At 52.9% G+C, this 225,933-nt stretch overlaps 5 protein-coding genes across 11 annotated transcripts; 1 reads left to right on the forward strand and 4 right to left on the reverse strand.

The window, feature by feature from the left end:
* The first annotated feature begins 2,456 nt into the window (after positions 1-2,456).
* QRFP (pyroglutamylated RFamide peptide) lies at positions 2,457-2,861 on the forward strand. The gene has a single exon (XM_037158594.2). It carries the CDS (start codon positions 2,457-2,459, stop codon positions 2,859-2,861), a length of 405 nt encoding a protein of 134 aa, XP_037014489.2.
* Positions 2,862-7,763: 4,902 nt separating this feature from the next.
* On the reverse strand, positions 7,764-120,466 carry ABL1 (ABL proto-oncogene 1, non-receptor tyrosine kinase). 4 transcript variants are annotated; one of them, XM_053667838.1, is made up of 11 exons: positions 119,745-120,466; positions 38,705-38,878; positions 37,839-38,134; positions 29,432-29,704; positions 20,413-20,497; positions 19,644-19,821; positions 17,700-17,884; positions 15,645-15,797; positions 13,807-13,896; positions 13,259-13,555; positions 7,764-11,213 (listed from the first exon to the last, which is right to left on the reverse strand). In XM_053667838.1, exons 1-11 carry the CDS (start codon positions 119,878-119,880, stop codon positions 9,499-9,501), a joined length of 3,582 nt encoding a protein of 1,193 aa, XP_053523813.1. In that variant the 5' UTR covers positions 119,881-120,466; the 3' UTR covers positions 7,764-9,498. The 4 variants fall into 4 exon arrangements, with proteins under 4 accessions (XP_053523813.1, XP_037014474.2, XP_037014475.2 ...); XM_037158579.2 differs by having other exon boundaries at positions 13,259-13,423; positions 119,745-120,465; XM_037158580.2 differs by lacking the exon at positions 119,745-120,466 and adding an exon at positions 53,066-53,286 and having other exon boundaries at positions 13,259-13,423.
* Positions 120,467-124,606: 4,140 nt separating this feature from the next.
* EXOSC2 (exosome component 2) lies at positions 124,607-133,371 on the reverse strand. Of its 2 annotated transcripts, XM_053667840.1 has the most exons (10): positions 133,244-133,335; positions 133,059-133,142; positions 131,499-131,600; positions 129,914-129,959; positions 129,611-129,700; positions 128,588-128,653; positions 128,070-128,138; positions 126,786-126,962; positions 126,321-126,449; positions 124,607-125,802 (listed from the first exon to the last, which is right to left on the reverse strand). In XM_053667840.1, the coding sequence occupies exons 2-10, from the start codon at positions 133,064-133,066 to the stop codon at positions 125,722-125,724; spliced, it is 768 nt and encodes a 255-aa protein (XP_053523815.1). In that variant the 5' UTR covers positions 133,067-133,142; positions 133,244-133,335; the 3' UTR covers positions 124,607-125,721. The 2 variants fall into 2 exon arrangements, with proteins under 2 accessions (XP_053523815.1, XP_037014470.1); XM_037158575.2 differs by lacking the exon at positions 133,059-133,142 and having other exon boundaries at positions 133,244-133,371.
* Positions 133,372-138,938: 5,567 nt separating this feature from the next.
* Positions 138,939-151,977, reverse strand: PRDM12 (PR/SET domain 12). The gene is made up of 5 exons (XM_037158550.2): positions 151,755-151,977; positions 149,830-150,020; positions 148,336-148,491; positions 140,850-140,961; positions 138,939-139,345 (listed from the first exon to the last, which is right to left on the reverse strand). The coding sequence occupies exons 1-5, from the start codon at positions 151,975-151,977 to the stop codon at positions 138,939-138,941; spliced, it is 1,089 nt and encodes a 362-aa protein (XP_037014445.2).
* Positions 151,978-171,187: 19,210 nt separating this feature from the next.
* Positions 171,188-218,306, reverse strand: FUBP3 (far upstream element binding protein 3). Of its 3 annotated transcripts, none has more exons than XM_053667692.1 (19): positions 218,221-218,306; positions 207,189-207,294; positions 196,165-196,195; positions 193,921-193,970; positions 193,518-193,589; positions 192,271-192,328; positions 190,176-190,338; positions 188,912-189,010; positions 186,500-186,604; positions 185,215-185,317; positions 184,194-184,294; positions 181,753-181,894; positions 177,899-178,059; positions 177,089-177,162; positions 176,688-176,768; positions 176,450-176,526; positions 174,206-174,277; positions 173,046-173,173; positions 171,188-172,377 (listed from the first exon to the last, which is right to left on the reverse strand). In XM_053667692.1, the coding sequence occupies exons 1-19, from the start codon at positions 218,302-218,304 to the stop codon at positions 172,369-172,371; spliced, it is 1,716 nt and encodes a 571-aa protein (XP_053523667.1). In that variant the 5' UTR covers positions 218,305-218,306; the 3' UTR covers positions 171,188-172,368. The 3 variants fall into 3 exon arrangements, with proteins under 3 accessions (XP_053523667.1, XP_053523666.1, XP_053523668.1); XM_053667691.1 differs by having other exon boundaries at positions 196,165-196,198; XM_053667693.1 differs by lacking the exon at positions 176,688-176,768 and having other exon boundaries at positions 196,165-196,198.
* Positions 218,307-225,933: the final 7,627 nt, after the last annotated feature.

A 225,933-nucleotide genomic window follows, 5' to 3' on the forward strand; every position in this document is an offset into this window, starting at 1 on the left:
CCTGTGCCAGCACCCTGGACTTTCAGTGGTCACTTCCCAGAGGTTCCAGCCCTAGTCCTGAAAGGGGCCCTTTTCACAGCAGAACCCTCTCCTGAAACCCCATGTGTCAAACGGTCCCCAGGGCTGGACCCCACAGCTGCCCTCCCCACCCGCCACAGCGGTCCGCAGAGCACAGTGTGGGAACCCCAGCCTCTCAGCTGGGGGAACTGAGGCACAGAGGGCAAGAGCCTGGCCCGGGGCCTCACAGTGCAGTAGTGACTTGCTGCGGGCTGCGCCCATCGTTAGCCAGCACCCGGCCTCATGACCAGCCAGCGCTGACCAGGGAGAGCAGACGATGGCATTGCACCCCCTCATGTGCACACACATGCACACGCCCGTGCCCCAGCCCCTCCTTTCCCACACGGGCGTAGGCACTGAGCCAGGCACTGGGCTTCCAGAGGGGAAGGACTGGGTGGGCTGGAGCAAGAGCTCGCCTGGGCCGGGGGCTCTGGGCCCCTTGCACCCCCCCCTTGTGGGAAGTGACACCTCGCTGCCCGGCTCACGGCTCCAGAGCCGGTAAACGGAGGCACCTCTCAGCCGCGCGGCTGATGAGCGGGAGCCGGGTGCTGTTCGCACAGGTGTCCAAGCGCCTGAGCCAACGGGGGTGGCCGTGCCAGCCGGGCAGTCGGTGCGCGAGGCAGATCCGACGGAGGCAGGGTCGTTAGGGTTATTAAGGGCGGGCACTGCGGCCTCCTCCACGGCCCTCGAGGGCCGGCGCCCGTAATTCAGAGTTAATGATGCTGCCGGCCCTCCTCCCAGGGAGGCGAGGGCGGCCTGCCTGCCCTCATCACACCGCATCCTGCATTGGGTCTCTTACCCGAGCGAGCGGTCAGCGCCGCCCCCTCCTTCACCACCGGGGTCCTCAGTGGAATCCCAGAGCCAGGAATGTGGAGCAATCAGCACACCCAGGGCGGCAGACCCACGCAGCTGGCCCACATAAAGCAGGGAGCGCGGGGGGCTGCATCTCCTGGACCAGAGCCCAGAGGAGCCCACCCAGCCCTGCCGGGAGCCGGGGCCTATAGCACGGTGAGTACGCCGTACCCCGCAGGGACTCCTCTCAGGCCCCCATCCAGGTTGGGGGCTGGGCAGGGGCAACTGCGGGGCTGGGGAGGCCCAGGGAGCTGAGAACTGCACCTCCCCCTGCAGCCCAGGGAAGCACACTGGCCGGAGCCGCCCTCCGGGGCTCGGCCCCAGCCCTCCGTCCTGTGTGCTTCTTGCTGTGTCCTGACTGTCGGGGCACCGAAGCCCCGACTGTGCCAGGGCCCAATTTTAGGTGGCAAGTGTCCCCAGCTTCCACCAGATTCTTGAAGGGGCCACTCCCCAAGTGGACTCATCCATGAGCGGGGAGCCTGCCTGGTTCCAACAGCTGTCCACAGCACCCGTCCCCCCGGGCCAGACAGAGGTGGCCCCAGCCCTGGGGGATGGGAGGCCTGGGAGGGGCTCGGTTGGAGAGGAGGGCTGCTTCTGTGGGTTCTGCACGGCTCTGAGGCCAAGTGTGCTCCGGGAGTCTGGGCCGTCTTCCCCAGAACCAGCTCTTCATGTCAGCCTGCTCCCCCCAGAGGACCCGCCGGCCGTGACACACCCCCACGACCACTACCAAAAAGGCCTCCTTGGTGAGGCCGAGGCAGGGGCATGTTGGGAAGCTCTAGCCCAGGTTCAAATCACCGCGGATCCCCATCCATGTAGTGATTCCCAAGTCAAGCCCAGTCAGACCCAAGCTTGCACCCTGGCCGTCGCTGGCAAAGCTGTGGGGCCTCGGGCAAGGCACCTGTTGGAGGTGCCTCGGCCGCCACCGAACAGGGCACCACCTCCTGGGGAAGGGTAGTAAGGACAGTAGCAGACGTGGACAGACGGCAGTGCCCACGGGCCGGCAGAGGCACAACCCTTAGTCTTCCAGACGGTTCTCGTGGCAAAAAGTGGGAGTTACGGAGCCTGAAAGTTGGGGCTGTGGTGAAGCCGACATGGGGACCAGCGGCCCCCCCGCCAGGTGCGCACACCCTCCGCAGGGGGCACCGAGCTTCCGGGTCAGAGGCAGCAGCAGAGCGGCCCACTAACAGCCCGGCCAGACCCATTCATTGTGCAGTCGGAGACAAAGAGAGCGAGGCTGCTGACTCTCTGCCCCGCGGCTCTGGGGTGATTCGGCCAGAGTCAGTCATTGTAAGAGAAGAATAAACCCCAACTGCCCGGCCCTCCGGGGGCTGCCTGGGTGCTGTCGGCCACTCCAGCAGCAGTGGGACTAGACCCTAACCTGCCATGGCCGTCAACCCCCGATGGTGGAGGGGGGACCAGCTGTGACCCCTGTGCTGCCTCCCAGCTCACACCCCTGGCGGCTGTCCAGACCCTGGGGAGTGGGTGCCCAGTGTCTCACACGGCCCAGGCGGGCAGCCTCTGACTTCTCCCTCTCTCCTCCGGACCAGATGGCGAACCCATACTTCCTGTCCTGGCTCCTCCTCCTGCCGCTGGGCACCTGCCTTCCTCTGCTGGACAGAGAAGCGCCCACGGAGGCCAGGGGTGGCGTCCAGAGCAAAACAAGCGGCGCCGACCTGGCGGGGGGACACCGCGCCTGCCTCCCATGGGGCTCCTCTCTGTGGCTGACAGCCGCACGCCCCCTGCTCGTCACGGCCCAGGGGCCGCAGCTGCCGGGCAGATTGTACGCGGGCCTCAGGTTTCGGTTCAGGAGGCAGGAAGACGGCAGTGGGGCTGCGGGCCTCCTCCCTGCTGATGGCGAGGAGGCGCGCAGCCTGCTGGGGACCCTGGCCAAAGAGCTCCGCGGCTACAGCAGGAAGAAAGGCGGCTTCAGCTTCCGCTTCGGCCGGCGGTGAAGGGGCCCGGGCATCCCGGAATGGGTGTCTCCTCGGGCCCCGGCCCCACCTTCCCCCCACCTCCAAAACCCTGAGTAGGCGTAGGTATTATTACAATGAATTATTAGCCGTAGGATTGGTTAGGTGGGTGCTTAGTTTTGATTTCCAACTTTGCTGAAGCAAAAACCTGGGCGGTGTCAAAAACAAACTGTTCTCGGTGAGGAGGAAGAGGCCACTGTCACGGCGGCCCCGCCCTGTGGCCTGGTTCCAAGCAGCCCTCTGGCTGCAGTGTCGTCGGGCTGAGGACCCTGTGGTCTCGGATGTGAGCAGGCAGTGGGCTGTGCTGGCTCCAAGCTGAGGTCAGACAGACTGAGCGGAGACCGAGGGGAACCGAGGCCTTGACAGTCTCCGTGGGGACGTTGGTAGCGGACACCCAAAGTACACCAGGGACGGGGAGGGTCCCAGGTTCAGAGCACGGCTCAGAGAGGTAGCAGCAGAAAACACGCTCTTGTTCTTCACCCCATTAACACAAGACCCCTGGCACGGAAACCCTGCCTCGGTGCCGAGATGCCACTCAGCACCGGCTGCCCATTCCCTCTGGAAACTGCTGTGCCCGTGGCACAGGTCTGCCGAGAGGCTCGCCGGAGACACGCACGGCCGTGCCGCAGCCAGTGCGCCGCAGACGGCAGGGGGGTGGGATGTGCTGCGTGGGTCTCGCGAATAAAAGTGGCAACGCCTGCACACCGCAAGCAGAAAGCTCGCCTGACTCGTGCCCACAGGCCCTCTGTGCCCGGGAACTTCGCGCCCCTCGGCTGCCGGGGCCTAGGCTGCGCGGGGACGGAAACCGTGCTGCATGAACCACACCCCTCTCCCAGCTCCCCTTGATCGGCTACTGCTAAAATGCCCGTGGTCCAAGGTATTGGGAACACACACCATGCGCTTTCGCCCTGGCGCTCTCCAGACCGGGTGTGTTCTGAAAACACCCCTTCTGCCCGGAGGCAGCCGGGGCTCAGTCTGGAGAGGCTGCGGCAGGCCCGGGGCGAGGCTGAGCACCCCCCGCAAACACCGCTCTGGTGTGTCCGGCACCCCATCCTGTGTCAGCCAGAGCAGTGGGACCTTCTCACTCCCAGGCTGCTTCAACTGCTCAGAGAAGAACCTGTATTGACGTTACTATGGCAACATCTCCCCGCCTCCTCAGGAGCTGCTGCTGCCCCTTCACAATTGTTGAAAAATTTTCCATTGAGCTGTCACAGTTAATGGGTGGATTTTTATTAGCCCTTTAGAACCACCCTGGGCTAGGCCCCGCTCGGCACCCTGCAGCATTTCCGTGTTTCCTGTCTATCAGTGACTTACACGCCCCAGGGGCAGCTCTCAACCCTCGGCAGCCAGAGAGCACCTCGCTGTAGGGTGTCCAGGTCTGAGCCTTACAGCCAGGCAGACTGGGGGGAACAGGGGCGGAGGTGCCTTCCCCCGAGCTCCCACTGCTTCTCCCCACTGCCTTTGTGCACGGGCCCTGGGGCCCTGGGACAGGGACCGGACGATCTGGGAAGTAGGTCAGGCCCTGACCCCCGACACAGTCAGAGAGGGGGTCTGGGAGTCCTCCTGCTGATCCAAAGGTCTGCTGGGGATGGAACACACCCCTGGGGCTCTGTCTGTCGCTGCCAGAGGCAACCTCTCAGCCCTCAGGCCATGGAGGACAAACCTCAAGAGAACAAGCCCGCCCTGCTCCCCAGGGGACTCTCAGCACTGGAGTCCACATCACTGGGTGGCCGGACGAGACAGGCTCGGTTCCAGCCCAGCCCGCAGCGGCCTGGATCACCTTTCCACCGGCTCATTCACACGCACCCAGGAACCTGCTCTGAAACCACCAGGGGAAATAGGCCCCAGACCAACGGCAGAGGGACTGACCCTCATGTGCCCATTCCTACTTTCAGAGTATGTAAACACACACCTGAAAAAAATAAAAGAGCCACCCCGGTGGTCACTAATTACAGGACTCGGCGGTCACTCAGGCTGAGACACCCCCGCGCATGTGCCCACACACCTGCCCTGGCTGGGTTTTAACTGAGTTGGTCCAGACCCAACTCAGTGGGGAGGCCGGACAGGCAGGGACAGCCCGCCACTGGGCTTTCAGCACCTCGCAAACACCAACAGGGCCGCCACCCTGCACTCGAGCCCAGTGAGCGCCCCCAAAGCCAGAACGCTGAGCACCCACCAATCTGTTCACTGCACCCCACTCCCTCTGGCTGATCTCTTCAACCCCGGCTCACTCTCGGCCGCCGGCTGTCAAGGTGGGGCCTCCACCCTGCCCGCGCCCCTGGTCTCTCCAGGTTAGTGGGGGCGGGGCTCGTCAGCACACTGGTGTCTCGGGGGCAGAGTGGGCTCACCTCAGCAGCTGGGGCAGCAGCGCAGGGGCCCCAGGGTAGTGGGCAATGCTCCTGGTTACTTAAAACACACGCAAGTCTTCATCCTGAGTCTAGGTCTGAAGGTATTTACCTATTAAACTGGATGGGGAATAGTCCCTTCTGTATTTTCCTACGTGTTTGAAGAGTTAATAAAAACGTGTAAGAAAAGCCGAGGCTCTAGGGGCAACAGGCCATCAGGCAGCTGCTGCAGACAAGGAGCCAACTGGCCCCAGATGCCACGTGACACATCCCACAGACAGGCCAACCCAGACACCGTGTGTCAGCCCTCCCAGCTGGGAGCTGGGGACCTTGCCCGAGAGGCCGGGTGGACCACCAGGGATGAGGGCAGGTGCAGGCAGGGACAGGTTGGTCCCAAGACCGGTTGGACACTCTTGTCCCACCTAACGCCTTGTGCCAAGCCAGCACGCAGAATTTGGTTTTCCTAGAACACTGGATTTGGGAACACCTCCTATAAAGTATCTTGTCACCAGAGAAGGCGAGCGAGCTAATGCCTAACTTCTCCACGATGGAGGGAGGAGCCTGGCTCCGGGCAGGAGTCCCTGCTAGTCCTGCTGGGGCCATCTGTGCCGTCAAACGTTGGCCTTGGCAGAGGACCTGTAAGCCGGCACCTGCTGTGCGCCCTTGGGCAAGCTGTTTCCCGTCTCTGAGCCTCAGCTTCCTCACTCATCTACCGAGGACAGTGACAGACCCACCGTCCTCAGAAACGGGTGAGAGGCCCTGTGCGAAATGCGGACGCACCTGCGAGGAGCGGGGGCGCTCGTGTGAGCTGGGATTTCGAGGAAGCCTGCACCGGAACTCAGGCGTGGAGAATGCGCTCCCATCCGAAGTGTGAGTGCGCTGGACGGACTGTCCCCGTGCGGCACGCTCAGCGGCCTGCACCCCACAGCTCCCTCTGCCCCACGTGCGGCGACCCCCGCCCGTTCCCTCCATCCTGACCCCCAGCACCGGACCCCAGACCAGCTGTGCCCATTCTGCCCACGTTGCCCTGAGGCACACCCTCGTACGGTGCTGTGGCCATTTGGTTCATTCTCAGTGCTCGGGAACACGCCACCAAAACTGACCACAATGTACTCCTCCCTTCGCCCACGGGTGACGCGCGGTTTTCCGGGCGTGCTTTTTACGTTCCAACACTTCGGGCTCACGTTTCGTGGGGTTGATGTCCACAGCACGGCTTTGTTTGGTGGGGTCGGCCCTTGGCTGCTCCCTGGTTCTGGACCTCGAGGCCGAACACAGAGCTGCCTGGAGCCGCTGTGCACGCGTGTGTGCACTGCTCTGGGGCTGGGGCCAGGGCCAGTGTGCCTGAAGTCCCCAAGGGCTCCTGTGACCTAAAAAGGTTTAAGAGCCACTGTCCTGGAAGAGCTAGCCCCACGTATGAGCCCAGGCGACACACGGCAGACTCCTGTCTGGGAGAGTGCCCTTCGACACGCCTGCCCGAGGCTGCTGGGTGGGCTCGGCGGCCCGTCTCCAGCTGCCGAGGGAAGCAGCCATTGTCCCTTGTACCTGCCACCGCCGTCGCTCCATGCCTTCTTTCCCACTGAGAGGCGTCTTTCAGTGACGAGCCTGCCACCCACAGAACAGCCCAGACTTCGGAGAGTGGGTGCCCAGTGCCAAGCAACTGCTACCAGACTCTGCGGCCCAGGCCTGTCTTTGCCCGTGAAGTGAGAGGGTGGAGACCCAACCTCCTCACCGCTGTGGGCTGCTGGGCCTGCAAACCCGCAGACGGGTCCCAGCAAACCCGTCCCAGGCAGTGGTGCATCACCTCCGTCACCTGGCATGCTGCCCGTCTCGCCACCGAGGGCTGCCGTACACAGGCTTTGCTGAACTGTGCTGCTGACCACACGGTGGCGAGCAGGGTCCGTGCCCCCCCCCCACAGGCCTGGCTTAATAAGTATCATTAACTCGGGCCACTCCTCACTTCCGACTGGCCCCTTTCCCAGCTGTCAGTTGGCACCAAACAGACTCAGACAAGAAAATGCCAGTACCGCCCCCAGAGGCCCCCGGCTGGGGGTGGGGAGAGGCCGAGGCAGGGCCCGGGATGGCACGTCCGTCCCCTCGCAGGCCAGCACACTGTGCTTCTCACCCACACACAGAAACGGTACCTGGCATGGGGAACACGAGTGAGGGGCACTTTGGGGGCTGAGGGCAGTGCTAGAAGTTCAAGGGCAGAGATAAAGAGCACCAGCGGAGGGACTGACTCTTGGGCCCCCAGAAGCAGGACAGGTGTCCTCCCCCGATGCCGTGAGTCAGTGGCAGCCTGACAGTTACACAGCCCACTCTTGGTGCTGCCGACAAGAGCCAGGCTGCTGGCAAGTGAGCGTCAAGGGCAGGGAAAGTGCCTGTGAATGGCTGACGGTGACACAGGATGCGGGATTCTGCCACTTTCCTATAAAGCCCCACACGGAGCGCCCAACCCCTTCAGGCAAACAGACGCCTGCCCTTACGGCGCACGCCACGGCCCTGAAACACAGGGAGGAGTTACAGACCAATGCCACCCGTCCCAGTTCTAATATTGTAAACATTTATTTAAAAAATACTACCAAGAAGAGACATGGATTCAAAAACAGAGTCATACACAGAAGCAAAATGTACTGGACAAAAAAAAAAAAGAGACAGAGAGAAAGACCATAGGCATCCAGGAAAGGAGGAGTGGAGAACTATTTACACGTCACTTATAAAAGAGCAAGTCTACAAGAGTGTAAGTAATGCCAAGACATGAATGCGGAACAGTGGCCTGTGGTGTGGTGAGAGCCCGGCACCTCGCAGACACGGGCGAGGGCCCGGGTGGCTGCGTCTGCGAGGCGCTGGGCGGGCATAGAGGTGACGCGCTGCGAGGACAGCATCCAGGGAAATGAAACACGAGTTCGGGTGAACAGGGCCTGGGTCAGGTCACAGGCGCGAGAGGCGCGGGGAACAGGAGGCGGGTTTCTCCTGGTTTTTCTCCGAGGGTCGCTTCTGGGCCTGGAGTAGGACATCGGCAGGTGCCTGCCCACTCTTCAGTAGCTGCTCGAGGTCAAGGTCAAGGAGACCTGGCCCCCGCCTCGTGAGCCTGGTCCTGGGCAGCCCAAGGGAAGGTACACCAGGCCTGCTCTTCGAGACACTTTCTGGGGCTTCATTTCTTCGTGAATTTCTTCTTCCCTGATGGCTGAGCGTCGCATGCGGTTATTATAGACATTTGTCCACAAGGCGCGCCCCGCACTGGCTGGGGCTTCGGTGCCCCAGCCCTTTCCCTCCTGTTTGTGCGCTGGTGCCCGGCCTCGGCACCAGGGGAGGCTGTGTTGAGGGCAGGGCCTTAAAGCGCTTCAAGAACTCCAGAAAACTGAGGACTGGCTTGTCGCAAGGCCAAAGCCCTGCAAGGAGCCCCCTCGGTTCAGGGCAGATCGGTCAGAAACCAAGACCAAGTGTCTTTTGCGGGACACCTGGAAATCCCAATGGCAGGCAACCCCGGGCCCAGGGAGGACCTGCCCAGGCCCAGCCCCAGCCCCAGGCCATCTCAGCACCAGCTGTTCACCCGACAAGCCCCCACCCCGCTCCCCATGCTGGACAGCGACTCTGCCACCCTTAACCCTGGGCTTTCTACCTACCTGGGATTAGGAACATGTGCCACAGGGGAGCAAGGAACTGGGCCCCGAGACCTGCAGGGGAGGGTGACAGAACCTTCTCCCACACCAGAGCCCTTTCAGTCCACCCCCTTCCTCCGGCCCAAAGGCTGGTTGGTGTCAGCACCCTGTTTTATGCACCCCCCAAAAATGAGAGTTGTCCTCACAGGAGGCGAAGGTGCGGGCACCGGCCCTGGCAGCGGGGGAGGGCAGGGCGACCGGCGGGCAGCGCGTCCCAGGATGCCATTCCGGAAGCGTGCCCTAGCACAGGAGGCACGGGAGGACAAGGGCACAGGCTCCCTCGGCAGCTGAGTGAAGGTGACAGTTCCTGAGGCCTGGTGACACAGTGCCCACTCAGAGCACTTGTTCTTGGGGAGACCGGAGAAGGTGGCACAGCCCAGGGAAGTCCTCCAGGAAGGAACGCGGCGGGCAAAGCGCTCCCCCATCTTCCCGGCTGGCGGAAGGTGCAGGAGCACAGCTGGTGCCGACGCAGGTGGCAGGGTCGTGTGTGCTCCACGGTGGCCCTCGGCTCTGGGCCAAGGTCCCGAGTGCCGGTCCTGTGTTGGCCACCATCGCGGGCACAGGGGAGCCCTTATGCATGGCAGGCGGCCCCGTGGGCCTGACACTGGGCTGCTGCTACCTCTGCACGATGTCGCTGATCTCCTTCACCGAGCTGAGGAGTTTGCTGAAGTCCTGAGTGGCGGCCGGGCCACTCCCCGCTGTTGCCGGGCAGATCTGAAGCTCCCGGAGATTGTTCTCCAGTTTGTTGATGGCCTCGCGGAAGGCAAACTTGTTCCTCATTTGCTGGATGGAGTCCACGTAGCTGACACAGAAGGTGTAGAGGTTTTTGCCGGCCTCCAGCACGGCGCTGTGGCTGGCCATCTGCTCGGAGTTCTTGGAGATGGCCAGGCACAGGGCCTCGGTGCCGTCCAGGACCACACCCTTGGTGATGGTGCCACTGGCGATGCGCTCGGGAGGCTGGCGGGTTTTCCGAAGAGACACGCGTGTTGATATGAGCGGGATGAAGGCAGTGGAGGATGGCTGGTCCCCTGCCAGGGCGGAGGATGCTGACGGCAAAGTGGAGGGAGTGGGGACGGGGCTGGCGGGGGTTCCCGCCGGCTTGGTGGATGACTGGGGCTTTGGCATGGCAGGGAGCACAGGCTTTCTGACGCCCTCGCCCAGCTGGCTGGGTTTGGCAGCGTCACTGTTTACCACTTCTACAACCACAGCCGTGGGCTTCGCCTTCCCGCTGGCGCCTGCCTCCCCGGCTGCTTCCTGGCAGGGGCTCTGAGAGGGCTTCCCGGCTTTTCCGACAGAGGCCGGCGGCGGGGGCGGCGGGGCAGGCTTGAACTTGGACAGCTTCCCCTTGTCTCTCCCCGGGGACTCGGAGGGGGGCTTGTGCCTCCTCACTCTGGACTCCTCGGCGGGGGCCCTGCTGGCTCCTCCGGAAGCGCTCGGCCCTGCTCGGCTGGCGGAGGTCCCTGGCTCAGCTGCGGCAGGTGTCCCCAGGGCGGGGGACTTCCCGGCCTCCTCCTTGTGGGGCAGACCAGCGGCAGAGGCCACCGCCTGCCTTCGGAGGAGTTTCGGAGTCAGACTGGGAGGGCTGGAGCCTGGGCTGGACTCCGCCACGTCTTTGAAGACCTCGTCAGCTGCTTCCTCCGACTTCTTTGCCAGCCTGGGTGGGGGCGTCACCGTGCCCCTGGCCACCTGGTCAGACCTGCTCTCACTCGCCCGCTTTCGGGGCAGAGCTGGCTTCTCGCTTTTGTGTCCTCCGAACGTGGACGAGTCGAACTGCCTCCCGGTGGACTGCAGGTCCCGAGGCAGCGTGACCGACCTCCACTCTGTGTCCCTGGCCCCGTGGGGCACGCAGGAGGCAGAGCAGGACCGCAGGAAGCGCTTGCTGGAGCTGCCGCCACCATCGTCTTCGCCGGCTGCTAACCGGCTGCTGGTCAGCGTGCTGGACTTTTTCCACAGGTGGGGAGACCGGAAGCCTGAACCCCCTGACTCCCGAAAGGCTCCGTTGGGGACGGCAGCCCCGCTGCTGGCCTTTGGGGACTTGGCTGGCTCGGCGGTGTCCAAGGGCGTGAGAGCAGGCACTCCGTTGCTCACGTCGCGGCCCTCTTCCTCCCCGGCCCCCCTGCGCTCCGGAGGGCCGTCCATCTCCCGGAAGGAGCTGCTGCGTTTGGGAGGGGCCGGAGCTGTCTTCTTCTTCTTCTTGATCAAGGCGCTGAACAGGTTGGTCTTCTTGTCTCTGGGGAGAAGGCGTTCGTCTTCGTTCAGGCCGCCGTCCTGGGGGCCGCGGTCCTTCCGAGGCAGCAGTGGAGACACGGCAGGCTCGTGGTCCGGGGCGTCTGAAACAGATCGGAAGGGTTTAACTGTCCAGGCTGCTCCCGAGTGCGCGAGAAACCTCCTCCAGCTGCTGCCCGCGCCCCCGGGGGCCCGGGCTCTGGACTCCCCAGCCTCGAGGCCTGGGCCAGTTACTTCTTCTCGTTCCCCCTCAGCTCTCTCATCTATAAGGAGGAGGGTGATAAAGCCAATCCACCGCATTGGTGGACAGCGTCACGCAGCACTGAACGTGGGGCATTCGTCACGGCTCTCGGAGTCCCATTTCTCAGTAACTGCTGCCACTGCTGGTGGTTGGTGTTCTCACTGGGAAAAGCTTAGGTCTCTCCCCCGAAGACAGGACGAAAAGCTCTCTGCACTGCTTTCCTTTAAGTCAGCAGAGTCCCCCCACCACCTGGTAAGTAAAGGCCAAGACAAGGCTGAGCCAAGGGTCAGACCTGTGAACCTGACCAGCCAGAGCATGAGGTCCCTACGAGGTGTGACCTAGAGGGAAGGGACACACCCACAGAGTACAGTGACAGTGGGCTATTTGGTACGTTTGGGAACAGGAAGGGGTGACCTTTTAACACCTTTAAATGGACGCTCTTTAATGTGAGTAACGGCTTCTAAGAAACCTTCCCAGTGCCGCCAAGCTCCCCTTCAGTGAATGGCAGACTCTTCCTGGGGGGAAGCTGCCAGGAGAGAGGGTTGCTGCTGCCCTTGTGAGTCAGAGCAGAGGCTCGGGGGCATCTACCAGAACAGCAGGCAGCTTGCAGGACGCGTGGCTCAGGAAAAGCCAAGGGTGTCCCCAGCTGGCAGCCGGCGGAAGGAGGAGAAGATGGCAAACTTCAAACGAGTCCCGCACGGCTGCGCCCCGGCGTTGCACCGCCACCCCACACTCCTGGCTCGCCGCGCGAGTCCACGTCAGGGCACCCGGTAACCGGTGACGGGCAGAAACGGGCGTGACAGCTCGCCGCCGGCCCTTCCCTGAGCCCTTCGTCCCCAGAGCAGCTCCCCCGCACTGCTCGGCTACCGGACACCACCACGGACACACAGGACGAAGGGCCGGAGGCTCTGGGAGGCTCTCGAACCATGGCCTCTGCAGTGCGCTGAGCAAGGCGATCGGAGCGTTGAGAGGAAGCACTGCAATCTGGGTGCGTGTCTTACATAAGCTTGTAAGTGTATGTTTTACGATGCACTTAACGTAGTCCTGCAGCAGTACGTGTACATGCTTTACCCTCACAGGCTGCGCATCCAACTTCTTTAGGTACAGGTTTATAATTTAAAAAAATTGGGAACCATGGTTCTATAGATTCTATTTCAAAACATCCCATCATTCTCCCCTGACTGGTAGCTCAGTGGATTGAGCACCGGCCTGTGAACCAAAGGGCTCCTGGTTCGACTCCCAGTCAGGGCACATGCCTGGGTTGCAGGCCAGGTCCCCAGTAGCGGGTGCACAAGAGGCAACCACACACTGATGTTTCTTTCCCTCTCCAAAAAGAAATAAAATCTAAAACTGAATAAATAAATAAAGCCCACAATTCTGGCTTTGCTCTGTTCCTCCCCTCTTAGTCTGTGGTCCGTCAGAGCCCCTCCTGCACACCAGACGGTGGTCCGCCTCCCCCACTAGTTCCGCTGGTCTGCAGTACAATCCCCAGACTTCTGGGGGGGTTTGGGAGGCAGGGGGACAACCTCCACGTCAGAGCAGCCTGGTGCTGAACAGCGCTTGGCACACAGGAGGCGCCAGATCCGACCACCGACACTGTCGAGACCTCTCCTGAGCCACTCCCGTCCACCTCCCTGGCGCCTCTCAGAGACCAGACAGGACACTGCTCTGGACGACACAGAAAGCGCTGGGCTCCTCTCTCAGGTTTCATAAGCACCTCTGAACTGTCAAAGCTGATGGCTCCTAATGATTTCTGGGGCGGGGGTGGGGGTGGGGCAGAGGAGAAGCTTCTTCTCAACAGTGCACTGCTACCGTGGGGTCTGTCCGCCCTTCTGTGCGGGCTCTACTTGCTGCTGCCCGCGCCGCACCACCAGCCGGGGCCTCTGGAGGGGGCCGGGCGGGACCTACCAGGCTCTCCCGGGCCCTTGGCGTGGGGCGTCTCGGGCGCGTCGGCGCCGTCCTTGTGCTCGGGAGCCCTCCTGCAGGTCCGTGTCTTGGTGGGCAGCTCTGGCGCCTGCAGCAAAGTACTGGCAACTGCCCGCATGCCTTTTTTCCCCAGCTCCTTTTCCACTTCTAAGAACCACCCAAACAAAACAAAACAAAACAAAAACAAAACAAAACAAATCCATGAAAACCAGCAGCCATCAGGGGCGGTGTCATTTGGTGTGTCGGTTTTCTTTTTCTTTTTAAAGCAACCATGGTCATCTGCACGTATTTGTAGAAAAGAGGTAAATAATGATAAAGAAACGACACTTGGTAGTTTTCAGAATTCTGCACGGCTGCCAAAGACGGCTCCACAGTCAACCCCTCCCGCCCAGCTCCCCGGTCTCCGATTACTTGTGGGCCTGCGCGCTTCTCCCCGGAAGCGAACTCAAGGACCAGAGCTGGAGCCCCCACGCTGTCCCTCCTACCCCAACCTTTCACCCCACGGCGGGACCCCACGGCGGGCACTTTACCGTCTGATATGCTGGACTCCTGGAACATGGTTTCGAAGGCCTGGTGGATCTCGGCGAAGGAGGGCCGGTCGGAGGGGCTCCACTGCCAACCTGGACAGACGAGACCCGATCGGATCACCCAGGAGGCCTCGCTGACAAGTGTGTGGCTAGCTCTCCTTAAGGAGAAGTCTACAGACGAGAGCAGCACTCCATCCCTGCTACCCAGCTTCTGGTGTGACATGTTAAAGTGACAAGTGCCACCGTGTCCTACTACAGACCCTAAGAATCTGAAAAGACTAGATATTGACAGGAACGTGGATTACAAAACCCCCGGAGAGATGGTGGCAGCCAGAACTGCGTCTCTGATACATTTCTCCCAGCCCCATTCCAGCAAATGCAGAAAATTACTAGGCCAAACAGCTTGCCTTCTCTCTCACCCTTACTTCCTAGTTATCAAAGCCCAAAATCCTCATTGGTAAAGAAATGCTAATCAAAACAAGATTAAAATAAGAATTAAGGACTGATCTAGCCCAGTGTTGGTGAGGATGCTGAATCACCCACAGGCACTTCTGGGGGGAGTACATGGGTACCACCTTTTATGGAGAACAATTTGGTAAAAACCATCAAAAACGTAAAAGGCGGGTGGCCCTGCAGCCAACAGCTCCGCCGTCAGGAACGCCAGCTCGCCGTGGGGCTATGCGTGTAACGGCAGAACCCGAACAGACGTGTAAAACACCGAACGTTGGCCTGGGTGAACGGATGCCCCGTCGAAAGGGATGGCGAACAGGGAGACAAACATCAGTGCGGGCGGGGGAGGGGAGGGAGGGAAGCTCTGCTTCGTGGACGTGGAAGGGGTGAGCGTGCCCACACTGCCAAGTGCAGAAAAAGACGCAGGAAGAGTTTATAAATATGACACAAGGGAGGACCCAAAAAACCCCGGAATTCATTTCTAAAATACCGAGCATTTATTCTTACATGTTTAAGTTTTGGTCACCTTCAAAGTCCTCTCCATTTGACGCAATACACCTTTTGAGACGGTTTTTTTCACTGCCGCAAACAGTTTTCTGAACTCGTTGATTTTGGTGCCTTTTAGTGATTTTGCTGTTTGGTGTTTTTTTTTGTTTGTTTTACCTCCTCTGCATTGGCAAAATGTTGCCCTTTGAGGACTTTTTTTAATTCGGGGAAACAAATGAAAGTCACTTGGGGTGAGACTGGGTGAACAGGGAGGGTGGGGCACGGGGGGGTCATGCTGCTTTTGGTCAGAAACTGCTGGACAGTCAGCATGGGGTGGGCAGGTGTGCTCATAATTCTCCCATCACAAAATGGACAAATTGTAAGAGTCTTCAAAAAACATTCACTGAAGCCAAACGCAGCCTCTCACAACAGCTCCAGCTGGTGCACTGATACAGATGGGTTCCCAGAACACCCACCTAGTGGGGGTGGTCTGCACTACAAGGGCTCCACCTTCCAGAAGATAACTGTGGGGTTTTTTGGGTCCTCCCTTGTAAAACCAACCAGATGAACATGCCCTGGAGTATCTACCTACTATAGCAGCAGAATGTCTGAAGGCAGGTCCAGGAATTTGTATTTACTAGTAAGAAATCGAAGTTTGGTGTGCATCAATCCCAGTTTTGTATTCAAACCAAACACCCTCACACACAAACGCTGTGTATAAAGACAAGTGGAGAGACACTGAACAGAGTCCGCCAAGTCTGCGCCGACCCGTCCCGCTCACCGCTTTGCAGACGGGGAGTGGAGACAGGAGATGGACACTCTCCTCTCACTTTGCTCCACACGCGCACAGTCCCGCAGTGGGCTGCTGCCCACACAGGGTTCTAGAACTTGGGGGGAGGGCTCACATGCTCGCATGAGTTCGTAGACCTTCTCCGGGCAGCCTTCCGGGCGCTCCATGCGATAGTCTTTCTCCAGCAGCTCGTACACCTGGGACAGGTCAATTCCCGGGTAAGGCGACATGCCGTAGGTGGCGATCTCCCAGAGCAGTACTCCGAACGCTAAGAGAAGAGAAGATGAGGAGGGTTTTTTGAAACACGTAAGATTTAAGCATCGCATTTGAAATGGGTTGCCTGTGTAGCAGACGTCAGAAATCACACCCTCGGAAGCAGGCCAAGTGCTGCCAGGCTGCCAGGCACTTCACTACCACCAGCCAGGCCAGAGCGGAACTTCCACTTCGCTCGTCCCCACGGACTAGAATGCGCCGATGGAGGGAAGAGCACTGGGCTCACAAGCCCCTCCAGGGTCTCGCAGGCGACACAACCGGATCTTGCTGGGATAAGTCAGCAGCCCACTGCTCCTCCCAGCTCTGGGACCAGCCAGCTCTGGGCTGAAGATAGGCCCCCTCCCTTTTCTGGGGCATGAGATTGTCTCCAAGGCCCCTTCCAACTCTAAAGATGAACAAAAATCTTATGAAATCTTTGAAAGTTTTGCAGGCCCAGAGTAGAGCCTTGAAATTCCTCATCCCATGAAAGAAAGCAGAACTGATGCCCTGGAGCCAGGGGTGGCTCAAGTCTAGGGCAGCGGATGAAGCCGGAACATCTTGTCATTCCAGACAGCAGACACAGGGTCGAAAGCCACAAGGGTCTCATCAAAAGGACCAGGAGCGAAGTGAAGTTCCCACCGGTCAAAGGTGAGACAATGCGGTATCAGTAAGGAAAATAACTATGGCTTAAAACACATCAAGTACATTTAAACAGAGAGAGAGAGAGAGAGAGAGAGTGTGTGTGTGTGTGTGTGTGTACACACTCATTATATTACCAAAAACTGCAACAAAAACCTCAGGAGTCACCCCTGGGGGGTGACCGGGGAACCAGCTCGCGGCTGTGAAAGCAGAACAGCGGCAAGGACGCAACACCTGGCCTGCCTCTCCGGTGAGCTGCACCCCGGTGACCACACAGGACGAAGGGCTGTTCCCTCTTATGGAAAGGGCTGCGCTAATAAATGAATAGGGAATAAGAGAATGAGGAAACGACCACTTGGTGACCTCTACTACGTTAGTGATTCTAGGTGCTGGGTACCAGTAACTGCTAAGATCACAAAGGAAAAAAAAATGAACAACTATGTACCTACCTACTGATGAAAAACACACCATTGCCTATGAAGAACTTGTAACTAAAAGAAAAACAAGTCAAACCCAAACATGACCAGCTGTTTAGATCCAACTGCACACTTAGTAGGAACAGTGAAGAGAGAAGAACATATCAAGTCATACCATGTGGATAAATGAGCAAAATCCAGAACGTGGGAACATCTAAAGGGTAAATGGCAGTATTTCTTCAACAAATAAACCAAGAGAAACAGATGGAGAGGGGACCGAGGGTCTGGAGGAACGTTATCGACTGATCACCTGTGTAAACCACATTTCGGTCTCAATTCTAAGGGAAGTAGGACTTTTATGATTCAAAGGGAAATTTGAACACTTACTAGATATTTGATAGTATTCAGAAATGACTGTCAATTTTTGGAGTCGAGGTGATTTGATTATGAAAATAAAAAGCCATCTTTAAGAAACACTCATTCTGAAATACTTAGGGACAAAATATGGTGCCTGGGATTTGCCCCAAATCCGGGTTGGGGAATAGGCAGGACAGAGGCGGTGGGCACGCCCAGGGGTGGTGGCCGGTAAGGCTGGAGGTGAGTGTTCACCGGGCACTCGGGCCTCCTCAGGGCAGGCTACACGTGGCCACAGGAAAAGTTCTTTAAAGAAGTAAAAATCAAAATGCTGTCCCGTGAGGCTGCAGGGGCAGCGTGGGTAGTATCCTACCGAAAGCCCGAACCCAATGACGCTGCATTCCCAACACAGAAAGAGGCAGTGGAAATACGAGGGGAGAACAAACCAACAACCAAAGCAGCGGCTCCGGGGAAGGGGGGTGGTGAGGAGGGAACCGAGCGGCTCTTACCCCAGACGTCGGACTTGATGGAGAACTTGTTGTAGGCCAGGCTTTCGGGCGCGGTCCACTTGATCGGGAATTTGGCCCCGGCGTGGGCTGTGTAGGTGTCCCCTGTCATTAGCCTGCTCAGGCCGAAATCAGCCACCTTCACCAAGTGGTTCTCCCCTACCAGGCAGTTTCGGGCAGCAAGATCTCTGGGAAAGGGAAACGTTCCTCCGTGAGTTCCCGGCTGGCTCTCCGGCTTCACGAATCCACCACCAACGCTGGAGAAAGGGAGGCTGGTGCCCTGGAAACTTACCCGAACTCCCCCGGTGAGCAGAGCCCTTCCCCCTGCACCCGCCGGGGCACCCAGCGCGGTGAAAGGCAGCAGAGGGGGCCCTGTGACCCGGAGCGGGGTGGTTATGCTGGGACTCAGTCGCCTTGTCCGTAAAATGAAAATGTAAAAACAGCCCTTCTGAGGGTAATTAACATGTCGAGTGCCTAGAGAACAGTGAGCGTCATCTAAGTGCTTAGCACTGCTCTACGCAGGCACCAGGAACACACACAGGCCGGCCCTTGATGGCGGGACGCTCTCGAGGGAGTCGGCCGCCGCATGTCCTATCCAGACGTGGGAGGACAAATCCAAATGAAGCCCAGGGCACTCTTTGCCCGAACTGTGTTTCCTTCTTCTTTCTGAGGCTTGCCCAGATACTTCCTACGACTCTTCTCCTGTATAAACAGCTTCCTCCCACTTCCTGATTCTGCTAGGGAGGGAGGGAGGCGGGAGAGGCAGGAGGGGTCTCATCTTTGGTTCAGGGACGTTAACCGTGAAATCGCAAGGCAACCAGGGAGGGAGGGGCGAGGAGAGGCAGCAGCTGAAGCAATGGCTGCGCCCGGCAGCTTGATCACCGGCCGCCGAGGGAAATTAAACACAGAAAACTTGTGCCTGATGGGATTTGGGGGAAGGATTTTAAGTCTGTCCAAATGAAGAGGGAACGGACCCAGCTGTGCGAGGCAAACTGGAAGTCAGGAAATCTCAATTTGCAGGCTCAGAGCCTCGGAGGGCTCATGCTCCTGAGTGACGGGAGCATGTGACTCTGGGCATCGCAGGCACAGAAACTGTGCCTGACAAGGACCCGCCAGCGTCTCCCACGCACTGCCCCCACTCCTCACTGAACGCTCCCGCACCGGCCGCGTCCTCGGGTTAATTGGGTAGGAGAGGTCACGGCGGTGGCGTGGAGAACACGCTGTGAAAGAGTCCGGTGAAGCCCGTCAGGCCCTGTCCTGCGCAAGCTGTCACTTTGCTAGGAAGCCGTGTCCGCCACCGAAGAATGCGAAGACCACGATAATTGTGGCTTGAAGGTCAGAACACTCCAGGCTTTAAAGCGGCGAAAACGCTTAACTCAGAACCACAGGCACACGACTGACAACTGTGGGAACACTGCTGAGCCGGACGACAGCAGGTTCGGTGGGAACGAAATGATAATGAAGAGAAGGGGCCTGGGGGGGGGGGGCACTCGATGCAAACGCAAAGCCCACGCACTGCCTACTGCTGAGGGTCTGTGTGAGACAACACCCGCTGCTCTTGGGCAGAGGCCGAGAGGACGCACGCCAGGCCGGGAGGGGCAGTGAGACCCACTTCGGGAGTTGGGACGGCCAGGAAGGACACCTTTTATGAGTCACTGAACACTCTACTTAGTCAAACTGGTTCCGAAGTGAGCTACTTCTCACCCCAGGACAATTCACTGCTCTGCTGGTCTGGAGTCTAGGGCCAGCTGAGGTCAGCCCTGGATGCGCACCCAGAGCTGGCGACGTCAGGAACCCAGTACCTTCCTTCATTCCAAGGCCTGACGCACGGCCAGCATGGAAGTTAGGGGCTGAGCCGGAAGTCCTCAGAGGCCGGGGCTTTCTGCAGAAGGACTGGGCCCTGGCTCACCCCACGGCTCGGCGGGCAGGGCGCCTGCTGGCCCCTACCTGTGGATGAAGTTCTTCTTCTCCAGGTACTCCATGGCCGACGAGATCTGCGTGGCCATGTACAGCAGCACCACCGCGCCCACCTCCTGCCGGCTGCACTCCCTCAGGTAGTCCAGCAGGTTCCCGTAGGTCATGAACTCGGTGATTATGTAGAATGGCGGCTCCCGGGTGCACACCCCTGCCAACGAGACACCGAGGCTTCAGGGCGGCGCCTGCTGCCAGCCGAGCAGACGTCAGGAAGGGCCGGCACTGAAGGAAAACGCTTCTGAACGTCAGCTGGCTCTGCCCCCAAGTCCTGGCCCAACTTGGAATCTGGGTCCAAGCACTCGGGACTTGGGGTTATGTTGATGCGGGAAGGACATGGTCACCCTCTTTTCTGCCTCCCAAGCCAGTGGACTTGAATAGGAGAAGCTGTCAGTGAGGGCAGCAGCAAAGGCCGGGCCCACGCCCACAGCCTGGGTCACTGCTAGGTCGCCCGCCAGCGGCCACGCACGTCTGGTGGTCAGGCCCGCTGGCAGAGTCACTCCGGGGAGGCAGCGTTCAAGATGCTCAAGTTTCAAAAGCCAATCTGAGATTGTGCTTCACCGTGTTTAGATACCGATTTAAAGTACTCACCTTCCCCCTTCCACACCCCTTCCCAACGCACAGTCAACCCCACACAGGCCTCCTGAGCCAGGGGCTGAGTGTGCACAGGGAACAGCTGTCCGGGTCAGGAAGCTCGATGCAGCCAGCCACCCGCCTGAGCTTTAACGGGGCCGCACACACTCACCAAGCAACTGTACTAGATTAGGGTGCTTGATCTCCTTCATCACCGCGGCCTCCTTCAAGAACTCTTCCACCTCCATGGTGTCTTCCTGCAGAAAAAAGTGGTGAAGTTATTTCAGCAAGGACTGGCTGGTATAGCTCAGTGGACTGAGCGCAGGCTGTGAACCGCTGGTTCAAAGGGTCACTGGTTCAGTTCCCAGTCAGGGCACATGCCTGGGTTGCGGGCCAGGTCCCCAATGGGGGGTACACGAGAGGCAACCACACATTGACATTTCTCTACCTCTCTTTCTTCCTCCCGTCCCCTCTCTCTAAAAATAAAAAAAATAAAATCTTTAAGTTAAAAAAAATATTTCAGCAAGGGACGTGTTTAAGTGGGAAGGCACAGAGTGAATGGTCACAAGCTGCAGCGTCAACGAACCACCTGGGCAGGGCCCCTGGCTGCTGAGCGCTGCCGGGGCAGACGGAGAGGCTGCCCGTCGGAGCAGAACCCCTGGGCAACATGCGTCGACACGCCGGCCTGTGTGTGTCGGTGACTTGCTCACGGTGGCTGCTGTACCCCGTGCCTGTCCCCATCTCCTCGTGGGGTCTGCAGGGGCAAGGGAGACGTGGACAGGCGAATGCCACAAACATGGTACCATCTCCCCTAAGGAGCAAGCAGCTGGTGGTCAAGGTGTCCTAAGACGCATGGAGAAACGAGCCACTGGGGAACCTGAAGTGCGCCCGGTGTCAGGGAAGGGACCCTGCCGACACAGAAGGGTGTTGCTGTGCTGCCGCGGGGTGCCCAGCGGCGAAGTGCGCGAGAGCACTTCCTCACGCGGTTGGAGCCTGGGCCCGCGGTTTTTCAGCCCGTGCGCTGCAGGAGTTTTTAAAGCGTGCAGTTCCTGACCAGTTAGCCAGGGGCGCTGACCGCTCCTCCCTTAGACTGTTGGATGCACAAAGGGCAGCGGCCAGCACTACCACAGCTGTTCGGTGTGAATGAATCACAGTTGCACCTGCTCTTCGCGAGATCAGCACACAGACCAGCGTGTGGCACCGGGTAGGTGACTGGTCTGTGTGTGCGTGAGACTGAGAAGGCTGCAGGCGCGGCTCCAGCTCCGGTCCAGAGCACTGCGACACCTGGCCCTGCCACAAAAGAGCCCTGCTGTGACTTATGCCGGGAGAACCTCTTCTGGACTCACTGGACCCACTGTCCTGGAACAGGAGGCCGGTGTGGGGATGGTGTCTGCTGAGAGGCCGGCCTATGAAGGCCAACGAGGGCGCGAGACGCTGCCCCGGAGTGTGTCTGTCTGAGGGGGGAGATGACGTGGGGGTGAGGTGTGGCTCCTTGACAGCTAGATGCCCCAAAAGCAGAGCTTTACACACGGTACCTGTCCCTTCCGGAGACAGAGGTCTGCAGCGTCCCTGCTGCCGTGTTCCCTGGCTGCCCCATCCTGGCCCCTGACCTGAGGGGACCTCCAGAGGACAGGGCGGCCTCCCCGGCACGTTCCCGCTTTGGTCTGCCGTGTCGCCCAGCGGAAGCGTGGCCGCTGAGTTATGTGCCAGCTCGTCCTCGCTTTGCTTAGCGGCCCTGTAACAATGGGGAACTGCTCTGGCTCCTGGTTACCGTGGGCGGTGGCCTCTGTGTCGAGCCCCCCGGGGGAAAGGACCTGTCCTGCCGCCACCCCACTGGCGGGCTGCTCTCCTGAGTCCTCCCTGCTCCTGAACGGGCTCGCTGACCACACTGTTTTCGGCATGGAGAGCGGTTTTCTGGGATGACACATTGGTGTCAAAGGTTCACAGAAGGGCCAGCGGCTTGCAGAATCTCGCTTGGCCAAAAGTAAGTTAAAAAAGTAGCTCTCCCATGAATTTTTAGACACGTGGAGTGTTTTTTATTTTGAAGCCTCGTGTAATAAGCCACGGACAATGACATCGTTTCAGAGACATCACCTGCTCTTCCAGCTACTGTCCCCTCTCTACAAGAACCGAGTTCCAGACCCTGAGACCGAGGCCCACAGAATGACGCAGCGTTCCAAGGTGCCCTCTTCGCTTTTTGTCTCTCTCCATTCATTCATACAGACGCGTGCACATGTGTGACAGTCAGTGTGAACAAACCCCCTTTCTTCCTTTCGGGACAACTGGTGGGAACCTGTCTCCCCTGCTGAACGCAGACCTGGTTCAGCCTACCACGCACACTGCTGACGGCACACGGCACATGGCTGTGCCGACCTTGAAACACCCCTGACGCTCTCCCCTATTGTATTCCTTTGCTTTCACTTAAAACTTGCCATCGTTTTGAAGCAGATTCCTCCCTTTAATAGTAAAATCAAACTGAGACTAACTAGGATTCAGACAACACTCTGAGATAAAGCCGTGCGTTGTGGGCGTTTCAGGGAGGGACACGGGCCACCTGACCTCCCTGCACAAGGACCCCCTGGCCTGGCCTGGATGCGGGTGGACCTTGTGGCTCGTGCCGCCCAGGCCCTGCCACTGTGTGACGGTCGTAAGTGGCTCCCAGAAGACACAGCACAGAGGCTGCCTCTGACCTGCTCTCTCCTCACCTACAAACGGAAAGAAAGGCAGCACCCACCCTAATGCACAGAGCGCCAAGTGCAGTGCCCAGACCTCGGCTGGCGCTGCGCCCGCGGACCTCGCCTCTGCCACCAGGGAGACAGCGGCTCTCCACTCCCGACAAGCAGACGGGGCAGCCCGCCCATGTGGAAGACCGCTGCGCCTTCAACGCTGAGTCCCTGTCGTTCTCACAGGCCTACGTGCTCCCAGACTCAGCGCCTCACAGGAACCTTCGGGCCAGCTCCAGCTGCTGGCTCACTGGCCTCGCCCCCGAGAGCAGGTGTCCCAGGTCATGAAAAAGAAACGCCGTGTTTACGGACGGCTCTGCATCCCGCTGCTGCGGCGCAGTGGCCAGGGCTCCCGCCTGAGAGGCCAGTTTCCACACGTCTCTGGTTCTTCCCCAAATGCAGGTGAGCCAGGTTACAGTACAGGGAAGCACCCCCCCTTCACCCATCGGGTGGGCCAGACCTTCCGAAGGTCTGCGCGTTCAAAAACACGGGCAGGCAGGGCAGAGTTTCTGAGTGCGACTAAAGAAGGTGGTTCACACACCAGATGTGGGACTGGAGTCCAAGCAGCCCACGGAAACCACCCCACAGAGAAGGCCCCAGAAACCCAGTCCTCAGATACAGCTGCTGCATCGAGCTCCACAGCCAGGGGTCTAGACGCCACTGCCAGGCCGAGTGCAGAAGGCAACAGTGGGCCCTGAGCCCAGCACCCCCCGTGAGGTGAGCCACTGCGTGGACTGCCCAGGGTCAGGGCTGTCATGGAGCCTCTCTTCTCTGCTCACGCCTGGCACGCTCCAATAAAGTCAGTCTCCTGGGGAAAAAAGACAAGATGCAACCCGAGCCAAGGGCACCCTGGGCTGGGGAGGGCGTGGTGAGCAGGCCCCTCCTTGACACTGCCAGCAGAGCCGGACCAGGTGTGAGCTCCGTGGGGGGCACTCGGGAGCAGGAACAAAACCGTAAAGGCACGTGACCCAGCAGTCCGCACCAGGGGCCAACCACTAGGACACTCTCCTACCTCGTGTGCACACACGTAGCACCCCCGTGGCACCGCTGTGCCAGCCAGGTACCGAAGGGCCACCATGCTCGAGAAGGGCTGGTGCCTACGGGAACACAGCCACACCAGGACAAGGTCCCGAGCACCGGCGAGGAGCACCCATCGAGTCACACGGAGCGGACGGCAGACGGCACAGAGCAGGCCCGCGGCGCTGCCACAGGGTTAGACAAGGCACACACAGGCTGCCTCCGGAAAGGCACGAGGATTGGGGGCAGGAGGCAGCGGGTCCTACCTGTCTGAAGAATAGGCAGAGGACTGGGTACAATTTTAAGTCAGCATTTCACAGCAACATCACATTCCACTATTTTATATGGCCAATTAGCTGGTTAGGTTATGATTCGATCTTAACGCCACAACTAGACTAACAGTAAGCTTCTGCAAGTTACATAACTTATGCAACTGTTTCACAGAAAAGGGCTGACTTACGAACTAACTTTTGGAACACAACTCATGTGAAACTTGGAGCTCTTTGTACCCGACTGCTGGCTCTCTGAGGCACATCCTGCCTTTGATAAGGGTGAAGTCAAGCCTGCAGACTACTGAATATTGCCAAAATTTGGACTAACAGACTTCCGCCAAGGTGGAGGCATAGGTGGAAATACCTCGCGTCTGTGCACAACCAAATCTAAAAACAACAAAGCTTTAACAACAATAAACGCAACAAAACCACACAGAAAATCAACAATACGGAGTCCGAAAACAACGAATTACTCAGCTAAACTGGTAAGGGGCGAAGCCAGCAGCGGAGCAGGTTGGCCAAAAAGATCCTCGACTGGGGTGGTGCGCAGGCAGCCGAAGGCGCGAATCCCAGGTGAGGGCTAGCTACGGGTGCACAGGGAAGAGGCGAGGCTGGCTGCCTGCGGTGGGTGGAGCATCTGCATGCAGATAAACCAGTGAAGAGGTGAGCACTGAGACCCCTAGGTGCAGGGCGGCGGGCTCGCACATTTCCGCTCAGATAAACAGGTGGGGGCCAGGGGAGAGGACGGCCATTGCTCCCTCTCTGACCCCGCCCCCACATACAGCATCACAAACCAGCGACCTGGGTGGCCCCGCCCTGGTAAACAACTAAGACTCCGCTCCTCATACTTAACAGGTGCGAACAGATAAAAACATGGCTCAAGAACAACTCAGGGCCCCAGCGCCAATAAATCTAAGCGATGAAGAAATAGCCAAACTTTCAGATGCACAGTTCAAAACACTGGTCATCAGGATGCTCACAGAACTGGTTGATTTTAGTCACAAATTAGAGGAACATATGAAGGCTAAACTAATTGACAGGAATGGTAATGCACAGGAAACCAATAGTAATGGAAAGGAAACTGGGACTCAGATCAAGGGAGTAGACAAGAAAGAAGGAAAAAAATGACCAAACAGCAAAGAATGAAGAAACAAGAATTCAAAAAAATGAGGAGAGGCTTAGGAACCTCCAGGACATCCTTAAACATTCCAACATCCGAATTATAGGGGTACCAGAAGGGGAAGAGGAACAGCCACCAGTAGAAAACTTATTTGAACAAATAATAAAAGAGAACTTCCCCGTTCTGGCAAAGGAAACAGACTTCCAAGAAATCCAGGAAGCTCAGAGAGTCCCAAAGAAGTTGGACCCAAGAAGGAACACACCAAGGCACATCATCATTATATTAGCCAAGATTAAAATGAAGGAGAGAATCCTAGAAGCAGCAAGAGATAAGGGGACAGTCACCTACAAAGGACTTCCCATCAGACTATCAGCGGATTTCTCAAAAGAGACCTTACAGGCAAGAAGGGGCTGGAAAGAGGTAATTCAGGTCATGAAATCCAAAGACCTACAACCCAGATTGCTCTATCCAGCAAAGTTTTCATTTAGAATGGAAGGACAGATAAAGCGCTTCTCAGATAAGACCAAATTCAAGGAGTTCATCATCACCAAGCCCTTATTATATGAAATGTTAAAGGGACTTACCTTAAAAAAAGAAGATAAAAAAGATGAACAGTGAAAGGACAGCAAACTCACAGTTATTAACAACCACACCTAAAACAAAAGCAAATTAAGAGGACAGCTAGATCAGGAGTGAACCATAGAAATGAAGATCATGTGAAGGATTAGCAACAGGGGAGTGGGAGAAGGAGAAGGGGGGAGAAGGTACAGAAAATAAGTAGCATAGACAGTAGATAGAAAATGGATAGGGGGGAGGGTAAGAATAGTAGGGGAAATACAGAATCTAAAGAACTTGAGACGTGTTCATGAACTAAAGGGGGGAAAATGGTGGAGGAGGGGTGTGCAGGGTGGAGGGGAATGGAGGGGGGAATAGAACAAATGTAATGGCATAATCAATAGAAATAAAATTCGGACTAACAGTTGGTTCCCCATCAGCAGGGGGAGGGGGGCCTCCCTTGGCTGTAATTCCAGCTTCCTATCCATAAGGGTCAGCCTAGTGCCTCCCTTCTTCATATATATATATATTTTTTTTCTCTTATGACCTGAGGGTATGGGACCTAGGCTGTCCAAGGAGAAGTCCTGGTTAAAGGCAGGGTCTTGCTCCCCCTGGTGGTTAAGGAAGAGCGGGCCTGCCCTTTGAGGAGCCAGCTACCAAACCAGGCAGGACAGGCAGGAGGAGGAGATGGACTCTGGAGCCCAGGGAGACCTGGCGCAAAGGGGTGCTGAGCAAATGCTTGTCTGGGCTAGAGCTTCAGGGGTTTTCCAAGGAGCCTTGGAATGAGTGGGGGAAAAGGTGGTTTTTAAGATGTGTAACTGTGGTTCAGGTGCACTTTCCGTGGTATCTGAGGAATAAGAACCCGAGTGGCAAAATAATACTGACTGGGACGTGCAGCGGGGGCCTGGGTGTGCACCCGGCTCTGCCGCTCCTGGCTGTGAACCTGGCCTGTGACTCGGTCTTCTGCACTTCAGCCCCCTGCCCGCCCCTGAAACAGTGGTGGTAATGGTACGTCCCTTCTCTGAAACTGTTGTCAAGTGTCAACGGCACGCTCTGCACAAGGCACTCAGCGCTCTGCCAGAGCACGGCAGGTGCCAGCCATTACTGTCACTCCCAGCCCACTCAACCTCCACTTCTGGAGCCGAGAGCAATGCTCACGACACGGATACCAACCCTGCCTGGCAGGTGGGACACAGAGATGTCTCCTGAGCAGGGTGCGGGATGGAGGGCTTTACCAGTTGCTCAGAGCATGCTGTGGATTAGCATCCTGTGGAAGACCCTGCACGCCCCTTCCCCTAACTGGCTGCCACCTGGGGTGGCGACTCACAGAACTCCATGCCACCAGGTGTGGTGACTTGGGACCGTAAACTAATAAGGCTCTTGGGAAAGTCAGTAAAAGCATGTAGTAAGAAGTTTAATAATACATCACAGGTAGAGTGTGCTCTAAAACCACGACTTCTGGATCATTCCGATTCCCTGGGGTAAGAAAACCTACAGCAGTGGCGCTGAGCTCCACGGGGTCCCCACTCTGAACTCCCTCCTTCGGGGGTCCCAAGAACACCACAGCAGCGGCTCCTCAGTGGGGTTTCCCCCCACAGGCCACAATGTACGAGCTCTGTCTCTTCTTAAAGTTTCAAACGGGCCTTGCCTGCATTAAAATCGAGTGTTTTTTTTTTCTTTTCTCTCTTCCTTGCTTCGTGTTCGCAAATCCTAGCAAAAGTGCGGGTGGTGCCTAGGCCTTTAGCAGGGTTTCCAGCTAGTCTACACCCGGTGTCTCTGGGTGGGGTTGTCCACTGTGCCCCGAACCCGGGCACCGCGGCGCAAGTGCACGCCCCTCCCTGGCTGGACTCGCCTGATCTGGGAGAGGTGGGCAGTGGCTGTTCAGTTCTTCCCAGGGCTGGCCAGCATAGCCACCTCTTGAAACGAGAACCCAATCGTCACGTACCTGGGCCTCACGCCCTGCTGTGCACGCCACCTCCTCCAGGATGACACCCGGCGCCCTGACTGGTGTCTCCTCTGGCCTCTGTGCCCTTGGCCAGCTCTGCTCCCGCACTGTGGCCCTAGCCCCAATTCCCGTCATGCTCTCTCCCTGCCAGGCAGAGCCCACCAGCCCCGCCATTCATTCCTGCGAAGTGACCAGTGCCACGTTTGTGCCGACTGTGGCCCCTGTCACACTGCACCACAATTCCTGTTACACTGGCCTGTGTCTCCTAACTAGACTGTCTACCGTAACCAGACTGTCCTAACCACCCAGACTAGCTTGAAGGAATGAACTCTGACTCACTTTCACAACCCCAGTGTTAAGCTGGGGTCTCGCAAACAGAAGTGAGGAACTCAATAAATGCTCATTAAATATATATTTTTAAAGCCCTACTTGGAAAAGATCCAGGAGGCCTCAAGGTTACCCCAAATTATGCCACTACTCCCGCCAACAGTGTCAGCCTTTCCCCAAGGACAGACCACCAGGACACATTAGGTATAGCGCCAGGAAGCCTCCTTGGGTCCCAAAAACTAAAGAATGCAACCTTTTCTCTATGTTAGCCAGAAATCCTAACTTCCATTTCACTGTGCCCCCGAAAGAAGGGATCAGGGAACTGAGAGTCCCTAACAGGCAAGCGTTTGGGCTGCACGGGTCTCACAGCATGCACCTGACTTCTGAGCAGCGCGCACAGCTGGGCCCCTTCTTGCTTCCTACCAGTGGGTGTCTGGGTTCTTTTTCTTTAGCTACAGAAAAGGGGCTCACTCTCAACCTCTGTGCGCATGGCAGCCTAGTTGGAGATCCCTTGAAGCAAGTGAAAATACCGCACATCAACACTAGGGGGCACTCTCGCCACAAGCAAAGCACACATCACCATTATGAAAAAGACTGCAAATTAAAACTTGCTTCTCTGGCATCCTAAAGATTTCAGAGAACTTCAAAAGAAAGACCCACCATCTGGAAACTCCCCACACTATGTTGAAGGGGTGAATGAAAGTCACAGATAACAAGAAAAAAAGCGGGGGGCAGGTGTAGGTGATCCGTGTTATTAGGCAGAAGCTTTAACCAGTGTCCCCCTGATCCCAGAAACTGGACACACAGAAGCTGGATGCGGGAACCTGCTGGGAACCAAACGCCACTTGCCTTTCAGATCTGCCAACAAAGATCCTCAGAAATGTCAAACACATTTTGGCTAAATCTCCCTTCGAAACTTACGGTTTTTATTTCCCTCCTTCCTTTAACTCTCAACAGGAAGTGATTCAAACGCCACACAAACAGAATGGAAACCCACGGCTTTAAAAGACTCTTGCCGTAGATCGAAAACACTTCTCCAAATGACTAATCCCCCACACACCAGAAACCACAGCACGGCCCAGCCCCACCACACCGCGGGATCAGGAGAACCACCCGGTGTGGGCACAGAACCACCACAACGGCAGGAGGCCGAGAGCCACCCCCCTCCCTGCTCCTGCCCGAGGCCCCGAGAGCACAGGCAGCCCTGTGTGGACGCCGCCGCCCGGGCCTACCTTCAGGGTCTTCACGGCCACAGTCAGGCTGTACTTCTTCCACACGCCCTCGTACACCTCGCCGTACTGGCCGCCCCCCAGTTTGTGCTTCATGGTGATGTCGGTGCGCTCCATCTCCCACTTGTCGTAGTTGGGGGACACGCCGTAGACAGTGGGCTTGTTGCGCTTGGGGGCTGGGTAGTGCAGCGTGGTGATGAGCCCGTCGGCCACGGTGGAGTGGTGGTGGACCAGCTCGGCCAGAGTGTTGAAGCGGCTCTCGGAGGAGACGTAGAGCTGAGGGGACAGGGACAGCCTTCAGCCCCGGAGCAAACACACACCCGAACAGCACCAGCAAACCAGCCCTGCCGAGCCCTGGGTTAAGGCACAGCAGAACCGCCGGCAAACGCACTCCACGGCAGACCAAGCGCTGGACCAGGTGCTGCGCGTGCTGTGATCTACTTGCCGAGGCAATACAATGCCCCGCGGCCTGTGCCTCGGCCGCCCCGACTGAAAGCCCCCTCCTGCCTCACCCTCACAGCTGCTCTCTGACCGACCTGCACCCAGTGTCAACGCCCATGAAGTCCCCCGTGGCCCCCCAACCTCAAGTCCTCACCCAGCACCAGTCACGTCACCTGTCTTCTCTGCTCCGCCCTCACCGCTAACCAATCACACCGTTTCATCAGCCTGTTTGGTGTCTGCCTGCACCTAGTAGGACCTCAGCCCCACGGGAGCGAAGCCCTGAGCTACCCACTGTTGTCCTGTGACTGCCAGGTTGAGAACAAGATGTGGGCACGTAACAGGTACTCAGTAATAGCTGTTGGTTACATCAGTGACGAGCAGAACTTAGAAAGTATTGCTGGTTGGAAGAGAAACTGAAAAGACCCGCCTGGGCCAGCAGTGAGCCCACGTGGGGGGCCCCCGAGGGGTCCCCAGCGCAGGGAGGCCAGGAGGCGGAGTCCACACACACGCGCCTTCGAGCCTCTCTGAGCCGCACACCCACACTGGAGCCCGCTGCCGCTCCCGCCCATACACAGCAGAGACCGGAGGAGGCAGAGGAAGCGGCAGGGCGGCAGTGTGGGTGCTGGCAGCTGTCTTCCCTCCCCGCTGTTTGTTTCAGTGATGTGGCCAGGCCATCAATTCCACATTAAAATCTGCACGGAGCATGTGGGCTCCAGGCACACAACTGACTCTACCGGTTCCTGAAGGGCAGCCAACGATCCTGAAGGTCGAAAGAGCATGAAAATCACAAGGAGGTGCCTGCATCACAAAGATGTGGGGAGGAGGAACACGGTTTGGAAGTGGCGACGCCAGGCAGGGAGGGGAGGAACGGACCAGTCAGCTGAACCTGTAGCATCCTCTCCTCGGAGAGGAGAGAAGGGGAGAGGAGGCCGGACACGCAGGGCAGGGCAAGGCCTCGGCTGCGGGTTACAGGAGGCTCTGCTGCTCTGTGTCATAATATCAGATAACAGAAACATTTTAGAAGAAGGAAATGAAAACAAATATACAAATTGATCCCTTCTATAACCTTCAATAGGGTAAACAAGATTCACTAACAATTTTTTTTTTTTTTTACTGCTCGGGGAAATGACGTAAATGAACTGTTAAGACCCAGGCAACACAATGGCAAACTGTGGCTCAGAGGTTTATACTTTACAATCTTTCAGTGACAATTCTACTAAGACAAAATTCTGAGCAACTTGTCCCTCTGAGAGACGGTGCTTCTGAAATGTAGGAGGGGACCGTGAGGATGAGGCGGTGGCCTGCCAGGTGGCCCCGCTCTTTCACAGGAGAAACCTGCAAGGGAACCGCTCCAGGCACATGCCTGTGACACACCTGGACACGCCACGGGCCCTGAATGCACAGAGCTGGCGGGGGCAGGGGAGTGAGGGCAGACCACCGAGCCTGCCCTCAACACACACAGCACGTCAGCGCCGGTCCAGAGACAGGCCCATGGGGCAGGGGGGCGACAGTGCTGATGCCCCCCGCCTCTCCCTGGAAGAGCTGCCAGGTGTCCAATCACCGGGTTGCAGCGCTCCAACCTGTTCTCCTGGGCTAGCAGTCTCCCTACCAAGGAGCGGGGAGAGGAGAGAAAGCCATTCCAAGAAGGCATCCCCTGGAATCAGAGTACCGCCCCCCCTTGCCCCCCACCTTGGAAATCCCTGGCACAGGACGGGGCAGGTCACCAGGGGGCAAGGCCCATTACTTCCCCGCCTCAGCTTGACAGGAGTGCTCCCCAGTGGGAGACCCCGCTCCTTCGACTGCACAGAGTGCTAATGGCCCCCTCAGCCCCAGTTCATGGAGGGTTTATTCTTGGTCTCATCTGAGTCCCTCACAGGCTCCTTGGTTAGAGATCTCCGAGTTACTGGAGACTTCACGGAACAGGCAAACTTTATCCTTTTCTGTAATTAAATTTACAGACCCTGTGGCTTAGTTCATCTTTCCACATAAAATTTATACACCGAAACATTAAATATTAAAACTACTCTCCCTTAAACGCACTGCACAGCCATCTCTAACGGCCACAAAATCTAACGGCTTCCTTCCGATTCGTTCTAGTTTCTGGGCGGCTTTTGCTAGTGACCCGGGCAGTCTCCGTCAGGAATTTGTGGCGTGTTCGGAGAAGAAAGTGAAAGCAGCATCATGCGTGGCACGTCACTATGCTCTGCAGCCAGTTACACAGACACTCCGGGTGCTTAGCCAGGGCTGGGCCTCTTCCTGGTCACGCAGGAACCCCAAAGCCAGGACTTGCCAGACAAAGAACAGAACCACCTTCCTCCCGGCCGCCACACTCGCAGGCTTATCAGAGCTCACATTTGCGTGCCTTCAGCCGCCTGAGACCCTGGGGTCCTGCCTTGGACACACTGTTCCCAGGGCTTCTCGCACACCAGCAGCAAGGCAGTACTTAATGATTTAGCAGAGCTGAGTACCGCTCCCAGTCTCCTCCGAAAGGGAAGGTCAGCCAGGTTTTAGCAGGCTTGCCCCCTGGATGCCAGCACCTGCCAAGCCACTGTCAGTGTGCGTAAAACTGAAAATTCGACAGGTTACTCGTTTGGCCCATCCTGCTACTCCGGCTAGTGCTTGAGCCCAAATTCTATTCCTGTCAACCTGAACCTGGGAATTCAGCAGACTGAGAAAATAAATGTCAGTTGGGCATCTCTCTGAAGACTCCATCAAGGGCTCTAAGAAATTATGAAACTTGCTCTGGCTGGTGGGGCTCAGCGGACTGAGTGCCAGCCTGCAAAGAAAGGGGTTGTGGGTTCAATTCCCAGTCAGGGCATGTGCCTGTGTTGTGGGCCAGGTCCCCAGCAGGGGGCACACAGAGGCAACCACACATTGATGTTTCTCTCCTTCTCCTTTCCCCTCTTTAAAAATTAAAGAAAAAAACTATTTTTTAAATGAAACTTAACAGTGGCACCCCACAGAGGTAACCAGAAGTAAGGACAATCAAGGCAGGGGCGGTGGGGGCCAATCAGTCTTTAATCCCACTATGTTGTTGGCTGAGGACCACAAACACCGAGGGAGCGTGGAGGAACGGAAACCAAAGTTGGGGGGCTGAGGATTTTTAGGCTGGCCACGACTGCTGCTGGACGTTCAGAATGGAGCAAGGGGTGAGCCAGGGCCAAGCGGGTGGAGACAGAGAGAAATCCTTTGGGGGCTTAGGCAAGAATCTTTGAAATTCAGTTGTTTTCTAAAGATTGGCTAATTTGAAAATGAGAATTAAACTTGTTCCACCCCAGCCTGTCTCTCCTACCAACGGTACATTTTCCCCTTAGAAACCCAAAAAGGGTCCTGGCTGATGTGGCTTGGTTGGTTGTCCTTGTAGGCCGACAGATCGCAGTTCAATCTCTGGTCAGTTCCTGGCTGCAGGTTCAGTCCCCAGTCGGAGCACATGTGAGGCAGCCGATGGACATTTCTCTCACATCAACGTCTCTCTCTCTTTCTGCCCACCCCCTTTCCTCCTCCCCCTTTCTCTAAAATCAGTGGGCCTGTGCTCAGGTGAGGACAGAAAGAAGCCCAAAAGGACTGCCCCAGAGCTCCGCCACGAGCAGCCCTGTCACTGCAGAGCGACACAATCAATGTGTCAGTGCAGTCTCCCCGGTCTGATGCTGTTCCCCACTCAATCCAGGAAAAGGATCCTCTGCAGAGGGCCGGCCTGGTGTCCCCGGGGGGCTGAGAAGTCTCCAGGTGCTCAGAGAGCTGCAGGGAGAGTCTTTGCCAGGGAGGGAGGAGGGCAGGGGCCCAGGTGCTTGGAGGAGCGCGCGGTGGTGGAGCGCACCTGGCCGAATGAGTCTCCCGTGCTCCACCCGGAGCAAAAGGTGCCCCTGTACACACCAGCTTCGAGACAGAGGGATTGTCTTCCTCACCGGCTGACTCTTGAATCTGCAAGCCTTGCGTCCCACACGTAGGCCTAGCTCTCTGCCTTTGAGCTGTCAGACTAGATCATGCCTGCCTGCGAGGACACCGATCAAACAACTCCATGGAAAACAGACGGCCGCCCTGTTCAACACAAACCTCAGCTGACAATTTGGTGCAGTGTGGCTTGCCCTTGATGAGCAGCGCAGGTGGGGACCAGCACGGCGGCTGTAGGAGATCGCCTCCCTTAGGTGCACTCTGCTGCTTTAATTCGTGAAGAAGGCCGCCCTGGGTCTGAAGGCAAGGCTTCGAAGGGCCACCCCACCAGATCACGTCCTACAGAAAGGAAGGGCCTTGTTCCACATCTGGGATGAGACAATGCCCCAAAAGCAAGCTGATGAGCCTGCTCTCTAGTCACACACCACCACCAGACTATGCCGTCTGCCGCACAAACCGCTGTGCTGGCACGGAGACATCCACCGTGAGGGAGAGCACCAGGTGTTGGCAACGGGACTTGGGCCAGACGACTTTAACACACGTGGGAAAAACAGGTAAGGACATCTCTACTACACACACACACACACACACACACACACACACACACCCCAGAAAGTATCCAGCCATGCACTGTGAAAGAGAGAGGCATTTACTGAAATACAAGAAACACTGTATTTGGACAACACCACCACAGTCTCCTTCAAAGTAGGCACCTTGGGGCCTCACACAGCTCTCCCAGCGTCTCTTCCACTGTTCAAAACACTGCAAAATCCTTCGTGGGAATCGCCACCAGCTGCCCCACTGTATTTTCCTGAATCTCATCAATGGTCTAAAATCTCTTCCCTTTCAAAGGTGATTTTAGTTTTGGGAACAGCCGAAAGTCACAGGGCACCAAATCTGGCTGTAGGGGAACTGAGTCACCTGGATGATTTGATGTTTCACTGAGAAAAAACCTCCGCACCAGATGGGATGAGTAAGCAGGAGCTTTGTTGCAATGAAGCTGCCAGTCAGTCATAGATGCCCAATTTGGGCCACTTTTGTTGAACTGCAACTCTCCACCACTGAAAGACAATGAGGTGGTGTTCTCATTAACTGTTTGGCTGGAGGGGCGCACTCATGATGGACAACGCCTTCCCAATCAAAGAGACACAGCTAACATGGTCTTGATCTCGCTGCGACTTTGCTGTACCTTCTTCCTGGGGCACTGGGCCATCTTTCCAGATCACAGCTCTAGACCCACAATTCATCTCTGGTTACGAGCTTCTTGAGGAAACCTGGTTCTCTGATAGCAGTTTGAATCAAGTCACTAGCAACTGCAGCACAATGTGCCTTCTGCTCTGGTAGCAGAAGCCATGGAACCAATTTTGCCATGACATGTTTCATGCCAAGACCCTGCATCAAAATCTCAGACACGGCAGTTTCCAGAATCCCCAGAGCAGCTTCTGGTTCTCGCACCGCGAGTCGCTAATCTCCGGGGACTGCAGCCCGCGTACGTCCAACACCCTCGGCGCTCTGCTTGTCGCAGGCCTTCCAGGACGTGGGCCACTCTCAACAGATTCTCGCCACCTTTGAAGGGTCTGTGCCAGACTTTCATTTGCACTGCACTCGTTGCGTCATCCCTGAAAGCCTCCTGAGTCACCCGAGTAGTTTCCACGGAGGGATGTTCAAGCTTCACGCAAAATCTGATGCAGATTTGAAGTTCTACTCGCTCAGTCATTTGGAGTGTGACAGCCGCACAGCACACACACTCACTCTACGGGGTCTGCCCCCGCTGACCAGTACAGCGAGGTCGTCACTGTTCACCCATGCGCATTCCGGGCCACTCTCCCGGCTCCGGGTTACATTGATGTCATGCCAACCATTCTCGTTACATTAACGATGGCTGGACTTTTCCAGACAGACCACACACACACACACACACACACACACAGTGCAGCTGTATGGGTGGCACAATGAATGTGTGAGGAAAACTATAAAAATGCTAAAAAGATGGAGAAGAGGGGACTAGCCCTACCAGATACGAAAACATTATTATAAGACGTAACAAGTTAAAAGTCTGGTCCTCGCACAGGTACAGACAGACCAACAGAAGAGAAGAGACAGAGATCACCAGCCCTAAATGCATACGCAGGTTTGGGGTATTTCAAATAAGTGGGGGGAGGTGACTTCAGTAAATGGCATGGGGGTCACTCAAAATATGACACACGTGCAGTAACCGTAATGAGGCACCGGCTTTACCGACCAGTGAGAGGTGTGTTTGCGGGTCTGACAACCTGCTGCGACGAGGGTGAGGAAGCACACGATTCCCACGTGCTGCTGGTGAGGAAACACAGCCGTACAGTTTCCACAGGAAGTAGCTGTGCGGCACCGACACAAACGTAAGCGCACACACCCTCCACCGTCAGCTCTCGCCGCCTGCCCCGCACGCGCTTCACCGCACACAGGTGCGTGTGGTGTGTTTTCAAGCTGCACCGCAGGGCCTGCTAGGGGCCTATGAAACCAGTTTCCTGGATTATGACCTAAATTTTTCAAAAAATAAACAGAACAGCACGGAATACAAAGAAGCAGAGTGCACTGAACACATTAAGAGTAAGCAGAGTTGGCCCTGGCCGGGTAGCTCCGTTGGTTAGAGTGCTGTCCCCATGCACCACAGTTGTGGGTTCAATCTCCCTTCAGGGCGCACACAAGAATCAACCAATGAATGCACAAATAAGTGGACAACAAATCGGTGTTTCTCTAATTAATAAAAGAACATTTTTTAAAAAAAGAGTAAGCAGAGTTTCACAAACCGCCTGTTAATGGGAGTACTGGGTGGTGATGTAATATGTTTGTTTTTTTTTTACGGCAGGCAAAGATTATTTTTAAAGGGTTGAAAGCCACCCAATAAGAGCATTATTTGTAACAGCCTGAGACGGGAGACAACCCCAACGACCACCGGCCACCAGCAGGGGACGGCTCCAGTGCGGAGCACGCGAGGCGGCTCTGAACCTGCTGCCTCAGACCATCTCCCAAACACATCCACGATCGGGGGGAAGAGCCAGAGGCGGCACAGTGTGCAGTGCGCGTCGTTTGTTTTTAATAAATACATACTTATATGTTTATAAATATAAATATATATCCACTGAATTAACTCCGGAAGAAACTGGTCCTAGTGGTTCCCTCTGGGCAGGGCACCAAATCAGGAGACAGAATTACTTTCACTCTAAATCGTTTTTCTCAAACCCTGTGCATGAACTAGACATTGTTACAGAATATATACGCTGCCTGGACCTGCTCTCGCAATCCACCGCCCAGGCCCTGCCGGGCCGTGCAGAGTAGCGGAGCCCACAGCAGGGGCACGGCCCAGAGGCGGCGTCCCTCCGGGCACCCACTCCTTGGCGTGGAGGTGCAGATCTCAGAAACCCTGCCCTGAAGAACAGGGAGGTTCGGAGGAGAGGAAGGGTGAGGAACCCTCAGCGCAGCGGGAGCGCAGCGGGCGCTCCCTCCTTCCGGCCCTTCAGGACTCATAAGGATGCTTTAGGTGAAGATCACAAAACCACAGGTTAGGCTTGGAAACCTATGGGTATAATGTGATCCCGCTTTTATGTAAAAACTCTGTACATGTACACACACACACACACACATGATTTTATCCACAGGAAGAAGGCCATGTATCAGACTTCTATTAGGTGGTATTAAGGTGGCTTTTCACTTTGAAAATATCCATCTTTGTCTGAGTTTTTCTCATTGAAGAGAACTCACTATCCTAAGAGGTTTTTTCACAAAGCAGAGTCTTGCTGCAAGAGGCACAGATGAAACCTGGTGGACACCCACCTGTCCTATGCCACTGCTAAGGACAGTGTTCCGGCAGGACAATCAGAGAACCATGCGGCCCTTATGACAGCGTGTGGTCAGTCCTCCACAGGGGTGGCTCACAAGGCAAATGGAAGGGTGCCGGCTGTGTCCTCGAAAGCTTCTTCAAATGTCTTTTTGGCTGAACTCTGCTGTGGGAATTTACCAACCCAGCAGGACTGCAGGTGCTCCTGGCCAAAGACGACCCCTCCCTCGGCAACCTCCCCCCTACCTGACTGGGCCCTACCTTGCCATCAGAAGCGGTGTTGATCCGGTAGTGGTACACCCTCCCTTCGTACCGCAGCGAGATGGACCTCTGCCCGGGGCTGCTCTCGCTCTCCCGCACCAGGAAGCTGCCGTTGATCCCGCTGCTCAGCAGGTACTCGGCCGCGTTGCGCGACACCGGCCCGTGGTACCAGGAGTGCTTCTCCAGGCTGTTGACGGGCGTGATGTAGTTGCTCGGGACCCACCCCTGGCCGTTTTTGGTCTGGGCTTCACACCACTCCCCATTGTGATTGTAGCCTAGGACCCGGAGCTTTTCGCCTTAGGAGAGAAGAACAAAGTCACACACATCAGCTTCTTAATTCACTCATTCTTGCTTAGTCTTGGATGATTACTAAACCTCCAAATCCCCAAACACCTACTTCATTCTACCAAGTCCACACAAACACACGTGTTTTTAAGTGTGTAAGAGAAGGCTGTGCGTGAGGCTCCCTGTCTGTGTGGGACACGGAGGTAAACATGTAGCCCTGGTTTTTATAAACCTGTTTGTTAGCTCAAATGTTCCTAATGCAAGGAAGCTTTTTAGGGGGAAAAACCCTTTTTCTTTTATAAAAAAGGGTTTCCAGTGTCTGCTGCCGGGGCCTTTTTCAGTGTGGAATAACAGCTCCATCTGGGGGAAGGACTACTGTACAGGGCCCATCGCAAAGAACGCGAGTCGCTCACGAGGAGGCTGTGCTTTCCTTGCACAGGTGTGCCTTCCGGTATCTCTGCATCCCAAATTTTAAATCTGTGCTTCTAATCAGCAAAGGGGTGAACAATCAATCAATCAAGCCACGGTTTCCCCCAATTTCCCACACTAGCAACTACTGCCTGCTGCCCACGGCCACTCACCTTTGGTGATGCTGAGAGTGTTATCCCCACTGGCCACAAAGTCGTAGAGCGCGACAAAGAGGTTGGGGTCGTTTTCACTGGGACCGGCCAGGAGGTTTTCTTTGGAGTTCCAGCGAGCTGCCTCGCTCAGGCCTTGGGGCTCGAAGTCGGACGCGACCGGCCTTTGGAGGGCTTCTGCAAGAGGAACATGGGAATGAACGAAAGCAAGAAAGAAGCGAGCTACGGAAAAAGTGATTTTGTTCTCCGGAGCAAAAAAAAGTCTGTATTTCCAAAATTATACACTCCTAATTTAGTCTGTTTCTTAACACTGGTGGGTATTATACATGAATAGAAAACGGAATCTCCCTTTCCCAAATCTGGTGAAAAACACTAAGTATTTATGTTCCAAGGTAATGTTCCTGAATCGGTTAAGCCTTTTAACTCATTAACTCAGTGAAGATGAAAAATGAATTGTTAGAAATGGAGATGGTCCGTACTCATAAGGTTGCCACTGCTTATGTGGTAATAGGGAGGGAAAGTTTCTTGCTTTGAACCATTTTTAAATGTATCGAAGTTAACATATGCACATAATCTAAAATCAAATAGTCCAGAAGGGCTTATCATGAAAGACCAACATTTTCCATCCACTCTCCTCTATACCCAGAGCCAAGAGCTAATTTTGGGGTGACCATTTCCATCCCTCTAAACATACGCTGTATCACTCTGAACCCCCAAGCGCCCACCCCCACGTCCCCGGTGCCGTCCTTTACTGGTCACCGTGGTGTCTGCAGCATCAGACTCACAGCTTTACCTCTCGTTCTGCCAGCTGGAGACGGCCTCTGTCCACTCCCTACTCCCTACGGCAGGGGCGCTGGCACCCTCGCCTGCCCCCCGGCCGCCCCGCTCTGCGCCCCTCAAACAGGGCCTGCCCGCCTCTGACGTGCACCTTGTGAAAGGGAACAGTGTCTTCTTCTGCAACGAAATCTTTCGCGTCTTGTCTACAGGTAGATTCTAAATACTGAGAGACAGTCCACATCTCTTGTATTAGCAATGTGTGACTATCAGTCACCGCAGGGTCAAAATTGTTCATTATTTTCTCCTGGAGTTTCTTCTTGCTTTTCTTTTTCCTGAACTATGCTGAAACGCTCTAGAATTTCTCTGAGAAAATGTCCAATATGCACGAGGGTTCTTTGAAACAAACAAATCTACTCCCAAGTAGATCTTAACAGTTTATATAAAGATGTGGGGGTCACAGGTTCAACTCCCAGTCAGGGCACATGCCTGGGTTGTGGGCCAGTTCGCAGGCTGGGGGCAGGTGAGTGGCAACCAAATGATGTTTCTCTCTCGTATCAATGTTTCTTTCCCTCGCTTTCTCGCTCCCTTCTCCTCTCTCTAAAAATAAAGAAAAAACCTTTTTATTTTTAAAAAATATTTTAAAAGATTTTATTTGTTTAGAGGGAGGGGAGAGAGAAAGAGAGGGAGAGAAACATCGACATGCAAGAGAAACATTAGTTGGTTGCCTCTCGTGTGGACCCCACTGGGGGCCTGGCCCACAACCCAGGCATGTGCCCTGACTGGGAATTGAACCTGTGACCCTCTGGTTTGCAGCCTGTGCTCAATCCACTGAGCTATACCATCCAGGGCAAAAATATCTTTTTAAGAAGGAGGAGAGGAGGAATTCTAATTTGAAAAGAACAAAAGGATCTATCACATGCTTAAGCCAAACCCAAGTGGTGACGAAACAAAACTGTTTTACTTTTCTCTCTTTACGGATTTAGAGGACACCCAAGCATCTTTTTTTAGGCAGTAACATTGCCCATCTCGAGGACAGGCCTGACTCTGCAGCATTCACCTAAAAACAAGCAAACAAACAAAACCCTGGAAGTGCCTAGGACAGCTGAGGGACTAAGCTACACTTCCAGAACGGTGACTGAGAACTCTCAAAAATGGCCACTCTTTAAAATCTCTCTCTGGAATAAACCAACAGAATGTAAACAATGTAAGGTCTTTTAATTCTAGCTTCTGTGCAACTGACTGAAGTAAACCTTCAGGGATTGTTTTTCTAAAGGAGTACATCCCAAATTAGATCATTACTATGCTCGGTAATTTCACCTTATGAATCACAAGGGCGAAGGTAAAGTCAAGGACAAGGGTGGCTCTGCCCTTCCCTAGGATGTGGAAAAGGCTCAGGGATGTGTTAGGCCCTGTTCTCTGAGTGCTTACACTGGCTCTAAAACTCTGCCTAGCACCCTCGTGGTCAGGGACTGACCAGCCAACAGACAAGGACACAACCACCTGGCGACGCAGGGCATCAGCACTACTTTCATGGGAACACGTGGTCTCCCTGACCAGCGCGTCCACCGGCCTGCCGGTCCTGGTCGCAGGGCTGAGGGCCACCCTTCCAGTGGGCATGCAATCAGCGTAGGCGTGGTCATCTGCTCTAAGACCCCCCTGTGTCGCACCGTCCCACAGGTGAAGGGAGGACTCGGGGCCACGTGCTATGGCACCCCAGCACGTCCTGCCAACTGCCCACAGGCGCGTCCCTCAGGCCTAGCCCAGTGGCGGTTTTCAAAGTTGCTGCCCTTTACCGAGTCCGTCTGAAGCATTCATTTACACAGAAAGAGTTCTCCCTTCACATCTGGATTTCACTGGCTTCACATTAACCAAGTAAGTAAAACAAGTCTACCTAAAACACACAGATCTGGAAAGAAACATGACCGGTGTTGGTGGGGCTGCCGCCGGGGGTGGGCACGGTGTGGCGGTGGCTCGGGCGGCGGCGCTTCGGTGAGTGGAAGCACGTCAAAAGGACGTCTCCTGGGACCCTATCAGGCAGAGGATGATTCCTGACGTAAGATAACTTCTGCACAGCCAAAGACAGGCCTCTCCACCATGGAGAAATGGACAAAAACCACGAATACGCAATTGACAAAAAATTTAAATTGCCATTAAACCCTCTAGTGTCTGGGAGATGCAAGTTCTGCACCAGCGCAGTGGGCACCGTTGCTAACGGCCCACAGCGCAAGACGTCAGTGAAGCGGGTGCTCTCACGCTGGGGAACACGCAGGAGGGCAACTGGAGACACTAACCGGGTCTTTTAAAAATCCATTAACCTTTGACCCACCTCTAGGAATTGATCCTAAGAGATCCACACCTGGTCTGTTTATGCGGATTTCTAGGTAACACAGAAAGGGGAAAAGCACAAGTATTTATCAACCCAAGACGAGCTGGTTTGTGACCCCACCCATAAAACAGAACATACTCATAAAGCCATTCAAAATATTTTGGGAGAAAACTGAAAAAGGTCCAGAAGGACAGACACTAAAATGTGAATGGCAGCTAACTCAAGGTGGTGTGTTAACAGTACCATTAAAAGAAGTTAAAACTTGGGGTGGTGGAATTACACTGAAAACTTTCTTCATTTTCCCTTTATTTTGGCCTATTGTTTTTATCATCAGAAAACAATGAACAGCCCTGACTGGTGTGGCTCAGTGGATTGAGCACTGGCCTGTGAACCAAAGGGTCGCTGGTTCGATTCCCAGTCAGGGCACATGCCTCGGTTGTGGGCCAGGTCCCCAGTAGGGGGCACATGAGAGGAAACCACACACTGATGTTTCTCTCCCTCCCTTCCTCTCTCTAAAACATAATGTCTTAAAAAAAAATAAAACAATAAACAGAAACAGAAAAACTGTTACAAATAGGAGCCAGCTGATGCTCAATCACATAACTGACCATCCCACATGAAAAAGCACACGGGGGGAGGAGGGTATCTCCCCAAGTTGTCCCGGAAAAGTGCGTGTGCGTGTCCCTCCAGACACCCAACCTCGAGGCCCTGAGCGTACGGCTCTCGCAGACCGGGCCCACACAGGAAATTAAACCCAAGTCATGAATACGGAAATGCTTCTCTTCTCCAGTGCCATTTGACCTCTCCTATCAAGCATCCTGCAGCATCTGGATTTGATCAAAGTTACATAATCAGGGGAAGTGGCCTGGAAAACACCTGGAGTAGGAGGATCGCAGATCCTTGCCCAGGGGTGACCGTGCGTTTGGAGGCTGGGTTAAGAGGGGACTGTCCCTAACACGGACGCACACACTGGGATTGCATGCGAAGGGACCAGGCCTTCTTCGTGGGGAAGGGAAGGGCCTCCCACTGCTTCTTGACTGAGCGGGAGTGAGGAAATCCAAAGCAGTCTCTCAGCCTTCCTCCCCGGCTCCCCCTCCGTTCCACAGATTAATGGCCAAAGCCCGGAGGGAAGTATTGCTCATGCATGCCTCTGGATCGAGACACTTGAAGCGCAGCCACGGTCCAAACCCCAAACCTTCCAGTCAATTCCCAGTCCAGGCTGATGTCAAAACTGACTCACAACCTACAAACGCCAAATTCCTTGCTTCATTTCATAGTGAACTATGCTCGTCAACCTTAAACAGGATCACAGCTTACAGGGCCCAAGCTGCAGAACATACTTCAATTCTCCTTGTGTAATACACAGACTTTCTGCCAGGCCCCGGGCCAGGAAGTTACACTCCTAAGGAAGCCCAAAGGCTTCATTAAAAAAAGATGCCTCCAAACAGTGCCCCCTTCTGTCCTTCCAAAGGATCTTTTGGCTATTGTTAACTCTTGGCAAAGGAGAGTTTCGTGTCTGCTATTATTCTTGTATTTAATTTTTATTTATTGATTTTAGAGGGGGTGGGGAAGACACAGAGAAACTTTATTTTGTTGTTCCATGTATTTATGCGTTCATTGGTTGCCTCTTATGCTCTGACTGGGGACTGAACCCACAGCCTTAGGGCTAGCAGGACAACACTCTAACCAACTGAGCTACCTGGCCAGGTATTCTTGTAAACTTTTTTTTCTTTAACATTTTCTGCAGCATCTTTTCTGGGTCCTATTTTAAATGTATTTGAGATCTGTATCTTCAAAAGTGCCCCTCACCCCATGTAAAACCCTCCTCTTATTTCCCTGTACTGTTAATGAAAAAGTTTCCATCACCAACAAAACTCCGGAAAAGTCACTAATCAGCTAGTTCAGCACCAAGAATGGTGATCTCCACAAAAGGCCTCCAAACCTCTAGAAAGCGAGGGCTCCAACTACGAGAACACCAAATGTTTGGAAATGCCACAAAATTCACTGGGTCTGTGCATGATTAACTTCGACAGTATTCTAAGAAAATGGGTTGAGTCTTTGAAATACAATTTAAAGATTGTCTGATACAAAATAATCCTTTCTTAAAGCTGTGAGTCACTCATCAAAAATGTTTACAAAAGATTCTCTGATACGGGATACAGCGTATCCAGTCTAGACTTCCAGGGGCTGCTGCTGCTGCTGCACCCGCCAGGGGCAAACAGGAAGAGAAGAAAAATGCTCCTGAACCCCAGGGCCGGTCAGGCTGCTGCACAGCTGGGAAGGGACGGGCGTCATCTCCAGGATAAACCTCCCTGGGAAGCTCCCTGCCTTCCTGCTGACCCTTGTGCCCAAGGCCACAGCTCCCTCTGGGTCTCCCCCTGCTATCTCTTCACTGTCCACCGAGGGCACTTCATGTCCACCATTTCGGGGGTGGAGGGCGGCGAGAGGGTGGGGTGTGTCAGACATGATAAACATTCTCTTTACCTTTGCTTGCACTCAATTATTTAAACCCATGTGTCCTGACTCTTATTTTCTTTGTGGGCCCTTCACTATTATCCTCCAGTTCAAGGAATCTCTGTAATTTAAAAATCTATAAAACAGATCCTTCAAAAAAAGAGGGAAGGCCTGGTGTTTTATATCCTGCTCTGCTCCAGCCGATGAGGTCGCACCGAGACTGCTCTCAAGTCAGTCTGTGGGTCTCACACAACTTCTTACACTGGGAGCTTAGAGGGGAAGTACTATTTCCCACAATTTGAACTTGAAAGTAATTTGTGTCTACAGTCTACATGTCCTTTATTTTGTCATTCACACCCACATCCAGAGCAGTTAAAATTATTTTAAAAACAAGTTTATTAGCTAAATACAGCCTTGGCATTAACTTCGCGCTCTGAACCAAAATTTTCCAGCACCCGAAAACAGAGTCAGCTGCTGCGGAGCAAGGGCGGAGCCGGGGGTCCCGACCTCCGGGGCTGCTGGGTCCTGGAGGCCCCGCCTGGCCCCTGCCCCCAAGGGAGAAACACAGTTAATGAACGTGGATGGGGCCACAAAGCAAACATCTATCCGAAGGCGAGCGTGGTCCGGTGGGCTGCTTTTTAAGAACACAGACACTGGGGGCCGGGAGCTGGGAGGGGCTGGGAGGAGGTGACCCTGAACAAGACCATGCCCAGCAAGGGAAGCAGGATTCACAGGCATCCACACCCAGCCTGAGCCACCACGGCCACTGAGGAGGGTCCTCACCTGTGCTGTGCAGCGGACCCTCCGGTGATGCCTAGGGACTCCTCGGAAGAAAGTTTGCAGGTTCACAAAATAAATACAAAGGATTGCAAAAGAAAACAACTTTACTGAAATAATCCTCAAAACGTTTAAAAATTTTGTGATAATGCTTCTTTTTTAACGCATTAAATAACAAGATCCAGTGGTAACCACTGTCATTCCAAAGCAGTGATGAGTGTAAACAACAATCAAAACTATTACATGACATGAAAATACCTGAATCCTACTGGTGACAAAGTCACAGTGCTGCTAGTATTACTGTGGTTTGTTACCTGAGTTCTTTAAAAACTAACTAACTAACTAACTAACTAACTAACTAGCTAACTAACTAACTTTCAGGTGAAGGTTAGTGAAATAAAGCTTAATGCTTTCCCATTCAAGGACACAAACGGCTGAACTCCATCCCGGACCCCAGGGTCTTCCAGGCTAACAGCTCCGGCACTGAGATTTTTGACTCAGGGCAGCCCCAGTGTCTGACAGGGAAAGGGGCCAGGAAAGAAGGCTGCTATAAATTAGGGCGAAGTCCAAACTACACAGTTTTATTTTTTAAATAATGCAGTTTTATTACATTATAGGCAGTTAAACAGGTTTCCAGAGAAAGCTTTAAAAGTTAAAAAAAAAATAAAGTCATTTAAATTAGCCCAAGGTTTAACTATTTCCCCTGGAATCGTTTTACATTACAGTATTTCTAGCCAGTCCATTTCAGAAAACAAAATCCTCCATCCCGACCTCTGTCCCTATTCGCACACAGTCCACAGAGTACCCTTTCTGAGGACACACAGTCCCTATGCCCCTCCCTCTACCAAAGAGACAGCAAAAAGGAATTTTGTATCACCCTCTAAGAATCTGTTGCAGAGAGTCCACAATTACTAGAAATAAAGTACAAAAGATCCATGTAAAGTGAGACCCCACCATCTTCGAGCCACTCCCAACACCCATCACTCGTGCACCCCTCTCCCTCTCGTCCCATCAAGTTCACAGCCAAATCCTGGCCACTTTTCCTCCTAAATCTCTCTGATCTGTCCTGTCCTTCCCGCACCCCACCACCCCCTCGACCGCCCCGCTCTGGCCTTGCCCACACAGCCACCAGAAGGGGCTTCTCTAAGATGCAATCTGACTCAATCACTGTGCTGTTAAAACCCCAGCGAGGTGTCTGGGTGGTGGCCTGCCTGTCGGTCGTCAGTCACCATCTCCTGGCAGTGCGCTTATTATGGCAGGCTAGGCAGCCTGCGCCTTGCCAGGCAGCGGGCAGTTTGCAGGTAACATGCAATAACATAGAGGACACCGCTCCCAGCAGGGAACAGGCCCTCACAAAACGGTGCGGGTGGTTCTGAACGCCACGAATGCAGAGGCCGGAGCTCCTAAGGGGGGCACACGCGGCCCTTTGGGGTCTGGTCCAGGACCATCTCCTCCAGCGGCCCCTACTTTTCGTCCTGGCCTCCCCAAACGCCTCACTTCGTGTACCTTGACGTGGGCCACCTACTCTCGGGAACTCGCCCTCCAAACCTCGGGGCCTGTGGCAAGCCTCTGGCCTGTCCGTCCTCCTCCCTACCACCGCACCCCCAGCCCAGAGGTTACTTCCTCTTCGCCCATCTGGGTGCCACGTGTCTGTTTCTGTTCTGTCTGTTCCTCGCCTTGTGCAGTGCAGCCTGGACTCGGAGGTGGACAAGCCTTGTTCAAACCTCAGCCCAGCAAGCCTGTAAGATGTTCACCATGAGCCTCAGTGTCTCAACTGCACGGCAGGATAACAGAAGCCAGGACTCCTCTGTCCTCAAGCTGCCGGAGGGCTCAATGCACAGTGCGTGCAGAGCGTCCCCGCACGAACATCAGGCCTGGCGCCCGGCACCAGGGCACCACAGGCAGCCACTCCTCCTCTTGTTATTGTCGGTGCGATAACGTCAGCTCCTCTGGGGCGGAGAGTAAGCACCCTTCTCAGTCTTTGGCACCTGCCTTGTGCCATGCAGGACATATGGTCCTGCTTCAGGTTTATGAAAATGAACTCACGTGCACAACACCCTGCACTTGGTTGTCTTTAGCAACAAGTTAAAATAAGACCGCACCTTCATCACCTGTTAACCTGTAATCGCAGAAATTATAGTAAAGATGAGAAGCAAATGCACCCTGACCAGGAAAACCCGTACGAAGATCTAAAAAATGCCGTGATTTTTTTTTAATGGAACGTAAACCATGGCCAAGGTTCCTGAATGAGGTGTAATGCAGGAGCTCACCCCTCCACACTTTGGCCTGTGGGGGAGAAAAGGTTCCACTAACCACTGCACCGGCACAGACGGAAAGTGTGCACGGTGAGCCCGCCAACCAGAGAGGTGCTTTTCTTCCGTCACTGGCCACGTCACAGTTCCTGACCCCCGGGAAAGCCTCGCCCCGGGACTGCTGGGTCAGCTCAGACCTGAGGCACCGCGGGGGGCCATCCGCCGCGGTTTCCCCAGAATGTCCTGTTGGCTGTGACTACTTCTACTGCTAAGTGGTTAACTGAACGTGACCCTAAAAGGTGTCTTGACTCTCAAAAGCAATGGCTATTTCTATTCGAGGCCCACCTTCAGATTCAATTTTCACGTGTTCAGTGCGCAACACTATTAGCTAAATTTGAGGACTGGTAAGATCGATAAGAATTACGTCTCTAAAGAGAAATTAAGAGTAATGAAGTTCAAGTTTAAGCAACAGAATGTGACCCAAGAGCTGATGCTGGTTCCTTGCCGAGGGCCAGCCCTGTGCTCTGCACTTTATCTGCACTAAATCCCACAACCCTATTAGGAAATTCCCGGCTGCAGCCTCTGCCCATCCCCCAGTGGTGCAGCCATCGGCTGCCTGCCCCTACCTTCTCTCTCACCGAGTCTTGCCAATTAGCAATATTGTATTGTATATTCAAAAACTGCAGAGAGAGTGGATCTTTATAAAGTTTCTCCTCCCAAGAAGAAACATTGTAACTGTGTGCTGATGGATGTTAACTTATTGTGGTGTTTCTCAGTATATACATGCATCAGATTATTAACCCTAAACTTACACAGTGTTATGTCAGTTTTATGCCTCCCCTCCCCAGGCAGTCCCCTCTCCCCTCCAGTCTTCTCTCTCTCCCTTCTCTCTCTCCGCCTTCCTTCCCTCGAGTCTTAGCTTCCCTTCCCCATTGCAGCCGGTCTGTCTCCCGGTGTCTGCATCTCCCCTCTGTCTCTGCCCCCCCCACTTCCCTCTCTAATTCCCACCTGTTTCTGTCTCCTTCACCTGTCCATCTTCCCCGTTGCCACCACCCACCATACAGAGCAGAACTAATCACCTATGATGCGGGTTAAGAAGGAAAGACGTGAACACCAATTTTGGAGAACACCTCTTATTATCTGAGGACAAAGACTCTTAAAAGTCAGGAACTGGCAAAGCTACTCAAGGGCTTTGGAACTGTACCTTCACTAGACAAGAAAACGAGATGGACCATAAACTGATAATTATTGAAGCTGGGTGATGAGTCCAAGGAGTTAATTATTGCTGTCTGCTTTTCTTATACATTTAAACTTTTCCATTTTAAAAAAGTGAAAAAGAGTAACTTAAGAATTTATTTTAGAAATTGTTCTGTGTTTAATTACAATCTACCATTACAGAAGAAAGTTAAATTCTTTCAACATCCCATTTGATCTTTAGTTCTTGTTACATATATTTTTCCCAGTTTCACTGAGATAAAACTGACATAACACTGTATAAGTTTAGGGTTAATAATCTGATGCATGTATATACTGAGAAACACCACAATAAGTTAACATCCATCAGCACACAGTTACAATGTTTCTTCTTGGGAGGAGAAACTTTATAAAGATCCACTCTCTCTGCAGTTTTTGAATATACAATACAATATTGCTAATTGTAATAATCACGCTGTACAATGTTGCTGCATATTTAAAAAACCTACCCATTGACATTTTTTCCTGTATCTGTTTCAGATCAGCGATTGCACTGCCAAATTATGACTTGATTTTACAACATGGTAATAAGCAGCATGAGATTTTCAGTTTCCACGTGTCTGAACCTATGGAAACACCACCTCTGGAGAAAAGAAGTAAGATGTAAACCAGGAACCAACAGGATTTCTCCTGCCACAATGAAAATACTCAGTGTGGGAATATGAGAGGGTCAGAGGAAGGGAAGCTACTTTCCCTTAAAACCAAGGGCAGGAAATATTAATTATACGCATGAAACTAAACTTGGAAACAAACTGTTTTGTTAACGAGAAAAACTATGGGTTCAGCTCAGTCCTATCAAACTTTGGCCACTGCCAACATTTTAGGCTGCTAAGGATTTGTTTGAAACTAGAGCTGACATCCTGCTCCGTGCTACTCAGTTCAACGGCAATCTCTCGTGGGCGTGTCCCAACTCAGCAAGCAGGCACCTCCAAGCCTTACCTTGGCAATGGGAACGCCCAGGCTCAGAGAGCAGCGCACCCACAGTCAATGCCCACTGACTGTGGGCGGCAAGGATGGCGTCCGGGCCAGGGTGGCTGGCTCCGGAGCTGTGTGCTCACAGAAAAGTGGGGCCCGGCAATGTCTCAGCCATAAAACTCTCTGGGCTCAAGGACACGTGTGCAGCATTTTATTCGTTTCAAAACTTTCACTTCAATCATCTCAGATCCTCCAAGGCAGGCTGGAGACAGGGTGTTTGTTCTGTCTCAGAAGTAAGGAAACAGAGAAGCTGAGAGAAGACTAAAACCGGGATCTCCTGACTCCAAATTCCAAAGTGTTTCCAACAGAGGGAACAGGGCCCTTCTTCCTTCCCTGCTCTGAGAGCCCCAGAGCCCTGCTGGGGAATTGAGTGACAATGCCTGTGACGTGCTGGGTACCAAGGCCTATCACAGCCTAAGTGCTCGACAATTTTAATGCAGCATCACATGAACAGGACTGACCAGCTTTTTCTCAGGCTACAGAAAGAGCCTCAGGTCTCCTTTGTTCCCAAACAAGAGAAGATTCGCTGACCTCAGGAGAGAGGACTTAGCGAGAGAGCACAGCCTCTCTAAAGCAAAACCTCTGGAAGCTCATGAAGGTGGCTGGCCCTGCAGAAAGCATTCGCCAGGAAGTCAACTGCTGAAAAGCAGAGTTTGAGAGTGGGCCCTTTAAGTGTTGAAAGTTCAAGAAAAGTTCATTTTGCAGACATTAGTTTTTGATTCCACTACCCAGAGCTTCCATGTCCGTGCACAACATTCACGCACATGCAAACACGCACAAACAAATGCAAACTGGAGAAAAGTGAATTCAAATGGCTACTGTTCACATCTCCTCTCAGTCTCTAGAGGGAACTAATAGTCGGGAAGTCCAGTGTCTGGAGCGGGCCAAAGACTGTCAAGTGTCAAGCTAAACGTGGTCACGGTGAATAGATGCAGCTATAAACACACATATTCACAAAACTGAAGCAAAAAATTCAAATGCTACAAATGCTTCTTTTGTATAAAATATCTCTAGAAAGATGCAAGAAACTCCTGAGTGCCTCTGGGGAGGGAAACTGCACAGGAAACAGAATTACTCTTCACTAAATCTCCTTTTCCGAGTTTTTGATTGTGTAGCTATTTTAATATATATATTTTTAAATTTAATTCTATGGCTGAAGGTAATCATTTTCCTCAGTATTAGGTTTCCAGAAGAGAAGGAGTACCCTTGTTTCCAAGCATTACTGCTTATGAAGATGTCATTTTTACACCCACAGGGAGGTCCAAAGGAGATAAACAGTGGCCATCTATAATGCACAGAGCAGCTCAACTGGGCTTTCTGGAGCCTGACATCGTGGGTTCAAATCCCAGCACCACAACTTGCTAAGTCTGTTATCTTAGACAAGTTTCCCAAACTTTTGGTGCCTCAGTTTCCTCATCAACAAAATGGGAATAACCACACAGCCATCGTAAGAGGCAAACAAATGAAGTCAAAACAGTGCTTGACACTCAGTAAGCATTTCATAGTTGCTTTGACAACTAGGCCTGAGTAGCAAGTACATGCATGATCCAGGTGCATTTACAGCTGACCCTTTTTGGGCAGAACGGACAACCTGACCGGGTGTAATTCCCTCCACGGCCAGGATGCCTGGGCCCCAGAGGCTGTCAAAGGCACTAACACCCGAGAGGCTGCAGTGCTGAGCCAGATGCTGGCGACTGTTTTCCCCTGGGGACTAACAGCACAGCCAGTCTTAAGCATCACGAAGTCTCTTAACTACGAAACAATAATTTCATTTACTGTCCCCAATTAAGTGTAACAATGACATAAGGAAAGCTCAGCAACAATAAAGAATTCCATAAAGAATTCCTACTGCGTAACTTTCCAGATGAAGCCTTAACCCAAAGCAGTCTGCTGCACCAGAATCTTTTTTTTTTAAGAGTTGAGAGCCAACATTATTTCAAGACATGCTGTAATAAGACACTTTAGATTCCCCCCTTAAAAAAATAAAACAACAGTAATTAAACCAGCCAGGTACTCCTAAAGCTTCCCCCCAGGACAATGAAACAATGTCACAACACTTTCCCCCAGCTCTGCGGTCACAAAGGTCCATTCATCTCCCGGCCTTTGGATCCATCTGCAACGGGGAGATGATACCGCCTGACACTAACTCGCTACAGATGGAAACGAGAATGTGTTCTGCATTTTGAGCAGCTTGGAAAACAAGCCACGTTCTGACTGAGGATGACTCTGGCTGCGCAGACACCACCTTTTGGGGGACAAACCATCTCCTCTCCCCAAAAGCTCGATTTTGGGAGCCCGCCCCATTGGGGTGAGCCTTCCCTCAGGCCTCGGATCCCAGAGAGGGAGAGGGCACTGTCTGTACAAACGGTGGCAGGAAGGGCAAAGAGGGTTCACCTCGATTCCTGGTGTTCACGGTGTGAGCTGCACACGTGGCTCTCAGCAGGGCCTCACATCGAAAAATTGAAAAGAAAAAAATAGCTCACACAATTAATGACATCTCTGTTTATGTCTCCATTTTAAAAAGAAAAACATTACCACTTCCTGGCCCAACAGCAGAAATCCTACTCATTCTAAAATGAGCTTTACATGTCCACTCTCATTTTAGGTCCCTAGTGAAATGATGGAGAGCTGAACGCAGGGTTACATCCCCAGAACAACCAGCCTCTTCAGCTGGAAGCCACAGCTCGGGACTGCGGGTCCTCAAAGCAGATCCATTTCAGATCCATCCTGAAGCTACCAAGTGATAAGTCACCCACTCTCAATTCCCTCCCTCTCAGATGTCACTTTACTAAGGACAAAAAAACGGAAGACAAGTAACAGGAAGGGGGGGATGGGATTAGATAGGAAAACGGAGAACAGAAAGGAAAAGGCAGAAGTGAACCGCCCTTGCCCCTGAGCTTCACCAAAGCAAACTCACTGAGGTCCCCCTCCCCAGAGTACTCTGGACTCGTTCAAAATGCCTTCGTAAAATCTGGTGTGATTTCTCTTTTCCCCACCGAGTAAGGCTTCTTCGTGGTCTGAGGTAAGTTTGGGGTGGGGGTGGGGGTGGGGGTGGGGGGGATGGAATGATCACTTGAAACTCTGTATCCATAAATGGTAGAGCCATGTTCCCGTTGGAGTACACGGGACTTAATGAAAATCACATGTTTCACGAACACGGGTCAACCTTTTTGCCACGTAATTTCCAATTAACGGTGGAAATTCCACAACGTCGACTCACAGGACCGTTTAGGCCTGTGGAGTTCGCGTTCTCAAACTTTTTCGGTAAGAGTCCCGCAGCTGGGGCCCTGGACACCACCCTCCCGAGGTGGGCTCTCCACCCCGAGTGGGGGTTAGTGCGCGGGGGTCGGGGCCCCGCACCCTTCCGGCTCGGCCAGCAGCGCGCAGGGGCTGCGGAGGGAAAAAGAGAAAGAGGGAGAGGGAGAGAAGAGGAGGGAGGGGAAGGAGGGAAAGGGAGGGAGCGCGCGCAGTCGGGCAAGGCCTAGGAAGGCCGGACCGGCGGACGCACAGCTGCCCCGACTCACCCCCTGGTGCCAGCCCGGCGCTTACCTTCCAGGTAGCAGCTGGAGGACGAAGAGAGTCCCTTCTTCGACTTGCAGCCAACCAACTTCAAGCAAATCTCCAACATTTTCGCTTGCCGGCGCTTTGGGGGCCGGTGCCCCCAACTCCTCTGCAATGCAACGCGGCTCAGGCCCGGCCAGCCCAGCTGGCTCCGTGCGCCCTCCAGGGCCCCCGCGGCCCCGCCATGCGGCCTCACCGCGCCCCGCGCGCCCGCCCACGGCCGCGGCCGCGTCTCCGCTCCGGACGCGCCTGTTAACAAAGGGCCCCCGAGCTGGGCCCGCAAGGCCCGCCCCCGCCTCCTTAACCCCCTCCGCGCCGCGCCGGGACCCTCTCTCGGCTTTTGAAGGCCCAGGCCGGCCCTAGACCATTACCGCTGTCCAAAACCAATCCCGGGCCAACTGCTACGTCAACGTGAAGATTCCTTGTAAGTACAGCATTTAGTGATTCTCAGCACTGGGAAGCGTGGTCCTAACACCCCACGAGAGTCACCGGCTACACTGGTCGCTCTGGCTGTCGGGCGCCGCGGGTACTCATCGCCACTTTTGAAACCTCGTGCGTCTTCCGTTGTCGGAGACGCCTCCAACCCACTGTGGGCAGTGCCCTGGCAAACCCTGGGTCCCCAGAACGCTGGTGAATAATGCAGATTCCTCTGGAATTACCAATCCCGGTCTCATCTATAGTCACTGAGCTCACTGTGATGAGGGCTAAACCCAGCGGGCGTCTAGGGGATGAACAACCAGCTGGGACTCACAGCAGCTACACAAGTACGCAACGCACTTGTCAAACCACACACACGGCTCAGGGGACAGCTGGAAAGACGAGGCCTGTGAGTTCACACTCAAACACCTTCTGATCAGACGTCCAGGGAGTGCAGCCCGCACACAGAGAAGTCTGCAGAGGCAGGGCCTGCCCCCTTCTTGGCCCCAGTGCCTTCCACGGAGAACTCCTTTCCCTGGGGCACCACCTTAACAGCCGCTGCACTGCAGTGCAAGGCTCAAGCCTTTTCATGCTCTGTCACGAGGACACTGGACAACACCACAGCATGTTATAAAACAACAGCAATCACAAGAATGTTACTTGGCACAAAACCAGAAATCCAGGTCAGCGGGAAACACTGGGGACCCCAGTCAGACTGAGTAATTTAATGCAAATCAGATAAACCTCAATAAGAACAGGAAAATAAACTTGGTAACGGTGTCAGATAACTAAACTGCAACAAGCAAAAACACTCAGTCCACACCCCAGAGCACGTCAGTAATCAGGGCCGACAGGTGCCGAGTCCCAGGCGTCGGGCCCCTGACCGGAGGATTGCAGGGCACCTCCACCTGGGAATAAAGGACGAGTGGACTGAAGCTTTGGATTGCTGCGTCTTCGGTTAAATAGCTAAATTTGGCACGTGTGTCAGAGGGGCCTTAATTAACACCCCCTAGCTGCAGCGGCCAGCCCCGGAGACAAGGCTGGACCCGTCTGTTTCATCTCCCAGCCTAGACGGTAACGACAAAAGCGCGGGCGTCTTCTGTCCACCAGGAACGGCCGGGCAAGGAGATCTTCATGTAGGGCTGCCAAAAACAACCCACAGAAACTCAGGATTGGACTGGATGTGACCAGTGCATACCACAGGGTTCTCAGCAAGGGCATCATGAACTTTTCAGATTCGTCCTGCCAAGTTCCGACCCACAGACAGAATGCTTTTCCTGCCAACTGAGGGGACCTCCCGTCCGTCCGTTCGTGCTGTAGTGCCAGGCCAGGCCTCCGGGGCCACCAGGTGACAAGGGCAGCGGCTGTGGATGCTGTCTAGGCCCCGGGAGATGCTACCCTCTGCAAGGGAGCCGTCAGGTAACGACTGCTGACTGGCCTGCCACCTCCAGGTGTGGAGCCAGAAGGAACTTCAAAAGGGTTGCACAAGCTGAAAAACGCAGTAATGTGTTCAGATACCGTTTGGGGAAGTTCAGGGGCTTTGGACCAGACTGTAATACAGTCTGTCATTATACAGCATTTCAGATTTAAAGGGGTGTGTACTCCAGTTGGCGAGTTAACGCCCAGAACTGAGTGTTAACGGGCATTTCTGCAACTCAGACCACACCCTTGAACACTCGCGGTAACACAGGCCCGTATACTTGTTGGCATGGGCTGCACTTTCTACTGGGATGTATGTTTATTTTTAAAAAGCTAACGACTATTACTAATATTCTGCTCTGGAGTCTAAAATGACCTTATCCTCCTACAATGAGTAATGCCTACAAACTGTAACAAAATCTTTAAAATCTAGTTGTAATTCTGTGCATCAACAGGCTGACAAAACACTCTGAATCGGCAACAACAACTATTGAAAGTACCACCAAACTGAACATTACCATGTCAGACCTGGGCTATTCTTTGCAGATCCAGCTTTTTAAAATCCTCACTGAGAATATGTTTATAAATTGGAGAGAGAAAAGGTGGCAGGGTGAGAGGGAGGGGTAGAGAGAGAGACCTCTATTGGTTGCTCCCTATACCCACAACTAGATATGTGCCCTGACCAGGATCGAACCTGCAACCTTTTGGTGTACAGGATGACGCTCCGACCAACGGAACCATCTGGCTAGGGCTCCTGACATAGTTTTGATGCTTATAAAACTCACTGCAAGATACAAAAGGCATTCTGTTACAAACAAAGGAAAATCTCAATCTTCAATGAAGAAAGGTCCAAGGATTCTCTCTAAGCAAACTTAAGCCTCAAAGGCATTAACTTAAAAAAAAAAAAAAGAAAGAAAAATGCCCTAGCTGGTGTGGCTCAGTGGATTGAGCCCTGGGCTGCAAACAAAAGGCTCACTGGTTCGATTCCCAGTCAGGGCATATGCCTGGGTTGTGGGCCAGGCCTCTGGTGAGGGGTGGGTAAAAGGCAACCCACACACTGATGTTTCAAATCTCCCTCTCTAAAATAAATAAATAAAATCTTTTAAAAAATAAAGAAGAAGCAAAGAAACGAAAAAGACTGTGAACTGGATCCCCTGCCAGCTATGCCGCTTTCAGTCTGGGGAGGGGCGGGCACTGGCCGTGCACGGAGCACACGCGGGGCACACGCCTCATAACGGCCCTTTGGATTCCGTGTGGTTCAGCTTCATCTCACAGGTAAGGAAACACGTGGGGGGGGGAGGGGAAGAGCAAGGATTCTCGTCCAAGTTCACACAGCTAGGAAGTAGTGAGGTCCAAAGTCCTTGAACTTACCCAATGGTGCATAATTTGCAATTTAGGTGAAAGGTGGATAAGCGCAAAGCCAGAGGATGAAATAAAAAGCATAACTTTGAAAAAAATGTCTTAAAAGAAATGATTCTAGGAGTTAGAACTATTTAAAATACATTACGAATATTAAGAAAGGGCCTTAATTAAAGTATAATGGAGCAGTGTTTCCAAGAGTACAGGCCGGGGTAACCTGGTTAGAATCACCTGTGGGGCAGGCGTCACACAGAGACTCTCACTCTCCATTCTGGGCCCTGGAACCAGAAGGAGTGCCGCGGGTGGTAGCCTACAAGCTCCCAAGGTGGTCTGTGTGCATGGCTCGAGTTTGAAAACCACTGTTCCGGGAGAGGAAGTACTTGCACCTTACTTTTCACTGGGAATAGGACAAACAGCAATGGGTATTTACAAAATTTATTCATCTGAAAGCAACTTTTGAATTTCGGAAAGTACAATTCTAGAATAAGTTACCAAAAGGGGACTCTCCTCTGAAGATTTTAGGATAAATGTCAAATCTTTGAAAGTGTGGAGTTCAGCCCTATTTTTAAAAGGTGGGGGAAGAGGCAGGGGGTCAAGGGAAGGGGGAGGAGGCAGGATGCCCAAGCTCCAACCCGTGGGCGGCAGGGGTGGGAATGGGGGGCAGGCCGGTGAATCTGATGCAGGGCCTGTCTGGGACCCCTAGGACCAGGTAATCCCCGATGTGACGGCCCCTTTTACTGTTCCAGCGCAGCCAATGACTTGAGTGGGAGGGCACAGATCTTGAGGTGCGCACATGCTCCTTTGCATGCGCCTGCCAGCGAAGCCCGGTCCCCCTGGTTCTGCAAACACTGCCCAGCGCGCGCCTGCAGGATTCTCCAGCTCCCTGGGTCCTGTGTGCCCAACTAAAGGAGAACGCGGCTTACGAGAGCACATCGATCACGTGCCTGTTTGCCACTACAGTATGAGGACACACATGCATCTTGTGGAGTCTCAGACATTTTCAGCGAGACGGCACTACTTATTGGTCGAGTGTCACGAAGGCCTGGAGGCTCTGGACTGGGCGAACCAGCTAGGAGGGAAGGCAGCGTGGCAGAGGCTGCATGAGCTCTGACATCATGCAGCCTGGTTCCAGTCTCAGACCTGCCCCGCACCGAGGGGTCAGGCGAGTGACTTCACCACCCCTCGGGGCCTCAGTTTTCTCGTCTGTGAAACTGGCGTAGGGGCGGTGATAAGCGCAGCGATCTCTCAGGGCTGTGAGGGTTGGGAACAACGAACAGGAAGCGCCCGATAAACAGTCACTTCTGAAAGGGGGCTCTCAGACTCTGTCAGGTGGCGTCTGGGTTCCTGCCTCAGCCTTGCTGGACTAGGTCGGGAGCTAAACTGCGATGCGTGAAAATGATTCGGAAAGGCCAGTCTGAGTGGGGGAGGGCGGTCTGGCGTCTTCCAGGGGATGAGGACATCAATCCGTTCTACGAACGGGGGAAGAAACAACACTAGCTGTGGGGCAGGAGTAGCAACTGAGATTGAAATGTCAGAGTCCCACTTTTAATCCCAGAGCTAAGGCTCTGCAACCGTGTTTTGGGGCAAGACACGATCTCCACGCCTCACGTCTTTCATTGGGCGCATTTCAGGCCCAGGACGCGGGCGCGGCCGGCACACGCCAGTCTTGCAGGTCAGTCCCCTTGGTGTCCCTCAGGCTGCGCTCTCACCAGCCTGCTGCCTTTCAGTAAGTCCGCTTTCCAGGAAATCTCACTGCAGTAAGACTCTATTATCTTTTTACAATTGACAAGTCAAACATAACTATTCAACGATCATTTTTCTCCAGGAGGAAACTAGTATTATTAGTATGCCCATTTTATTTTTTAAATCAAAGTAATATATTCACATGGGTAAAAAGCAGATAGTGCTAGAAATCTTACAATAAAACAGCAGCCCCGACACCCCCCCCTGCATCTGCCTCCCCAGACGTGGCTCCCTCAGATTTCTAACTAACACCCTGGTATTACGGACTCTGGGTTAATCAGATTTCCACGTTGTACGTTAACTTAGTTACACTCTCCACCCCCAACCTCCCCAAACAGTAAAATCGTGCTTTCTAGTTAGGTCAACAACCAATAGGTATGTCGCTGTGGTGATAGAAGCACTGCTCACTGCTCCACCCACACTGTGCACCCGTGGTTCCTTCATTATGTCACTTTGTTTATCCTAGAGATAGTAATTGCCTTGATTTTTTTCATTTATTAGTCTTCTGTATACCTATTACTATTTTTCATCCAAATATTTCAAAGATCTGTCAAACACTCAGTGGGGGCTTTTTCCAAATACTGAAACCACACTCTTCTCAGTTTTCTCACTGACTTACACCCTCACTTTGCCGGCTTTCACTGTGCAGTAGCTTCCTGGGAGGAGGGGAGTTACATGTGAATTCTACTGACAGTTTGGCTGGGTATAGAATTCCCTATTGAAAATAATTTTTCCCACTTAACTTTGAAAGCATTTCTTCATTATCTTCTAGTTTCTAATATTGTTGTTTATAAACTCAATTCTACTCAGATTCCTAATCTTTTACATATGGCTTGCTTTTCCCTTTGGAGGCTTTTAGGATGTTCTAATATTCTTGGTGTTAAAATTTCACAATACGGCTTGAAATGGGTCTTTTTTCACATATTATGCTGGACACCCAGGGAGTCAATCCAATTCAAAGATGTAAGTTGTTTAGCTCTGGAAAACACTCATTTTGCTAAGCGCTGAAGTCTTTCTAATACTTACTGTCTCCAGAATTCTCCTCCATTTTCTTCCCACTCTCTCCTGGAGTTCTTACCAGAGAGATACTGACACCCTGGCACTGAGCTTCCAATTTCTTAAGTGTTATTTTCTTTCTGTCCACGTTTTTGTCTTTATATTCTGCTTTCTAAAATAGGCCATTTTCCAAGTCTTCTGTTGAATTAAAAATTTTTAGCCATAATGTTTTCAGGGTAAAGAGCTCATTCTTGTTCTGTTACTGTTTTAACAGCATTCGGTTGTTCGATGTTTGCACTCTCTCTCTGAGGCAAAGGAAAGTTCCGAACTTTCCTGCAAATTGGTTTTCCCCTTTGCCTGTCACGCCAGACTTTTCTCTAATGTTCAGAGATGGGGCTGTCCATTCGTCACACACACCAGAGGAACTGAAAAGGAAGAGCTTGGCGCCATGCAGGGGCATGGCAACCACTGGCCTTCAGCAATGGGAGGTGGCGAGGTGTCCCCAAACGGGCTTTTCTCTGAAGGCATTCGTTTAGTTCCCCCCTCCCCAAAATAAGATGAATCTTTACAGCTCCTCTCCGTCAGAGCCCTGGCCAGCAGGTAACTGGGGAAGGGCTGAGAATCTCACCATTCAGTATGCGCCCTCTTAAAAAAATCTGCACTTGCCCACCCGTTTTCAGACCAGTGGCCTACCCGCACACCTGCCGGGGTGACCCCCTCCTCCAGAGACTTCACAGGACAACTACTCAGTGTGAAACCCCCAGTCTCAGGTAGGTGGGGGAGATGGTGGTCTGGCTACACAGCACTGGGGAGGGGTGTGAAAGACCTGAACACTCTTTCTACAGACTCTCGATCGAGCCCCTTGATTGCGATTACTGGCCGCACCACCTCCTGCACTCTGGGGTACTGATGCCTCTAATTTCTGACACCCCCCCCCCTAGGTTCTTACAAGCAGACGGGCTCACTTCTAATCAGTGTCTCTCTCAGAAGGGGCTGGGCTTCATCTGCCTCGATTCTGTGAAGTCTATTTACCAGGCTTTGTCCCGCCATTTTCCAAAACTGTGTCCACCTCTCCTACCCACTTATTCTTTTGGATCCTTTTTGTCCATATGCATTTTCAGGTCTAAAAAATATTTCTGCTGTAATTTTCATGGGGTTTGGGGAGGGAACGGGGATAAAAACAGGTCTGCAATCTTTAATCCGTTTTAATCAAAACCTACCTCGCCCCTCTTACAGATGAGACAGCTGGGGCACAGGCAGGTAAATGGCATGTACCCGACCTCACCACAGGTTAGTGGCGGAGTCAGGATGGGAACCTGGTCAGATGTGTCCTGTTACAGGGTGCCCACCAGGTGCCACAACTAAGACCAGCTTCAGGATACGAGGGTGAAAACCTATTTAAAATTCATTACAAACTACAGGTCTCAAATCTTAACATTGCAGGTGGTGAGGAAACAACTCCAAATTCTTAAATCCAGTCACACAGCTTAAAGTTAAGTTATAAACAAATATATTATGGGAAGAAAACATTTTGGGATATTCTTATTAAGTGCTTGAATTCAACTTAAAGACGTTTTGTATGTTTTCATCAACTGTCTTTGTCCCTTTACTTTGGTTAACATTTGAAATAAATGCATACAATTTTGTTTTAAATCACAAAAGTCTTGTTTGTTTGCTTTTAATTGAAGTATTGAATAAAGATTAAGATATCTACAAACAGTAAATCACCATAATCCTACAGACCCCAGACTCTTATCTGTATAAGAGGATAAACTTAAGCACACTTCAATATAAAAGCCCAGACGCTGGGTATTTATTTATAAGCAATTCTTTTATCTTCACTGGCACTGCTTTTGGCTTTTATAGTTTTGTCAACTTTGAACTGGGAAAGGGACGGTTAATTTTCTTCCCTCTTTCTCTAAGACTAAAAGAATCTGCGAAAGCAGCAGACCAGGCCGAGGAGATCACGTTACTCTGGGGGTGGGGGAAGAAGGCAGCTGGAAGGGAGTGTAGAAAGAAGGGCGAGAAGGGAAAGAAAACAAGTCTGAACCTCCAGGCAGTGGGAGACCCAGCAGGGACGGGAGGGACCGGAGGAGCCCATGTTTATCCAGGTTATCTCTGGGGCAGCTGAAATGGGCTACAGAAGTCTGGACTCCCTCGGTATTTACCAACGTCCCAGCAGCCTGGAGCTGGAAACCCAGAAGTGAAGCACTCAAGGAGCATAAATGCTTGTTTCTTCAAAACATTCAGCACTGGTTTTTGTTGTCCCGGTTTTAAGCAGACACACAGAGCAAAGGGACCGGGAGCATTCCTAGCCTACACTTCCCAGAGACGCCAGCTGTCCTTGGAGAAGCAGCGACATCAACATCCCCGGAGGAGAAGGTACTGCTCTTTCCTGCCGGAAGCAACGGACCTGGTGTGCTGACCCAGCAGTGCTCATGGGACAGGCAGGAACGGCTGCGGTTGACACTGAGGCAGGGTCTGCTCGTTGAGTGGCTGTTTTGCCATCAAGAGGAAACAGCCACTTGAAAACTACGAAACAGTTCTGCTCTCAGAGTCAACCTGGCAGAAGCCGTCCTCTCATTTGTCACCCTTCCTACCAGCTGGTATATAAAGTCTACGTTTGGTGTAGCAACTCCAAAACCAGACTTCAGCACTAAGTGATTTTCACACTCCCTGAGCAATAGTAACTGATATCTATGGCTACTTCCCCCATGAAGAACCTTCTATTGTGATTCTAAGAACAACAGTAACAGGGCCCTGGCTTGTGGGCCTGGGTGCAGCATTGTCCCATAAACGAAAAGGCTGCAGGTTTGATTCCCAGGCGGGGAACATGCCTAAGTTGGGGGTTCAGTCCCTGCAACCAACAGATGTTTCTTTTCCTCCCTCTCTCCTTCCCTCCCTCCCCTGCTCTCTAAAATCTATTAAAACAAAACAAACAAGCTGTGAAGTAAAAGAAGCCAGTTACAAAACAGCACATACTGTATGATTCCACTGACATGAAATGTGCAGAAAGGCAGATCTGTAGAAGAATGGAAAAGTTTCCCGCAGAAGAAGGGACCTTTCTGATGATGGAAATGTTCCAGAATGGGGTTGTGGTGATGACTGTGCACCCTGTACATTTATTAGAAGTCACTGAATTTTACGCTAAGATGTTAAATTTTATAGATTGGAATTATACCAGGAGAAACTGTTAATAACAAAAGGGAGAGAGTAGCGTTTTCTGTGATTTTTATACCTTCCTTTTCTTAATTGGACGTCAAAGCCTAAGGCTGAGACCAAGGACTGGAAACGCGGCCATTCTGTCCACTGGGCTCTGTGCCGATGCTGAGGGGACAGACGCTGGACACTGAGGGGACACTGGACACTGAGGGGACGCGCTACATTGCTGCTGGTCTTTGGGGTCTGACTCGGAGCTGCTTTAAGTGAGAGCCAAGGACACGCCCGGAGAGTGAGTGTGAACGACACCCCTCCACCCAGCTGCCACCTCTCCTGACTCCCAGCGCAATTCCTGGCCAGGAGGATGTGTAAAGGGGAGGACTGTGTGTCCCCAACTGAGAAGACCACAACCCGGGAGTGGGGAGAGGTAGCTCAGGTTGATTACAAGAGCGACGTCCCGGAGAGCCAGGAGCTGGTTCAGCAAAGACGGAAGTGCACAGAAACTCTTCTCCGCTCAGAGGAGCCACCCGGACACGCGCAGCAACAGCAGCCGTGGGCAGCCCCCGCAGAGGCCCTCGGGCTCCACCCGGGGGTCCCCAGGCCTGCACCTCAACCCCACACGCGTCTGTCTTCTGAACGACGCGGGTGTTGGGTCCATCAGCTGAGATTAAAGTGTTAAGAAGAGTGTTTACAATGTCTGTAGGAAAACTTCTGTGCGCTAAACATGTTTCCAAAGTGCTGGGAGGACAAAAAGTAGCCAATTAAATACTGGAATTAGTTAACAATAAATATTTCATAAGTCTTCACAGCTTCTGATCAACAAAGGATTCACAAAGTTAATCGGTCAATAGTTCTCAATACTACCCGGTTTCTACCCTTTTCTTTTCTCATTTAATCTCCAAAACAGCCCATGGGAGGCAGCAGTGACTCCGTATCCCCAGTGCAGCTACGGCGACTGCAGCCCAGCGAGGAGGAGCCAGGCGCCCCTGAAGCTGAGACCCCACCAACGACCCAGTGTGCCCGGCGAAACAGAGGCCGCGCCAAGGTGGCACGAGAAACAGCCCCGCTTTAAGAAGAACTAGGCCTTTCTCTTCACCTCTTGGCCTGGCGTGCCTCTCATGAAACTCTTTGACTTGACATCACTCGTCAGAGATCTGACTTGTCACCAGAGATCTGAGAATGGTCCAGTCACTCAAGAGACACGGTAGAGCAGCTGTGAGGAAGATGACAAAAAGGAAGATGCCACTTCCGGGCCTCCAAGGACGCAGGCGCGAGAGAGAGGGTTGGGGAGCAGGGAGGAGCAGACACTGAAACTGAGTTGTGAGGATGAAAAACTCTGGCAGTAAGTGTGCTCACACAGCTACAGGTGTCCAGAAAAGGTGGTCAGTTCTGCCCAGAGATGCCAGGAAGGACTTCTGGTGGAGAACCACTAGTACAGAAGTTGTGCATGAGTTTCCCACTTTCCTTTCAAAGCTCAGAAATCAATTAACAGCATACAAGTAGCTCACACACGTGTGCTGAACTGAGGATGCCCTGCAAAGGTGCAAAGGCGAATTCAAAGGAGTCTTTTGAACAAATGGCACTGAAACACCGAATGTCCACATGCAAAATGGTAACTCTCCACCAATACCTGCACCACATCCAATTTTTTAATGCAAAATGGACTACAGGTCTAAATGTTAAATAAAAACTTACAAACCTCCTAGAAGAACATGGAAGGAAGTCTTTGCGACCCTTAGTTCGGTAAAGATTTCTTATGGTAAAATTGAAAAGTGGACTTCATCAAAATTAAAAACTCCTGCTCGTCTGAAGGTACTATGAAGATGATGACGAGTCAAAGACAGAGAGAAAATACCAGGTGCTGAGAGAATGTGGAGCAGCCGCCGTGAATGCAGAATAACGCGCACGGTCTGTAAAACACTTTGGCAAGTTGTCATGAGTCAAGCACTCATTTGACACATGACTTAGCAATTACATTGCAGTTATTTACCCCAGAGAAACAAAAACTTGTGTCCACATGCAGTGGCCGCATTTGCGATCAGCAGAAACTGGAGGCAGCCCCAATGTCCTTCAACAGCTGCAAGGACACACAACACATGTGGTGGCGCCTTCAGACATGGAACACGCCCGGCCACGAAAAGGAATGAACCGGGCCAATTACATGCAACAAACAGCGCGGACAAACCTTCGGTGCATTGCAACTCAGAAGGTCGCACACTGCACACTGCCACGGATCCGCTAGTCTCCCACAGGCAGAATTCTAAGGATGGGGACTGAGAGACAGCTGCTGGAGTGCTGGGGCCAGGGGGACACGGTGTGACCCCGCTGGGGTGAAGGAACAGTGGGGTGACGGCACAGTTCTGTGTCCCGAGTGTGCTGATGGTTACAGGATGACATGCATAGGTGGAACTCATTCACTAAAAGGGGGAAATGTGGCTGTGTGTGAATTACACCTCAATAAAAGCACGGTTTTTCCTCCTCAAGGTCCCATGCCCCAGGGGACCCCACTGCTAGGGCCCAGGTATGGTGTATCCCTATGAGCGGCACCCCTTGGGGAACTGTGACAGGGCACCCAGAAAGCCCTGTACAAAAACAGGGTCCGGAGCCCTCGTGTTCAACTCCCTGCCAGTGAGTTGTATGAAAAGGAGGAGTCTTGCCCTGGCTGGCACGACAGCGGACTGAGCCACGGTTCGGCTGCAGACGGAAAGGTCTCTGGTTAGACTCCCAGTCATGGCACAAGCCTGGCCTGGGCCCTGGTTGAGGATGTGTAAGAGGTAACCAATTGATGTTTCTCTCCTACTTTTCCTCCCTCCCTCCTCATCCTCTTAAAAAAAAAAAGAAAAAGAGGAGGGGCTTGTATCCAGTGTCCTAAGGCTAAAGGAGTACGTAATCCATGTAATCCATTCCTCGGCCTCCCACTAGTTGAGATGACAAAACCGTCTCTAACTTTGTGCTGTAGCTGCTCATGGAGGAAATGCTTGCTAGCTCCTGACCTTGCCCAAGGTTCGCATTTCTGTCGCTCAGTTCCCAAGAAGCCACAGGGGAACTGGGCAATATTCAGTATCTGTTAAAGTTGCAACTTACTTACCCTTTGACCCAATAATTCTATTTTGTAAGTTGTATTTTACGGACTTACACACACATACAAATATGAATACGTGAATACATACGTACGTATGCACACACATTCATTGTAGCATTTTTTTAAGTAGCAGAAGCATCATTAAGTTAAATAAACTCTGGTCTCGGCCTTCAAAATGGGGTACATTTATGCCTGGATGGGGGGACATGAAGCTTTCCCAGAAGTTGCAAGTATTTATTTAAGGAGGAATCCACATTAAGATCCTCCATTTCATATACAATCTTTCCTAAAATGAATTCTGCCTAAAAACACCTCTGCCAGTTCCCTTTCCTTTGTATTTTTAAAAATTGATTTAGAATTTACATAACATTAAGTTAGGTTCCAGGTGTACGATTTAATGGTTTAATATTTGTATATATTGCAAAACGATCAGCACCATAAGTGTACTTAACATCTGTCAGCATACATAGGTACAAAATTATCTTTTCATCCTACTAGCTACTTTCAAATAAATAACACAGTATTATTAATTATGGTCACCACACCATACATTAAACCACACCGACTGCCTCATTTTCTAGTTGGAAATGCGTATGTGGCCCCTTTGCCCACCCCACCCGCTGTGCAGACGGCCGCCCCTGGGTTCTGTACACTCGCGAACGCGTTTTTGTTTGGATTCCAGACAGAGGTGAGACCGCACAGGACTTGTCTGTCTTGGTCTGGCTCACGCATATTTCACGTGGCACGATGCCCTCCAGGTCCGTCCGCACTGTCACAAATGGCAAGCTCCCATCCTTTTACTATGGCTGAGTAATATCCCTGTGTGTGTGTGTGTGTGTGTGTGTGTGTGTGTGTGTGTGACATTTTCTCACACACATGATGTGAGAAATGATGCTGCAGTGAGCGTGGGGCGCATGTATCTCTTCAAGCCAGTGTTTGCATTTCCTTCAGATGAACACCCGGAAGTGGAGCTGTGGACGACATGGCAGGTGCGTTTTTATTTCCGAGGGAGCTCCACGTACTGTTCTCCATGGTGGCTGCAGCGGTTCTTTGAGAAGAGCAATAAAACTGACAAACCTCCAGCCAGGCTAGTCAGGAAAAAATAACGATAAAAACTGTAATACCCAGAATGAAAGAGGTGGTTTCACACGGATTCTATGGATATTAAAAATATAATAGGTAAATTAACCAACCTGGGAGGAAGAAATTCCCTGGGAGACTCGAACTGCTACAGTTCACTCAGGAAGAAACGAGACAACCCGAACAGCCACAAATGTATCACAGAAACTGAACTGGTAATTACAAACCTCCCCACAAAGAAATTTCCAGGCCCGGATGGCTTCATTGGCAAATCCTACCAAACATTTAAGGTGAAAATAACATGCAGTCTCTGCAACCAATCTTAGTATATCCGAGAATCTTAAAAACCTTTTTGGTTATATGACAACAGTATGTTTACTTTTATCAAAATGCTCACATAAGATTCCTGATAATTAGATGATTCTTATGCACAAGAGTTAAAATTAGCTTAAAACAACTCTATGCTTCTTTCTGATTGTACTGATCGTGTAAAAATAATGTTATAATGTAACACTATACATGTTACATTTTTCATGATGCAAAAATAATGTCATATGATATAAAAAATGTTTAATGGTAATCTTTAATCAATAGAAGATTTGGGTTTAATTTCTCATTATTTAAATCTTCTAAATTAACTATAGTCCTGACTAGTGTGGCTTGGCTGGGGGGGGCATCATCCTGCAAAGCAAAGAGTCAGCGGTTCAAGTCTGGGTCAAGGCATGTGCCTGGGTTGCAGGCTCAGTCCCTGGTTGGGGCACATTGCAGATGCAACTGATCAATGCCCATGCTTCTCTCCCTCACCTTCTCCCTCCCTCCTCTCTCTACAAGTAAACAAATACAATCTTTTAAATTAAGTACAAGTGAGAGCCACTAAACAAAAAACAGAATTATCTTCTAGAGGATAAGCCCCTTATAGTACAGGCTTCCCCCACTAGGTGAGTGTTCCAGGAACCCATCTGTATCAGTGTACCAGCTGGCGCTGTTGTGAGAGGCTGCCTTCCACCTCAGTGAATTTTTTTTGAAGACTCTTTCAACGAGTTTGCCTGTTTCAAGATGGGTGATTTACAAGTGCACCTGCCTACACACACCATGCTGAGTGTCCAGCAGTTTTTTACCAAAAACGGCATAACCCAGGTGCCCCACTGTGCCTGTTCATCCAATCCTGTCCTGAGTGACTTTTTCTTTTGTTTCCCCTGATGGAAAAAGTTCTCAAAGGGAAAAGTTTTGCTGATGTGGAAGAGGTGAGACAAAAAACAGCAGAAGCACTAAAAGGCATCAAAATCGACACGTTCAAAAACTGTTTTGAGCAGTGGGAAAAAAGCCTCGATAGGTGTATTTCATCAAATGGAGAGTACTCTGAAAGTGACTGAAGTTTAAACATGTAAAAATAAATATACAACTTTTATAAATACATTCTGGGGTTTTGGGGTCCCCCCTTGTATATTAGTAGCTCTATGGGTTTAGTAAGATCTCATTGTTTCCACAAATTGTTTGAAATTACAAAATTATAAGACTCTAATTTAAAAACTTAAAGTATCTTTTCAAAGTTATTTAATCTCATGAAGTCTTCTAAGGCTTGAACTCACAAAAGCTCTCCCTCATCCGACATGTCGCCCGGGTACACCGCTCACCTCTGAACCTCTGGGAGACAAACACAGCCCCCACGGCACCCACCCCGCTGTATGACTCTTCCTTCTCACCCATGTTTCTGTTACACCTGAAACACAGGCCAGCAGAGGGGCCCCCGGGTGGCTCCGAACGATGCATGCCATGGAGTGGGGAAGCGTGCAGAGGCCGTTTTCGTTCAGCCACCTCGGCTCCTTCGTCCCCCTCCCATTCTTACAGAATTCATTGTTCCTGTGGGCAAAGGTCTGAAGAACAAAGTCAAGGGTTGGCAGGAAGTCTGAAGGCACAGGTACCTTATTTCATCCAGATAACAACCTGCCATAGAGCTACAGAATTTTCAAGAAGTAGAAAAAGCATGCTGGGAAACACCATTAATCTCACCGCCTGCCTCCTCTGTGTGGTCACTATCATCGGTAGTGAGAAAGGCTTGGCGATCACTTCTGATTCTTAGTTGTTATAAGTCTGCATTTGTTTCTTATGGGGACACAAGTCTCCTACACCCTGTCTCATATCTACCTCTTCTGATGATTCCAATTACACACTTAGCAACTTTAGATGAACTTAATAGGAATACATTTCAGATTCCATTGCAAGCAAAAACTTAGTAACGATTATTAATATACCTTTTGTAAGACCCGCATTTATTTGGTCCAACAAGTCTTCTCTGACCTTTATTAACACTGTCTACAAAGTAAATGAAACTGTACTCTGAGAAGCAGAACATCCACTTTTACATACAGGTACAAGGTAAAATGTTTTCAAAGTGCGATCTGTAAAGAAAGTCCTTCAACTCTCAAGAGGCCAGGGCAGAGAACAAACAGAGTGGTTACTAGTGAGGGCAGGTGATCAAGAGAAAGAAATGCTTATTTTAAAATGATTAGTAAATACTACCTTTCAAATCAGAACAATTACAACCAAAAAGGACTCATGAGAATAAGAATTAAAAGTTAATCATTTGCCTGCTGGAAGCTTCTGGAAGCTGTAGCAATTCTGATCTGCCGAAGAAACAAAAACCATCGAAGAGAGAGAAGAGGAGCAGGCGCCGGTCTCGCGTCCCGACGTGGTGTGCGAGCTGGATAACAGGCCCCGCGGTTCCGGGCAGCAGATTCGCTCCTGAACTGCAAACACACTAGTCTCGGGAGTGAAAGAAGAGCCTGTGTTCTTTTATTGCCAAAATATGCCTATGTGGGAAGTGCCAGAAATAACCGTCACACACAAGCGATAAAGTCTTAGCAACAGAGACTTTAGTGTCACCGGGCACAACACCATTGAGTGCTGGGTCTTCACTGCCTGACACTTAATAACCACGGAGCTAAAGCGTGGAGGGCACCCAAGACAGAGCCTGCAGCGGCTTGTCTGACCGTACTACACTCCGGGCGAAAAGCGTTCCTGGATTCATTCATTTGCTCAGTGAGTTTCTACTAAACATCTATGTGCCAGGTAGTACGTATGTGCAGACAGTTGATAAAGCACAAGACGGAGGAGACTTTGGGTCAACAGGGAGGTACAGGTGAACATGGCCTGCTTCCTTGCACAACCACAAAGTCACAACCAAATTACAGACTAATGGTCACTTGGAACTATCAGAAATCCAGCTGAATAGAAGTCCAACAACTACAGAACTAAAGAAGCCACATTAGTCTGGAAGGATGGGACATGAGGGGTACAGACAAACAGAGATGCGGAATGGGCGGGTCCCCATGCTCCGTGTAGTAGATAAAAACTCAGGAGGAATATCCCGGGAACGAGAAGTCCCAGCCTCACAGCAGGCTCCCCCCAGCCCAGGGTTCCAGTGCCAGAAAGATAAACCCCCATAACTTCTGGGTATAGAAACCAGCAGGATTTGAGTCAGTGAGAAAAGCTTCTCGACTCCCTCCCTGGCAGTTCCTCTTGGAGTGCCCACCCAGGACTGACACAGATACACTCCCTCTGAGCTCTGGCACTCTAGGGTGGCAGCTTGAAGGGCACCAGTAACATGGGCAGGAACTGAAGTGTCTGGCATCAGGGCAAGAGCTAGAGGACAGTTCTCTCTCAGACAGAAAGGCAGGCAGAGGCCATTGTGCCTTTTCTGAATCTTCCTCCCAACAGAGCCACAGAACAGGCAGGCGGGAGCCACCTGAGACTCCATCAACCCGGTTTATACTGTTTGCCCTACCATGGCCTCTACCTGAGGCTCCGCCCCACCCAGTTTATGGCCCACCTGCAGCTCTCCCACTTCCGGCTAAGCAGACCTAGCACTAGCAGCAGCCACCTTTGAATCACACTTTGGCTCCACCTGGAGCCAAAGCGCAGGCAGTACAAGCCCAGCACAAGGAGCAGCCACCTGCAGACTGCTTTGCAGCTCACGCTGGGTGGCCCTGGGCAGAACACAGGTGGGGGCTGACCCTGACCTGCACCACCCAGGAAACCCCAAAGCCTGCACACCCAGTGGACAGCTACAGACCACGTGGGAGCACCACCACCCTGCCCCTGCACAGCTGACCCCCCGCGGAGGGCGGAGGCTGGTCGTCAGTAGTCACAGCCAGTTTTTACAGTTGACTGACCTGGGTAAATGCCTCCCATAGACCTGCCAACAGCAATCAAGTCTCAACTATAAGAGGAAGGCGCACCTTCAGTCCCCAGTTTGGGTGGCAGGGAGGCTGTGCCACTGGACCCTACAGGCCATGCTACCAAGAGAAGGAGTCATTGTGGCTCTACCTAATACGCAGAAACACAGGGAGGCGGGCAAATGAGGAGACAAAGAAACACCGCCCAAATGAAAGAACAGATCAAAACTCCAGAAAAAGAACTAAACAAAATGGAGATGAGCAATCTATCAGATGCAGAATTCAGAACACCAATTATCGGGATGCTCACGGAACTCAGTGAGGACTCTAACGGCAGAAATGAAAGACACGCTGATAGAATTTACAGGGAATCAGCAGTAGAGTGGTGAAGCCAAGAATCAAATCAATGATGTGTAACATACGGAAGCAAAAAAAAAAAAAACAACCAAGCAGAACAACAAGAAGAATAAAGATTCCAAAAAAACGAGGACAGTAAGGCGTCTCTGAGACAAATTCAACAGTTCCAACCTTCACCTCACAGGGGTGCCAGAAGGAAATAGAAAGAGCAAGACACTGGAAATCCGTTTGAAAAAATACTGAAAGAAAAATTCCTAGATTTGATGAAGGAAACAGACATGCAAGTCCAGGAAGCACGGGGTCCCAAACAAGAAGGATGCAAAGAGGCCCGCTCCAAGATACATCACAATTAAAGTGCCAAAGGTTAAAGATAAAGAGAGAATCTTAAACGTAGGAAGAGAAAAGCAGTTAGTTACCTACAGGGGAGCTCCCACAGGCTGTCAGCCAGTTTCCCAAAGACACTTTGCAGGCCAGGAGGGATTGGCAAGAAACACTCCAAGTCATGAGAAGCAGGACCCACTGCCTGCTGCAGCTCCGCCTCGCAAAGCTGTCAGCCGGCATCGAAGGGCAGACAAAGAGCTTTCCAGACAAGGAAAAACTAAAGGAGTTCACCATCACCAAACTATCACTATACGAAATGTTAGAGGAACATATTTAAGGGAAAAAAGATCGAAACTACGAATGGTAAAATGGCGGTAGTCACATATCTATCAACAACTGAATCAAGAAAAACAAAGGAAGCAAACAAGAACAGAGACAGGATCATGGATACAGAGAGCGTTTTGACGGCTGGCAGATGGGAGGGTGTTGGGGGAATGGGTGAGAGGTGCGGGGACTAAGAAGTACAAACAGGCAGTCACAGAGCAGCCCTGGGGAGGTAAAGTGCAGCGTAGGACATGGAACAGCCTAGGAACTTACACCATGACCACGGACGTGAACAAAGGTGGGGGCAATGCCTGAGGGGGGGAGAGGAGGTTGGTGGGGGGGTAAATGGGGAACAGTCAGGACAACTGTAACAGTACAATCGATAATATACAAAAAAGGCACAAGATGGACGTGGTCTCCCTGCTCATGGAGTTTACGGTCGTGGGGCCAGGGACGTTACACAAAGCATCGCGCTGATTCATATGGTTATAAACTGAGACAGTTCTCCAAAGGCAAGAATAGGATTTATCCTATGGCATAACTTAACAAAATTAAAGTTTATATTAAAAAGTACCTAATGTCCCTGGCTGGTGTAGCTCAGTGAATTGAGCATGGGCCTGTGAAGCAAAGGGTCACTGGTTCGAATCCCAATCAGGGCACAGGCCTGGGTTGCAGGCCAGGTCCCCAGTAGGGGACACATGAGAGGCAACCACATATTGATGTCTCTCTCCCACTCTTCCTCCTTCCCTTCCCCTCTCTCTGAAAATAAATAAATAAAATATATTTTTTAAAAAGTACCTAATGAGTTGCATGTTTTACAAATTCCTACTTTTAAAAAGTTCTCTCATTAAAAATTTTTAAATAAAAATACAATGTTGTTTCAGAAAAGTCAGAGCAAAGACTGCTAATACCTTATTTTGTATTTCCGCCCAGTCTTTCTTTTAATTTAATTTGAATATTGTGCCGTCGTACCTCAAATAAAAATTAATGTCACATTTGAAAATATATGGATTATATATAATTGGCCCAGCCCTGGCTTTTTATTAAGAATTTTCCGTGCCTCACATCTGCCAACATGGCCATTATAATGAACCAGCAAACAACGGGTGCTGGCGAGGCGTGGAGAGCAGGGAACCCCCGGGCGCCGTTGGTGGGGGTGCAGGCTGGGGCGGCCGCTCAGGAGAACAGCATGGGGTTTCCCCACAAAATTAAAAACGGAAGTGCCTTGACCCAGCGATGCCACTGCTGGGAATATACCCTAAGAATCTCAAAACATCAGTTCAGAGGCACATGTGCCCCCCTATGTTCATTCATATCAACATTATTTACAGTAGCCCAGACTTGGAAACAGTCGAAGTGCCCACCACGAGATGAGCGGATAGAAAAGCTGTGGTGCATTTACACGGTGGAATACTACACAGCAGTGAAAAGGGTGTTGTTGCCTTTAGCAGCAGTGGAACTGGAGACTATTATCTGAGTGAAATAAGCCAGGCAATGAAAGGCAAATATACCCTATGATCTCACTTCTAACTGGAATCTAAGGAGCAAAATAAACTAACGGGCAAAACAGACTCAGACCCACAGAAGGAAGGAACAGACTGACCCTATAAGAGGGGAAAGGGGCGGGGGGGACTGGCTGAGAGAAGGTGAAGGGAGTAGGCCAGGGACATACGTGCATCACCCATGGACATGAAAAGCTGTGTGGGGACTGGCTGTGGGGGGACTGCTGCGGGGGAAGGGGGAACTTGGGACAACAGTAGTAGCATAAACAACAAAACCATTTTAAAAAAGAAATTTCATGTTTACAAAGTGAAAAGTACTTATTCTCTAATTTATCTGTTTTGTCGGTGCAGATTCCCACAGGAGCCCCTCAGAGGGGGAAATACCTAAACAACAAAGGAATCTGGTCAATTCTGCAAAGTAAAGGAACCAGATTACACCTATACGGTACTGACCAAGTATCGGTATGTCAATAATATGTATCTGGATGCAATTCTATTCATAAGCGCAATAACTGTAAGCAGAATTTTTGAATCTGCCATGCTCACGTACTTACAGTATCACTGAAAACAGTATTTTTTTAAAGATTTTATTTATTTATCTTTAGAGGGGAAGGGAAGGAGAGAGGGAGAGAAACATCAATGTATAGTTGCCTTTCGTGTGTCCCCTGCTGGGAACTGGCCTGCAGGGAACCAGCCTGCAACCCAGGCATGTGCCCTGACTGGGAATTGAACTGCAATTGTCTGGTTCACATGCCCGCGCTCAATCCACTTAGCTACACCAGCCAGGGCTGAAAACAGTATTTTTAAAAACACAAGCAAAGGAACGGCTACGAGGAACAGACCATGTCCAGAAGAGGGTTTGTTTAAACGAAACATAGTAAGTGAAACCAGCTGCACTCAGGACCGATGCCATCTGAGGTGGAACTCTACGACCATCACGGCACACTAAGAAATTCCTAGTGGCCAGCTAGCCCCCAATGGCAAGGCGAGGGGCAGTGGACAGGAGGCCCAGCTGCACAGCACTGGGGCGCTCGCAGGAAACCCCGCCTCTCACTCACGGGCGCAGCTTAGCTTCATGTTTCAACCCTCTCCACAAAGCACTCAAGAAAAGGGAAGGGGTTACTCTTTCAAGGGGACCAGGAGTCAGGGGCCTGCAGTCAGGAATAACCAGCATGTCCTACCAGAGATGCAGCCGATGATGCTTTCACACAAGCCGATGGCGGGAAATGCCACTAATTACAATCAGTTCCCCAAGCTCTAGGGAACTCTGAAACACACTTTTTTCCTTTCTGAAAACTAAAACAGAGCTCAGGGGGGAAAAAAATGGAGCCTTGAATCGCAATTGTTTTCATTAGTTAAAATAATTTTCCTTTAAAAATTTTTATTTCCTTACTGATTTTCTTTTTTAAAGAGCTTGAAAGGGGAGGGGAGAGAGAGATACAGATCTGTTGCTCCCTGGTGTGTCGGGAGGGTGGTGGTCTAACTGAGCTACCCAGCCAGGTCCAAAACAGATTTCCTTGCTCTGGGTGGTGTCGCGGTAGACTGAGTGCCGGCAAACCACAGGATCCCTGATGATTTCCAGGCAGATCCCCAGTAGGGGACGCGTGAGAGGCAACCACATATTGATATTTCTCTCCCTCTCCTCCTCCTTCCTTTCCCTTCTCTCTAAAAACCAAGTCTTTTGAAAAAAATTTTAAAATACTTCTCCTTAACTTACAACAAAAGCACAAGAGATAGCTTGTTTGCTTCTTTGAAGACTTCCCAGTGGAACATACCTGGGAGAAGTCACGTGACCCAGAGGAAACAACTGCCCACTTTGCCGGTGCTCCCCCACGGTCGCCAGCCCTGCCGGGGGGCTGGAATCAAAACAATGCAGTTGAGAAACGCAGCCATTAATCATTTTATTTTGGAAACCAATTAGGGGATGATGAAAGAGAAAACAGTGATTCATTTATTTTGATGAAATCTGACCTTCCAAAGATAGAACAGGCCAGGAAATACACATATTTTTTTATGTTCTAAGAAGGTATCTTAAACTTGACCTTTAAACAAAATTCTTTCCAAGCTCACTAAATGAACAAAACAAAAATCAGCTAGTTTATGAACTTGACTAAGACATATTCAACTAACTTATGGATGTTAAGCTTGAAGGTTACAGAAGTACGTGTGACTGCAGGGCAGGCACAAACGTCCCATCTGGAGTGCCTACACCAACAAGAGGGCAGCGCACTGTAGTCCGATATCACCTGTAGGGTGGTGACAACAGCTTAGTTTTGAAACTGTTTAATTAGCTGGATTCATCTGCCCATTCTAAAATGCAAGCAAAGCTCAGTACTAAAAATTCAAGTCCAAGGGTGCATTTCACAACACAGCTTGCATGAACTCAAGTTATTTCTCAGAAGAAATAGTCCAAAATTTCCGGATTGCGTTGGGAGGATCATATCAACACTATCCCAAAAGGTACAAGGGACATTCCAATGACAGGAAATCCCACTTAGTCTGGATACCACTAGTTAACTACCCGGGCTTCGCAATGCTTGTGGAGAACAAAGCAGGTAACTGCTAAGTAATTGGAGGACTTCGGGAAATCTGGAGCAAAATAAATCTATGGAGAAAACTTTTGAGAAAACCCATTAATATTGACAGGAATACCAAAAAGAAGCAAATGCCATAGGCTTCTTGATGGCTGATTAAAAAATGCTGCTCCTCGCTCTGGCCAGTGTGGCTCAGTCCATTGGAGCATCATCCCGTAACCAAAGGGCTGTGGGTTCGATTCCTGGGCAGGGCGGGTATGGGAGGCAACCATGTATGTTTCTCACATCAATGTCTGTCTGTCTGCCTGTCTCCCCTCTCCCTCCCTCCCTCCCTCCCTTCATCTCTCTAAAAGCAATGTCCTTAGGCGAAGATAAAAATAAAATAAAGTGTTGTTCCTTAGCAACACTTGTAAGCCACGCTGAGGCAAGACGCTGTTATTGGTGGAGAGCATCTGACCAGAAATCAGAGGGAAGCCATGAGGTCTAGTCCTGGGGCACTGCCACTTTCTGACTTCATGGCCACAGGCAAGCCCCCTAACCTCTCCAAGCCTACAGACTTTATCCACACGGCCGGGATAACATCACCATCTCCTGGGACTCCGAATGAGATGATGTCATATGACCAACGGCGTCCAGTGCAGGTACTGACCTATCTATTAAAATACGCTACTCAACACCTTCTCACATCGTGAACCTTCTTATGCCCTCCCCTAACTCGCACTCCTTACGCCAACCGAGGCCCCCCTGTCAGAAGTTGTGTTTGACGTGGCTGCTGGTCTACTGTGGAGGCAGGGGGACAAGCAGAAGATGGGGAGAACAGAGGAACGATGGAGGACCAACAGAGGCAGGAAGTGGCTGATGAGCACACAAACCGAAGGAAAGCCGTCCTGTCCCTAGCGCCCCCCGGGAGGTGTTACTTATGGCCTCAGGCTACCACGTAGGCTCATGAAGGGCAGAAAGTAAAACTCTCAGTTGGAGCAACCAGGTCATCGTCACCAAAGAGGAAAACTGATGTGTGACCAATAGGAGGCTCAGAGCAAACTCCTGGAAGCTATCAAGACTCAGTCAAGCGATGGTGTGTTCTGGCCAAGACGCAGGCTTGCCTCCGAGTGAGCCCCGAAGCACCCCAGGCCTGCCTCCGGGATAGAAATGCATCTGATTTCAACTACTTCTTACTCCTGTTCTGCTCAGCTGGATGAAAGATGGTGGGAGTTTAAGTACAGGCTCAGTTCTAAACCAGCTGGGATCTTCAGGCAAGTTAATCCACTTCTCTGGGTCTAGTTGATGTCTTCTCAAATGTTAAGCCTTCTTTCTTGGGGTCATTTCCCTTCTTAAAATACATCCTTGAGAATGTCTTTTGGTGGTATGTTCTCAGTGGTAGGTTCTTTTTGGTTTTATTTCTCTCAAAGTGTCATTTCATTCTCATTCTTGAAAGACAAGTTCACAGCCCTGGCTGGTGTAGCTCAGTGGACTGAGCGCAGGCTTGAGAACCAGACAATCGCGGTTCGATTCCCAGTTAGGGCACATGCCTGGGTTTCAGGCTGGTTCCCAGCAGGGGACACACGAAAGGCAACCATACATTGATGTTTCTCTCCCTCTTTCCTTCCCTTCCCCTCTACAGATAAATAAAAATCTTAAAAAAAAAAAAAAAAAGACAGACAAGTTCACAGCTATACAATCTAAATGAACAGTTAGTTTCTCTGCCTCCTTTGAGAGCATTATTCCACTGACCCCAGGTTTGCTGCTCTGGTGTAGAAAAGCCGGCTGCCTGTGGCCCTAATTGCTGTTCCTTTGTAGGTAATCTGTCTTTTCTCTCTAGCTATTTTAAGAATCTTTTTGGTCTTTGATGTTCTGTTGGTTCACCGTATACTCAGATTTAGACATGGATTTCTTTCCTTTCCTTTTCTTTTTGACTGCTTTGGAAATCTGACGGCTTCTTGATCCTGAAAATGTTTGTCCCTCTGCCACCCTTAGAAGCAAGGGAAACAGAGGCTCCTGTTCCCGATTCCACATGTAACTGACTCCAGTTCTCCCCACAGGGTCAGGGGTCTGAAGGTTCAGGGATGTGCCCACCCAGTGCCTAACTACCGTATTCCAGAGACCCAGACCCCACCTATCAGCTCCCACCCACATTCGGGGCTTGCACCGCCTCTTCCCCGGGTACGCAGAACACAGACCGCACCAGCAGTCTGGGCACAGGCCAGAGGGGCCCCCTAGCGGCCCGAGGAGCATGGACAGAGGTTACATATGAAGGCTGAAGTGTCTACGTGTGTGCGCATAAGGCCCCTCGAAGCAAGAATGAAGCTGGGGAAAGAGACGGCAGAGGACTGGCTCACGGGCCAGGGTCTGGCTCAGTCTGTGCTACTACGTGCCAGTGCAAAGCTCTGTAGAGTTCAAGAACTCTACATTTAAATCTGGCTTTCCAGGTCATTATGAAGGTATACTTGCCAAGGTCAAAGTACAGACTACATTTTAAGTCTCTTGTAACTTTTCACATTCAAACACATGGCTCGTGGGGCCCCACGTGCACCGCTGCACAGGCGCACAGAGGACAGGGAGGGCCCAGTGCTGGCGGCTGTGCAACTTCTCGCCCATCCTCTCTCGGGGTCGCCTCTTGGCCATCCTCTGTGGCACCTTCTGGAACCCCAGTTGAACACTGGCTGTCCTTTCCCACTGTGTGCCCTGTACCTTACCCGCTCACAGTTCCACCTCTTCATCTGTCTGAGCTGCGGCCTGTGTTACTTTTTCAGGTTCGTCACCTACTTCGCAAATTCTCTCTCCAGCTGCATCTATTCTGATACTCAACCCCTTGTGAATTTTTGTATTTCAATGATTATGCTTTTCACATCTGGACATTACAGTTAGTTGTTTTAAAAAATGTTCCTGCTTGGTTTTGATGGTATCATTTTCTTTACTCACATTTTCAATTCCCCCTTTTTCTTTTCTCAAAAGTACTAAGTGAACTTATATTCTGTACCCGATGTTTCCAATATTGAACTGGCTTTAGAAGCCAGGATTTGTGGTTATTTGTACTCACTCCCACTCATGGTATCTCGTTTCTGTGTGTCTGTTTCTTGTCAGTCTGTCCGTCTGTCTCCATTTGTGGTGTGTTCACGTTGGTTAGAATAACCTACAGAAACCCCTTCAGTCCAGAAAAGACTTCAGGCCATCAAGTGCCCAGGGACACTCAAAACCTAGGTCCGCTTTAAATCAAGACTTCCAATTTGCAGTTATTGGGGTACATAAACAGTATAAAGAAATTCTTCAACCTGGTCAGTAGCCACAAATTCTCATGTGACTTTTTTCTTTGCCTTTCCCCAAAAGCCAGAGATGACACCATTTCCCTTGCAGCGTGGCACTGAGGAGGCGTTTCCCCCCAGCCCACCTCCTCACAAAGAATGTGGGCTTTACTGGGATGACCCGGGACCACGGGCCCCGCCTGTGCCCTGGGGGAGCCCAAGGCCCGGCACAGCACCCCTCTCTCCTCCCACACCTGCACACCCACGATGTCACCAATGGGTGCTCCATCTTGGGGTGAGGCTTTATGAGCAGCAGGTCACTTCCATGGTCATACAATGTCTCCCCAATAATCTGCTTTTTGGCTGAAACAGAAAAATTAGCAAGTGTCCCACGGAGGGACCAGAATGTAATAATATGGAGAAACCTGAAGCTAATAATAAGGAAACACCAAACTAAAATTTAAAAGCATTCTATCAAATAACTGGCCTGCACTCTTTTAAAATATCTATGTTACATCAATCAGAAATATTGAGGACCGGCTGCAGGTTACAGGATAGTGAAGAACATAATGAAGTGATACCATCCACAATCGGGGACTGAACCCTACACTTGGGGAAAGGGCGTGGCTCTAAGGGGCATTACTGGGAAGACCGAGAAAACGAGAATGTGAACTGTACAGTAAATGAAAATATCACGATTGAAGTTAAATCTCCTCGAATTGATAATATACTGTAGTTAAGTAAGAGAATATCCCTGTTCTAAGGAAATATACCCAAAACATTAAGAGATAATGGGATAAAACTTTATAACAATATAACTGAGAAAAAATGAATTTTATATCCACAAGGGGATATAATATTCACATACACAAGGGGCGGATAATAAAAAAAATACATTGTAGAAAAATGTGAAAAATCGATGGACCTAAGTAAAGGGTGCGTGGGAACTCTCTGCACTGCTCTTGTAAATTTTTTATAAGTTTTGAAATTATTTCAAAATACAAAGTAAAAAAAAAAGCAGCGGTCAAATCTGAGCCAGTGCGGACATGAAAAACAAGTACAGACGCGGTCTGTCCAGCAAACGGCACTGGCCCGCGAGGAACCCGGAACCCCACCTGTGCGGTGCTGGGCCAGGGGAAGAAGCAGCAGAGAGCTCCGCCCCTGCCCGAGACAGAGCGAGCTCTGGAGAACTCCACTCCTACCCGAACAAGGAAAAGCTACATGACCTATAAATCACAGCTCCTCCTGAGCTACGCAGAGAGCTGAGGTCACAAAGTAACCAAGCTGAGTTCTAAAGACTGAGCGGTCCCTCCACGGAGAGACAAGACGTGCAAACTGTGTGACCTTTCACAGAGTGCAGGGGGACAGGTGGCTGCCATAAAATGGGGGAAGAGGAAACAGCTTACATTTTAACAAATTCTTATGAAGTCGAGTGTAACACACCAAATCCCTGGGAGCTCCAGACGCGAGGCCTGTCCCAAGCCACTTGCGAGCTCTTCTCCAGGGGCCCCACCAGATGAGAAGACGAAGGGCAGGGCGGGAGAGCGGGGATGGCTCCCTCGGCACTGGGCAGCGGTAAAATCTTGCCCACTTCCCGGACCCTTCTCTCATACTGTACAACATAAAAGTCCCAGTCCAACGGGAGGAGGGTAAAAAGCCCTTCCTGCTCCTGGAATCCAGGAGAAGATACAAAGCAGGGGCACATGGGAAATCCTACCCCACCTGAGTCCCCCACCCCTGGCCACACACAGACTTGCATAGAGAAGGGTTTGGGTGCCACAGAGGGTGAAAGTGCTGGAATGCTAAGCAAGCCCCACCCCTGAAGTCCAGGTACAGAGGACGAGGGTAAGACTTAAGGATTAAGAGAACCAAGGGACTCCCCTACCTCTTTCCATGAGCCTGGCTCCAAGTAAAAGGCAACAGCGGGTCACTGCTAGGGTAGAAACATAGGTAGGTTAAGAGTTAAAGGATGGAAGGAGATAAACTATCAAAGTATTATCAAAAGAAAGCTGAAGTGGCTACCGCAGAAAGCAGAGTTCAAACAAGGGATATACATTTCACCCAGGGGTACGGAGGGACCTTTCGCAATGAGGAAGAGGTCCGTTCCGAAAGGCAAGACAATCCCAAACGTGTATCTACCTAGCAACAGAGATTCAAAATATAAAAAGAAATCATATAAATATAAGTCATAATTTGGTTTTCTTTTAATTCTGACTAGTCATTTCTTCCTTTTTCTCCCATCATTATTGGTCCAAATTAGCTGTTTTACTTATTAAATTCCTATACAATAGCTTTTAAAGCTAACAGCTAATTTCCAAACATGCCATATTTTCCCTGCGGCACTGCTCCTGCCTGCAGGAACGAACCCCAGTGCCCCCTCGGACAAGCTGGTGGAGCGGTCTCTGCACAGGCCAGCAGGAGGAGGCAGAGGGCCCAGCCCTCCCATTGAATTAGAGCTTGAAAGGAGAGGAGGAAGCCGAGAGTTGAGTGAGCGTGGCGCTGCCCTCCCTCCTGAGCTGATGTAGCTGTTGAGGCCCAGCCGAGATGGAAACCACACCAGTCATTTGAACAGGGAAAACTTAATATAAAGAATTAACGACCAACAACCTAGCTGCTAAGAGGCTTTCTACCTGCGTGTTCTTAGATTCCGTATCTGTTTGTTTGGCACCCATTAATGACAGGGCCAAACTGACTGGCGAAGCTGCCCACCTCTGCCCTGTGACCGCAGCCCATGCTCGGAGGCACCTCCCCACCTGACCCTCACTGGCCAGGCTACCACTGTCCCTGCCCCACATCGGGCCAGGCGCCAGACAACGGGCCGAGGAAGAGCACACAAGGAAAGAACTGAGGAACGTGGAAGCGCCTTCTCTCCACCCCCAAAATGAGATTCAGACCTCTTCCGAGAGGGCACAGCAGGCCACGGGAAGCTAGTGGCAAAGGAGCTTGCCAGGGAGTGACCCAGAGATGGTCTGTGGAAGCGGCTCTCCACGTGGTGGGTGGGCAGACTGGCTGGAGGGTGCGCATGGGCTCAGGCCGGCCCAGGGCACAGCCTGCTGGGTGGTCTGTGGGGCTGCTGAGGGCTACTGGGCACCCGGCACACCAGTCCACTGCAACCCCCACTCTGCTGGAAAGCAGCACCCTGGGAACGGGGAAGGAAGCCCCTCGTCCGGCCGCGGCCTGCAGGGTTTCTTCAAAACTCTCCGCTGACAAAGCCTAACATCAAGCCAACTGGCAAAGGAGTAACATTTCGAGTCCAGATTCCACGTCACAAATCAGGACAAAGAAGGATGGGTTTGGGGGTGAAAGGTAACGAACCGCACTGGTGCAGAGCGAGGGGAACAGAGGGCAGGCGGTAGAGAGAGGAGCATCGACTGGCTGCCTCCTGACCGTGCCCAGACCAGGGATTGAACCCTCACCCTAGGCACGTGCCCTGACTGGGAATGGAACCCGCCACCCTTTGGTTACGGGACGATGATCCAACCAACTGAACCAGCCGGCCAGGGCTGGGTTATTTTCAACTTCACAGGAATCTTCAGCATCAGGACGAACTTCATAGGCCATCCAGTTCATCCTCAATTCTCTGCACGATTCATGTTTAAAATGTTACTGAGACTTGAGGATTCTGAATTTCGGACCACGTGGTGAATAATGTTTTTGGATTCATGCTGATTTTCTCACGCACGACAACGGTGCCTTGGCGGTGAGAGAAGGTCCTTGCCCTCCGCCGTCAGGAGCCCGCAGCCAAGCTCCAGGACAGGCGCTAAAGGGAAGGCCTCGTACTTTAGAGCGAGATGAGAGGGTGTAGGTGTGTTAGGAGAGCTGATGAATGTGAGGGGTGGATATACTGGGGGATTCTTTGCACTGTTTTTTTTTCAACTCTTTACATGTTGAAAAGTTTTCAATAAAAAAATAAAGAAAATAGCTCTGGCTGGTGTGGCTCTGGGGATTGAGCACCAGCCTGCGAACTCAAAGGCTGCCGGTTCGATCTCCAGTCGGGGCACATGCCTGGGTTGCAGGCGGGGTCCCCAGTTGGGGGTGTGTGAGAGGCAACCACACACAGTGTGGCTTCTCTCCCTCTCTTCCTCCTTCCGTTCTCCTCTGTCTAAAAATAAATAAATAAAATCTGTTTAAAAAAATAAAAACAGAAAACGAAATAATAATGCTCTGGACAAGTACAGCCTCTCCTTAACATCTCAGGGCATGAAATCCCGTACTTCTGAAGCCCACGCCACTGCAGTCTCTCAGGAGGAGTCACAACCAGCAGCTGGGAGGCACCAGGTGTCCGTGCGTCCTCTCCTCCAATCCTCTCGGCCACCCACAGGGCGGCATGTACTACGGCCACTGGTACTGCACAGGGTCACAGCCAAAGCTGCAGAGAGTAAGCCAGCAACTGTGCGGTCCCGCAGAGGCAGAGCGGAGCCAGGCGTTACACCTGGGTAGACAAACCCTGGGCCCTCAATCTTCACATGACCCACCTTCCAACTGGAGTCAGGACTCGTTCTCGGTCATGATATCCACTAGCAAATCAAAGCAAGCATTTCCCAGAAATGAATCGGAACAGGAAACGCCACTGTGCTCCACAAAAAGGTGTGTGCGCATTAATCCGTAAGCCTCAGATCTCCCCCACGCAGGCACGCACACGTGCCTGTGCCGCAGTCGTGCGGGCCGCCACGTTTGAACGCCACTCCAGGCTACTCCACACAGCTCTGCCACTTCCTCTTCCACTTCCCACCCAGAAGCCTCACTGTGTAGGAGACTGGGGAAAAAAAGAGCGATGCAGATTTATATGGTTAAGGGAAAAGTTCCACTGGGAATTCTCTAATCTCAAAATAAGCCAAAATAATATACTTTTAGTACACACCAACAGATAACAATGTAGCTGGAAAATCTGCTAATATAAAAGACATTTTCAAGTAGGAATTTGGATAATTCCCTTGATATTTGTTATAGTGAGATGTTATCTGCAATTCTACTAAAAGACATCAATTTTAAAATCAGGCTGAGTTAGTATATGGTCAAAGGTTAAAATCAAATGAAAAGATTCTTCTATAGTTATTCTTCTCCACTGAAAATCTCAATGCATGTCAACATGACTAAAGGTCAAGAACGACCAGGAAAAACAGACTGATGTTGCCTGGCAGGAGGGGCATGAGTGGCAAGTTAGTGGTGAAGAATGACTTCAATGAGTCCCCCCACCCCAAACCAAGCACCTAACTGTATGTCCTATCTTAAAAGTTTATATAGGAAAAGTGAAGGGGAAAAAGACATTCCACGTGTGTTTAAGGTCCGCCGTTTAAGGAGGGTGTCCTGTAACTTAATCTTAACATTACCAATGAAACCACAGGAAGCAAACACTACGTCTTTAAATCCACAGCTATTTCTCACTCCAAGTTTCTGTGTGAGGCCTTTACTGCTCCCCTGGGACCGCGCTGACTCACTGCGCCTTTGGAATGACGCAAGTGAGCCTCTCTGTACAGCTTCACAACAGGCCGTGACTGTGTCCGGGCAAAGGCGCCCCCAGACCATTCAGGTGTGCCCGTGGGCAGGGTTGTTAAGACCAGGCAGGCACCGGACGTGGGCTTTTCACTTCCAAGGTCACTGTGTCCGCACACGCTTCTCCAGCTGGTGAAACAGCTGCACCGCCCTTCCCGGTCTTTCACATGTGCATCCTCCCTGGGGCCGCACACCTGTCTCTACTGGGCTCCACCCTCGGAGCCCCATCTGCTTTCTGGACTTGTGTGGTCAGGGGGTGAGCATGGAAACAAGAAATCTAGTTCAGATCTCCCCAGTGCCGAATACCCCACACACCCATAGTTCCCGCCTCTAATCTATCCATTGAAGAGAGAAAACTTCCCCGTGGGGACTGGGAGAGTGACTTCAATTACCCATGCTCTCTCTCCCACCCGCTTTTGCAAGTAATTCCGTGCTCCTTCCTGACACCGCGAAGTCACCACACAATGGCTTACGCAGCCTCCTAAACCAGGCCCCCCAAGCACCCACCAAAGATGGTGAGCATGAGTGGGTAACTGACAGGACCGGCACAGGCAGACACCCACTCGGCCATTCAGAGTGAACAGCATCAGCCCGTGACATGTGCCAGGCTCTGCGCAGGCCCCAGTGACAGAGTGGACCACCAGAGACCAGCGGCCCTTCCCTGCACGGAGCTTCGGCTCAGCGAAGGAGGGAGGCTGCAAGCACCTGCCACCCTAACAGGGCTCGCTGTGCACACAGTGCCAACGAGGACGAGCACAGTGCTGGGGACTCTGGCCACGACTAGACCGGTCCCTGTGAGAGTGATGTGTAAGATGAGACGTCGGGGACAGAGCTCCATCAGCCAGGGAGAGGAGAGCAGAGACGGGGCAAGTGGGGGGCACAATTCACCTGGAAATGGCAGGTGGAGGCTGAAGCGATGGAGGGCCTGCTACAGTGTCAATAGGGAGGGAGTGAGGAGAATCCCAAAACCGAGGCAGTGAGGGAACGGGTCCGATACAGAGCGCCCGGACCACTGCCCACACGAGGAGAGGAAGCCACCTGACAGGAAACTAGGTAACTTCGGTGTCACCTGACCCACTGCATTTCCAGAGGGTCCACAGCTTCCCTCCTAAAAGGGACAACCAAAAACCAGAGGACGAGACAACAAAAACTGTGTTTGCTTTCTTAAAAGTGGTTTACATTTGTGGCTGACCGTTTTCACACAGTGTTCTCCTGGAGAACACTCTGATTATAAAAGGTGGCCGTGGTGCCAGGAAGCAGAGTGGGCTCTGTTAGTACGCAAGCTGCACAGCTGTAAATGACAAAACTGCTAGTAATCCAGCTCAGTGTCAGATTTTGCCAGTAGCTCTCAAGATCAAATGCAATGTCACCTATTCCTATTGTATCCTTACCTAGCAAGACAGCCACTGAAAAGCATCGAGAGTGTGATGCTGTCCTAAACCCAGAACTCCCCACGTGACACTGCTCACCTGGTCTCTACGTGGTTGTTTTCCCAGAGTGGCCACGGCTGCTTGGCAGAGGCAGCTCACTTAAAACGCACCTCTTCGTCCCCTTTCTCTACAGCACAGGCGGCAAACACAAGGCCCGAGGGCCACACCCAGCTCTCTGCCTGGTTTTACCTGGCCGGCACCTTGCTTCTCCCCCGAGGCAGTGCCAAGCTGCTTACCCCGAGTGAAGGGGTAGTTACATTTACACAGTCCTGAAATCACTTTCGGTCCCTTTTTTTAAAAAATATTTTATTTATTTATTTTTTGAGAGAGGGGAAGGGAAAGAGAAAGATTGGGAGAGAAATATCAATGTATGGTTGCCTCTTATGAGTCCCCTGCTGGGAACTGGCTTGCAACCCAGGCATGTGCCCTGACTGGGAATCGAACCGCGATACTCTGGTTCACAGGCCCACGCTCAATCCACTGAGCTACGCCAGCCAGGGCCACTTTTAGCCCTTTGAAGGCAACTTGAAGCTGATGTGGCCCGGGTGAAAATGAGTTTGACACCCCTGCTCTACAGAAAGGTGTGAGACCCCCCCCCTCCCCAGGCACAAGGGGCTAATAAACAGCATGAGGTCCTTTCATGATGTGTGCTTGGGGACGACAGTCCTTCCTGTGTCTCGAGTCCCCACAGACTTCATGTCAGAGGCCAGATGGTGCTGCACGGTGCTGGGGTCAGCGGGCTCTAACGCGCAGGGAGTACGGTGGAGGGCAGCGGGGAGGCAGAGGCGGGTGGAATGTTTACAGTAAACAGCTCTGCCGGTAAGCACAAGGGCTGCTCCTGAATGTGCTGCTGCTGCTTTTCCAGTCTCTCTCTCTCTTCCTCCCTCTGTTGCCCTTCGTTGCCATAACTACCATTGGAATCATCTTAACAAACTGTGTACGCATCTCCAGGGCTGTGACTGCCACCGTCACTCGGTGTCATTCTAGATCGGCTTTCCTTCACCTGGCAGCTGCTTCGGCCAAAGGCCTGAGGCTGTTTGGGAACAAGTAATTAGAAGTCGATTCTTAAGATTTTTTAAAGTCATAGTTCTCATCAATATATGCTCATATTTAAATGTTGCTTAATCATAATTCTCAGAAAGTTTTTCCTTCCCTATTTAGTACAAACGTTTCAATTTTCAAAGAGAAAATGACAGATTTTCAAAATGCAAGGACCGCTTAAAAAACCCTAAATAAGCTCTGGATAATATAGATCGGGCTTAATGGCCCACGCTCTCTCTATCTGCAGTAACCCACAGTGATCAGAAGTGTTAAAACAAATACTGGGTTTCTGGGAAAAGGCGCTGGACTGAGCACATGTGCTACCCCATCTCCTTCCTGTGATCCCTTTCGATTAAAATAGAGCGATTTTAAAAAGCCCGAACCCAGGACACTGAAGGAAACAACCGGAGTGGTCACCACACAGGGAATTTCAACCACAGCCTGGCACCTGGAAGTGGAGGGGCAGCAGTGCCTGAGGAAGCAGAGCAGGGGAGTCACCCGAGGAGTCTTGCAGAGGCGGTGACAGACGGAGCCTGCAGAGGGCGCCCACTGCCAGGAGGCAGCCCGGACCTGAGGACCTGAGGACGGCACGTGGAACGGAGGGTGGGAGTGAGACGGGGATTAGAAGTATGTATATAAAATGGGGACGGCCAACACGCACTCCAGGCCCACCTCTCCACGCCCAGACATCTTCCCCCAGTAGGAGGGACCTCTCTTTGGGGATGAAGGGAAGCCCAGAAAGTACCAATGCAGCACGTCGCCACCCTCCGAGAGGGTCTCCTGAGTCGCCTGCTCATTAATTAAACCAGACACGTAACCGGCCAATCTATCATCCCTTCCACATACACAGAACTCTCAATCAGCCTTCCTAGTCCTACTTTCATTTTCCTTTTTAAAGACTTTATTTATTTATTTTTAGAGAAAGTGTAAGGGAAGGAGAAAGAGAGGGAGAGAAATATTGATTGGCTGCCTCTCACACGCCCCCAGCTGGGGACCTGGCCTGCAACCCAGGCACATGCCCTGATGGGGAATCGACCCAGCCACATTTCATTTCACAGGCTGGTGCTCAATCTACTGAGCCACACTGGTCAGGGCTCCCACCTTCTTAAATATGGACAACCAGGATCACCAGACTTTGGAGGATAAGCCTAGAACATCACAGAAAAAGACCAAGACAAACAGATTAACCCTGAAGGAAACAGGGAATTCAGGAAACTAGAGACAATTTTTAAAACACCAAAAGAAAAAAAACAATAAAAATTTAATAAAAAGTGAATGAAAAATAGTTAAGAAAACTTCCCAAACCTGTGTCTCCTTCCTGTGCCCATACTCCTCTCGTGAGTCCTGTTTTGGGTAGGGTGAGCCCCTGCCTCACCACCCTGGGCCTCTTCATTGTGAATGCCCGATGTTCTCTCTCGTCTCCCCCCACCAATCGCCCTGGTGAGGAGCCGTCTCTTTCCTCTCAACCACTGCGCTCTTCTTGCCTGTATTATTAATGTGCACCGAGCAACACCCGGCACTGGAACTGGAGGTTGGGGTGCTTGCTTTGTCTTCTGGATTCGAGTCCTTAAAATCGGGACCATGCTGGACGCCCCCGCAGCTCCAGCACAATGCCCTCTGTGAACAAACACTAAAAACCGGCAACTGAATCAATGAACATGCGTAGGAGTGAAAATTCTTAAGGGAAGTTAGTATAATGAGAGATACTTCCTCTTCCTCCAAAGGTACACAAGGGTTCCCCAACCTGATAATAATTTAGGTCATCGTGATAAAACCAAACCAAACCAAACCTAAATCCATCCAAGTCAGAGCAATAACTGCTTAGAAGTATCCATTTTAAATCTTCAAGGCAGGTACACTTTGCTTCAAGAGAATCGCGAATAAAATGTAAAAACTGTACTCCACATTTACGATGCCACTTTGTGGAGAATGATGTTTCATGTTCTCTTCACAGACGTACTTTTCTCTGGTTAAGCACACAGGCTTCTGAATGACAATGTCCAGACCATTTAAAAGCATGGCATCAGTCAATACACAGTGACTATAGTGCTTAGGAACAAATGTTCCCACATTCTGACATTTGTATAACAGAATGCAAGGACTCGGTCCCCTTATCTGTCCCCAGAAACTGAAAGCACAAACGTGTAAGAATATAACTTGGCGCTCTAGCTGCCTCCACTCAATTCCATGCCTAAAACGCAACGTGGACCTGTGAATTCTGTCCTGTTTTTGAGAGAGTGCCACCATGTGGTGAATGTTTTTAGTACATGTTCAACAAGATACCAACGGGACATGTTTGTCATACAGCATCACGGCTTCTCGGTGGTTTCGCATTCCGCAGTTTCAGTTACCTTTGGCCAACCACAGTCCAAAAACATTAGATGGAAAATTCCAGAAAGAAACAATTCCTACGTTTTCAATTGTGCTCCGTTTTGAGTAGCATGATGACATCCCCCAGCCCCTCATGTCGCCACGGCCTGTGCAGCATTCCCTTGTCCAGCAGCGCATCCCCCGCCCGTCAGTCACTTGGGGCCCATCCAGGTGAGCAGACCATCTGTTGAGGTCCCACGGTGCTTGTGCTCGAGCCGCCCTGATGTACTTCGCAGCGGTCCCACAGTCAGGAGGAATGGTGCTGGCGATTCGGGTGCGCCCCTGGGGACTCACAAGGGGCCCCTTTCAGTGAACAGGCAAAGTTCTTGACCTAAGAGTTGCTGCACAGGATGGTGGCCACGATTTATTTTGCCATTTCCTGTTAGTGAAGGTTTAAGTTATTTCCAGTTGTTCTAAATTCAGTTTCTCACAGGTGCTAGTTTAATTCTCCCAATGCCCTCCCTATGCAGCTGTTTACTACAGGTAAGTCTCCTGGGCTTGCAAAGATGCACTAATTTGTTCCTCCAGCCAACATACTCTGCCGGGGACACAACACATGAGGTCAGAAGGTCACAGCCGTCACTTCTCTCACTGTCTTTCTTCGCTGACTAGAACAAGCAACAACCCCCCTACCTGGGGCAAGTTGGGACTGACTTGAGGAGGGCTATGGGGTGGCAGGGGGGATGGAGGGCGGCACGGGGGATGCAGATGGGCTCTCAGCCCTGGCAGCGGGCAGGGTGGTCACTGGAGAAAGCTTCCTGTTGCTGCTCCTTGGGGCTGTACTGCTCTCCCATTCCCACTGGCTGCGGTCACACAGGGAGAGCCGCCACTGGCTCCAGCCTAGGGAGGCTCTGCTGGTGCCCATGAGAGTCCTCCATAAGCCCCACTTGCTCCTGCGGCCGGTTCACACCCAGCCTCCCATGAGGTTGCACACTGGGCAAAGCATGAGTTATTCATATGTTCATAAGGCAGCAACCAAGTATATCCTGCCAACAATCTTTCCATCAAGAAGAAGAAGAAAAAGGGGTGGCCGCAAGCTTAGAGGGGACCAGGCAGTTGTACGCATGAGTTAAGTGTATAGGGAGGGGTCTCCCATTTTAAAAGATGCTGCTGCCACCCAGCTCCAGCAGACCGCTGGCATGTGAAAATCAGGGTTGTGGAGGCACAATCTCCTAGTTTAAAAAATTATTATGGAAATTCAAAAATCTATCTCAGAGTAGAAAGAGCAGCTGAAGAGCCCCCAGCACCCCATGCACCCACAGACCACCCACCTGGCTTCAGCCAGTGTCTCCTCACAGCTGAGTGGCTTTCCCTGTCCCTACCCACTCCTTCTGCCAGATTGCTCTGAAGCAAATATCTGATTTCACATCATTTAACTCAAAAGTATTTTAATATGCCCTGGCTGGTGTGGCTCAGAGGATTGAGCAGGAGTCTACCAACCAAAGGGTCAGCAGTTCAAATCCCAGTCAGGGCACATGCCTGGGTTGTGGGCCAGGTCTCCTGTAGGAGGCGTGTGAGAGGCAACTACACATTGATGTTTCTCTCCCTCCCTTCCCCTCTGTCTACAAATAAATAAGTAAAATCTTTTTAAAAACCCACAAAAATATTTTAATATGTCTCTAAGAGATAAATACTAATTTTTAAACATCATGGTTCTTTTGGTTATTATACCTAAAAATTAACAATAAATCTTTAGTGTCATCTGGTGTTCAGTCAGTTCAAATCTCCCCGACCAGCTCATAAACCGACTTTCCAATTTTTATATTTTGTTTGGATTTGAATCTTAGCGAGCCCCTGACATTGCAATTATGTCTCCTTTAATTTACAGCTTCCACTTAATTTTTTTGCTTCCAATTTATCCATTAATGAAACCGAGTCATTTGTTCTACAGAGTTCCCTTCAGCCTAAATTCTGATGGCTGAGTTTAATACTTTAGGAGCTGTACTTTAATGTTTCTCTCTGTGCAAAACCTTCTTTGCTCAAATGCAAGTGACTGTTTTTGTTTGAAAAAGATGCCCTGCCCTGGCTGGTGTGGCTCAGTGGGCTGGGCTCAGTGGGCTGGGTGTCATGCAAACGGTCGCCATTCACGGTCAGGGCACAGGCCTGGGTTGCAGGCCAGGTCCCCGGTTGGGGGCGTGTAAGAAGCAACCGACCGATCACACTGTTTCTCTCCTTCTCTTTCTCCCTCCATTCCCCTCTCTCTAAAAATAAATAAATAAATAAACTCTTTTTAAAAGGAGAGATGACCCATTTCTCTGTGCACACGCACACAGTTTGGGGAGCCTGAGCTGTGACTGGTTTGACAAGTCGAATGTGCTCCTTTCTCACACAACCTGCAACGCGTCCAGAGCTATACCATTCAGTATCCCAGCTGGGGCCAGACTCCGCAGGCCATTCATTCGGAGGCCAGCTGAGCCTGCATCAGAATGCCCTTGGCATTCTGGTAGGAGAGCAAACAATTATGTCCATAAACAATCGAGGCGACCACAGACAGCGCGCACTGTGAAGAACTTACAGGGGGAGGGGATAAAGAGCGGCGCTGGCCTGGCTACTCTGCCAGCCCGGGTACGCTGGACTGGGTGGTCGGCGAAAGTCTCCCCAGAAGGCGCCACATGAGCCAGGGCCTGCATGATGCGAACGAGCCAGGCACCAGAAGATGCGGTGCGAGAGCAGCCCACAGGGCAGTGCCAGCCCCTGGGGCAGGCACTAACAGGGAAAAGCACCCCAGCAAACAAGGGGAGTGTTGGGAGGTGAAGTGCAAGAGGGAGGTCAGGCTCAGACCACGTGGGAACTTGGGGTTCTATTCTAACTGGGACAGGGACCCACTGTTCCGGACGCTGGGTGGTGAAAAGGCCTGACGCGGACTCTGAGGAGCGGCCTCCCTGGTGGGAGGAGGGCAGGAAGGCAGGAGCTTGGTCAGGCTGGGAGGCTGGAAACCCTCCAGCAAAGGGGTGGCAGTGTGCAGGGCCAGGGCGGTCTTCAAGACGATGCCAAGGTCGCAGGCTGGCACCTTTCCCCTGGCCCTACGCCGTCAAGGAGAGGGCAGGACTGGAAGGCGAAGACCAGGTTCAGCGAGACACCCATAACTTGCCAGGAAAGCCCTCGACAGCAGTTGTGCTTCTTCGGCTTGATAATCGCTGGGGACGTCCTTATCTGCACACTGATGAGCGGCACCCAACACTGCCACCTGGGCTGTCCACCTAAGGGACACCTGAGGCGTCTGCCTGGCCTGGCCCGCCTTTCCAGGCTGCAGTCCTGTGGGCTGCTCTGGTTATTCGGCACGATGGGCGGCAAGCTGGCGGGGGCGCTGGAGAGGCCCAGTGTGCCTGGTGTGAGCGTGTGGAATGCCACGGCCGCGTTCCTCACAGCACGCCAAGTCAAGCCGAGCCTCGGGGCCCTCCCAGTGGGAAGCCCCGGGGCAGCAGTTCCTCTACCTCCCGGGGGAACTCGTCGTGGGCGACGGCCTACACCCACTGGGTCTCCATTCTGCCGGATACGATCTGATGAATTCGCTTGATTTGCGGCTTCATCTTCTCTCTCCTCGGGAAGCCCTCACAGGAGACCAGCACCCAGTCCTGTGCGGGCTCCCTCCCTGACCCTGCTGACCGACACTGCTTCCAGCGGCTGCCACTCGCCACTGACTCGTTCAGTCAGTGCCAGGACTGGGAGAACCTGCCAACTACTATGACGCCCACAAGATTCATATAACTTTAAAAAATGTTGGCATCTGTGAAAACCCCAAACCTGTGGCATAAAGAAGAAGGCAAAAGGAACCCTGGCGGGCAGTGAGGCTCCGAGACAGGGTGGAAACGCACGGGCTGTTGGGCTAAATTTGGCCTCTGTGCCCCCAAATGACCTGGATGTTCCCCCCGATAAAGATGAAGGCTGATCTGTTGACGTCGGTGCCCAGGTAAATTGATTTACTGGCACACCTTCCAGGGGGGCAGTTGGAAATACGTTCAACAACTTTCAAAGTGACCTGTTCTTTGGATGCAGAAATCCTACTTCTAGAAATCTATCCTAAGGAAATAAGAACGTGCAAAATGGACCGTAGAGATGGTCCTGGGGAGAAAACCTGCAAACAGCTAATGACCCAGCAACAAAGGCTTCAGTGGCTAACGCGTGGCACACCCATGCCTGTCATGGTCACAGGTGCCTCAGGTCCCCACCCTGCATTTTTGTACAGCCCTCCCTCCTGCACGGGCTCCGCAGAGAAGCAGTGAGCAGCACCCCGGTGCCCCCCGCCCCTGGTGGCTGCCTGCAGGACTATCACAACTGCAGCAAAGCCTCCCCACCCCTTGCGCCTCCAACAACCCCCTTGAGAAGCTGAGAAAGGCTATGAATCTCCTTGCCAAAAAGAAAAACCAAAAATAACAAAAAACTATATAAACACACAAATGTTTTTATATATAATTTCAGAAAGGCCTAGGAAGTCCAAAAGAAGCATATGATTCATATTTAACAATAAAAAGTCACCTTGGCAAAGTAATAAATTCTGAATATGGGCAACTCTGGCAAAAAAAACAACAGAGGCTGGGAACTTCAGTCTTTGGAGTGGCTGGTTAATCAGGCAGACAGGCAACCTGTGTGCTCTGAAGTCATCAAACCCATCCAAACCCAAGGTGTGAGGAAGGACCCTGCACATACACAGCACGGGGAACAACAACGTAGCATAAGGAGCCAGGAATTTACAGATTTCCAAGTTTTTTGGATGCATTCGTCAGAACAGGATCTGATCCTGCAAACACACTGCTGAAACAAGAAAAAGAGCCCCCCTAATGGAAGAGGGAGACTTGAACACATAAAAAGACAGCGACAGTTTGGTCTGAACCGGAAGAACCAGATCGCGCCCCCGCCACCCAGTGGTCATGAGACAAAACTCGAAGAGCCCCAGGGAAACGTGAGGTGCGCACACACCTCATTTCCCGGGGTACGCACCCCCCAGACATCTCGGCTCTGGTTTTCTCTGTGGTTTCCCAGGAAGCCCAGCTACGTTCCCAGAGAAGGGGCTCTCCCCACACGGCACAGCGGTGACCTCTTCCTGGCCTCTGCCCCCTCCCTGCTGCCGCTCTGCCGCCTCGGGCCAGCTGCCTGCCCACTCAGGACCTTTGCAGTCACTGCCCCTTTGCCTGGAATGTTCTAAACTCTCCGAAGCCTGCTTGCAGGTCCAGTCTCGGCATGAATGTCTCCCCCTTGCGGAAGCAGCCTTTCCCACCCTCCCACTTTCGCCTGTACACTAGGCTCATTTTTCCCTGTTGCTGGCAGAGGAGGTGGTAGTGGTTGGAATGACAACACGATCACACCTCAGATGTTTGGAGGACTTACTGTGCACCAGGGCTGTTCTGCATTCATTTTATACACAGTATCAGCTCATTTAAGCCTCATTATAAACCAAGGATGTGGTTACCACTACGGTGCTGCAGCCAGCACAGTAGCCAGCCTCCAAAACGGTCCCCAATGATTCCCACCGTCCGTGTGTCGCCCCTCCCTCACTGAACAGGGCTGGCCTGCATAATGCATGGATGCTGCAGAAATGACCGTGTGACTTCTAGAGCTCAGTCAGGAAGGACACTGCAGCTTCTGCCTCGAGGTGCTCTCTTAGCAGCTCATTCTGGGGACCCCGAAGCAACCTGTGGAGCCGCCTGGGCAGCACGAAGCCAAGGCCTCCTGCTGGCAGCAGCGCGGCCTCGCCAGCCCGTGGCTGCGCCACCTGCTGGGGGGGCCCTCCAGCCCCGGTCAGGCCGCCAGATGACTGCAGCTCCGGTGGCCATGTCCAGGCTTCCGCCTCGGTGGTGACCACAAGCTGGAAGCCGCCAGCTGACCCCCTTCTGAGTCCCCGGCCCCCAGACACCGTGAGGTAATACATACTTGTTGTTTGAAGCAACTACATTTTGAGGTGATTTGTCACAACGAAACAGATAACACTGACGGGAAAACTGAGACTGAGAACATAACCAGCTCACCAGAGTTTCTGAGCCCTGCTTGTCTGACTCTAGAGTCTGAGTTCTTAACTATTACATCATGCAGCCAGCCATGGCTGGTGTGGCTCGGTGGATTGAGCCCCGGCCTGTGATCAGAAAGGTCACTGGTTCAGTTCTCGGTCAGGGCACATGCCTGGGTTGTGGGCTGGGTCCCCAGCTGGTGGGCCAATTGATACAACTGATCAATAGATGTATCTGTCACACATCGATGTTCCTCCCTCTCTCTTTCCCTCTCCCTTCCACTCTCTCTAAAAGTAAATCAATAAAATCTTTAAAAAGAATATGGCTGGCCCTGGCTAGCATAGCTCAATGGATTGAGCATGGGCTGCAAACCAAAGGATTGCTGGTTCGATTCCCAGTCAGGGCATATGCCTGGGTTACAGGCCAGGTCCCCAGTAGGGGGCGCATGAGAGGCAGCCACACATTGATATTTTTCTTTCTCCCTCCCTTCCCCTCTCTCTAAAAACAAGTCAATAAAATCTTTAAAAAAAAGAATATGGCTGGATACACCAGTCAGCCTCCTCCACAGAAGGATGAGCGCTCCAACAGACCTCACAAAGACAAGAGACACTGCCGTTTTTAACGCTGTAACCTCTCCCAAACACCAGTACCATGCACCTGCTGCATCACAGACATTATAAAAAAAATGAATAGATGAGGCAGATAAAAGGAAAAGAATCACAAAAATGTTCAGAGTGGATGGTGGGATTATAGGTAACATGTTCTATTCTACACTTTGCTAAATTTAAGAAATTTTCTACAAAGTACATGTATTATGGGGTTCAGTTACTTGAATTCAATTTGAACTGGGACCTGAGTGAAAAGAAAGCCGGCCGCCCAAACGTCCCAGGGCAGAGGAACGAGAAGACAGTGCAAAGGCCCTGTGGTTAGAGCAAACTTGTACTGAAGGAACAGAAAGGTGGGCCCATGAGGCTCGGAGGGGCTGCTGGGGACAGAGGCCAGGTCTCTGCTGGGCATCTGGCTTTTAGCCGAAGTGAAATGAGAAGCTGCTGGGGGGTTTTAAGCAGAGGAGCAATATGATCTCATTTGCATTCCTGAAAGATTGCTCAGGTTTCTGTATGAAGAGGAAGTTGTAAAGCAGAGAGACCAAAAGCAGGAGTGTCAGGAAGGAGGGCGCTGCACAGATCCGACGGAGCGATGGATCTGACGAGACAATTCCTGTCGAGTGCTCAGCCCGATGCGTGGCACACGGCGTGCGCCCAACAACTATTAACTTTTGCTCTGTAATCACTCGGTTTGAAACTCACCATAAACAGACACAATCACTACGAAATATTAAGTGCACGCAACACAAAACTAAAAACTACCATGTTCTCCACCCGAGGTCCCCAGCCTCCAGGCTGCGGACGGGCACCAGTCCGGGCCTGTTGGGAACTGGGCACATGGAGGAGGGGAGCTTGAACGCAATGCGCTTGAGTCATGCCAACCATCCTCCCCACCCCGGTCCGTGGACAAATCATCTTCCACGAGACTGGTCCCTGGTGCCAGAGCGGCTGGGGACTGCTGTTCTGTATTCGATGGCATGAGTAAATGTTTACGATCCAGTGTCGAGGCTTTTTAAAAAGCAAATGAACAGAAACCACACATCTAACACGGACCCTTCTGCGTAAGGGCAGGTGTGGCTACCAGCAGAGAAGTGAATCCGAGAGGTTCCCACAAAATCGACAGGGGTTCCATATAGTGGGACTGTGGGCGGCTTATGCTCCCTTCATTATCCCTTTGTATCCTGCTGAAGTTTCCTTTTTAATAATGAGAACTTTTCTTTTTTGTAGAGATAAATATAAAATCACTATTTTTGTGGAAAAAACTTAACTTTTGTATTACCGAAAAAACAAAAGAATTTAAAGAAATGGCTGGCTAGTCCACTAAGGGAAGACAGTGTTCACAATAATGCTAATCATCAGTGTTAAGTGATGGAGAACCACGTTGGCTGGGTGGGGCCCTGATCCCGGCCGCACCGGACCCACAGCGGACCCACAGTGTTTAGGAGGCAGAGTGGCAGACAGCGCCTCCCACTGGGTAACGGTGAACAGACTCGCACTGCACAATGTCTAACAGTGAGTTTTAAAAGGGGAAAGTTGATTAAAACAGGATATTCCGGCAATTCTCGATTTGGTAAGACCTTCCCCTCACAGTGGAAAGAGAACGGCTGTTAGAGGCTTCGGGGCAGGGCAGCCCTGGCGGGCCGGAGAAAGGACGGATGCCACTTTCCCGACCAGGACTCAGCGATCGGATCTGAGTGACACACACACCAGAGACCATGGATGGCAAAAAAGACAGCACCCCCAAAACTTGTAAGACATTTTCTTCCTTAAACAGCAGAGAAGCAGTCTCATGAGGATTTATTGCCCCAAAGTTGTAGTGGAAAAATCATTCCCTAGTATTTCCAGCTCTTGTTACAAGGATCAGCTGTACGGCCACTCGGAGAAGACGAGACTACTTCCTGTCTTCCAGAGCCACCGACTTTGGTAAGACTCGGACGGGCTGTGTGAAGAGGACGGAAAGAAACGCAGAAACCGCGGACTGCCTGTTACCGGGCAGGAGCTCCTGCTGCAGACCCGGGGAGTCCCCGGTTGATAACAACGGCCCAGTTCTTTGGGGTTTTTTAAAGATTTTATTTATGTATTTGTTTGTTTATTTGTTTATTTATTTAATAGACAGAGGGGAAGGGAGGGAGAAAGAGAGGGAGAGAAACATCAATGTGTGGTTGCCTCTTGTGCACCCCCTACTGGGGACCTGGTCCACAAGCCAGGCGTGTGCCCTGATGGGGTACCGAACCTGCGACCCTTTGGTTCTCAGGCCGGGCCTCAATCCACCGAGCCACACCAGCCAGTGCACAATGGTCCAATTCTCACAGTGTAAGTCCCCACACTAAAGGACTGACTTTAAGGATGGGGAAGATAACTAAACACAGCTACTGTTTACTGCTGATGCAACTAAATGACATCCTTGCAGACCAGTGGGCAAGGAAATAACAAATGTAACTCCAGTTGCTCGGTGACCACGAGTAAGGTAACAACAGGTTAAATCACTGAAACAAAACCATACGGCATGGACCGGGCGTGAGCCTCCTGAGGCTGCCAGGAGCTCGGGCCCCACTCCTGTCCACTGCAGAGACAAGCCAGTTCGGGTGGGTGAGAAGTGCGGCTCGGCAGGCTGGCCCTGTGGGGCCGTGGGGAGGCTTAAGCAAGGGACTGTGCAAACCTCTAAGGGAATCCCAGACACACAACATCCATCCAACAACTACAGTAAGTGGCTGATATCCTGGGAAACACCAGATTCTGGGAGCTGTGAACCCGCCCCCCATCCTCCTCGGCCCTCGTGGACCTTTGGAAGGTGTCTAATCAGGCCTCCCTCCACTCTGATGAACAAGATAATACCCTCTCTCAGTCAACCTCCCAACCCCAGTGAAATAGGTACTGTTTGTGCCGAGATAACCGCCAGGTGCAGTCGGGAAGCTGGTAAAGACAGAGCCAGGACTCCGCCCCAGGCCTGTCTCTCGGCCACTCTACAGACTGAGATGGAGGTAACACCTGGAGCACGCAGTGCAGCGCCCCGCCCAGAGTAAACTCAACGCAAGGCAGCGAAGCATCTGAGCAGTGTCACGGCATCCCTGCAAGGGAGGCACTATTAGTCCCGTTTTCACAGCTAAGGGAACTGGGTCAAACTCCTGAAGGAAGAGACAGTACTGGGGGTGAGGGGAGGGCAGTGGCAGTGCCTTGGGGGGGGGGGGCATAGCCCCCTGGCTTTCTCAGAATCGTCATCAAGTCCCTCCAGTTTTTGCCCTGCATGCACATGCCCCGCCTCCCAGCTGGAGTTCTCCCCCAGGACTGGTGAGCCCCTCCCCAGCGGGCTGCGCTCAGAGCCTGTCTTGGCATGGCTCGTCCTCACCCTGCTCTGGGGGAGTCTGCGAGGGCCGGCCTTGGTGTCTTCGTCTGCAAACCTCTCCAAGGGCTCCCAACTGCCTTCTCGGGGCTCAGAAGAGAATTCTGCAGAACAAAGGGTCTGAGTCCCCTTTACAATGGATGTTCAGTACTGTCCCCATGCCCCGGGTCCAGCCTTGGGGAGGCGACAGCAGGCAGAACCAAGAAAGCCCAGCCCTGACCAGCTGAGGGCCTGGAGGGTTCCAAGTGCCCAATCCCACCAACTTGAGCGCAAGGCAAGAAGGGGCTTTGTTTTCACTTCCTTTTAAAACACCCCCAGGCACACACACCTCCAGACCTTCCTACAGTAAAGCAGATTCCAATAGGCTACCACGCGGGAACACAAGGCCACTGCTGCAAGGGCGGGCAGCAGCCTGGCACCCCGTGTACCAGTTTCCTTCAGACTCTGGAAGATAAATCAGCAAGTAGCAGCAGTCAACAGCCCGTTCCCCCCAACTCCCACAAGCCCTTACTTCTCTTTTTTTTGGCAAAACACTATCGGGTTGCCTTAAACAGTGTCAAGATGATCCCAAAGATGAAGAGGAAATGTCAGAGTGAAAGGTACTTCCATGGCTGGAAAGAGAAACCCTTCCATTTACAGGCTGCTGAAAAACAGCTGATCAAGGCACCAACTTCAGCGCGTCTGAAGATGTAAAGTATTCCAAAAGTCAGGGAGAATTAAGCGACCACTGAACTAATCTGAAATCTGGAGATCGCCGCACCAGCGGGTGGAAAACCCGAGAACACCGTGCTCTCATCTGCCCCGGTGCCTCACGACAACACCTGCCCGAACACACGCCCACACGCGGGAAGCGGGGAAGCAGCCCCCGAAGGAGAGCTGATGGGGAGCCCAGTGCCCGCTTGGTTTGTCAACAGTCACGGGGCAAGGGGGAGAAACCCTGAAGCCCCCACAGTCTGTGCTTCCCTAGATCAGCGTCGCGGGGGAACGGGCTGCAGGGGAAGCCATGTGAGTGTGCACTTGATGGTCTTTGCACTGACACACCTGCTCTGCTCTGTGAGAAAGGTGGCTGCCCCTTTTCTCACAGACTCCAAGGAGTAACTGGCTCACACAATGGGACGGCTGCACAACTCTTCCAAGTCAGTTTTTAGTGAATGAGGGGTGCAATCAACTGTTTTCTGTGTTTTGACAAAAACTTATCTGTGGTACCACAGAGCGTTCTTTCTGCACAATGTAGCTCCCAACAGGCGGGGCCTGGAGACTGTCCTGCTGTCCTCTGTCACCGCCTTCACAGCTAGAGCACACCTCCAGCGACGGAGGTCGCAGGCCAGACTGACTCCGGGAGACCAGGGAGAGCAGCGAGCCAGCAGAGGCCCGGGGTGCCTGCGGCCAGGTCTCAAGAAAACAGCTTTGTCTGTGCGCAGACGGGAAGCATGAGAATTGATCAAAAGGGTCTCCCGGTTGACACACTGTCACAGCCAACACGTCACACACATCCCGAGTGAACAGGAGAACGGTATGAAGGGGTGTCCTGATGAACCCACCGGAAACAGGCAGTCATTCTGACCATTCACGCCGATTCCCTCTAGCGACCTGGACTTCTACCTCATGTGAGAACCACGAATGACATGCAAGTGAGTGATGAGTGAAAGACAGGCAAGTTCAAACCACTGTGGGGAGGCATGAATGGAGACTTAATCCAATGCCATTCATGAAGCACGTCCAGAACCACGGGCACCACCCTCTTTCTGCTGAGAAAGAACTGCAGAGAGCCACCCTGTTTCTGTGAAGGCCACAGCCATGTCTCCTTGTCAGACTGAAGTTCATGGAATCATCTTTCCCTCTTCCCTCTCTGCCCACATGACCAGCCAACGCCACCTTCAAGATGGCTCTTGGTGCCGCCTCCCCCTCTTCAAGCTCTCCTTGCCTCTTACATAAATGTCCCCCCTTCTACTCCCAAACTCAGGTTACAGATTAATTTTGCTAAATCATAGCTCTGATCTTTGAACAAATTCCTTCAACAAATATTTATTGAATATCTATAGGTGCCAGAACTGTTCTAAATACTGGGGACACTTTCAACACACAAACTCCTACTAGGAACCATCTGTAACTCCCAATGCCCACCAAGTAGCTCCAAGATCTCTGGCTCGGTACTCAAGGCCATCTCTGGAATAGCCCGAACGTGCCTCTCCTGGTGTAACCCACACACTCCCCTGGGCTCCCAGCAGGAGTGCTCCTGCAGTGTCCTCTCTTGCTGACCAGGTAACACCCCGAATCACTACCTAGTGCGTTCGACAAAGGCACTCAGAGAAGGAAGAATGCTGAGTGTCTGAGGGGGCCCACAGAGTGTGAGCCCCATCTTTACCACCTTGCCTCTTTTTTAAAAAATATATTTTATTGATAATGCCATTACAGTTGCCCCATTTTCCCCCTTCACTCCCCTCCACCCTGCATACCCTCTCCCCCCCACATTCCCCCCCTTTAGTTCGTGTTCATGGGTCATACTTATAAGTTCTTTAGCTTCTACATTTCCCACACTATTCTTACCCTCCCCCTGTCTATTTTCTCCCCACCATCTATGCTACTTATTCTCTGTACCTTCTCCCCCCCTTTCCTCCTCCCACTCCCGTTGCTAACCCTCCATGTGATCTCCATTTCTGTGGTTCTGTTCCTGTTCTAGTTGTTTGCTTAGTTTGTTTTTGTTTTATACCTTGCCTCCTCCTGAAGCCCCCAGTGACGGACTAATCACCGCCTTACCCGGCATCTGCCCTATGGCTAGACTGCTCTGTCTGAAAGCTCCGTTCAAGGGGCATCGAGATGCCTTATGTTGTGTCCTTCGTCCACTGCTCCCAACTTTGCCTTCCAACACCACGCAGAGTAAGACCAACTCCCTTTCACATGACAGTTCTTTAAATATTTTCGGACGGCTGACACGTCCTACCTTGGTCTCCTCTGCTCCAAGCTAAAAACCTCACCCAGTGTCTTTTACCATTCATCATTCATTCATTCATTCATTCATTCATTCATTCATGACTAGGTGACAGGCACAACACAACCTCTGCCCTGAAGACACGTCGGAGGGAGTAACAGACGCACAAGCATGCGAACATGTAATAAGTGCCACAGTGGGAGACACGGGGTGCAGTGGGAGCAGAGGAAGTGAAATCCCCCGAAGTCACCAGGTGGTATTCCTGACAGAGGCAGCAGCCCACCGTAATTTCCATGTTGCCACCTTCTTCTGAAGATGAACAAATACCACTACTAGTCACTGGTTATTCGTTCTGGGTGGGCCGATATTCTAGGCATGTATATACATGCATTCTATACTTCACCCTCATAACCACCCAAGGAGAAAGGCACCAACACCCCTATTTTAGAGATTTTTATTTTTATTTTTTTAGAGGAGAAGGGAGGGAGAAAGAGGGAGAGACACATCAATGTGCGAGAAACATTGGTCGGTTGCCTGTCCTGCACCCTGACCTGGGGCCCCGCAACTGAGGCCCGCAATTCAGGCATGTGCCCTGACTGGGAATCAAACCAGTGACCTTTTGTTTTGTGGGACGACACCCAACCCACTACGCCATGCTCGTCAGGGCAGTCCCCATATTAAAGATGAAATAACTTGGGCTTAAAGAAGTGAAAAAACATGTCCCAGGTCTCGTACCAACTAAGTATCAGAGAGCGGATTCAAACCTAGGTCTACCTGATTTCGGAATCTGAGTGCTGAACCACTGAACTATCCGGGCCTCGCCTTTTGTTCGGTCATTGCCCCTTTGAGAATCTAATGGAAGGACAGGCTCCTTTCACAGAAAAATGTTCTGGCACACATTCACAAAGGCTGCGCACGTTTCCAGGGGTCACAGACTCCCTAAACTCTACACACACATCTTCCTGCCGGGGCAAGAACTTGGGGTAAAAAGGTGGATGAGGCTTAGCATCCATCCCACCCTCCTCCGGGCGTGGTTATACTTGGGGGGGGGGGGTGGCTGGGAAGTGAAACTGGACCCTTTGCCGCTTTCCGCCTCAAAGCTAGGGTTTGAACCTATTTCCGCTTCTTCAACAGGATACACTCACAGAGGCTGAAGAGCAGACGAGAGGCAGAGCGCACTGCTGCTACTGCTGCCGTTGCCGGGGCAAGCCCAGCCTCGGAAGCAGGAGGTTTTCTGGGGCAAAACTAAGGGTCCTGCATTCAGGCCTTGGCTTCATGGGCGTCCAGCGGCAGGGGGAGAACCTGCTTGCTCTGGGCCAGGAACACAGCGTTCTGACTGCAGCGGCGGTTGTGGAGCCTACGGCCTCCCGAAGACCCTGCGGCTGCAGCTTCCCCGCGGCTGGAACCGCTTCGGAAAGTTCAACTAGAACCCTCCTGGCCCCACAACTCTGCTAGCCATGTAACGCTCTACAGTAAATCCCCTCCCATTAAAACGAGCTATCACGGGTTCTCTTCTCTGTAACTTAACACCACCCCCAGGAAATCTGTGTTCTAGATTTTTAAAAACAAGTACTTGAACTGAATTACAAATCCCAAGAGATAAGGTCCTAGTCTCCACCTTCTGCTTTGTTTGTTTTTTAAGTACATGATCCACAATCAATCCACAACTGAACACTAAAGGGCTCCCAAATGCAAAATGTCAACGTTACCTAATTTGGGGAAGAACTGGTGGCTCCTGTTCGGGCCCCTGTTCGGGCCCGAGGAGCGGCTGCACACATGTGCAACGCACACGGCACTAGACTTCCAGGTGTCCACTCTTGGTGGACACTACTAGTGCTCACAAACAACTGGTAATCCTTCCCCTTCCTGAACACCCAGCATTCCCCAGGCTTCCTGCGGTGAGTGAGGTGAGACCTTGCACCTAGTTCTGGGCATGGGATGCAGCAGGAAGTGACCGCTTGTCCCTCCCTGGCTGGGGAAATTAAGAGTCAGCCAGTTTACAATTCTCGCCGCTTGCTAACGTCAAGGAGACTGCACGCCCCAGTTGTGCGGCCAGCCTCCAGACGCACAGGTCTCCAGCAGTTGGGGTCTCCAGCAGGCTCCCGAGAAATTGTGTGGGGCAGAGCACCCCGCAACCACACACACGAGAGACGAACTTCCTGATGAAGCAGCTGGGGTGTGAGGGCTGTTTATTACGACAGCGAAGCCCAGCCTCACCTGCCTGATCACCACCCTGGAGAAATTCTACACGTGTGCAGAAGGAGCTACAGGGAGGGACAGTCACTGCAGCACCGTTTGTCATCATGGAAAAGGTAGAAACCACCTGACTGCCTGGGAGGAGGGAGAAACTAGGTTCCAATCACATTCCAGAACACTACACGGCAGTGAAAGGAGGACCTGCACCAACACAGATAAAAACCTTAGTGATGCTTCCTAAATAAAGTTTCAAAGAACATGTCCAGAGTGATACCATTTACGTATGCTTAAACAAAGAGTGAAACCTCTTCCCTAACAATCAACATTTCCCCCTCCACCAACCACCCCAAACCCACCAAAAAAGTAGCTTAATAGAAAAAGGAACATGTTATGGATAGGATTTCCCCCTCTTTAACTTACCCCTACTATTCAATCGTTAAAACTTAAAAGGAGTAAGTAAAAAAGTAAATAATGAAAAAGCTTTTACCAGCCAGCCTCTAAGTACGTAGCTTTACTTGGCAATATTTTTTAAGTAAGAAGAACCACCATAACCATCAGCATTCAAATAAAGATCTTGTACCTCAAATTAAAAAGACAAATGAACAATTTCATGAAATAGTAATAGCCCTATACATTCATAAATTATAGTCTCCAAATCTCTTTCACAGATATCAGCTCATCTTGGCATCCCCCCACCTGGGAAGGAAACTGAGGCTCAGTTCTATCCAATCGGCTAAGTGCCTTCTTCCAAGGCCACATGGTTTTATGTATCAGGACAAGAGCTAGAAGCAAGTATTTATAAACTGTAAATATTTGATTACGTGGGCACACTCTAACGCCCATACTGCTAACAGCAACTCTGCACATCAGAAATGCGACACCTATAGTCTTTGGAGAGAGCAGATTCTGGTAGGTCAGCAGGAAACACCACGTAATCCCATGTTTTTAGCCACGGCCATTTAAAAACAACAGGCTCTTCAGTTTTTCCAGACTGAAACCTGCTACTATTTATTTATATGAACGTAAACTGCCACCTGCAAAGTCACACAATCAGAATAACAGAACGCTACAAAGATAGGTCGTTATCTGCATCAGTTAATTATTCTACTCTGCCATACCTTTCTAAACAGGTTTTTAGTCTCAGATAATTATTAATCTCATCAGCATTCACATAATTATCCCTTATAACTCTACAAGGACTCAAGCAATAGACAATACTGTGTTGGGCTTAATCGAAGATCAAAAAAGAATTCTGCACAATTTATTACTATAAATCACTGCTTCCAGAGAAAATAAATGGTTAGTGCTTAAAATTTGAAGATGGTTAAATGTCCTTAAAAGTGATCTGTTGTGAATAAAAACAAAGACACTGAAATAGAGAACAAGTGGGCAATGAACAGAAGGGAGAGGGAAGGGAATTTAAAGGGAAAAATGGGGAGGGATTTTGAGGAACAAGTATGAAAGACACAGGGATGAGGACTGGGGGGGGAAATGGGAGGGAGGTGGGGAGACGGGGCGGGGGGGGGTGGGATGGGAGAAATAGACAAAAAAATGTACTTGAAAAAATAATTAAATAAAAATTAAAAAAAAAAGTGATCTGTTGTGAACAGCAGCCTGACCGCAGCAGAAAGGTATGTCTATGTCATGCCTGGGGTCACGGTCATGGTGGAGCTTGTTAGAGAATCTTCACTTAAAGAAATAATTTGGGAGAGAATCAGCATGACATGAATTTTTTTAATTATTCATTGTAAAGCTATGTAACGCTCACCTCTTAAAGTAGAATCAAGTACATCATTAATTCCAAAGTTTATGAAGAAATTTAACATGAGAAAATGGAATAAAAGAGGTTTGTAATGTGTTATTGTACCATAGTGTTTAATACTGCTGTTAGGTAATATTCCACTGTAGGAGAGTAATCTGCTTTGGCCATGATTCAGTTCATTCTTGTCTTCCTCACACTTATAAAGGTAATAAAAAGGGGAAATTAAAGGGCATGATGGCGCTGGCTGGTGTGGCTCAGTGGACTGAGCACTGGCCTGCAAACCAAAGTCATGGCACAAGTCTGGGTTGTGGGCCAGGTCCCCAGTAGGGGGTGCATGAGAAGTAACCACCCATTGATGCTTCTCCTCTCTTTCTCTCCCCTTTCCCCTCTGTCTAAAAATAAATAAAATATTTTAAAACAAAAAAGACATAATATTTTCACATGAAAGGGTGCTCAAAAGCATCAGCCACCAGTGAAATACAAATTAAAACCACAATGAGGTGCCCACTAGAATAGTGAAAATATAAAATATTGATAATACTAAGTTCTTGCAAGGATGCCATTGACTCTGGCCCCCGAGGGTGCTGGTAGGGATGTAAAATGACAGTCACTCTACAAAACAGCTGGGCAGTTTCTTACACAATTAAACATGCAGTCACCATCTGACCCAGTAATAAACTTGCCTAGGCCTTTACCCAAGTGTGGCAGGCCACACAAAGGCCCTCCTAAGGGTACATTCAACCTACTCCCTGGAACCAGGTGACACCACCTTATATGGCAAAAAGGGGTCTGTGCAGATTAAATTCAGGCCCTTGAGATGAAAAGCTTATCCTGGGCTGTAAATGTAATCGCAAGTGGCCTTACAAGAGGAAGCTGAGGGAGCTCTGACTACAGGACACTGGGAGTGAGAAGCCGCAGGCAGGAACACGGTGGCCTCCAGGAGCTGGAAGCCACAAGAAGGAGCTTCGTCCCTACAGCCTCTGGGGGGCGAGGTCCTGCTGATAGCGGGGCTGTAGCCCTGGGACGCTAATTTCAGACTTCTGGCTTTTAGAACAGTGAAAATTAATGTCTGTTGTTTGGAGCTATCCAGTTCATGGTAATTCGTTACAGTAGCCATGGGAAACTAACATACTAAGTGAACTGAAAATTTATGTCCACATTAAGGTTCATCATCACCAGTTTCGGGAAACAACCCAATGTCCTTCAGTAGATGAATGAATAAACTAACTGCAGCATACTCCAGCAGTGGAATACTACTCAGCAATGAAAAGGAAAAAACCTATTGTCATACGCAGCACTTGGACGGAACTCAAAGGCCTTACGCTCAGTAAAAAAATGCCAGTCTTAAAAGGTCCCGTCAATATGACATTCTCAAAAAGACAAAGTGTGGTGACAAGAAGACCAGTGGTTGCCAGGAGGCGGAGGTGAGGCCGTGCGACTCCTCCTGCAAAGGGAAGGCAGCGTGAGCAAGGCTACTGGGTTCCGGAACCAGCCGTGGCTGGTGGTGGTTACACAAAAGGGTACATTTTATTTATAGTCTATTTTGTATTTTTTCCTTCCCAATCAGCACTAGCACGGTAACAAAAGAAAACAAAGTAATTTTTGAGCTGGAGGCTTCTCCAAAGACATTTGGGTCAGTCCACTTTCACCGCTTCACCCCATAGCTAAATGCAGAAGCTAAGAGCCGTAAAGTCCAAAAATGCTCCTATACGGAAAGAGCCTCCAAGACACCTGCCTGTGGTCTTCGCCCTGCGGCTAGTGAAGGCGCTTCGAAAAGTAACACCGGCGGGAGGCATTAAGGAGGAAGAAGACTGAAAGCAAGGGCCTGGGAACCAATCCCCAAACAACCAGCACAGCGTAAGATTTACCTTTAAATTCCTTTAAATTGACAGATTCCCAGAAAGTCACGAGGAGACTTGTCCATCACAACTACATAAAGGAAAAAATGCAAATACTCTGGCAGACCAGTAAATGTCTCGGGCTTTTGTCTATACAGTGAATCCTTCTGACCAGGGAAAATTAAAAGTTTGCATTACGCCCTGACCCAACTGGCTCAGTTGATTCGAGTGTCATCCCATAAAGTGAAAGGCCACAAGTTCAACTCCTGGTGAGGGCCATGCCCAGTTACAGGTTTGGTCCCAGTCAGGGGCGGCCATGAGAGGCAACTGATCAGTGTTTCTCTCCCTCCCCTCCTCTCTCTCTAAAATCAATGTATTACTACTAGAGTTTATTTTTCATTCTTCTTCTGGTTTAGTCCTTTTTGGACTGCTTCTCATTACTGACAGATACAATACTCTAGACTTACAAACAATAATAGCAGCAATAATTGCTACTTACTAGGAAGGCTCACCAAGTGGCAGGCACTGTTAGACATGCTTTACTCATTATTTCATTCAATTCTCTCATCGAGTATAAAACCGAAGTAAGCACTACAATCCCCATTTTGCGATCCAGGAACCCGAGAGGCTGGGAAGACTTGCTGCGTTCCCCGGACGTCGCGGTGTGCAGCCCAGAGGATGTGTTCCACCAACACCCACCCAGTCCCGCTGGCTGGCAGGGCTCAGTGGGCCGGGCGTCCTCCTGCAGACCGAAAGGTCACTGGTTCGGTTCCCAGTCCGGGGCATGCCTGGGGTGCGGGTCAGGTTCCGGGGCGGTGTGTACAGGAGACAACTGAACAATGTTTCTCTTGCACACTGATATTTCTCTTCCTCTCTTTCTCTCTCCCTTCTCCTCTAACGATAAATAAATTAAATGTTTAAAAATATATATCTACTAAGTCAATGGTCATACCACTAGTAAGTGATAAGCTGGGATCGGAATTCAAATAAAACCACGATTCCGTCACCAGCCTCCCTGTGTGACTAGGAGACAGACACAGAAGCAGGAAACTTGGGGGACCAAAGAACTCCTACTCATTCTATAGTCTGCACTTTTGTTTCTGGGGAGTGTGGTTAACAGATACCGTTACACTGTCCAGTCTTACTTTTCCAGGTCTACTTTATTTATTTGAACTTCAATTTGCTGGGAGTACATTCTACCCTTTTAAAAATAGAATTTTAGCTACAAACAAGTAGGAATGTAATCAATTCTGGAGTTCCACGAGATCAAAAATGCCAAATTTCAACACTGATAAACATTTTCCCACATGCATCTCAAGGAACAAGAGTTGAGGTCTGTTATCTTAAGAACTCGGGCTGAAATCTGGGGAAAGGACTTTAGAATCAGAAACCGAAATGCGAAGCCACTTCCCCCTCACTGACAGTGAGACGGAAGTTTCCCTGCAGGAGCCCTGTGTGTCAGAAGGGAGGACAGGAGGTGTGCAGAGCTTTGCGGCTCCTTGTTTGGTTTTTCTTTCCTTCTACAGAAAATTGCACACCAGAGAGCAGGGTGCTCTACTGTGCAGGCCAGCATAAAGCCACCAACGCACTTGGTGATTAAAAGGGTCCAAGGTAGGGACGTTCCCTCCTCATCTCCCTACCTTTCCCTTGCCCACCTTGTCTCCAAAATGCAAACAGGCTTCAAAACATTCAGCTCCAAAACTTCAAACACAACTGTGGCGTGTATATATGTGTGTGGGGGTGGTGTGTAGTTTGCTTGCTCAAACATTTTTAGGGACAAGAATACAAAAACAGAGACTGCTTCTCTACATAATGGGAACTACCAGAGGATTTTAAACTAGAGATTGCATTTTACAACAGAACACAGGGTCCAGCAGCATTTTGTAACTTTTGAGCAGTATGTGGCCCTGGCCTGTGTGGCTCAGTCGGTGGGAGTGTCATCCCATAAACCTCACGGTCCTGGGTTCGGTTCCCAGTGCTCCGAATGTTTTTCTCCCCCTACCCTTCCTCCCCTCTCTCTAAAATCAATAAGCATGTCCTCAGGTGAGGATACAAATAAAATGTTAAACAGAAGCAGTCACAGCTACTTTAAAGTGTTTAAAATAGTGCGTCACAGGCCCTGCATCCAGTCTGGCACGGGGAAAGCACTCGCCCAGCAGCCTCGACAGGCAGGGGATACAAGGCAATGCCTGGTGCATCCAGGATGGGCTATTTGTACGTGACCCACCGTCTGTGAATCAAGTCCACAGCCCCCAGTGCTCCTCACTCTGAAAGGGATGGAGATCCTTTGGTTGAAGCCTCGCCTTCCAGGCAGCAGAGAAAGTTTTCAATTCCGTCATCAGACCCTCTCAGGAGGACACCAGGACAGTGCCCGGGGCTGGTGTCTGGAAAGCCACGTGTGCGTCCGTCTGACTCACTGCTGGGCGGACACCCTCCAGATGACATCCCGCGGCTGGAGCGCAGAGCGGTAGAGGTACCAGTGCTCTTCACACCGGCCACCCTTTGGGTTCGGCCAGAGCCAGGGACCACCGGACAGCACACATGTCGCTGGAACCCTGATGGGCCTCGGCATGAGCCTGGCACCCCCACAAAGGATGGACACTGGGCCGAGCGGCCAGGTTTCCCCCTTTGACAACAGTCTGTAGAGGGCACACGTTCTCCACCAGAGAAGGTCGGAGCCGGAGGTGCCGCGGTCCCCAAGGCACTGGCGCTGTGCAGTGGCAAGGGGCTCTGGTGTCGCCAGGTCCAACCGACCCACGTCACGCCTCCTCTCAGGCCCTCGTCCTTCACTGCCTTGTCCTCCCTGGCCCTCGAGTTCCTCTTCCTCGTGCTGGTTTGCAGACGCCTAGGACGAGCGTGGTCCTGCCCTCTCTCGTAGAGCCCACGGGTCTCAGCCAAGCCTCGCACTCGGACCAGCAACTGGCATTCCTGCTTTCCCCCTCCCCACACTTTCCTACTTTACGCAGCCCTCTGACTAGGAGAGGGTTAATTTCATTTGAACAGGAATTAAAGTAGCACTGATCATGCTGAATGAACTTCAAATTGCTTTTTAAATCAAACCTTTCTTGATTGAATAACTTACAGAAATGTAACATTGAATTTTTCATAAAACACAATGTAGCTATTTTAAAGTAATACTCATATTTCCTGAAAGCTTTTAAATTATGTGATGCCCATGTTTTAATTAAACTTAAAAGAAAAGCCCTCAAAAAAAAAAAACTGGGAAACACTGCACAGTTAGTGTAATTAACAAGGACATGATCTTGAATTAGACAATGCCAAGGAGGATGGTACTCGAACTTTACGAGTCACGGCCCCACCAAAGTAACGCAGAGCCATGCAGTGGGCTTACTGCTACCAAACAACATAAGCAACACACTTGTCTGTAGTCAGAGCTCTATCTTCACTGCTGGATTATCGAAAGGCTCATGTATCACCAGAAAAAGATACATTTCTCTAAGAAAAAAATGTTCTTTCCTTGTATGCACTGAACAATAGATTGTTTTGGATGGAGGGGGGAGTCATTGCTATGACTACTACTCACAATATCATAAGAGAAAGGGAGAGAGAGAGGGAGGGAAGGAGGGAGACGGTGGGGGAGAGAGGGAAACAGCTACCTGTTGTTCTACTTATCTGTGCATTCATTGGTGGATTCCTGTATGTGCCCATTATCAGGGATCAAACCCTCACCGTTTGTGTATTGGGAGGATGCTCTAACCAACTGAGCTACCCGGCCAGGGCCTGCTTTAACATTTTTACGTGTTCACCTTCATCCACACAAATCACCTCATCCCAGCAACTACCTCAATTGTGCTTGTCAATTAAAACAAACCCTGCAGATATGCTAATACTTATCCATTCTTAATTTTCATTTTCTCCTTGTTAAAAATAACGGAAACTGTTGCTGTATTAAACAATGTACTAAATGCTGCCTGAACATGGAAAGCCCTAACCAAATGCCTCGTCTCTACAACTGGCCTAGACAAGGAAGGCACCTCTCCCCGCAGGCAACGTTCTGACTGGGTCTTAGGCTCGGAGGTTCTTTGCAACCTCCTTAATCTTTGTTTTTTTCTCCTGATGGACCATCATTCCTCAAAAATGGACACTGCTCTGAGATCGAAGCTATCTGAACAGTTAGGCGAGGAGTGGCTGGAAAGGAGGTTTCGAGAAAGGCTCCAACTAAGTGAGTCTGTCGCCACTCTGTTCCCTGCACAGCAAGGAGCGGCGTGGCTTGCGCTCAGCGGCCACGGCAGCTCTGTCCCCGCTTCTCTGCAATGCAGTCCACGGACACGAGCGCTCTAAACCACAGGCCCTGTGTTCTTCAAGTATAGCCCGGGGCTTCGCACGGTGGCTGGAGGTGCCAACTGCAGGAACCAGCCAAGACCGAGGAGAGGCAGGAGGGCTGGCCCTGGCTAATCCAATGGGTCCCCTAGAAGAGGCAGCAAGGCAAAGGCCGGGCCACACTCCACCTCAGGACAGTGCTTCAAGGCACGATAGGTACACTATCTCGAACAACTGATGCTATCACGAGGTCCCAGCCAGCAATACAGCCTGGGGATAGAGTTAGTGCACTGTGGTAGGGACAGGTAAGATCAACTTCGTTAAACAGGATTTTGCCAATTCTACAAAACAAAGTGGTATGTGAAAATGGTATGAAACTAAAGAGCAAATATAAGAAATGTAATATCATTTGTCAATGGAAGCTGCCATTTTTCTTTCAAGAAAATGAAAAGGGGCCCTGGCTGGTGTGGCTCAGTGAACTCAACGCCAGCCTGTGAACCAAAGGTCCGCCAGTTCGATTCCCAGTCAGGGTACATGCCTGGGTTGCAGGCTGGGTTCCCTGTAGAGGGCGCGAGGGAGGCAGCCACACATTGATGTTTCTCTCCCACTGTTTCTCCCTCCTTTCCTCTCTTTCTGAGTAAATAAATAAAATCTTAAAAAAGAAAAAACCCACTAAAAAAATAGGGGAAAAACTGATCAGGTTAAAACGCGTTACTTTTTCAGCGAAAACACTGGTGCCGCAAGTGGCAGCCCACCCAGGTCAGAACGGCCTAACCGGTTAGGAAACTGCACCCTGCTACCGAATCCCAAGTCCCCAGGTGAGGTGGCTGCAGCAGCCCCATGCTGTCCCCGTTCTCCTGCCCAGCCCCGCCCCGTCACTCCAGCTCCTGCCTGAGGCCAGCTGCCCTCACAGTGTCCACTGGCCTCCAGAAGCAAAGACCACCCCCCCAACACCAGTTTGATTTGCCTCAGACCAGGCCAGTCTAGGATACCCGACTGGCTCAGACCAAGCCGCTCCAGCCGGCTGCCTGTCAATTACCAGGAGAGTTAAAAATAATAGTAAAATACAAGAACCAAACATGGAGACACTTGCAGGCCTCATGGGCAGAAAGACGGCTATTGGGTTGGCCAAAAAGTTTGTTCAGTTGTCCATAAGTTGGCTCTAGTAGTGCTTAGTTGTCTGACTTCATTAGAAAGCATTTTGTTAGATTGTATTGTGACAGCTGTCATATCATCATGCATTTTAAAAAGCTGATCAAAATTGGTGATTTTTTGTACAGCCAATTTAATATTGAAGATAGAGGAAAATACTCAACATTTTTGACATATTATGCTTTATAATTTCAAGAAAACATAATATGGACAACCCATATATTCCCATATGGAGAGATCCTAAGAATACAGTAAATGAAAGACAAAAGGAGTAAAGTACAGAACAATATATATCATATGCTACCTGTTACACAATAAATACATATGTGCTTGTTTTTACAAACAGAAACACTGAAATGATAAAAAGAAACAAATAAAACTGGTTTCCTGGAGGTAGTAGGGAAACACAAAGGATAAAGGGCTGGGGTAGAAGCAGTCTTCCCAGAACACACGTCTGAAATACAAGCTGCAGCGCAAATCAGAAACTATACAGTCAAAATTATTAAATGCAATGTGGAAGTGAATTTTTTAAATGGCCACAAAACCTGTAGAAAAACGTATAGGTTTTTTAAATTTTTGAATTATAAAATTAAATTCATTAAAGCATTAAATTATAAATTACAAAAGCATAAATAGGTATGTTTGCTACACACTACCATCTCCAAACACCCAAACACCCAAACACCAAAGGGTAAGAATATTTAATAGAATATCAAAAACATAATGAAAAAATTAAAAACTTTGATTAAATTCTAAATCTAAACTCCCCCTCATTTCAACATTGTCAACATTTTCAAAAAGCATTAGTTCACATTCAAAAGTAATGTTTTTGGTAGAAAAATTCTCAAACTATCAAAAAACACTTCATTTCAATCCCAGCTTTATAGCGGTGAATCAGCAACGTAATACTAAAAGCAGTAACTTCACCACCCTGAACCATGGCCTTCTCGACTGAAAAACAGGAATACTGTCTATGCTACTTACAGCACAGATCCAAGACAGATGTTAGTACTTTAAAAAGTACTTTAAAATATTTCAATCTTACACATCCCCAAAAGGTACCCTTTGCAATTCAGGATGCTGCGGAGCCACCAATGAAAGCAGGAGTCACCGCGTGATGCTGCGGAAGCAGAGCGCGCTGTTTGACGCTGGGGCAAACAGGGGAGCTGGGCATTTGTATTCTTTTCAGACCACGCATGTAAGTAAAATCACACACTATTTGTCTTTCTCCGACTTATTTCACTTAGCATACTAAATACCCTCTAAGTCCATCCACTTTGTCACAAATGGCAAGACTTCACTGTTTTTATTGCTGAATAATATTCCATTACATGCACACAATACATTAAATCTGTAACTTTTTGATTTAGAAAAAGAAATCCAAAGAAACAGAACTAAAACTTAAAGATGAGTTAGAATCATTCCCATGCAAAATCTGAACGCCCCATGCCCCAAAGATTCAAACTCACCCTACACAGAAATGCAGTCTTCGTTCCCTAAAACGACTGCATGTCACCTGACATACACGAAAAACACACACAGAGGTCTGCCTTTGAGACAGGAGCCATTTTCACAGCGTTAAATGCCGCCTGTACCCCGACAACTCCCAGGTGCGGTGTGCAGCCTGGGCCTCATCCCCGAATCCAGGCTGGCAGACCTGACCGCATACCTGGCACACCCACCCGATGCCCATGGGAGCCTCAAACGGAGCATGCGCCGAGGAAGCTCCGGACCCTTCTCTCCCGACCCACCTCCCCAACTCTCCTCTAGTCCACATTTCAGTGAACTTCGGTTTTCCAGGATTCGGTCCAAAAATCTTGGAGTCACCCTTGACTTCACTCACATGCCTCATCTCACATCTAATCCAAGAGCAAACCCAGTCAGCTGTGCCTTCAGACAGTCACAGAATCTGTCCCCTGCCAGTCTGTGCTACCCTGATCACCTTGCCCAGTGCGACCGCCCCTGAGCAGAGTGAATCCTGCGTCCCCCAGCTCTGCTTCAGGATGCCAGCAGCCAGGGAGATTTTACTAAAGCGTAAATCAGGTCCCGTGTCTCCTCCGGTGACTCCAAAACTCTTCCAAAGGCTCCCAAACCACATGAGTAATAGTCAAATTCCTGGAAACAGCCAACCAGGCCACCCTCTCCCTCCACCTCCCATCTCATCGGGACAACTGCCCCCTGGACCTCTCTGCTCCAGCCCAGCAAGCTGTGGCCACAGAACCTCCCCACCCGGACTCCCCGCCCCAAACATCTTTACCCCGCTGTTTTCCTGATTCAGCTTATTGATGGTCTGTCTCCTCCCACTAGAATTAGAGTTTGTTCACTACTGTGGCGCCGATGGTCAAAACACGGCCAGGCGCACAGTGTGTGCTCAGTAAATATTCACTGAATAAAAGGGAAAACGTTTACTAGTTTTCAGTCCTGCTTTGTCAATTCTCCTAAAAGTGAACTTTCTTAGTCGAGCCACGGAGATTTGGAAGGAAAGTGTGGTACCTGAAGTCATGTCACCGTTTCCCTTTGCTCCCGACATATGACTAGCCCTTTGGACCCTGAATAACCGGAGCAGAGAGCTGCCACGCCCCATTTTCCCAGACTTGCCGCCGCTGCTGCTGCCACCACAACCACCACCATCACCATTACCATCACGCGACATTATCTCGGCTTCCAGACTCACAGCTGATCCTACACTGGGTTTTGCCTGTAGGTTTTCAAACCCAACCGACCTGGACACCAACCAGCTCTAGAAAGACCAGGCTATGGAAGATCAAGAACAACCTGTAGCACAGAGGAAGACCGTGTTGATGCTGGGAAAGCGCACCCAAGGCCCCAAGAAGCTGCTCTGTCCTCAGCAGAACGCAGCTCAGGCAAATTCTCATTAAAAGGTGCTGCCAAGAGGTGCCTATTGGGTTGGGCTGCCATAGGTCTGGTCTTTAAATCTTCGTGTTTGGTTTTTCTTTCTTTTTTTTTTACAAAATAACACACACTTGTAAAAAAAAAATCCAGAATATCACAGATGCAAACTAAAAAGTGAAAGCTTTTTCCTATTCCACCGAAATCCCAGTTCCCTAGAGAAAACAACTATTTCAGTCTAAAGCCTTCCACACTTTTTTCTGTGAATGTATAAATAAATAGTTTTTATTTTACAAAAATGGAGCCACACAATGCAGATTCTTCTCCAAATTCCTTTTTTCCACTTACGCTACACAGACACCTTTCGGTGTTAGTACTTTAGAGTATGACGACGATAAACATGCTTATGTGCCTTCCTTTCATTTTCTTTTTAAAGATTTTACTTATTTACTTTTAGAGCGAGGGGAAGAGAGAAAAAGGGAGAGAAACATCAATGTGTGAGAGAAACATTAATCAGCTGCTCCTCGCAGGCCTGCAAACCAGGCAAGCGCCCTGACCGGGGATCGAACCGGGGATCCTTTACTTTGAGGGACGCTGCCCAACCCACTGAGCCACCCCCCAGTCAGGGCTGGGGGCCTCCTTGATCTCCTCTCTAAAGCGGCAGCTCTCACTTCATCGCAAGGTCTCTCCGACTCTGTGGAAAATTACTGAGGACCCCCAACAGCTTTTGTTCTTGTGGGTTACCTCATCGTTATTTACCATATTAGAAACTTAAACTGAAGAATTTTAACTATTTAATTATTCATTTAAAAAATTTTCACCCTAGCCAGTGTGGCTCAGTTGGCTGGAACATCATCCTATGAACCTGAAAGGCACGTGCGGGTGGGGTGGGCTTCACCCACTTCAGGGCACAGGAGGGGGGCAACCGTTTGATGTTTCCCTCACATTGATGCTTCTCTGTCTCTTTCTCCCCACTTTCTCTCTCTCTAAAAGCAACAAAAAAATGTCCTTGGGAGAGGATTAATAAACACACACATTTATTATGAATGGAAATTAACTGTTTCCGGGTGTGTTTGGACAATTGTAAATATTCTTTGAAGCCAGACCAAAACCTGGTAACTTACAGTTTCTTAGCGGTTGGTTGGGATGTTGAATCTAAAACTGTATCAATGAACTTCTGTGTCTGTTACTTTAAAATCCATTGGTCTGGTCCTGGCTGGGTCGCTGAGTTGCTTATAAGTGTCCAGGGAGACGCCATAAGGTTTCAGGTTCAACCCGTGGTCAGGACACATACCAGATTGCGGGCTTGATCTCCAGTCAGGGCGCTCGGGAGGCAACTGACTGAGGTTTCTCTCACATCAATGCTTCCTCTTTCTCCATTCTCCTTTCTTTCTCTCTCTCTCCCCCCTCTCGCCCTCCCTCCCTGCCTCTCTCTCTAAGATCAATAAAAAACATATCCTCCAGTGAGGATAAAAAAATAATCTGCCCTGGCCAGGTGGGTCAGTTGGTTGGAGGGTCGTCTTGTGCATCAAAGGGTTTTGGGTTCGATTCCTGATCAGGACACATACCTGGGTGTGGGTAAGGCAGGCAACTGATTAATGTTTCTCACATCAATATATTAATGTTTCTCTTTCTCTCTCTCTCACCCCCCTCCTCCCTCCATCCCTCTCCCTTCCCCTTTCCAAAATCAATACGTATATATTCCGTGAGGATTAAAACAAAGTTTCAAAAAATCCATTGCTCTACCTTGTACCTTGAATGAACCTTCTACCTGTGTGTGATTTTATAATATCATGTGCTGATCATTTAGAAAATACTCACTGAATTATGCAGACCTTCCAAATAACACTTCATTATAAGATAGCAAAAAAACCACACCTGTAAATGTTACCACCAATCCCTATGTCATGGTAGCAGATACGAGTTTTCCACGATCCTATTCTATGCTGGGAAACGAACATCCTGCCATTGGCAACAGACACTCCCGGTCGTCTCCGACAGGCCGCTCTGTACGGCGGTTTTTGTCTGAGTAGCCAGTTCGTGCAGTCTCTCACCAGTTTCGAGGAAAAATGACAGTTCCTGGGAAAGGCGGCTGGTGCAGCCCGCAGCTCACACACCCGCCCCGCGCCCTTCCCGCAGATGGCAGTGTGCGAGGGAAGTGCTCCACGTGCCCTTCCCACGTCTGCCCACAGCACGGCAAAGACACACGCACCGGGCCAGGAGTTAACCAAACTAATGCTTTCTGCTGTCTCGTCCAAGACATTCTTAAGTAAAAACCCAATTTTCACTTACTTACTTATTTTCACTCTGAGTGCACAGCACACAGACAACAGCCACTGCTAACAGGAAGCCTGCACCACTTCTGCACCATTAGTGCAAAGAGCACAGATAACATCTCGGTATCGCACTAACAGGCAGTTTTAACCCTGGGCCCCCAAAGGGCTATCAGGGGCATCAGGGACCACACTGTTCTATCCCAGGACAGTTTCCTAGAAGCGACGTTACTAGGTCATTGGTACCAAAGCAGTACGTACGTTTTAATTTCTGACAAGTTTGGCCAAAACTCTCCAGAAAGTCTGCACCGCTTTTCACTACTGAATTGGGAAGCACCAGAACCTAACACATTTGCCTATCTAAAACCAATGCTAAAATAGAACTAAATGTTTTAAGGCAAAGAACAATCCAAGTGCCCAGATTATGTAGATGAGGTGACTTTTTCCGCAGGGAAGTCAAACCTCAACTGCCGAATGCAAGTTCACTGCACAGAGACCTTTGTCTGCTGCCGCCACCCAATGCTAAGACGTGTGTGTGTGTGTGTGTGTGACTGAACTCCAAAGTACATGCCACCTGCACACACCTCACCCCTGCTCGTAGGGTGAGTGGGCTCCACCCGCATTTCCGTACAAAACACCGGGTCCAAAGAATGTCCGGCTGTGAGGCTTAGGGCACAGAGGACCCCAATGAATGGGTTCACAGCTGCCCCCGTTACAGACACCTTCTAAGCTGACCCTGAGAGCTTTACATTTTCACACAGAATTACTAGAAGTGTAACACGTACTATCTGAACTCAACTGCTGACTACGTCCATAAAAACGTCAAAGACAACTTTTTGCTGAGAGGAGGCTCCCCCTCCTATAAAAGTAAAACACCTGGAAGCTGGGTGTCCTCAACTCACGATTTTCCCCACGGAGCTCCAAAGCGAGTGCTTTCAAGTCCTACTCATAAATGAAAAGGGCGAGGATATTGGCATCAACTAGGATCTGTAGTTCTGACGCTTTTAGGGAGCACGGACCACTTTGAGGACAGCTAACCGCTCTCAGTAGGTAAAGGAGTAAACGATCGTGCACGTGAGGGAAGAGCCCAGGCCTCCGCCTGGTGCAGGATCATGGACTCTGGATCCTGGGAAAGCACTCAGCCCAGCCCCTCAGGAAACTGGAAAAGTAAACCGCTGGTCCAAGGTCAACCACCAGTCAGTGAGAAGCAGGATCAGGCAACAACGGAGCCACTCAAAAAAACAAAAAAAACGACAACCACGGAACAGAGCCGCACCGGGTCACCGGGAAACTTTTTCTTCTACCAAGAAAACTAAGATGAGGCAGAAACAGCAGTTCTAAGCAGAACTGCAAGGAACCAAGCCCAGCGCTGCTGCCCAGGATCCTCTCGCACCCCCCCCCCCCCCCCGCGCCAGCGCTGCAGGAAGAAGGCGACCAGGAAGCGTGAAAAGCACTCACCGTGTTCCACAAACACGTTGCAGTGCGGCCCCCCATGTCTGGGCGGCTCCTTCTTCCCTGCGCCTTTGATGAAGTGCAGGGCAGGCAAACTCGGCCTTCGCTGGTCCCCCAGAACTTTGCCAGGCTGCTGCCCCATAAAGTAAGGATAGGTATCCCCTTCCAGAAGAGAGTTCAAAGTCTTCCGGGATGGTCAGTGAGCTCAGAGGGACGAGGGCCCACGGACCTGCGGGATTTCACATTGACCGCATGTCCACGCGTCGGTAATCGAGGTCAAGCGCCACCAGACACCCTCCAGCACCAAAGGAAGCAGTTTCGCCCGGCTGGCGCTGTGAGCGCGAGGTGCCACTGTTTTCGCAGCGTATCTGTTGGAAGTAACGTGATCGCAAGGCTACCCAAAGGTTTCTCGACTTTAAGTGTCTCTGACTGGCCGCACACCGACTTCTTTCAAGGAGAAAAGCCTACACAGAAACATTCACGGGAGATGCTGGGGAGGGCTCAGTCGCACTCCAGTGACTTGGCTTCCCACGCGCAAAGGCAAGGGCGGTCGTCTTCGGAGGCTGCGGCGGCACCTTTCCTGTGGAGGTCACACACCCCCTGGCTTCTTCATCTTCGGACAAATTTCCTGCCAAGGCTGCCGCCGCTCCTCCGTCCCGCTCTCCGGAAAAGGACACGGGTCGCCCCGACTTCAGCGGGAGCTCGCCCTCGCCTCCGAAGAGCAGGAATGCATTGCCAGCAACTTTTAAGTCCGCTTTTTAAAAGGCCTGTGAAACGAGTCCAGACTTTTCCTTTGCATTAGAGTTCTTGGTAGGGCTGAGACCAGGGGGGCCGTCGGTGACATTGGGAGGAGTCAGGGCATTGGGGGCTCCCGGGAGCAACCTGGGGGAAGGGGAAGCCACCTGACAGCAGGGAGGGGGTTTGAATGGGGGGCTCCGAGGCCAAATCTGCGGCTGGGAGTCGGACGGAGAAGGGTCGAGGGTGAGAGAGAGACTGCCGGGGCGCGGCACGGGCGGCTCACTCGGGGGCGACGCTGCTCCGCGCCTCCGGAAGCCGGGTGTCCCAGGTCTGGGGGAAACAGAGACCACCCCCAGGGTCCCAGAGCCGGAGCAAGGCTGTAAGGGATGAAAGACTCTCCGGGCTCCGAGGCGGGGAGGCGGCGGAAGGGGGAGGAGGCCCGGCCGCCTCAGCTGCCCTGAGCCTGGGGGTCTCTGCCCGAGACACCCCCTCCTCCGGCCCCAGATGTTGCCGCCGTCGCCAGGCCGTCACATTCCTCGAGCTCCGCCGCGGGGTCCAGCCTCCTCCCGCAGATGTGGGCGGTGGACAACAGGGACGCTCCTCAGTTGCAGGACCTGGGAACCGGCTCCAGCTCTACCACAGCTCAGGAACGAACACAGACCCCCGCGGCCGCCATGATGGATTACGAGCCACTCCACAACGAGGCCAGGCCCCGCCCCCAGCCCCGCCCCCAGCGACGGCCGGCCCGCGCCTCCCGAGCACCTGGACCCTCCTGGCGCCCTTTTCAGGGACGCCACAGCGTCCTCCTGTTCTTGTCTCCCCGCCCGCCAGAGCCCGCCCCTGCACGACCTTTTAAAAGTGATTTTTCCCAGTGCCAAGTGAGCAGTGAGAAAGAATCCCCGCCCCCCCCTGTACCACCATTGGTCCCCAAGAATCCGGGTCAGGTCGCTCTCCTACGTCCTATTGGCCGATGGAGGCAATAAAACTAGCGCTCCCAGCCAGCCGCTTTTGGCGCAGCTCGCAGGGCAGGCCGGGAGTTGTGGTCTCCTAGCGCCCGCCCCTGTCCGCGAGCACCCACGACTTCTTGCCCCCAGCTCCTGCGCTTCGGTCCCACCCTCCTGGGAGCGGGTGGACTCTAGCCCGCTTCTTAGGGCTGGCCAATGTCTTCCGTGCACAGGCTGTGAGACCCGCTAGCAGCCAAAGTAAGGAGAAAACTACGCTTTGGATTTTCCCAGAAACGGAGTTGGATACTTCCTTGAGCCTCTTTAATGAGGAAAAGTCGTCTCGCTCCTGGAAACCGAGGTGTTGGTGTCCTCTCTCCGACTCCAAATTCTCACCTTTCCCCCCAAGAAGCATACATCTTAGGACCAATGAAGAAATAAATGACTAGGAAACATCTGACACATTGCTAGAGAATTCATTGTTTTTTGGGGGGGCATCAGGAGCCTCTTGGAGGATAAACCAGGCGCAATTACCGAGGTTCGAGTGGTACCTTCACAATTAACCTCATTTCACAGATATATATGTATTCAGATGAAAACATTCGCTGTGTAAGCCGAGTATATGTGAAGACTTTTGGCTACCAGATCTACGAGAGCTGGACCATGACCCAGACAAAAACGCGCCTATCAGAACCCATCTTCTGAAAGAAGCACGCTGGGTCCGGTCCGTTCTTCACTCTGCATGTCTCCGCAGTGGTGCACCTACCTAACCAGGATACCCCATTTCTAAGAGGATCCATTCACCACAGCGCCTACTCTACACCTCGCACTGTTATCTGTTACGCTTTTCATAAACTATTTTCTCATTTAACCCTCACTGAAGCCCAGTGAGGCGTGACATATTATTCTTGGTTTCACAGCTGGGAAAACATTCAGAAACATGAGGTCACTTGCCCTAGTGTGTGACAAAATCACGACTTGAGTCCAGATGGATGTTGCTGCAAAGCCATGGTTTTCCACTGTACCATTCTGCATCAATTAACTTTTGGTTGAGTGTTAGGCAACTGATTTTTTTTTAAATGATTTTAGTTTTAGAGAGAGGAGAAGGGAAGGAGAAAGGGAAACATCAATTGGTTGCCAGTGGGGGATCTGGCCCTCCACCCAGGTATGCGCCCCAACCAGAACTGAACCAGCCACCTTTGGCCCTTTTGCTCTGTGGAATGACGCCCAACCCACTGAGCCATGCCAGCCAGGGAAATGACTGATCTTTTAATAAGTTGCTACTAATACTGGGGAGAGACCACAGCCACATTGTAGGTCTTGTATGTTGTTATCCTGAGTTACGTATTTTGGAACCATTTCTGCTGGATTGGGAAATGGTGCTGGTTTCACTTAGGCTTCCAGAAATAGTCACCTGGAGGAAATGAACGTGAAGGTGAAAATGTCTGCAGATTCACAGCTGGGATTTATACTCAGATGGCAGCTCCACTTTGCTCGCTCACAAAACAATCTAGCGGACAAATTTATCCTGGCTTAAAACTTCAGTGCCCTTGCTCCTTATTTACCCACTATATTCTGAACACCATCCTAACTTCTCTTTTCAGAGACTTGCTTTCTTGTTATTTCTACTCGTGTTTTAACCATTTCCTGCTCATCTTCATTCTCTAAAGTCAGGCGATCAAATCAGAAACTTTTAAATACATGTTTCTTGAACTAACACATCATTTGACAAGCATTTATGGAGCTTCTTCAGGTCAAGCACTATTCTAGGTGCTGGGATACAAGGGGGGGTGGGGAGGATGAGTCATCCCCGCCCCCCCACCCCCAGAACACACAGGAGGGAGTGACAGGCAGTAAGTAAAATGAGTAACAATCCAAAGTTGTCTCAATGCAATAAAACTTCTAGACCCACATCCCTTCACAACCAGTCCGACCCATTCTCTGAAGGATTGCTTTGATACCTCTCTAGAGCTTAAAGCTTTCTCCTTCGCAGTTGCTATAGGCCCTATCCAGGGCCTATCCAGTCACTTGAATTCTCTGAATCGCTTTCTCCACTTTTAAGTAAAATTGTTATCTGCCCACTTCACAAGGTCATCATCATAAGGCTCAAATGAGACTGTGTTTGGTTTCCCACAATTAGAGACTGAAATTATGCTTTATGGAAGTCAGTGTAGAGGCTGGCTGCACTCCATCCAGGCTCGATCTCAAAATCCCCCTTTCCTACTCTAACCACTTTCTAATTTCAGGTGAGCCCCAAGCCCAGACTATTAACATTTCTAGAGATGGACTATACTTTTTTACTCCCTGTGTAACACTGTAGAATGATTCTTTTGAGGACTTAAAATAGAATCCAGAGCTGAGCAAATGCCTGTCAGAAATAGATGTTTCCAAATACTGAATAAAGCTTAACATTTACATAGTCTTTTCATTCAAAGTGATTCATGTCAGTCTAATTTTGCCCCCTTTTGTAAAGCAAAGCAATCCAGCAAGATGCTAAAGGGATTGAGTACCGGTGTAATTAATCTATCTTTATTCTATGCGGTTTATTCCATTCTTTCCACCAGCTGGAATACACTTAACAAGGGCGCCCTCTAGTGAGCCGCAGAGAAGAACCACTAAAAGGGGCTTTCAGCCCTTTGTGTTATTTCCACTTAGTAAATACCACCATTTACTGCTGAACGTTGCAATGAACATCAAGAGGCTGGCAGCTTGGGAGAGATCAGATGAGGATAACTTTCCACAAGCTTCTATGTGGCCCAGGTCAAAACCAAACCAATCCAGGGCTCCTGCCCTTTCCCCTTCCCTCTTCCCTTCTCTCAGGAGGCCTGGCGCTTCTTCTAAAAAATATGACAGGTGAGCAAATCTGAAAGTTGCAACACAGCCTAACTCCTCAAAACAACTGATAATTTGGGAGCAAAAAAAAAAAAAAAATGAGATTTTTAGAAAATTGCCTACTGAGCCCTGGCTGATGTGGCTCAGTGGATTGAGTGAGTGCCAGCCTGCGAGCCAAAGGGTTGCTGGTTGGATTCCCAGTCAGGGCATGTGCCTGAGTTGTGCGCCTGGTCCCCACTACAGGGCACTCAAGAGGCAACAGCACATTGATGTTTCTCTCCATTCCTTCTTCCCTTCCCCTCTCTCTCAAAATAAGTAAGTAAAGTCTTTAAAAAAAAAACTGTCTGTTGAGTCATGTTATAAGCAAGAAATACACCATTTAATGAAAAAGAGCCAAGCAGCATTTTGAAATTATCGAATGCCATGTTCAACATCACTACAGCTGAAAATACCCCTCGCTCTAATCTTGCCAGGTGACCCAAGCGCAGCAGAGTCACTGAATTTACACCTGCTAAGCTCTCCTTCCACTGTACACAGCTCCCAAGTGTAACAAACGCAAGAACAGAACAGTGCCTTTAAAAAATGTTTCCCAAAACCTAGATTAGGGCACCGGATTTTAGACGTCACACCACCGCGCAGGAATTCAGCTGTTCCTAAGAACTTTAGCACCTTGGTTTTGTCTTTGAACCCTCAGTCATTCAACAGCTAACACGTTACTACTTCAACTGCAGGGGAGAACCAGCTTTTCCCCACCTCCACTTCCCGTACTTTGATTTCACGTTTGTCCAGGCTCCCCAAAACTTCGTTCTATTACCAATGAGTCAACTTCTTACAAATCACCCTCAAGGGCAGGATGACCGAAGCAGCCCCGTGTGGACGCACTCGAACCAATCACCAGACGGAACGGGCAACGGAAAGTACGATTCCAGCCCAGCAAAGGGCTGCTTGGTTCACTTTATCCTTCTGACCGTTGGGTTCACTTTACCAACTCCAGGCTTTGGTGCTGTACTTGTGCTGCAGAGGAGGTGGGAATGGAAGCCAAACAGACAATCTGGGGTCGGGGAGGCCATGTTTTTATAGGGGCAATTTCACAGGCACTGTGCGACGTGAATGACGGTGAGCAGAAGACAAAAGCCTCTCCGTGTTATTCCAGGATGGGAGTCTAGTTGGCTGGAACACTGCGAACTTCTGAAGACCCCAAACTGCCCCTGGTGCTGGGGATCTGCAGGCGGCCCGAGGGCTGGGGCGCAGTGCACCTCCCAGGCTGTGCTCTCGGACAGAAGAAAGCAGGCCGGCCTGTGGGCTGGAGGCAGCCCGACACAGGTCCGCAGTGAGTTTCCCGTCCCGGGTCTTTGCTGGGCCACACTCAGGGACCGTGAATCAGATCCTTCAGGGACCATGAATCAGATCCTTCGCTTTCTAGAACTGCTCCCTCCGGTCAGGTGCACAGTCCCGTCCCCAGGTGCGCCTCCTCACCCCTCCTGCTCTAAAAGTCTCTGACGTGTTTCCATCACAATTTCCTCCATTATTTCTGGCTTTAGGATGTCTTTAATCTGAAAAAGAAAAGAAAAGGTGTTTGTTCAGAAAAGAAAGCAACCAAAAGCAGACCATCAAGCCAAGCCAAATGCAGAAACCAGGCATGGTGAACATAAACCTTCTGTTCCTTTCATTTAGTGGAGGCCAAGCATTACAAGATGTGATCTGCTAGAACCAGCTTAACGAATCGGCACGGGCCTCCGGGATACAGCTGACAAGAACAAGGGTGTTATTCCGGCACCCACTACACACAGGGAGCTGAAACTGGAATGGGCAAGGTGAAGTCCATGGGGTTGCTGTCACGCACTAGTCCCGCCTGGCACCTTCTTGCCTCCAACAGCTTAGACTGGCGCTAGACCCTGGGGAAAGACCTAGCAGATGCTCGTTAAGGCGGCCCCCGACCGTACAGACGGATGTGGTAAAGGCATTTCTTTGGAGGGTGTGCGTGCCATCCCTGAGAAATCCCTGGAGCAAACTGATCAACATGTGGCTCCTGCTCAGAGAGCAGAGAGCAGGAAAGCCCAGAGTGGAGTACCTGGTGTGGAAGGGATGCCTCATAGCAATACAGGATGCTCGTATCATACAGCATCATTCTCTGAGTCACCAGTGAGACGACACAGTTCCGGAGCCGGGAGATCACCTCTCGATCAGCAAGGGAGACAGGCTACCAGGGGATGCAAAGGGAGCAAATAGAAAGGACCAAAATAAGTGAACGGTCACAGCAAATCACAGAAATCATTTACAGCTTAGTGTCCCTCTGGGAGGCCAGGCCAAAGGGCTAACCCCAAGGAGGGCTGAAAAGGGCAGTTTCTTCAGATACTACCCTGCGACTCTGTCATCAGTCACTGACTTCATCTGCTCAGAAAATGAGGGCAGTACAATGTCCCCAAAACACCTGAAACTAGCAGACTACAGCAGTGTAGCCAAATACCAGCAGGCCCCGCCCACTGCAGAGGCGGCATGGGGCAGGGAGACAACAGCTGCGATGGCGCTCACGCACCTCCAGGTTTGCTACGAAGCCCCCCGCATCCTCTTCTTTGTGCTCAGGTGTCGGGTAGATCCAGATGAAGCCGTTGTTACCCAAAATCACTGAGGCACCACAAGGCAAGTCGTGGAAGTGAGTCTTCTGCCGTTTCACCAGGGAGGGGGAGACCTGGACCAAAACACCCTGACCGAGCTAAAGAAAGACATCATAAATTAAGTCACTGAAAGATCATCCGTCAGGGGAAGGAAGAGTTATGGTGGAATTGGGGCCCTTCCTGCCGTGACATCTGCACATGCCGTCATTGCTCAGAAAACACTTTTGGACGCACAGGTTGACCTGACACAACAGATGGTAGCTTTCCATCCCCTCCCCGACCACTTTCCTTCGCAGTCGCCATCCCCACGTGCTAATCCGGGGCTGGCGCACGGGCTGCCGCACGGGCTGCCAGAGGAGCGGCAGCCCGAGGACCAGGGCTTCAGCCTCCTGTTCCGCCCCACCCCCAACCCACCGCCTGACTCGCCCATGAGACTGGCAGCCCTGGGCCGGGAACTGGCCCAGGGCGCAAACCCATTCCTGGCTCTTGTGGGGCCGCTCCAATTCCACGTCTAGCCGCAGGTGGGTCTGCAGCAGCCAGGCCCGAAAGGCTAGCACAAAGGTTTCCCCTCCGACTTCGAGGATGTGAAGTGCCTGGCTGCAGCCCCTGCATTAAGGGGAGAGGTTTTGTTCTGCTCCAAAAATAAGAAGGTTCATTCAGATAAAGCCAAGACACTAATAAATCATCATTTTTCTTGGGAAATAAGCTGTCACTTTAAAAAGTCTCCATGTAACCTCATACAAGAAATGCAGTGAATTTCATTTTGAGACTTAAGTGATAAACCAATCTCTCACTGCAGTAACATTCTTTTTAACACTTGGACATTTGTCTAAGAGTCACTGTCCTGCTCCGTCAGTCCACACCTTCCCTTTGTTCCAAGGACTGCCTCCCTGCCCTGGCCCCAGTGCAAAGCAGGAGCGCCCACCAGGAGGGAGCAGCTGGCAGGGCCCAGGGTCCACGGTCAGATGGGCTCCTGCCAGGACACTCTGGCTCAGGAGGAAAAGGACGAAAGTTGTCACCCATTACAGTGCTACCAGCCCAAGACCGAGTGAATCAAGCAGTTAGTGAATCATGCTGACTGGGATGCCAGCCTGAAACCCTCAACTTCCAGGGTTCTCTGGGTCTGAACCCAAGAGAGCTCTGGGGGTTCAGAAGCAGATTTGAAGTCCAGGTCAGCCAACAGGGGCAGCAGGAGCCCAACTTACTTTTCCGTATTTGAGGCTCCTCGTGTGCAGAGAGACGGCGCCGTCCGAGAACACTGCCTGGACCTCGGCCTGGCCATGGCAGTGAAGGAACACACACCGTCACGTCACCTGCCTCCCATGTCCCAGGCCCCACTCTCCCTCCTTTATTCCCACCCCTGACAGTGCCACTGGGCAGTCTTGAACCTGGAGGACACCTCTCCCCCTTTGCTGGCATGAGCATCTTGATACAAACGATGCCTTTTCTACTCCCTGGGAAAAGTTAACATCATTAAGGAAACTCGAGTCTAGCTCAAAGCATGGGCCACCGTAAGTTACAAGACCCAAAGAAACGACGTAGCACGTAGCAGCCACAGCTGTGAGCAAGAGCTGGCCACTCGGCCTGGATTAGGGAGCTGGAGGGGTTACAACAGGGCCCTCGGCACTCCATCTGGGACTCGGCTCCTCCTGATGGAGGCCGATGGTGTGAGCCCCATCCCCTGGCTCCACGCAAAGATGCTGGAGCGCACGGTGCAGGATACACTGATCAGGTCCCCCTCCTGCAAGAAACCCCGCATGGCCAGCTCGTCCTCTGCAGATCTTCTCCTCTGAAACACAGGAAGGCTGCCTCAGTCCACCCCACAGAAACACCTCCGCTCCCCCCGTTCCCCGCGCTCTCCGAAGGCGGCCACAACACCCAGCGGTAACTTGTGCCCCGCAAAGAAACAAGAGCAACAGCCACTTACGACCTTCCCACAGCTGTTCTCCCTCTCTCTGCTCTAAATACTGTCCGTGCTCTGGACATGATACTGAAAACCCTCCAATCCAGCCTGGCCTGCTTTCCCCCGGCGTCCTCTGGCTGCCTGCCTGTTCCAGCAGGGCTGGGCCACCTCCAGCTTGACCGAGACTTTGCTCACATATTCCCCTTTCTCTTGGATATCCTGAGTTCATCACTGAAACGCTATCCTCCCTTCAAGGACCAGCTCTAACGCCCATCTTCCCCATGAGCTTCTCTCAGAAATTAATCACTCTGTTTGTACAACCCACCTGTCATGTGTTTGGATATTATCTCACACCCCTTGGCTTTCAAGCTTGCAAGCTTTCAGGAACTAGTAGGCCCCCATTGCCTTGCGCTCTCCACAGATCCCAGCCCAGGGAGACCATGGCATTTTACAAAAAGCTGCAGCTAACATGCAGCAGTTGCCTGGAATACCCAAATGCCACGCAGTTCATGGACACTAATGGAAACACGAAACATATTTTTCAAGGGAACTCCTGTACCCAGAGACAAAAAATCACTAGCTCCAAGAATCTGAGAGCTTCTCTCCCTGCTTCCTCTCGGGATTCCTCCCCAAGGACATTCCAGATCTTACCACACACCAACAGTGTCAGGAGGGCTGGGCCCAGTTGAAGAAGAGCCTATGTTTGCCCCTGGGCAGGACCCTTCGGAGCAGACAAACAGGAGTAGAGGAGGCAACCCTGGTGCGGGGCTGAGTTCTCCAGCGTAGCTAGAGACCCCAGAGCTCTCAGAAGCAAACCACACAGTCCCAGCTGGGGCCCCTCACCAACTCTCCTCCCGGAAGGTTCATGGACGACAGAAGCAGGACTGAATCCAGCCTGGAGTTGGTCTCCACTTTCCACCTCTTCTGCTGAACCTAGAAATCGACATTCCACAACTGGACACATATTCCAGGAGCAAGACCTCACATCGTAAGTGACCAACAATCCCCAATACAACAAGCCAGCTGTTTACGTGAAAGGTCACGAACAAGCACTAAATGCAATGAATGTACGCTTCATGTAACTACGTACAGGTGACTGTCCCACGCACTAAAGCCCCAGCCTGCTTTTCCCGGGGTTCACTTTACCTCTGTGATCCTCCCCACCACGATGTCTCCTACTTCACCATTGTACCTGGAAGACGAAACAAAAGGCAACCCAGCAGTGAAAAGACTGTTACAAAACCAAGCACCACTTGAGACTTCAGTTACACAGGACGAGGCCCCGATTAGGCACCACATTCGGTGCATTCAGAGCCATGCTGTTCGGACTTATTCTCAGGAACCAATCACTTCAAACATCAACACGTATAACGTCTCTGTTAACTCTTCTCAAACAAGCCATCTGCTGCAAGCAGTCCATTAGGCCCCGATCTCTACTCTGTAAATTGCATGACAAGTGCAGAGTGTTTTCTGGTGGGCACTGTGACGCACAGGGGCTCTGCATCGGTCACTGGAGGGGAGAAGAGGCTGAGCCAGACACACCCACCGGCTTGCTGCTCCTCTCAGGCGCTTCTGCCAGCTCTTCCTTCCCATTCTAACGGCGGGTGTTCCCTGCTGAGGGCTCCGTCCTCGACCGCTTCTCCTTCCGACCCACACTCAGCCCTCTGTGAGCTCATCCAACCTACAGGTTTTAATACCACCGACGACTGTACCATCCCCTGAATTCCAGACTCCAGTCAGCTGCTGGCTACCCAACATCTTCATTTATACGACTCACAGGTACTTCCAAATCTAAAAAACCTAAAACGAAGCTTTCCAGAGGCCCTGCTCCTCCATCACAAAGTGGTCCCCTCCCAGTCCTCCCCCTCTCAGTAAGTGGCATCTCCACCCCTCCAGCTGCTCAAGCCAAATACCAGAGTCTTGGAGGAGCACTTGAGAGACATCCGCCCCCCCACCCCTCATGCTCCAGAACACGTCCAGTAGCAGATCCTGGTTCCACCTTGAAAACGTACACAGGAGACTAGAGCCCACCCCCACTCACAGACACGGTCCTACACAGAGAAAATACCGAAAACGCAAAATTCCACACCCTGTCATGATGAACACACTCAGAACACAAAAGATACAGAGTTAACCACTCCACTTCGGCTGCTACCACCTTAGTCCAAGCCACTATCACTTCGGATAAAAGTCCCCTGACCCATCTCAGTGAGCCTGCCCCTGTTCCCCGTCAATCTCCCCGCAGCAGCCTGAGTGATTTTATTAAAACAGAAGTCAGATCGTGTCCCTCTTGTGCTCACCTCCTCCAGTGGCTTCCTCAATCACACACACAAGTGGAAATGCTTATCGCGGCTACAAGGCAGGCTGACCGCAGCTCTCGGCCTGCACCTGCTCACTCTGTTCCGAACCCACTAGGGTCCTTTCTGGAGCTAACCTCCATTGAGTCCTGTGCTAAGTACTTTACATGCACCTTTCGGTAAGTCCTACTAACAACGGTACGTGACAGCCTGTGGTGTCACCTCCTTTTACAGAGGAGGTGACAAAGGTTTGGGAAGGTCAGGTAATTTGGGCAAACCTCTGAAGCCCACACCCCCCCACCCACAGTCACCTACACACGTTCCATGTCGCAGACCTGCAGGATGACAGGCGTGGGAGGCACGACGTGGCAGGCAAGACCCGGTTGTGCCACGTGGATGCCACCAGGAAGTGAATACACACCTTTCGTCCTCACCTGGTTTTCAAAGCTTTCACGCAAATCAACTTGTTGACTCTCTCCACAGAACCCGCCACAGACGCAATGAGCTTCTCCTCCCCCATGTAAGTTCCGTGGCCCCTGTTGTGAGAGGGAGACACAAAGGAAACCAAGGTAACACCTGCGATGACCTCTCCGTTCATGTACCATGTACTCCTCAGCCAGGCCCCTCCTGCCTTCGGCCTGGCTCCTGTGCTGGGCGCTCTCTCTGCCTGAACATTCCTGCCCTGCAGCCACCTGGCCATCTCCCTCACACCTTGCTGGGGTCTACACAATGTCATTTCTCAGGCCCACCTAGACTGTCCCATTTCAAACAACTGCCCCACCCCCATCAAACTAACCACATTCCACTTACCCTGCTGGACTTTTCATTGTTCCACTGCATTATCACCAAACACTCTGAATAACTTACTTGTTGTGCTTATTATTTAAATGTCTCTCCCCATTAGAACAGAAACTCCACCAGGACAGAGATTTCCACCGTTCACTGTGGTACTCCAACCACGCACAATCCAGGGTCTGGCAGAAGTAACGCCTGCTTGTGTGTGGTTGGTAGGATAATAATATGGGTATAATCATTTAGGTTTTTAAAAATATTTTTTAATTTACAGGGGAAGGGAAAGAGAGAGGGAGAGAAGTATCAATGTATGGTTGCCTCTCATGCATCCCCTCCTGGGAAATGGCCTGCAACCCAGGCTTGTGCCCTGACTGGGAATCAAACTGCGATCCTCTGGTTCGCAGGCCTGCACTCAATCCACTGGGCTACACCAGCCAGGGCTGTAATCATTTAATTTTAATCTGAACGTTTTACCAAATATGCCATATGGTGTGCTTGAGTGTGATAATGTTATGTTACAGAATTACATGCTTATAATTTTGTAATAAAGCCGGGGGCGTTATTTGTGCCCTGTATAAATAGATGTTGAATGGGTAAATAAAGGATTGAATCTTAAGATTTTTCTAGGACCTAGCAACTTCAAATTAAAAGGTAAAAGAGCAATCTGTACCTGTGTACTTCCCCCCTGCAATTAGTAGTCTTTCTATGATGGTGGTATAATGGTGGGTTTTGCTTCTTTTCCTAATTATCCCATTTAATCCTCACTACCCTATCAAACAGTTACTGTTATTATCACTATTTCCCAGATGAGGAAACTAACCTTGAAGAGGCAGTACAATTCGCGTGATGGCAGGACTGGAACCCTTCTTAGCTACAACATACAGTACTGCGCTCAGATTCGAAAGTGTATATTTGGGTGCACGCAGCACAACGCATCTGTCTGCCCTAAGCCCAAACAATTACTGATTCCGAAGTCGTGCAACTGACTAGGAGATGACGCTGAGGGTGACACGGAGGAGGCAAAGTCAAGAACGCCCACTGTCCCCACAAAGAGGACCCTGCTCCTAACCCTCCCTCGTCTTCCAGGTCTCCAAGGAGGAAGGCTCAGGGAATTGGGCCCCAGGCATGGGAACCAAGAATCAGGGCCAAGGGGCGGGGGGGGGGGGGGAGCAGGGTTTCAAGGGGCTGAGAGAAATGCATACCGGGACATACGATGCAGGAAGTAGAAGCTCGAGGACTCCTAAATCACAGAGACACATAAACACGTGCTCTGGATCCCGCGGGGGCTTTAACACAGGAGGACAGAGGCCCAGGTTTTAAAGAGCAAGCCACGTGCAGAGCCCTGCAACCGCCCCTTGGGGCCCCCAGTCCCCAGGCCCCCACGCACCGCATGAAGCCCGTGTCCGTGGTAATTGTGTCGCCCGGCACCACCAGGTGTTTCTTGGTCTCGCGGCCCAGGCTCTCGCTAAGAGGTTTACGAGCTACGGGAAGCCTCATCTCCATCGCCATCTTGGCGCCAATGACTTGCGCAGGCGCAGCCCCGCTAAGAGCCGCGAGTTCAGGCTCGGCAATTCCTGGCCCTCCCTCTAAGGCCCGGGGCGGGGCCTCAGAGCAGCAGCCAATGGGATTTCGTGGTCTGGCGGCCATGCTCACTATTGGCAACAGGTTAACCTCACGGGAAGGAGGGAGCAGAGTTGCCATTTTTACTACTGGGATGTCTGCACCTGTGGAATAAAATCTCATGTTGCATGACGTTAAACTTTTTATCCAAACTGCCTCGTACTCATCATCCCACTTATTGTTTACCAGGATTAGAGGGAATTGAGAAGTGGACCTCTGAGTTTCCTTCCAGCTCATTTTAAGCGGCTAAACTGATGTTTTTGTAGAATGAGCTCAGCAGGGTCCGGAGGTATGAGCTGCAGAAAACACGATTTGGACCCACGGAAGAGCCCCCCTTTCTTGCTGTTCCTAGTACCGTCAGTTTTCTGCATTACAGGCGCCCCGCGGGTGCTGGTTCAGCACCAACCATTTGCACCCCCCAATGGTGCTCCAATGCTGCTTTGGTTCTTTCATAATAGTCTTTTGAGTAAGCTGATTTGCTCTAACATTTCTTTTGTAAAAACAAGAAACTGTCTAAGAAAACCTTCAAACGTCGCACGGAGATATATTTGGTAGGGAAGGTAAGTGCACACCAAACACGAAGACCTTCGCTTGTATTTTGCTCATACACCAATTGACCGCTCTCCGTGGGCCAGGAGCCATCGCAAGGATTCAGTCATGTGTGTGGCTGTATCTTCATGTCCTGTTTAACAGGAGCGTTTCCCTTGTCCCTTCTCCCTATCCCCACCACTCTTTCCCTCGGCCTGAATGGTTTTATAGCGTTTGCAACAAACCCCAGGGAATTGAAGATGATAATTCTTCATGCACATGGACCTTAAATGAAGTAAGTTGCCTCATCGCCACATACTGTGTTCACAAAATCAGGCCTGCTGCCTCCTGAAGACCCATCATACTAATTGTTTGATAAATCTCCCAAAAGACAGCCAGCCTTTCACCCAAGCAAAGCTCGTGACTACAAGAAAGTGTGAGGGGTCCATCTGTTGAGCCCAGCCTTGGCCATGAGAGGGCAGTAGTGTCTTTGGAGCCAGCTACAGAGCTGGGCCCGGGAGTTTTTGTGGGAAAGAGAGGTACACAGTGTTTACATTATCCAATTTCATCTGGGGAGGGATGGGCAAATCCTTAACCCTTCCCATTCCCACAGCACCTACATTTATAGAGCCCGTTAGAATGGGGTTATGGCTACTGTTTAGTCTGTTCGGGCTGCTATAACAAAACACCATAGACTGAGTGTCTTATAAACAACAAAAATGTATTTTTCATGGTTTTGGAGGCTGGGAAGTCCAAGATCAAGGCACCAGCAGATTTAGTGTCTGGTGAGGGTTCACATCCTTGTTCATAGATGGCTGTATTTTCACTATGTCCTCACTCGGCTTGAGGGGTGAGGGAGAGCCCTGGGGTCTCTTTCATGAGGACACTAAATTCATGAGGGCTCCACCCTCACCACCTAATCAACTCCCAAGGGCCCCACCTCTTAATATTATCCCTTTGGGGGTTAGGATTTTAACATATGAATTAGGAGGGGAGGGAGACACAAACATTCAATCCATTACATCAGCCTATTGCAGATACCTTTTTTAAAAAATACTGATTGCTTTGAGAGAGAGAGCAACACCAATGGGAGAAACATCAACGGCTGCCTTCTCATATGCACCTTGACTGGGGATCAAACTGTCAACCTTTTGGTCTACGGGATGACCCTCCAATCAACTGAGCCACACCAGCGGGGACAGTAAACACCTTTTTATAGCAGTGGAAATCAGGGCCCCAACAGGATTGGAATTCCCACAGCAGCTGGTGGCCAGGTTCCTGCCACCTGCACACGCTTCACCCCAGAGCTGCGCCCTTACCAACACTTCTGGAGGGCCTGGTCCTTTGCTGAGTGCTGTACAAACGTCATGTTACATAGTCCCCACATTTAGTCCATCTTGAAGGTGGGCATTGCTGTCCCTGGTAGTTGGTCATTTTGGGTCACTGAGTCCCAACAACAGACCTGTGGCTGGGATTAGAACCCAAGACTCCAGACTCCCCGTCAGTGTGGTCTTTTCTTCACACTGCACATCCCAGGGGGGCTGGTTAGAATCAGAGATTCCTAAGCTCAGCTTAGGTGCTGGGGTCTACTTCCCCATCTGTGCATCTCCCAGGCCACCGCCCCAAGCCGGTCAACGTCATCTTTCACCTGGATGTCACTTCCTAGCTCATCCCCCTAATTCTGTATTTGCTCCACCTACCATCCAATCTCCATACAGCAGCCAGAGGGAGCTTTTAGAAACAGACCAATTTAAACCACTTCCAGGCTTCTGGTGGCTTCCCTTTATAATAAGAATAAGATCCAAACTCATCATTTTGGCCCCTGTCTGGATCTGACCTCAGTTACCGCCCAACTGCTCCCCTACTTGCTGTACTGCAGCCCGGAGCGTGGCTCGCCTCTCAGTCCCCCACACACCAGTCTCGTCTCCACCCTGGGCCTGTGCATTTCTGGCCTTCTCTGCATGGAATTCTCTTCCTCCAGGTCCTTGTGTACCCGCTTCTCCTCACTCAGATCTCAGCTCAAAAGTTACTTCCTCTGCCCCGGCTGATGTGACTTGGGTTGAATATCGGCCTGCAAACCAAAAGGTGGCTGGTTCAATTCCAATCCGGGCATTTGCCTGGATTGTGGGCCAGGTCCCGAGTTGGGGGTGTGCGAGAGGCAACCAACTGATGTTTTACTCCTTCTTTGTCTCCCTCCCCTCTCTCTGGAAAAAAATCACTTCCTCCAAGAAGCCTTCCCTGACCACCTTCTCTGGAATAGCTCTCAGTGTCACAGTCCAAGCCCCTGTCCAGCTGCCCCCATCACCCCAGGGCCAGGTACTAGAGGGCTAGTCAATCCTGAACCTGCTCACGCTGCCTCACCCATTCTTCCCATGAAAACTGTGGTAAAAGCTCCCCCCCATTTCCCCTTGCTCCCTCTGCCTCCCCGTGTGGTTCTGCACGGTGTGCCGTGGCACTAGACTACTCTTCACACCCACCATCCCCGCCTGCCCACCCTTCTGTCTCCAGCAGGGAAGGACTTTCAGCAGCCTCATCAGATGCACTTCAGTCCGCTGCCACCAGGTGGGTTCTAGGGACTGGGTTGTGGCTCCTGATGATCTGTAGCTGGGACGTCATAAAATTACGTATGGAAATCTATTTAGATTTTTATCACAGGCTCCTGACTACAGGCTGTTGTTCAGATTTACTGTCTGGGAACCAGGGCATCCAGGCCAGAAGGGTGTTTAATCCTACATCACCCATATGCGCGCAGAGGGGATGGGTTTCGGGACAGATAGCTGTGGTTAGAGGCCCAGGTGGGGGCTGCAGTGAGAGGAGGGTGATGCCAGGGGCCACCAGAGGCAGCAGAAACCCAGTGGGAGGTATCGGAGGAAAGGCGAGGCTTGCGACGGGAGGAGGGGGAGGGGCGTACCGAGGGTGACATCCCACACTGGCCCTCCCCCAGGAAGGAGATCCCAGACGGGATATGCAAATGAACACATCAAATGTCCATCTCTGCCCACGCCCCCACCTGCCAGGGTGCAATCCCCCAGAGCATAGGGATCTTTGGGAATATGCACCTGAAGCTCCAAACGGGGATGGCTGGCACGTGCCAGTGCGCATTCTGGTGTCTACATGTGTGTGCACACATGCACATGGCTAGATGAAGATGCACAGAGAGGTGTGCCTGAGGTGGCTAGTAGCCTGGATGGGTGACACCCTCACCGCTGGCATGTTCTGGAGCACAATTGTGAACTCGCACTCTCCAATGTCACGCCGCCTCCTGGAGGGAGGAGCCAGGGCCCGAGCCTGCAGGGATGGCCCCTCTGCTCTCTGGTCCTCCTCAAGGGGTGTCTGGAATGGGTGCCCAAAGCACTTGGGAATTCTAGGCATTGGGAAGGCACTTGGTGGCCATCTCTGCCTACCTCCCCTGGCTGCTTGAATTTCTTCAAGTTGTCCATGAAAATGGAGGGGGGGGGGAGTAAACATTTTGGGGAAGTGAAAAAGTAGGGCACTGATCCTTGAGAGTCGGCTGGAAAGCGGGAGCCAGCCCATCCCCTTCAAGATTCTGGTTGCTGGCCATCTCTCTGGGAGCGGACACCCCAGTTGTGACAGGAAGAGTTTTCTGTATAAATGGCACAACAGGTAAATGGGACAATTCCTGCCACGCCCTCTCTGGCTTCCAGGCACTTTCCATATTCCCTTTTCACAGAAGAGTAGACAGAAGAGTCAGCCCATTCAGATGCCAAGTGATAAATGCTCAAGTGATTTTTATTTTAGAATACAAGAGAGGTACAAATGTATTTACAGTTATACAATCAAGTAATATATATCACAGTTTTGTAAATATCATTTTAGATAAATATTTACAAAGTTAAAGTGACCATTTTCTGGAATTAGAACACAGCTTCTTGAAAACTCTATACATTTTATACTTTTCATTAATATTATTATAGTTTCTTTATCTTACAAAACCTCCTACGGAAATACTGGTAAATGACTGCAAGGTGGGAGAGATGACACCAGAGGGCGCCAGGGCCCATTTTGGGGCAGATGGGAAAGAGCAAAGGAGGGTGTGGGTGGGCTGGGCTTGGCAGAGCTTTCCCCGAAGACAGTCCAGTCCCGCCCTCCCCTCGCTGGAATATGGCGAGGACTGGCCGGGAAACTTCCCCTTCCCAACCATGGTGTCAGAGCTGAAGGGGAGGGGCCCTCAGTCCAAGGCTCCACCGCTGGTGGAGCTCATTTTATAGACCGGAAAAGGGGAAACTGAGGCCCAAAGAGGGGCAGGCCCTTGCCCGGGGTCCCACAATTCATTTCTGTTTTGCCTGCACTCTCAACACTGCAAAGACCGTGCCTCACCCATGCCCAGGGATCTGGGTTGGGTCGGGGGAAGGAAAGTGGCCCAAAGGAGACACCGCCCCCCCCCCCATCAAGGCAGTGCAGGTCTCGTGGGGCTTCTCGGACTGCCCATGAGTCCCTTTCGCCCCCAACTCTCAAAGTCACGTCCGTACTCCGGAACCTGCAGGTAACCATTTGCAAGAGGAAGGACAAGGGGACAGAGGAGCGGGCGCACGCCAGGCGACTCTGGGACAAGGAGGTCGCTCTCCCTCCATTCCAAACACACAGCTCTCCGTGGGGGAGTTGGCGATCCCTCCCCCCTGTTAGGGCCCTCATCCACGAGGGGGGATGCCAGTCTGGGCGGCCGGCTCAACAGGACAAGGTTAAGCCGGGCATGGGGACCACCCACCCCAAAAGGAGGCGGCAGGGCAGCTGCAACCAGTTGGGTAGCCCCAGGGATGGAACGTCGTCCCCCAATGTCCTCATCTGAAAAACGGAGTGAAAATGTGTGCCTGGGGGGGTCACTCTTGGAGCGCACCGCCACTGCGGGAGGTCTGGTCGGAGAGAGAACAGCCAGGGGCCCGGGCGCCGCAGGCGGGAAGGTGCGAGCGCGGCGCTCACAGCACCATCGCCGGCAGGTGGTGCGCGGCGGCCGCCGCGGCGGCGAGCGCAGGCGCGTGTGCGTGGGGCGCGGGCAGCGCGGGCGAGTGCGCCTGCAACGCGGCGCTGGGCGGCCGGTGGCGCGCGCTCTTCTGGTGGGCTCGCAGGCCGGCCAGCTGCGAGTAAGCGCTCTGGCACACCTGGCACTTGTAGGGGCGCTCGCCCGTGTGCAGGCGCACGTGGTTCCGCAGTGTGGACGACTGGCTGAAGCGGCGGTTGCAAAAGCGGCACACGAAGGGCTTGTCCAGCGTGTGGATGCGCATGTGCGAGCGCAGGTTGCTGCGAGAGTTGAAGCCGCGGTGGCAGATGACGCAGCGCATGCGACCCGCGGTGCCCGCCGCCGAGTCCGCGGGATGGAAATCCTCTGGCCGCGAGGCCCGGGCCAGGAAGGAAGCGGGGAGGAGCCAAGGGGCAGGCGGGGATGGGGCAGAGACAGCAGCCTCATTAGAACCGCGCCCCCGAAACCCGGCACCCCCGCCCTACGCCCCTCACACACCACGCTCCCCTTGCGCGCGCTCCTTTCGGGGGTTCGGGATCCACTTATCTGCCCGCCTCTAATCGACTGGTGGTTCCTGGGCAACTGATGGGGAGCGCTGGCAAGGAAATGGGAGGGGCAGCAAGGGCCCCGAGGTCAGACCGGAGCTGACTCCAGATCGTGCTGTGAAACTGGAGACTTAGTGGCTTGGCCTCACCAAACCTCAACTTTCTCACCGGCAAAATGGGAACCTACTGTGACCTCACGGGGCGCTGCAGGACTGCGGGTGATGATCAAGAAAAACTGCCGGGTGCTTAGCTGCCTCAGCCGCGCAGTGAAAGGGCCGGCCTCACAGTAGCCTTCCCTACGTGAAAGTAACTATTACACCCGCCCCACACATCCTAAAAAAACCCTTTTGTTGATTCACCCCACAAACATTTACTAAGTGCCTTCTATGTGCCAGGGAATCCACGCCACTTCCTCACCCCTGAAACGGAGGCAGTAACTGCATCACCCTCGAGAGCCCCCAGTGAGGACTAGACACGTCAAAGCATTAGCTGCAGAGTAGAGCCCCAGGCAGCAAAACTCGGGAGCCTAGGAATCATCCTCTAAAGATAAGGATAATCAAATTGCACAAGGATTTCCCGAGGACCGCACGGGATAATACCTGTGACGTGTTTAGCACAAAACAGGTCATGAGCAAAAGGTCTCTGCCGTGATGGCCAAGGTCCCTCCAATACACCTGGAGGCACCCGTGGCCTGCCTCCATCCAACAGGTTGGCACCTGGGCCTGGTTTGTGCCAGGCCAGGCACCGGCGACAGAACAGGGAAGGGTATAAAGTGCCAACGCTTGAAGGGAGTTTAGAGAACAACCTGCCCAATTTCCTTTCTTTAAAGATGGGGAAATAGCCCTGGCTGGTGTGGCTCAGTGGACTGAGTGCCACCCTGTGAACCGAAAAGGTTGCCAGTTCAATTCCCAGTCAGGGCACACACATGCCTAGGGGGTTGCCGGCCTAGTTCCCGGTCGAGGGCGTGGGAGAGGCAATGGATCAATGTGTCTCTCCCTCTTTCTCCCTCTGTTTTCCTCTCTCTAAAAATAAACAGTTTTGTAAAAGGTGGGGAAACTGAGTCACAGAGCCATTCCCAAGACTGCTCGGCAGAACCAGGACTCCACCCAGGCTCCCGCAGCCCCTCCTGCCAGGACATGGGGTGGCTCCGGAGGCACCAGCCTGCTCGGACCGGTTGGTCCCACATGCTCAGCGGAGCTGGAAGGTGAGTCAGGGTCCCCGAAAAGGCAGGAGCCTCCAACCACACAAGCACACATGCGCACACACACACGCACACACTGGGTTCCGCAGGTCCTTTGTCACCTGGCCTCATGGAGCACACTTACCGTGCTTGTTCTTCTTCTGGTCCTCCTCCAGCCCAGGCACCCCAGGGATCCCCAGGAAGGTGTTGTGCGAGTTCCCGTACCACACCAGCAGCTCCTGGTCCGGGGGGATCATCTGCGGGAAAGGAGGCAAGAGGAGGTCGGGGAGGTCACAGCCGGGGTGAGGGGGTGGGGGGCAGAGCTCTGCATACCCCCTCACAGCCAGGCGGCAGCTGTCCCGGCACCTGCCCTGGAGCTGCAAGCCGTCCCCAGCAAGCTGCACAAGCAAGGACACTCTGCTCCCCTCTCCCTGCCCAGGCTTCTTGTCATCTGAAGGAACAGGGACGCCTCCCAGCCACGCAAGTGCTCCCAAGCTGAAAGACTGGCAGCAAGCAGAAGTGATGGACCGAAAGCTAGGAAACATTTCATCTCTTATGGAGGGGATTCAGCGCCAGCCAGCCCTCAGGTCTGTGGGGCTGAGCTGGGTGTTCCCGAGGAGCGTGGGTTAGGGGGACGCCCCACGGTACTTGGCTATACCCTGCCTGACCACGTTCTGGAAGCAGCTCTTACCCACCAGGCAGCACCGTGTCACGGGCACCTCTCTGCCCATCGAGGGGCTCCCCTGGGGCAATGCTGGGCCACTCAGCCTCAAACAAAATTTGTCTTAAATAAAATCTATTGTGCCACTGTCCCAGGTGGCACAGACCTCCGCAGATGGCGACAGGGCTCTGCTCCTCCCAGGGAAGGATGCGCCCCAGAAGAATGGCCGTCAGGCGGGAGGGGCTGCAGGGACAACCCAGGGAGGCTGTGGAGGGCCTGCTCCCGGTGGGGCTGGCCGTAAACACCACACTCCCGGACATCTCACGGGGCTCCCAGCCCGCTAGGACAAGTGAGAGCGGGGATGGCCTGGACCCCAGAAGGGCCAGCTCTGGCACCCGCCCCAGGGGTCACTCTGATCCACCCAGAGAAAGATGGACGCCCTCCAGGCACAGTTGGCTTGTTTTCCTGGTGGGCCCTCTCTCGGTGACACTCTCTGTTTCGGGGGATTCCATCTTGGGACATCTGACGTCACAGCTGCGCAGGACCCTCCCTCGGCCACTGTGGTCACAGTGAAGGCCCCAGGCCCCCACCACACTGGGCACCTGACGCTGGTGCACCTTCCTCCCTCTGGGCAGGGTCGGGAAGACCCTGGGACAGCCACCTGCACTCCCTGGAAGCAGAGGCGGGCGGCAGAAGGGACGTGTCAGGGGGCCCAGGTGACTGAATTCCTGTAAGACTCAGCCAGGGGTCAGTCACCGTGCCCCTTCTCAACAGGCCACGCGGCCCACAGTACCTCACGTCAAGCCTCAGCATAAGTGGACAACGAGAAGCCAGGGAGAAGGCGCCCTGCCGGCTCGGACTGACAGGGTTTCAAAATGGAAGGACCAAGCGCATCTGAAACCGGGAAAGCTGGGCGGGGCCTCCAAGAAGGCAGGCGCTGCAGCTGGAGGTCCCCGGAGGCCTCCCTGATCCTTTGCAGTCACGGCGGGCGGCCGTCCAGGAGGCCAGCGGGTCAGAGCAGGAGGCCCCCGCTGGGAAAGGGGCGGCGAGGAGAGAGGGTCTGCGAGCCCCTGAACTATTTCAGGTAAATTCACTGTGAAGGAAGCCGCTCTCCACGAGACAGTGCAAGTGGGACTTCTGCCACCTTCCGTAAGTCACCTTGCCTCAGATGGGAAGGCTGGGGGCCCCCGAGGCCCCCCAACTTTAAGACTCTGATTGAAAGTCACCTCCAGCATTGTCCCAAGCCCTGGCTTCAGTTTTCAGATGAAACCAAACATTTACCTGTCGCGCTTCCTCAAAAGCAACCAGCCCTGAGTCAGGCGGACTGAACGTGCTCCTTCCTGCAGGGCACAGGGCAGCACAGGGTTCCAGCTCAGGACATGTCGGGGTTCGCTCGGGCTCCCCATCTGTTGGGCCTGTGGCCTTGGGCAAGTCTCTAGGCCTCAGTTTCCCCAACCATAAAGCAGGGGCGGCACCGTGGCTCTGGCCCCACCGGCTGCTCGTGGGGGCGCAGTGGGGCCAGGCACACACAGGGCTTTGCAGGATGGACGCACACGAGAGCTCGTTATAACCCACCCCCCACCCCACCCCAGGTCCAGGGCCCCCCAGAGATGCTGGCGGCAATCTCCAGTGTATTGAGGTCCACAGCCACCCCAGCGGAGCCTTCAGTGTGGTGTCTGGCCACTGGCACCGTGAGCGCCCAGGGCGACCGGAGGCCTTGCCTTCCCTCTCCAAGAGAGCCCGAGCTGGGCCCACAGGCCCCAAAGACACTCGCCGGCCCCATATCACCTTGCGGGGCACAGACAGGGACGGGCAGTTCCCCGAGCCCCTGCAATGGTCGCCCTGAGCTGCTTCTCCACCTGCAACCTGAGGGCTGGGAGTCCGACACCTGTCAACCCGGCCCTTCCGTGTGAACAGACAATGACAGTTCACATGGAACAAAACGACGACAAAAACCACGATGAGCAGGAGGCAGGACCTCTGGCAGCACGGGGTTCGAATATTATTACCCAAACGGTCGCTGGGGAGACTTTTTAAGTTAACAGCTCTAGTACTAACTGTTTCAATATGAGGGTGAATCACTTATTTAATCACTTTTTTAAAATGTACTAAAATTAGTTTTACTAAATTTAATTCCAGCCCAGACTGGTGTGGCTCAGTGAATTGAGTGCCGGCCTGCAAACCAGAGGGTCGCTGGTTCAATTCCCAGTCAGGGCACATGCCTGGGTTGTGGGCCAGGTTCCCTGGTGAGGAGTTTGTGAGAGGCAACCACACACTGATGTTTCTCTCCCCCTCTTTCTCCCTTCCCCTCTGTCTAAAAACATAAATAAAATCTTTATTTATTTTTTAAAGATTTTATTTACTTATGTTTAGAGAGAAGGGAAGGGACAGAGAAAGAGAGGGAGAGAAACATCAATGTGTGGTTGCCTCTCACACACCCCCTATTGGGGACCTGGCCTGCAATCCAGACATGTGCCCTGACTGGGAATAAAATCTTTAAAAAAATAAAGTAAATAAAATAGAATTAATTACAAGGTTAAAACAGTGATGCAGAGCCATGGACAAAAAGGTATAAACACACCGAAGGGTGCACAGTGACAAGGAAGTCCCTGCCAGTCTGGGTGCATCTGTCCCCAGACAGGTCTGTCCTTCTGACACTAACAAATGCTGACTCATGGCTCGTGGGGAATGGCTTCCATTTTCTACATGAGGCCTCTGATTTTTAAAAAAATGCACCACTTTCATATTACTCTTATATAAAGTAATAATAACAAAAGAAGGAAGAAAATCTGTTCAGAAGAACCCACTGGCACTGAGAATGATACAGCGAGAAGCCCGCCCGGAAAGGGGCCTCACATGCCCCGAGGCGGGAGCAGAATCTCCCTCCACCCCCCAGAGCCCTGGGAAGCCAGCGGCAGCCCCTGGCCCGACCTCTCCTGCTTTCTGCCTGTTCCCAGCCACCCCTCATGGAACGACCTGGAGACCAAGACCAGGAGACCAGAGGAGAACCAGCAGCCCCCTCCCTAAGATCCTGGTATTATTGTCCAGAGGCCCCAGCTTCCCACCAGCTAACCACCTGGGAGCCGAGAACAGCTGCAGTATCCAGCATCCCCCCCCCCCCCCAGTCCCTGTTACACAGGCACTGTTTCTTCATGGCAAACACTCCAGTCTGGCCCCAGCCGGGCTCTCCACTGGGGCTCAGAGAACCAGAATCAGCTGTTTGTTCGCTCCTCTGGGAGCGGCGATGGGCTCGGGACATGCAACAAACCCAGCAATTCCCACGCAGCTGAGTTCCACACCCTAAAATCCACATCACCCAGACCAGGATCGGGGGTGGGGAGCTGAATCGCAGCGTCTGAGTCTTTCATGACGAAGTACACGGTCTCTCGCATCATGCTTCCTAACCTGCCCTGTCAACCCTCGAGGTTTGTGCTGCCCCATTTCCATTTCTGAATTTGTATTATAAATTGAAATGATGGGGATCGAGGCTCATTTTCCTAATACAAATTCATGCCACGCTCTCGAACACGTCCCCAGGAGGCTCAGCGGCCCGCCCCATCCCCGCACGGTGCAGAGGCACCAGTCCAGAAGGATCTCAGTGTCATCTGGATGGATATCAATTTCCATTGCGCCACAGATGTCCCGACACACCAATTAATAGAGTTCCAGCAAATAGCTATTGGCCAGGGAGGCCCCATGGCACGGCGACCACGGGCTCTGCTCTGGGGCCAGACAGGCTTGGGTTCAAATCGCAGCTCGGTCACCTCCCGCAGTCTCTCTGAACCGCGGCTTCATCCTGGTCATTTAAACGGGGGCCGTGATGGAGAGCACCTCACAGGGCTGAGAGGGTTCTGTTTCCAGAAAGCCGCTAAGCCTTAGCCGGCTGCCGGCCCGTGGTGAGTGCTCACTCGGAGGATGGCGATGCTAATGTCACTTATGAATAATCAGAGCGCCTGGACCGCGCCCCACAGTGAACAAGATGAAGGAAAACCGTGCTTGTCCTCACACGGCCGACAAAAGGAGAGGTGGGGCTATGGGGCTCTGGGCAGAGGGGACTAAAACTCAACTGCCTAAAAGAAGAAGGAAAATAGCAAAAAGAAAAGTCCACATTTCCAAAACAGTAATTTGCAAAAAAAAAAAAAAAAAAGGAGGGTGGGGAAAAACTGGGAATTTTCTTCCCAGTTCCTAAACCCAAAACTGTCCCAATTTACCCGGAGTCCTTTGGGCTGAGAATTGGAGGCAAAAGGCCTGTCTCCCTGGGGGGCTGGCTTGGTTTTCCTGGGAGAACTGGGTCCAACTGCTCCCCCCGCCCCCAACTCAGCGGCACTCAACATTTAGCTCCTACTTGCTAGGGGCTGGGAACTTTCCAGAATAATCATTATAGGCAACTGAGGTGGCAGTAATTCTTCCCGGTTGAAATGAGCAAGACAGGCGCCCGGAAGAACCTGGCGGTGGGCACAGCCAGACGCAGAGCAGGCCTGGGGCTCCCCGCAGGCTGGCTGGCCTCTATCTCTGTTTATTCCACTCAGTGAGGAAGAACCTTCCTTCCCACTTTTTGGGCAAGTAATGGGTCACTGTTATGAAATACAAATAGCTGTGAGTGACAGAAGAATCAGGGAACGAGATCATGCAGGGTCTCTCCCCGCTAACTCACGCAGCAGCACAGAACGAGCCCTGCAGAGGCGGCTGGGGGCCAGTGAGGCAGCTCCTGCTGGTCCGGCCGAGAAGGGCTGCCTGGGCTCGGGCCTCGGACCTGCCACGTGGCAGTCATGCGCCTGGGGCCCAATCCCTGGGGTGGGTGGGACCCAACATGGCAACACAACCTGAGAAAACTGTCACCACAGAAAAACGTGCCTGGCTTCACTCATTAAAAATTAAAAGGAGGTGATGTTTCGCATTTCCTTGCCCCTCCCTGGGTCCCATCTCCCCGGACTTGCTGGCGCTCTGAAGGGGGGCCATCTCCAGGCCGATGGGTGCATCTGTCTACCAATATCGTGTGTGATAGGATTCCCCCTCCATCTTCTTTGATCAACTTAAATTCTGATTGAACATACATGGCTTTTTGAAAATTGTGTAAGCCCAGGTCCCTCCTTAAAGATATTCTTCAGCTCCCTCGCCCCCGGCTCTGAGTTCCTGTCTAAACGCCTGCTGACGTTTCCGGGCTGCGTTCAGCTGTCGGCCAGTGGACCAGAGCCGGAGCCTGTGGCAGTGAGACTCAGCCCCTCCACCCCACGTACCTGCCCGGCCCAGGAGCCCTTCTGCCCACATCACACAGGCATGCCCGGTGGGTCTCCCCCGCGAGCGTGTGTGTGTGTCTGCGTGGGAGGGACGGCGTGAGTGTGGGCCCCCCACCCTGCTCATCTGTGTCTGGATGGCTGGGTAGCGGTGCACACATGGGAGCCTGTGTGTGAGGCTGAGAGGGGGAGGGGAAGGGTCTGGGAGGATGCTCTCCGTTAGAAGGGTGTCTGGGCCACACCTGAGGCCTGTTCTCAGATGTCGGGGTGGGGGGCGTGGGGAGCCCTTACTCCCTCAGGCTGTTAGCCCCACTGGGTGGTCTCGGGAGCCACCCCTGTCCTGGGCCACCGCCCGTGGTCCCATGACACTGCCTCATGCCGTGCCCCCCTGCCCGGGACTCCAGTGCAGGAATGCTCTCCTTTCCTTATTCTCCACTTCCTGCTCCTCCCAGCGTTCCCCCACCCCTCAGCTGGGACCCACTGCCAGCCACCCCCCCCCCCGCAAATGCCATTCTGGGGCCTGGTTAGTCGGGGACAACCCCTCAATTCCAGATGCTACTCAACCCTGGGGCCCCTCAGACCTCGGGAGGACTGGGACTGGGGCTCTGAGTCCCAAGGACAAAATGGAGTGTGGACTGACAAGAAGTCATTCCCCGAGTCTGGAGAGGCTCCTTTAGACCACCCAAAAGTCTCAACCAAGCCCAGCCCCACCTCGAGGGGCACCGGGCCTCTGCCCACCTGCAAGCAGAAGCGTGAGGTCAGGGCAGGTGTGGGGGAAACAGCCCCACCCTTGCACAGTACACTCATGGACAACCTGCCATAGGGGTAAGGGGTGGGGTGGGCGACTCACCCTGTCCTGGGCCAGACGCTGAGCAAATTTCCTGCCAACACACTGTTCAGCTGCCACCACTCGGCTGGCAAGCAGCTCCTCCCCAAACGCTGTGAGCTGATCTGCCTCCGCCCAAGCGTCTCCGTCTCCCACCTCCCCGCACCTCAGGCCTGGGCCTGGCTTTGCTCCCCTGCACTGACCATGGGATGTGGCACTGATCTGCCTGTGCCCCCTCCCTTTCTCTCTCCTCTGCGGAGCTCCCCCAGCACAGGCGCCAGCGTGCACATGGTCCCCGGTGCCCCGTCAGAGCTCCTGAGTCTGCCTGCCACCGGCTGAGATCCAGGGTCCATGCCTGCGAACGGCAGCGACCGCAGAGCGCTCCCTTGCAGACTGACTACGAGAGGCTTAAATAGGACAACGTGTAAACGGCATCCAGGAGAAGCCTGACACCCAGGGCAATCGGCATGTGACAGTCGAGACTCCAGTCACGCCCCACATGCCATCGGTGCCTGACGCTTGCAGAATGAGGGACAAGGCACAGCTGAAAGGGAGCGGGCACAGCCCCGACTCCCACCCAAAGGCTTTCCCTGGGCTGCCTTCCCGTGTCTTGCTCTCCGTATCCCTGCGGCTTCTGAACCCCAGGACACCCTCAGCAGCCACCCAGTGACCTCACTGCGGAGGTGCACAGGAGTCACGATGGCATCGTGCCAGAAGGTGCCTCCTTCCTGACCTGCAGCAGGGAACTGGCCTGGCTCCTGAAGGAACGGTCAGGCTCCCGAAGACTGTGGTGCTCGGGCCTCAGCCCTACGCACAGCCTGGGCAGCCAGCTGGGCCTGTGCCAATGCCCCTCCGTCCACTGCCCCCCACGGCCACCCCCTGCTCCCTACACTGCAGCACAGGCACTCACCTCGATGGCCTTGTAGAAGATGCTGGTGCCAATCTGGACGACCTCCAGGTTCTGCTCCTGCTCGTTACGTGCGCACTTGATGTAGGTCATCCAGCTTCGGTGGTCCTCCTGGCTGGCATCGATGAAGTAGCGCACTGTGCCATCCTCATTGAACACCTGGGCACAGGTGAAGCAGAGCTGTGTCAGGTGTGCTGCCTGGGACCAGCCCCAGGCCCCCATGCCAGGCGCATCCACACACTCTCTCTCCATCCTCACACCGGCGCCTGGAAGTGGACTCGGCTGTTATCGTCTCTGTTTCCCAGCCGAGGAAAGAGGCTCCCAGTGGTGCTGGGACTTGCCCGAGGCCAGCCGGCTAGAAGTGGCCAATAGCGACTCAGCCTCTCAGTCCCACAGGCTCCCTCTTGCTGCCATGTCTCCCTGTGCCCAGAAGAAAGGGGCCTCCGAGGGATCTCTGATGAGACACAGTAGCCCCCAGCCAGCTCTCGGGGGTGCACAGGTGCTCCCCCAGGCTGTGGGGAGCACAGGCCAGAACCAGAACCAGAACCAGGTGCAGGGGGCCTGGAGATGTAAAGCTGCTTCCCTGGGCACCCGGCCCAGCCTGACCCCCTTTGTGGGAGCTGCCAAGGATATCCAGGCGTCAAAGTGGACCCCAACTTCGGAACACAGCCAGCAGGAGAGAAAGCCGCCATAGGCTTGGCCTCCGGGAAGAAGGGAGGTGGGGCCAGGTGCAGTATTTGCCTCTGGGGTCCTGGCCGGGTGGGGTCTGCCGGGTGGGAGCTGGGCTGAAGTGCCACGGGAGGAGAGGTGGAATGAGAGTAGGGAGCTGGGCCCTCACCTGGCCCTGCAGGGTGAAAGACCCAAGAGAGGAAGTGCTTTGGGGGCAGCTTTGTCCTCAGGGTGGCCCTCCCTGGCATCTGGCACTGTTTGGGGGGAGGAGGACCAGAAGGCCTGGGAGGAAGCCTCCTCGGTGAGCTTCAGTTTCCTTCTCTGAAACGGGATTGGTAACTGGTGGGGTCAGCGAGATACTCCTGCGGAAGGCAGGCCCCTGCCCGGAGCGGACTCCGCACAGGGGCCTGGCTCGCCATTTCCAGCGCCATTATTCTGCCTGGGCGGAGAGGCGGTTTCCTCCTGCGTCTGCTCCCAGCCACCCTCCCGTTGGGCCAGAGCTGACTTTGCGGGACTTTCCTTGCTGCTTGGGGGTGAGGGGAAAATGCACGTGGCTGGGAAGTGGGTCCCAGCTCTCTCTCCGTGGGACTCTGGGCAAGAGACCTGGTCTGTCCAGGTCTCAGCGCCCTCCTCCGGGAAGCGGGCGACAACCGTCAGACTCCCTAGACTTGGCCAGAGGAAAGCGGGTCACGTTTTTTTCTGAATGAACCCGCAGGGAGCCAGCGGCACAGGGCCGGAAGGGCCGCGGCTCCCGCGAGCGAGCGCAGAAGCTACCGCAGCAGCGGGAGGTCCCGCCCGCCGGAGCCCTCTCTCCACACCCCGGCCTACCTCCCACATGAGGTTGTTGTTCTTGCAGATGTCCACATGCTCCGGGGCGATGACCCGGCCCGTGAAGGGGCCCATCTCGGCGCCCGCCTTGATCCACGTCTTGGAGAAGATGCCGAGGCCCTCGCCAGGGATGGAACTCTGCGCGATGATCACCTCCGCCGGCAGCACCAGGCTAGATAGCTTCTGCACCTCTGCAGACGCAGGGGCGGGGGGACCCGGTCAGAGCCCGAGGACCCCGCCCGGCTGCCCACGGACCAACCCCAAACCCCCTCCCCGGCCCCGGTATGTCTGCGCGGGGGGGGCTGGGGGCTGTTTGCCAGCCTGGAACCCTCCGCGCCCTTGAAGGCGCTGCTTTGGGGTTTATTTCTAGGAGAGTTTTTTTGTTTGTTTGTTTCCACGAATTCTCTGAGCACCCACAGTTTCCTCTACCCTCCACCCGGGAAAAGTTTAAGAACGACTGAACCGACCACAGTGAGTGGTTTTACAAACGGGTCAACTCCGACCATCTCCCTGAGAAGGCGATGACCAAGCAGAGATTCTGCCCAGTTCCGTTTTGGGTCCTTCTGCCGGTCACGCCCATCACTCCGGTCACTCGGGCGGCGCTCGCTGCGCATCTGGGAGGGAGCACCAGATGCTGCCGGAGGCCCCTGGGTGCGGCCGGGCCCTCTGACTTCCTCTGGGGCGCTCCCGGGATGAGCAGGCAGCACTGGGTACAGACTTCGGATTCCAAGCCCACCGGGGGCTCAAAAAACTCTGCGCTCTCTGTGTGACTCAGGCGCGTCTGTGCCCCTCTGTGCGCCCAGGACGCGGGAAGGCAGGAAGGGCGGCTCCCGGAGGCAGGTGAGTCCTGCACTGTCCTCTCTGGGCTTGGAAGAGCTGGGGAGCAGCCCGCAGTCCCTGGGGGTCCCCCTGCGGGGCCTGGCGATCAGTGTGGGAGCGGTCAGGGGCCGCCTCCATGTCTTACAAGGTTCCCCTCTAAGCTACCTGGGAAAATACCCGGCGAGCGGGCCGGCTGAAAGAGGGGGTTAAACGGTGTCCGTTGCAGCGCAGCCGGCAATTTGTCACGCTGTTAAAGTGATTGCATTCATTCGGCTCCATTCGAAAGAAATTGCTAATTCTAAATTCATTAGCCCTGGAAGAATGCTGTAGCAGTAAATTGTAGCTGAATGCGGAGGGGACTTGTTTAAAAGGGGCCGAGGAATTCCCCTTACAAAAAGGGGGGATTAGATGGTTGACATAGCGCGAATGGGACTGGGATTAGTGGGCAACGGTGAATTAAGAGAGGAACAGAAATCGTAAAGGGGGAAGAGAGGGCGACGCGCAGAGATGCCAGCGCGGGGGAAAGATATTGTTTGCGGGTTGATGAATGAGGAATAAGAACTTGAGACATCTTAAAGAAAAGAAACTTTCCTCGCTCTCTTTCTCGCCCTCACTCTCTCCGGGGCTTTCTCTCTGCGGCCGCCCGCCCTCCGCCCCCTCCCCAGCCCCCGCTGCCTTTTAAAGTTCTTGGTTTAAGTGGGAACTTTCGCAGGTCAAGCCCAAGTTAACTAAATGAATTTAAAACCCCTTCTTTTTGAGTCAACTGCTATTACACGCCTAGTAAGGTTTTAAATGCCAGGAACCCGCCGGCTCAAAGGGCTGAGGGGCGGGCGGGGGAGCGCTGGGCCGCGGGGTCGGCAGCCGGGGCGCCGCGATCCTTCTGTGAGCCCCGGGGTGGTGAGCTGTCCCGCGCCCCGCCCGGGATGGGCCGCTCGCGCCCGGGCTTGGCGTTCGGGAAGCTGAGGCGCATGGGGCATCCGGAACGCCGGGGTTGGCACCAGCAGCTTCGAAACCCCGGGTCCCCGCCGCAGCCAGCGCGCTGACAGGCGGGGAATCCGGGGCGGGCCGGAGGAGGGGGCGCTGCGGGCCTCGACGGCGCGACTCACCGCCGGAGAAGGACTGCGCCAGGACCTCGGCTGTGAAGGCGGTCTTGGGGCTGGCGTGGTGACTCTTGTCCTCGAAGAGCTGCTCGCCCAGCACGTTGCGCCAGCGGCCGTAGAGGAAGCTGTGCAGGATGTCGGAGGTGATGACCTCGGCCAGCGCCAGCCCCGGCGCCTTCAGCCCGGTCTTGAGCACCAGGGCCTCAGCCGGGAGCACCGAGCCCATCATGGGCGGCCCGGGACTTGCCGGCGCCGGGGGACGGCCGGCCGGGCAGACTCGGGAGGTGTCGGGCGAGAGGCGAGCGGAGGAGCGAGAGAAGAGGGCTGGGAGGCTGGCGGAGCCCGGAGAGGCGCGGGGGCAGGATGAGGACGCAGGAGGGCGGCGAGGGGATGGCTGGGGGGGGGGGGGCGGCGAACGAGGGGGCGCGAGGCCGAGAGGAAGAGAGGTGGAGGAAGCGGCGGGGATGGCAGCCGAGGCGCGGGTGGGTGCGGGTGCGGGTGCGGGGGGTGCGGCGCGGGAGGCTGCCGAGAAACGGCGGCGGCGAGGAGCTCTCCGGCGCGCTCTCGCCGCTCCCACACCCGGCCCGGACGGTCTTCGTCTTGGCAAAATCTCAGCGCCTTTATAGGAGCCTCAGTGACCCTCCTAATTGGTTATTAATGACGCCCTGACGTCGGAGGACAGACTTGTCCCCGGCCTGGCTAGAGGCGCCTTAGCCGCCGCAGCTCCCCATTCGCTCCTCCCGCCCCTCCCCGGCCCTTCTTCCCTCCTCCTCTTCCTCCTCCTCTCCCCTTGGGAAGCGCCGAGTGGGGAGGGAGGCTCAGCCCCGCCGCCCGGAAAGGCGGAGACGGAGCTGAGGAGGGGGCTCGGCGAGGCTCGCTCGGACCCCAGGGACTGGACTGCGCAGGAGGAGACGCTGGCCTCGGGCCCCGCAGGCCCCGCGCTCGCCCACGGTCCCAGGCCAGACCTGCGCTCATCATCCCCGCCCGGACGGGCTCCAAGCTCCTAGGCCCGACCCCGGGCTCTCCCCGGGCTCCAGCCTCGGACTGTGTAGTCGCCCCTGCGGAATCTGCAGACACCCGCGCAGACGGCGCTTCGATTCAAACGGGCTGCTCCAGCCACGCCGCTTGCGGCTCACAGCCGGGTGGGAAACTCTCCCCGGGGCGAGGGACGCCTCGCGGCCGGGCTGCAGCCGCCGTCGGGGCCCGGCCGGCACTCGCAGGGCTTCGCGGGCAATGGGCTCCTGGCCCTAGGCGGCCCGCTCCGGGTCCGGAAGGGCGGGCCGAAACCCGCACTAGTCGAGGGTGGCTCGGAAAGGCTTTCCTGCCTGAGACAGGGGAGATGGAGAGAGGTCCTCGGACTGCACTAAGTGGGAGCAGCCGCACCCGAGAGGGACGCCCTCCGAAACTGCAGGCGGTCCCGGGCCAGGCCTCCGTGCGCGCTGCGCTGGAGACTCGGGGCTCCTGGCTCCTACGCTCATTTGCTACCTAGAGAAACCCGTTGCGTTCCCGCACTTCTTCCTTCGTGTCTCCTACCTCTTTCTCGTCCGACCTCCACCTTCTCCCCTTTTCTCCCCACTTCCCCATTCCCCCTCCCGCCAGCAGACTTTTCTGCTGGGAGGTTCCAAGGCACCGAACCGCCAGCGCGGTCTCTCTCCCGGTCTCTCTCCGGAAGCAGGGAGCTGCTGAGCCCGCGGCTTTGGCGGGAAGGCCAGGGCCTCCCCCAGGCATTGCTGCCTCCCGGAGTTAGCCTCAGGTCCCCAGCTGCAGCCCCAGACTTGGGACGGCGGCACAGGGTCGCCTCCCCCACCTGCCGAGCTGCTCAGCCAGTTTCCCCACCCCTGTTATTTCAGATTCGGTTAACCGAACCGGGTCAGCTGAAGGAAGCCGACTGCCTGAGTCTTTTCTGCGGGGTGGAGGCTCGGGTGGTGGGCGCCGGGGACCCGGCCCTCCCACAAGGGGTTACTGTCCTCAGGCCCTTGGCGAGGAGCTCGCTCCCCCGTGGGGGTCCGGCCTTTGCTAAGCCAGCCTCACACCTGGCAGCCCTGGTCCCGGGGCCTCTCCCTGCTGGGGTCTGACCAGTAACCTCCGACATCCGCGGGTCCCCATCCAGGCGCAGACTAAGGACCTGGGCAACCGCTGACTTTCAGACCACGGGCGGCCAGGGCCGCCTGAAGGCTGGTGCCTGGGGAGGCTGCGCCGGGCGGAAGGAGCGACCTTCGGGCCTGCGCCAGCAGAGGGCAGCGCTGCGGAGGAGAGCGCGCAGCCCGCGGCGTAGGGTCCCTTCCAGACTCCTCCGGCGAGTCACACCGGCTCTGGCTTGAGCCGAGGGGGCGGACAGAGTCCGGGCACCAGAGCCTCACCGGCGCCGGGGACTTGGCTTCTGCGAGGACTGGATGGAGGAGGAAAGGCTCCCGGCGCGGAGGAGCCTGCATCACCGAGCGCCGCCAGGGGCCACGAGCTCAGTCCTCCAGCGCCGCGGCCAGCCTCGGCGCGTCCGGGAGGCCGAGGGGGACGAGGGGTGCTGCACGCCCTCGGGAGGGCCCTTCCCCTCTCCCGCTGCAGCACCCCTGTCCACACCACAGTTCGGGTTGCGCTGGTCTGTCTTTGGGTCAGGCGACTTCCCTCCGAAAGCCCGGAGGATTTTGCCTATTTCCGGACCACACCCCACTAAGAAGCGCACTCCCACGCGCAACATTTGGGTCCTGACCCCCAGCGAGGGGCCAGAAGATGAAAGGACCGAGGGCTCCGACCACGAGGGAGCCCGATTCCTTTCCCGGAGACCCACAGACCCAGGGCGCGGTGCCCGGGGTGGGGTGGACGCAAAGCCAGAATGGCCTCCCAGCCCGGGCGCCCTCTGGCCTGGCGCGGCTGCACTGTGACCCCAAATTCGGTCTAGCCGTAGACCCGCCCGGCCCGCGCCCCAGGGGAAGCGCCCCAGTCTCGGCGCTCATTAAAAACTAGGGAACAAGAGCCCTGCGATCTCATCTCGCTTCGCTCAGATTAGGAGGGGAAGCACAGCACGTTCAGGGGTGTCTCCGCGGTGAGCCTGGTCGACTTCCGCGGGGCCCAGGCGCGGAGTGTGCGGGCGCTGAAGCCCCTCAGCTCGCCCGGGCCCGGCCCGAGCTCCCAGGCGCCGCCCAGCCCCCCACCCCGCCACCTCGCGCCCGCGGGCCGCCGCTGCGCGATCTCTTTAATATTCATGGGCGTTAATAGAGAGGCCCCCAGTATATCGGCCCATTGTGGGCGGCTCGTAGGGCTTGAATAAGCCCCGGTCCCCTTTCTTCGGCGCGGCTTCCCGAGGGGCCGGGCCAGGAGTGAATGGCCCTGCTTCCCGCCCCGCGTCCCCACCCCCTTGCAGGGAGAACATCTTTATCCCCGCCGCCGCCGCCGCGGCCGCCGCCGCCCGGGTCCCCATTCGCGCGGCCCCGGCTCGGCGCGGAACTAATCAATCCGCCGTGGCTCTTCGGGGGTCATCCTCGCGGCCCGTCTCCCCTTCTCGCTGGGCCCACGGGAGTGGAGAGAGGGAGGCCGAGACGGGTCCACAGACCCACAGACGGGGGGGGGTGGGGGAGGGGAGCAGGGCGGCACGGAGCGCTGTGGGCCGAACCCGCCCGGTTAAGAGGAACTCAGGGTTCCGCGGCCACTCGCCATGTCGTTTCTACTTGTTGCCCGGCGCTGGGAGGAGCGCGGGGAGAACAAGGGCCGTGGCCCGAGCTCAGAGAGCCTTCCTACTTCCACTCGGGGCAACAGTGCGCGCCCCTTCGGGCAGGGGCCGCTCACGAGGAGCCCAGGGCACCGGGCGAGGAGCTCTCCAGGCCCCGCGGCCCGGCCGGCAGGGCTTCGTTACTGCTGGTGCGCCCAGGCTGCATAGCGCGCTTCAGTGGGCCGTCCGCAGGGGAGGCCGGGTCCCCGGCTGCCTGGCGGAGGGGGCGCGAGGCAGTCAGGCGCGGCCGAGGCGCGCAGGTCCCCGCTCCTCCCGCCCCGCTGGACCTCGGAGGCACAGAAAGGAGCCCATTGTCCGCCGGGAAATACATTTTTGGGGGCCGAGTGAAAGCCCGTCTTTCTTTTGAACTTTAGAAGAAAGTCCTCTGCCCGCGGAGGGAGAGATTTGTCCCCGCTCCCGGGGGCCCCGCTTGCCGCCTCCTCCCGAAACATCTGCTGGGGGAAAATCCACCCTGGAGGGCAGATCGCGCTCACTCTAAGCCCCGCGAACTCATTAAAAAGATATTAGCGGCGGGGGCGGCTCCAGCGCAGGTATCGATCGGCTGGAATGAGCCCGAGGAAGAAAAGGCGAAGAATGTGGATGCGCCGCGTCCCGACCCCTTACCCCGGCCCCCAGGCCCCTGCGCTGTCCCCGTGTCCTGTCGTCCGGCTGTTTCCGGGGGCTTTCTGCCCCTCCTCCAACTCTCCCCTCTCCCTCCAGGCGCCCCCTCCCCGCCTCTCCTCGCCCCATGCCGGGCCCAGTCTTCTCCGTCCGCTTTCTTGTTCCACTTGCTCGCCGCCACGGTCGTGCTCTCCACAGTGGCGGCGTCTCTCCCTTCTGGTCCTCCTTTCCCGCGCGCCCTCTCCTCTTCCCCGGCGCTCTGCTCCCCACCCGGGTCTCCTCACACCCTCCTGGTTGCCTCCTCCCTTTCCTCTCTCCTGCTGACCGGGTCTCACTGTTCCTGGTCTCCATTCCCGCCCTGGCCTAGGGAGATTCTTCCTCCTGTGGGTCCTGCCTGCCTCCTGTCCCCTCTTTCTCGGAGGCCCCTTCTGAGCTCCAGGGCGCCCCCGCCGGCGCGCACACAGGTTCGACGGCTGCCGTGGTGGGGCGGGGGTGTGGGCCGTTGAAACGGCTTCAAAAGATGTGACTCCGGGCGGCCCAGAGGCAGCGGCAGCACCGTGAATGGGGACAGCCGCCCTCCCTCGATCTAATTAGCCTCCGCGGGCCCGGGGAGACAAAGGCGCGCTCCGGGACGCCCGCGTCGGGCGCATCCGCGCGGAGCGGGCCCTGTGGCCCGCAGGGGACTGGCACGCGAGCCTCTCCAGGAGCTGCGCCTCCCGGAACCTTCCCCCACCCCGTCGTCCGCTCCCCCAGGCTCCGCAAAGCCAGCGCCAAGGTCCTGGCAAATCAATGCGGCGGGACGGAGGGGAGAGACGCCGGGGAAAGCTCGGAATCCAGGACAGACTAAGCTTGCGGGAGACGGCGGCGCGCGCTCCTGGAGGCAGAGAGGAGGGTGGAGAGAGGGGGAGACTGAGGCAGAGAGAGGTCTAGATGGAAGGATCCAGATGAGAATCATAGTCCGGGGTAGGGACACAGGACACGGGGGATAAAGGGGTCAGAGGCAGGGATTCCGGAGACCTGGGGAGACTTTTGAGAATGAGCGTTGGCCCAGAGGCAGGGAGAGGGAGGAACGGGGCGCTTCAGACACAGAGCTTGGGGTGAGTGTGCAGGGGGTGAGGGGGAAGGGGCAGGGAGGGAGCACGCAGGAAGGATGAAGGCGTTTGGGTGCAGTCCGGGTGGGCGGCACCCTCCCCGCGGCTTCCTCTGGGCACTCTGGCCGCAGCCCCGTCGGTGACTCCAGGGACAGACAGAAGGAAGCCCCCCGACTCAGTCACAGCCCCGCCATCCCCAGTGCCTGGCCTCCCTGCCTCCTCGCCTACTACCTCGCTCATCCTTCCACCTGCCCCTGTCCCTGGAGAGGGCGGGGCTGCAACAGCCGGTGGCTCCCTGATTTTGCTGCTTCACACGACATCCAGCCCATCACCTGCTTCTCAGGGAACCCTGGAGGCTCCGGCTGTTCCTTTGTTCAACAAATATTTATGGAGCACCTACTGTGTGCCAGGCCTGCACAAGGCCCTGGGGGCACCAGGGTGGCCAGGGCAGACCCAGTCCTTGCCCTCTGGGACCAGCTTCCAGAAGTGCAGGGGTGCATCCTGGTGGGGCCAGAGGGGCAGACTCTCCCAGGCCAGCCTCTGAGGGCTCTAGTCAGAGGCCTTCAACTGTGCAGGGGAAGCAGTAAGCTTGCCTGTCTCATAGGCCCCAGTGAGTAAGCTCACCCTGAAGGGACATACCTGTGGCTGTTATTCCTACTGCTGCCCCTTCTCCAAAGACCACAAGGCCCCACCTGTATAGACCCCTGACCCCAAGAGGACACACCCCAGGCCCGAGGGACCTGCAGCTGGGAGTCCAGTCCTGGCTGCAGTAGGTGCTGCGGGGCCAAGGCACCGACTTCCCCTCTCTGAGCCTCAGTCTCTGCATCTGAAAAGTGGGGCTGACAACAGAACCTCCACTGGGAGGGCTGTTGTGAGGACAAAGGACATAATGCAGGAAAAACTCTTAGGATACGAGCATACTTGACCTTGACCTATGGGAAACATTAGCAAGCTGTTATGTTTCAAAAGTGACCTATGGCCACTTGGGGAGTTTGTGAAGTGTGAGAGTACAGACGAAGGCGGGCACCAGCGACTGCCCAAAACCGTAGGCCAAGGAAGCTGACCAGCACGGGAAGGAGCCTGTGGTCCTCGTCTTACGGAGACTGGTGGGGAAGGAAAAACACACAGGAACAATGGCAGAGAGTACCGAGAGCCTGGAGCACCGAGAGAGCTGCTGTGATCGTCCCCATCGCTCAGTTGAGGACACTGAGTTACAGAAAACTTAAGTGTCTCCATCAGGAACAGTTCTGGCCCCAAGCAACAGCCGGCCTGACCTCAGTGGCTGCTGTAGCAAAGGGCTATTTTCCCACAGAAAAGACTAGAGAGAGCGGTATGTATCTGTGGGCCTTGGCCCGGCAGCTTGAGGATGAAAGGCCTGATGCGCCCTTTGTTCTCACCATCACAAAATGGCTGCTGCAGCCCTGCCATCCCACTTGAGCCCGACGGAAGGGAAAGTTTTCTTGCCATCCCCAGGATAAGGCACAGTGAGCAAGGAGCCGAGCTGAGACTCAGTCCCAGGCCACCTGACTCAGGGCAAGGCCTTAACCACGGTCCCATGCAGCCTCTTGGTGGGGGGGGGGGCTTGTGCACCACCCACCAACTCTGAGAGGCTGTTGCAGTGGGCAGGGTAGCAGCTTTCATGGGCTGTGCAGGACTCAAGCATAAGGTGTGCAGAGAGAAACTCCGTGGTCCCTTCTTTTAAAAAAAATTTTAAAAATTATTGTTCAAGTACAGTTTTCCGTCTTTTACTCCCATCCCAACCCACCCCCCACAGTGCTCCCCACCTCCCTCCCATTTCCACCCCCCTTAGTTGTTGTCCATGTATCCTTTATACCTTTATACTAGTTCCTGTAAATCCCTCCCCTTTTTCCCCAGAAATTCCCTCTCCTCTCCCCTCTGGTCACTGTCCCCCTGTTCTGTATTTCAGGGTCTTTGTTTTTATTTTGCTTGTTTGTTTTTTTGTTGTTTAGCTTCCTGTTAAAGGTGAGGTCATATGGTATTTCCATGGTCCCTTCTGACGTACACGGCAGCCTGCTGGTTGGACCAGGAGCTTCTCCAGGTCAGAGGCCTTGTCCTCTTCTGCCCTGGTCTCTGAGCCAGCTCTAGGGCCTGGCTCCCTGTGGGCGCTCAGCCAGTGAGTGACCACTGGGGTGGGTGGAGGCATGAGGGCACGAACAGGCTGGGAAGGACAGTGGGGCCTCTGGACTTGCCCACCTTCTCCCGGTGCCACGGGGAAGCCTTTGTCCCAGCTACATGGCATCTGAGGACCTCCAGCCCCCATCAACCTGGCAGAGCCAAGAGGCTAGGGCAGCCCAGACCCTCCAAACCGTGGGGCCCGGTCAAGGTGTGGGAAGAGATGCTGAGGCCCAGCCACAAGTGCTCCCACCTGAGTTGACACAAGCAAGTGAGACATACTTTCAGACCTGACAGCTGGAGCTAGAGGGACCCACTGCAGGGGACTGGGCCCCCTCAGGCTCTTCTTTACCCCAGTCACCCCAGCTCTGGGCAGGGCCTCAGGCTCCCTAGGGCTCCCTGCCTCCAGCCTGTATAACATCCACACTACAAGATGCCACTCCGGTGGAGCCTCCATCATGGTCGCAGTCCTCGTTCCAAAACGGTCAGCAGCACTGCGGATGGAGTAGCGATGGCTCCCACTCTCTGAGAGCCGCTTTTTTGGCTCCTGTGCTGAGCGCTGGGCCATGCACACGTGACTACTGACATTCGTCACCAGTCTGCAAAGTATATCCCTGCATTCACCCCATCTTACAGCAGAGGAAACTGAGGCTCAGCGAGAGTAGTGCGCAGCCCCGAACCCCGTGCCCTTCCCTCCGTGCCTTCCCTGGCTCTCTGCAGCCAGAGAAGAAAATGGCCCAGCGCTCCGTCCTCGTGCCATGTGCCGCTGTGCCAGCCGGACTCTGCAGAGGGGGCAGGCGCTGTGCGTTAAACCGGCTCGATGCAGACTTTTAATTCCAGACTCATTTGCCTCCTCCCACCTCTACCTGTGCGCACCTGCCCCTCCCCTGTTCGGAGGCAGACTTTGGGCCCCTGGGGGAGACCAGGGAGACCAGCTGCATTGCAATGAAGGGAAAGGCTGCTGCTCCAAACGTCCGGGAAGCCACAACTCACATTTATTCCGGACACTCCAGACTCTTGGACCAGCATGTATCTGTTTTAATTGTGCAAATACTGGATGCAAACCCGCAATGTGCCAGCCCGTCCTGGAGCTTGGGGGCTGGGCACAGAGGCCTGGCCGCGGCAGCTTCTGGTCCCTGAGGACTTCCAAAGTGAATTAGGGCCCTGACCAGTGTGGCTCACTTGGTTGGGCATCGCTCCACAATGCAAAAGGTCGCCAGTTCGATTCCTGGTCAGGGCACATGCCAGGGCGGGGGGGGGGGGGCAGGGGGGGGAGGTTTGGTCTCTGGTCGGGGCCTGGACGAGAGACAGGTGATCGATGCTTCCCTTCCACATCAGTGGTTCTCTCGCTCTCTTTCCCCCTCCCTTCCCCTCTCTCTCAAAATAAGTAAATAAAATCTTTCTGGGCATGTCCACCACACCCAGGCTTCCCTGCAGGACGTTAGCTGGGGCCAGGGAACTCTTCTCTATGGAATTTCAAGGAGACAGGCCGCGCATCGCCGCTCTCCTGCTGGTCGGAATGTCCTCTAGTCCCCTACAGCTCTTGTGAGGTGGGCGCCTGGAGCCGCTGGCCCATCGTACCGTCCATCTGCCGCACCTCACTGCCCACCAGCAAGCAGGGCTTCTGTGGTCACAGCTGAAGTCCCCTCGGGACTTGGACTCGGACTTGGGCTGAGGAGTGCTCAGGGAAGTCCAAGGTCAAGAGCTGAGACCAAAAGAGAGGGCGTGAGTCTCCGGCACCTACAGCTACAGCAGACATCACGCACAGCCCGGCTCCCAGGCAGGGTACCACACAGCCTCACCCCAAACACTGTTCACCGCAGTTCCTGATACAACACACCCGTCTTCCAACTAAAATTACAAGGCCTGCTAAAAGGCAAGAAAAAAGTCTGAACAGACAAAGCAATGGTCCGAACTAGACTCCGATAGGCCACCAATGCTGGAATTACAGGTAGGGAATTCCATTTTTTTAAATTTAATTTATTTTTTAGAGAGAAGGAAAGGGAGGGAGAAAGAGAGGGAGAGAAACATTGACGTGTAAGAGAAACATCAATTGGTTGCTTCCCACAATGGCCCCAACTGGGGATCTGACTGGGAATCCAACCGGCGATCTTTTGATTTGCAGGCCGGGGCTCAATGCCACACCCTCCCTGGTGGAATTTTAAATAACTGCGATTAATATATTAAGGGCCGTAGCTGAAAAAGTGGACCATGTGCAAGGACAGACGGGTGAGGCAGGCAGAGAGAAGGAAAGGCTAAGAAAGAACGCAGCGGAACGTCAGAAATCAAGACCGCCACAAGGAGAACAGAGAATGCCTTCGTTGGGCCGGGAGCAGACCCCACGCAGCTGAGGAGGAGACCCAGTGAGCCGAGGGCGTGTCCGTGGGAACGTCCCAGACCGAAGCTCGAAGAGGAAAAAGAACAATACAACAGAGCGACCAAGGACAGTTGGGTCAGTGTCAGGGGCGTGACTTGACGCACATGTGACCAGAACACCAGGAGGGCTAAAGGGATGATGGCTGGGAACCTCCGAACGTTCATGACAGGCACAAACCCTGCATCAAGGCATTTCAGAGAACAGCGAGCAGCATAAAGACTAATAATTCTTCAAAATCTGCCCCCAAACAAAACAAACAACAATAAAGACGAACACACCAAAGCACCACACCGAGGCATACTGAAACTGCAGAAAACAAATCGAACAGATACGAGGGGCATTGAAACAGAATAGATTTGTAACTTCGCGTCAACAGTGTCCACTTGCTAGTTCACAGCCGATCACGGCAGCAGTGAGGCTGAGAGAGCCCAGACCGGGGTCTGGGAATGACGGTTCGACAGGGGCCCTGCATCTGGCCGAGTGCCCGGCGTGGGTGCGATCCCCATTCAGACAGACCCACCCACAGTTGGGACAGACCAGTGTTCGAACTGCTTGCCTTGTTACACACTCTAAAACAAAAGATTGTTCCAAAGATTCAAGGAGAAGATGTAGGAGGAACTTTCTGTTCCGAACGTGAAGTGTTAAGGAACCACTCCCAGGCACCAGCAAGTGGCCCGGGGAAGGCCAGCTCCGTGAGTGGAGGGGGCTCTGCCCCATCCCCCCAGCACCGACCGCGGGGCCCTGACTGCGGCTAGACGGGCGCTCCAGCATTATTCGTTGTGGGTGTGAGCTGCACACCGGCATCTGACTAGGCACATAACCAACTGAGTGAGCAACTTTCTGGTGCGATGCAGCCGGAGCAGACGCCTGCATGCGGGTGTGAACTCAAATATGAGTGTGGAGCCGCGACGCTCCTGGTCAGGAAGGTGGCAGGAAGGCTTCCACGGACAGAGATGAGTGAAGTCAGCGGCACAAGCTGACACGTTGCAGGTCTTCAACCGGTTAAATCACAGCACAGATTGCAGACCCTCTGTCCTCATGAACATACACGCAAACATTCTACACAGAAACACCAGCCAATCAGTCCCGTGATATATGAAAAAGGATAAGTAATACATTATGACCAAGTGAGGTTCATTCCAGGAATGCAAAGCTGGTTTAACATTTGAAAATCAATCGATGGGATCACTGTATTAAAATAAAAAAGGAGATAAATCACGGATGATGGCTACGGATGCAGAGAAGGCACTTGAAAACTTCCGCATCCATCCACGACAACCCTCGGGGCGCGCTGGCAACAGAAGGGAGCGTCCTCCTCTGAGGAAAGGCACGCACGGCAAATGCGTGGCGAACACCACTGGCGCGAGTCGCGGGCCGCGTTCCCTGTGAGTCGGAGGCAAGGCCCAGAGGCCTCTCACTGCGTTCGGCCCCCAGTCCACTCGCTCGGCGCAGTGAAAAGAACAACAGACGCGTAAGGCTCAGGAAGGAAAAATACCACCGGCATTATTTATAAAGGATATGGTTCTTAATATAGAAAATCCACATGAATCAATGAGCTGTTAGAACTTCAAAGGGGTTTAAGTCAGGCCATTGGAATCAGGACACTATCCAGAAAAAAAATTCTATTTCTATAGCCAGCCACAAAAAAAAAAATGAAAAACAAAATTTAAAACACACCATTTTCAATAACAGCAAAGCATCAAACACCCAGGAATAAATGGAAAGAAAGCTATGCAAGACCTCTGTACAGAAAACTACTAAGATCACAGCCAGACACCGCAGACCTGAACAAAAGCAGGGCTGTGCCCCGTTCACCGGTAAGAAGACGCAGTGTCGCTGCCTGTTACTCCCGATCCGACCAGTAGGTTCCATGTCATCCTAATAAAAAACCCAGATTAAAAAAAATTTGTTTGGTGGGGAGTAAGGAACCGATAAACTGATTCCGAAGTTCATACGTAAGTGCAGAGCGCTGACAAGAGCCAGGGCAAACTTGGAGAACAGCGAAGCTGCGAGACTCACTGTAGAGGCAGCGTGATTAAGAGGGCGGTGTGCCAGCCGGGGGACAGACGGGCAGACTGGGAGGACGGAAAGGCAGCAGGCAGAGGACTTGAGGACACGGCGTTTTTTAAAGAATTATCGTTAAAGTGTTAAACTCCATTCACTGTATTTCACTGGAATCCGGCAACTGTGCTGCCCTTGACCCCAGCCTAACACGACTGGGAAACCAGTGCTGGAGGCTGATTTTCAAGAAGGGGAACCCGAGGTGAAGCGGTAACTGTTCATGTCACAGAGGGAGCCAGCCCTCCTGGGAGGGAGCGAAAGCCAGGCCTGGACTCCCCAGGTGACTGTTCTCTCCCCTGGACTCAGGAAAAGGCAGGACTGGGGAAGAACCTTTCCATGTGTACACTCCGGTGACCCAGGGGGAGGACATCCGTCCCAAGAACAAAATCAGTATCCTAGTCCCGTGACCACCCAATCTTTACTCTCACCCTTCCTTTACATGCCGAGCTGCAGCCAAGGGCACCCCAGTAGGTGTGTGGATATCTGGGTGTGGCTTGAACTTGGCAGAGTGGCTGCTGTGAGGGACGGCTGGGACGGCTGGGGAGCCCAGGTTGCTCCTCAGGGAAGGGAAGCCGAGACTGGGGAGTCTGATGAAAGAAGGGGAGACCCAAAGGGTCACAGACTCCTCTTCAACGTGCTTGAAACTGGATTTCCTTAAATGTTGGCATATGGGCTTGAGCTGAGCAGCCTCAATCCACCGAAGGCCAGCCAAACTCATTCCCCTGTACCTGTCTGTGTCCCAGCTTCTCCCAGAGCTGCCTCACCTGCCCCTCGGGGGCTGTTCCTTACTAATGGCTTAGCTGCTGTAACTTCAGGGGACCAACAAGCTGGCCTGGGTCCATAGTAACTTGGGGAGCCCAGCAGAGCCCAGGAGAAGCTACCTGGTCAGTGCCGAGGGTGACATTTTCTTAGATCCTGCAGTCTGTCCTTGGTGCTCACAGTGGATTGGAAAAAAGCCACCAAAGCAGCCCTGAACTCAGTTATTACTCGAAGCTGCCATTTTCTGAGCGCCCACTATGAGCCAGGCCTCAAGTGCTTTGCATACCTGTGCGTGAATCCCACCGAGGCACTATGATCAAGGAGGGAGTCGTTGTCCCTGAACTGCAGATAAGGACAGGAAGGCACAGAGCGTTCCCTAACTTGCCTTAGGTCACACAGCTGCTGAGTGGAGGGGACAGCATTCACACCCAGGCTTGTGTCCCCACCCATTTGTCCCTTCCACTCAGCTGCTCAGGTGGACTGAACCTGCTGGGTCTCTCTAGAACCGAGTCAGGTGTCCCTTCCACAGGAAAAGTGGGCGGGTTCTGCAGTCAGACTACCTGGCTTGTCACCTACAGAGCCATCATCGTATGACTCTGGCAAGAACCTGTTCAAACCTAAAATTGGTCTCGAGAGTAGCGGCCCTCAGAGGAAAGCAAGACGGAGTCGATTCTTGTTATTTGTTCTAGGAAGCTGCCGAGAACCTGAATCAGCAAATCCCCAACGCTTGCTCCTAGGGGGCCCACCCGGTTAGGTTCCTTCGAGTCTGTTGTCACATGGTCACCAACCAATCAGTATATAACCTTGGTTAATGTGGGCTTCTTCTTAAAGGCTCCTTAGTTAATTTTGCCGTCAATTCATTAACTTTGAACTTACAGCCAATGGCATGACGACTCATGTGGGAACGAAGCTTATATAACATGTATTTTCTCCCTAAGGCCAGTCACAACCTTCTTGTGTTTGGGGACACCAGGCAGTGCTATGCTTGGGGCCATTTTAAGGAGCCAAGTCACCAACAGAAAGCACAAAAATGCAAACGACATGGCTCTGGACGAGGAGGACACTGGCTCACAGCCTAAACGAGAAGGCAGGGATGTCTCGCTGGCCTCAGCCAGAAACGAGCGCATAAGGCAACTCAATTTTTTTGTTGTTATTCTGAATGCCGGCCAAAAGGGCGGGAGTACAGACTGTGCATCAGACACACACGTCAGTGAGTAGGCGGATCTGCAAATGCGGAAGCTAACGACTGGCTGCAGCCCAGGGAAGTCGTCACCTCCGGGAGACGTCCGTTCTCCGCACGCTCGCAGCCGTGCCGCCCTGCCTCTGGGCCCCCGGGGCCAGATTCCCTCGCGGAGGCCTCTTGTCCTTCACCTGCCCTCACACGCCATGGATTCTCCGTCCTAGGACGAAAACTACATCCAGAGAAACAGCATTGCCCTCGCACACCCTCTCCCGGCTGAGTCAGCCACCAGGGCGGATGTGGTGGCCGAGCACGTGACTCGGGGCAGCCTGATTTCCGGTTCTGGGGGCCATGTGGCGGAAGTGGAGGGAGACACGAGCTCTATAGTTGACTTAGTCCCCAGCATTTGCTGCTGATTCTAGGAAAACATCGAAAGAAAATGGGTATTAGCCACGAAAAGACTTAATGTGAATGCTGCAGGCATTTGGAAGCTTAAAAGACATGTGCTCAGGGCCCTTTAAGAAAGATTTTGACAGAAGTGCCCAACCCCCCCCATAGGTTTGTTTATGAGGTAGCACTTAGTGTGTATGTTACTCTTGAGCAACCTTCACTGTAGTGGCTAACATTTTGTTCGCTCCTTTATTTGCAGTCCATTTGAAGTTTGTAAGCTGATGCTTCAGCGTTTGTGATATGTGGAGGGAGTCTTTAGCAATAGGCACTCAGGAATATTTGCACATCGCTAAGGTTTGTTGAAGTGGGCTGAGCTTAGGGGTCGGTCTAGGGGCAGGACAGGGTTGAACTGAAGTTCAGGTTGGCTGGCCTCCACTCAGGAGCGGAAGTCAAGAGCAGAGCCCCCACCAGGACCAAAGTGTGTCCCGAGAGCCACCTGCAGTCAAGCTTAAAGGCCAGGACTTACAGGAAGAAAACCAAAAAGATAAGAACAGGAGAAGGAAAGGAGAGAAGAGGTCGGAAAAAGAAAGTGCAGGCATTGGGTAACTAAACGCTAGCTGAAAACCGTTTTTCTCAGTGATGTTAGCGCCATGGGTGGGCTTCGTCACCCTGGATACCTCCGTTGGCTTCACACAAAACCTAAAAGTGTATGTGCCCATCCAGACGCCATAGAATGACTGGTGCCAGTGTGGAACACTCAGGGAGAGCCTGTGAGCTCCCACAACGGAAGTAATGAACCTCCGTTGAAACGTACTTCTTCTCAACCGCCGAGGGAGGTGAGGGAGGTGTCCAGACACATTCCTGCTCCCATGAAGCCTTGGTCCCTCCCTGCACTGGTTCCGGTGGCAGCAGATGAGGTGTCTTGTAGAGACTGCCCTCTTGCTTCCACATTCACAGTGTGCAGTAGCCAGTGCAGCTAGCTCTGATGGGTTTTCTCTTATGGTACGGCGTCATCTATCTGTGACGTTAGGAGGACCTTAAGAAATGTGGGCATCCTAAATTAAGTAAACCTTAAGTTACTAACTTTCAAGAAGATTTCCTAATGAAATTTTTTATGATAGGAAGTTAGATGATAAAGGAAAAGAAAATAGCTCTGTCTGGTGTGGCTTAGTGGATTGAGCACAGGACTGTGAACCGAAAGATCACGGGTTGGATTCCCAATTCCTGGTCAGGGCACATGCCTGGGTGGTGGTGGGCCAGGTCCCCAGCTGGGGGCGTGCAGAAGGCAACTGGTCAGTCTACCTCTCGCACATCAACATTTCTCTACCTCTCTTTCTCCCTCTCGTCCCCCTCTTTAAATAAATAAAAAAATATTTTTTAGGGAAACATCCACGTGTGAGAGATACATTGATCAGTTGTCATTTAAGGTAAATATTATTATTCTCATTTTTGCTTGAAGAAACTGAGGCAATACCTTCCCTGCATTACTCTGCTATTAAATGGCAGAGGCTGGATTTGAACCAGGAATTTTGCCTCCAAAGTCCACTCTTCGTTATTATTTTCCTAACGGTAAACAGTTTTCACAACTACGGCTTTCACACCTTATCCTACATGAGAATCATCCAGGGAGCTCGCTTAAATGCAGAATCCTGCGCCCTTCTCCCAGGCAATTTGATTCCGTAAGTTTGGTTAGGAATCCAGGAATCTGCAACTTTTAACGGTGTCAGATCAGTGGACACTGGTAAAGGGAAACCTTTATAGGTCATCAATTTTTAAAACTAAACGTTACATTGAAATATATTTACAACATATATGTGGAAAATGCACATGTCCTAAGTGGATAGATAGACTCATGGCTATTCTCAAAGTGAGTAGACTCACGTAACTCCCCGCAGACCAAGATGGAGAATCTCACCAGCGCCCGGGAGCCTTCCTCACCCTCTTTCCCAACTGCCGCACGCCCCAGGCAGCTGCCATTCTGGCTTCTGCCACTGGCCGTTAGGTAAGGGGTCATACAGGACATATTCTGGCCCCCTCAGCTCAACATGTTTTTTTTTTAAAAAGATTTTATTAATTTTTTAGAGAGAGGGGAAGGAAAGGAGAAAGAGAGGGAGAGAAACATTGATGTGCAAGAGAAACATCCATCAGTTGCCTCTCACACACCCCCCACCTGGGGACCTGGACCTGCAACCCAGGCACATGCCTTGACTGGGAATCGAACTGGCGACCCCTCGGTTTGCAGCACACACCAGCCAGGGCTCTGTTCAACGTGATGTTTGTGTGATGCGTCCGCACTGTAGCAGGTGGTGGCAGCTCATTTACCTTCAGTGCACTCTAATGTTCCACTGTATGGATGAACTGTAATTTCTCCATTAAGAAATGACTGACCGTAGTAACGCCCATGTAGGGTCTGACCTGTGGCTGGCACGTGACACTAACTTTTTAAGGCAGTTTCTCCATTCTGTCAACCACTTCACGTGGTGGTGGCTAGTGTCCCCTACTTGACGGCAAGCTCCCCGTGGGCACCTGCTGTGCTCTCAGTGGAGGCCCTGCACGCAGTGCAGCAAAGAACTTGGCCAGAACCGGCCCCTACACCCAAGCTTCTGACCGTGACCCTCCTTTGTAAGAGGGGGGACTAGTCCTGACTACCTCCCCGGGTGTGGAGGCCTTCTCAAAGGACGTGGCTGGGAAGGGCCAGAGCCCCCTTAGTAGCTGCTTCTGAGCCCTCAGGACAAAGGCCAGCAAGGGTTCCCATTGTCTCAGTGGTTCATTTTTCCTTCCCTTTCTACCCCACACGAGACGCAGACCCAGGGCCAGCACCCCCTGTGGAATCGTGTGTCAAGCCACTTTCTGGCCATTAATCTCTAAGAGTCTATCAGGACCATTTGCATTAGCCCATCTCAAAAAAACCCCAGCTGGGCCCCGGTGGACCAGAGGTGGGGCTCAGAAACTGCATGCTGTAGCCAGCTGGAAGCTGAGTCTCCATGGTGTCCCAACGCCCTCTTGGACCAGGCCCTGCAACGGGTCCTCTGGGCCCCAGCCAACCCTACCGTGGGGCTGTAGGACATCATGGGTGGTCACCAGACAGGCATTTCCTCCAACCTTGTGACGGGGGCGTTGATGGAGGCCCCCAGGCTTAGGTGGGTTGGAAACAGTCCAGCTGCGTCCTTGAATAGTGAACTTGGGCAGAGACCTAGTGTGCATGTGTTGTGGAGGGTGGGAGGTGAGGCACGAACTCAGAAGCCAGACTGGGCGCCGCCCCGCCCCCTACCTCCCCAAACACACAGGCTGTCCTTTCAGTGATGACCACGCAGCTTTCTTAATGGAACACAATCGCTGAACTTGGTACATTTCGAGCACTTTAGCCTTCCAGGACACCAGACTGCTGATGGAAACCATCTTCCGTGGGCGCCATGTTAATGAGGCCAAATTTCATATGCTTGCAAACTTTCCCCCCGCCTCCTGCTGTATTACACCCTGTTGCCCCCCCCTCGATAAAAGGTTGCATCAGAGAGAGAGAGAGAGATTTCCATAATTTATAGTATGGGCATTTCACTGGGGACAAGCGCTAATCTGTACTTACCGATACATTTAAGAAAATGCATCCTCCCGCAAGCCTGCACCATTTATGACTCTTGGCACAAACCGCAATGCTCAGTCTTCAATTAAGGGACACCTTAGGGTTCATTATCACACAATCGCTCCCTGTGAACCATGCCAAATGCTGTTTTGGCACGGAGCTTGGAAGATGAATTAGAAGGAAGTCTTCTCTGTAATGCCCTCTCCCTCATTCCCATCCCCATCATCAGCATTTATGCCCTCCCTTTGCTCAGCCCCCTCCTCCTCTTCAAGTGGCTTTTACTATTCAATTTCTCAACGTCAAACTCGATTCTCTAGAGGTGTAGTTAAAGATGCCCTCTCCCGTTTGTCTTCCGGCTCTCAGGCCTCAGAACGGCTGCAGATGGGCTGCTCTCCACACCCCTTTTCAGCCTCAAGGAGCCACAGATGTTCCCCCTCCTCTTAGAGCTTCGAGTAGAGAAAAGAAAGGGACCAGAACTGGGAACACACCCGGGCACGAGCCACAGGAAGGCTCCCACAGGGTCCTGCCCGCTCCCTGCGTCTAAATGAAGGGACGACGCTCGCATGAGGCCGGTGGTGGCAGAGGCAGGGCGGGCGCAAGTGTTCAAGTCGAGCGCTGGGTCCAGAGCCAGGTGCTTCCAACACCAGGAAAGGAAGGGGGAGAAAAGGAGATGAAGGCTGAGCTTTATTCCTCGACATCCTTCTGGTCCAGGGTCCACACTGCCCTCATGTGTCCTGAAACCAGAGGACCCCCCCCAGGACTTAACCCTACGGGTAAGGACACTGCTTTGTTTTCTTAGTGAAAACAGGGACAACAAAATGAGCACCTTGCTGACACTTTCTAGCTCTCCCAGCAACCCGGTGTCCCGCAGAGGCCCGGGGCTGGCAGAAGTGACACCCACTGCACAGCACACACAGGCTGAGTGCTGGGGACAGGGTGGGAGCAGGTCACAGGGGCTGCAGCCAGAGAGCAGGGGCAGGCCGCCATGGGAGGCAGCAGCCAGTGCACAAGGCCACCAGGGGTTCAGTCCCTGTGTTTCAGGTGGGGGTGGGGGAGTGGGGGGGTGATGGCGGCACCGACTGGGTTCTGGGAAGGGGAGCCCACCCTTTCTACCCGACTCCAGCCCCACTTCCTTCAGTCCCACTTCGGCCTCCGGGGACACTGCTCCTGACTTTGCTGGGCCACACCCACAGCTGGAGAGGGCCGACTCGGGACAGGTAAGAAGGAGGGGCTGACAGTCACCTAGGCTCTCAAGTCGAAGTGTCAAATTATACAAAGCCATTAAAATGAAATTAACTGACGAGGTAGCTAGAAATCTGGGCCACCCGCGGACTGAGTTGTGAGACAGGCTGAGCCCTCACTTCTGGTTCCAGGGCAGTGGCAGTGGTGGTGGTGGTGGGGGGCGGCAGAGGGAGAGACGAGCAAATGGAGAGCAAACGAACTCAAAATACTTCACCCACAAGATGTCTTGTGGAAATTTTATTATATAGAGTGTAAAATGAATTGTCAGTCAAATAAAAAGACCACTTTCTTTAAAACATGCATAAGATTTCCAACGACCTTTTTTAATAGTTAGACATTTCAAGCATTTATAAGGAAAACAAGAAAAAACAAACTGTAACTTTAGTACATTTCAAACGGAATGTCTCCCAGGTCAATTAAAAATGCAAGAAAAAATAGCTTCAAGTCTGTTTTTCTTTCCTTTAAAAATACACGTTATCTGTACAGGGTACATGGCTACAGTAAACACTGGAAATATTATCCCTTTTATTAAATCAAAATTATTTAATTCATATTGTGGTTAATACTAGATTTATTTATTCATCTAGTTAATCTGACAAATATTAAAAAATATTTAAAAGAAAAAAGCAAAGAATGCTTTGGAATTAAAAAATAGTTACTACACTTTTATGCAGTTTAATGTTCCACAGTGTTAAAAGTTATATTGAATTTCTTTTTAATATTAAAAAATAACAGTATATTTCTGAGAATAGAGAAAAAGGTTTTTTGTTTTGTTTTTAAAACAAGCTTGGAGGTCTTAGATACACAATTTCAAAGGCAATGGAGACATGAAAACACATGCTAGACACGTGAACACATTTTTATATTACCCTCGTAACTCTAGAAATTATACAAACCCCATAAAACGCCCCTCCCAGGCCCTGATGGACAGCAATACAATTCTGTCTTAATTCAGAATTCACATAATTAATTACAATACATAATAGCTCAGTTTTTTTAAAAAATGCAATAAAATCAGACAGCCAAAAGTACAAGAAATTAGAAGTAAAACATTTAATGAATTTACACATTTAAGAACATTTAAATATTGTTTAAAAATTTTTAAAAATAATTTGTTACATACCACCTAAGACTTCCAAGCCACTTTCTGTTGCAACAGAAACTGTAAATAAAAAGACACGCAAAAAAACCCAAAACAAAACAAAAATACAAACATTATCAGTTGAAATGTCTCTGTTATGAGGCACATTCTCTGCCTGAATTTGCAGATACTGCTCCAAAAAAATGCCAGAGCTTCCACGTTTGAAATAACAAAAATTATCAGCAAGTTTAGTGACTAATTTCCCGATTTTTAGAAAAATTCTGTTAATAGTGTTTCACAGAACAAAACAAAGGTTCTTCATCAAAATGTTTGCAAATCTAAAAACCTCCGTTACAAACAGGTTCCTGTTCACGATGACTTCGGGGGTCCGCAGGCGCTGTCCTAGTGCTCCTGTGGGAGGGGACAGCGGTCAGCCCGCGGCAGTGCCCTCGGGGCCCGTGTCCAGCCTCAGGCTCTGTGTCCGGGAGGCCGTGTGTGGCGCCCCTCCCCTCTGAGCTGCCGCAGGGCACACGAGCCGGCGGTGTCTCCCACCTTCCCCCCAGCCAGGGCCCTTGAACTGAGGGTCCCAGGTCTCTCCGGAGCGGTTACTGGGAAGGGGACAGGGGAGTGAGCTCGTGATACTTCTCAGGGTCACCCACCAGCTGGGACAGCTGCTTCCACAGTACCCGGGCACAGAGGGCCAATTTGGCAGTGAGATGGCCAGTCAGCTTTAGGTCTGGGGCCTCTGCTAAGCGACACATTGTCCCTGGGGACCCAAGGGGCACCAGGTCCCCTGAAACATGCCCTGGGGGAACACCTGGCCCCCTTCCCTCTGTGAATACGAAATGCGTTTCGGCCTCTATTAGACAGAGGGCTGCAGGGTTCCGAGCGGGACGGGGAGGTTCTGCGCTCTGCCCCACGGACCAGCCCTGCTCCTGCCACCCCTCGCTGCCAACCACAAGCCGCTGCGCACTGGCAGGAGTCATCCGCGCTCAGCATTCTCACGTGCAGTGGGGATACCGCGGGGCACCTCGCTCCCGCCCAACCCCTCTCCTCCGCGGGATCCGCCCTCTGCACACCTGGCTGTGGGCCTGCGCCTGCCCCAGCGTCTGCCCGTAGAAGGCGGCCTGCTGTCGGTAGTACTCCGCCCAGGCCAGCGTGTAGTCCGGCGGGGAGCCGGCCTGAGGAGCGGCACCGGCGGCGTGACCTGGTGGGCGAGGGGAAACAGCGCTCATCAGGGGCAGGGTCGCCCTGAGGGGAGTGAAGGACACCGGGAGGGGTCCCTTCCTAAAGACTCGGGCGTCTAGAAGGATGCCTGTCACTCTCGCCCTCAGGATGTTGGTGAGACGGGGCCACAGTGCTGGGGGCGCCCGTTCGGTTAGCCTGGCATTGCGGCTCTGCTCCGCCCCCCCATCCCCTCGCGGGTGTCTTCTCGGAGCTCTGTCCTCTGCTGCGGTCTGCCCGGCCTGGGGGCAGGAGACACAGGACTGGGTGGGGGCTGGGGCAGAGCAGCGCCTGGACTTCTACAGGGTGATGGTGACCTGCCTCCCTCAGTGATGACTCAAACACCAGGGTGACCGTTTCTTTGACGGCCTTCGACCTGAGCTCTCCCAACTCACCGGTGACACCCGTGAGACTCAAGCCACTTGAGGCACCACCTCTTCCGCCAACGCCTGAACACCCAGGCTCGGCAGTTCTGGAACACGCCCAGAGAATCAGGACCAATTTGCAACGACTCACGTGGGGTTTGGGGGTTGCTACTCTTGGTTTTCTCCCTCCATTAAAAAACCCTAGTTCACTTTCTTAAGGAAATGAGCTTACCTAAGAAAAATGAACACCCCAATACCCGTTCCAACCGCAGGCCCCGGGTCCTGAGCCCCACTGCTCGTCTCCCTCCACCTGCCCTGAGCTGGCCGAAAAGACCGGGCAGCAGCCGGACAGGCAGGGGACAGCACACGGCCAGCCTGCACCCTGGCCACGCTGTTCTAAAGGGGACCAGAGCAGCGGTCACTGGTCGCCCAGCTGAGGTGCCACGCCCCCTGGAGTTCAGAAGGGAGGGAAAGGTGGCGGAGGGAAAGTGAGTGGCTGGTGCAGACCCCGAGACACACGGAAGGGCAGACACAGAGGGCAGCATCCAGACTCAGATGGGGGGTGTTTGACAGGGAGCTGTGGACAGAGAAGGCTGCTGGCGTGGGGGCGGGGCCTGGCCGTCAGGAGGGCCGGAAGGGCCCACACTCACTCTGCTTCTTGTAGTAGTCTTCCCAGGCCTTGCTGTAGTCCGGCTGGCTGCTCTGTGGCTGGTTCTGCTGGCCTGAGTGGGGAACACAAAGGCGGTCATGGCCCGGCCCGGCCACTGACTCCAGGCTCTGCTCCGCGCGCCGGCTTGCCTGCGGCCACACACCACTGCAGCCCGATGCAGGCCTGGTGGCCCGGGAAGAAGGTGGCAATTCTCAAAACCAAGATCTCCCGGAGGCTGGGGCTGGGCAGAGCCCGAGGGCCGGGGGGACTGTCGGCTAAGCTCCCTGCATGCACCTCCCGATGGGACAGAGTCCAAGTGGCACTGGACACACTCTTAACCTGTCCCTTCCATTCAGGGACTGGTGGTGTCACCTCTACACAGAGCCACGGCACACACTCGGGACACTGCCCGGAGCCTGAGCTACGGGTGCCGACAGACAAAGCCCCTCAGCAAGGGGCTGCCGGGCACCTGACACAGCCTGGTCTTGCGCCCGCCCGCCTCCCCTTCCCATACAAGCTGCTGCCTGCTCAGTGCGGCAGGGGCCCCGCCTGCCCAGGCCCACGGAGTGCATGAAGGGGGACCCAGCGCCAAGCCGGAACCTTGTTTCCTGCCCAGGTCAGTAGGTGTGTCGCACAGCACACGTCCCCATCGGTGAACACCCCGAGGGCAGTGGAGGGGTGTGGGGATGAGGGCGATGGGGTATGGTGGGGGCTAGGAAGGGCCCGCCAGGGCAGGCAGCAGCGCAGAGCAGGGGGCCCCGGCCTGGGGGAGGGGAAGGCCAGGCGTGAGGGGTGTGGGTAGCTAGATGTCCGCCCCTGGACACGGCGAGTGTGGGCCAGCAGAGCTTCTCTTTAAAACCAGACCTCATCAACCAAACCCAATTCTCGATCTGCAACCCCTGAAGTAAACCAACAGAGCTTCCCCGGAAGATGGAGGCTGGTGAACAGAGGCCGGAAACCGGGCGCGCGCGTCTTCTTCCTCAGCCCAAACGCCCGGCTCCTCCAGACCTCGGGCTGGCAGTCGGCCGGGCCTCTGCAGAGCCACGCCCCCCAGGGTCAGTGTCCCCGAGGGAGAAGAATGGGTGTCCCTGGGCTTCAGTGTGAAGATGTACTCCCCAAGTCTAGGGCCTCTCACAGGTCCTCGTCCCGGGTGATGGGACAAGTGTGAAGTCGACCCCAGGCACCTCGCATATCCCGTCGCCCTCCAATCGTGGGAACAGGAGACAAAGCACGACCAGGCTCTGGGACAGAGTCCCGTGACAAGGGACGGTGGCATCTACGTGGTGCTCACAGCGAAGTTTAAAGAAATATCTTACATGCTTAGGACATTTGCTAAAAAACATGGCAGGAGAAAAGTGAAAAACACAGCCACACGATTTCAGAGCCCAGAGGAGGCGGAGCTCGCCAAGGCCGCAGAGCACTGGCCTCCTGACCCTGCTGGGGCCCGAGCTGCGGCCCTGCCCCGGACCCTGGTCAGGGCCGCCCTGGGAGCACTCTGGGCAAAGGGAGAGGCTCGGCCCCCGGCTCGCTCCCTGCGCTCAGCTGTGACACCTGGCCTGTGGTTGGAACCAGTCAGGACACCCTGCAGACGTGAGCACCGCCACACACGCACGTGCACTCCTGCTTCCCAGGCTGAGCAAGATGGGCTCTCCCAGCAACAGGCCCGAGAGCGAGGCTCCGAGCGAACGTGGGGCTGCAGCTCGGGGCGTGGGCCTCCCGCCCACGAGGGCCTCCTCCTCCAGTTTCCTCGGAGAGTCACCGACAGCTCTCCAGCACGTGCTTTCTGAACCGTTTGGGAGACAGGAGGGGCCCTAAGACCCTAAGACGGTGGTGCTGACCGTCTTAGAAGAGGGGAAGACAGTCACCTTCCAGCCAAAGGAGGGGCGTGGCAGGGCACCGGCAAGCTGAGGCTGCTTTGGAGCGCACAGGGTGAGGGGCAAAGGGCAGGCGGGGGATGGAGGGCCCAGCAAGCCACGCCCTCCAACGGCCCACGGTCGGAGGAAGACAGAGTAGAGGGGAAGGTCTGAGAAGGTGGGCCAGGAAAGAGCCCGCCCCTCTGGCCCTGCCCAGCTGCGGAGGGCATGGAAGCTCCCGATGCCCAGGAGGCCCCCGGACACCTCGGCAGAGGGGCACCCCGAGCCCGCTGGCAGAGCTACATTGAGACCATTTCAGACGCAGCAGCCCTTCCAGTCCTCCGAGTGGGGGGCTGGGGGGCACACAGCTCCTCCTCCTCGGGGAGACTCACCTGGGACTTGCTGCGCCGGCTGCTGCCACGCCTGGTAGGTGCTGCCCCAGCCCTGGGTCAGGAAGGCCGGAGGGCCACTGTGGAGGACAGTCACTTGTACTAGTTAGTGCAGCCGCACCCTCTCACCTCAGTGCACCCCTGCCAACCCCACTGTCTGCCACTTCGTCACCACCCACCCCACCCCAGGCAGGCACAGCAGGGCCCCCGGCAGCGGCCAGGGCAGGAGCGCATCACCGACCTCACGGGGGCGCTGTGGGGGTTTCCGTTGACTTTAGCAGCGATGTTCGGGAAGCACCCTGAGCTCCTCGGAGGGAAGGTGCTGAGAGTGGGGGGAAAAGGTCGAAGGGCTGAGGACCCCACAACGGGAAGACTTTTGTACAAAGCTTCCTTCCCTGCAGCAGTGTGGGGGTGATGTTGGGGATACTGTTGGGGACCAGACTCAGCCCCCAGGAAGGCTCTCAGCCCAGCACTGGTCAGTGACCTGTGGACTGGCCAGAGGGTCACGGGTGGGAGGGAGAACGGAGGCCTGCCCGCACCCAGAACCTCAGGCTTCTAGCTGGCACTGCCCGGCCGCAGCCGGGAAGAAGGGCCGCTGGGGAGGGGGTGGCTCTCCCTGCTGGGATGGGTGGGAGGACTCACTTTTGGTGAGGGGCCGCAGGAGGCTGGCTGAAGGGGCTCTGTCCGAAGGCTCCAGGTGCTCCGAGGCCGGGGCCCTGTCGTGGCACAGAGGGAACTCTCACTAAGTGTAGGAGCACCGTTGCCCTCTGCCCGGCCCCCCGAGGCAGACCACAGCTTTTAAGGAGAAAGGATCAAAGGGAGTCAAGATACCCTACGGCACTCATGCTAGCCTTCCTTCCCCACAGCAGACAGGACTCGCAGCAATGGCTCTGCCCCAAGAGGGGCCAGGCCACCACGCAGCCGAACTGGCGCCACATCTGCCCTAGCGTGTCACCCTGGGGGTGGGGACCAACCTGCTTGACTCTCCCGTCAATTCAGGCTGGCCCACGGCTCTTTCTGCCACTCTACGTCCCCTCTGAGGTGAGCAGTGGCCCATCTGTCCTCCATCAACACTCCCTTTCTTTATCTGCTTTGAGGCGCCTGCAACTAAAGCCAGAGTCAATGAAAGCTGCCCGCCTGTGGGGCGGTGCTGGGGGGCTGCAGCCGCTGCTTGTCTAGCCTGCGGGGGAGGGGGGGTGCGGGGGGCACGGCTCTGGGGCCTGAGCTGGTGGCCTGGGGGAGTTCTGCCAGGAGGCATCCTTCAGGGCGCCTGCGCCTGGTATCCCTGGACGCCAACCGTCCCCCTCAGCAAAGTGAGAGGGGTGCCCTCACGTCAGGTGAGGGCCGAGAGGCACAGGAAGTGCGAGGCTCTGGGGAAAAAGAGGCACCTCAGATGCTCAGTGGAAAGTCCAGCTGTCAGTGAGCCTGGTGGGGGAAGGGCCTGGTACGCACCCCAACTTTCTCGTCTATGAGATGTCTGGCCACCTCGATCTGCTGAGGAATCCCCCTGATGGTGAATATCCGCAGGCCGGGGTCCGTGTTGGGAGGGGGGTTCCGCTGCAGCTCCACGTGGGCCCCCGACTGCTGGTTTATGCTTTTGATGTTCTCGCCTCCTGCAGGCAGGAGCACGGGAGACGGAAGGGTAAGTGGCGGCAGCAAACGGGAAGGGTTTGCAAGGCTCTGCTCCAGACGGAAGAGGCGAATGGGGCCTTCCCTACACCCGCACTCGCCCAGACAACACAGAGGTCTGTTCACTGTCTTTACAGACACTGGGGCGCTCTCGTCTGCAAACCCGGACTCATGATAGGACGCTTCCCCTTCTCTCTGAGCCAGGCTGAAGCCACAGACTGCTGGTTTTTGTCTCAGTGTCGTCCACAGAGCCAGGACCCAGGCCCGGCTCACAAAGGAGCTCAGCCCCAGGAGGCCGAGGCCCAGCTCCCACCAGCCACCCAGGGAAGGCGCTCCATCCTTCTCTGCCGGAGACCAGCGACCCGATGGCCCCTCCATGGCACAATGGGGGCCACGGCCCTGCCGCTCGCCCCGCTCCCACAGGTCAGACAGACAGCCGCAGGGCCCAACAATGCCTGCAGCGCACTTGGGCCCTGAAAATCCCATCCTGTCACTTCTCAAGTCCCTGCCTCCTTTGTGGGGGGGACAGGTCTAGACAGAGAGGCAGCCGGAGGATGGGGTCACAGAGGCCTGGGTGGAGCCTGGCAGATGAAAATTTAGTGGGATTCTTTGAAAAACCTGTGACAGTCCTAGTCTCTTAATGAAATTTGCATAACAAAAGCACCACCAGTGTGACAATAGTTCGATTCTTCCTTTGCAACTTCCCAGAACGTACAGGCTGGTTCTGCACAGCTGGGTGGGGGCGCAATACAAGGGAAACGTCAGCAGTGTTTGCAAAACTGGAAAAGGACGATCTGTGGAAATGCCGGTGAGGGGACCAGGGAGCCCCGAACGATCAAACTGAAGGCCAGCGTCTAATGCCACTCGATCCGTGCTCTCTGCCTGTGACACGTCCGCAGTCCTGTGCACACCCCAACTTGCCCTCCACGCCGCCAGTGGGAGGCCTCAGCTGGACATCCGGCCAAGGAGGAGGTGCCTAAGGGACACCGGTCCTCTCTGGGGGACATTACTGGGGTCAAGAAGCAAAGCTGGCGCCTGGGTCCAGCCGTCCCTCCTGCTAGCGATGTGCGCAGCCCTCCAACGATGGGAAGGAGTCCGGGGCTGTGGGCACTGGGACGAAGCTTTGCTCCAGGCCTGGTGTGGACAGCATGCGGGTTGAGTTCTGGACGGTTTTACACTGAAAAGCGAATTATAAAAGGGACTCGGGAGCTGAAAGTCGCGTGTGCACAATTTTCTCCAAGTTCTGCAACAGTCTGAGGACAGTGTCCCTTCATGTTCCACCCTGAGTGGACACGCTGGTGTTGGGGACAGCCCCGGGCCTGTCCCCCGTGAACAGTGACCAGCTTCTCTCGCCGGCAGCAGCACTCTCGGGAAGCGATGGAGAGCCAAGACTCAGTGGAGACCGCTCTCCGGATCCGCTGCCTCCGCTCAGCCTGCCCGTGTGAGTGTGGAGTGGGGGCAGGAAGGGTGCGAGGGGCTGAGACCAGACCCTGCAGGCCCCTGCCCCCACCGGGCACGCAGCCCAGCAGCCCACAGCCCCTCTCCCCGGGCCTGTGCCTGCGGAGCACGCTAGTAAGGGGAGGAGGCCCCACAAAACTGCCGGGTGCCGGAAGGAGTTAATTTAAGTTTATCTTCCTTCCAAATGAGGTCACCAGCTTGGCGCATGTGGCCGCCTATAGACTCATTCAGGCAGCCCGCTCCATTCTTCCACCTGATGGGAGGCAGGAGTGACCCACCAGTGGCCCCCCCAGGCTGGTTGTGAAATCGTAAAGTAATCAATCAAACCTGCTAAAAGGCCGGCTGACAAGAGCGGGGCTGGCCACACTGTCTGTCAGCACTGCTGTGTTTATCATGGAAATCCAGCGGCCGGGGAGGCGCGGCGTCTGTCCGTCCGGGGCCGGGGAGCAGGGCCCCACTGCGTGTGGCGCCCTCCCTTCTCCCTCGCTGCCCCCACCCATCCCTGCGTCTTTCCCAAGGAGGAGGAGCAGCTCATATCCAGCCCTGGCGGTGGGGGGTGGTGTAGAGAGCCCCCCCCAACAAAGCTTTCCTAGGCTCCTCCAGGCTGTGACTGCAGCGCCAACAGTGCGGCTTCCTCTATTGTCACACTTGCCTCTGGCAATCACTCGGGGTGACTCAGTAGATAAGCTAAGAGAGACTGTCCTGGGAACCCAAGAGCACTGTCCCAGTGAAGACAGCGGGCTCTGTCGGCGTCTAGAGAAATGTGTTCGCTGAAAAACCGTGCTGATAAAAATGGCTATCCTAAGAGACAGAACCAACATCTGCCTCTCAACCCACAGGCGCCAAGGGCGCTGTTTCTTGCAGCCGCCAGGGTGTGGGGCTGGGCAGCATGTCTCACAATCGCAGCACCTGGGTGGCTAGCAAGGGCCACCAACACTCCTCAGCACGGACACCCTGCCAGGAAATCGAAACACACCCATATTGTTCGCACCACCTCTGAGAATCTCAGAGATGACACAGATGTGAGAGATGGACGTTTCAGAAGAGCACAAACACGGCGGGGAAGTGGGGGGGGGGCAGGAGCTCCCAGCCCACCCCAGAGTGAGGGGAGGGCAGCGGCGGCCTCAGCCTGCTGCCGGGGGAGACATTCCCAAATCACGTTCTGTGGAAGAACCGGCAGCCCTCCCCTTCATCTGCTATGAGATGCCTGGGGATCACAGGAGCTGGAGAAGCTGTGGATACAAGACTATTATCTCCTTAAACACAACGCCCAACACCAGAGTCATCAGTTGGTACCAAGGCGTTGCTTGGAGCAGAGAGAGGCTGAGACGCTGCTGGGGGCAGGACCAGGGGGTGGGAACGGACCGTGAACCACAGGCGGGCTCTTAGTGGCCTTTCAGAGAAAGGGGAAAGGAAGGAGAGAGGGACAGAAACATCTGGTTGCCTCTCACACACCCTGAACTTAGGACCTGGCCTGAAACCTAGGCATGTTCCTGGCCCTGACCAGGAATTGAACTGGCGACCCTTCAATTCACAGGCTGGTGCTCAATCAACTGAGCTACACCAGCCAGGGCTCTCTGCAGCCTTTCTTGGTTTTAAGGCAAGGCCAGCCCAGATGAACCAGCCCCAGTGGCCTAGCAACGTGCCTGCTCCCTTCCTTGCTTCTCATGGGAAGGTGGGCAGGAGCACACCAGCCACGAACAAGGGTTTTATCCAGTCTTCTCTAAAATGCCTGGAAACACCCAGCAAACCAGTTTTTATTTCCCTGCACAGGGTGTCTGTCAGGCACAGTAAATGTGCTGGAAGGGTACAGACCACTCTCACACGTCGTGTCAACCAAGACCAAGCACCCAAACCCAGGAGGAAGAGGAGCGGCACCCTGGTCTGAAAGCAGCCTTCCCCTGGGGAAACCCTAGCTGCTCCTCCTCGGCCCTCGGAGGCGGGTCAGTCACTGCTCAGCCGACGGACACTCAAAGGCAAGCCTGCAGCCTTTCCAGCAACTAGGCTGCTTCAAGAGGTGGTGGGTCTCTCTTGTCACATGTCCCCATGTTCTGCCCCCACTCATGAGAAGACCGCACGAAGCAGGGCTCCCGAAGGCAGCTGACGCCACAGACAAGTGTGGCAAGCAGCCCCGTCCTGTGCTCTGGGGGTGTGTGACCTGTTGGCTCTCCGATGAGTAGCGGGGGAGGGACCCGAGAACCCTGGCTGCGGCCTCCTACCTTTGCCGATGACGAGGCCACACTTGTCTGCGGGCACTGTGTAGGTTATCTCCTGGATGCCACCAGGGGTTCCCAGGCTCCAGTCGCCACGGCCACGGCCTCGTCCTCTGGCCACGGCAAGGCCTCCAAAGCCGTCTCTCTCCTGGGAAAGAAGCAAAGCTTAAGTGAAGATTCATGCCACTGCCATCAGCGCCATTTTTCGTCTCTGCGGAGGAGGTTAAGTGACAGGATGCAATCAACGCCACGCACCAGAACCCGCGCACCGCTCATTTCAGGCTCCAAAGTGCTCTTCAGAAGCGGAATGAACACAAATCGCAGGTGCACTCAGGGAGCGCGTGCGCAGACAGGTGCATGTGGTTACAGAGACAGCAAAGGCAGACCCGAGGAACAGCCATCAGGTAGCAACTCCTGGGTCCAAAGCCCAGCGCCCTTCTCTCCCTAGAGCCTGCGTCACTGGGCCATAACCTAGAGGGTCAGGAGTTGATTTTCTTCTTAACGCTGAGACTGCTCCTTCCGGGGCTCACACGCACTGGGCCTACCAGAAGGCAGGGAGTAGCTGCCAAAAGGCCGAGGCCGTTTGAAGTGACACGTGAGTGACAGTGCATGACTTCTGACCCTCCCCTAATCATGCTGCTATACAGAGCAACTCAGACGCTGCTGTGTGAGTCAGAACACCTTGCAATTTAACTAGCACAAAGGATGAAAGGATTTTAAAAGGACACCTGGTTATCCCGCTCCCCAGAAGAGGGAGGGAACCAGCCGGGCTGCGGCGCATGGCATGGGGCTGGGGCTGGGGCCGCCGCTGACCCATTTTCACACTGTCCCCAGTGGAGAGCAAAGCCCACGCCCGACAGCCAGCAGAGGACGGTCCCTTTCATCCGAGGGCCACACATCTCCTTCCAGGCTTTGTCCCGAGTCCCTCTGGAGCTGCGGCACTAGAATCTCTCCAACATGGAGGGAAAACCTGGTCGGTCGGGCTGAGCTTGGCTCTCATGGAGGGAGATGCTGAACAGAGGCTGCAGGTGGGAAGGAAACGTTTGGCACAACCGGCCCCCGTGGATGGAGAGAGAGCGAAGGCCCCCCAGAACCGCGTTCCTCCGCCCTCCCCTCTGACGAGAGACAGAGGGAGGAGGGAACAAGGTAGTTCAGGGGCTGATGTTCACGTGCACACACACAGCTCTGCCATTCGCCTTGTGACTTTGGATGAGTCTTTGAACTTCTCTTGGCCAAGTATTCTCAGCAACACGGGGTCCCACACCAGATTGCCTGAGTCACCTGGCAGTGCGTGCTGCAGGGGCACTTTTGAGGACCTGTGCCACAACCTTCCGAACCGGAGTCCCCAAGACCCGTGTGGATCTCAGCCAGAGTCCAGGTGAATCTTGGGGTGAGACGCGTTCCAGAAGGAGTCACTCAAGAGTCCCGCCCCCTTCTCAGTAGAAAGAGCTCATGAACCTGGAGCTGCGAAGCCTGCACAGTGAGCCCATCCTGAGCACTCTGGGGCACAGCCAGGACATTGGCTGCATACGTGTGTGCATGAACGTGAACATCAGCCCCTGAACTACCTTGTTCCCTCCTCCCTCTGTCTCTCGTCAGAGGGGAGGGCGGAGGAACGCGGTTCTGGGGGGCCTTCGCTCTCTCTCCATCCACGGGGGCCGGTTGTGCCAAACGTTTCCTTCCCACCTGCAGCCTCTGTTCAGCATCTCCCTCCATGAGAGCCAAGCTCAGCCCGACCGACCAGGTTTTCCCTCCATGTTGGAGAGATTCTAGTGCCGCAGCTCCAGAGGGACTCGGGACAAAGCCTGGAAGGAGATGTGTGGCCCTCGGATGAAAGGGACCGTCCTCTGCTGGCTGTCGGGCGTGGGCTTTGCTCTCCACTGGGGACAGTGTGAAAATGGGTCAGCGGCGGCCCCAGCCCCAGCCCCATGCCATGCGCCGCAGCCCGGCTGGTTCCCTCCCTCTTCTGGGGAGCGGGATAACCAGGTGTCCTTTTAAAATCCTTTCATCCTTTGTGCTAGTTAAATTGCAAGGTGTTCTGACTCACACAGCAGCGTCTGAGTTGCTCTGTATAGCAGCATGATTAGGGGAGGGTCAGAAGTCATGCACTGTCACTCACGTGTCACTTCAAACGGCCTCGGCCTTTTGGCAGCTACTCCCTGCCTTCTGGTAGGCCCAGTGCGTGTGAGCCCCGGAAGGAGCAGTCTCAGCGTTAAGAAGAAAATCAACATTGAGAAGAAATTTCCAATATTTGCTTCTCTCTTCGGCTCCAACCAATCCCAAATCTCCCCAGTGCTGCTTAATTGGGGACGTGCCAACCCGTCATCGGTTACCACGGTGCCCTGCAGCGACTGGCACAGGGGCAAGGGGAGAGGGGCTGCCTCAGATCCGCAGGCGGCCCCGGCCACTGCAGTGCGTGAGGTGCCTGAACACACGGCCAGACCCACCTGGGCTGTAAGGATAAGCTCGTTGATGACGTGGGCCGCGTGTTGGCATCGGTCGGGGGGCCCCATGACCTGGGCCGCTCTCTCTGGACTAATACCATCGTCTGTGGAACAAGGTGAGAGGTGGGGTTAGGAAAGCCCAGCTTAAGAAAGAGACAAAGGTCACCCCAACTTGCAATCAGTGTCCCTACCAACACCAGAGGGGCGATGAGAACACCGCCAGACCCAGGCCCCTTCGGCAGGGGCAGGTGCACGGCCGCATCTGTCTGTGACTGCGGACATTGAAAGGAGCTTTCGTTAAAGACAGAGACAGAGACGCAGACGAGGCCGGGAAGGCGGGGGAGCGACGAGGACGGCGTCCAAAACCAGCCCCTCGAGGTGTTTTGCCATCTTTAGAGAAATGAGGAAAATAAAGACACTGTAGGCAGGTTTGGTTATAGACTAACAGAATTTAAAGAGCCGTTCTTTATTCTAACGTTTGTCCTTTTTTACGATTTTAAGTTACCTCTAATCTCTGACGTCAAAACAATATTTTAGTTTTTATTCATTTTATTGATTTTGGAGAGAGGAAGGGGGAGAGAGGACGAGAGAGATGAAGAGAAACATCGATTTGTGTTCCACTTATTGATGCATTCATTGGTTGTTTCTTTTATGTGCCCTGACCAGGGATTGAACCCGCAACCTTGGCGTATCAGGATAACACTCTAACCAACTGAGCCACCCAGTCAGGGCAAAATAACAGATTTTTTTAAAAAGCCTTTGTGGCAAAATGAAGAGCTGGAAAGGCTATGCTGATTCTCCCTGCTTTACCAGTCTAAGTGGTGGAGAGAGCCCTGGAGACCCCAGGCCAGAGCGTTCAGGCACAGCAAGGGCCCTGGAAAACATGCCCAGATTGGTGCAAAAGGAGGGAAAGAGGGACAGGGAGAGGGAGAGGAAGACCAGAACACAGGCGGGCCAGCTGCAGAGTCCTTGTTTTGGGAGGTGCTTTAAAATTACAGGATTGTTGAAAAGGACCAAAACCAACCTGGTTTGAACTGAATCCTCACACCAGCGTCATTCTGGATCTTTCTGATCATTTCCCCATTTCTTCCTATTACAATCCCAACAGCAAACCTAGGCACAGACACCTACGCGTGGAGAAACAGAACCTCGTCAGAGCTTTTGGCACACCTGGCTCCCCTCAGCGAGGGCGTGTGAGTTAACACAGCCCGAGTCTCACTGCAGTGCGTGTAGCGCATCTTTCCTTTTCAAAACAGCACTGTGGTTAACGGTTGCATTTCTGTTAGCTAAGTGCATCCAGAAAGTCTGAGATTGAATCAAAGTGGTTATAAAAATGAAGAAAAGCAAGAAAAACCTGAGAGATAAAAGATTAAAAATGGCAAATTATCTTCCAAATTCTATGAAATAAGCACAAATACATCAGACACATTCATTGTACCGCGTCCTCCGAAACGGTGTTTCGTTCTTCCACCGTGGTACCTTGTCCACGACGCTGCCATCTCAGCCTGAGCACGGCACCCAGTGGCACAGACACACTCCCACGCCGCGCAGCCCCCAGGCAGCCCCGCCCCGCCCTCTCCTCCCCCGAGTGGGAACTCTGGGTCCCTCCGACAGCGCCCCCCTCCACTCGCTGCACTGCCTGGGGACCTCCACTCCACCTGCCGTCTCTATGGGTTTGCCTACTCCAGGTATGTGTGGAATATCTGGCTGCTTATTATAGAAGCATATTATTTGCGAGGGCCATCCACATTGTAGCATATATCAAAATTTCATTTTGGCCCTGGCCAGGCAGCTCCGTTGGGCAGAGTGCTGTCCCAGTACACCAGGGCTGTGGGTTCGATCCCCAGCATACAAGCATCAACCAGTGAGTGCGTAAGTAAGCGGAACAACGAGTCAACGTCTCTCTCTCTCTATAACCATGAGTTCTTTAAACATTTCTAAAAGACGGATTTTGATGCCATCCCACCTCACCAATAAATCTGGCCTCTGAGTGTGAAACAATCACAACACTGATCACCAAGAAAACTTGGACTCTGGTCTTCACTTGGAAGGGAGGATAAGCTTTGAAGCAGAACCTCAAAGCCAGGGAATGGCCCTGCCCTGAAAGGCACACACGCAGCTGTCTCCCCTCACTACAGCTGACTGTCCCGAACTGCCCTCGTGCCCCCTCTGAGGAGCGAGCGTCCACTCAGGACTGCACAGATGAGACAAAATTAAAGAACTCGCTCAAGGTTAAAAAGCCAAAAGATGTACGACCTACAACCTTAACCCGAATCTCCTCTGCCTACTGACCTGTGATTCGAGCCTACCTCCATACTGCCTCCTCCCGGGCGGGAGGCGAAGTCACCGCGCACCCCTCGAAAGTCGGCTTGGTCTTTCTCTCGGATGATCTCTAACACCATTTCTCGTGCTTGCTGCATAAACACAGATAAAAGACATTATGGAAAACAAAACCCTAAAAAAGCAGACACAACACCAGGTGAAATTTCAAGAGCAAACAGTCTCATGTTGAGCTTAAAGACTCAGAAGGCACTTGGCTGTGGGACAACGTTCTTACTACGTCATCGTTATTGTTATCATCACTATTATTCGGGACAGGACAGACTACTGGTGGGAGTCGCACATGTCAAATCTTAAACGACAGTTTTTACACGGCCCAAAATGCCCAGGGCAGGGCCACCCTCTTCCAAGCCACAGCGGGGCAGCATATCTGTGCTGGGTCTGAACTCGGTCACTGCTGCCCAGCGGGGTCTCCAGCACACTGCTGCTCAGGGGGGCTCTCACTGGGCAGCTTCCAGAAAGGAGACGTTACCCAGACGTCCAAGGGCAAGGGCAAGCCCTGGAGCCCGAGAGGGACCTCCAACCTTCAGGGACCCAGTGTCCTGATCACCGCCTGCCAACCCTGCCCCCAGGCCTGACTGCCGCCAAGGCACGCTCAGTGTCCTCTCCCCAAAGGACAAAGGACACACTTAAGTCAGCCCATCCTGCCCATAGCAGGCCCCACCCCATAGAAAGCTGCGCTGAGGACCAACTGCACGTCACCACCCAAGGTGACATGGGAACCCAGACAAGTCCTGGTTCTGGAGAAAACAAACCAAACTGCCCTCGCACCTGCCCCCAAAAGAGCAAGTAGAGCCTTAAGGCACTGAGCCAGCCTGAGTGTGGCCTGGCCTCGGATGACCAAGCTGCTGCCGCTTCTCTGCCCTGGTCTTACAGCGGAGCGGCCCTGTTCTCAGGACTCGGGTGGACCGGCAAAACACCCGCCACGCACAAACGGTAAAGTAAAATGAGCAGACACGTGCGCACGATGGCAAACGACAGGTGAGATGAGGGCATGCAGATACCTGCCGTACCATCTTCTCAGTTTTTCTGGGTGTTTGAAGCTTTTCATAATAAAAAATTGGAGAGAAAATAAAAAAACCCAAACAACAATTTACCCTAAACACAAATAGCTTCTCCCCAATGAAACATATGGAATACACTAAAAAGTTTGTAATTATCCTCCTGCAAACTCATGAAACAGCAATGAAATAAGTAAGCTCCTTGCTCGGGTATTTTTTCTACCAGAGATAAAACCAAAGGTGCCGAGAGAGAAGACAGTCGTGGAGGGCCGCAGGGAGGTGGGCGCTCCACCGCCAGCACTCTCCAGCAGGCCGTTCCCTGATGTCGCAGCCATGGCGTCCACAAGCCGGGCTGGAGGAGCCACATGAGAAAAGATGGGATACCATCTGATTTTCACCAAGCCCACCGGCTCCCAAAGAGGTTAAACACCCCGGGGAGGAAGGCACTTGGGGGGCCCTGGCCTGCAACTGGGGAGAGGAGGGAAGGGCTGCTTCGCCGAAGGGAGGAAGCCGTTTGAACCACTGGCCCTCGATCGTTTGGGAACCATTCTTTTACACATGTGCCTTGAAAGCCAACAGTGGCACCAACTGGAGTTCAGCTGCATGAGTGCTAATTAAGAGCTGGGGAAACAGTTTGCCAGAGGCCGCTAACCTCCATGTCATCAAAGGCCCAAAGTCCCTACAGAGGAACAGCTGTTGCCATGGCCTGGCTCACCAACGAGCGCCACCCTGGGGCTGCCCTGAACACAGCACAGGCAAGGCTGGCTGGAGGTGGGCAGAAAGGAGCGATAGGATTTCAGGGGCAGGGACACACCACCCCACAGCCCACGCACACTCCCACTGGCTGGAACCACCCCAGGTGGGAGCCCCCCCACTGCTCTCAGCAACCGCGGTGGCCCAGAGCTCGGGACACGGCGCTCGTTAGCAGGGCACACACAGGATGGTGGTACGCCAGCCGGCACCTATGCTCACCTCCCACCTCAGCTGCATATCCAGCAAAAACAATCCCAGAGAAAGAGAACAAGCAGATAAAAGCCCAGTGGAGCCTGCGCCCGAGCTGAACATAGGTAGCAAGTCGGAAACTGCGCCGCGCAAGGCCGGTGCCCCTGAAGGGGGCAAGGCTCTGAGCCCCTGAAGTACGGCCAGTGCAAGTGAGGAACTCAACTCTCACTTACTTTGAATGAAATGGTGGCCACGTGTGGCCAGAGGCTCGGGTGTCGGGTGACACAGCCCTAGATTCTTTGCACCACCCAGTGTGGGGAACAGCCTACCTTAGTCAAAGGGATATCCGGTTTCATGATGTCTTGAACATAAAAGCTCTGAGTCACTACTGAGGGAGACCCCGCACCCAGGACCTGCCCCACGCGGCTGCTCTCCTACCTGTACTTTGAACGGGTCTCCCGTCATGCGAAGAGGCTTGTCTGCTCCCGTGGGCAACGGGCCGTCCTGGATCATGACCATCTTCACCCCCGTCCGCTCCTGTGGAGGCACACACACCAGTACAGCCCTCACTGCCATGGAGGGGTGCCCTCTGCCCCGGCCCAGGGAGCTGCCCCAAGAACCCCGACATGGAGGCCGTGCCAGCGGGCTCCTAAGTGTGAGCTCTTAAGTGTGACGAAGGAATTGCTTGCTCCCCAAGCTCTACTCCTCTTCCTCCAGCCCCTAACTCACCCACGTGCACAGGAGCTGTTTCTGAACCACCAGGCTCCCGCCGCTGGGCCCTTAACAGTGCCCACCCCCCAAGTGAGGGGGGCCTGGACGGCAGGCTGCCCCCAAACTGTGTGGAGAAGTGAGGGGCGGGCGACGTTTACATTCTGAAAGTCCAAACCCCGGACTCTTCGAGCCCACACTGCAGCGCCTTCCCGGGCCAAGGCCTGGGCCAGGAGCGAGCGCACAGTTGGGCCACGACCCAGACCTGCCGCCTTAAAAGCCCCGAAGCCCTGAAGTTAGAGTCTGTTTGCAACTAACGTGGCAGTAAAAATGCCCGAACCCATGTAAGCACATGTCAAGCCCCTCTCCCAGAGTGTGACCGCTGCTGGGTTTAGCCATGAAAACACGTTTCGTTACGGGGGCAGCCCCGGCCCTGCCGTGGGCGCTCAAGGCTGGAACACAGCCTGGTCCCACGTGTCTTGGGGGAGGGGTTCCGGAGCTTACGGCAGCTGCTGTTCCCAGAGCACCTGCTCAGTCCCGGGCCTGGTGCGGAGGCCTTATTTAAACAGTCACAGGGGTTACCGCGGCTTCCTTACAAGGAAGGGAGCCCCCCTGCCCTGGGGAGGCTCTGGGGAGGCCCCGGGCCCTGTAAGTGCGTGAAGATGTTCAGCTCACGCCAGGAAGGCAGGGAGGGCTGCTGGCTCCAGAGCCGGCATTTTTATCCCACATGCTGTCATCTGACGGTGACAGAGCTTCACTGCCACAGCAGCTGCTACAAATTTACAGGGTCCCAGGACTGGTGTCACAGGCGGCAGAGGCCCGGCTCCAGAGAACGTCCGTGGACCCACGGGGGCTGGGGCTCCAAGGGGGCTCTGGCCTGTGGCAGGTGCAGCCAGCCAGGTCAACCCGGGAAGCCGGAGCTATGACAAGCCCCCACCCACTCCCCCACTGCAGGCAGGGAGGACAGTGAGGGCCTCTGCTAAGGCTCCCGCACCTGCAGCTGCTTGATGGTCTCCCCGCCTTTGCCGATGACCAGCCCCACTTTAGACGCAGGGATGAGGACCTCCTGCACCGTGCTGCTGCCGTCCGCGTCGCTGTGAAAGCCGGGTCCGTTCCGACAGCGGTCCACGATCTGCCCCAGGAGCCGCTTGGCTAGTCTTCGGGGAGGGAACAGAGCCACAGGAAGCCAGCGTTACACGAACGCCCCGGGTAGCCATGAAGGGGAACCGCACCGGGGGGAGAACACGAGGGGTCAAGGCAGCCCCCCGTCCAGCACCAGCTCTGCCCCGACCCCGGAGCTCTCTGCCTTCGGCCACGCTACTGGGCTGGAATTGAAAAGCAACAATACCAACACAATACCAACACCGAGACACAGCCCCCCCACAAACATGTCTCTTCTCCTATCAGAAAGTCAGCGCTCTGCATCTTGCTGTTCCCCCATCTAGAGCACACACCCCGTAGACACGTGTTAAACAGAAGCAGCAGGGGGAGAGAGAGCCAACAAGAAGGGTGGGCAGAGAGAAAGCAAGGGTTAGTAGTCATCGTCTGAATCCCCAAACTCCAGATTTCTTCCCCACAACCAACCAGACTGCTCTACCACTTTCCAGCTAAAGCTGCACATCACCAGTTTGGTCTCGAGGGGCAGGAAAGGGAGGTGCCAGTGCCCTGACGTGGCTCTGCACCCGCACATCCCTGCTTCGCGCTTTTCCAGTGGGATTGTTGCAGAAGCCGGCCTTCCCCTGGCCTTCCCCTGCGATGCTACCTTGTGCTGATTTATTTGGAGGCGGAGCAGGAATGCTACAATGTTGAAACGGTACAACCCGGCCTACCCAGGTGGCCTGTGAAGCCCATTTCCTTTTCTGCACCAGAATCTCCCCCGGCTGTTATTTGCATTATTTACTTTTCACACCACCACCACACCACCACGTACAATCTTTCTGGCTCCTCTGACAGGACAGGATTCAGCTACTAAACAGGCTGGCTGTCCTGTGCACTGAAGAAAGCAAAATCGTTTCTCCTCAAAGTTACAATCCCGTGGCCTCCACTGCGTGGGCAGAACAGGAAGCAAGGACAGAAGGGCAGGAAGAAAGAGGAAAAAGGCAGGAAACAGAGGCTGCCCTTTGTGGTCCCGAGTCTCCGTGCACTGAATCAGCCCCGTGCACCTGCTCAGCCACGGCGGTGTTTTAGTATCTCGCCTGTGTACTAGACTAACCTGTGATGGAAGAAAAGCGCCTCGACTCCAGCAAACCCTCCCGCCTGCCCTGTAACGCACACCTGCCGGAGATGTTCATTTCTGGTTCACTGCTTGCAATGTTACAGCAAAACGAGAGAGTCTGAACTCATCTAGACTCCCTGAGAAATGGAAACAATGACGGGGCCCTACCTACTGAGCCAGACGTAATCTCGGCACCCCGCCCCCCCAACACAATGCTGCTCGGCAGACTGGCAGGGGAAAGGGCGCAGAAGCCGAGCAGCGCCTCCCCTTTCCCAGGAGGCTCTGGGGCTGGTGAGGCCTACCCCCGGCCCCGGGCTTCGAGTACGCGTGTGCCAGGCAGGGAGTCAGGCTAGTCCTCAGGCTGTCACAAGGGTGCCTAAGTCAAAACCCCCTCCAGCTGGTCCCAGTGGCCCTCAGAGTGGAGCAATGGCCAGCAAGAGCCCGTTCCACTTGGCTCCCAAGCATCAGAAGGGCAACGGGATCACCCCCAGGCCAAGGACCCGGTACCGGGATTCTCAGTGGTTCACAAAGGGGGAGACTCGCTCACCCAGACCTGTGCAGGGACAGGAGGTCTTAACGAGGAAGGCGGAGGGCGAGAGAGCACTCAGGCAGGGACCCTACTACACTCCTTAGGGCCCGGTTGATGAAGCAGGTGCTGCGGCAGCTGCGAGTTCTGTGGGGGCTTTGAAAATCGGACGCCGTGTGTGTTTAAGGGAAGAGAGAAACTCCCCTGATGCGGCTGCACCCGCCCAGGCGGCCGGACTGCGCAACTGCGCACGGGGCGGCAGCGGTCACTGACAGCTGGCCCCTCCACTGCTCCCCGTTGGGGAGTGAGGAAGAAGAGTGAAAGGAAAAGTAAATAAAACAAACTTACTCAATACTTTCTGGGGTTCCGGTAAGTACACAGGGCCTCTCTGGAATCCCAGAACTCTCTACAAGAAGAATCGAGAAGATGAGGCGTGTCGGTGGGTATCAGGCAACCTCCAGCCCGGCCTCTGTGCAGGGCTGTCTCTCCGGGCTGGTGCCTACACCAGCCCCACAGAAGCCCAGGCTCCCAGAAAAAGATAGTTTGTTTCCCCTTGTGGAGAGAATGTTAAGCTGGCGGCTCCATCTAAGAGTCTCAGAGCAGAAACGAGTCCCTGGGGGCAGGTGGGGGAACGCGGCAGAGGTGTGTGTGCGGAGTGGGTCCTAATGATGTTTCAGCGAGTGGGTGAGTGACTGAGCCCGCTATTCCTTGCTCCTCCACCTGCAGAGCAGCTCACGGGTCACTCGGTGCACACGGCTCCAACACGCACACCAGTGAGAGGTTCCTGGGTGTGCGCGTTGGGGCTGTCGCCAGTTACTGCATGAACACCCGAGGTCAGACACCTGTATGGAGCTGATTCCGGGTCACTTGATGAGAGAGGACAGTCTTACTCTCCAGCACACACGTCACACTTTACTTCGTTCCTAAAAAGACTGCCTCTTTAAAGTTCTTGGGAAAGAAAGAGAACTAGCTAATAGCAACTACTACCCGCAGAACACTATAGTAAGTGTCTTTTAAAATGACAAACATTTCTCAGTAAATGTCCTTCGAACCTCCCCCCACACTGTGGAAAGAGGTCCAACCCACATCACATGGTAACCCTACAAATGAAAGGTGAACTGTTCCTCCTCAGCCCGCCACTCTCCTTGCTGTGCCATTGACATGGCACCGGCTGGGACAGGTCCTGGGCTTCACATGGGCTAGTCCTGCCAGGCCCCCGGCTGGCCTCTTCCCACTGCGGGCATGGGTGGCCCGATCCAGGGGAGCTGGATCCCCAGGAGTAACCCAAAGCCACGCGAACCCTAGTGGCCCCACTATGCCTGGCATAACATTCTGGTGCAGAACACAGAGGTCCTGGAGTGGCAGGTGCTGGGGCCAGGCCACAGAACGGGCAGGGTCTCGCCCTGAGGCTAGAGGGGGGGCCCTGTTGAAGCCCCGTCTGGAGTCCAGCTTCAAACACGCAAGGCAAACGGCAGGCGTACATACTTACCCCTGCTGGTACACATCCAGCAGCAAGCAAAGAAGTACCACATGTGGGAAACTTGGCAAAAAACTGATTTCTACAGACTGAGACCTATGAAAAAAGAAGCCCTTACCTGAAGCAATCTGAATTTTGCAACCAGATTCGGCTTGAATCCGTGAAATCTGCTCACCTCCCCTGCCAATAACTGAAACAAATGAACAGGGTCAGAATGTGCCCCAGGTCCCCACCTAACCACGTACAAGACCCTGCGTTCAACAAGCGGTCATGTGGCTCAGAGCATGGCACACGAGGCTGGCCTCAGGGAGGCCAGAGACCGTGCGTGCAGCCTGGGGACGGGGCCCTTGAGCTGCAGAGGGAGACGACACAGACGGCCTTGGCCTGCAGAGAGGCCCACGGCGTTCGGAGACCCCGGAGAGCTGCGTGGGGGCGCCAGCCCCAGGGGATGCTCACAGTGGGAGAAGGAGCGCGCCAGGGAAAGGACAGGAAGGGGGGAAGCGTGATAGGCGGATACTTACTAAAGCCAACCATTTTATCAGGCACTTTGAATTCTTCCGTTATTACTGCCCTAAAACAAAGAACATTTGCAAAAAGATATAGGAGAATTCTGTGGCCACTTTAGGTTCCCCCAATTTCCTGTATTGGTCATGCTGGAAGATAAAGGCTTAAAAGAAATTGTGCCAATTTGGCCAATAAGCCTACAACCATCTACAAAGAGCATCCACTAAGGAACTTTTGGGCCAGTCACTCCTTGAAAAGACCTGCGCCTCCACAGAGGCAGATCGGCTCCTCCCACAACTGCCTCTCTTTCACACAGCAGAGGGGCCTGGGGGCCTGGCTGAGTGCCAAGCGGTGACTTAGAGACCCTCTGGGCTGTGGGGGGATTCAGGCTTCTTCCTGGGGTCCTCTGGAGATGCAGAGACGCTCAACTTTTCTTCAGCATGCCTTGTTCCCCCCATGCTGCTTTCTAGTCTCCTCCTAACTTTCAGGGTGTGGCGCCCCCAGTGGGGCCTGTCTCCAGAGCCCTAACCAGCGCTGACCAGGACAGAATCGTGGCCTCGCCTCCTTGGCAAGGCACTCGGTCAACGGCTCTCCCCACCACAGAGCCTTCTTCCTTCCTTCTCACAACCACTGCCACTGCAAGGGCTCTCACCTTCCTGATGGGCCACAGGGTGGGTTGTGGACAATATCCGGTGCGCCCACCACCCCAGGAAGCAATTAAGTCTAAACATTTACCTTTGGAGAATGCTTAATGAAAGCAGTTTTTAAAAAAGGCAAGCATTTTTAAGCAACTCTCACACAGCGGGACTTGTACCCATCACAGAGGCACTGAATCAAGTGCCCGTCTTTAGGGAAAGTGCAGCACTCAGGAAGGAGAAAGGCTGCAGCACCAACAGTGCTCGCCACTGGATCGGCGTGAGGAGCGAGAACCGCCGCATCCAGGAGGGGCTCACGGCCCAGGATCCTCGGTTCCCTCGGAAAGGAGGCAAGTCTGGGGCTCCTAACCGATGACCCCTCGGGTGTGGATGCCAAGCCTCGGCTGGCCTGACACATCTTGCCACAAGTACGGGGAAGGGGACGGTGCTCCTACCTGTGCAGCTACGAGGCTGCCGCTCGTGCAGCACGCACTGTCTGTTCTCAGAAACCACTACTGCGGGCTGTGCTAGAAGAGGGTCAACACTGTCACAATACAAACGTCACAGAGCGCAGGCAGCTCCTCAGCGCTCAGGGACAATTTAAGCAGACTCTCTTTGAGGAGGAAACACATGAAAATGAACTGCTTTGGGCCTTCAGCAGAACAAAGCTCTATATTCCAAATGCAGGGCTGAGACTTGTCTGATACAGATTGTATAGGAAAGTAAAACTCTGGTTAATTATGGGTCTATAGGGAAGTTACCCCATTCATATTACTCTAATTCGTTAAAAACAAAGCAAGTAAGGAAGGAACAAAAAACCTAGGACAAATCTTTTTTTTTTTTTCTTCAAATCTTTTGATTGACCGATGCCTGGTGATTGCTCCCCCAAACATCTGAGTAGCATACAGGAGAATATAACTGTAGCACAGCCAGGGAAGGTTAAGGATAACACATTATAATAATAGATACAAGTCATACAATTTCATCTGCTACAAGGAGAGGCTGAGGCATAGAGTTTCCTGTATATTTTAACCTTTGTAAAGGGTAACATTGTGACTGCAAATACCGTCTTACAGACTGGTCTTTTTAAATCCCAGAGGTCTTTGTATCTTTCTAATCTACAATGTTTAAGGGAAGGCTCTGAGGGGAAACTGAGGTAGGGAATCAACAGGGCCCTTATCTGAGGCTCTCTGGCGAGTCCCAGTTGCTGCGGCAGGGGTGGGGACCCAGGCTCCTGGCCGCCCAGGCTCATGATTCCTTGGGGACCGAAGATGTCCCTTTCTTCAGTAAAGAGGTTACGAATTCATAAAGTGTTGGGAAAACCATCAACACAAGAGGGAAAATGTCTTTCTCTCCTTTAAATAGAATGTATGTGGGGAGGAGGCAGCGCCAACGTTCTAGGAGTCTTTTAAGTTTACATACCCTGGCGGCTGATTTTTAATCCTTGTGTTAGTTTATCCTTTGAGCTTTTACTGTCTTGGAAAGGGCTACAAAAAACTTGAGTCTTAAATCTAGCCGATGGCTTTCCACTCTCAACCTCCGACTTTCTAACCCTCTAGTACAGATGGTGGATCAATAAACAATTAGAAATGATCAATAAATAATAAAACATAACCCACTGCTTACCTTTGATGTACCAAGGCCCCTAACTGGTTACCTACTGTGGCAAAAAGAAAGAGAAAAGAAAAATCAAAGCATTAGCACGGATAAACTAACTTCATCCTTACACAAGTTCTTACCGTTTTGAGAGGAAAAAAAAAGAAAAGCAGAAAGAAAGCAAATAGTAATTTAGGCTCAGTGGCTGAAATGAATGCGTTACATGATATGAAACAGGAGGGGACGTCTTGATCAACGCAGCCGCTAGCCCAGTGTCCAGCTGAACGCGGGATAAGAAATTGATCTGTGTGTCCACATGCTGGGGAGCCTGGGAGAAGATCCTGCTCGTCTAAATCCCTCTCACCGCCCGCCTCCCTCCTGCTCTGGACCCGTGCACAGAGCTCCTTCTTTCTCTTTGTAAGACCGGCAAGAGGACCTGACCTCCTCTCTGGGGGGCATCGTGAGGGGCTGCTCTACGGCAGATGCAGCCACCAAGACCATGCCTTACGTCCCGGCAGCCTGTGGGGCGCCCCCTACTCTCCCAGCCCCGCCGGCGGCATGACCGTCGAGGAGAGGCTCTGGCCCGCCCCTCCCCGGCCTCCTCGCCAACCCACCAGCGCAGTCTGTGGACCACGTAAGCTGCTAGGAAGGAGCAACTGCCCTTCAAGGCCACTTCACACAGACAACAGTGCCTTGCGGCCTCTCTAAGGAAAACAAGCTCCGTCACCGAGGTCCCACAAAGCCCCTACTGCTCCACGCTGTGCTCGTTCCCCTCGTTCAGCCATCGGTAAGTGTGTCTCCTTCGCTGCCATCAGCGAAAAGGGCTCTGTGGGGTTTGTCTTCTGGCAAACGCAGCCCCGGAAACACAGTCAGCAGACCAGGAAAAAGGGTAACTCCTGAACGTGTTACGAGAAACTGAATGAATCTTGCAATATGCTAACGACAGTGTCCAAAAGGGACTCTGGGGAAAGCCGTGCGCAGGACAGGCAGGTCTCGAGTGGGAGGGACGGATCGATGCCACCAACTTCGGGACAGAGTGACGTGACTTGGCACCTGAAATACAGCTCCAATTGCTCTTCCTCCTGCTTCAACTGAACCCGGTCCTTCTCTGACTGGGCAGGGACTGGTCATAAAAGACATCAGAAAAGGAGGCAGATCCTGCTACACGTAAAGGAGAAGAAAGGCCCAGAGGAACGGTGCTGGCACAAAGTAAATACAGCCACCGAGTCAATACCGTATCCTCCTGGATCAACAGCAAGATAATGGTCTGCAGCCAAAACACGGACATTATATCCTACTAACCTGCTTATCTCAGGGATAAGAGAATTGTTTCTCATCGACTCTCAGACATGTCTTTTTGCATTTCCAGTTTGGGTATGGAAATTCTCTCGCTGGGGACAGGTCATGTTCACGACTCCCACTCCGTGTGAAGACTGGACAAAGACAGCTTGGGAAGGAAATTCCTGACACACACTCAGCCCCCGAACGCTGTGGGAGTGGACTGCCACCCCGGGGGCAGTGGGTCTGAAGCAGAATGGTCCAGAGAGAGTGCCCTCGGGTTTGGTTAGCTGTCCCTGTTGAGGTCAGCTTCTGTGCTTACTGTCAGGATTCTTTTTTTGTCTGTCTGTCTGTCTGTCTATCTATCTAGATATCTATCTTTAGAGGGGAAGGGAAGGAGAGAGGGAGAGAAACATCAATGTATGGTTGCCCCTTGTGCGTCCTCTGCTGGGAACTGGCCTGCAACCCAAGCATGTGCCCTGACTGAGAATCGAACCGTTGTTGTTTGGTCCACAGGCCTGCTAAGCTTAATCCACTGAACTACACCAGCCAGGGCAGTGCCAGGAGTCTTCTCTAAAGGGTAGAGAGTCCATTGAAGACGGAGGGGTGAAACTGCCTTGCAATGAGGAGAATGCAGAGGAGCAGAGCCTGTCCCCGAACGGGGCACCGCGGCCGGCCCTGGGCTGCTGCCCCGCTGTGCTGAGCGCTAAGACTTGTCAAGAGGCTGTCCACTGTCAGCCATTCCAGACAGAAAAGCTGCAGAAACAGAGTAAAGAGCTTCACGAGATTCTGGAGAAGTCACAAGGCTCCTGTCAGAAGCCATTTGAAATGCTGTGCTCGTCACAGAAAAGAAAATTCCTTTTTGCTGGCAAAGTACATGTCACGGGGGCCACGCACGCATGTCGTTTCTGATGGCCGGCTGCTCTGCCGACGAGTCCAGGTGCTCAGAACCGAAAATGAAAGTGCACACGCCATCATCACACACAGGCAGGCGGGCCGCCGAGAGCTGCCCCATCGAGGGAGGGCGGCCCCTCAAAGCCAGACCCGACTGCGAGGCGGGGGTGGGGGGCCCCTGTGCCAGTGCGCAGCCCGAGGCCGAGAGGCCCGAGTTAGAGTCTCGCTGCCTCGGGAAGCATTCCCACTTGGTGCCTAAACACGAACAGAGCAGGCAGGCAAGTGGCACCAGGCACTCACACAGCCAACGGCTCATGTCCCACCCCCGGGAGAGCGGCAGGGGTGGGGGGTCTGCTCGGTCTTCATGAGGAAGAGGGGTCAAGTGAGGGAGGCACATGGAACACCGTCAAACTCAAGTTCATGCTAATTACTGTCACTTTACTGCAAAAAAAAAAAAAAAGAAAAAAAGAAAAACACCTGCTGATCAGTCCTAATTCCCCTAATGGTTCCTTCGCTCATTTCCAGCGCACGCGCACACACGTGCACACACGCGCACACACGCGCACGCAGGTGCAGTTCTCCTTTACCTCGCACACCACATAACGGGGCGCCCCTGGGCTATGGGGAAACGAGCTTCCCATGGAAAACACTCACACAGCAATATGAGAAAGACTTTCTGAAGAGCAATACTCTGCCAATTTGAACAATGATTTTTGAATAAAAAATATAAGGCAACTGGACCCATCTTCACCCACTGGTAAGGAGAATGTCTTCCTGTTTTTCTTCCCCTAAAGTAACACTAACAAAGTATCGCTGGAGAGCACACCCGACTTTGTAACATGCATCCTCTAGCCGCCCCCCCCCCTTAGAAAAGCCCGCAGAACAAGGCGCCCTCACTCTTGGATGGTGCAGGTGCCACGCGGGCCTGGCGTGAGCACGGAGGCCAGGGCAGGCGGTGGGCTGGCCGGGGCAGGAGCGTCAGCCAAGCAAACGGACAAAGCAGGCCTTCCTCTTTGGGTTTTGGAAACGATCCTCTGGCACCCTGGCTCGATTCCAGGGTCCCCTGCTCTGGCCGGGGCCACCCCGAGCCCCGGCGGGGCCGGGCACACTCGCGGTCCACCGTGGCCGTCTCTGTGGTTCTCCAAGGGTCTGAGAAGCTTTCCCCCCATGGACGACACAAAGGCCCCCTGTGTTCTGTGTTCTAAGCAGGAACTCGTGCCTCAGGGCCACAAAACACTGATGCGCCAAGTTCAACTGAAAGTCCCTAAATGAGTAATCTATTCTTAATTCTGCAAATTAGTATTTTTTAAAAGTGAGAGTAAATTCAAGTCTCACAACAGCGTCACTCTCACCCGCAGTCGGATATGCTCTTGGGGGGGAAAGACCACCACCGCCAGCCCCACCAGGTGCTTGCCTCGGTGCCTCACCCTCACGAGGCCACCTCGTCCTCCAAGAGCCCCAGCGGGAGGTGCTGCTCTTACAGCCCGTCTCACCGTCAAGCAAGGTGCGATCACACCCCAGCAGTGCCCACTCTGTACCCCCATCACGCCTTTCAGGTGCGGGGCACTGTGCCAGGTGTGGGGATCAAGTGGAGAGCAAGGTCCTTGCTGCCTCGAGAAGCTCAGAGTCTGGCTAAGAAAGGAGAAAGCTCGGTGAGGGGCGGAGTCCTGACCTGGGCTCCAGGGATATGCAGGTGCCGGGAGCCCTGGCTGCGCCCCCCTCCCTGGGTCAAGTGCCCACTGAGGTCCGACCCCAGGGCCACCAGAGTAAATTTAAGAGTTAGAGTAAGTCTGTGGTACTGATGTACAGCACTATCTGTACAGTACTTATAAATACACCAGGGCTTATATTTTTAATCCAGTGGTCAGGAAATTAATTTAGGGGCTCACAACCAGCTTTATTAAAAAATGAAATATAAGCCCTGGCTGATGTGGCTCAGTGCACTGAGCACCGGCCTGCAAACTGGAAAGTCGCCGGTTCCATTCCCAGTCAGGGCACATGCCTGGGTTGCGGGCCAGGTCCCCAACTGGGGGCCTGCAAGAGGCAGTCAGTCAACGTCTCTCTCACACATTGATGCCTCTCTCCCTCTCCCTCTGCCTCCCTTCCCCCTCTCTGAAAGTAAATAAATTTAAAAAAATGAAATATAAAACAAAATATACCATATATAACATGCATATTTCATAAAGATTTTATGTCGGTTACATGTGTTTTAGTATGTGTTTACTAACTAGTGCTGATGGAAATACAAGCCATTTCTCACAGTAAGTAAGTAGTATTTTAAAAGTTTGAAGCCCTGGCTGGCTTGGCTCAGTAGACTGAGTCACTGTGAACTGAGAGAGGTCGCTGGTTCAATTCCTGTTGGGGCACATGCCTGGGTTGCAGGCCAGATTCCCAGTTCTGGGAGTGTGAGAGGCAACCAGTCAATGTTTCTCTCTCTCTCTCTCTCCCCCTCCCTCCCTCCCCTCTCTCTAAAAAAGCAAATGAGTAAAAAACATTTGAAAATAATTTGTTATAATCTGGATGACAATCTCACGAAGCAGATATGGCCTCCATTTTACAGCTGAGGAAGCAGAGACTCAGAGAGGTTAAGCAACTACCCAAAGTCACACAGCTGACTGGCATAGCCAGGGCTTAGAACCTGACCTACCAGACTTTGGAACCCACGCTTTCAAGCATATACTGTTATGGCCTAGGAGACAGAGACCCAGGTTCAAAGTCTTCCTGCCGGCACTTACCAGGGGCCTGCCCTGGCCAGACGATGTGTTGGTTTCTCAGCAAGGGTTCCCTGAGCTACACAGTAAGGAGTTCCGGTGCCCGAGTTTCTCCCAGCAGCGATCTCCTCTTATTCTACAGCGGGCCCCCACCACGCTGCCTGGCAGTCACTAGCCCAGTCTCCATTCCAAAATGTTCTCTAAATGCACTCATTCCGTATGGAGCCACGTGGGGCGGGCTTTTCCCACTCAGCACAGCCCCCCGAGAAGACTGTGTTGTGCGCATCGGTAGTTTGTTCTTTTTTAGCTGCTGAGCAGCACCCATGGTGCGGCGGCCCCGTCTGTTTCCCGCACTTGTTGAAGAACCGCTGGGCGGTGTGCAGTTTGGGGCCCTTCGGAATAAAGCCGTTATGAAGATTTGTGGATAGGTTTTGCGTGAAGACGAGTTTTCTCTTCATGGGACTGATGCCCAGGAGCAGACTGCGGGGCAAAGGGGAAGTGTGCGTGTAGTGCTCTAGGTTTTCCAGAGAGGCTGGGCCAGCGGATGGGTTTTAAAGGCTCCTTGGGCGATGCCGACACCCAACCAGGTAGAGAAGAGGTCCCATGTATTCTAAAAGGATCTCGTAACAAATGTATTATTCATTAATTTGAGAGAGAGAAACACTGACTTGTCCCACTGATCTGTGCACTCGGTGGTGATCCTCACGTGTGTCTACGCAGGGACTGAACCCACACCCACGGTGCATGTGGGCGGCGCTCTGAGCAGCAGAGCCACCTGGCCAGGGCCCTGAAAGGACTTGGGAAAACCTATGAATCCCCTCTAATCTGACATCTAAACCCTCCCTAGGCTACAATTCCGAACAACACTGCAGGTGCCGCAAGCAGCTTCAGTTACAGCTCCATCACGACACTGGTGCCGCATGGTTTGCCCCTCCCCTTGGGTGGGAAATGCCTACTGTTTGTTACCTGGTTGCCTAAATCAATGTCAGACCAACTAGTCACATCACACTTTGTCAAGGAGAAAACCTCGCTTCCTTTTCCAACTCACACCCGTGTTCATATGCACCCACCTGACTACCACTTACTTCTAAATTATAGCCCTGAAATGGATGGAGGGATGGAGGGGGAGGCAGTGACATGAGCCTTTGCCATGAGCTGTTACCTGCATAAAATCAGAATCGGATGCTATCTTCACAGTATTTCTTACCAAGACTCTCATGTGTCGTGACCTTGGGACTCCCCACCGGGATGCTGGACTCACCACCCCCCCAGGGGCCGCGCTACGTGAAAAGGGCAGTGAAAGGAGAAGGGCACAAGGCCTGCGGCGGCACAGACACGTGTCTCAGAGAGCTCCCCGTTGGAGGGACGGGTGCACAGAAGTGAAGAGCTGGGTAGGGCTGCTGCACACCCACCTGTGCCCACCAAGCCCCTGCTGGGTCTTCATCCACCCCAGCGCGAACACGGCTGCTTGACCCCGTCTGGATTTGTTTGACCCGCTCTGTAAAAGGCCGACCCTCCCCTCCCCGCAACCCCCAGGAAGGGAGCTGTAGCCCCACCCCCTGCCCCTGAAGCCCTGCCCCTGCCCTCTCTCCCCTTCAGGGAAAGCACTGGTACCTCTGGGCCTCACTGTGCTCCCCACCAAAGCAGGGGCTCCAGGACTGGCGCCTGAGCTGGCCAGTCGGGGTGGAAAGCCGCCTCTCACCACTACCAGCACAGGTGCCTCCCGCCCTGCCTCCCTCTTGGAAAGTCTGGGGTTTTGCAAAGTCTTTCCTCCTCACTCCTTTTCACTCCTCGTCTCTGCCCTGTGCCACACGGGCTGAAACAGGACTTGGCAAGGGCGGCAGAAATACTCCATCCCAATTTTCCTGTAAATAATTAATTTGATGGTATGCCCAAGAACTCTTTTTCCTTCACCCCATAACGACACCACTCAGACAGGACCGGAAGGTGTGGCGCTACCTAAAACGGACTGCGTCGATTCAAAGGCCACCTGGCACAAAAGACAGGCGTGTTTTCAAAGTCGCTCACATACTGCAACCCCCACCCCCACCCCCCCAGCAATGGCAGAAACAGTGTATTCGCCCAAGTTCTGGTTTGGTGCTGCCTCTCCCAGGGAGAGGAAGAGGGAGGGAGGTCTGCTCAACTCGGGAGCCCGAGAGGCTGTAATTACCAAAATTCCACCGGGAGGGAACCTGGAGAGGATGCTCTCACTGCCCCTGGACACTCGAAGGGGACGGGGAGCACGCGAAGGGGTGGCAGAGGGGCTCTCCCACCGGTCAGCCAACCCTGGGCTAAGCATTAGAAGTCGTTGGTTCTCTCAGCAGTCACGGTGGGCAGAGTGGGATCCGAGACAGGGAGACCTGTTCCCGGAGAGCAGGGCTGGGGGAACCCTCCACCTGCCTCCCTCACGGAAGACTGAGAACGCGTTCTCGTGAGCCCTCCGGCGAGGCTGACTGGAGGTCAGAGGCTGGGGAACCGGGCCCGAGGGCCAGCTGCCTGTTCCTGCAAACGAGGACTTACTGGAGCACAGCCCTCGGGTTTGTTTACGGGCGTCCCCGGCAGCTGTCGGGGCCCGCGGCAGGGCTGAGTAGGCGGCACAGAGACCACGAGACCTGAAGGCCTAAAGTATTTCCCATACGGCCCTTTAAGAAGAAGCCTGCCAACGCCAGACTCAGATTCTGAAAGTCACAGTTCTGAACTGCTTGACTATTGCTATTCTCTTCAATTTGAAGCTTGTTTTTCAGGAAACGGTGTCAACGTGGATCACAGGGTACAGAGAAGGAGAACAGCACATCCAGCATTTGGTCCCTCGTCCTGTAAGGCGGGGAGGGAAGCGGAACAGCTCTACGGCCAGGCACGGGAGCCGGGGCAGGCACGGCGCACCCTGCTATCCGCTCTAGGGACAAGCGAGCCACTTCAGAGGCTCCGAGCAGAGCGTGGTCACTCCCTGGTGACTGAAAAAGAGGAAGGGAAGGGGGAGAAGAGCAGGAGGCGAGTGAAGACGAAGGGGTGGGTGGCACCTGGGTGACGCACTGAAGAAGGTCAAAGAGGAGCGTGAGGACAGTTCTCCCGGAGGAAGTCTGTCTACCAATTCTGAGGCCTCCGGGCTGAGTGGGGATCAGCCAGGTAAGGAGCCGGATGGGGGCCATGTTTCTGAAAGAGCAAAGAGAAGAATCAGAGGCCTGGGCGGCTGCAGAGCATTGAATGGGGCGTGAGAGCAGAAGGGCGGGCAGCTGACGCCAGCTTGGGCTGGACCTCCCTGGTTATTGGAACCTGCAGTGGGTCTCAGAGCAGAGGGACGGAACCGGTCAGACTGGCTCCCGTTGCGGCATGAACTAAGTACTGGACAGAAAGGTGCCACGCCCCAGACCAGCAGGGTGATTCCCAGACGAGGTTCTAACATCTCAAAGACTGTTAGAAAGCATGGGTGCCAACAGTGAAGGTGCTGGGAGCTGAAGTCACATGGCCCAGAGCCGGAGAGCAGGGTGCCCAGGTGGGCTCCGAGGGCTGAGCTCCGCCCCTCCTGCGGGGTTCCTGTGGGCTCCGGAACCCACAGTCCGACAGACCCCTCCAAACCAACCACCAGGGAATAAACCCCTTCCTGGTCGGAAACCATCCTTTCGCCGCTCTGCTGCCTGGCCCTTGTTCTAACCCTCCTGGTCACGCACTTGTCTGCGTATCTCAGTGTCCCGAATAAACCCCGTGTTAAAGTTCTTTCTGGTCGCTGTAAGAGTGCGAATACTTTTAAAGAGACCTAAGGAACACCTCCAAAAACTTCCAGGGGACCGAACTTTAACCTCCTAAAGGTTAAAGAACCCAGGTTCACAGAAGAGCTAGAAAGTTCACATTGCTAAAGAAGTGGTATGGTGAACTTCTGTCAAAAACACCCAAGCCAAACCAAACAGAGAACCACAGGCCTTTGGAAATCTCTGCTGCAAAGGAAAAAGCGACGGAACTCCTGCGTGCTGTCTGTCTGCGTTTCTGAACTTTCGTCTCACAAACAGCAAGGCTGTGGCCTCGGGTGCTGCCCGGTAAACACAGTCCTGACAGCATCTATCGACTCGCACCCCAACTCATCCCGACTCGGGAGAACGGTCGCCCGGGGAAGCTCGGCCAGAAGACGGCCCACAGGGGAGGCGTGGCAGGCCCCACAGCCAGGTTCCCCCGGGCAAAACAGCAAGTCTCAGACTCTCCAAGAGGCCAACTTGGAGGAAATCTGTGCAATTCAAGTAGTGCTCAAAAAAACAGGATTAACTCCATCCAACTGCACTGCAGGGGCGTTTCTCGGTCTTCAAATAGGGCTGGTATGGAGATGGGCACCCAGGGCGGCCGGGACCCAGCATGCTGTCGAAAGGTTCCTTCCCAGGTCCTTCCTGCCTACTGGAGACAGGCTCACTGCTTAGGAGAAGGGAAGGGAACCGAGTTCATTTCTGCTTATAAGGACACAGTCCCTGAAAGACGGACACACAAAACAAACAAATCACGGTTCTCAAAAAGGTAAAAGTACAAAATATGATACTGAAGTTTCAAGTGAGATTCTAGACTTAATGGTGAGGTACCGGCTACGGCTGCTAACCCTCTAGGTCTCTTTATTAATAAGTTCAGAACCTTTTGCTAATTTCAAATGGACATGCAAAGGATTAATGGGAGAAAAAAGTCTGCCAAATGCCAGTGGTTTCGTTTGCAAATATTTGGCTACTCCCATGCAAAGGACACCGTGAATAGTATGCACTGCATGTAGTTTTACACGTTGACAAAACAAGGCTGAGAGTTGTGAAATGTATTGATCTCAATTTCTGGAAGCCGTGGGCCAGAGAGACTCTGGCCATTAACAAGGTAAGTGTTCAGAGCCAGAAAACTTGGTGCTCCTTTTCTCCTGATGTCTCACTGGAGGAAGAGAAGCGTAATTGCCCTAAAAACGTAAAAGCCTCTCACAAAGGCAGACACACAGATAACGCCCTCAGTCGTACTCGGTCTAGGCCTCGTCCCCACCGGTCAAACACGCAGGGACTTCGGGCACCGTCTCGGAGCAGCAGCCTGGGTGGCCACCCCGGTTCCGACGGCCTAAAGTAGATGTTCGTGCGTGCAACCAGAGACGTAAACCGTTTCTTTACACAGACAAGAAGGTTCACACCCAAAAGCTAAACCTTCAAGTCTTCACTGTGTGAATCTACACAATTATTCCAAAATGGTTCCCACACCTAAAAGCAATGGCACTCTCATCTTTTCGAGTCCCCAAGGAGACCAGAGACACTGGTCTTGCCAAATTACATTTTTTTCCACGTACAGAAAAACATGCACCTTTTTTTGGAAAAGGAGATAACAGAATACATACTTTTGTACACCTTGATTTTTCACATGATAATATACCAGAACCAGTGTCACCCCAATAAATTCAATAAAAAGGAAAAAAATAATACATCACAGAAACACGCACATATGTTCATGGTGGGGACTCGCGGCTGGACACACACAGGTTGACAGGACAGGAAGAGAACATACCAGCCCACCCATTACGTGAACATTCACGTGCCATCTGGCCCACTCCACAACCCCGTCCACACTCTGGGGAAGACAAGGTAAGACTACGGAAGGCCAAGTTCTTGCAGAAACACATGTACTGGACACTCTGCCTGGGCACCGATGAGAGGCAGTGCTTACTGGCTTCAAATCTGGCGGAGGGCGAGGAATGGAGCATATAAATAAACCAACAAAACAGTGAATGAATGAAAGGAAGGAAGAAAGTGAGGGTTTCTGGAGAGAACCTGTTATCAATGGGACAGTGAAAACCCAGCAGAGAGACTGCAGAAAGGCCACCACCCCCATTCCTGTCTTTAAGCTCAGAGCTACGCACCAAAACCAAGCTGTTCTTCGGAGAAAAGTGGGAACTTCGGCTCCTACTCGTGTACTGGAAAGACCAAGGGCTAAACCCAGCCAAACTGGCCAATCACTTCCCAGCTGGTGCTCAAAGGCCAAGTCTTTCCCTGCGAGCCCGCCAAGAAGCTCCCTGTGTTGGCGCGGCAGACAGGAACTCAAGTGCAGGAGGACGGCCGAGAAACACCACCCTGAACACCCCCGCACCGTCCCCCCAGACTGATGCAGGGGACGGCTGTCTGGGAAGTGGCCGACACACCGCACTCGCTGGCGGGCCCGCTGCCACCGGGCACTTACCTCCGTCATCCAAGGGCCGTTTCTGCACTCCGTACCCGTACACCGAGGGGTCCACCAGAGGCGCGGAGTTGTTCAGGTGAGGAAGCGAGTCAATTTTAGCAGCGATCTACAGAGAGAAGCAGACTTCGACATTCAGGAACACGTCGGGCTCCACCCGAGGAAGAGAGACGACAGCCCCCTTGGAGGGCTGCTACCCCACTTTTCCCCCAACCTCGATGACTGGCCAGCCAGGCTGTGGTCGGAGTTCTCTTTGGGTCTTAATGTGTCTCCAGAAATAGAACAGTTCCAAAATTTGTTGGCCTTTTACCAACAAATCAGTATTTTTAAGTCATCACTTAAAATGCAGGTACACTGCATCTGAATAAAACAGCAGGCTGACATTATAAAGACATAGCTCCGAAGGTTTTACCACAGGATTCCTTCAGAAACCAAATTCCCTGACAATATTTCCAAGGCAGCGTTTGTTCAAAGGTGACACCTCTGTGGGGCCGCATCATCCTATCAACCTCGGCGTCTCCAGAAGTGCCGCTCCAACCGCAGAGACACGCAGACTAGGCTGCTCCCGGCTGGCAGTGTCTGCACAGCGGGGCCGAGGACCGTCTGCCCAGGCAGTGCGGCCGGAGCCGCGCCCTGGAGCGAGCGAGCGCCTCCCCGAGAGACTTCCCTGTTCACACTACCATCAGTTACTATGAAAAAATTCCCCCCAGAAACAAATGCTATGTAGAACTTATCTGCTTTGTTCTCAATGGGAAAGTAAATGTGACCTTCATATAAATGAACACTTTGATTTAATCAAAAGCACAGTCTTTGATGGTAGTTCTGAGTTTGTCCCAATTTTCCCGAAAGTCTGAGACCTTCTGGGACCAACACAAAGATAAATTACCTTAAACAAACAACCAAAGATAATCTTAAAAACCCAGGGCAAGATTTAAACGCCAGGTACCGCGGGCCGGGTCTTGTCCCTTCCTTTTACTGGTTCTGTGATGTGGGGCGAGTCCCTTTCTTCTCTACTTACAGTCCTCTGGGTGTGATACCACCTGGTTCACAGTCTCGGAAAGAGAAGAGCTGTGTGCACCGAGAGGCACTTCCCAAAGACCAGGGCTGCAAACCCAGGCAGTTCACCCAGGAAATGCTGGCCGCCGACTGTGTGCTGGGCTGTTCCAGGCACCAGGGCGCCTGCGGTGAACAAGAGTAATCAACCCCGACTCTCTGGAGTCGGCAGTTGCTGGGGAGTCACAGGCACACGATAAAGTGATCATTTCAGCCAGCAGCAAGCATGACACTGGTGACAGAAGATGAGGACATGCAGAGTGTGCTCAGGAGAGCCACTCTGGGGCAACACGTGACCGGGGACCTAAGTGAGGAGCAGGAGCTGTCCAGGCAGGAGAAGTGGTCTGTACAAAGGCCCTGCGGTGGGAGCAAGCTCGGCAGGGGTGAGGCTGACAGAGAGAGGGGTTAACACCACTGGAGTGGAAGGAACAGGTGTGTTCTAAGGCGGGGGGGGGGGGGGGGTGATGGTGTGTGAACTGCCTGCTTTTCTGAGGAAAGCTTGATCAGAGAGCGCCACGCCCACTCATTATCGTTAAGGAGTTGCATAGGGGCCATATAATGTGCACATGAACTTACTACCTGGACCTTTGAAGAAAAAGTCTGCCGATCCCTGTCTAGAGATGGCAGTAGCCTAGATAATTGCTTGTTTAAAAATGCTATTTTAGGTAAATACTTAAAATACTAAGCTAGACTGCTGATAAAAACCCCCACCTCCTATATCCACATAAATCTCTCAGGGCAAGTGGTCATCTGCTCTTAAACAAAATGCCATATACATCTCACCTAACATCACCCTACCACCCACTTGCAACCTTGCTCCCACGCTTGTTTTGGATAAGGTGGCAGAGGGCAGCTCCCTACTAAAGATGCAAAAGCAAGGGCTCAGCTGGTAGAGCAGGTGGGTGAAGAAGGGGAGACCCCTGCAGGGGCATCTGCCCCACGGAGACCCTTTAGTCTGCCCCGATGAACTGACCAGCAATGAACTGACTGGCGGGTATGAGGGTTCCCGAGATTACCAGCCTCGTTGTTTTTAAGGACACACCAAAACATATTCAGGAAGACAGTGACAATGACCCCGAGACACAGAGAAAAAAAGGCATGACTACAGTAGAGTGTCCCAACAGTGTGCAGGGAGGGGCCTCAGGCATTAGGCCCCTCCCTGCTCCTTTCCCACAATGCATTTTGGCTTCCAGACCTTCTGCCTTCCTGCAAAGGTAGCTAGAATGTTACTCCTGAGGCCATGGCCCTTGTCTTCCCCCAAAGCCTAGGCGCTTAAAGGTGTTACAATAGTTTCCTGCTCCTAGTTGACTGTATCAGTAATGTAGCAATAAGCGTCCTTCCAGAATGTGACCGAAGCTTTCAGACTTGTTCTTAAATCATGCTGGCTCCGGGGCAATTCGGGAAATTTCTGATAGCGGTAAGAGGTGTGGCTCTGCAGTCAACAGGCTGCATTTAAACCCTGGCTAGTTAAATGTCAGCTGCAAGTTCAACATTAATACCACACAACTGTGCCATACTTCACACTGGTACTACATTCTACAATATACCATAAAAACAATGCATTTTTCCCTTCACACAAATGTAAACTACTTCCAAGAAATGATACTGTCTACTGAAATCGCCAGTTGAAATTTAACGAGTGCTTACTTACTATGTGCTAGGCACCCTGCCAGGAGATTTATTATTTATTTACTTTCCTCACCTTTTTAGAGAGAGAGGGAGAGAGGGAAATGCTGACGTGAAAGAAGCATCAACTTGTTGCCTCCTGCGCGCTCCCTGACCAGGAGCCACCCACAACCCACAGTATGTGCCCTGTCCAGGAATCAAACCCATAACCTTTTGGTTAAGGGATGACGCTCCAACCAACTGAGCCACACAGGCCAGAGCGACTGCTGGCATTTTAAACACGGTATCTCCTTTATTCCTTACAATGACTCTCCAGGAGGCTGGTATTATTATTTCCATTTTTAAGATAAGGAAAAGCGAGGCTCAGAGAACCTGAGTGGCCTGTCCAAAGTCACACATCTCATAAGTGGCAAAAAAAAACGGTGCCTAAGCCCAGGACTGCCTGACTCACGTCTGTAACCACGGCACCAGGTGACCTGCCTTTCCTCCACCCACTAAATACTCCTTTTACCATACTCCACTGCTTGAGGACTTAAAACCCAGTAATTCACAGTACACCTCACACTGTGATCAACCATTCTGAACAGTAGCTGCTCAAGGGAAGTAGGGTACGTTCTCAGTTAATGGCACAGGCCACTGAAGCCAGACTATTCCAACAAAACCAAGGCCGCTCCAGTCATCTGAAAGCATGACCTTAAACCCAGGCCAGGTAGCTCAAGTTGTTTAGAGCATCATCCTGAACACCAAGGTTGTAGGTTCAATCCCTGGTCAAGGAACATACAAGAATCAGCCAATAAATTCGTAAGTGGAACAACAAATCAATGTTTCTTCCCCCACCTTTCCTCTCTATCTCTAAAATCAATAAATTAAAAAATGATTTTAAATAAATAAAAGCATGACTTTAAGGGGACTATGCTACTAATTTCCTACCACTTTAGCTACTTTTCCCACCTTTGGGGGTACGTGGGGAAGAGAACGGGTTATCTCACCACTTGTGCTATTGTAAGCACAGTAAGAGATGGAACATAACTCAATGTGAGGCACTGAATTTAACCCCCACTGCCAGCAGTCAGCGGGAATGCGGAAGATGGGAGCACTGGATCGGGGGTCAGGCAAGAGCCTGGTCTTCCAGCCAGCTCCTCAGTGGAGGACCTGGACGAGACCCTCAATGGCCTTGCTCCTTGGTGTACACACCACGCAGGTGATGTTGGGAGGGACATTGATGAATATGTGCATTTCTTAGTTACCTTCAATGCATGGCAAAGTTTCTCACTTATGTTAATGATTTAGTTCCCTTTTGGAAAACATTTCAAATACATCTAAATTTTAAAATGACTAAATGATTTTTGTGATATGGCAAAAATCACAAAGGTGGTACACAAATCACTTAAGTACATAAACATGGCAATTAATTATTCCCAGAACACCTAAAAGGGTGCTGTGGGAATAATTAATTCTCTGATGACAGGTTGTGGTTCATCCCATAAATCCAAGCAAGAGGCTGTGACTATTTCCACAGCTTCATGCTTGTTTGAACTTTGTACTACGTGGAAGCAGGCGGTGCCATCGCGTCATCCACGGACTGTCCGTGCTATAAATGGAGCTACTGCTGATTTTCGTGCGTCCAGCACACAGAGGCGACAGCTCGCTCCACCCAGGAAGCAGGGGCCCGACTGCTTCCCCAGGACCCCTGCTCTACAGTTTCCCCCGAGTGGCCTTGCTTGGGCCCCAGAGGACGCACAGGCTGGACTGTGTGTGGCCAGAGCAGCCAAGCTGTGGCTGAAGGAGGCCCCAGAGGGTAGTGTCTGGAGTCCCGGCGTGCGAGGCAAGTCCTGGTCCTGCCCCCACCACCACCTGGCAGGCTACAGCGACAGGGCAGTCAATCCCACCTACTGCTGCGCACTCCCTGAAAGCCTGTGCCCTCACGTCATCCTCACAGCGGCCTTGGAAAGTGGCTGCTGTTGTTGCGCTGCACCCAAGGAAGGGGACACCGAGGCGAGCACAGCACCCAGAACGATGCCAGGCACATACATGTAAGAGACAAGAGATGTCTGCTGCTTCAACCTTTAACTGAAAAGTAACAGAACAGAAAAGCGCCTGGACACGTGTGCGGCTTCACAGACCAAAACGCCCCAGCCAGGTAAGAAATGGAACATCACTGCCCCGCCCCCACCCCCCCCCAGCCTGCCTCAGCCCCTTCAGGACCTGCCCCGCCCCACCTCCCGACAGTAGCCTCCCAAACTCTAGTATTAGCTACTACTTTTTAAGAAAAATTCTCCTATCCTCAAGATCTCCATCTTACACGAGGAAACTGAGGCCTAAGGAAGGCAGGTAACTCACCGTGACTAAGCTGGTAATGGTAGAACCAGAACTTACACTCATGTAGTCTGAATCCAAACTCTTAAAAACTGCTTCACTATACTGGCCCCTGGAATTGTATGGCCAGCAACTGAGAGAACACACCTGAAAGTTCTTGCCTGGCCCTGACTATAACCCGGGCTCAACCAAAGGTCCCCCTGGTCACCATGAGGGATGGGCCCCGACTGATCCTGCCCTGTTTCCTGGCATCAGCCAAAGCAAGGAATTTTACATGCCAAATACAATAGCAGCTCTTTGCAGTAGCTTTTCCTGACAACTTCACAACACCCACATTTGGGAAGAATTAAATGCTCCCTAAGAAAGGTATCGGTCACCCTGTCTCCTCACTACAGGGAGCTCTTTGAAGGGTGGCCCTGTCTCAATCACCTTGGTACCCTGGGGGCAAGGATTCCTTAACTGGGAGCTCCAGGGCTCAGCTTCGGAACCTGTTGAATTTATATACAAAACTATTAAATATTTCTGGGGAAAGGTTCAAAGTTTTCAAGAGTCTTTAAAAGGTCTATGTTCCAAAGAAAGTTCAAGAACAACTTCCCTGACGCACAGCGAAATGCCCGGCACACAGAAGGCACTCATTACCCACCTGCTGCATTAAAGTGAATACCCAGAGAAGCTGTCTGCAGGCCAAATGCCAAGATGAGCAGCAGAGGCCGTGAGCTGAAACTTAGGGTCCCCCCACCGAGGGCCCTGAGGATGACCCGCCTGCCCCTGCGTCCCACCCACCTGCACTAGCAAGTCTTCCACGCTCCGTTCCACGGTCCTGCTGGTGTCTCACTGAAACGGAAAACCACCCAACTACCTCTGAGAAGGAACCAAGTCCTCCTTAAAATGCAGAGGACGCGGTGCAAGGCCTACGCATGTCATTTGCGTGCCTCTGAGAAAACTGTATCTCCCTTTGGCTTATTGTCCAAATATAAAACGAGAAGTGTAACCCTTGTCCTGAATATTGCACCTGGTTGTTGTGAGAATTTAATCCCCAGTAAGACAAAAGCAGCTGCAAACTTGTCTTTCTTATCTCTGCACTGCCTCCACATCCAGCAAGAAGCCTTGGACTCCGCAGATCCTCAAATAACGGCAGGTAACCTGAATCACATCACTACTCCCATTAACGCTGCTCAGCCTTGCAAGTGATTTGCTACCATCTGGTATCGGGAACGAGGGCAGTTCATGCCTCCAAAAGACATACTATTCTTTCCCAAGTGTCTTAACAGCAAAACTGAAAACTCAAAACACTTTCAAGAGGGATGGTTCTTCGGAGTGACAGGACCACAGAGAAAGGCTGGGGAGAGGGAGGTCCAAAAACGGACACCCAATACGGCACAGGCCGCACACAACATTGTCAGAGGGCTCTTGAACTGCGGCGAAACAAGGTATAAAAGAAACACATTTTTCCATAGGCTAATTGATAGAAATGAGAGTTAAGTTCCTATGGCATCTCATCATGATAACAAAACACTGAATGAAAAGACATCTTTTGAGGACCTGCTGTTTAATATAAAGCACAAAACTGAAAGTAATGTGGCCAATTTTTTTTTTCAAATTCGGCTAGATGAGAGCTCTGAATATTCGTGGGCTTGAAGGGACCACTCTGATTATCCAGCTCCACATTTCCCCAAGTTGGACCACAGTGGTTTTATGAAAAGAGGACAGGAAGGAACCTAACTTCAGGATACTTACAAGGCCCTTCCTTCCCAAACCACCGTGGGCCTTGGTGCACAAGATGAATGAATGGCAACGAGAAGTCTTGCGGGAAAGAAGCCGATTCACCTTTATTTAACCCTGTAGCCTCCTGACTTACCTGTCCATGAGCCCCCTTCACGGATATAAGAATGATATAAAGATGGTATAAGGGTGTAAAGATAATATAAGGATGATATAAGTATTAAAAACTGGCAGATCAAATGTTGTGAAAGGCTAACTTAGTTCAAGGTCACGTAGCTGCTTGCGGATTTAGATTGCCCAACTTGCTGTCCAGTTTTTTTCCACTATAAATTGCAAATGAAAACCAGTGGTGATGGGCTCACACCTGGAAAAAGGACGGGGGAAGAAAGGCCGTTGACCAGGCATCCCAATGGGCAGCGCGAACATGAGCCTAGTGTGGGAAAGAAGGCAACTGGAGACAAACAACCCCCCCCAGCCCCCCTGGCAAAAGAGCCGAGCCCACCCAGCTCCTGCCGACCGCGGCCACTGCAAAATGCAGGGGCACTGCGGCCAGATCTTTCCCAGAAAAGGCAGAAATCTCCATTTGTACGTGAATTCATGCCAGTTGCTAAGTGATGGCGCCATGCAGGTCAAACACAGCAGGCCTGCAGGCCCACTGTCCACCTGCCCCAGCCCTCGGGCCCCCCTTCAAGAACTCTGCTCTACACAAACTTCTATCTACAAACAATTGGGACCTCAGAGGATACCAAAATTTGATGACACACACTTGATTCTGAGAGGAGAGAGAAGTCTGAGAGCAGACACTGTCCATTTAGTGTCTACCTTCAACGCCAAAGGTGGAGTCAGCACTGCTGTTCAAACGGGAGACCCTGCTGCACTGGGGAGACCCTGCCACAAGGACTCGCTCTCTGCAGGGCACCTCCCGGGTCCCGGGTCTCCTGCAGACAGTGGTTATCTTCACATGTCTGACAGAGCTAACACAAAGGTACATGCAGGAGTGTGTGCCCCGTGAAGTGACCCGAGCTACCCAACCACCGGCCTCATCGGAGCGTAACCCACAGTGACTGAGTGGTCAGCACACCTGGCTTTCTGTGTCAGGAACACCATACATTACTCAAGCACAGGCAGTCTCTCAGGGGGTACCCAATGGCTGATGAACACAGGGTTCCCCTTCTACTGGTAGATGCACATTCTCTCAAAGGGAATCTGCTGCCTGTATACAGCGCTCGTGCCAAACCGCCCACTGGTCGGGCTCAGTGCGAGGCAGCAGCCCTGAGAGGCATTTCCTGGAGTACTGTGGAGTTTCAGAGGACCCCACTACTCGGTGCTTTTTAAAAATAAGTGCTGGTAAAAAACAGGTTTGAACGTTACTTTCTATTGATTGTACAGTGGCTTGACCACAATCGCTTGGGTGCAGAATCAACTTGAGCGTTATGGGGCTAGAATACTATGGAGTTATGCAATACAGAGGCACTGACTGGGTCTAAATCAGAAGTCCTAAAAAAACAGCAGTGTGGCCACAGAATCTCTTCTATTTAGTTGGTGACTGGCAGACAGCTGGTTCAGTTTAGGGAGGCCTGCTGGGAATCTGTAAGACACTGTGGTGTCTCCCTGTCTTGTTTACAGGCAAATGTGCGTGCACCTGACGGTGGAGGCCACTAGACAACCAGCAGTGGGCTTTCTGGACACATTTTGGGATGCTCAGAAAACTAAATAAAACATTTTTATCTGTTCACCTGTAATGAGGTCCCCTTATAACCCAGACAGATAGTCAGGACAGTGGTGCAGTGTAGTCATGAAACAGGATGACCTCTTTTGGCTTTGGGTCCACGTCCCACTCTTATTAGGATCCTGCCCTCTCCAAACAAGTTGAAAAAACAGCCCTTTATTCCTGAGAACCTGCCAACGACCGACCACTGAAAGCGGTGGTTGTTTAGTACCCAGCAGTATTAGATACTCATCAATGGCACTGAATCAGATCACATTTCTACACTTGTGTACATCCCTCCGGGATGGATGGATTACCCACTGTGCCAAACACTCACAGCAACAGTGGGTTCCCCTTGTTGGAAAAAGTTCAAAGGCTATATATATGCAAGGAGGCTTCTAGGTGCCAGGAGGGAAGTTGAGTAGATGAGGGATTAGGTGCTCGACTCCAAACATCAGACAGAACAGACACTGCAGGTTCAAATCCCAGCAGGGTCAACTCAGACGCTACTATGATCTTCTAGGTAAACAGAGCACCCCAGAGACTCCTGCTCCTTGACAAACTTTCGAGGGCCCTGTGGACCGCTGCTGGTGTTTATGAGGGCACAGAAGGGGGAGGAGCTTCGCAAGCATTTCAACAAACACAGTCTTTACTTGCAGGTACTGTTGGGGAAAAGCACATCTTTGCAACGTGCTGTGTCAACAGTGGCGAGGTATAGAACCACCCTCACCCAGAGGCCCGAAGGCCACGAGACCCTTTCAGGCAAGTCTGACTGTAAGCACAAATGTTTTAGATTTCTACCACTGCGTTCTTATCCAATGCAAATCTATAAAGAAACCTAAAATTACCCACAAACCTGTTTATTTTCTTTAGTTTCTAAAGGCCATCAAATCCTTGGAGACAGTATCGACCTCCAGCAGTTAACATTCAGAAGCAATACACTCACAGCAGTGTCTCCACTGGGCTTATTACCGCTCCAGTCAATGGTGTGTTTCAGAGCTGGGAACGTTTCCAATGGAGTTTTCTCTGCTAGTAGCAAACACCACTGCTTCCACAATCCACATTGGGTCAGCATTTAACAGAGGGTCTCCCTCCCTCTCGAGCAGGTTGTCCACGAATATGAGCTCAACCACTGGCTCAAGAGAAGCAGAAAGTCTTCTCAATAGTTCAAAATTCATTTTACGTGCAACTACGGGCCTTCTGCAAACTGAGGCTCTGAGCTCTTTAGGGCAGTGACTATAATCTTCCTGGGTACAGAAGGCCAACAAGGTGATTGTCACACATCAGCACAGAGTGAAAGCCATTACATATTAGTAGCCAGTGAGAAACAAGGTTCAGGACCCTGCAGAGTAGAGGAGAGCAGTGTAATGCGCCGGCAAGCAGGGTGCTGGAAGGGGAGCTGGATGGCATGTTCATCCATGACCGCACTGGCCGGCTCTGGAGTCTAAGGAAGATGGATGCTCACTACTGTACTGGTCGGTGCCTAGGCAGTAAGTAACAAGTCACCGGATAAAAGTTTAGGTGGAACCACAGGTTTGGAAAGTTCTGGGATCCAACATAATGTCTACAGGAGCATCAGTGTTAGAATGAAAAGTCAGTGTCTGGGAAACAGGTAGGGCTCCCTCCCCTGGAATACTGGAAAGAGGTGGAAAAGACCGTATCTTCATGTGACCGAGTGGATCTTCTAATACAATCCTGTGGCTCTCTGTTAGGAATCAAGCAGTAATTAGTTACAGCCCAACTTTTAAAATATCAGTTAGCACGCCTACAATTAAACAGGAAGAGATGATGAACACGACGCTGGGCAGAAGCTGCAGCGGTGGAGCTGGCTTGTCCATGAGCTTTACGCACAGCACAGATATGTGTTCTGTTCAAAGCTCTGTGTCAGAGGCCCCATATGGCAGGCCCCATGTTCGTTCTCCGGGGAAGTTTGCAAACTCTTAAAAATTAGTTTATTTAAGTCTGACAAAATGCACGACATTGTCAGATGGTCAATTTTCACTGCTGGAATGAGTCCACATCACATTCTCCCCGCAAAACTCTTGCCCATAAGGAACCTCTACGTCTTCTGGACCACCCGCAACTCCTTAACATTTTCCTCTATCGCCTCTCCATGAGCACCCTAAAAAGTAAAAACCCTCGGACCCCTCCACTCCACCCTAGCAATACAGAAAAGTCCGAAGACCATGTTTTCCAAGTTTTACGGAGCTGCTGGGCCTCAGACAGCCGCCTCCTGTCTATCTATACCCGGGTCCTCCCCGTGAGCTCCCCTGTCTCCTCCCCTTGCGAACCTCAGAACCCCACGCTTGCTGGCTGCCCTGAAGGTCCAGCTACGGCCGCAGGCGATAAGGCCAGGCGTTCCGGGCAAACCCTGTCCCAGCAGCTGCATGCACCTGGGAGACCCGCCCGACAGGCTGGGCCTGGGCCTCGCGGAGGCGCCTCATCTCTCGGCTCCGCCCCAGCTGCAGGAGCCCCCAGGAACCGCCAAACCCGGCTGAGGCGTCAGCCCGAGCTGCCTCCAGACCCCAGGCCAGACCCCCTCCTCCCCACCGGGCTCGGCCCGGCCCCGCCTCAGGCTCCGGTGCTCCCGACAGCCGGCCACGCCCGTACCTGCCGGACCCGGTGCAGGGCGTCCACGAAGCCCTCGGTCTTCATCCCCACCGGAGCGCTCTGCCCCTGCACCAGCTCCGCCATTACCACCCCCGCCGCCGCTCCGCTGCCCCGTCCGGCCTCCCCCTCCGTCTGGGGACCCGTAGCCGGAAAAGGAAAGTCGCCCCACTTCCGGCGGAAGGGAAGACGGGACACTGGACGCGCGAGGAGCCGCGTCTGAGGGCGAGTCAGAACACGTGACCGCGGTCCGGCCGGAAGTGGGGGGCGGGGCCGCCGCGGGAGGCCGTCGTCGGGTCCCGAGGCACTGGTTGCGGCCCCGCCCATCCCAGACGTGATTTGGTCCAGGTTGGTCGGCGATGCCGCCGTGTCCGGCTCTTGAGGCTCGAATGTGGCCCGGGGTGTCCGGCTGTCGGCTTTTTGGAAACTGAGAGAGGAGTGACGTGGCTCTCCCGAAAGAGAGCGCGACCCTGGCAGCGCACCCAGAATTGGCCATTGATTTGGAAGTTTGGGACGGAGCGCTTTGAAATGGCACCATGAGGACCCAAAGGGAGGCTGGAGGGCTACGGACGACATTCTCAAAATTAGTGCCCCACGGTGGCAGGGAGTCCCTGGCCTGAGTTTTTGCACCGTAATCAGTTTGCTTGAGGATGGGCTACCGTCACATCTGGGGTTGCCTAGCGACACAGCTCAGGAAGGACTCTCCCACTGGAAAACCAGCTTGGCATCCTCTTACAGTCCCCCTGGGACTCCGAGGAAGCAGGAAATACCAGGGGACCACCTTTGCTTCCGTTCCTGCTAAGTCAAGACCGACCACAATGCAAGAGGGCTTCTTGGAATGCTGAACTTTTTAAGAAATGGCAGTGACTGGGTATAGACATTTCAAAGCAAAGGAAGGAATCTTAGTGTTGCTACACACTTGAGCTTTTGAGGTGGATCTTAGAAATGAGCTCACAAAGTACCCAGAAAAGAAACAAGGCTTAGAGGCTTCTGAAACACATCTTGTTGGAGGCAGGTGTGATGCCAGGGAGTTGGGTTTTAGTGGGCAGTCATGCTGTCAAGCATTTTATCCCCAATTTGAGGTGGGGCAGGCAGATAAGCTGGAAGAAAGGGAAATAAAGAAGTAAAACCCAGTGTGACTTCTCTTGGTCTCTTTTATCAGCATGGTAGGAGAGCTTTGGGTTTTGGGGGAAAAGGTGTGAAGAATAACCGCCCAATAGTCGAGAGCAGTTCTTCATTGGTTAATGGCTTCATGACTAAACTGTGAAATTCTTCTGAGCAGAGACGGAGCCCCCCCCCCAACCTGTACCCCTATAGTCTGGCACATAGTAGGTGTGTAGGAAACTGATTTTGAATTCAATGATGCCAAATTAGGATAATTCCTAGCTAAGGGAAAATGAAAGGATTTGGCAAAATTGTAATATTGAAGATGATCACTTTCTGACAAAACTGCCTCAGCCCCTGTAGGAAAGCACAGAGTGAGTTGTGTGGCTGTCACTTTGCTGTCATAAGGCAGGAATGACACCTGCCAACTCATCTGTTCGTGCCCCAGCCTGGGTGCATCCAATGTTCTAACCTCGCTATGTTTATAAAAATCAAGGCTATGACATCAGCCTTCTGGAACAGGGAAGGTTCCACTGACCCAATTTTAGTGACAACTTGTATTTTGAATATTTTTCAAAATCTCTGATATGTTTATTCATCAAATTTCAGTTGTTTCTCTCTGACCATAAATAGTAAAAACAGGCTCGAGTACAAAGTACATTGAAGTTTGGTCCAAAGACCACAGAAAACCTAACTAAGAAGACAAGGTTCTGATTCTCCCTCTGTTATTGGTTGACCAACTTCAGGCGACTCACTTATTTCTTGGGGTACAGAAGAGGAAGACCATGGCAGAGTCTTTCAAGTCCGCTGTTATGTTCTACTAACACCCTGGACATCATTGTCTTCATGCTTATCACAACTGCTTTTAAATCCCCATGTAATTATCTGTTTACTGTCTGTCTGTCCCACTGGAATAAAACTTCCTCTGAGATGGGGGCCATGCTGGCCATCACCACGGCTCCCACCAGCACCTGGCACAGTGCCTGGTATTTCGTTGGCCCTTGTCTTGTCATTGAGAACTCTACCTTCAAGATCTAAGCACCCACCACAAGACTCACCTAACACCATCGGGCATCCAGATTTCAACGTGTGGGTTTCGGTGGATGAAAACATTTAGCATCTAGCAAATGTGGAGGGGTCTTTGTATGCTCTGGATATCTTTGATAAGATCCGTGATTTGCAAGAATTTTCTTTCAGTCTATAGCTTTCCATTATTTTGAAAAGCAAAAGTTTTAAATTTTGATGGAACCCAATTTATTCTCTTGCAGACCATGCTTTTGGAGTTTCATCTAATAAAAGAACTGCCTAGGTCAAGGTCACAAAGATTGTCTCCTGTTTTCTTCTAGGAGTTTTATTGTTTTAGGTTTTACGTTTAAGTCTGTGATTCATTCTGAGTTAACTTTTGCATAAGGCGTGTAGTATGGGTCACACTCACTTTATTTTCACGAGGATATTCATTTGTTTCACACTAACTGTAAAAGGGTGAGCCTTTCTCCATGGAATTGCCTTTTACTTTTGTCAGAAATTTAGCTGCACAGGCGCAGGTCTCCTGCGCTCCCCATCGACACACAGGCCTGTCTATCCTCCAACACCACGCTGTCCTGATCAGTGCAGAGTAAATCTGACAAGTAGGTAGTATGAGTCGTCCGACTTCATTCTTTATCGAAATTGTTTTGGCCATTTAAGCTCCCTTATCTGAGCAAAACTATGGCTGTTGATATCTACAACATAATCTGACTGAGGTGCTGTTGAATCTATAGATCAGTTCAGGGGAAAATTCCTATCTTAGCAAGTCTTCCAATCCATTAACAGTATCTATCTCTGCATTTATTTTGGTTTTCTTTGATTTTTTTCACCAGTGTTTTATAGTTTTCAGGATAAAGATCCTGAATATACTTTTTTTTAGATGTAGACCTAAGTTTTTCATGTTTTTTTTTGCACGTGTGTGCTATTGTAAATGGTATGCTTTAAAATTTTGATTATCAGTTAGTTGTTCATTACTGGTACATAGAAATTGAATTTTTATATTAAACTTTTATCCTTAAACTTTGTTAAAATCTTTACTTCTAAAGGTGTTGGGAGGGTAGATTTCTTGAGACATTTTTATGTTGGCAATCATGTCATCTGCAGATGGGGATAGTTTTATTTCTTCCTTTTCCATTTGCATGTCTTTTACTCCTTCCCCTCACCTCTTGCCTAGCTGGGCCTCCAATGCAATATCAGATAGGCACGGTGAGCATGGACATCCTTGAAATGTCCCTGACCTCAGCGGGGTGGCATTTGGTCTTTTACCATTGTGCGTGGCATTAGCTGTACATTTTTTGTAGACAATCCTGCATCAAGTTGAAGAATTCCCCTTCTATTCCTAATTAGCTGAAAATATTACCATGAATGAGTGCTGAATTTGGTCAAATGCTTTTCCATGTTGTTGAGATATGATAAGGCTTAAAATGTTTTTAGTCTGTTCATGTGGTGAGTTACATTGGTTGATTTTCAAATGCCAAACCAATCTTTCTTTCTCATGATAAACCCTCCTGAATCATGGTGTCTGTCCCTTTTGTTGAATTGTATACTTTTTTGGCTGGATTCGACTGGCTAATATTTTGTTGAGTGTTTTTGCATTGGTGAGGAATATTGGTCTGTCGTTTTCTTTACTTGTAATATATTTGTCTGGCTTGGTACCAGGGTATTACTGGTCTCATGAAGTGATTAGTAGGTATTACCTTCTCTTCTGTTTTCTGGAAGAGTGTATGTGCAGTTGGTCTTATTACTTCCTTAAATGTTCTGTAGAATTTGCTAGAGAAGTCATCTGAGCCTAGAAAGCTTGCTTGTTTGTGTTGTTGTTGTTATTGTTAGAAGGTTTTTACTATGAATTTTAAAAAAAAATCCAATCTAACAATCTCTGCCTTTTAATTGGCCTGTTCAGGTCAGTTGCATTGAATGTAATCATTGATTTGGTCTGACTTAGGGCTACCAATTTAGTGTTTGTTTACTCTTTGTCCCCTCTGTCTTTTGGTCACCTTTTCCCTTTTCTGCCTTATTTTGGATTGTTTGAAACATTTTTAGTACTGCATTTTAATTCGCCTATTGGCTTTTTGGCTATAGTCTTTTGTATTTCTTTTAGTGGTTGCCCTTGAGTGTATAAGAACCAAGTGCTTTAATACAGGATATAAACGGTATCAATCTCTCTGTAATCTGGCCTCTTTTTTTGGCCCCACGTATATTGTTGAGGTTTATCTAAGTTCACAGACGTAGCCGTGTTTCGGTTACTGTCATTCCATCCTTCCGCTATCTGAGCAAAGCAGAAAGAATGTATGCTTTCTCCTGTGGATAATCACTTAGATTGTTTCTGTTGTTCCTCTGTTACAAATGTTGTTACAGCAAATCTTGAGCTTGTCTCCTCGTGTACTTGTGGGAGACTTTCTCAAGGATGAGTTCCTGGAGTGGGGGTGGGGTGTGAAGTTTCCAGTGAGGGTACGGGGCGGGGGGCACACCTGGGGGGCAGGGGGGATATGCCGCATCAGTTTTGTCAGAGAAGCCAATGGCTTTCTATGGTTTCTAGGGCGGACAGTATCTCCGAAGTGGGGCACCCATCCCCCCTCTGGAGATGACTTCTTGTTCCTCCTCATCCTTGCTGGTGGAATTTTATGTTTTGAAATCTAATGAGTTAAAAAAAATTAAAATAAATGTTAAAATGAAATTGTATACTGCGGTTACACACACACACACACACACACACACACGCACTACCATTTTCACCATTTTTAAGTGTGCAGTTCAGTGACACTAAGTGCATTCATACTGCACTGTGACCATCACCTCCATCCCTCTCCAGAACTCCTTCTTTCCAAACCAAAACTCTGTCCCCATTAAATACAAACTCCTTGTGCTCCCCTCTCCTGGGCCTTGGCACCCCACCCCTGCCATTCTGTTTTCTGTCTGAATTCGACTGCCCCAGGGCCTCAGAGCAGGGGACTTGCACACTAGTAGTTACCCTTTTGTAACTGGCTAATTCCCCTGAGCATAATGTCTTCACGTTTCATTGTGCTGTAGCACGTCAGAATTTTCTTCCCTTTTAAGACTGAAGAATATTTCCTTGGATGAATAGACCATCTTTTGTTTATACATTTGTTTGTTGGTGGACAACTAGGTTGCTTCCACCTTTTGGCTGTTGTGAATAATGTTGCTAGGAACATGAGCGTACAAATATTTCTCTGATATATCCATAAAATTGAAATTTAATTTGTGATCTTTTCATAGGATGACCACATACTTGCTCTCCCGGAAGGCAAATCCCCTGAGGGCTTACCGTCTGTCTTACCACTTGGTATATAGTGAATCCTCAGACAACAGTGACGGGGACCTTCACAGAGAGGGAAGATCATAGTTCACCCTCCTCTGATCATGGTTATGGTGTCAGATGGGCAGATTTCTCTAATTATTCACGGAGAGGTTCTGAGATAGGATCTCACCAAATGCCATGTCTCTCTAGCAACAGAAATTGTCCTATGGACCATGCTCTCCAAGCCGGACCTGACCATTTGGGGTCTTGTCCTTATTTACTTCTAGCAAAATAGTTGTCACTTGAGATAGGAAGAGCTTTTTCACCAAAGGAAGGGAGTCAAAGCATAGCACAGACAAGAACTAATCTTTGACCTTGGCTGTTCAAGATTTGCAGGTGCTTAGCTGAGTGCCAGGGAAGACGGTCTGCTGGACGGTGGAGGGAGCAGGTTTCCAAGGAGTGTGTGCAGAAATACTATTTACTGAGTGCTCTCCCATCCTGCACACACGATGTACATCATCTCATTTAATGGTGGTAACACTCCTAAGAGATGGGCACCGGCCTCCCCATTCTGTAGATAAGAACAGTGAGACTCAGATGGGTTTCCCTGGCCAGGTGGCTTAGTTGGTTGGAGTGTGGTCCTGATGTGCCAAGGTTGTGGGTTTGATCCCCAGTTGGGCCATATACAAAAAGCAACCAAAGAACGCATGGATGAGTGGAACAACAGGTCGATACACCTTTCTCTCTCTCTCTCTCTCTCCCTCTCTCTCACCCCCTGCCCTGGCCCCTGTCTCTCTCAAATCAATAAATAAAAAATTTAAAAAAAGACTCAGATGGGTTGAGGAACCTACTACAGCCACCCAGTTCCCTTTATGGGATTGTGTGAATTTTCTGTCATTGTGCAACAAATGGCTACAAATTTGATGGAAGGGCCATCTCAGCGTTCTGATGCCCGCAGCAACCAATGGGAGCTGCTCTTCCATGTAAGGAAATAAGGTGTGTGGATCTGGGAGGAGTGGAGAGGGCGAGCAACCATTCCGTTTTGCCTGGAAATGAAGGGTTTCTGGGGCTGGGGGACTTTTGGTGCTAAAATAAGGAAAGTCCTTGGAAAATTGGGATGAGCTGACCCCTCACAGATGCAGGACAGATAAAGATCCCCCTCATTCTGCACCCGTCTGGCTGCCTGAGCCACCCTGGTTGCAGCTTCGTGCTTCAGGAGGGGAGGGCAAAGGGAAGGGGAATAATGCAAAGCGAAAAGGAGGTGAGCAAAGAAAAGGGGGGACAGCGCACTGATCGAATCTCTGTAGAAACCTGGCTCTGGGAGGAACACTACTAAATGCACTCAGTTGTGAATTTGTTCATTCAATGAGTTGTTAAATCTTCGTATATATTTTCAGAATACAGCAGCGACACCTGCTTTTATAAGTAGTCCCAGCAATGCCTCGGAACCTCCACCGGAAACCTCTCCCAGTAAATATCCTCCGAGGCCGAGCTCTGTGAGTAACACCGAGAGTAGACATGACCCAGGTGCACAGGGGCTTGTGGTTCTGTTTTAAAATAATGCATACGAATAGTTCTAGTACATGGCTATACATAACAAATGCTAAGAGACACCGATAATAGTCAGCACCCAGAAGTGAAGGAAGTCACTTCACATTGGGCACAGAAAAAAGCCAGAAAGATTAGAGGAAATTTGGTGGAAAAGGTGGCACCTGGGATGGGGCACGTGGACATGTGCAGATGTGGCACAAAGGGCATTCCTGGTGAGAGGAACAGTGGGAGCAAAGGTATGAAGGTGTACAGGCGAGAAAATGTGGCGTCCGTGTGGACAGCAGTTTAATGGGCCCGCAGGGACGGGGGCAGTGTCTCCAAGACCTGGTTTCTCCCTCCCTCTCTGGGCTCTGCTTCCCTGGCTCGAACCCACCCTCAGATGGACTCTGTCCACAGCACGGCAATGGTGGCAGACCATGCCCTTGTCCAGCCACAGCACGTCTGCCTGCGTCCCAGGATTCCTAGAAAGTGACTCACTGGCTCAAAGGGGTCACATCCCCAGGCCTGAAATAATCTCTGTGCCCTTGGCCAGGAGATTTGCCGGTTAGAGGAGGCTCTGATGACATGGCCTGCTCAGAAAACACGCCGCTAAGGAAAGAGGCGGGCACGCGTGCTCCTGAACACTCTCGTTTGGCACCGCCCGGCTGCAATAGCGTCTTGGTTGTCGTTGTTTCCTTTTTTTCCCCTCAAATAAACTCAAAAAAATAGAAAAGCTGCAGACTGGAGAAAATGTTCGCAAAACATACATATGACTGAAGGCCATTTCTACGATATATCAG

The sequence above is a fragment of the Artibeus jamaicensis genome, unplaced genomic scaffold, assembly GCF_021234435.1.
Source record: "Artibeus jamaicensis isolate MK-2021 breed Jamaican fruit bat unplaced genomic scaffold, CSHL_Jam_final contig_471, whole genome shotgun sequence".
Lineage (NCBI taxonomy): Eukaryota > Metazoa > Chordata > Mammalia > Chiroptera > Phyllostomidae > Artibeus > Artibeus jamaicensis.

Excerpts from the sequence above, each read along its gene's own strand:
- QRFP (XM_037158594.2), top strand. The coding sequence starts at position 2,457 with ATGGCGAACCCATACTTCCTGTCCTGGCTCCTCCTCCTGCCGCTGGGC.
- ABL1 (XM_053667838.1), bottom strand. The coding sequence starts at position 119,880 with ATGGGGCAGCAGCCTGGCAAAGTTCTGGGGGACCAGCGAAGGCCGAGT. Across the intron at positions 17,885-19,643 it reads AAGAAGAACTTCATCCACAG|AGATCTTGCTGCCCGAAACT; the intron begins GTAGGGGCCAGC and ends TCCCTTTCCCAG. Across the intron at positions 11,214-13,258 it reads CAAGGGCCCGGGAGAGCCTG|ACGCCCCGGACCACGAGCCT; the intron begins GTAGGTCCCGCC and ends GATCTGTTTCAG.
- EXOSC2 (XM_037158575.2), bottom strand. The coding sequence starts at position 133,365 with ATGGCGATGGAGATGAGGCTTCCCGTAGCTCGTAAACCTCTTAGCGAG. Across the intron at positions 128,654-129,610 it reads ACCTTCCGGGAGGAGAGTTG|AGGAGAAGATCTGCAGAGGA; the intron begins GTGAGGGGCCCC and ends CCTGTGTTTCAG. Across the intron at positions 128,139-128,587 it reads AGGAGGGGGACCTGATCAGT|GCCGAGGTCCAGGCAGTGTT; the intron begins GTATCCTGCACC and ends TGCCATGGCCAG.
- PRDM12 (XM_037158550.2), bottom strand. The coding sequence starts at position 151,977 with ATGATGGGCTCGGTGCTCCCGGCTGAGGCCCTGGTGCTCAAGACCGGG. Across the intron at positions 148,492-149,829 it reads ACAACAACCTCATGTGGGAG|GTGTTCAATGAGGATGGCAC; the intron begins GTAGGCCGGGGT and ends ACCTGTGCCCAG. Across the intron at positions 139,346-140,849 it reads CCAGAAGAAGAACAAGCACG|AGGATTTCCATCCCGCGGAC; the intron begins GTAAGTGTGCTC and ends CCTCGCGGCCAG.
- FUBP3 (XM_053667691.1), bottom strand. The coding sequence starts at position 218,304 with ATGGCGGAGCTGGTGCAGGGGCAGAGCGCTCCGGTGGGGATGAAGACC. Across the intron at positions 185,318-186,499 it reads CGGGAGGAGGCAGTATGGAG|GTGTCTGTGCCTAGGTTTGC; the intron begins GTAGGCTCGAAT and ends CTCCACGCGTAG. Across the intron at positions 174,278-176,449 it reads GCCGGCGCAGCAAGTCCCAG|GCCAGCAGAACCAGCCACAG; the intron begins GTGAGTCTCCCC and ends TTCCCCACTCAG.